Genomic DNA, 288358 nt, shown 5'->3' on the forward strand with positions numbered 1-288358 from the left:
ACTCATTGTTTTGCATGACTTCTCCCAGACAGGGAATGGGCTGGTTACAGCTTCTTAAGGTGCATCTTGAAAGTAAGCTCCTAGGATTAGAGACCTTCTTTGGGTCCTTTTCATCCCGAAGTTCTTTATTTGGAAACCAGAAAGAAAGACCAAAAAAATTTTTTTTTAAAGTAGTTCCACTAGAGCCCAGCATCTAATATCTCCTGTTCCCTTTACAGTAAGATGTTAGCTGGTCACATTGACCCTGATCCCAAAGTTTAGTAGAATTCTCCTGCTCTGAAGTAGTGTCAGGCATCATAGGTTCTTTCTCTTCTTTTTTTTTTTTTTTTAACTACAAAGCTTTATGTCCGTGGGTTAGTCCTCATTTGTTGCTCTGAGTCCGGGGCAGATTACACTTGGAGGACACCATCTTGCATTGCACGCAAAGTACTTTTTTTTTTTTTCATGTGATGGTAATGACATGATGGCTCCTTCCCACAGGCTGCTCCACTAAGGTGATGATGAGGCTGCCCTGAAATCCTGTTTTCTGTTGCAAGGAGCGCTACACGATGCTCTCTGGTATATGAGTGAGCTCTCCTTTTAATTTTGAAGGTTGTGCCTTTTCCTTCGTCTTTGTTTTTGCCTCTGAGTACAACTGTGTGATGTAGTTCATGCAGCTCTTAGAGCGGGAAGCTGAAAGAAAAACGTGGCGAACACGAACATTTAGTTTGAACAACATTGCACCCATTTATTTGAAACACGTGGATTGCACGCGGTATTTGTAGGTCCGAATGTTAATGTGTTAAAAAAATCGAACCTGAAATTCACTGATGTGTATACACGGTCTTGAACGCCCTGTTATAGTCTAATTTTTAAAATATCTTCTTATGTAAACTATATGCTCATAAACCTGAAATAAAATATATAGACATCTCTGCTATCAAATAATGTATGTATTGCTGGACAAAAAAATACATTGCCTTTAGCATAATTTCATACTGAAAGTAAGAGGGCTTATGGGAAAAAGAGGATTGGGGCGACCCACTGAAAGCCCATGCAACTCTGTACACGGAGTCTGGAAACAGCTCCAGAAGGTAGCTTTTAAGTGAGCAAAAACAATAGAGTTGAAATGCTGGATTTGAGGGTGCTGAGGGAAGGAGGGTGGAAGTGGGGGTCAGAGCCCAGGAGAAAGTGCAACTTCCCACAGCTGTGGCAACCCACCCCCCCAGGGAGTCGGGGGTGGGGCAGACCTTTCTGGGGAGGCAGTCCTGAGTGAAGATGCTCCTTTTGTTTTTTTAATTGTTTTTTTAATTTTATTGAAGTATAGTTAATTTACAATGTTGCGTTCATTTCTTCTGTATAGATAGCATTTTAAACTTTCTTAAAGGTGAATTTCAAGGGCTTCTGCTTGTTCAGCAGCTGAGCTGAGGGCTTTTCTTTTCCTGCTAAAGGTTATAATTCTGCTCCCACTGTTCTGTTCCCCTTGCCTGGGAGCATTGGCGTAGGAAACAACCCCCATTACACGTTATACTGACGTCATTCTCCCCCAGCCAGTCGTGGGAGGAGATGGATGTTATAGAAACACGCGTGGTACTACAACAGCCTGCATGCAGCTGACACACATTTTCCCCTCCCACACCCAGGTCTCGCACAGACCTCTCACTTGTGCCCCTCTTCCTGCTACTACAGCTAGTCTTTCTTTCCGTTTCACACCCTGCTAGGTCAAAACCAAAAACAAAGCCAGAGGTGTTGTAAAAGAAATGCTTCTTACAAAGCCTCAATAAAACCAGTAGGAACTAGTGGCAAAGCTCACTGCATTTTCTTGCAACTTTTGGCGGGTAGAATAAGTTAATTTGCATGGAGGAAACAATGGTTGGAAGGTGTAAGATTCTTGCTTTGCTATATTCCTAGCTTCTTTCTACTGGATCTTTGTCAAGAGTACACACACACACACACACACACACACACACACACAGAGTCTCCTTTTAGACTCTTCTTTTCATATTTTGCTTGAAGAATTGCAATGAAGTCATCCAAAAGACCTGAAACATTTCTGCTTGAATTAGTTAAGCTTTATATTCATTTATTCAATACAAATTTATCCAGCACTCCATCTGTGCCAAGCCCCAGGCTAGGATCTGGGGGTACACATAGAGTAGATCCAGTTGGTCACCACCTGGAGGTGTACTGTGGTAGCTAAATTAACACACCAAACATGACAGTCTGGCGTGGGAAGAGCTTCACTGTAAAGGTGTATATAGGATACTGTGGCACACAGGAGGGTTCTACCTGTGTGTGACAGCGAGGACTCAGGGATGGCTTCCCAAAGGGGCATACCTCCAGCTACCTGAACTTAACTGCTACTTTTTGTTTTTTAAGATGTATTTCCTCAAGTTCTACAAGATGATTTATGTGATTTGCTTTTTCTTGTGCTAAAAATCAAACTTTGATTTTTATTCTCCTCATTAAAGGCAACAAGTTAACCTCATTTTTCAAATCTCAGGTCACATAGTTGACTTACTTTGGCTGTTTTTCTCTTGGGATGATGTTTCTTCATTATTTGACCTCGATCTGTAACTTTCTAGAGTGTGCTCTGAAATTTCATTTTCTGCAGGAAGAGAAAAGTGTTATTGATTTCTGGTGCACAGAGCATCATCTATATTCAGAAATGTACGTTTTGAGTAAGAGCATACCTGTTTTTATACCATAGTGGGCTTATCACTCCCTCCCCCATACCTCATGTCCTCATTCGTTCAACAAATCGTTTTTTATTCTCTACTATGATTCCTGCAGGCACTGTGCCAGGCAGTATAAGAGCTGCGGAAGTCAAATGACCGCAGGTTAGAATCAAGTACTGTCTTTTGGGAAGAAACAATTCCAGTAGCCCTTAAAGAGGTATGGGGGTGAAGTATCAACAGGAGATTTTGAAACAATAGTATGGCATTTGCCTATCGTGCAGATACAGCTGGAAAGCCAGACCCTGTGCTTAGGTATATTTATGATGAAAATGTTAGTGCATCTGAATATCTCGAGACATTGATATTAAACTAGGAGAAGTGGTACTTTTAAGAGGGTCATAGCCGTTCAAAGATGTAGTATTTTGCCATGGGACATCATGATTTCTCTGTTACTGGAGGTATTCAAGCCGTATGTGGCTAAATCAGCAGTGTCCAAGATCATCAGAATACAAGTCACACGTGTAATTTAAAATTTTCTAGTGGCCCTGCTCAAAAAGTAAAAAGAAGCAGGTGAAATGAATATGTTTTATTTAACTAGTAGATTCAATATAGTATTATTAGACATATTCTTGTGTGTGTGTGTGTGTGTGTGTGTACTGAGTCTTCAAAGTTGGGTGTGTGTTTTATCCTTACAGCACCTCTCAAGAGTAACTAGCCACAGTTCATATGCTGACTAGCCATATTGTGGCTACTGTATTGAACAGCCCAGGTCTAAATAACCACTCAGAATTAAAGAGGGGATTTAATCCTGGCACACATTTAGGGAATGAGTACAGCAGATGGTTATTCTGGGTAACTTCTAAGGTCCCTTCTGTTTCTGATATGTGTTGAGTCTGTATTTTAGTAGACATCTTCCATGCTAGCTAAATAATTTTGTTTTTGTTTCCAATGAAATAAACTTTTAAATCAGAATGCTTAGGGAAAATTACTAACGTATGGTTGACGGAGGCTGAGTGCATTCCTACAGAGTAAGAATGGGACCCAACACAGTCTATTATATTCAACCTTTGATTGACCATTCCTAGAATAGGAGCTCCTTAAGAGCAGGGACTCGGTCTGTCTTGTTGGCAGATGTGTCCCCAGTGCCTGGAAGAGTGCCTGGTACACAGCAGGTGCTCAATGAATGCTTATTGAATGAATGAATGAATGAATATGCTATTTGGTATCTTTTTGTGAGTAGAAGCCTCTACAGTTTAATGTCAATTCCTGGAGCTACTCTAGTTTCTCTTGGTCGTGCACTCCTTAACTATAGTTCCTGGAGAATCACATCCTGTGTTTACTGCAAAACAAACAGTTGCTTATTTGAATGACAACACTCATCAAATAGATAGTACAGCATTGAATGGAAAAGCTTTAATTGACAGAATTTCCCTTTGGGCTGGCCAATTGTTTGAGCATCTTGTAGCCTCCGTCAGGTTCTCTGCCCACTCACCTTTTTTCCATATGACGTGTGCTTTCCGAAGTTTCATGATGAAGAGTTGGACGATGATGAAGAGAATGAAAATGAGGAAGGACACGAGGGTCAGCAGCAGGATGCCGCTCTTCTTCCTCGTCAGTCCCACAAACTGGCGATTCGCTTCTAGAAGGAAAATGAAAGGATTTTAGACAGTTCGAGGGTTTTTTTTTTTTTTTTTTTGGTCACTGAGGAATATACACAATATTTGCAAAATATCGTAGAGGCTAATACACAGCTGAGAGGAGGAGACGACAGAGAGCTTTACCCTGAAAGTAAAGAGATTCATTTCATTTATTCTCTGAAAACAAGCAAACAGGGATACAAACAGACAAAGCAATTGTGTGGGATGATTTGAAAAAGGTTTTTAAGTTACATAGATATCGAGCTAGTTATTTTTCATTTCTAGCGGAAACATGTGAGCATATTAAATTATAGTCAGGGGATTCAAATTAGATGTAAGGAATGAGTTTTTAGCAAAGTGTAGTTAAGTAGCAAGAGAGATTGTTAAGGAGTTTGTGAAACTATGCAAACAAAATGAAATTTCATTAATCTTGGCTAGGTTAAATGTGGTCCTCCGTGAAGGCATCTGGAGATAAACCAGATGAGCTCTTAAAGATCCTTCTAGAATTCTGATTCTACGGGCTCTAATTTTGCTAAATGTCATTCACGGTCCCTGTCATCTCAACCAACAAGCCATTGAGGAGTGTCAGCTACGCGTAGAACATTGTGCTTAGAGCTGCGTAAGGCACAATCCCTATGTTTTTGGGAGAGTTGTCTATATATGCAAACAAACAAGTTAATAGAAACAAACAGAATTAAGATATCTGTGCCAAATTCTAGACCCTAGTCTAGACCCTAGTTAATTCTATTATATTAACGTGTGTTAATATAATAATGTGTTCAGGGATTCTGAGGCAGGAGTGGTGCCTGAGTTGGTCAGGAAAGTGTTCAGTGAGGATATTGGCCTTGAAGGAGGGGTAAGGAGAGGAGTGAAGCAGACTTTTCCTTTCATCAGGGCAGTTAGGGTAAACAAGGGCAGGGCAATCAAAATGGGATGAAGTTTTCAGAGAAAAATGTGTATTCTGGTCAGGACCGTCTAGAGACAGGACTGCAGAGGTAGGTGGTAGAGAGCACCTTAGGGAGGGTTGACGGCTCACGTTCCGTGCTGTGGACCGTGAACCACAGCAGTTTTCTGAACATACGTGTGAAGAGTGCAAAGCCATGTTTTGATAGTAGGTGCTGAAAATGCACAGCAAGGGGAGAAACTAAAGTTACAATACTTCCAGCAGGACACGATGAGGGTCTACCTCGGGGAGGTGGCAGTGATAGTGGGCAAAATACCTAAAAGAGAAGACTCCAAAGTCCTTGGGAACCTATTGATTTTATGTGTGTGTGTGTGTGTGTCCACACACACACACACACACACACACACACACACACAAGAGGGAAGGATGTCACCAAGGTTTGGGGCCTATGTGATGCTTTGGACAAGCTGATTTTGTGGGAAAAAGTGCTGTTCAGTTTTTAGACATGTTGAGTTTGAGGAGATGACAGAAAATTCAGCCAGAGATACGTGGGAAATGGAATGAAACAGGGACTAATGCTCTGGAGAATGTTCTGGAAATGCAGGTATGGAAATCTTCTGCCTGGTGGCAACAGAAACAATCTTGGGAATGGGAAAACTCTTTAAGCATTAAGGCAATAACCAAGGATGGAGAAGTAAAATCAAATCTACATAGAAGAAGTCAGAGGAGGAAGGGACATAAGCTAACGGACATGAGAAGGAGTGGTTAGCAAAAGTAACAGGACCAGGCAGAGTATGTCAAGGAAGCCAGGGAGACAACTAAGTAAAGGGACAGGGAGTGACTGACCAATAGAAAGGTCAAAAATAATGAGGACTGAAAAAGGCTATTGGATGTATTGATTAAGAGGTTAAAATATCAAGTGTTTATGCTAAATAAATAAGTGGTGGGAACACTTACCAGTGGCCAAGTGAGAGACTTGAGTGGTTTGTTCTTCCTCTTCCTTGTCAATCTCTGATGTACTAGAATCTTCCATTACTGCAACTAAGGTGAAAGTAAGACATGATATATACCTATGGCTATGTATGTGCTGTGTAGTGTGTATATATGCACAGAGCCATCCCAAAGAAGCTTTGGAAACCAAATTAAGTGATCCTCATTAAAAAAACAACAATGAGGTCATTAGTTCATACTGACTTCTTCCAAAAATAGTTGCAAATGGTCAGGATCAGTTTGCCTTTTTTTAAGGTAAATGTTTATTGAACACTACTCTGTGCCAGGCCTTAAACTGACCATTTGGTATATATTCCTTCTCACTACAGCTCTGAGCAAACAGAGGTTTTGAGGAGTTAAGTAAATTGTCTAAAGTCCTACAGCAAATAAGTGGCAGAGCCAATATTGAGACTCAGAACCCCAAATTTCAACCAGTATTTTATACTTCCTTCCTGAATCAGGCCTATCAGTTGAGACAGTTTTAGGGTGCTTCAGGATAGCAACTGAACACTGAAGAATGGCATCCCAAGCCTGATGGATAGAAAACCCGCAGCCCGAAATGCACAAAGCAATGATTTTCATGTTGAAAATCAGCTCAGTTGTCATTCAAACCTATGCTTGCTTCCCCCTTAGAAGTGGGATGTACTATGATGATTTTTGCTAGGTAAAAGAAATTATAAAAATGAGATCTTTTTTTCCGATTTTGTTGTTTATCTTCCCTTTTCTTTTTTTTTTTCCTCTGCCGTCTCCTGGTTTTTAGCCCATTGCACAGCACCACGATGTGGACCCCAAGGGGAATGAAACCACCCCTTCTCTTGAAAATGGGTATTATTAACAGCAATAAAATTGTAGAAATTGAAAGCTGAAAGGAATTTTAGAAGCCATATTTCTTAAATCTTATATACGAAAAAGCAGAGGAGAAAATTGAGTTATTCAGTAGTGGTGTAAACCAATTTAAAGACAACTAGATTCTAAACATGTTTTAAAATATTGGATTATTAAAGCAAGTGAGGTGGCGGCTCTACTTCATAATCTTTTCCATTTCCCTCGCCCTGCAGAAAAAGTGTGTGTGTATGTGTGGTACATATGTACTTACCAGTGTTTAAAGGACCTAAACATTTACTTTTCAGAATTATTCACGATAAACATTTTAAAAATGTGATCTCATACTCAGAACTATGAACATGATAGTGATATGAAAGCACTTCTCCCACCACATGACATTTTTATAGAGACACTGTTTGAAACAGAAAGAGGACATGCAGGAATTTATGCCTTTCTGGATGAGGCTTGTCTTGCTCAAAGCACCGTGACAACGGCATGCATGCATTCATTCATTCATCCATTCGTTCATTCACACTGCATTTTGTGAGTATCTGCTATTGCCAGATACTATGCTAGGTAAAATACAAAGATAAGTTAAATATATGATCATTGCCCAGAGCTAACCATCTAGCGCCTTACTGTCTAAAAAAGCTGGTATTATAATCCAGTTTTTCTAAATTCTTCTCCCTTTATAGTTCAATCCTGTCATCAAAAACTATCTGAGTTCTTGACAACCAAGTAAGTGATGAGCCTTCCAGGGTGATTTTGTTATTCAATGACAACACCAAAACTCCAGATTCTGCTTTTTTGCTCTTCGTTGTTACCACGTCTTTATTTTGTGTTTGGTCTGTTCTAGATGGAAAAACAAGTCTCCTATAAATGAATTCAGCATTGCCTTTTACCACAGAGGAATTCAAATGTCACAATTGTGTGTGTGTGTGTGTGTGAGAGAGAGAGAGAGAGAGAGAGAGAGAGAGAGAGATCTTACAAGGTGTTAGTTACCCTGAAGCCCATCCCACTAACTGATAGGGTGCTTCTCCAGGTCACCATAAAGCTGGAGTCAGTTGCAAGGGGTCCTATATGGTCTTATTACAAATTAAAAGAAAAAAATGTTCTTAAAACTTAGAATTGGAAAAGTGACCTTCCCAAAGAGGCATGATTTTTTTTTTTAATTTTAATGTTTTTTCAATACTTACCAGTACTAGTGGACTGCTGAGGGTCTTGAGAGGATGGAGAGCTTGTCTCCAGGGCAGCTGAAGCTGTCTCTTGATCAGTAACTAGGAAAGGGGAAAAACAAAATTCTGCAACTACAGAGAGCAATTTTACCCACATTGTGCTCAGTACAATAGGTTGGAGAATGTATTTGGCTGCTATTTAGTAAGCACTGAGGTTCTGCAGCAACCTCAGAATTATGTGTTCTGCAGCTCTTGCTCTGGTGTTTGAATCTGTCCCGCTGATTGTCCATCTGCTAAGCTGCCTGGCTTAGAAGTGCAGCAGGCTGGACCTCCGTGGAGTGGTGCATTCGGCAGTGGTGGGCAAAGACTGTTCGCCGCCTTTATCTGTATCCGTCTACCTATCAATCCCTCTGTCTGTCTGTCTATCCAATCACACATCTACCTGCTTATTTATTAGGTGGCTTTGGAGTCAGACTGGGTTGAATTCCAGTGCTGCTCCTTGCCTGCTGCTGAGTGAGTTTGGACAAGATTCCTAATCTCTCAGATGCTCAGTTTTCTCTTACCTGTAAAATGGAGGTACTAACACATTTACCTCTTGGAGTTTTTTGGTGAGAATAAATGATTTCATTTGTATAACATGTTTAGCATAACACCTGGCTATTTATTAAGCACAATGCTTACTAAATGCTATTGTATGATATAAAACAATGTTTAGGAATGTTTCCAGAGGTTCAGCTTAGCATAGATTTGACCAGTCAATGAACAGGCCTGTAACTACGGAGCTTATAAAAATGGTGCCTATTAATTTACAAATATTGATACTGATATGTAATATCTTTATGGAATCTACAAGTGTTTCTCAGCCTTTTATTTAATCAAAGAATTTTCTGTGGTTTTGAAAATTATTTTCTTTATCAAACATTAAAATTTTTTGAAAACTATAAAAATGCCTGAATCACTTGCCAAGGGGTCTGAGAAAAGAACCACTTAGGAAACACTAGAGAAATAGTAATATAGATGATAAGTAAGCTCTGTGGCCACAGGGAAGCCAGAGAAAACTGAAGAAAGAGTAGAGCTGCTGGCAATGAAAAGAAGGAAAAGCTTGAAGGCAAGTCAAATAGAAGCGCTGGAAGCAAATTATAAGACGAGCATAATATGGCAACTACTGGGGACGCGTAGAATAAAATTTGTCAATCATGACTAAGATCTAGAATAATGTATACTACATGAATTCAGATAACCATATAGTTATGTACAAAACAGGTTATATATATTATATGCACTATATATACTATACACATTGTATATATTGTGTATATGCCATAGCATATATATACAATTGTGCATATACGTACAGTAGTCTGTGTATGTGTATGCATACACACATATATATATATGTGTATATATATATATATATATATATATACACATACACACACACTGGAGTTTGTATTTACTTTGATTTATCCTCTATTTAGCAAAACTGCTAAATAGATTCATTTAGACTGAATGTTGTTTTGATTAAGTGGATACTGGTACATGATGATTTATCTCCCTAGTTGGTTAGAATGTTATAGACCTCTGCTATCCAATATGGTAACCACTAGCTATACTGATTATTTAAATTTAAATTAATAACAAGTAATATTAAAAATTTACTTCCTTGGTTGCACTAGCCACATTTCAAGTTAGAGTTTTGGAAAACCTGTATCCACCACTGTGAACTTGACAGGTTCCAAATATATAGGCTTCTGATGAGATTAGTGATGATATTAATGAATGTGATTTTGTTACTGAAATGTGCCAACATTTGAAAGATTTGTATCAATCAATGAATCAATATTCTCTAAATGACCAAGGCATGATGTTACCAAATAGTGCCTGGATCATTTAAAGAGCAAATTTGTTCGATGGATTTTAATGTAACAGGAGTATGAAAAGTTCATTGACATGGTTCTAGAGTCCACAGAGCAGCTAACCTTTAAGAAACTACCTCTTGTCGAGTTTTAGTGTAGCGTTGAAGAAGAGTATCCACAATTATCTGAAAAGGCTATTCAAATACTCTTCCCTTTTCCAACTTTGTGTGAGGCTTAATATTTTTATATAGTTTAAGCAAAACAACATATTGCAAGAGCTTGAATGCAGAAGTTATGAGAACCTATTTCTATTAAACCAGATAGTAAAAAGATTTTTAAAATGTAAAACAATGCCATTTTTTGGCATTGCAAAATATAGTTTTTTTTCCATAAAAATATGCCATTTCTCTTTATTTGAAGTAGGTTTATTATTTTAAAAATAAATAAGTAAACATTGTTCCTACCATGCAGAGTGTGGAGATGAGAGGGTCAGAATCCTTATTGTAAATATGTTCCTGAGCATCCTCAGCTAGCAAACTTTTACTGATCGGATTTCTAGCATCTGTTGGTCAATGTAGGAGCTAGTCAAAGAGAAAAATTCATAGACAGTCGGAAGCACCAACAGGTGATCCTGGTGTTGTTCTGTGAACACTTACTGGGGATCTGGCAGTGGTGCTAAATAATCGACAATCAGATCATAAATAAAAGTCAAGTTTTAGCCTGTTATTATTATTAGAAACATTTTATGGCTATGATTTTTAGTCCTATAGAACTATGGCCATCACGGAGGAGAAACTGATTTCCCCTTCAGCGGTAATTTTTGTAGATGGCTTGAACAATTGCTGACAAGTAAAAATACATATTTTTGATATTGTTGGTTCTTTTATTTAAAATCCAAAAGTCTTTCAGAAGCATTTAGATAAATAAAGCCTCATTTTCTCTTTGGCGACCCTCCCACATTCCCCACGTGCTCCCTTCCACCGATGGGGGTGGAGGCTGGGGACCGGAATGAATGACAAAGAGGAAGGAGGGACTTCCCTGGCGGTCCAGTGGTTAAGACTTCGCCTTCCAATGCAGGGGGTGCAGGTTCAATCCCTGGTCCGGGAGCTAAGATCCCACATGCCTCACAGCCAAAAAACCAAAACATAAAACAGAAGCAATATTGTAACAAATTCAATAAAGACTAAAAATGGTCCACATAAAAAAAAAAAAAATCTTAAAAAAAAAAAAAAAGCAAAGAGGAAGGAATATTTGCGTCAGGTTGCAGTACAGCCTGGTCTGTGGGCCCTTGAGTCTTCTAAACCCAGCTTCCTCAAGACCTGCTTTTGGTTTGATGAGAAAGTGAACGGTGGCGAGCGTGGGGTAGTGAGCAGGAAACTGTTAGCCACAGCGCCAGCGCCCACAGGGCAGCATGACAGTTTTCCCACAGAGAGGTTCTCATTAACAAGTGCCTTTCCTCATTGGTTAGTTCATTTGATAAAGAGCTTTTTCAACAAATGCACTGTCACCCAACAGCTTTCTCCTTCACTAGTGTGAGTGAATTCTTATCCTCCAGGAATCTCTTTTCCCACTGAGAAGAACTTTTATAAAGTAATGAAGGTCGCACTCTTATTAATGATAGATGTGTGATTCATGCTTCTTTTCTTTTTTGAAAGATTTTTTTGATGTGGACCATTTTTAAAGTCTTTACTGAATTTGCTTCTGTTTTATGTTTTGGTTTTTTGGCCGCGAGGCATGTGGGATTTCAGCTCCCCGACCAGGAATCAAGCCCGTATCCCCTGCATTGGAAGGCGAAGTTTTAACCACGGGACCGCCAGGGAAGTTCCCATGCTGCTTCTTATAGGATACTTCTTGGCTCAAAAAGTTTTATACAGTTTTTAAATTACTTCTTAAACTTTTGGTGAAGGAATCAGAGAAGAGAGATTCTGAAAATGGAGGCAACTCCTCTTCACATTTAATGTTTGATGTTTTTTTTCTTTTAGTTTTCATTATTTTTATTTTTTGGTGTTCTGCTCAGAATATTAACATGGGTAAACTAAAATCTCCAAAACGGTTGTAACAAAATAAATCTAAAGCATAATCATGATTTAATGTGACTACATGAGTGTTATATTAACATAAAATGATATTGACAAGTTTAGATTTATTTCAGTTAATATTGTCTCCTTTTGGGTTAAGTACAGAGAGGTAGTATGCTTCACATGATCTCTCCAAACACATGACTGCAATAAAACTATTTAAGGTCAAGTTATGCCAGCTGTCATGATCAAAAAGCGACCATGACACTGTTTGCATATGGCACTCTGCTAGGCTTTGTGCACAACGGGGGTTCCTCTCAGTGTTGGAACAGTTGCAACCCTGTTGGCTAGCAGGAGACATTTCAGTCATTAAAGGAATTTGCTATTAAAGAAAGCCTTGTTGACCATGAGCTCACTCTGAAGGACTCTTCCTAATCCATTTCATTTTGTTTGATAGTGTAATATTAAGGTAAATTTAAAATAATTAAAGACAGTCATTGGTGGTTCTTACCCAAATCTTCAAACCGGAAAGGTGCTACCAGTTTTCTTCCTTGCAGGCCTTTGTGTCGGATAATGCAGCTCGCTGTTGATTTTTGGCCATATGTGTGAACTCTGAGTGTGCTGGTGCTATTACACTTCTTCCCATCAGTTTCATATTCATGGTGGGTTTCACCTATGGAGCAATTTAAAGAGGCGTGTGAGATTGTGGCTGTTTAATGCTGTTGGACGTGTTTGGGTCTCTGAGAGACCAATGGCCTTGACATCTTGGCAAACCTGTTAGACTTCTAACCTCACTCTAACTTCCCCCAGCTGCCTGGGACATGCTTGGCCCTAGTCCCAAAGAGAAGCAGATGAACAAGAGTGGATAAGTCTCTATAAACCCTGCACTACTGGAAAAAAAAAAAAAATCCAAAGCTTATCATGTTTACACAGGAAAGATAGCCTAATGTTGTGAAACACAAAGGCCCAAGACCTTACTCAAGTTGAATGAATAAGGCAAATTAAAGGAGAGGTCCAGAATTGGCACTGGACTGAATCTATGGTTACGTAAAATCAGATGGAATGTCTGTTGAAATGTAAACAAACTAGAAATAGTTCCCAAGCACCACAGTTGGTTTTCCTGCTTCAGTTAAAAGGCTCAAAGCTTAGATTCTTTGTTACCAAAATATTTTTGTCTGTCGTGGGCAGTATGACATAGTACTCCACAGTATAAGCAAGTTCATATATGTTCCGATTACACGTATTATGTTAAATGTATATTTTTAAAATAAATTTATTTATTTATTTTTGGCTGCGTTGGGTCTTCGTTGCTGTGCGCGGGCTTTCTCTAGTTGCGGCCAGCGGGGGCTACTCTTGGTTACGGTGCGTGGGCTTCTCATTGCGGTGGCTTCTCTTATGGCGGAGCACGGGCTCTAGGGCGTGCGGGCTTCAGTAGTTGTGGCACGTGGGCTCAGCAGTTGTGGCTCGCGGGCTCTAGAGCGCAGGCTCAGTAGTTGTGGTGCATGGGCTTAGTTGCTCCGCGGCACGTGGGACCTTCCCGGGCCAGGGCTCGAACCCATGTTCCCAGCATTGGCAGGTGGATATTCTTAACCACTGCGCCACCAGGGAAGTCCCTGTTAAACGTTTTTTTAATTTTACGCCTGCTTCAAAGTTTATGCTCAGAGGTAATAGCTATATTGTACCTTTTATTTTATGAAATGTTATGAAGCCATAATAAATATTCCATTTTAGTTTTCTACCTTGTTTTAAACAAAAACATGTAACCATGTTATTTGTGTAGAGGCGTTCAAGAGTAAGGCACGGTATTGATTGGTTAGTAAGGATAATTTGTCTTGAAACAACTGATGAAATACTGAATGGTGTTTTCTGGCCCCTTCTGCCACCAGAGGGTGCCAGAACATTGAAAAATTCCTTAGGCATATAAATAGGAAGGAAAACAAAGGAGGAAAGGGAACCATTTCTTCACGTACCTTGGAGCTCCATGTCATCCCCTAAGAGCCAGGTTATCCGTGGAGGGGGCCTACTTCTCATGGTGGAGCATTTCAGTGTGACATGTTCTTCGCCATTTTGCATTCTAACGGAAACTTCCAAGGTTGGCGTGACAGGAGTTGCTAGAAGAAAATTGATTTTTCTTTGCTTAATTAGCTGGTCTATATATATCAGCAAAGCACAGAGCCTAATAATCTGCAGGGATCATTGTAGGGGGTGGTCTAAATAATGGGCGTATTTTTTTACTTGACCTTTCTCAGAATATAGTTAAAGGGCTTTTAGGTACTTGTAAAGCTACTCTGGCTGTAATCAGAATGTCTGTCGCCCAGTGTGTCACTAGTCTCTAGAAATTCCCAGGCAGACTTTGTTAACAACAGTAATTATTAAATGTTATATATGAATGTATTTGGCTGGTAGAATACTAAGTGAGGAATAGAGGCTTGAATTCTAGTCCTGTCTCTGTCACCAACTATTGTAAGCACTTGGGTAAATCCCACAACTTCTTGGTATATCAGTTTCCTTGTCTGTGACATGAAGGAGCTGGTTTATGAGTTGGCTGTTTCAGGTCTAAACTTTCATGAGTCTAGGACTCACCTCAACGTAAGTTACCTCTGTCCCCTCCTAACATCAAAGATGCGTTTCTCTTATAAAGGGCCCACCGGCCCTTTTTCTTTCTACTCCTGTCTTGGAAATCCTTTTCAGTTAGGCTTACTTCTTCCTCTTCCCTATTCTACCTCACACTGTGGTCCAGAACTGCACTCTTTCATGTTTATTTACTCACCCATCTGCCATTGAGACATTATGAGGTCAGTTCCAAGTATGCACTAGATGCCTTAGATGCTGGCAATGCAAATAAGGAAAAGACAAGGCCCTCCAAGGAGCTATAGTCTGGTGATAGACTCAGCCCCTAAACTGTTAATTGAAAGACCAAGTGTTAAGTGCAATGATAGTGGTAGGCATGGGGTGTTATGAGAGCTCAGCAGGGCACACAGTCAGTCTGAGCCAGAGTGGTATTTGGGGTGGCCAGTAAGGTGGGGAGAAGGTGGTCCCTAAGCTGAGTCACATTGGTTCTCAAAACCCCTAGGGAGCCACTCCTTCCTAGAGACTTAGTCACCATGCCTTTACTTTATGGCAGGTACCACACTCTAATAATTCAAGAAGAGAAGTCTAAGAAATTCTTTGTCTGATATGTGGATTTATGTTATTTAGGGAGCAATAAAAAGCAATGTTTTTAATTGATCTGTTCTGCCACGAAAAGCAAAAAGGTAAAGATAGTAAGACTTACACTGAACACAGCTGACCATCTGCAGAACTGAGCAAGTTCCAACCGATCGATCGGGAGCTGTCCCTTCCTATCCGTGCCTCCCAACCCCACACCCACCCACCCGCAACAGAAGAGAGGAACTTGTTTTGTAGAGGATGTGAGCTGATTGTCCAGTGCAGTTACATCTGAATTCATGCCATCTTAGGATGTGCTGTCAGAAGTTTCTGCTTGATGTCCGTATGTGTTTTGCGCCTTCCTAAACTAGTGTGCAAACTCCTTGTGGGCAGAGATTGTGCCTAATTCATCTTTGATTCTCTGCAGCCTAGCACAGCGCCTGACACAGAGTCGCGGCTCATCCAGTACTAGTTTTCTTTCCTTTTAGTTCCCTGCAGAGAAAATTTAGTTGATGCCAAAGACAAATTTCACAAATTCACATTTTAGTCTGGGGCTTGCCGCTCAAAATGCTGTTTTCCTTTCAACAAAAGATGGCAAAGGTTCCCGGGAAATGCCTTGCTCTAAGCAACATGTTTTAACTAAAATATTAAGTTTTAAAATGATGTATCGCGTTCCTAAGTATATTGTTCCCAGGCTGGGTTTACTGGCATTCGGGCACCTACCTAACACGATCACTTTCACTTCCTTTGTTCTCACGGAGGTGCCGTAATGCAGACACTTGTACACGCCTTCGTCTTGCTGTGTTACATTCAGCACCCTGATGGCGAGCTGATTGGAGGAGTAATGAAGAAGCTGGTATTTGGAATTTTTTAAAGCTGTACAAGAGGGGAAAAGAGCTATTATGTGGAGAGATATCAGATGAATGCAGACTCTCAGTGGATTGATTATTCACAGAAATAGCTTTTGATTTTCACACTTTAAAGGAACAAATGTCCCATCTTCAACTGAGCTGCTTTCCAAATTCTGGTGTTACCAGCTGGAGGCCTTGAATAGTTCGAAGTTAGTTTAGGAAATGAAATATTTTGATTCTAGGATCTGTGAAATAAGCAATTAGCTTTATTTATGCTTGTAGGAAATTAAGAGCCCTATGCTGGCAAAGGGTTCAGGTTGCAGGAGGATGTTAAATCATTTTTTTTTTACATTATGGAAAATGCCCCATTAGGATTTATGTCTTTGAAATCTGATTCATTTGTGATTGTCTTGTCACAGTGTATGTGAAGAATGGAAAAAAATTCACTGATATTCATTGCTCCAGCTAGGTGCTTGTTTTTTTAATTTTTAAAAGTTCATTATTATTTGAAGTTTCCCAAAGATGACGACTTAGTCCTTCCAAATGTTTAAGGAATGGCCAAAAACAAACAAACAAACAAACCCCAACATAAAATCCCCCATAGCTCCAGAAAGTTCTAGCCAATAGCAAGTGTTCCTTTTGATTCTATCTTGACCTGGGACTTCCATCTCAGGTCAAAGGTCGCTTAGCAAATCAGAGGCTCCGTAAATGAGTGGTTTTATTTGATTCTTTTTTTCTAATGTTAAGATTTATAATGTGAACAAGCCTAAAATAGTTAAATTGTGAATGGCTGACCAAGGAAGGTTGTTTCTCATCTGGAATAATTGTTGTGTGTCCTGGGACACTGATGTTACCTGAGGTGGAATTCAGGTGTTCTCAATCTCAGCACTATGGACATTTGAGTCCATAATTCTTTGTTGGGAGGAGAGACTACACTGTGCATTATGAGATGTTTAGCGGCCTCCCTACTCACTAGAGTCCGGATCCCCTTGCCTCTCCGCAGTTATAACAACCAAAGATATCTCCAGACATTGCCAAATGTCCCCCGGAGGGCAAAAAGTACCCTTGGTAGAGAACCATCAAGCTACATCAAGGCATCCTGTTGCAGAAATTTGAGAACGTCCATCTTCTCCCAGTTTACCCAAAACAAAGCAACAGAAAGCATTATTTAACAGAATTCTCTCTACGTACATTTTCCTCTCAGAACTTTTAACAATTAATATCTACTTATTCTATCGGAATCTAGTTGATTTAGCTTAAAATAATATAGTTATTTTACATTGAACCTGTCAATATTTAATAACATTTTCAAAGCACATCAAATTTTTTTAGAGGCTCTGCTTTTATAAAGCAGAATGAAATTTGCTGTGTTGGAGACTTTCCAAACATTTGACAGTTAGGAGTATTAAATGGAGATATAAAATGGTCTCATAAAGGGGAGGGTTTCATAAAATCCTGCCCAAAGAGATGAACTAAATAGACATTTAAAAATCCTTTCCCACAAGAAAAAAAAAAATGTAACATGAGGTGCCAGATCGTAGCTAAACTTATTGTGGTATCATTTTCCAATGTATACATATATCAAATTATTATGTTGTACACATTAAACTAATACAATGTTGTATGTCGATTATATCTTAATAAAATTGGGGGACAAAAGAGTCCTCTTCCATCTCAGGCAGCTAGGACTCAATGTGTATTTCTGAGAGAGGAAGATTGCCCTCCTTTTCAAAGTAATATGTCCTGTCAATTCCTATCGCCTAGTGATCTAAAGGTTTTGTTCAGACCAACAAGAGAAGGGGAGCCATCTGGAAGAGGCTTTGAGATGTGGCTTTGGATTGCTCAGGTGGAAAACAAAGCAGCTGGTTCCAGATGTAGGGTGATGTGTTGGCTGCCTGAGGACCAAAGGCCCCCAGTCTGTCAGTCTGCTACGCGTCTGTCATCGTGCTGTTGGTGGTTTTCATGGTCGCTGAGAGTCAAAAAGTGACATGGGGGTGAGGTGGAATGATGGAAACGTACTTTGTCATTTGAGCCCCCTTTACCAACCATCTTGGTGGGGTTTCCATTTCAGACTTCCTGTCAAAAAAAGCATCCGCGTGTGAAATAACAGGCTTCTGGGTGCTATTTACATGCCGCAGTGGGTGGAACCAAGCCCACCGTTTGGGTGACTCATGCCTGCTTTCTGTCCCACCACCCTGTGTGTCTGGAAAATCCCTCAGGTTGAGGTCTGGCGGTGATTTACTTTTCCTTCACTTACCGGGATGCTCACTGAAGAAAATGGTGAAGCCGGATGGGGCCAGCCACTGCAGGGAGGTGGTCTCCGCCTGAGAAATGACACACTTTAGAGTGAGTGTCTGGCCTTCCTCCACGGTGACGGTTTCCGTGTGGTTGGTCCGAAAGGCCTCTGCAGAGGAAGAGAATTGGGGACAGTCAGGCTGGCACGGGCCACACCACTCCCGAGCTGAGGCAGGGGTTTAGACTCAATGCAACCTCATTCATCATTTGGTCATTTACTACACATTTCTTAGAGAAACAAAACGTAAGTCAACGTCAAAAAATGCGAGGAAGGGAGGGAACGCGGTGTGCGGGGGCAGTAAAGACGTCTCTCGAAAGAGGTCTGAATGAAGGGGTGGGTTTTGATGGGAAGAAAGTTGAACGTCTATTAGGCATTTGCCCTGCCATATGCCGGGAATTGTGTCTTCCATGTTACCAATATTTAATGTAACTTTCAAACTAACCCTCTAGAGGAAGAATTATTTTGCTCACTTGACGATGAGGGAGTAGAGGCTCAAGGTCATAGAGGTCCTGGGGCTGGCATCTGTGCCCACGTGTGCAGGCTTGCAAGCCCATGCTCACGTAACTAGGTCAGACTACCTAAGTGATGAGATCCCGGAAAACAGCCTTTCTGGACTCTGTTTATAAAACAGGCGACTTGTGTCTTCAAGTACAAATTGGGGGTCTTGGATTCTAAGAAAGAATGTTACTTCCCATCGGGCTCTTGGGAATTATGGAGCTGCCCATCACGGTGAGTAGGTACGCCCCACCCGCAGAAGAGCTTCTCCACCAGAGGGAAGATGTTCTCAGATCTCTTCCGATTTAATATTCCACAGCAGCGCTTTCCCCAGGCAAACGTGAGAGTCTAATTTCCCCAAATCACAAACCCCAGAGAATGAGAAACAATTGGTTCTAAGCAGCTACAAAGTTACCCTCCCAAAAAAGAAACTGATAGAAAAATAAATTGGCTTTACTGCCGATTTGGCACATTTATTGCCATTTGTTATTTCTTCCAGTTTTAAATTAAAAACAATTTTTTTTCCTGAGGACGAGACAATTCTTATCAGTGAAAGTACCAAACACTTCCATAAACAGAAGAATACCGTGGGGTTATAAAATATGAACAGCAAATGCAATGAGTTTTACTGCATCATCTTAAACCTTAAAAAAAAAAGAAATAAAAAAAGAGAAGCAAGAAGGGAGTTTATTTCCTTGTGATAAATTTCAAATATTAGGAAAAGGGCTTTGGAGAGCTCTGGGAATTAATTGGTGCAGACTTTTTAGTTTGTTCCATTCCTAGGTCATTAATTTCAACCTAGCCTCCGGCAATAAGAACCCAGAATTACTGTATTGTATTCATATTGACTTTCATGGGAAAACAGTTTGTTTGAGTCCTAATGGAAAAACACTCATATCATCAGCCAATACTATGATGAACAACAAGGAATCAATAAAAAGAGATTATTTTCAAAAAGGCACTGAGTCATAGGCCAGAATTCTGCTTCGGCAGGTCATTTGGAAATATTCTCATCTATAAAATCAACCTATAATCGAGTAATAAGGCTAATATTAGTAGAGATGCTTTGAAATGACAATGGAATTTCTTCCAAGGTTAAGCAACTTTTGAACCAAGAATTTGAATCTAGGCCTAACTTGCGTTGCTTCGTTCCATTATGAGTCTTGCTTTACTCTCTAGTTCTCGTGCATTATCTTGCTTCCCACAAACAGATTGAAGTTTCAAGAGGGCAATAACTATATTTTCTATTTCTCTAAAATTCATTCCTTACAGAAACTATCACACTGTGAGCTTGGAGAGTAATGGTTTAATGCCAGCTTTCATGATGACACTCTAATGCAGGCACTGGATAGATATCTATGCTCTCCTATTGTTAGTAAGAATACTGAGAGGCAGGAGGGAAGTTACCTCATAAATAAATGATAGAATAAAAACTAGTGTTAAGCAACATCCCCTGATTTCATCAGAAATCAGGACACTTAGAACTTTTGCCAATGTTCTTACCTTTGGTAAAATTATTGTCTAGACAGGAAGCCCACATTCGGGGAGAAGAGAGTGGCGAGATTTGTCTGCTGCCTGTTTATGAATAAATGTTTCCCATTTTAAAGGTGTATATCATCATTGTCTTTTCCTTGGGATGCATGCTTATGAATTAAATAATGTCATTTGATTCTCACAGTGTCTTAAAAATTGTACTAAAAGGTAGTATGGCTTTTTAGCATATGCTAAAGAATTTTATCTCCCAAGATGAGTGTTTGCTCTTGCTTTTGAGAATTCAGGATCAGGCTGCTGACCACAAGAATGGGTGCCTGAGTTCCAGATGGAAAGGGCTGTGTTTGAGGCATAGAATACTAGTCGTTTCCTCTACTCTTGGCTCCTAGCCTTGCTTTTGGCTTTATAAGCCTACTTATCTTGCAGTGCTGTCATGTAGACCCCGTGTTTGATTCAGAGACAGGAAATCATTGTAGAAAGGAAGACTAGCCCAGTGAGAAGCCACTGAGCCACACTGCTTCAGTGGTAGTGCTTAAAAATATTGTCTAATGTGTCTAAGTCACGTCAAAGGGTAGAAGAGGAGCACAGTGGGTACCTAAGTTTTGATGGCACGTCTTCTAAGAAAAAAGTTCCCCATGATCCTCTTGTTGCCATTGAAAACTACAGTGGAATTCGTCTTTAAAATCTTTTTTCACCTAAGTTTAGAGTCAAACTTTCACCTTCTTTGTCAGAGGGATGGGGTGAGGGGTATCTCCTTTGCTCACCACTTCCTCCCCTACACGTTCTAAAGACATGTATGTCCTTATTCACCCTTAGGCTTTCTAGTGTAGACCCTGAGTGCCCTGTGCCTACTTGCTAGTTCTCCCTGTCTGGGCTTCAGACTTCTCACCCACAAACGAGCCCGACGTGACTCCCAAATGCTGGACATACAGAGCTTGACAATGAATCGCTGTGATGTCTTTCCTGGAAAGTCACCACTTACTGCTGGTACCTCATGTTTACTGAGTGGATTATTGACTGCTGGGCTTGGTCGTTATCTCCATGACTGGGTTTATCCATCCATGCACAGCCATGTGTTACGAGGCCGCTAGTTAAGTCTGTAGCTATAGATTGTGACTGTGTGACTGGTTTATACATGGAAAGGGAGCCTGTGACCTTCACCATCATCTCTACCCCCCACCGTGTGAACCAATTGTCCATGAGTGGAATGGCTTTGTGCCAAAGTACGCGTGACCGACCCTTAAGCTGAAGGGCAAGCAGCAGCCACAGCTACCTACCAAAGCACCCGTAGATAAAACCTGTGCAGTTCCTAAGAGTCCTTGGTTTTTCCGAAGGTTTGGGGAGTTGCAGTGTGTCCACCCTACTCTAGGTCATCATGGCAGACTGAAGAAAGAGTAAGATATTCTTTCTTTTTCTTAGTAGCCCAATTACTGCATGCAATAACTTTTAAAACTCCAGAAGAGAGCCAGTCTGTCTTGCAGGGACCCCGAATTCAACACGTCCAGTTGGAATTCATCATTTGTACTGTCCCTTGTGCTCCACACACACCAAGCACAGACACACCACCTGCTCCGCTCTGGTAGTTCCCTGTAGTCATCAGTGTCATCCCAAGCCACTGCATGCCAGGTATCTGAAAGGCACCCCAGCCTCTTCCCTCTCCTAAACATCTCTTTAATCAATTCATTCCTCTTTTTTTCACTACTATCACTGCCTCCATTGTTTCTTTCTTGGACCATTGCAATAACCTCCTTCTAGCCTCCACTCCCTCTAATTCATCATCCTTGTCTGCTTCAGAATTACAGTTAAAATGTATAAATTGGATCGTTTGATTCCTTCATTAGAATATTTGCTATGGCTCCCACTGCCTGTAAGAATCAGGCCAAAATTCCAGATAACTTGACTCCCATCTTTTCCTCCAGTCTCGTTTGCTGATATTCCCTTCCAGACGCTCCATGCAAATGGCTACTTGCTGTTTCCAGAAAGTTCCAGGCTCAAGAAGATACTTTGCCGTTGTCCATGATGTTCTCAGCCTAGAACGCCTTTCTTAGCTCCTTCAAGGCTCATGTCAAATTACACCACTTTTGTCAAAGCTGCCCAACCAGCCTTTAGCCTCTCCCTCCCCTCAGTAACCTCCTCTCTCCTCCAGATCCCCAAAGGCTTCGAATAAACTCCTCTTAGAGCACTTCACACATTACTTTTTTGGTTACAAGTATGTCTCTGTGGGTAGATTACAGGCTCCTCGTACAAAAGTTGTTTGCTAGTCATTCCTTTTATATTCCCAGGGCCTAACACAAGGTAGCAGTTTAAGTATTTGTTCAATCAATGGCTAATCATGAGTAAATGTATATACTCAGTAATAAATATTTTAATAGGATGCTCATTTTGTTATGTTAAATAATAAAGATGGGCTAGGTTAAAACCAGAGACACACAGTGAGTTAATTCCCAAACCAGAGCTGTATTTGCTTGGCTCTTATGAGGTTAGCAGGCAAAATATGCTTCGATTCAGATCATTACAAAAAGGCATTATTATTATTCTTTAGATAGATTTGATAGAGAAAATTACGAGTGTGAAAATGAATCAGACTTTCTCAAAATCAAATTATTTCCAGTATAGCTTTAAAGAATCTGTCTCAACAACATGTCAGTAAATGGATGACTCTTTCCTGGTCAAAGGAAGTATCAGGAGGACCCTATTCAATTTGCAGCTGTTCTTTGTTTCCTGCATCCTACTCTCCACTAAACAACCAGAATAGAGGGTGCAAATTGGTGGATTTTCATCATCTACAATATAGGTAAATGGGAAGAATTTGAAAAATTCTCCATTCTTACTGTGTTTTACCCACCCTAGGGGCTGCCAGTAGGAGCCTTGAAAAGAGGGCAGGCTCCAAGATTATGGGACTTTGTTTTGTTTTGGTCTATAAAAACCCGAAGAAGTTGTGCAGTGGAAGAAGGTGTAGTGATCTTCCCATAATTCAATTCGCTAAAAGCAGCTGGCAATTTATGTTGCCCAAACTGCTGATTTGCTGCCTTTTTGTTGATAAGAAAGCAACATGGTCAGCTCCTTTCCTGTTTGGGACTCTGATGGGCGTGAGTAAGCTGTTTGGGACTCTGATGGGCGTGAGATAGAGTGGGCAATTGGTTCCCAAATACCACCGAGCCTAGATGCCCTCTGGCTGGCCCTTTGGATGAGGTCTCAGTTTGGGATTTTTCACGAATGAATCTTCCAAATTGTGTAAATTGTAGCTTTCAAATTTTTGATCCACATTAAGAAACACATTTTCTATCACAACCCAATACACACACACTCACTGAAAACTTTCATGAGATAATACTTTTACTATGTGCTTTGCTGATATTTACATTGTCATTTACTAGCTGTGAAAACTTGGGCAGGTTATCTAATTTCTTGTAACCTCAATTTTATCATATGTAAATTAGGGGTATGAATACCTCCCTCAGTATTTTTGCTAGGATAAATGAAATAACATAAAGTACCCAGCACTGTGCCCGATACAATAAATATACTTCTCCCCTTTCTTTATAAATAGTATTTGAATAATTTATATCCTAAAAGACTTATCTTAGGTTTACCTTAGGACATGATTATTGCAGTTTTTTATTTAAAACATTATTTCTGTGAGGTATTTTTATAAGGGAATAACTCGAGTCCTGAAAAAGTGAAGGTCAGTTAAAGGCTTTAAGCTTTGGAATAATTGAAAGCATTCTAATTTTAGCCATCTAAATGTACTTTTTCTGAAGGTATTAGCTCTTCTTCAAGACACTTATTGAAGAAACTGTTATTTATTACAAACATTGAATCTTTATTAAGTGCCTCACGATGCAGGGACCAAAAAAGAGGGCACTAATTGAAGTGTATAAGATAGGAAATTGAAGTACTATGTAAAATCGGACATCTAGTTTTTAAAAATAATATTCTTCAGATGCAGTTCTGTGGTGAATGAAGATTTAGAAGGACAGCTGCTTTACTTAGAACACAACAATACATTCAATTTTGGAAACAAACATTCAACAAGCAAGCAACACTGTATATGTGTAATTTCCTTCGCAAGAAAATGTTACAAGTTGCAATCAGAGATTCAGGGACAATACAGCCTGCCCCCACTTTTGGGTAGGAATAATTTGACCTGCGCTAAAAAGGCAACCGTGTCTTTTCTTTAATGTTCAAAACACTACATTAGAATTAAGCATCAAAAAATCACATTTGAAAATTATAATGAAATGTAAAGTATAACTGACTCAAAAAATAAGCACAAAGTTTTCACTGGGATCGTTATGATCTGAACGAATTAAGAGTTATACAGCACTTTGCCACTTTCAAAGTACTTTCACATTTGAAATTTGATCCTTATAACAATCTAGTTTGGTAGATCAAACATTGTTATCATCTTCATTTCAAGATGTGGAAACTGTTTCAGAGAAATTAAATTTTTTGGCTAAGGCTTATACAACAAGGAAGTTTTAAAAAATCCCAAACAGATGCCCTTTCAACTGGTATACCCTTAAAAGACAGAGCCAATAAGCTTGTTACACTTTGCCATAACACAGATTCCACAGAGACACACACGACAATGACCCTTTCTAGACCCTGTAGCCACTGAACAAGAGATTCAATAAATCCAGTAACATCCCTCAGATGTGTGATTTCGGCGTGGCGTGGAAAGTGGCAGATTTACCTGAGCTGCTTCTGCAGTCGGTCCTCCGTGAGAGCAGTTGACTGGTAGATAGATGTGCCCAAACATTAGGTCAATTGAACATCAAAAAACATGAGCTCTAAGTCCTTACCTTGTAAGGGGAACCAAGCCAGCAAGCTGCAAAGCCTCCACCACCACATATTGTGCTGTGCTGCTGTCACACTTTGTCAACTTCCTCTGGATTCTGAAATAAATAGAGCAGACTGGTTTCTTTTGAAAGGGGGAGGCAGTGGCTCTGTGACCTCATGTGTCTCACCTCCTCCATCAGCTCTGGAAGCCCCCTCTTAGTTAGCTGCCCCCCAAATGCCTCCCGGTGGAACATTTAGGGGACCACATGTGTCACCTCGATTGTGGAGAGGGGTGAGTGACGTGTTGGTGGCACAAATCTTTCTACCGCACGTGGGTAGTCCTGGTAAGTCAACTAGTTGCAGGGCTTTTGGGGAGAGGAGGGAGTGCAAGAGATAGTAAAATGTTCCTGTGTAGTGACGTCACCTTGTTTTCACTTTTCTAGTTTATTAAACAATTAAAATTAGGCAATTTTTGCTGAACCCTTGTGAATATATTTCTAACTCTGGAAACAATTTCTAATGGTTATCAGGAGGCAGAGTTCACTAAATCACAGATTTACTCATTTAAAAAATCTGTGTATCTATCCACCCACCCATCCACCCATCTGTCATTCATCCAGCATCCATCTCTTTATTTATCTAGCCATCTAGCATGCACCGCTCTAAGATATGATCAGATATGAAAGAGAAAGCCTTGTGTTTAAGGAGAATATGATCTTAGTGGGGGGGGGGAGAGTATGCAAATGAACAATTTTTGGTATTTAATTCTCATTTACTGGACAAATTGAGATAGACTTTATTTCATTTTTCTGGGGACACACAGCAAAATACAAGTAGACTTATGTTTAGAAAATAGAGGTTAGTCTGCAATGTTTAGAAAATTGTAAAGGAAATAATATTTACTGGTTCTAATTGAAATGTGTTAGTACTCTTAAATGTGTTGATAGTTTGGGTAGGGAACATTATATCCATCAAAAATGTCTTTCAAATATTTTACCTATTTTAACAGGTAGAAAGAGAGTAAAAAACTGAGAGAAAAATTGTTTACTGTAGAGTTTAGCAGGATATTATGTCCTCTTTCTCAAATTGTTTGTTTAAATGCCTTGGGCCCCCAGCTAACAAAAAAGCAGATTGGTAGGGTCCACTCCAGATTGATTAAATGAGAATTTCACTGGAATGAGGAGCTACTGGTACGTCTAACAAGGTCTCCAGGTATCAGAAGGCAAGTGTGAGAAGCACTGATGGTGAGGGTTTTCTGGAATTGAAACCATGAGATGTGAGAGGTAGCCCTGTCTCTGCTACCGGCCGGTGTGGCTATAGGGCCATAGAAGGTTCTCCATAAATGCTTGTTGAATATATTGATATGTATGGAAGCAGGGCATCAGTAGTTTGCATCGTACCATTTTTCAAAATAGAGAATTGAGGAGTTTGGTTGAGATGACACAGTGAGTTAGTGGCAGAACTGAGAATACAAACCAAGACTTCTGAGTATTTGGTCTGATTTCTCTTTTCCCCCCCCCCATAAGATTCCCTCCAGGGACTTCAAGTTTTTACATTTAAGGCTCCAAGGCTGTCTAAGCATTTGATTTTCCTGCTAATGTCTTGTCCTTGCTTTAGAGTGACACTTGATCTGTCCGTACCCCCTTAAGGCAACCCAAGGAAAGTGCATATAAGGTGTCTCTGGGCCTCCCTTGGAAGGTGTGAACTAGCCTGTGGCTAGTTAATAGTTTCCCACGTTTGTTTTCACCTAAAAGAATACTGTTCCTTATAGAATTTTCTAACACTTCCTGTCAAAGCACATGAGGAAAAGGCTGTACTTTTCTTCTTGACACAATGGTAAAGCCTCATAAAGCCAGAAACATGTCTGGACTTAATTACTGGTTGATTTTCCAGATCTTGAGCTTATCATCTAAGTTGAATGTATGAGGAGGTAAAAAAAAATCACTTTGACAAGAAACAAAGGTAGAAGTGTCATCTTGGGAGTTCTCATTTTAAGCCAGTGGGAGAAAAATCTTGGACCCGGTCTGAACTAAATTCAGGTAGGGCCTGGAGAAGGGTCACTTTGCTTCTCTCTTTTCCAATAGTGGTTTTCTGTAATTTTCTATTTGGTAAAAATGTGGAGAAACAGGTGGAAGTAACAGAATGAATACAAGACTCAGGTGACCAGAGAATAAAACGTTCTGAGACTGACCTAAATTTACAGTGTAGTTTGTCCCAGATCTACTGATTTAATGTGGTTTTAGTGCAATATCTGTGAATCAAATGGTCTTTTGAGAATGGATTCACATGAAATTTGCCAAGTGTTCGTTTCACTGTAGACAGGTAGTCTTTCTCATTCTCTTTCGAAAACACAAATCTGATATGTTATTCTTCTGCTCAAAAACCTTTAGTGGTTCCCTTTTGCCTGAAGGTTATAGTGCAAATTCTTTAGCAGATCATTCAAGGCCAATCACACCCTGGCCCCCATTTCAGCCTCCTTTCCCTCCATTCCCCATACTCATAGAAAATTCTTGTCCTATTTCAAGCATCCAGTACATCTATATCGTCATGGTTCACACTGGGTTATAGTTTGTACTGCCTTCTCTGCCTAAAATGGCTTTCTCTTTCTGGGGTGATTCTATTTGTCTTCTGAGGCCCAGATTGATTTGACACTTCTCAGAGAGGAATAGTAACTAGTGATTAAGAATGTGGACTCTGGAACCAGTCTCTCTGGAATCAAAGCCTCGGTTTTCTCACCTGTGAAATGGGTAGAATGACAGCACCCACTCACATGGCTGATGTGGGAATTAAAGTACAAAGGATGCATAGTAAATACTATATGAGTTAGCTGTTGCTATCCTCTAGTCTCCCAGGAAAAAAATCAGTTCTCCACTTTTCTTTGCCCCCATGATAATTTCTCTGTTTTTATCATACTAGCTGTTATTCTGATTTCTATTATATTTAGTTGAGTATCCATGTATCTCCCTTGCTAGCCTCTGAGCCCCCGAAGGAAGAGTTTGTTTCTTATTTACTTTAGTGTTCCTGAAGCCTGGCACAGACCATTTCATAGTATAGTTTATTTTTTATTCTTCTTTTAAAAATTGAAATATGGTTGATTTACAATGTTGTGTTAGTTTCTGGTGTACAGCAAAGATATATATATGGTATACATATGTATATATGTATACCTTTTTCAGATTCTTTTCCATTATAGGTTGTTACAAGATATTGAGCAGAGTTCCCTGTGCTATACAGTAGGTCCTTGTTGGTTATCTATTTTATATATAGTAGTGTATATATAATCCCAAACTCCTAATTTATCCCTCCCCTCCCTTTCCCCTTTGGTAGCCATAAGCTGATTTTCTATGTCTGTGAGTCTATTTCTGTTTTGTAAATAAGTTCATTTGTATCATTCGTTTAGATTCCATATATAAGTGACATCATGTGATATTTGTCTGACTTACTTCACTTCGTATGATAATCTCTAGGTCCATCATGTTGCTGCAAATGGCATTATTTCATTCTTTTTTTTATCACTGAGTAATATTCCATTGTATGGATATATCACATCTTCTTTATCCATTCATCTGTTGATGAACATTTAGGTCAATTCCATGTCTTGGCTATTGTAAATAGTGCTGCAATGAACATTGGGTGCATGTATATTTTTGAATTACAGTTTTCTCCAGATATATGCTCAGGAGTAGGATGGCAGGATATTGTGGTAGCTCTATTTTTAGTTTTTTAAGGACCCTCCATACTGTTCTCCATAGTGGCTGTATCAATTTACATTCCCACCAACAGTGCAGGAGGGTTCCGTTTTCTCCACACCCTCTCCAGCATTTATTGTTTGTAGAATTTTTGATGATGGCCATTCTGACTGGTGTGAGGTTATACCTCATCGTAGTTTTGATGTGAGTTTCCCTAATAATTAGCAATCTTTTTTAAATTTACTTTTTATTTTTTAAATTATTTATTTATTTATTTATTGGCTGCATTTGGGTCTTCATTGCTGTTCGTGGGCTTTCTCTAGTTGTGGCAAGCGGGGGCTACTCTTCGTTGTGGTGCGCGGTCTTCTCATTGTGGTGGCTTCTCGTTGCGGAGCATGGGCTCTAGGCCTGCGGGCTTCAGTGGTCGTGGCACGTGTGCTTCAGTAGTTGTGGCTTGCAGGCTCTAGAGTGCAGGCTCAGTAGTTGTGGCACATGGGCTTAGTTGCTCTGCAGCATGTGGGATCTTCCCGGACCAGGGCTCAAACCCGTGTCTCCTGCATTGGCAGGTGGATTCGTAATCACTGCGCCACCAGGGAAGCCCCATAATTAGTGATCTTGAGCATCTTTTCATGTGCCTGTTGTCCATCTGTATGTCTTCTTAAAGAAATGTCTATTTAGGTCTTCTGCCCACGTTTTGACTGGGTTGTTTGTTTTTTTGATATTGAACTGTATGAGCTATTTGTATATTTTGGAAAATAATCCCTTGTCAGTCGCACTGTTTGCAAATATTTTCTCCCATTCCATAGGTTGTCTTTCTTTTGGTTTTCTTTGCTATGCAAAGGAAAAAATTAAGTTTAATTAGGTCCCACTTTTTTTTTTTTAATTGGGGTATAGTTGTTTTACAATGTTGTGTAAGTTTCTACTGTACAGCGAAGTGGAGTCCCTGTGCTATACAGCAGGTTCTCATTAGTTATCTATCTTATACATATTAGTGTATATATGTATATATGTCAATTCCAATCTCCCAATTCATCCCCCTTGTTTATTTTTGCTTTTATTTCCATTACTCTAGGAGATGGATCCAAAAAATATAGCTGTGATTATGTCAAAGAGTGTTTTGCCTATGTTTTCCTCTAAGAGTTTTATAGTATCTGGTCTTACATTTAGGTATTTAACCCATTTTGAGTTTATTTTTGTATATGGTATTAGAGAATGTTCTAGTTTCATTCTTTTACATGTGGCTGTCCAGTTTTCCCAGCACCACTTACTGAAGAGACTGTCTTTTCTCCATTGTATATTCTTGCCTTCTTTGTCATAGATTAATTGACCATAAGTGTGTGGGTTTATTTCTGGGCTTTCTATCCTATTTCATTGATCCATGCATCTGTTTTTGTGCCAATACCATACTGTTTTGATTACTATAGCTTTGTTGTTTAGTCTGAAGATCATAGTTATTTTTAAAATAGCTTTATTTAGATATAATTGACATAATGAATTGTACATATTTAACATGTACAATTTGATAAATGTTGACATATGTATACACCCATGAAATCATTATTACAATCAAAATGGTGAACTATCCATCGCCCCCTAAAGTTTCCTCCTGCCCATTGTAATCCTCTCCTTCCCGCTTTACCTTCCCTCTTCAGGCAACCACTGATCTACTTTCTGTCACTGTTCTTCCATTTGGCATGATTATTTTGAGGTTCATCTCAAAATAATTTGTTGAGGGTTTATTCCTTTCTATGGCTGGGTAGTAGCACATGATATGAACTTACCACAGTTTGTTTGCCCATTCACCTGTAGATGGACTTCTGGTTGTTTACCATAGGATAGGGTTAAATAATTGTTTATTAAATTGAATCAGCTGTAGCGAAACTTTAAATAAGGGGAACCTGGTGTGTTTCCACATCTGCTTTTTGTGATAATCTCCTAATTCAGAGAAAAAGCTCAAGGTTAGCAAGAGATGTTAAAGTAAATGCCAGTCCTTAGTTGGCACCTGGCGTGTACACTCAGGTGTGCTACCCAGATTCTCCGTCCATCCCCCAGAGGCTGGGAGGCTGGGACGTGTCAGCTGGCTCCTTCTCTGAGAATTGCCTTCAGTGGGGAGAATCATTTTGCCCAAGTCACACCTCCTCCATGGGGCCCTCGAGAGGGGCTGAAAGGTCCTGTGCCCTTGCCTCCAGGTGGAGCAGCTCTAAAGGGAAATGGTCCAGCTTCAGAGCTCCCCTTGGGATTAGGATTAGCTGAGACCTTTGTTGCCACAGCACCCCATTTCAGCATCTCTCTCCGCCCCATCTTGCTTCCTTCACAAGTGTTGTCCTGAGAGCGTGGCTATGAACTCCCGCATAAAAATCTCCATCTCAGCATCTGTTTTCCAGGGAACCTGACCCACAACAGCACCTGAAATAGGTTGTCAAATGAGTGAGTGAATGAAAGAATGAGTGAATTCTCCATCTGAGATAGAAACACTGCTTTTTTTCTCTGAGCCTAGAAGGATGCTTGTCTTACAATTTTTTTCAGAGTGTTAAAGATCTTACTTTAAATTGCCCTCTGGGAGATGATGAGTATATCTTATTCACCCATGGATGTGCTATCAACTGGTCGCCAACCTTGAGAAATGTCACAGTAGTCCACTGGACTCAGAAATGACAAATGGTCCGTGGGGGAAATGCTGCAAGGCAGGCTCTGAGTGACATGCCCTTGTGGTTTTCATGGTCCTTCCCCCTCTCAACACCCCCACTTCAGCCTGCAGCCCACAGGGGCTCAGCAGGGGAAGGGAGCAGTTTGTGCCTGCTTAGCAAGTGGAGGGAAAAGGTGAGGTCAGAGCATAGTGGTCAAGGAGTGACCTTCTACCTATTTTCTCATGGAAAAGTGTCTACTGACCACGTTGTATGTGGGAGGTCTCATAGCTGATAGCCCATTTGTCACTTTGATCTGCGTTTCATGAAATCCCCATGGTATGTTTTCGTACTCATAGGAAGTAGCATTTGATGGGGTCGTGGTGTTGGGACAGATTTGAGAGAAATAAACAAACATCATCACCCTGATCAACCTAGGTTGTCAGGAAGAAAAAAAATTCTGAAAAGGAGATTTATCAAGTAGGTGAAAGATGGACTGTTTTAAGGGTCAGAAAGGATAGGGGATTTCCCCATGCGCAGAAAGAGGCCCCTGGGGTTTTTGTTGCAATTACAAGAGGGGCCTAAACTCTCTTCTTGACCTTTCATGGCTCCTGTGAAGAATCTGTGACCTTTCCCAAAGCCAGGGCCAGAGGTGGCCTGGCCTGCATTTCCCAGCAGATGCAGGATGCCCAGTTCACACCTTGGCGGGATTCTCCGAGCACTGTTGTCGACTTACACAGAGTGGTTGGGGAGTTTGCAAACCAGAGCAGCAGCCTCTGTAACTAGTTATTGATTGAGAAAAGGGCTTCCTAGGAGCAGCAAAGCTTAGCGGGATGAATAAGGGGTGGTGGGGCAGACAGACCCGGACTTGTCCACTGGGCCCTGTCACTAGCAGCCCTGTGGTCCTGAGAAGACTACTTGTCTCTTGGTATCAGTGTCCTCATCTGTAAAATGGGAAGAATAATGACAGCATAAGGTGACTGGGAGGTATGAATCAAACACGTTATCCATCGTGCCCAGCACGGCGGCACATCCAAGATCCTCCATCAATCTGCAGACCTCAGGGAGCTGGGACTGCATCTTGTCCCCACAGGAACCACAGCGGGTGAGACGTCCCTGGAAAACGAAAGGGCCAGCTCAGCTTTTGTTCTTAAGGCTTCTGCCTACAACCTAATCAAATGGATCATTCTGAAAACAGAACTCAAGTAAGAGCTGATTTCAGAAGGAAATTGTGGTTTGGGGGAATGTACCGCAGAACAGCGAGCTCCAGCTTCGGATCTTAGCTCACAGATCTCCCAGGACAAGTGACTTCCCTTGGTGTCTTCATGTGCAAATGAAGGGGTTGGATGAGAGCAATTGTTTTCCAACTGTGTTCTGAAGAACCCATGTATCCCCCAGGTGCCTCGGGGTTCTGCAATATTTTCCTTAAAATTTCTTTCAAAAATATTTCAAACTATTTGTCCAGGCTCTGGAACCAGGCTGACATGGCTGGGATCTTAGCTCCAACAAATCCAGCCATGTGACTTTGGGCAGGTTGTAGAATCTAAGACTCAGCTTCCTCTTTTGTAAATTGGGAATAATAATAGTATCTTGAAAATAGGGTTGTCGAGAAGATTAAAGAGGTTTGTTTACGAGATAAGCCCTCACTAAATGCTGGCTGTCATTTTGCCACCTACTGGACATCACCAATCTCTTCATTTGTTATGCAGTAGAAATGGTTTCTGTGCTGGACTGTGGGCTTAGAACAAAATCCAAATGCTTCACCGTGGTCCACAACAGAGGCTGGCAAACTTTTTCGGTAAAGCGTCAAGAAGTAAATATTTCAGGCTTTGAGGGTCTTGTGTCCTCTTGTACTCACCTCTGCCCTTGTATCCAGGAAGCAGCTGTAAGCAATATGTCAATGAATGAGCATGGCCATGTGCCAATAAAACTTTATTATAATTAAAAAACTAAACTTAACAAAAACTAAAAAAAAAACCAAAAAACTTTATTATGGAGACTGGAATTTGGATTTCCTATAATTATTGAGTTGTGTCCCGACATAATATTCTTCTTTTTTTTAAATTGAAATATAGCTGATTTACGGTGCTGTGACAAGCTCTGCTGTACAGCAAAGTGACTCAGCTTTACACATATATATACATTCTTTTTTTAATACTCTTTTCCATTATGGTTTATCCCAGGAGACTGGATATAGTTCCCTGTGCTATACAGTAGGACCTTATTGTTTATCCATTCTAAATGTAATAGTTTGTATCTACCAACCCCAAATTCCCAGTCCATCCCTCTCCCTCCCCTCCTCCCCCTTGGCAACCACAAGTCTGACCTCTATGTCTGTGAGTCTGTTTCTGTTTTGTAGATAGGTTCATTTGTGCCATATTTTAGATTCCACATGTAAGTGATACCATATGGTGTTTGTCTTTCTCTTTCTGAGTGACTTCACGTAGTATGATAATCTCTAGTTGCATCCGTGTTGCTGCAAGTGGCATTATTTTGTTTTTTAATGGCTGAGTAGTATTCCATTGTATACAGATATGTACACCACATCTTCTTTATCCATTCATCTGTCGATGGACATTTAGGTTGTTTCCATGTTTTGGCTATTGTGAATAGTGCTGCTGTGAACATAGGGATGCTTGTATCTTTTTGCACAATATTCTTCTTTTGATGTTTTTCGACCATTTAAAATTGTAAAAACGTTCTTAGCTTGTGGGCTGGACAAACACAGGGCTGTAGGCCAGATTCTGCAGAGCCCTGCTGTACAGGGCCCTGTGTTTCTGGGTCTGCCTTCCTCTCCAGCCTCATTTCCCCCCACTTCCTGCCACGCTCATGAAGGTTTAGCCCGCTGACCCCCTTTGTTCTAACCCTTAGCTCCTTCCCACGTGGGGGCTTTTGCACTCATCCTGTCTCCCCAGGATCCTCCTCATTTAGCCCTTCACCACCACCAGCTTCTAGTCAAGCCTCCACTGCTGCTTTCATTGCCACTGCTCAGGTACACCAAAGCTGGCCGTCCCATCTCAAGTAGCAACCCCTGCCCCGCATCTCTTCCAAATGTACTGTCTATCATATAACCCGTTTTTCTCCTAAACAACATGGATCAACATCTGTAATTATCTTGTTTTTTTGTGGATTCATTGTCTATCTCCCAAATTCATGAAAGCAGGGACCTTGCTTTTTGATTTGCCGCTGTACCTCCACCTGCCACCTGCTAGGAACGTAGCATTCAATCAGTGTTGTAGAATGAAGGATAAGTCCACAACCTCAGGATCTTAGTATCTTAATTTCTCTCATGTGAGTTAATAATACCTGATCTCCTTACCTTGAAAAATTGTTTTGAGGATCAAATGAGAATGTGCTTTTAAAACTATAAACAATTATACTTGGGGAAGGTGGTAAAATCATTAGGGCAGCCTCTTAGACAAATCACAGAATTCAACAAACACCCCAACTTTTACCATTCTCCTCTTACTACAGAAGCTAAATTATGGGGCAAATAGTAAAGTGACACCAGTATGAATGAGGCTGTTTTATTCCTTGTCCCTGATATTCCCCATAGACAAGAGGAATGGCTAGATGAGTGATTTTATCTTGGCCTTAGCAAAAGCGATTATTTTTTTTATTTTTATTTTTAAAATTTTCTGGTAGCTACATTTTTAAATAAATAATTAATTAATTAATTAATTTATGGCTGTGTTGGGTCTTCGTTTCTGTGTGAGTGCCTTCTCCAGTTGCGGCAAGTGAGGGCCACTCTTCATCGCGGTGCGCGGGCCTCTCACTATCGCAGCCTCTCTTGTTGCGGAGCACAGGCTCCAGACGCGCAGGCTCAGTAGTTGTGGCTCACGGGCCTAGTTGCTCCGCGGCATGTGGGATCTTCCCAGACCAGGGCTCGAACCCGTGTCCCCTGCATTGGCAGGCAGATTCTCAACCACTGCGCCACCAGGGAAGCCCAGTATTAGGTATATTATACTATCCTATCTGATACTCTTAAGCATGCTCTAAAAAATCATTATGTGCCCATTTTTCCAGGTGAAATGAGTTTAAGGGATCTAGGAAGTAGCTGAGCCAGGATCTGAACGTGGCTCTATCTGACTCTGGAATTAGGGGTTCTTCTCAGGTACAATATCAAGTTCCTCTCCAGTGATACAAAGACTTTCTGAATTGTCCCATCAATACAATGACAACCAGCAAGCTACATAAACCTTGGCATCCTTTCATGGTCAGGAGCAAGCCATCTGGGTTTTACATGTTTATTTTGGGCAAAATGACGCATTCTCTTTCTTATAAAGGAAAACTGCTTTTTGGTCCTCAAACAACTTTCCAAAAAAAAAAACAAAAAACATTTTTGCTGATTTAAGCTTAAACAGATCCAAAGCACAATGATTCGTTTTCTTTGGATGTGCAGGCAGCCTGTACATATATCACAAAAGGGCAAAATGAGCTTGGGAAACTGTCAAGCAGAGAACAGCCGAGAAGCAGCCACAAGGCTAACCATAGCTTGGTCTTTTGTCAGATCTGAGCATTAGCTGTTAAGTTTCCTCAGGAAGTAAACCCTGCGAGGGTAGTAGCCAGTTGTGCCAATGAAAATCTGTGTTCATGTTCTCGGTATACATTTGCATACATGGCTTATTTTAAAACCTATTAGCTTAACATATCATTACTTCAGAAATGGGGTCTATGGCTTTTAGTAGTGTGGAACCCAGTTTGAAGTGGAATTGTCCTCTCTCTGACGCAAATTCTTTCTCTATGCATCATTCCTGGTATACCTCCTCCGGGTGGGTAGTGGTGAGGGATGAAGCCTCGCACGTGGGACAGAGGAAGCGTTTTGGAGCTTGCTCTTTCACTCCTGGGTGGGTTTTCACCTCTCCAGCCAGGATGGCTCAGAGAGATGCCCAACCAGAAGGGACCAGAGGCCCACGGTGCTGCCGGAGCCTCCTCTCATTTCCATCAGCAGCAAGTGCCCCTCTGAGGGAAGGATCCCACTCTTAATGGACATTTATGAAATAATAATGACCACAGCAACGTCTGAGGACATGATAGGAGTCGAGACCACTCAGTGTAACATGAGATCGCTCTGGATCGACTGAGGACACAGTTTCTCTTTATTAAATCATCTAGGAACCACTTAAATGGAGATGCTCATGGAATGGAATGAACTAATTACAATGGTGCCAGAGCTGTATGGAGAAGACCACGCAGCCAGGAAAGCACAGACGCCACAGGTACTTTACAAGGAATTTGGCAATACAATTAGGTGTGGTTTCCTTTTTTATAATTACAAACGCTTTTCACCAAATAAATATGCCTGAATCACATAGAAAAATAATGATACAATAGCCTTATAAATGAGAAAGAAACCAATACATCTCCCCAAACAGCGGGTTTAAAATGGTCTACGTGTAACCAAAGTGCTTCAGGATGGTGTTCCCATCTTGCGTGGCAATCAGAGAAAGAACCAGTACATATTTCCCATTATACATACATATGTATCCTGTACAGAGTCCAAGAATAGTTGAGCAGCTGCAAAATTCCGATTTCTGTGTGAGTAATGGCAACTAAATGGTGCAGTGTAAAACATTTGTAAGAACTGATGGTATATTAAGTTTGACTATTCATCATCATAATTTTAAGCTTACATACACTGAACAAAATAGTATATGTATTTAAAAATCAAGTGATTTCCTCTGCATTTAGAGGCCATTTTTCCCCCTTCCCTTGAATTTTTGTTACAGCTAGTCACTTCCCTAGGAAAATTCAATATGTTGCGGTATTAAAGAGAAGCAAATCCAAAGTGAATCCTATGTTTAAACATGAAAAGCATCTGCCATCACCTAACAAAATATCCCCTCATCACCTTAGTAAAGTGAATATTAACCTAAAATAGATATTAAATCGCTCTTTTCCCTACCCTCCTCCGCCCGATCTCATCCCTCCTGGTGAGGCAGCAAGACTGGCGTCTCTGAGTTCTCACACGTGTGCAGGACTACAATTTAAATGCAAATAACCCTGCGCCTCATTATCTGAGACGTTGGTGCAGACGGGACAGTTGTGACTGTGCCTGAGAAAGTTAAAGGAGGCTCATCTGTATTCCAACACACGCGTGACTTAGAGTAAATTCAAAAGAGCAATTCATCACCGCTTTCAAATTAGACACTGGAGCGGCAGAGTGCCTAGGTTACGAGGAATACCTCCCTTACCACACAGGGACGCCTTTCGACAAAGGCAATGAGATCGGAACCTCTCTGCAGTTCTTCAGTTAGTCCCCAGTGACACTAGGTAATTGAAATAAGAGACTTGATTTAATACCAACACGGCTAGTTGAGTGGAAAAGATACATTTATGGTAATGTTAAGCACAACTGGATGACAATCTACAGGCATTCCGAATTCCACTGACAGGAAAATGACCACGGCAGCCTAAAATGCAAGAAAAGTATCAACAATGATTTACCAAACTGACATCACTCCAGAAGATATTTTTTATTTTTTATTATTTTCATTTTTTGCAAAATTGTCTTTCAAATATAAGGTTACTTTAAAAGAATTCTTTGGTTAAAGTATAATTAAAATAAAAACTAGAGACTCCCCCAAGCCTTTCAATACAGGGTGAAAAATACCCCCCCTCTTTCAGCCATCAGATGGCCATTTAATCAGCCATTCAGATTCTATGAATCTAAATGTAATGGAAAACACTGTATTCTGAACTCCTTGCTGGGGTGAAGCAATAAGCTCCTAGCTACCATTGCAGTGATGGAGAGGGAGCCTGGGAAAATGAAACCCCCAGCTTGTGCATTAAAATGTGCCAATTATTCTAGTCCACAAAGGAATAGACGTGGCATTTTAAAATCACTGAAACCAAAGTCTATCTGTGAATAATACTGAGCCATTAGCGGGTTGATGTGGCACACTTGTGCAGGCAGCAGACTGTTTCGGACTTTCAATCCCAGATTAAATCCTTTAGTTAATTTTATCTCAGTTTATTTCAGATAACTTTCAACATTTAAAAAAAAAAAATTTCCTCTCCACAGGAAACCATTTGCTTCTTCTAATCTGGCATTTCCTTCCTTTCTCCCTTGCTTCCTTCCCCCCTCCCTCCCTTCTACCTTCCTTCTTTCTCCTAGCCCCCCAAAACATTTGTTAACAAGCATCAGCCTCAGCTGAAAAAAAAACCAGCCTGAACTTCGAGTTGTAATAGCAATTTAGAATTTTTAAATGGATATGAAATCATGTAATACAGTTGTCTCTTCCTTTTATTACACATAGATTCAACACAATTTCCAAAGAATTTCTCAACTGGAGTCCAAGTTTAGTTTTTTAATTAGGTAAATGTGAAAAGAGAATTTCATGAGAATTCAGATCATTCAGGCCATTTTGATCAACAATCTGGATAATCAAAGCAGAGGAATAAACTCTTTGACGCAAGGTTTTCCACCTAAATTATTCAGAAAATTATTTCAGATCTTTGCCTTCCTTTGCTCACACAGATGATGGCCTAAGGCTTTGTCCATATTGGACTAAGGACACTGGACCGTAGCCCAGCTAAACCAACCTATCAGGTCATCAAAGGCTTAAGATCATGGAGAAGGAGAGAGGGATAACTTGTTCTGAACTTTGTTCTATACAAGTACAGACCCTGTCCAGAACACACTGCTACGGTTTTCAAGGAAATCAAATACGAGATGTTCGAGCATTATTCTGAGCATTGAAAGTCCATGAAAATTTGTGGAGAATCTAATAAACATTATAGATCTGATTACAGTGGATTCACCTAATTACAGATAAAAGAATGACTGGCAGTGACACTGCATTGGCCATAATGTGACTTTTCTCTTAAAACCTTTAATATGAGTATTTCCCCCAGTTTAAGATGAAAACTTTTATATTAATCAATCATGTCAGCACAGAGTTATTTCTAGACCCAGAAGCTGGATCAGTGTTTGTGCAGTGCTGGAAGAAATCAAGATTTGTTTCTTAAAATATAAAATTCATGACGTATTTCTCTAAGTGACTTAAAAAAAAAACTCAACAATAATCCTCTTGCGGCTTAACATACATAGCCAGCATCCTTTCACTTCCTCTTCTTTTCAAGGATCATCAAATTCTAGTTTCAAATAGGAGCATAGATCTATTTTTATATCCCATATGTTTTCTCCTTTGGGTTTTGAAGCTTGTTTAATGCTACAATATATATTGATTTGTTTTACATGAATGTTCTCTTTAAATGGCTGAGATTTCATTTTGCACATATATTCTACAGAGTGAACTATACCATGCCAGACCATTGTCTGCTGCCGTCAACAGTCAGCTAGTCACACAATTAACTAGACATTGATAACTGATGTTTTGGTTTGACTGTCATTTGTTTTTCTTTTAAATAAACTCCCTCTAAATTCAGGAAGCAAGTGTGACGAGATGCCACAGGATGTGGCTCTCCCAACTTTCCTTAAGTAGCCCTACCTACCTCTTTTAAATTACCATAGCGAAACAAACAAACAAATAAAAACGACAGCACAAGCAGCAGTGCAGTCGTGACTGTCATCATTTAAGTTAGTTCCCTGACTTCATAATACATCCCTGGATGTAACTGATGCATTTGTGGGTGTTCTGTTATGGTTGACAAGTACTGTACGCATACAATGACCCGACCCTTGGTGTATGGTTTGTAACGACGTCCATATTGCACAAGAATGAGCTTCTTGCTGACTCAAAGGATGTATTTCACATACATCTGAAAATGTCAACATCCTTAACCAGTTAACATGGTCTAGACTCTCAGGGCAAAGACAAGCAAATCACGGTGATTCAGAAGTTCTGTGGCTCGTTAGGCTGTGACACGAGTAACTCCTTTGATATATTTGGCAAGTTCCTTGCTCCTACAATTGAATACTTCACACATTTATCTTATCTTCCTCCTGAGTATCCAAAAGTGCTTTGGAGAGTAAAAATGCTCTGTCTCCCCATTTCACAGATAGAGAGAAGCAAGGGGGTAGGATGGTAGCAAAAAGCTGTAGTCCGCTTTTCTCTAGAGGAAATGTGATGTGGCGGTACCAGGGTGAAGGTTAGAATCCTCCAGCAGATGGCTTGAGCCAGCAGCACTGGTGTGGGTAGAAATTGATGGGAAACCGCATGTTTTCTAATCACCTTAAAAGAATTCGGCAGCTTGGTTTTAACTGGAACATGGAGTTAAAAAGAAAAGAAAATCCCATCACCGGACTGGCAGCTTGGTGTCCCTCCAGTTGGATTTTCCTGCATCCTTCCTCAGAGGGGGCTGGCAGCTCTCTTTGGGAGGACCCAGGCTCCTTAGTCAGCACAGATGGAAGGGAGGAAACATCCTCTGCTGTGGCAGGTGCCCCTGTATAGGAAGACAATTCTTGAAAGCCTTGTTAGCGAGGCAAGAGTCCAGGGAGAATGAATTTTTTCCCCGAATCAAGTCTTTCTCTCCTTGACGTGGTCTCATCCTAAGAACGTCAAAGCCCGAAAGGACATATGCTAAATTATTCTGAGCTGTCCACTTAGGATGTGGTGCAGACTTTCCCACTGTTACTAAGTACACAAAAAGACACTTCTCCCAAAGCCTTCCTCAAGTCTTTTCTTCTTGTTCGCTCGTGCGGTTATTCTTGCAGCAGGGTCTCTCTCCAGTTGAAGCCCCCAGTTGGTCCATGGGTAAGAGGGAGGATTGGTGGGTCTGTCAGCTGCCAGATTCCAGTTTCTCCTAATTCTTCACAGGAACAAAACCCCAAGTAGGGGATCTGAAGTAAGAGAGTAAAGAAAGGGAAAATAGAAAACAGAGGTTGAGTGCTTTAACTTTTACCTAGACGAAGGAAAATTCAAAGGAATGAATAAGGGCTTTGTAGGCAAGCATCCCCTCCAAAATATTGAAAATGAAATGGACAGAACTGATAAATTAGAAGGTAGAGTATTTACAACGCAAGAGGATTCTTCGGAAGGATTCATTAAACGGTGAGCTCTTCTAGTGCAATTAAGTAATTGTTTATAGATGGTTTCTATATAGCACGGGAGGAAAAAAAGGAACTCATGTATAAAGCTAAGGTGCTAGGAGTTCACTCCTAATTGCAAGTCAAGCTGAAAACGCAGCTCAAACATTTCTGAAATTATACTTGGACAATGGGAAAGATTATTCAAGTTTTAAGAATTTGTTTTATCCTGCTTTTTCTTTCATTTTTTGGCATGTGTATCTAACATTCAGAGCTGAAGCTGTGCCCTTCCTAACTTCAGTAGGCATGGCATTTCAAAACTTATTTGTGTGTGTGTCCAGAGTTGCATTTATGAACAGGACAAAAATCTCTGCCCTCAAGCAGCTTACAGACTAATGGGAAGGACAGACACATAAGTAAGTTTTTAAAAAAATGAGAAAAGAATTGCAATCGAGTTTGAACCAGGTTCTCTGGGGACAGTTACAGGAAGCATATAACTCAGCCTGGAGGGAAGTGTATGTGGGAGGGTGGCTGACGGGAAAACCTCTTCCACAGGCATGAGAAGGAAGAATCCAGATGTGTTGGTCAGCCTGGTGGGTTTTCTGTCTCGCTGCCTTGTTCCTGGGTTTGCCTTTCAGCCTGATCATTTTGAATCACTGCTTCCTTTGGCCTATCCGCCAGGACCTCTCTTCCAGCTGAGCTGTCAGATGCTGTGTTTTGGCCCACATACCTCCTCCTTATCCGTTCCATGGTCCCACAGGGAAATCCAGACAATTTGCTTATGATTCTTAGCTACTTCTTAAATTTTAGCTCTTAGAAGCTAGAACTAGCTCAAACACATCTTTTTCTCTTACCCAAGGCCTGATAAAGTGCCTTAAACAGAGCCCCATTCAATACATCTTGGTTGAATAAACCAATAAATGTACCTTCCCAGCTCCAAAGAACTTCGCTATCAGCCAGCACTGAACCATTCTGAAACTCCAAGGCCCCACAGGCCCCTGAAATGCAAGCAGGAATTACCTTTCGGACCATTTGTACAAAGTCCTTGGAGTTCTGAGGTGACAGGCCCTGAAGTTGGCAGGTACATGCTTCAAGGGAAGATGCGTGGGCCACAATCAGGATGTTATTTCCTGGGGGCAAAAAAGCAAGGACTGAAAAGACTGTTTCTATAAAGACATATGTAAACCTTGTAAGTACTGAAGCCAAGTGTTCCAGGGAGAGGCAAACATTCTCAAGAAGGAGACAATTTGGCCAAGCAATATTCTGAAAATGCTTTGTATTGTTAAGGCAGCCTAATGTCATTAAAAACAAAAAACAAACAAACAAAAACAACAAAAAAACCCAACAACAAACCTACTTTTAATCTTAAAGTAATTAGATTCACAGGAGGTAACAAATACGTATTTTACGTATTAAATATACGTGTGTATATTTTATATATACTATATATACATATGTACTATGTATATACATATACACATATACATACATATATATACAATATGTATCTTGCATATATACTATACACACATACACTAGGTAGGTCCCATGCACCCTTCACACAGCCTCTCTGATAGTAACATCTTGCCTAAGGTACACTATCAAAACTAGGAAACGAGCACTGGTACAATCCACATAGCCTATTCAGATTTCACCAGCTTTAGCCAAGTCTATCACATGTGGCGCTTTTGGGAACCATCACCTCAATCAAGATACAAAACTGTTCTATGTCTACAGGGCTCTCTGCTATTACTTCTAATGTATTATAGTTTTTGATGTTGCCATTGTAGAGCTGTGAGCACTTGAGACTTTCTGGTTGATAGAATATGCTGAGTTTCTTTGCAGTGGGGATGGGTGGTACCACAGGGGTGGTCATGAAGTGAGTGGCTTACAAGTGATAACTGAAAGGTGGGAGCCGTCCACGATGCTGTTGACCAGGGCTCCCCACTGTTAACATTCTGGTGTATGTAAATCCAGCCTTTGCTCTATGAAGATAAATATTTAAACTTCTAGTGGGGGATGGGAACGTGCAGACTCTTTTGTAATCTGCCCTTTTTACTACAAATATTACAGTCTTCCTGGATCAAATTATAGGCAAAACAGTGTTATGGTAAAGAATTTCTGGGAACTGTAATAGGGAACCTCCTTCAGAGAGTGGAAGATAAACAGCTGAAATGCAGAATTCTGTTATTTCATAGAGTAACTAAGTCTGATGTATTTCCATGGAATATCTACCATTTGAAGTACTCAAGAGAATAGTACAAATTTAACATGAAACTATCTATAAGAGAGTCTGGAAGTATTTTTCTTTCCTACTAAGCAAGTTTGTCAAAGCACGCTGAACCATCTTGAATAGCTGATTAACCATGGTGGAAAAATGATCACAGATTTAACTATGGAGTCCAAAATAATACCTACCTTTACTTTTACATTCACTTATTATTTCCTTTGTTACTTGGAAACTTCTACTGATATAGGTGTCATAGGATTCTGAAACCACTAATTTGCTGACTGGAATGTGAGGTCTGCAATAGAAAAATGAACAAAGGCATTGAAAACATTTTGATCCCAAGACAAAGCAATTGACATTACTCTAAGTTTTATTTCAAGACCTTTCTAAAGTTCCCATATTTCTGTTTATCCATTTCCCTAGAAAGGATAGAGGCATAGGGAAGAGTATTTCAACTATGTAGAAGTGGGGTCCAAATATGCAGAATGTACAGAAATAAAGGCCATGTGTGCATGGTGTCAAAGTGACCAGCTGAAAAATGAAACATTCAGTTCAGGTTTCCCTTGCAGGATAACTCATAGCAGTTTGACTAATTTTACTGACAGTCCCAGGTCACATAAATAAGAGGAAGCAAAGCAGAGGTTAGATCTCTTTATCTATTTAAATCACCAGAGATTTCCCAAGCCTCTCTTTAGGGCTTGCACATGATAAGCAGTAAGGATAAGTTTTACTTAATCTTTTTCCAGTTTTATTGGGATTTCATTGATGTATAACATGGTGTAAGTTTAAGGGTATACAGTGTATTGATTTGATACATTTATACATTGCAAAATGATGACCACCATAGTCTTAGCTAACCACCTCCATTATGTCACATAATTACCATTTTCTTTTTGGTGGTCAGAACATTTAAGCTTTACTCTCTCAGCAACTTTCAAGAATATAATACAGTATTGTTAACTATAATCACAATACTGTACATTAGATCCCCAGAACGTATTCAGCTTTTAACTGTAAGTTTGTACCCCTTTGACCAGTCTCTCCCTATTTCCCCCTCCCCACGGTCCCATGGGTGTCCATGCTACTCTACTGTCTGTTTCTCTGAGCTTCGCTTTTTTAGATTCCACATATAGTGATATTATATGGAGATGTCTCTGTGAGATCTTCTTTTCATTTCCTTTGGCTATACCCCAGAAGTGGGATTGCTGGATCATATGGTAGTTCTATTTTGAATTTTTTGTGGACCCTCCCCTCCATAGTGTTTCCATAGTGGTTGTACCAGTTTACATTCCCACCAACAGTGCACAAGGATCCCTTTTCTCAGTAGAACTACCACATGACCCAGCAATCCCACTACTGGGCCTATACCCTGAGAAAACCATAATTCAAAAAGAGACATGTGGGCTTCCCTGGTGGTGCAGTGGTTAAGAATCTGCCTGCCAATGCAGGGGACATGGGGTCGAGCCCGGGTCCAGGAAGATCCCACATGCCACGGAGCAACTAAGCCCATGCGCCACAACTACTGAGCCTGCGCTCTAGAGCTTGTGAGCCACAACTACTGAGCCTGCATGCTGCAACTACTGAGCCCGCATGCTGCAACTACTGAAGCCCGCGTGCCTAGAGCCCGTGCTCTGCAACAAGAGAAGCCACCACAGTGAGAAGCCCGCGCACCGTAACCAAGAGTAGCTCCCGCTCGCCGCAACTAGAGAAAGCCTGCACGCAGCAACGAAGACCCAACACAGCCAAAAATAAATAAATAAGATAAATTAAAAAAAAAAAAAAGATCTTGCTGTGATTTACGTCAAAGAGTGTTCTGCCTATGTTCTTCTCTAAGAGTTTTATAGTGTCCGGCCTGACATTTAGGTCTTTGATCCATTTTGAGTTTATTTTTGTGCACAATTGACTTCTGTATGTTGATTTTGTATCCTGCAACTTTGCTGAATTTGTTGATTAGTTCTGACAGTTCTAGGATTTTCTGAGTCTTTAGGATTTCCTATATATAAGATCACGTCATCTGCAAACAAAGAGAGTTTCACTTCTTCTTTTCCAATTTGGATGCCTTTTATTTATTTATCTTGCCTAACTGCTCTGGCTAGAACTTCCAGAACTATGTTGAATAGCAGTGGTGAGAGTGGCCATGCTTGTCTTGTTCCTGATCTTAGAGGAAAAGCTGTCAACCTTTCACCATTGAGTATGATGTTAGCTGTGGGCTTGCCATAAATTGCCTTTATTATGTTTAGATATGTTCCTTCTATACCCAATCTGTTGAACAATTTTTATCATGAAGAGGATAGTGTATATTGTCAAATGCTTTTTCTGCATCTACTGAGATGATCATATAATTTTTATCATTTTTTTCTACTAATGTGGTGTATCACATTTATTGATTTTTGTATTTTGCACCATCCTTGCATCCCAGGGATAAATCCCACTTGATCATGGTGTGTGATCCTTTTGATGTGCTGTTGAATTTGGTTTGCTAATATTTTGTTGAGAATATTGGCCTGTAGTTCTCTTTTCTTGTAGTATTCTTATCTGGCTTTGGTATCAGGGTCATGCTGGTCTCACAAAATGAAATGGGGAGTTGTTAAGGATAGGTTTTTTTTTTTTTTTTTAATTTATTTATTTATTTTTGGCTGTGTTGGGTCTTCGTTTCTGCGTGAGGGCTTTCTCTAGTTGCGGCAACCGGGGGCCACTCTTCATCGCGGTGCGCGGGCCTCTCACTGTCGCGGCCTCTCCCATTGCGGAGCACAGGCTCCAGACGCGCAGGCTCAGTAGTTGTGGCTCACGGGCTTAGTTGCTCCGCAGCATGTGGGATCTTCCCAGACCAGGGCTCGAACCCGTGTCCCCTGCATTGGCAGGCAGACTCTCAACCACTGCGCCACCAGGGAAGCCCCAAGGATAGGTTTTTAAAGGAGATATTAGGTCCATTGGATTGGTGAGCTAATAACGCTTCACCAGCCTTTCCTTTTCTTTCTTAGTTTGAACACAGACCACATAAAGACCACAGACCACAACTTCTCCTGGCAGTTGGAGAAGTCCAGGGAACATAAAGATGAAGAAAACCCAATTTCTGTGTTTGAGGAGCTCTCTGTGTGTGGTTGGGGTGAGTAAGCTATTGATGTAAATGATAATTATGACACGATGTACAAACACATAGAAGAGGATGGTCAAGGCAGGGCCCTCCGATCCTGGTGACCCTGAATGTCTTCAATCCCGGTCACTTCTGTCTGCTTCCACCTTCCTTTGCTATTTAGTTTTCTGGTCCATGAGATGTTTACCTTGTTTTTGAGTACAACTATGCCATATTTTCTATTTTCTTATTTTGTCTTTCACTGCATTAGTGCATGGAGGTGCTAGTGAGTTCTCACAGTGAATTCTCATGGCATCTGCATCCGAATACATTGCTGCTGCTGCTGCCGCTACTAAGATTTACTGAGAGGTTCCCATGTGTCAGGCTCTGCGCAAAGCGCCCTACTTGCGTTCTTTGAACATAGCCCACCTAGCAACCCTTTTGCAAATTCTGTGTATGGATGACAAAACTAAGGCTTAGAAAGGCTACAGCTGACTTGCCTTTGCTTACATCATTAGCAACTCTTAGAGCCCGGATTTGAACCTGTGTCTGAGATTAATACCTATAAAGTTATCCTTTACCCTGGATGGCTTCTGACAGTGCCCTCCCCAAAGCTGCCCTTCTGTGCACTTGGGTTTACTGTCTGGAGAGGAAGGATGCTGTTCCATTTGAAGGTAACTTGCCTTCATCTAAATAACATTCTCTCTGCAAGCATACTATTTCTCCTAGGAAACAACCTTCTTTCTGAATCTTACAACACCCCGGGTGATAGGGAGAAACATGAATCCCCACTCATTAGGGATGTGCCTCGTTGTTCTGGAGCAAACCCTTTCTTCCCATCCCTACTTCTCATCCAGTTCCATTACCATTTACATCACCTGGTTTCCCAGGACCCCTCCCCCAGCACACACACATACACACTGTGACAAAAGGCCTCTTTGTTTGGTTCAGGGAGTCACTGCAAGGGTGAAAGCACACTGTAATGTACAAGATTTGTGTAAGTGAAGAGTTGGTAGATGCTAGAATCCAGTTCCTCCTGATCAGTTCTTGCCTTGAAGTGGAACCTATGAATGGCTTCCATGTTTGAACGAGCCCTGAAGGGGATGGGACAGTCAAAGCTTTCTCACTCCTGTCAGCAGCATCCTGCTTCTAGCTGCACCTGCAGGACCCCTGTACTATTCTGGGACTCAGGTGGGCCTCCAACCACCAACTAGACCTGGAACCCAAAGCTCTGGGTACACAGGTAGTACCCTTGGAATAGTATTCTCCTGTGTATACTCTCCTCTCCCCAGCCTACTTTGGTCCAGACTATAGAGCAGGCTTCTGCCCTGAGTCCCACACCAAAGTTTGATTTGTTGTCTCTCTAATACTCCAGATCCCTACCTCCCCCAGTCAGGGTCCTGTTCTGAAGCCTCATCCAACTGGTGTGTATTTTGTGTTTTCTGCCTTGCTCCTTCCCGCCTAGCTCCACTGGGGCTGCTTTCTACACCCAGCCCCCAGGATGGGTCTTGTTGCCCGTGGCTGACGCTTGGATATTGGTCACCAGCCTAAATCCACCTTCCAGCCCCTCCTCCCTCCTGTTCAAGGCGACAGGGAGGGATCTATGAGCAGTGCTTGCTTGACTTATAATACCCTGCCTATCGGTTCTTGCCCCTCTGCACATCACCATGTTTCTTCAATCATTTGGGCACCACTACTTGCTTCAGAAGCCCTGCTCACTTGACATAATTAATTTCAGAGTGAATTTGACTCTAGGGGCTGTGCCTCTCACATGCTTGATGGGTGAATTTCACGACTGATTTATAGAATTAGAGGCTTAATCTCACCACCACCCCCACCCCCCAACACAAAATAGTTGAATAGAACTTTGATTTTTTGTAGAGGAAAAGGAAATCTGGAATATGAACCGTGTCCTGACCCCCAGGTTCCTGGCATTCATCCTTCTGTTCATACTACTGGTGGGGTGTGTGTCTGTGTGTGCATTGAAGGGCTCAGGTAGAATGATTCTGGGGACCTTTGTAAATAGCTTGGGAAGAATTGCAGGATGCACTTAAAGGGGAATCTGAAGGCATAGTTGGCCTGGGTGGGGCTGGGTGGTAGGTGAGGAAAGTCATTTTACCAATGTTGGCAGTAACTTTTTCTCTTTCCAGGGCAGAGGGGTGATGGCTGTTGGCATGGGGACAATAATTTATTGCTGCTTCCCAAGGAACAGAAAAACAGTGGCCATAGAGTAGATAGGACAAAATGTGAATTATTTCAGTAGGGGATCCGATTGATTGATTTAATCTTATTTTTGAGGAATGCTCATTCCTTTAAGGCAAGAAGTAGCACAGATTAATTAATTAATGGGGTTATCTGAGGTCTTATTTGCAGAGCCAAATATTAGTATGGAAGAAAAGATATTCTCTCCTACCTTAGCCAGAAACTCACATTGCTTCATTTGAGGTTTGGGTAGGTATTTGCAATGAAAGGTCAAGGGATAGCACAAGGAAGAAAGTTTTGCTTATATTGGTCACTTGTTCCAAACTCTGTTTTAAGAAATGCATTTAATTCCCCACTGTAATGGTTGTGAATATCTGTCCTTCCTCAAAGACATTTTACAAATGTCTGGGTGGATTTTTTTTTTTTTAACACTCAACCTAAAACTTTATTGCACACTGACAAGATAATCAGATATATTTTAAACACTTAATAAGAACAACTAACAAAAATATTTAAACCAAATACAGGGGTTAGAGAGAAAAATATCATCGCTTACTAAAAATATTTTAAATAAATATTGCTATAAAGAACACAAAAAGCATTTTTTTTATCACGTCACTAAGAAGCTCTGAGTGGATTTTTGATGGTTATGTAACTATGTTACAATCTACAAACACTTCTTTCTAATAATAGTCTAATGGAAAAAGCAAAGGACTACTATAAAGCAGATTACACAGTGTTTGGCACACAGAAAATGATCAATAAAGGTTAGTTATTATTATTGTCAGATGTGTCCACTACATGTATAACTTTCGGCAGGCCACAGAACTCTCTCATCTCTGAAAGTGGCTTGCCTCCATCCTGGGGTTATAGCAATAATGAATGAAGATAATTAAAAATGCTCTGAAAAATCGAAAGCAACAATCCAAGGCAAGACACTGTCATTTCCCTTATTTCCCAACAGGCTTCTGAACTGCTTTATCATTAGCTGGTGTGTGCTCCTGGCATGCGAAGTGGTTTTATTATTCACTGAAATCAATGTAGTAAAGTCAGAAAACCCTAGTGCATGTGACGGGAGACATACCCCACACCAATGCCAAATACAAGGGAATGCTGTCTTTCTCCAGTTTTTTTTTTTTTTAAATCATAGCTTGACTTCCACCAATATGGACAGCTGGCTGTGGGCTACATCTGGTCCTTCATCTCCTTAATTAGCCTGGCCTGGTGGAGAAGAGTACTTCCACATTGGCCTCAGGAAACAGCGGTTTCAGAGGGTTACCTGTAGGTTGTATCAACACTCAGGTTGGCTGCAGCTAACTCTGATGGAGGTATCCACGCAGGTAATGTGTTCCCAGCAACCCATTTTGTCCACTCAAATAAACCAGGCTCTACGCGGATCTTCAAGTGATTTTCTTGTTGTAAACCTTAGAGGGAAAATAAAATGAAGATGAAGGAAGTATTACTATGTTCTCAGTGGAAAAGTAAATTAGAGGCCAAATTGTTACAAAAATGCTCATAAATCTTCTATTCTCTTTCCTATCAGATGCTATATATAGCTTAAGGAAGGTAAAAGCATGCAGGTTTGGACAAGGGTTTTTAATTTTTGTGTTATAAACATGTGAGTTTAATATTCTGGCCACATCACCAGGATGTGGCTTTAAATGGTATCTGATTAAAGAAAAAGTCATTATCCATATAATTTATTACAGTTCTGTGACTACTATAATTCCTCTTTCTAAAGTAAGTTCCAAGATGTTCTTACCAAGAAACTTCAGAAATTCTTAGCATCCACTATTTTACAATAGCTTACATTATATTTGCGTATCATATACATTGTTCATTTTCTCTACTAGAGAATCCAGTGTTGAATATTTACCAACGCCAGTGCACAAGTCCTGTGTTTTGTGATTGTGTAATTGTCCAAAGAGTGGGAACTGTCCCTGTTTAACTCTTTGTATTGCACTTAGCCCAGTTTTTCCTTGCAAATGTGATAGATAACGCGTTTGAATACATAGATGCATTCTGGCTTACTTAAGGTTAACGAATAGAAGTCTCAAATGTAGTGTAATTTCCTTGTTGGCTCAGCTTTTTCTGGCTTGTTTGGTATAAGTAAACAGTCAACCCTGTTTCTCCTAGTTTTCCTTCCAGTGAAATGAGAATGGAGATTCCTGTAACACAAGCTTCCACGGATTTTAGGGTAAAAGCTGAATATCTTTAAAACAATGGTACTTTTGAATTTATTCCAATTAACTAAAGAAACAAGGGTGATTTAGATTTGCAGACACCTAGGAGCACCGTTCCCTGTTGTAAAGAGGCAAACAGAGCAGAGTGGGAGGAAACAAAGAAAAAAAACAAAAAAGCATCATGCTCTGTAGGCTCTAAATTACTGCCAGAGAACAATATTTTACAAGCCTCTAGTTCATCGAAGAGAGCTTTACATTTTCAAGACAAACATTATTTGTATATTCTCTTGATCTCACTTCTGCTGCCAGAGTATGATTTGGGGACTTTTGCAAAGTCATCTTCCAAAAGAATCATTGCTAAACATTTCAAATTCAAAGCTTTCAACTGGCTCATGTCCCCTGAGTAGGATAATTTGTGTCAGGTTGCCTGGAGACGGAGGTACGGACTAGCTGACCTTTATCAAGTCTCACCTTTCAAGATGTTGTACGCAGTCTGGACACAGCGCAGGGACGGGGAGCAATAGACATGGTCAATGATGGTGTTACTCTCTAATAAGGCTTCACCTGCAAAGGAAGACAGAGAAGAATCAATCCGATGATTTATGAAGCCTCAACTTGACTCTCAGTGTTGGAGAGGGTGCCAGACAGACCCTGCAAACCTCTCTTTCCAGGTGGGTGCTCACATAGGGCCAGCAGTTTCAGTCTCATTTTCAACAACTCTCCTGACCAGTGTTTCTATGAAAAGACCAAGGGACACACCCTTCTTGTCTATTTTCTTTCTGTCTCTCTGGTCCTAACAAGCAGTAAAATGCCCGTTTTTCTCTCCTGGATAAAGTCTGAATGCCTTAACATGGTGGTCAAGGTCTTCCATGAACTTGTCTGTCTCCATCCCGCCAGCCTTGTCTCTCGCCCTGCTCACAGTCGATGCTCTAGAAACAAGACAGCTTGTTTCCTCCGTACTCTGGATGCTGCTTCTCACGTCTATGACTTGATGTTGATCCTCCCACTGAGATGCCGTCCCACCTTCCTGCTAACTTCTACTCTATTCTCCTCTTGATACTTTGTACATAGTTCTATTCTTGAGTAACAAGAATACTCTATATTATTTATCCACTTACAAGCTTCGCTGAGGGTGGGGACTCACGCTTAGGTCCCCAGTACCTAGCATGGTGCCTTGCACAAGGTCAGTGATCAATTGATGTGTGTTAAATGATTGAACAGGACAAGGCTGCTGGCTCTGTGTGGCAGGTATGGACTAGACCTGCAAAGAACTGAGCATCTTGGAGACTGGTTGGCCTCTATATTTTCAGCCACTCCTGGGTTGCCTTCTCCTCATCCTTGCGCTAGAAGCTGACCTGTCTGCCGCACCATGCCTGACCTTGCCCCATCACTGGACCATCTGCCCCTTGATAGGGATCACACCTTGTTCACTTTGGCAAACCAACCCAGTGCCCTGAACCTAATGGTTACATAATAAATCCCTTTTGAATTGAGGAAATATAGTACTTGTAGGAAAGCCCTAGGCAGCATTCTGGTATACCCACTGGAGCCAGTCTTTGGAAGAAGTAGCCAGGAAAGGCTGTGTGATCACTCCAGGACACTTACCCACGAGTCTTGCTTGCATACATCCAAACACGGTGATTGGAGCATCTTTCTCGTAATCCCGGAAACCACCGCTCCGCTGAGGTACGCTATGAGGCATGTTCAGGTTAGTGCGTATGTAGCGACCTGGAAAGAAGAGTCAGGCCAAGGCGACATGAGTTGCTTAGTTCCTTAGGGCTTCCATTGCTGGTCCTGCCAGCCCCTCCACTTCCATTCCTTTTTGGCCACAGAGACTGAACTGAGCTCTCTAGAAAATATTGAAGCTGACCTCCTCCTTTAGTAGTGTGTCTTGGAATCCACGCTTCCATTCCGCTGACGAAAGTGACAAGAGATAGTTTTTAAGGGAAAGTAACAACCAGACACCCTAAAGCAGGGAGGATTCTCTGATGTGCAAGCCTCCCTATCTGAAACATGCCACCCAAATGAAAATGGAACCAAAATGAGCTAGGGTGACTTACTAGAGGGAGGTCTGGTCATGGAATCAAGGCACCTGTCTCTGCCTCTGACTTTGCCACGTGGCCGTGGGGCAAGACATCTGCCTTTTTTGGTCCATGGTGTCCCCATTTATAGAATGGGGGCAAGAACACTTCTCTCTCGCCTAACACTCCAGACAATCAGGAAGGACTTACAATGTAACAGATGACAGGCATTTTCTACAGCACAAATAACCATAAACGACTCCATCTAGATAAAAGTAGCTTGACTCTGCCCCCTAGAGGCCGTGATAGGTATGCCAATGCTGAACAGGCCCACCGATTACTGACTGACCTTTGGCGTCGAAGCACTGGGAGAGCCAGTACTTCCCAAAAACTACATCCATCCTCTCACCGTGCCGACACACAAAGAGGCATCTCTTTTGAGGGCCAGGCTGGCTGCTGATCCTCAGAGGCTGCAGAGAAAGAAAGGCTATAAGTGGGATAGCACACAAGAAAGGAGACACGTCTCAGAGCTGGGTGCCAGGTGAGCTGGGCTCTAGAACAAGTTTCACTAATGTTTGGTTGGGATAAGCCCCTTCACTACCTCGGATTTAGGTTGGCCTATCTATAAGATGGGGGTAGTAAGCCTCATCTACTGACCTCGCAAGTTATTTTGAGGCTCAGATGAGATGCATTGCAGGTGCTTTGTGAAATAAAAAGGGCTATGAAAATGGTTTTATGGTTACTGCTGCTGCTGTTGGTAGGATTAGTATCTGGCCAATACTGAAACACGAAGACCACCCGAGTTACAGCTCAGAGGCGAAACTAGCCAGTATGGAGAGACAGCCATCTAGTGGGACAGCTTCTTCCCCTAACGAGATGCTTCATCAACTTCTTCAGGGAGCGAGGACTTTTATCACCACAAATACATCTGCCTCATCTCCACCGTGTGGTGGTCCGAAGTCTACTCCGGCCAGGAGGTCCCGCTTTGCCTATTCTCATCGCAGGTTAGGCTCTGTTGTCTGGCTGCGCGCAAGACGGTGTTCCCAGAGGTGGCTCGGGGAGGGCAGTGGCTACCTCTGGGTGATGAAATTGGCAAGTCTAGTCAAAGCCTTGTCCAAACGGCTCTGGTTTCTATAACTACTGCGTGGATCCTTACAGATGTTTCTGTGTTCCTTCTTTCTGATGGAGTCAGCTGTTCCCAGCTTCCTCAGTGCTGCCAGCTCCTATTGGCTTCACATTTGCCAATACAGTACATACACTTTACAAACTCCTCCATTCTGTAACTTTTCTGGCATATATCGGACATACATTGAGCATTCACTATGTGCCAGGAACTGTGCTAAGAACCATATCCTTATTTCCTTTAATCTTCACAATGGCCTGTAAAATAGATTAGATATGGTTGACCCTTGAACAACTTGGGTTTGAACCGTGCAGGTCCAACTAATACACAGATTTTTTCCCAAAAGTAAATACTACAATAAAATCTGCAGCGTGTTGAATCTGAGGATGCAGACCTGTGGATATGTAGGAACCAAACTGGGTAGGTGGAAGGCCAGTTGTAAGTTGCAAGTGGATTTTCCACTGTTTGGAGCATGGAGGGTCGGCATTCCTAACCCCCGCGTTGTTCAAGGCTCAACTGTGTTACTGCTTTACAGATAACGCATCATCCTCTCTGCAGAGCAGCCTTCCTTACCAGCCTAGACCCAGATGCTGGTAGTCATTGTCAGCACCACCCATCTGACTCTTCCTAGCCTGAAATTTGTATATATCTTTTAGGCTCTTGTGCCCTGAGAGATAGGTAACCCTCTGGGGGCAGCAAGGGCAAGGCCTCATCCTTAGTAAAAAGGTGCTCAGTGAATCCTGAGCAGAGTTGAGGAGGTGGCCCTGACAGTCAACCTTACCTGGGTGGGCTGGCAGATGATGGTCAGGGGCGTCGTGTCCCCCAGGCCCTGGTCGTCATATTGCCGCCTCTCCAGGATGCCATCCCCAAATGAGAGCGCATTGGAAGATGATGTATTTAAGATCGAGTAAGAACTGCAGAGGAAGACAAGGAAGATGTTAACTGCTTTGGCCAGAAGTCATCAGCACTTCATCCCTGGGCTCAACGGGACTGTGGGAATGAGTAGGAAACATTCCCTGGGGCAGTGCAATGGTTGGGAAAGCTGAGCAGGGGGCATCCCATGCCTGCAGAGGAACATCTTTTTAAAAAATTGTTTATTGAAGTATAATTAACTAACAATATTATACTAGTTTCAAGTGTACAACATAGTGATTTGATATTTTTATAAGGAACATCCTGTTTCATACTGAAGTCTTGCAGTTAATAAATTAGTGGTAGATGGATTTCTGTACTTGGAACAGATGCGTTCATCCCTCTGGGCAGGGATGGAGCCTGTGATTCTGTGCTTATTAGGATGCCACAGGCGTGGCTGGCACCCAAAGCATGCTGCAGAATAATGAGGTATCAATTTTGTACCATTGTTTCCAGCTCTTTTTCTGGCTCAAAGAAATAAACAATTCCTGTTGCCTTTAATCTTTTCCATGGTGATTTCCATCTGAACTGACAAATGAGAGGGAGAATTTTGACCGTCTCCACCACTTTGCCTGTGGCTCCTAATGGTCAAGGAAACCTGTGCCCATTACCCCCTACTCTACCTCCTTCAGTTTCCAAACCCCTCCCCCATCTCAATCATACCTCCAACAAGATGATTAAATACAGCATTTTTCCAGAGGAGACCATTCTCACCAGATGTGTAGAGCTTTGAGCCAAGAGCTCTCATTTCTGGATGTAACACTGTAACTACAGAAGCCCCAAAAGAGGTCTTGCTGAAAGACAGGCAGCAAATCATGCTGTGTTTAAATTATTTTGATTAGTAAGGCCTCCAAAAAGCTTTATCTAATAAACACTGCAACTCAACTATGGTGTTAGGCAAATCCAACAGACGGCTCCTGCTGCATCACTGGGCAGCGTCAAGGGAGAGCATTTAAATTTTAGATTTCTTGCTTCTTTACAACTAGGGTAAAGTTCCATATGTATAGAACAGCACTGAATCTAAAACAGCCATTAGCTTTGTGGTTATTTTTTAATTTTTTAATTTTTTGGGGTTATTTCTAAGGAAATCTTGTGCCATTCACACAGTCTAATAGGCTGGTTGTTTTCCTTTATTTTAAACTGAGACCCTCCCAAACATCACACAGTTAAAGAAAATTCAGTTTCACTGTCTGATTCATCAAAGCTTCAGGGCCTGAGATGTCTGGATATATGGAATCATCCTGACATCTTGCTTGTACATGGTTCCCTAATTTCTTTACTTTATTACAGCTGTGAAGACACTGATAGAATTCCTTCTCTCTCTCTCCTTCAGCTCAGCCGGCAGCGAGACTGCCAGCCTCCTTCTCTTCTCAACTGTGACTGTAATCAAAGGCCCCGACTCACTGAGACAGTTTGGGGCCGTCAGTTCCAGTAAGACAATAGTCAGATGCTTCATGTTGAGTGCAGAGTAGGGAGAAAGCTGCACCTGACGCCCGGAACGTCTTCTCAAGCATCAGGGAGACAGACGCTGGCACCTCCCTAGGACCCATCAGGGCTGTGTGTCAGCCGAGAAGGACCGGCCAGCCTACCCCAATTTAGAGGACACGGTGGGGCTTTCACCAATTGATACATATCTGGAGATACTCAAAACCAGGCAGGGTGCTCTAATAAGGGTGGTAGGAAAATATTTCCTTAGGAGGGACTCGGAAAACTGAGGACAGGGGAGGAAGAGTTGTGAAGGGCTGCTGACCCCAAGTCCCTACTTGTTGCTTGAATCCCCTCCGCAACTTCCCATCAAGTCGGCCAGGTCATGCTTGAGGACCCCGTGGCTCTCCCTCCCCCAGGCTACCTGTCGTTAGGGGTGAAACAAGGCTGTCTTATAGCAGCTGGGCCCTGCCTCTCTGAGTCATTTCCACTTCTGGGGTTAATTAGGAAAGTGCAGTTCTTCTATAGGATCGCTTTTGTGGAAGAGACATTTGATTTGACAAGCATGTAAGAGAGGACTAGAAAAGACAAGTTAGAAAAAAAAAATAACCATAAAGCTAATGGCTCTTGTAGATTCAGTGCTGTTTTATACACGGCACTGATCCACATAAAGCTAAGTCCTTTACAGCAGTGTTCACACACGCCTATAAGGGAAATGCAATTATTATCTCCATTTCATAGATTAGCAAACTGAGGCTCAGAGAGGTCATGTTAGTTGGCCAAGGTCACACAGCTGGTGAGTGGGAGAGTCAGGATTTGAATCTAAGACTACTGGAATAAAAACTCAAATTATTAATTACAGTGTCCTAACACCTACTATATTAGTATTTCCCCCACTCTCAACCGGGTTGGCTGTGGCAGCTGATGGTGAAATTTCAGACATGGTTCCTAGGGAAATAACATCACTAGTAATCTCTCAAAATAAAGGGAGATGACACACAGACCTCCCTGGGATCCATGGACTGAGGTCACCGAGTGGGTTTAGATGCAGAGATCTGAACTGGGTCAGCAGAACTTCTCCCACATACTCTTCCCACAGGGAGTCCTACTTTTAAGAATGTGATCTGGGAGCTGTATACCATCAAATAATCTTTTGACTCTCCGTTTCTTCACGTATGCTTCGCTTGTTTTTTTTTTTTTTTTTTTTTTACAGGGATAAAACGGTGACTTTGGAAACCCAACTTAGAAACATTTCTGAAAAAGCAAAGGTCTGGGGGGACTTCCCTGGTGGTCCAGTGGCTAAGACTCCGTGCTCCCAATGCAGGGGGGCCCGGGTTCAATCCCCGGTCAGGGAGCTAGATCCCACGTGCCATAACTAAGACCTGGCACAGCCAAATAAATGCATAAATACTTAAAAAAAAAAAAAAAAGCAAAGGTCTCGGGAACACAGGGCAGCTTTGACCTTCCAATTTGTGCCCCCAAATGCTGGATGTTCATTGCGTGGGGGTGGGGATGGGATGGGGAAGGAAGAGGAAGGGTTGCTGGGGAGGCAGTTATTAAGGAAGAAGATACTCCTTCCCATCTCTGGGTTTGTGGTTTATCTGCTTGCTGCTAACCAGGGTAGGGGACCGTCTTTTCTTTTCTCCCTCCAGGCAAAACACTCACTGAAATTGCCCGTCTCTGTTATTACTGTCATAAAAGAGACACAGTGTTACCCACCATGCAGCTGGTGCTCAGAGCTTCCGGCGCTCAGCCACGTTGGCACATGGCAAGAACAAGAGGGAGGAAAAACAAAGCAGCATGCACACCCTGGCCAGACGCCCGAGCGCACCAGGGAAGGGCTGGCTTTGAACTTCTCTGATTAAGAAACATAAAAGAGGAACAAAAGGCACCTCTCTCTCAGGACAAAGCTGGTCATCCAACACAGGTCACTCTCAACATGGGACCAGGTTGGTTTGGGGGCAAAGCAGGAGTGAGGGATGGGTGGAACACTATCACTCTACAGAAAACTTGGGTGGGGAAGGGACCTCTTGCCTTTCTAAGGCTCTGGCAGTTGCCCATTGCCACAGAAATGGTCTCTGTCATCTAGGCATTCACATGCCAAGTCTCAGGACTTGCTCAAGGTCACGTCACGGTGAGGGGCAGTTAGGTTTCCTGACCCTTGCAAATCCCTTCACTACTGGTCTGGCTGGCATAGTGGGAATCTGTCCTGCTTCTCTGGGGAGTCAGACCCCTCTGTGCAATGACCCAAGAAAGAGTGGACAGAAGCCCCAAAGCCATAAAGACTCAGTGCTGGGATGACCCACACTGAGGCCAGAAGAGATGGTCGCCCAAGCAGCCTCAGTTTAGTCTCCAGTCAGGAACTCAGACAGATGTTACATCCAATGGGGCAGGCAGAGTGAAGCAGGGCAAGCCATCTCCCATTTTTCTCATGCCCCAGCTCAGCCCTTCCCTGAAAGTCTGGAACCAATAGGGCTTTCTTCCCCCTCGGACTTCATTTACTGGCACTGCTGCCCTGCCTGTCCAGGATCAAGTCCGTTTCCCTGCCACCTCCTCAAAGTCCACAATGTTCTTTGAAAAGCAGCAGGCAAAGAACTTAGCATCTGCTTACCCATGAAATATCCAGGTGCTGCACTCGTCAGCCTTGGTGATGTAGTTCTCAGGCAGGAGTCCGGAGCAGCCTGTGGTTAGGGACGTGCCGTAGATCCAGCCCTCGCTGGTGCTGGTCTGCTCCATGGGCGACATGAAGATGAAGTCCCCAGGGACCAGCTCCAGCTCATCGTCGTTCTGCGGGGTGTAGGGGTAGATCACCTGTAACGTCTGAAAAAGGAGGAGAGGGATGCGTGAGGCCCACATCTGACCCGTTCTTCTGAGAGCCTCCAGGGCCGGTCTGTGTGCTCTGCTCTAACAGGGCACACGTCCAGAAGCTGACATTGACAGGTGCCCCTGGGGTCTGCAGGCTCTGAGGAGATCTGGATTCAGATCAGAAGGCGTTTCTTCTCTTTTCAGGGTACTGTGAGTATGTGCTGGTGCTCCTGGCTGTTTCCAGACTTTCCTTCAGGCATGTCTTTGCTTCAAAAGATACGGTTTTTAGAAATTCATCTGTAAACCTGTAGGCTCTCCAGTAAACTTCTATACAAACGGGGTTGGACCTAGTTTTCTCTGCTCCGTCTGCCGGGGTAGGTGCCATAATAGACCCTGGAAATGCAACTCATGGGAAGGGAGTCTTCCATGCAGATGTCACTGATGCCTAGATGGAGGGACTCCCCTAGGAAGGCTTTGGGAATGAAGTGTTCTCCTTTCCATGTAACTCAGTGGCTTAAACAAGACATGGTCCCTGCCTTCAAGAAGCTTTCTTTAGGGCCTCCCTGGTGGCGCAGTGGTTAAGAATCCTCCTGCCAATGCAGGGGGCACGGGTTCGAGCCCTGGTCCAGGAAGATCCCACATGCTGCGGAGCAACTAAGCCCGTGCGCCACAACTACTGAGCCCACGTGCCACAATTACTGAAGCCTGTGCGCCTACAGCCCGTGTTCTGCAAGAGAAGCCACCGCAATGAGAAGCCTGTGCACCGCAACGAAGACCCAACGCAGGGAAAAATAAAATAAATAAAATAAATAAATTAAAAAAAAAAAAAAAGCTTTCTTTAAACCTCCATTTTTAACAAAGGCCTGGAAAGAAAAATATCTTTCATAGCCATCAGTGTGTCATGTCTGTAACCAGCTTTTGTCAGTGAACAGTTGGAGACCACGTGTTCCTTCTTTGGGCTCAGAAAAAGCCCCCAGGGCCAACCTCAGGCTACACCACTTGGCTGATTTATTCCACTTTTTGCCTCCTTTTCTGGTATATAGAAACATCACAGGCATAGGCATGAAGATACTTTGGAAAACATTTATTTTACTACATTTTTGTTAACAGCAGGAGACCTCAATAGTAAGGAAAATATTTTCTGCGTTTCACAAGGGCTAAGAGGGGCTGTTTTATCAGCTTTTCCTTTGATCTTGAAGCTACTAGTGGCAGGCAAAATATTCTGGTTCCCACGTACAGGTTTTTAACTTTGGCCTCTGTTTTCTCATCTGTCAAATGATACCTGGACTGTAAAAGTTAAATGAGACAACCTAAGAAAACTCCTGAGGACTCTGGTACACAGGAGGAGCATAATTATTTCTATTGACCCATGATGGCTGGCTTTCAAGGGGTTATCTTTCCGTCCAGCTGATGCTGACCCCTGAATCCTGTGCTGGGTAGGCTTGTGAGCTAATCAGCTCACTGGGGTCAAGCTGATACATCAGAGCATGTCATAAAGAATTTCTTTCTGGAAGTTGCTAATGAGAGGAGCCAGTAAAAATATGATTTTTTCCCCCAGAGAATGAACATGATAATGCACAGAACTTGACTACCTGCTCCACTGGATTTCTGATGTCCCCTTCAGCTCTAGATCTTCTTCCATCCCATCGCCTTCCCACTCCTCTGCCACATACTCACTCAAACCATGTTTCCACACTAACCAGGAAGGTTTTATTTTGCTGGGTTGTTAAAACAGCTTAAAGAAAAAAAATATTCACAAGGAATCTCTTAAATCTATAGGCTAGGTATGTGTTGAGACAACAAAAGGAACATTCCTGTCCCTGGAACAGGGTGGAGAGAGGCACCAAGTCACGGGGAACAAGTCTAAACTCAACTCAGGTTCCTCAGACACTCAAGGGCAGCATGGTCCTGGCTAATGATGCCTTTGACTCAGCAGAAGTGTCTTTTCTTTGAGAACCTCAAAAATGACTTGGGAGAAGAACTCATTCCTCCTTTCACTTGGGGGCGCTGGGGTAAGTATTCTAGCTCTAGGCGATCTCCAGGGAGATGGAGGCACAGAAAGGAGCAGAGGGGACATTGTGTCCTAGGCAGAGAGTAGTTGGACAATAAGGAGCTTTGATTTATCGAATAATCAATAAAAAAAAAATCAAGGTATTGCAGCAAATCTCAAATTATAACCGGTGCCCAGGTCCCCATAGCCCTTTCCCACTTAACAAAAGCACGTGCAAAAGTCAGCCCAAGTTTGGGAGATCTCAGCTCACATGCCTAGTTTTGTCCTATGTGATACTCTTTTATGTTTAGCATCTACTTGTAAGCACTCTTGAGTCTGTCTCAAGTATGTTTTCCCTCCCTTCCTACTTGGGGACTAAGCTCAAAGTTTGCTGACTGACATCTTGGGAAGGGCAGGTACAGCCCCATGTGATGACAGGAACTGACCCTCTTTGCCTTTGAAGCCCTTTTTACTCTCAGTAACAATAACAGCTGTGGCAATTTTGTCGTTGTCACTATGCCCACTCTGTGCTGGCTCTTATGGTAGGACCTTTCCACATGTCCTCTAGTTCATGCGACAGTCCAGCAAAATATCGTTGGCATTCTACACACGAGAGAACTAAGGACTGGATTATTTTCTAGAAGTTGTAGAAGCAAATCTAACCACCGCTAAAGTGAGGGAGCCAGGATTTGAAGCCGTGTGTGCCCAACTCCAAAATTTATGCTTTTTCTGTCCTTCCTCTAGATTTCTAGTGCTTGACACATAAAACTGGCATGGCACACTGGGATCACTAACGTGGAAGAGATGGTGTGAAGTACAAGCAAGCATTTGCAAGCCCACATCAAGTGAGCATCTGAACAGCAGAGGGGTGAGACCCCAGAGGGTTCCGAAGCATCACTTGCTGAATGTCCTTGCCTAAACCACTGGCCTTCTCCGGACATCTGTCACCTCACTGGATCAGTTAATCAATCCTGCCTCCTGGGCACAGGAGGAGGAGGAAGGCAAGTAGAGGTTTACATATGCAGGAGGGCACAGCTAAAGCCAAATGACCTCAGACGGAGAGCTTTATCAGGAGGAACAGTAATAAATGAGCTTTTACAAATAAGAGATAAAAAGAGGCCATGTTATTTTTAGAAAATAATTCACGTGGGTGCTAGCTGCCTCTTTCCCTCCATGCCAGTTGAGCAGAATGTGGGTCAGGCAGAAAAGCAATTACCCTCTGAGTTAACTGGAGGGCAGTGTTGATTAGAAGATATCCCTTGGAAAATTCCTTCGCTACCTTCCTTCTCTTAGAAAGGTGACTTCTCATGGTCCATTGGCATGCCACCCTTGACTTCTTTTTCTCTGCCCTCGGAAGGAATCCAATCCAGCCACACCTCTCTTGTTCTATTTAGGGCTCATGCTAAGCAAGTCCAGGAGATGTCAGAATTCTGAAGTAAGATTAAGCCCAGTCTCCTTGCTGTGTCTTTACAGAAACTTGCATCAAATGACTTGGAAGGAGGACATGACATTCCCATCAGCAGAGCCAGACAAATCTGCACGTCCCTGACACTCTCGGGCCCCGCGCCCAGTCCTGGACCTTTGTCACGGGTTGGCTCTTCCAAACACTTCCAAAACAATGATGAGGTCGCCTGGCCTAGACCCTGAATTTCTAACTCTTTTTCATATTTTTTTAAAAAACATCTAAAACAGATGTTAAAAGGCTATGTAAACTAACAAAATATCAGTTCTTTTGCTGCTGAAAAACTAGGAAACAATTTATACGTATGTTTCGTAAATGTAGTTAAACTGGATGACAATTTTTGCAAACTCTGTGGTCTTTTTTAAGATGGGCTGCCCGTCTTTATTGGTCAGAACCCCTGGCTTCTGGCTTCAGTTCTGGTCCTAAATTGTTCTTTAGCTTTGGACCAGCCACTGAATGCCTATGTCTCAGCTTCTCCTTCAGGAAAAAAAGGACAATAAGACTCTTCAGAGATGGCACATGCTTGTCCTGGAAAGCAATGTCAATTCCTTCAAAAGAAGGATGCCAGGACCATGCCAATCTTTCTGCCTGTCCTGGAATTCAGTTGTCCCTCTCAGGTCTCCCATGTGATGCACACAAACTCTCACAATATGTAGTCTGTGCTTTCATTTCATGTGTCTGTTCTCTCTTCCCTGCTAGACTCAAATGCGTTGAGGATAGGACCACATTTTAAAATTCTAGGGAATTCCCTGGTGGTGCAGCAATTAAGAATCCGCCTGCCAATGCAGGGGACATGGGTTCGAGCCCTGGTCCGGGAAGATCCCACATGCTGCAGAGCAACTAAGCTTGTGTGCCACAACTACTGAGCCTGTGCTCTACAGCCCGTGAGCCAAAACTACTGAGCCCACACACCACAACTACTGAAGCCCGCGCGCTCTAGGGCCTGTGTGCCGCAACTACTGAGCCTGTGTGCTGCAACTACTGAAGCCTGCATGCTGCAACAAGAGAAGCCACCGCAATGAGAAGCCCGCGCACCGCAATGAAGAGTAGACCCTGCTCGCCGCAACTAGAGAAAGTCCACGTGCAGCAACGAAGACCCAACAAAGCCAAAAATAAAATAAAAAATAAAAAATAAATAAATAAAATAAAATTTTAGTATGTTCCATGGTAACTTGCATGCCATAGATACTCAGCAAATATCCATTAGCTATGTGTTCAGGGTTTGTTTGGGGTTTTTTTTTGTATTTAGGTGTTCTCCTCACCTAAGATCAGGATGGTGTCTTCTACCTGTTAATACTGTGAACTGATAGAATATTTAAAAATTTATCAACATGCTTTTCAATCTATTCTCCCATTTCATTTCTATATCATTCCAGTAAGGTTGGCAGGGCAGACAGAACAATGGGGATATTACACAGCTCAGCCACTTGGGACCCAGAGACAAGAGATGCAAGCTCAAAGCTGCCCAGTGAGCTGGCCAGTGCTTGGATGAAATTCCAGGCCAGATGACTCCTGGGCATTACTTCCCTTTGGTGTCCATCTCCCCACAGCAGCAAGTGCCACTGGTGCTGATGGCACCCCGGCACCCCTGGCAGAGTCAGGAGCCCCAGTGAGACGTTACCTCGTGGTTAGCAAATCGGATATCCCGGGAGAATATGGTAGCCACCCAGTCGCACCCGAGTTTGACATCAATGTTCTGGGCGAGTTTCTCTAGGGTGGGCAGGTGGCTGGCTTGGAAGTGGTAAGCCAGGGTCACGTGCAGCTGCTTCTTATGAGGCTCCACGTGCACTTCTGGAAGAAGGAAGGAAAGAGGCAGCTGTTGCATCTCGATGGTGAAGACAAGGAAAAACACAGAACGGTGCCCTGATAAATCTGTTTCCCAAATAGCAGAGGACAGAGTCCCTCGGTCAGACAAAACCTGTTTCTCTCCTTCACAGCAGCGGAATAAGAGCAGGGCGGGGGGTAAAAACCCACAGTCCGAGAGAGAAAGAGCCACACGTCTGGCTTTTCTGGACCAGCTGAGAGACAATCATTTTGATTGGCGGCTGCTCACAACAAATCCAGATGAGTGTCACTGGCCCCACCATTCAGATGAGGAAACTGAGACCTAAAGGGATGAGCTAATTTATGTGGAAATAAGGAGCAAATTCTGTCATCATGGGACTCCCAAGGTTATCTTGCCTTCGTTTTGAAATCAAGCCTCTTAGCTTCTGGGTGGCTCTGATGGAGAAATGAGGGGAAAAGATGGATTATTTTCAAAGTTTAAAACAGGGTTTCTCAACATCATTTTGGACCAGATAATTCTTTGTTATGGGGGCTGTCCTGTGCATTACTGGGTGTTTAGCTGCAACCCTGGCCCCTACCCACTAGATGCCAGCAGCAACCCCCAAGTTGTAACAACCAAAAATGACTCCAGACCTTGCCAAATGACCTCTGGGGGGAGATGGAGCAAAAATCACTCCGATTGAAAACCACAGGTTTAAAGTATGCAGACTATTATTCTAAGACACCCTAAAAAGCAAAACAAAAGAAACCAGCCTACCTACACAAGGCAAGAGCTTTTGTCTTTTGTCCGTCTTTCAGTGAGGGAGATTCATCTACTGTCCAAGCTCAAACACCAAAGAAGATGCAACTAGAGGGAATTTAGGGAATTCCAGAAATTAAGGGGCTTGCTCAAGTCGCACAGAGGTAGAAGAATTGTAGAAGTTGGGGCTGTGGTTTTGAGTACTTTTTCTGTTATACTGCATGCGTTTCTTCGGTGTAAGCCCCCCGAGGCGAGGGCTCTGTGTCCTGTTCATGGATTATAACCCCACCACCCCCCAACCCGTGCTCAGCACCCCACGGGCTTTCAGTGTTTGTTAAATGAATGAAGACACACGAATGAATCTCCTTAAACCATCAAGGATGGAGGATGACACTTCATCTACTCGCTGACGGAATCTGGGTCTGCCACACCTCTGAATACCATGACACAAGTTCTAGGGCAAAGACCTGATGGCCCGCTTTCCACACCGGGCCACCCAGTTCTCCGAGTCACCAGCAGGGGGCCACACCAGGGCCGAGAAGCCCGCCAAGCCCACCGGTTCTTGCAGAGAGGACTCAGATGGCTGGGGAGGAACTGGCTCGCCCGGCAAGGGCCCGCCTGCCTGTCCCTCGATACGCGCTTTATGAACTGGCCGCGTCCTGGCTGAGACCTGCTTTACTCACTTGTGAATGATTTGGGTTTTGTGGCTACAACATTAGATTTGGTTCTTGTGGGAGTTTTAGTGGTTTTGACAATAGCTACTGTGGGATGAAAAGAGCCATTTCCCTGAGGTGGAGGGATGGGAACAGGAAATAATCTGCCTATGAGGCCATGTCTCTGAAATTTTATGCTCCTGTGAAGGGGGCAGGCTCCACCGAAGTCAGAGAGCAGAGACGAGTCCCTGGGGATGAAGGGGTGGAGGTGGGGCGTCTAGGGAGACCAGGCTCCCAATGCACAGAGGTGACCTAAGGGCCCGGGTTCCTCTGAGCGTAGAGACCTCTCTGGGATCCTGTTCAGTGATGCTGGGCCCTCACCACACTCTTCCTAGAGCCCTGAGCCCTATTTGGGGGTTTTCTGGTAGAAAACGCCACTGAGAAAAAGGCCCCGAGCTGGTGATGAAAAGAGCAGAGTGGGACACAGGCAGGTGAGGTAGAGGCCAAAGGTCAGGAGCCCAGGGAGCAAAGGGCGGGGCTGGCCAGCTGGGGCCTCTGCCAGCACTGCGTTCAACACTCAGGACCTGGGTGCGCAGCTCACGCCCTCCGCTCTGGTCAGGGCGATGCCCCACTGGCCCCAGCACCCTGCTCCCTCCTGCCTGCGCTCATGCCGCCTGTCCTCCTGCGGGGCCCTATTCCCATCCGATGGATCAACGTCTTCCCGGGGTGACTGTCCTTTCTTCTGTGAAGGGGGCCCCACTCCATCATCCCATGGCGGGATGATGGCCTCTCTTCTCACAGCTCTTATGACACGGTGCCTGGAGAAACCACCTCTTCTTCCCTGTTGCATTCCTCATGGATAAACACACAGTTGGTGCCCAATAAATACCTGCTGATTGTGATTTCATTCTAAAGGGACCAGAAAGACTCCCCCACCCATTGTCTGTCTGTCCCACGGCAGGCGAGGCCCTTGCGGAGCTTAGGGAGCTGTCTGCACCTGCAGTCACACAGGAAGGCTTTGCAAACCTCTGCCTCCTGTCCCGTCTCTCCGCCGCTGGCCTTTAAGTCAGCACACATCCTGAGCGTCCCTCCAAACTGATTCCTTTGACGGTAAACCTCAGTTGTTAGCTTGAACTGAGACCTCCCATGCAAAGAGCAGGTGACATTGTAAAGGGGCAGATAGGGGCCCTTTTGAGGCTTAGGGGCCTGTCTACTGGGCTTCAGAAAGTCGAAAGGTGTTGGCTCAGTGGATTTGATTATTACTGGATGCCAAGTGGTTCCACTCTACTCTCTGTGCTGTGGACCCCCTGAGCAAAGACCTCGGTCCACACGGAGGGGATGGGTAGACCCAGATTAACACCTGCCTGGGATGGGGGTTTGGAGGAGGAAAAGAAGGTTCCTTGGGAATTCCCTGGTGGTCCAGTGGTTAGGACTCCGCGCTTTCACTGCCGAGGGCCCAGGGTTCGATCCCTGGTCGGGGAACTAAGATCCTGCAAGCCAGGCAGAGTGGCCAAAAAAAAACAAAAAACAAAAAACACACACACACACAGAAAAGTTCCTTATTTCTGAACAGGGAGGAGATGGTGGGGCTGCAAAGGAACACATTTATATTTCAATGGGAACAGTCATTTATATACCTTCAATGTGGGTGTCAGGGAGTAGGCACTGGACCTGCTCTCAAGGAGGTTAGCAGAACTGTAGCTGAATATTTTTTAAAGGGGCAAGAGGTGTGGGGTCCTGCAGGAAACGGCTGTGTTCTTGGGCATGTTCTGCCCATTCCTGCAGGACCCTCTACCTCCCGACTCCACCCTCCTCCTCCACAATCATTTCCTGTCCCTTTCCTTCCCGACTTTCCAATTCCCAGGGCCCGGGGCAGGCCTGGCAGCCGGCAGCTCACCGGTTTTGGAGGCAGCCTCCGCAGCAAAGTCGGCGGCAAACTTCTTGAGGACCTCTGCGCTGTCTTCCTTCACGAAGAGGCCGATGAAGTTGGAGGAGGTATAGAGCTCCAGGGGCAGCGGGGCTGAGAACTTACATTTCCAGCGACTGACGGTGGTCTGCAGGGCTTCCCCCAGGGCGTCCACCTTGCTGTCCTCACACTGGCAGGGAAACAAGAGGCTTCGTTCAGAGACAAGGGGAGATGTCTGCCGCTACTTAGCTTTGGCATCCTCTGCCCAGAGCTGGAGGCTGCTAAGTGAACCATCATTCCTGTCTGTGAGCAGGGAGAAGACCTGCAGCCTCCCAATTATCTGGAAACGGATTATCCAACCGGTCAATTAAACTGGGGCGATGGACAACCTCTCCCCTCCCTCTCTCCCTGCTCCGATGTGCTCCTCTGAGCCCCGCCAGAATGTAGTAGGGTTGGTCCAGCAGAAAGCAAGCATGAGGGACATGCCAAGAGAGTGTACAGCACCCCACGATAAGTTGTTGTGTGTTTTCTACAGTTTTGCATCGTTTGTGCCTTTTCTATTCCACTTACATGATCCAAAGTTGACTCTATCTCCACCCCCATGATACTTGGGAAGAATGAGGCTCCAAGAGCTGCAATATCCTCCCCCTCCCCCCACCTCCCCAGAGCACTAGAAGAAAGAATGGGAGTGTCTAAAACTCTGAATGCTTTTGAGAAAGATCCTGGATGACTAAGAGGACATGATCATCATTTTAATTTTCAGCATGAATGGTAAAAGAGAAGGTGTTAGGAACATATTTTCACCTATAAAAGGTGGAGGTGGGGGAGAATATGAATGAGATTCTGGAAAAACAACCCCCAATATTAGAAAAACATATTGTCTTAAAATGCTACCATTCTGCTTCATTGTGACTATAGCTGGACGCATCAATTCTTCTCCATCTCTGCAGAGAACCAAAGTAGATGAAATATGTTTACATTTATTGGAACGAGAGGGATTTGATTCAGTCTCTGCATAAGCTTCATGACAGCTAGAATTATGGGCTAGGTAACTACGGCAGGGGAAACGTATCCTAGCCATCTCTAGAAAGATCTAGCACGGCAAAACCTGCGGATGGTGTGCAGGAGGCTAAAGTCGCTCCCCCCATCTGTAGACTACGTGTTTCATCCCCAGCTCTCTAATGTCTGCTCCTTCCTCGTGAGAGGGGAGGGAGATGACAGACAGGAGAAGCTAGGTTAGAGAATCCATTCCCCTTGTGGCTATCAGACCAGTGTGTCACCCAGTGGGTCAGGCTTGTCCCCTGGGTCCTGAGGAGCACATGGTCATCACGATGCTACACCAGACCCGGGGTGCTCCGAGGCCTCGGCAGGTGTTAGAAAGAGGACCAGGGTGAGCAGCCGTGGACCTCACTGATTCCTCAAAGGCTCGCCCAACTCTGGAGCCCGTGACTGTTTCTGCCCACATCCTGAGAGGCTCCCAGCTTTGACTCCAATCCCCGGGGCTGGAGGGATGCAGGCGCCCCGGGGTGGGGGGCTGCGGCTCACCATGAAGAACTGGCAGAGGGTGATGTGAGGGAAGATGTTGTGCGCCTTGTTCTTGCCGCAGATCTGCTTCGACTGCTGCCAGAAGTCGGAAAGCTTCTGCGCTAAGGGGCCGGTGGGGCGGAGGTAGAGGACGTACTCCCGGGGCAGGGGGTCGTCCAGGAAGGGGTCGCCGACGTGGGAGAACAACCTGCCAGAGAGAGGGGGGCCGAGCACGCCTCACTTGAGAACCATGGAAGCAAAGGGAGAACTGACATCAAGGTCCATCTTGGGCAGCCTCCACCCCGCCAAGCACCACGAGCGGGAGGGTTTTCAGTTTTGTACTTTAAAAATCCATCCCTCGAAGCTCACACTTTGTAACCAACCCTCAGATGCACCAACTTCTCTACTCCTGTCTGTCCTATCGCATGGGCATCCCACGACTCCCTAAAAACTCCTACGGCCGCTCTCCAGGAAGCGTTTCAGATCAACGCCAAATCCTTTCCCAGGCCACCAGTACTGTTCCAGCCCGGCCTGCCCCTCCAGCTCCGTCTATGATTAAACGCATGTGCCTCCAGAGATGAGGGAAGCTTGGAGGGTCACCTTGTGGGGTCGGCCCTGGGGAGCAATATCCTGGAAGGTAAGTAAGTAGTATATTTCTAAATCCATTTGCCCAATATCTAGGATGGATCTTTAAGTGCGTGGAGGAGGGGGCGGATATCATGACAGAGGCTCTCTGTCTTGGAAATGCTCTGAATTTCTTTCGACAGCTCTGAGGAGAGCACACTCTGGGGCCGGGACAGAGGAGGCAAATGGCTTGATACACAGGCTTGTCACGTGGTCTTTTGGCTCCTCCCCCTCCCCCTGCCCCCAAAGGGTCCATTGGAGACAGGCTGCACATCCCTGCTCATCCACATACACTTAGAGTTAATTACATGCTATTTTCTCAATTTATTTATTTCATACCAACCAGTCACATGCTGCCTGAACACTTCTTCCTCCTGTGGATGCCAAGGCTTTTTGTCTGGAAGAAGAAATCAGATTTCTATTGTTAGTATTTTTAGCCTCCAATCAGCTTTTCGCACTGCAGCGGCAAGAGTTGGGTGTGAAGCAGGCACTGTTAAGCCTCCTCAAGGGTGTAGGGGAGACACCTGCAGCAGGGCATCCCCCCAGGGGTCACAGCAAGGCACAGGGACGTTAGGACTTGTGATTAATTTCCATGTAATTAGCATTAGATTTGCACACAGCCTAACAGCCCATGCCGTCTATTTTTAGCTGTTTCCACATTAGACTTTTATTTTTGCTTCCCTAAAGGTTGTCATGTCTTGCTTTTCCCTCCTTCCCTTTCACCCACTCACTCTTCCTGACCCAGATCCCCTACAGAGCGTTTTCTCATTCGCAGCCTCCCGGCAAAGTGTGCTAGAAAATGGTGCTTTTTTTTTTTTAATTTTTAAATTTAATTTAATTTATTTTTTATACAGCAGATTCTTATTAGTTATCTATTTTATACATATTAGTGTATACATGTCAATCCCAATCTCCCAATTCATCACCCCACCCCCACCCCCCGCCACTTTCTATTAAGGCCATTAAGACTTGAGGCTAAATGCCCACAAGGACAATTGGTCTGGTTTAAATCCAGTGCCTCCTCCCACTTTCCTCCAACTACCACCAGCAGCCTCAGACTGGATCCATCGTCTCCAACAATTTTACAGACATCTTTGGGAACGAGTAGCACTGGGTAAAAGGGGCTGGCTGGAGAAGGGCGGCTATCACTCCCACTGCAGGAGAAACACTCAAAGTTCTGTGCACGGTGGGGCAGGGTCACAGGGCGGCGCTGGCAGCGAGTCACAGCCCTGCACACGAGCATACAAGGAGAGCGCTTCTGAAACGTCAGCCAGGTCTCCAAAAGCCAGATAGCTCTGGGTTTCTATCCAGCTTTGCTACTTGTCCGTCCATTCAGGCATTCAAGTTTATGTTTGCTCAGTACATACCTACTGAATTGCTATGACTTTGTCAGCACTGTGCTAGGCTCTAGGAATACACTGAAAAACAAGACTTATACGGTCTCTGCCCTCATGGAGTTTTCATTTGAGCAGGCGTGAAAATGTCAACTGCACAAATAATTATTTAATTACACGGGTGGTCAATGCAATGAGGGCAGAGCACAGAGAACCCTAAGCACGTAGGATTGGGACACCTGATCTGGGCTGAGCCGAGGGGGAGGGCGGGGTGGGCTGGGTGTGAGGGGCTGTGGTGATGGATTCACCGAGTACCTCTCCTCTACAGTGAGGAGCCTTGAACAGTGCCTGACTCACTGGAGGCAATCAATAATTGGTTATTCCTGTCCCTTTATACTACCCCAATTCAGGGTCCTTGGGAGAGAGAAGAGAGGGCAGGAATTTCTAGTTTAAACTGATGCTCTTCCCAAGCATCCTTTTCCTGACTGGCTGCTGAACCCAACTCCTCCTGCCTTTTCCTGGTACCTCTCTGGAGCAATGAGAACCAATGATGCTGTGACAGTCACAGAGGGTCAGATTGGAAGGGACCTAAGACATCAACTGGGGCCCCAATTTCTTCACTTGACGCAGGGGGAAATTCAGGTAAAGGAAGTCAAGTCACGTGCTCAGGGCAGCCTGGCTACGGTGAGTGCTGAGTGGAGGGCAGATTCCAGCCTGATTCAAGGCCAGCCGCAGTTGCTCTTTTCCACAGTCCAAAGAGAATACCTTCTTTTCCCCCACGAAACTCTGAGCGCAAATACCAAATGATCAGAATAGAAAAATCTGCACAGCTAAGTAGAACGGCATTCTAGAAGACAAGCCTACTTACAGTAAGATGAGGTTATGATGAAGGAAGACACTCCTCAGAACCCCTTGGAAGAGAAGCTGGTGCCGAAAAAGCTTGAAACACAGGAAACCCCCTCCTTCCCACACCTGCATAAGGTGCTTAATTGTTGCCAAGATGCAAGCCCTGTTTCCCTTACCACTTACTAGACAATCAGAGGTCACCTGTTTTGCTTTTTTCAAATCCTCAAGCCGTGTACCCACAAAAGAACACAAAACATGGTCTTTTAGATGTTAGAATCTTTGAGGGATTAAGTTCGCCAAAAAAAGACCCATTGTTTCAAAAACAATTGGGAAAAGGAAAGCTCGCTTGGGGTACGATGTGCTATTTATATAAAGGATCCAATTTTTTTTTTCCTAGGCTCTTCTCCCAAAGAAATACATTTTATCTGAAGTTTAATTTATTTTTCCTTCAGCACTAGGAATGTCCTCTGGAAATGAAAGATCTCATTAAGTTATGGTCCCTGTAACTCAAAAGCCAAGTTTTGGAGAGGATTCAAAGATACAATTGAGAAAGATAATGAAAGGTTTGGGTGACAAGGCTGTGGTGAAAGGCTAAGGAAACACCAGTCCTTCTTTCTGAAGAAGACAAGTCTGAGAGGTCTTCAGTGTTATGGAAGGTTATCATATCTGTTGTAGCTTTCCTAGTGAGGGTCAGCCAAAGTAAAAGAAGCTTTGGCAATAGCACAAGGGGCTCAAGTTAGATTCCAGAAAGAACGTCCTGGCAGTAATGAGCTTTAAAGTGGCTTTTTGGTTTGGTTGGGTTTTGGGGAAGTTTCCAGAAAGTAGTTACCGATCTGAAACAGGTGTGTGATTCTCTAGGCAGGAGGCTGGAGGAGGAGTGATAGTGCTGCTTCCCTCGGGTCCTGAGCCAGAGGCTGAGCTCGGCTGCTCCTTCACCCACTGCCAGGCTGATGGTGGTTTGTGCTGAGTTTGTTCCCAGAACTCTGCCCACAAAACAGACTGAACACAGGCAGTGGCAGAACATCTCTCCACTCCATCCCACTGAGGAAAGCCTGTTGCTATAGAGTTGCCACCTCCATGGTCCACCGGTGGGGTAAATGCCAAGAACAGTGGGGTGTGGTGGGTAGACCCCAAACACCAGGCTGAGCTTGAACAGCTGCTACCCTCAGAGTGACTCAGAAGTCGGCAGAGCCCGCTGGGCAGATAAAGGGGAAATATCCCTTTAAACTCCAAGGAGAGTACTCCAGTCATTGGATCATAGCAGCCATTGAGTTGGGACTTTCATGGTAAGAATCAGAGGGACATGTGAACTACTGAGGTTCTGCTATTACATGAGAGCACAAATTTGACTTCGGACCCTGGTCCTAACCTTCCCAATTATGTCTAGGGTTCATTCTTAGCAGAGTATGGGAAAAAAAAAAAAAATGATGCAAACTCTAATGCCTGCTAATGATGGGGAAGAACAGCACAAAGCAGATAAAAGCAATGGCTCATCAAAAAACTCAGGCAAGCAGCTGTGAGGAAATTAGCCAGATGGGGAGGAACGAGTAGCACACACTGATAGCCTTGCTTCACTGCGGCTGCGAGGGCTGGGATTCCTGCCACTGTCTGCCCGCAGCTCAGTTGAATTTTGGGTCCGTGGTGGCTCTGGCCCCAGAACCATGGCTCTACCCAACCACCAGGGTCACAGTTTGTTGGAGGCAAAGCAGCATCCTTCCTTCCTCTCTCCCACCCTCCTTCCTTCCTACTTTCTTCCTTCCTTTCTCTTTATTTCCTTCTCCTCCCAAGGAACTCTTACCAGGAAACCAAATGTACCAATAAACCAAAAATAAAACCAAGAGTTTATTGGGTGTCGCTGTCTCAGCTAAAGTTTGACTGGTTGGAGCCCTTTCAGAGACCCTGGCCTCTGGTACCCTCGGCTGGATTCGGGCCTGATGAGTGGATTCGGGCTGGTCCCACGTCCGGGTCCAGCAGGATCCTCACTCCCTCTTCAAAACACAGGTTCTGAGCCAGACTGGAATTTCCTGCTTAATTGTCACCCAGGTTGACTTCCTCTGCAGCCACCCTGGTGCTCTGGGTTCCACTGGGGTCTCTGACGCTCTCGGTAGTTCAGGTCTTCTCAGCCGAGTACCAGCTGTGTGCTAGGCACTGTGTTATCACCAGCAAGCAAAGAAGAGGGAAGGACGGTCCTGGACCTCAAAGAGTTCAGAACGTAGATATACAAGCAGCTTCTTACAAGGCAATATGTTAATGGCCGTAAGAGATGGGCTGAGGGTGCTAGGGCTGCTCAGAATAGGGATGCTAACGCAGTAGGGGGGCATTTTGGGGGGCTGAGGTTCTCAAATTGTCCGCAAAGCTACCCTAGGTCAGGACACCATAGCAAACTCAGAGGTGCCATGGGAAATTGCTAATTTTGGAAGGAAACAAAGCCACCTTCATCATCTGTTGGGCATCCCATAAGCTACTAGTTCGAGGTAGTTACAGTTTCTTTTTTTTTAAACTTTCTACTTTATATTGGAGTATAGTTGATTAACAATGTTGTGATAGTTTCAGGTGTACAGCAAGGTGACTCAGTTATACATACACATGTGTCATTAGTAAGTAGTTGCAGTTCTTTAAGAATGAAATAAAAATATTATTTTTCTTTCAATTTTGTGTATTATTTTTTCACACGGTCCTTAAATTGTTAGGAGCGACTTATTGAGTTGTTTGGATCTAGCTACTAAATACACAGAACCATTAGGTATTTATGTTGGTCTACAAGCTCTATGTAAAAATTACTCAGACTCTAAGGGTGCTATGAACTGAGAAAGTTGGGAATCCGTCCGAGAAGAAACAATGATTGATCTGGATCTTTTTTTTTTTTTTTTTTTAATAAATTTATTTATTTGTTTGTTTCTGGCTGCGTTGGGTCTTTGTTGCTGCTTGCGGGCTTTCTCTAGTTGCGGCGAGCGGGGGCTACTCTTTGTTGCGGTGCGTGGGTTTCTCATTGCGGTGGCTTCTCTTGTTGTGGAGCATGGGCTCTAGGCACGCGGGCCTCAGTAGCTGTGGCTTGTGGGCTCTAGAGCACAGGCTCGGTAGTTGTGGCACACGGGCTTAGTTGCTCCGCGGCATGTGGGATCTTCCAGGACCAGGGCTCGAACCCATGTCTCCTGCATTGGCAGGTGGATTCTTAACCACTGCGCCACCAGGGAAGCCCCTGATCTGGATCTTAAAAGCAGAGTTAGAGCTGGCTAGAGAAATCCACAAGGAGAGAAGCGCATCTGAAGTGAAGACCACGTCAAGGGCTAATATACGAAGGTGAGAGGCAGCATTGTATGGGCGGGGAAGTTAGAATCTGGTGATACTAGAGCAAAAACGGCAAGGCTTGAAGAAGGTAAAGATGAAGCTGGAAAGGGGACAGCTCACAAAGGTCCTTGTGCTATTTTAGAGCTTGGACCCGATTGTTTTATGCAGCGGGGAACAATGAAGGCATGATCAGATTTGCATGTGAGGGTCAGATTTAAGGGAGATAAACTGTATGCTGGAGACTATTTAAAAGACCTTGACAATCCATCAGAAGAGGGACACTGAGTCTTGAACTATAATGAGGATGGGGATGTTGAGAAAGATGTTTGGGTTGTTGATGGAATGAAGCTTGGAGACGGGTTAGCAATTGTAGCTTGAAGGCCTGTGTGGATGGCGCAGACACCCCTGAGTGAGAACGCAGGGTAGAAACAAGTTTGGGCTGCGGTGCTAATGGGCAATGAGTTCAGTTATGTCCCCTGGAGAACCTGGGGGTCTGGACTAACCACATCTAGACCAAGTATCATTAACAGACTCCGGGTCTGGTTTAGGGTACCATATCCCAAAAGCTTTCTCTGTTAGCTTGACTATGATTCCTTGTCTCTGTCTGGAAGCCAGACACTTCTTTTAGGCTACCCACTGAATTCCTATTTCCTGCCTAAGGAATACCTTCAGCTCCAAACTTGTTCAATACTGAGGTCATTAAATACTCAAGCCATCCTTGGCTTAAGCAGACAGGTTACCCAGACCCCCAGGTTCTCCAGGCTGACTCATCTCTCACTCATAGAGGGGAGTTAATCCCTTACTTTATTGCACTTGACAAAACTCAAATATCTGACACCTGTAGTGAAAAACAACAGGCAGCATATATACTAATGTAAATAGTAATATATTTCCTCAAAATAGTAAGACCTTGATTCAATTAAGTAGAAAATGAATTTGTTGAACTTTCCAGTTACTCGAAGTTGTTCGGTCCTTGGCTTTGGTTTGCTGGTAGATGCATGCTCATGGCCCTGGCATCCCATCTGCTCTGTGCATTGGTTCTCTGTGACTAAGGACTTATTTGTGCAGGAAAAGAGACAAGGGGTCAAGTAGGTAATCCTCCAAGTGGGTAATCCTCCAAGTGGGTAAAGCTCCCTGTGCAACCAAAGTTAAATTATATCTTTCTTTTGTGTAGCTAAGACAATCTCAACTTTTAGAAACATTTGAAGCTAATATAGGATTTTTTAAAAATGTTCTCAACATCCAGGATACCAATTGTTAAATTTGCGACATCTAATACTGTGAATTCAATTAAAAGATGACCTAATTAATCAGATATCTCATTCTTTTTCCAGGATCTGCACTAGACCGGGCAAACAGATAGAATCCAACTTCTATTTTTCTTGGTTGAAGAGTCTAGTCATATAAAGAGGCCACTGGTGCCACTAAGCCAAATTGAGGAATTCTTTTAGGGTGTATCTGCAAAGCAGACGGTGCTTTGTAAGGTGGTTTTAGGTGGAAATACAGAGGCTTTTATTGTGCTCCATGAAGAGTTACCTGCTCAGTGCCAGCTTCTTTTTTAAAAATAATTAATTAATTAATTTATTTATTTATTTTTGCTGCTGCACGTGGGCTTTCTCTAGTTGCGGTGAGTGGGGGCTACTCATTGCAGTGCGCGGGCTTCTCATTGCGGTGGCTTCTCTTTTGCGGAGCAGGGGCTCTAGGCACGCGGGCTTCAGTAGTTGTGGCACGTGGGCTCAGTAGTTGTGGCGCACGGGCTTAGTTGCTCCGCGGCATGTGGGATCTTCCTGGACCAGGGCTCAAACCTGTGTCCCCTGCATTGGCAGATGGATTCTTTTTTTTTTTTTTTAAATGTAAAGGATGACCTATTTTTTTTTTTTTTTAAACTTTGGGGTTATTTATTTATTTATGGCTGTGTTGGGTCTTCGTTTCTGTGTGAGGGCTTTCTCTAGTTGCGGCAAGTGGGGGCCACTCTTCATCGCGGTGCGCGGGCCTCTCACTATCGCAGCCTCTCTTGTTGCGGAGCACAGGCTCCAGACGCGCAGGCTCAGTAATTGTGGCTCACGGGCCCAGTTGCTCCGCGGCATGTGGGATCCTCCCAGACCAGGGCTCGAACCCGTGTTCCCTGCATTGGCAGGCAGATTCTCAACCGCTGCGCCACCAGGGAAGCCCCGGCAGATGGATTCTTAACCACTGTGCCACCAGGGAAGTCCCAGTGCCAGCTTCTTTATGGATGATTTGAGGCAGCTTGAGCCTGCCTGAAGCTGACAGCTATCCTGAGAACAAAGGGCAAACAGGTAACTCTGCATCTTTGTTCTCTAGTAAGAGAAAAATAAGGATAAGGAAGTCCACGATTGAAGGCCTTCTATGTATCAGGCACTTAGACGTTAAGCCTCATGACAAATGGTGAAGCCGGTATTGTTAGGAGCCTCCCTGGATCGGGGTGGCTCTACCCTGACAGGTCAGCTGTCCAGTCACCTCTGTGGTGGTCCCAATCCAGGGGCTAGTTCTGGAGGCTGTGACCAAAGTCTGCATCAGTCAAAGGAGTATATTGAGTAGTCAAAGCATGAGCCTAGAACCCTGGGCAGCATCTCAGCCAATGGCCTCCAAACTCCATCCTCTCTGGAAACCCAGGGAGAAGTGGCCCCTAAACCTCTCACTGGGTGTGATCCTGGAGATCTGGGGTGCCTTCCAGGTTGTAATGGGACTTCATGGCAAGAGAGAGTATCCCCCATGAGCAGAGCCCCCCATCAGGAGCAGTAGGGTATGAGGATGGGGTGGATGAACACAAAATACAGAGCAGACAGGAGTCCAGGCTCCCCAGTGGCCAGCGATGGGAGATGCTTCTAGAGTAACGAGCGTCACCCCCTGAATTCACATCCTGCAGCCCCCTCACCCATTATTGCCTATTAATCGAGACTTCAGTTTCTGATATGGTTACCCTCTTGGCTACCAGTGGCCAATAAGATCCTTACAGATTTAATCCCACTTTTAATTGATGATCAGAGGCCAAATGAATGTGGGGGAGCGTTTGAGGAGCAGCTAAGAGCTATGCAAGCCAAGGAGGGGGCAGTGGTGGTATTTTAGTAAAAGTTAAATAAAAATAAAGGACAGGCCGAATACTGTTGCCCCAGTGGGTCCTTGCAGCTAGAACACGGGCGCTGGTTTGCAGCTGCCATTTCCCAGAAGGAAGTCATTTCCCAATTTGGAGCTTTAGTTTTTTCATCTCCAAAGAGGAGGTGATGATAGTGCACACAAGGAGGTTGAGAAAGAGAGATGGGACATTTATAAAGTGTTTTGAGGTCCTCAGAAGCAACTAAAAGTGATAAACAGTGTCTGTGGCGACAAAGGATCTTGAGATTATCCTGTCCATTCCTCCTTAGGACCAGACAAGGTTGTACTTCCTTCAAGGTTGTATCTTTGAACGAATCTTTCCTGTTCTTACAAACCTTAAGGGGATTCAACAATGTTTCTTTTTTTTTTTTTTTTTTTTAGGAGTTTTTGTTTAAATTCCTCTACTTTTTTTTAAAAATTTATTTATTTATTATTTATGGCTGTGTTGGGTCTTCGTTTCCATGCGAGGGCTTTCTCCAGTTGCGGCAAGCGGGGGCCACTCCCCATCGCGGTGCGCGGGCCTCTCATTATCGCGGCCTCTCCTGTTGCGGAGCACAGGCTCCAGACGCGCAGGCTCAGTAATTGTGGCTCACGGGCCCAGCCGCTCCGCGGCATATGGGATCCTCCCAGACCAGGGCTCGAACCCGTGTGCCCTGCATTGGCAGGCAGACTCCCAACCACTGCGCCACCAGGGAAGCCCAACAATGTTTCTTTTTTGCTTAATAGCCCTTGTGCTCGGAAAGTCCTTCCAACTGTGCCCAAACTTATGTCATGTTTTCTGTACCTGGTGGAGTTGGTCACTCTTTCCTATATAACAAAATCATTTATTCTGTCACTTTCACACATGGGATTCTGGCTACTTTTGGTCACCAAGGCCAGTAAGACAGGCTTGCAAAGAGCCTGGGCAGTTCAGTCTAGCGAGTACATCTCTGAAGTCTTTGCTGGCTCTGGTCTCCTCCCTGTGAAGCTGAAGTGGGGGCAGTGAGAGGCCCATCAATACACAGAAACCCTAATGGCCCGACCCATTTCCTTCGGAGGAAATGAACCTAATGGAGGAAGACATATTGATCATAAAGACCCAATTTCACAATCAGTCTCCTGGCGGTGAACCCTTTCAGTTGGCCGGGGCTAATGGCCTGAGAGCCATGCATCTAACAATCAATGGGATAGAGCAGGCCTGCCAGGGGGCCGGGGATGCTACCACCAAAAGGCCGACCAACGGGAAGAAAAAGCTGTGGGCTTTTATATGAAGCTAATCAGAGATGGAAAAAAAAAATGCTGAGCTATTTGGGGGCTTAAGAAGGCCTTCCAGTGGAAGAACTTCAACCTGCCGTGAAGCCCTTCTTTCTCTCCTATCGACAAGGCTCTACTTCCCAACCCATAAAGAGCCTATTAGGCCGCTCTCCGCAGGGGGTGCTTAGCAGGGAAAATGCTGCTTAGGTCCCCTGGTGTTTTTATGTGGTGGGCCCAGTGGGTCCCTGTGGAGAGGCCTTGTTTTGTTCCTGCTAAGAAGGGGCTGGGGCTCTGGCCTCTGCTGTTAAGGAGGAAGCCGTTTGTAATGGGGAAACCAGCACTTAGACCATGGGTGGTGACATAAGAAAATACATTTCTCTTTGCCTCTAAGTCTCCCTGGGATCTAGACAAGTCCTTTCCTCCCCCTAAGATCAATGAGTTTTTGCACGGAGGCACAAGGGAGTGTTTGCTGTGTAAAAGGAGCACATTCTTGGGAGCCCACCTCTTACTAATTATGGGACTGCGGACGAGTTAATTAATCTGAGGATTCATTTTCCCAGTCTCTTCCATGGGGCTGCAGGATACAATGATGACTAATATCAATAACAGATCATGTATTTGAAGAGCTCGGCACAGCATCTGGCATATGCTAGGTACTTAAAAATAACATCTGTACAGATGCCTATGCATATTACCTAACAATCTTTGCAATTTTCCCAGAATAAATGTCTGTAAGTTCCATGCTAATAGGAATATTTCAAGACTGGGCACCAGAAGACCCAGCTCCCCTCTCTGCTAAAACAATCTCCAACCATCTGGGAAGGTCTTGAGGAGTACATGAGATTTGGGGGAAGAGGGAAAAGCTTTCCAGATAAGGCAGTAACACAAGAAAAGGCACAGAGGGAAAACCAGCCAGTGATGTGTGGCTGTCTGGAGAGCTTCCACTGAGGGGGGACACAGCCCAGACTGTCGGGAGGCAGACAGGGGAGTTCAGATTCCATCAGGAAGGAAGCTGGGAGTCACTGAGAGGCCCTAAGCAAGGGAGGGACATAGTTTCCGCTCACTGAAGGAATCCAAGGGGAGGAAGGACAGCCAGCCCCGATCTGGGTGTCTGTGGTTATCAGGCACTGGGGAGAGACTGGCCAGGGTTCCCTTCCTCCTCTGAGATGCTGTTACTAGGGCTCCCTATGGGGTCTTTATTCCCCACGCCGCCGCGGTGCAGAAATACTTGCTGAACCACCTCCCAAGGGAATAGGATATAAGTGTTAAAAGTTCAATCCACTGCACATGCTGAACTATTATTATTCCCTGAGAAACAGAGGATCAGAAGCTGCCTCTGTTTTGCCCAAGGACACACAGCAAACAGGGGACCCAAGGATCCCAGAATCAGACGAAAGGAAATCACGAATGTGGTAGTGACACTTGGTCCAGTCCCCTGCCTATAAATCTTGCTCAGTAAAAATGGCCAAGATTTATATTTTGATGACTATCTCCTCTCTCCCCTCTGGGACTTTACCATTTCTGCGTACTTTCATACACTTTTCCTCCTCTGCGAGAGACCTGAGGATGGAATGCTGGTCTGGGCTCTAACTAGCCGCTCGGTTCAGTTTCACATTAAGGCTTCGGTCTCTGACTCTCTGTCAGTCCAGAAGATTCTGTTTCTAGGTTATGGGTTCTATAGAAAACCATGGAAATCAGGCACCCCTGGAAGGGCAGTGTCTGTTGTGCAGAGCCTCTGCATCCCTGCAGAGGAAAGTCCAGCTGGTTTGGGGGCAAAGGTGTCCACTGCATAAAAGAGCGGCACTGTGGAGGGCGGGAAGGTTAATACAGAGCCACAGGGAGCCCCCAGACGCCTTTCAGGCCGGCGGCCCGATGCGGAAGTGTTCCGAGGTGTGCGGAAGGCAGAAAAGCTCCTGCAGGAAGACACAGGAAGCCGAGAAGTGACTGTTCTCAGGGAGGTAGGACGTGCCCGGGGAGAAGGAGGCTGGGGCTCACCGATAAACACAACAGTGGTGCTGAAGCTTTGCTCAAGACTTTTATATGATCACTCCTGGGTCCTCCTAACAGCCCTGAGAGGTAGGCAGAGCAACCTTGTTACTTTCATGTCACAGATGAGACGGAGGGAACAGAGAGGTTCAAATTCTTGTTCAGCTCACACAGCAGCGTATGGCAGAGGGGTGACTCGAACTCTGAGCCGCTTTTTCTTGCCCAGAGCTCTGAGGTACGACTGGGCCCATGAGGTTAATTTCGGTCGCAATGATTGGCAGGTGGGATTTAACGCGTATGGAGGGAACAGGTCCGCCCACACCCACCAAAAAGGATCTGGGAGAAACAGATGAAAAGGAGGAATCATTCCAGGTTGCAGAGATTAATTTTTTTCCTTCTCCCATTTCCACCTCCTCCCTCTCCAAGCCACTAGAATCAGCTAAAAATACTTAAACACGGATGATTTTTAGTCCTTCTGAAATGGTTTCAGCCCAAATCTTCATAAGAGGCTCTGACTCGCAGCATTTGTGGGTCAGAGAAAAGTACAGACCAAACAGAGCCATTGTCGCCAGACACCGTCACCACGTACCTCGTCACACAAGTGATTTCTTAGCTAAGATGTAGTGAGTGTTTATTAGAAGCCGGGCAGTGTACTAACATTTTAAATAGAAATGATCTCATTCAATCCCTAGCTCTTTTGGGGTAGGTGCGATTGTTTCCCTCACCGAACAGGTGGGAAAAGTGAGGCTTAGAGACGCTGCAGAATGTGGCCGGGAAGAGGAAGGTGTGGCATTCAAGTGTGCGCTCAGCCGCCAGGCCACACGTCCTCGGAGCGGATGGACATCAGGACCAGCGCGGCCACTGTTTCTGGATCACGGTGAGGTGAAGTGCAGTGACAATCTTCCATGGGAACTTGCTACAAAACACGACGGCCCTGCTTTCTCAGTCCAACTCATGACACTTCATTGGTTTGTTCATTCACTCAAACATTCCGTCACCAGCACGTGTCGTGTCCAGATCTGTTGCCGGACACTATGCTGAGGGTTGTGAATATAAAGATAGGAAACCATGGCCCCTGCCCTTAAGGGAAGTCATCCCGTGACCACTTCAACAAGCAGATATCAGAAAGAGGAGGAAGCCAACCTTAATGGAACACCTGGTATGTACTGTGCATTTCCAGGTATCAGCTTATGTGATCCTTAAGCCAATCTGGTGGAGTGGGTATTACTGCCTGCATCTTAATACGTGATGAAACTGTGGTGTAGAAAAATTAAGAACATTGTTGAAGACAGTCCTGGGATCAAAACGGGTCTTTTTTTCAAACTCATTTCAAACTCATGTTCTTGGCCGGCATCCCTCTTTCCCACCCCACCCCCATGCCTCTCCCTCCACTGAATGATGGAGGTCAGTTTCCAAAGGAATACATGGGTAAACAAAAATAAGCCCTGGATTTGAAGAATTAAGCTGAGGGTCTTCTACCAGGAGGATGGGTTATTATCATGGGATTCTTGGGTGGACTTTTGAAGGAGGATGTAAGGCAGAGAGACACCACTGAGTCTTATGTGTGGCCCAAACTCTACCAGAGCCAATCCCATTCTGCTGCCACTTATTTCAAGAGGTATTTGTGGCTGGAGAGGGTGTGGAATAAAGGGAACCCTCCTACACTGTTGGTGGGAATGTACGTTGGTGCAGCCACTGTGGAAAACATTATGGAAGCTCCTCAGAAAACTAAAAATATGATCTAACAATCCCACTCCTGGGCATATATCCAGACAAAACTGTAATTCAAAAAGATACATGCACCCCTATGTTCATAGCAGCACTATTCACAATAGCCAAGACATGGAAACAACTTAAATGTCCATCGACAGATGAATGGATAAAGAAGATGTGGTACATATACACAATGGAATACTACTCAGCCATAAAAAAAGAATGAAATAATGCCATTTGCAGCAACATGGATGCAGCTAGAGATTATCATACTAACTGAAGTAAGTCAGAAAGAGAAAGACAAATAACATATGATATCACTTATATGTGGAATCTAAAATATGACACAAATGAACCTATCTATGAAACAGAAACAGAATCATGGACATAGAGAACAGACTGGTGGTTGCCAAGGGGGAGGGGGCTGGGGGAGGGATGGAGTGGGAAGGTGGGATTAGCAGATGTAAGCTTTTATATCCAGAATGGATAAACAACAAGGTCCTACTGTATAGCACAGAGAACTCTATCCAATATCCTCTGATAAACCGTAATGGAAAAGAATGTAAAAAAAAACCCCCAAAACAATGTATATATATGTATAACTGAATCACTGCTGTACAGCAGTAATTAACACAACATTACTGTACTGTACATAAATCAACTGTACTTTAATAAGAAAAATAAGAATGGGAGATTTAAAAAAAGACATTGAAGTTGTATTAGGGTGATGGATTACGAGTAATCTTTTCTTTTCTAGTAGTTTTTCTTTATTGTTACATTGTTGGTTTAATTTAAAAAGTTAAAGCATAGATTATGAGAAATGCATATAAAATCAATTTTATTTTCTCAAAAAAAAAAAAAGGAGTAATTTACACTAGGAATAAAAAGAGGTATTTATGGAGACCAAAATCCAAGCTGGCAAAAGAACTGGACAATCTTGGAGTCCACTGTGTGAGTGACAACCAGTGTAGTTGTACCCGTGATAGGAAGGGGCAAAAAGAGGTGTCAGTAAGGGCCGCAGGGATTCAGAGCAAAGCGGGGTGGCTAGTTTAGACACCTGCTGCCACTCAGGGCTCAATATAAAGCTTTCCCATCCTATTATTACAGACTGTCACCTCTAAGAACACGTACAAACTCCTTATCGTGTACCCTGCACCTTCCATGGCCTCAGTCCTGTCTGCTCTTCAGCTTCACCCTCAAGCATGCTGTTCCCTGGATCTTGTCTCACACTCCAAACCTTCCTCCTGTGTGTTCCTGTTTCTGCAAGGTCAACCCTACCCTTGGTTACCTGGCTGCTTCCTACCTGTGCTTTAACACTCCACATGGAAGTGGAGTGTTTGTCTCCTCTGGAAGCTATCCCTGACTGGTCTGGGCACCCGGAACATCCTGTACGTGGCTGTACCCCAGCGCCTTTTGCATTATATTTAAATGATCTGTCTTGTGCAATAGACTGTGACCTATATGAAGCTGAGACCATTTCTTACATTCTTTGCAGTCCTAATAGATGGTATAGTATTTGGCACAGAGTAGGTGTTAATTTTTTTAAAAAGTGAACTTCATGAAGATGTTAAAGGTCTAGATATGTGGCAGACAGAGTCTATGGTGACACCCTAGTAATCTCTGCCTTCTGGTATTCACTCCGCTGTGTAATCCTCTCCCATAGAGTGTAGGTGAGACCCAATAGAATATGGGTCTGGCCAACTCTATTGCTTCTGTCCAATAGAATATGGAGAAGGTGATGGATGTCACTTCTGTGATTCCACGGTGATACACATATAAGACTCTAAGTGACTCACTGCCCTGCTGGCCTTGAAGAAGCAGCATGTTGTGAACTGGCTATGGGGAGAGTCACATGTCAGGGAAATGTCGCTGGCCTCTAAGACCAGAGAGTGGCTCCGAGCCAACATCCAGCAGAAAACTGGGGCCCTCAGTCCTACACCAAAAGGAAATGAATTCTGCCAGCAACCTGAATGAGGTTGGAGGTGGATCCTAGTTGAGCCGCCAGATAACAACACAGCCCGGTCAACAGCTTAATTGCAACCAGACTCTGAGCAAAGAACCCAGCTAAGCCTGGACTCCTGGCCTACAGAAACTGGGAGATAATAAATGTGTGTGTTTTAAGTCACTAAGTTTCTAGTGTGGTGTAACAGAAAATGAATGGATGTCCAGCTTTTCAGGAAAGGGAAAATAGGCAGGAAAGTAACATCATTTGAGCATTGGCTGGTATAAGCTAGCGAGACCAACCTCAGCATTAAGGAGGCACCTCAGCATTTAATGCAGGGGATGGGAGGCCTCCAGCCCAGAACCAACTGAACCTGGCTGATCTGAGTCCTTTGTCATGAATACATCCCACCTCATTCCTGCCACCATTTAAATCTGATTTTGGCTGTTACTTGGCCAAGAGTCATAGGTTGGTACTTAAGGGAGGAGGTAGATGGAGTGGCCAGAACACAGAATCAGAGTCGGACAGAGCGGGGCTGGAATCTGCAGCTGCTCCTCTCAAGATGCAAGACCCTGGGTAAATGACCTAACCTCTCTGAGCTCAGTCCCCTGGGTAACCGAGGCTGATTGCAGGGCTCTGTTACAGTTATGTGAAATGGCAAGAAGTGGCAAGTTCAAGGTCTATGTTCCCTTCCCAACCCCACCGCCCACTGCCCTCCCCCACTTTCCCTGGCTCTAAGGTTAAGGCCGCTATGGGATTCTCCTGGACCGAACAGTTCTTGGCTGATGCCTGGGAGGTTTACGCTGCAGCTGAAATCCCAGGAAATTCTACCCTGCCTGTTCCAACGCCGTGAGGCTGCTGAGAGATCAGGCCAATTTCCTGAAATGACTTACTGCTTCCCCTTTCACGGGCACTTTCTATATCATAAATGGGACTTGACCAAACACGTCGGGAAGTGAGAGCTGTCCTAACTCCTGTCCCCCAGACCATCACCCCCTTTGCCACGTCGTCCTGTCCCCTGGGCCTTTGCCCCCAGAGCTCAGGGAATCAGGCGACGTCCCCTCAGACGGGTAGAAAGCACACTGCCACTCTGGGTGGCCTGGAGGCCCTGAGGAAGCCTCACTCAAAGGAGAGGCTGTTTTTTTAAAAAATAAATAAGCTCTTGTTTTCCCATTAGGCTTCTGAGAGCTTTGAGCCCTCCTCTCTCAATGCCTTAGGAGGAAAGGAAACAGGGACCAGAAGGCAATTACTAACTTTATTTTATGGATAGAGAAATACAGCCCATTTGTCCAGTATCCCACAGCCTGGAATATCTAGATTTATCAGGTGTCTACTAATACCCAGGACCGCATCGGGCACCCCTGAGCGTGACAGCGTGTGTGTGTGTGTGTGTGTGTGTGTGTGTGTGTCTGTGTGTCTGTGATTTCAGATTCTGCTAACAGTGTACGTATTAAGGTATAATGTTGAGGATGCTCATGGAATATCACGCCTTTGAGATCAATCCTCTCATGTTACAGATGAAGAACTAAGACCCGCCGAGGCAAATGACGCACAGGAAGCCAGGTCTCCTAAGTCCCCAAACTGTGCTCTTGGCATATCGCTAGGCTGTGGCTCTGCCTTTTTTGCTTAGACCGTGCTGCTCGATTGCCTTTTGATCTAGCACCACTTCTTCAGCCCCTGGGCAGGTGCTACTTTGCTGAGAGGCCTTGGGACCCCCTTCTTAGGGAGTAGCGCCAGAGGGGACCCCTTGGTTTGCCTCAGGCCTTTCAGTTGTGGTCTTGGCAGGGCAGCCCTCCCGCCCAGGGTCCGGCTTCCTTCTTTGACCTCCTCCCCCGGCTGCCCCCGGCCCTACTCCAGCCCTCCACACCGGGGCACTACAGCCTTCGAGAACAGCTAGAACCGCCCTTGGTGTGAAGGGAGCAGAGTCTGCAGAGCCAGCCGTGCGCCCTTCCCTGAGACGTGGGAACTCGACACTGGAAATGAGCGGGGTGCCTCGGGGAGAGGGCAGGGGAAGGAGGAAGCGTCACGGAACAAGCTTATTTAATCCTCAGGGCAGGTCTCGGAGGTGTTTTACAAGATGAGGAAGCTGAGGCTTAGAGAGGGAGGCAGCGTTACTAGGCTTAGGCTTACAAACGTGGGAGCTTAAGAATCCAATACAGTCGCTGGCTCCAGCAAGAGAGACGTGGTCCTACATGTCCGAGGCGCCAAGAGGACCTGACTGAGCTCTAGGTAGCTCTGCGTGACTTTCAAGGCCAAAAGCGCTTAAGAATTTTTCAAGCAGTTTATCTTTACTGCCTCATTCAAATGTCACCCCCAACTGCAGTGGGCCTCGCTTGATTCCTCTCAAGCCACCACCGCAAGGTAATCGTAGGCGGAAATGCGGGGCTTGATTCCTTCCGTCCTAATTAACTGACCCTCCTCCTTAACCAGCCCCCGAGTTGCCCAGCAACACCTGTGTTGTGTGTAACCCGGGCAGAGGCGCTGCAGTGTTTGGATACAAACGATTTCTCAAATTAGCTCCAAACCCCAGGAAACAAGACAATCAAATTAATCAGTGAGTAAGAAAACCAAAGCAGATTATAATTAATTACCTACATTTGGACCAGGTTTCTCTTTAGCCACAAGGTTTACCTAAGTGCATTCTGCTCTGTTCTCTTTTTTCTAAATATAAATCCAGTCTTAGAATCGTAGGACCTTGAGCCTCAGTTGACAAAGGCTAAGTTGACTCTGTCCCCAGCTCAAAAGAGGATCCTAAGTGAGTCACTTCCCCCTGCCTGCTTCCCCCTGGGTTGATAAGCCTCCCTCTCGGGGTGGGAGGGAAAGATAAGAGCTGAGGGCATTATTCTGGAGCAGAGAGCATGCCCTGCTCTGCAGAACCATTTTCATTGACATGGGAGGCTTTTCTGAAGCTGGCTGGGCAAAGCCCCTTTGATGGTGCCAGACCATCACTCTGAGTGGCCACATTCTCTAGCCCGAGCTACCTCCCCGACCCACAACCTGAGAAATGTTCAGGCCCTTTCCACAGAAGGCTACAAGTCAAAAAGTCAACTGCTACCTGAGTCTTTTTTATGGACGAGGAGGGAAATTGAAAAGCTGAGTGGGGCAAGGGGCTGCATGTTCCTTGGGCTTGTGTATTAAATTGCATTCGTGGTGCTCTGCAGCATGAGGTGACAGGGGGTATTAACTTCATTAAATGTGCCTCAGAGCTCTGGGGCTTCACTGAAACTCCTATTTACCATTGGACTGTGAAGGCAGATGCTAACTTCTCCATTTCATAGAGCAGGGAACTGAGGCTTAGAGAAGAAAAACAACTTCCCTAAGGTCACAGTGAGTTGCTACAGAGCCACCTTGGAACCCAGGACTCACAAATCCTTGTCATGTACCCAATCCATGGCTCCAATCCATGCCTTCTTTCCGCCCCTTTGACTGTCCGTTGTGCATCCCTGGGAAAAGGACTGAGCTGGTGGGACAGCCAGTTCTGGTCCTGGCTCTGTCACTGTGTGACCCTGGGCATGTCCCTAACCTTCCTGGGATCGTGGAAAATGGAAAGGGCTTAGATGGATCTCAAAGTCCCCTTCCAGTTCTGATAGCCTGTGAGTTATGTGTCCTGTGGATTCTCTTCCCTTTCATACACCGGGGGGAGGAAGTTGGGCTGTTTCTTTCCCCTTAGATGACAATGATGGGTAAAACAGAAGTGCCAGGCGTGGGCTGATCATGAAGAGTGGCCTGCAGGGGAGGGAGGGAGGGAGGGAAGGGTTATGGAGAATCTTCAGTGGGAATTGACAACAGATACCAAAGCAGGAGTCATGCTTACAAAGACCCAAAGCAACGGAAAGTGGCCACTTCAAACTGCAGCCCTCTCTACAGGTGACAGCCTCAAGCCTCACTGTGCTTCATTCCAGCAGGAAAGGACCATATTCTCTCTCTCTAAGCCATTCATGCTCTGTCTACCCGCTTTGGCTGCTCTCCCAGATGCAATACAAGTTCGGTTCCTCCAACTACTGTTCTGTGTTCAGTAGATAAGACACAAAGAGAATGATGCTTCAGGAAAATGACATGCCATTTTTAGCTTGTCAGGAAGACAATTTCCTTGAGGGGAAGAGAGAAGGCTAAAAGGCCCATCTCCATTTCTGGAGTGGCAGCCACATGCTAGAAAAGCAGGCTCCATTATTCCGAGGAAAAGACTTATTTCGCCCTGTAGTTTGCCTTTCTTAGCAATTGAGTGTAAATCAGGAATTCCCCTCACTATTGTCCATAAAAATATTCCATGGGAACTGTGCTGGCCAATATGCTAGCCACTAGCCACGTGTAAAATAAAACTAAAAATTCAGTTCCTCATCACACTGGCCGCATTTAAGGTGCTGGTGGCTACCATGTGGGCCGCGCAGATCTGAATATTCTCATCGCCACAGAGTATTCGAGGGAACAGTGGTGCACTAGAATGTAAGCTCCCCACGAGCAGGGACTTGGCCTTGTTCATTCCTAGATCTCAAGTACCCAGTGAAGTGCCTGACACATACTTGGCACTGCATTTATTGAATGAATTTATTGAATTCATGGTTAGGCAAGTTAGATAGGGCAGAGAATATGGTAGTGCCAGTACAATGATGCTAGTAATTCAACATTACACGGCATACTTATTCCAAGAAACTCTGATTTCCTCTAGTGTTCATTCTCTAAGAGGCGTCTGAGCCCCCATTGGTGCTTCCCTAGCCTGGGTACTAAGAGGGATATGAAAAACAACAACAAGGAAATTCCCTGGTGGTCCAGTGGTTAGGATTTCGGGTTTTCACTGCCAGGGGCCCAGGTTTGATCCCTGGTCAGGGAACTAAGATCCTGCAAACCATGCGGTGTGGCTGGAAAAAAACAAAAACAAACAAACAAACAAACAAACACCACCACCACCAAGAGTAGGTCGGTAAATGTATTGGAAGGAGCAGAGCAGAGGACTGGGAAAGAGAAGACCCAGGCTCTAGTCCATATTTCAACCACAGGGGGAAGTGGAGCCCCTTTGAATCTCTCTTGTAAGCTGTAAAATGAGAGTAATAATACTCTCCCCAAGGAGTTGTTTCTATGAACCAAGTGGGATAACATAACAGAAAGTACTTTGGAAACTGTAAGGAGTTTGCATCACTGACCTTGCCCTCAAGTTGCTTCTGAGTCCCGCTGCCATGATCCTTAAGAATATTTTGCCTTATCCAAAGGCTCTCCCTGCCTTGAGATCATTATACTTCAATCCGTCGTGTACACGTCCAAGGAAATATTTCTGCTGAAATACCACTATTATCATGTCCTGGTGCTCCAAAGACTAAAATGGCTCCTTACTGCCTGTAAGATCAAGACCAATCTCCATCTTCTAATACTTGGTAGTATCACGTGCCCCATTTGCTTAGGAAGCTCCTATTTCCTGATTATCAGATAGGACGTTCCTGAGATGAGAACCATTATTCCTGTTACACATGTGCCCCTGCCCCACCTGTGCCTTTGCTTCTCCCACCTCTTCAAACTGCACCTGCTCCCTTAGTTCACCCTGTCTGTAACTCCAGCCCCCAAACCCAGGCGTTCTTAGCGCCTCTCCTGTCTTGTACATGATCAGTTCTCCCGCATGGGCTTGTTCTGATGGTTTCCTGTGTCTTTGCTCCTCCACCACACTGGTCCACACTCAAAGAAGGGAGTTGTTCTTAGGCAGCACTTGGTTCCTTAGGGGAACCTAGGGATGGGGATGGCGTGGTTGGCCCTGGAGGCCTGGGTTCCAATAGGGTCAGATAGATAGGGAACAGGGTAAGCCAAGAAGATTAGCCTTGAAAAGACAGTCCGACCAGCTTTGTCCAGGTGCACTATGCTTTTCCTTCAATGGACTCCATGTTTTAGTGTACACATTTCAAATACCTTATGTTTATTATGTAATGATAATAAAAATTTCATTTCCCCATTTTGTTATACTTTAGGTTGGTATCATTTCAGCCCAAAGGAACAGAATTTTAGTTAAATGAGGCTTTCTTCCAGAGAGCTGACTCCTTTTGGTTTCAGTAAATGGTCTCACCCTGGATCAAAACCTCTATGACTCCCACTATTCATCTAGAGGCTTCTCACACTGATCTCGGAGGAGGTACAGCAATGACGGATGTGACATGCAGCCCAGTGACTTTAAGTGGCATTCTAGGGGAAAGTGGAACACTGAGATTAGCCAAGGTCATCCCGGAAGGTGAGCCCGGGCCCGCAACCCACTGCAGAAGGCCAGGGTGTGTGGCCCCAGACTTCATCCCCTTTATAGTAAACACCATCTTCCCTGGGGAGAACAGGGTTACAGCCAGGCAGAGACTGCTTGTGTGAGGCCTAAGCCAGCGCCAACAGCTCTGGCTGAGTATAAACAGAGCGCCCAATTAAAACACCTAATTATAGGGCAGGCTGGAACCAGGAGGAGGGCTTGGTTGGTGGCCCTGAAGCCAGCTGCCAACCAGGCTGCCAGCTTCTCCCAAATCAGCCACAACTGGTCTCAGGCTGGAGTGAACCTCCAAGTGGACACATACACCGGAGGGTTGGGAGGGCAGAGGGGAGCCCTCCAAGAGGGGAGAAGGCACGCCTCGTTGCTTCTGAGCTCCTAGGGCTGTGGGAGCGCTCTCCCAAGGAGCATCCAGGAAGCTTTCTGCAAGACTATAGGGGGAGATGCTCCTTAGCACAGGAGAATTGGGATTTCACTTTTTGGGGACCCGGTTACCTCATCTAAGGAAAGGGATACCTAATTCACGGGATAACTATGAAATAAATGTAGCCGGGCATAACTTAAAAGCCCTTTGCTCTTGGCGGAGCACTGCAATAGACCGTGCGCTTTCCCCAAAAGCCGGAGGCAGGGACGTGCTCTGAACAGCAGTGGCCCAAAACCTGGGCGCAAAACAGAGTTCTTCCTGCTGACCTGCAGGTGTTCATCCCTCTCGCCAGGCACCGAAATACTGATGGTCACCCAACTCTGCCTCAATCATCACACTGTCAGTGCTTAATATACCGTTTTCAGTGATACTGATGATAAAATAAGTTTCTACGATGTCTTTCCTCCTAGGATTTCAAAGCATGGTTCACAGGTGTCTATGACTCCAACCTTCCTAAGAGGTTGATAACAGGGGTGAACATTTGAATCTTACTGGTGGAGAATGAGGGCTCTGTGTTCCAGTAACTTGCCCCCAGCTCCCCTAGGATGACAGAGGAAGAGCTTGGACTAGGACCTCGAAATGCAAGCATCAAGGTCATCGTCTTGAAGCCCGCTAGGGTAGCCTTCAAAGCACTGCTAGAAGTGGACACTACCAAGTGGAACTGAGGCAGAGTCTAGGTTTCAGCTTTTCTGGGGTCATTTCCCTAGCCTCCTTCGGGGAGAAGCCTTCTTCTGTTTCTTTTACACAATAAAAGGATGGGATGTGGCCCCTCACCTCAGGGAGGGTGGTATTGTTAGTCAAGTGTTCTTAGCTCACATAGCGCTGGCTGAGAAGAGGTCCCTGTAGCTTTGGGGGTTTAGGTCAAAAGCACAACACCACACTATGTGGGTGTAACTAAGGGTATATTGTGTCCTCAAGGGGAGAAAACACCTTGCTCCTCCCAACCAGCCTGAGCAACCCAGAACAGGGGTCCTGCTACTGAACCCCATCAGCAGTGGGCATCGCTGTTGGCAAGCCTGTTCCCTTAGCAGCCCAGACGTTCTTTGACAGAGGGATGGGAGTTGCGCTAATAAACACACTGAATACGGGGTCAGAGGATCTGGCTTCGAGCTGGGCTCTGCTATTTATTAACTGCGATTTAGGAAGGACCTCTCTGGGCATTGGTATCTCATCTGTAAAAGTGGAATGAAAACCATTAACTTCACACAGCTATTGTTAGAGGTAAAGGACAGTGTAGCATAGTGGTCAAACCCATGGCCTCCAGAGACAGAGCTGGATTTGAATCCTGTTCCACCACCCACTAGTTATAGGACTTGTGGGTAATATACTGAATAGAGCGAACCCCTAGTTTTCTCATCTGACACTAGAGAATGGCAATCATACTTAGAGCGTTGTTTGGAGGTTTTCATTGACACGGTGCCTGGTGTACAGTGAGCACTCAATAAACTTTCCGAGTTAGTATTACAGATAAAAGGTGTAACGCACAATGCAACTGCAATCGATTGTGGTTATTTTCTAGGCTTTGGGCAAGTGTTGTCAGTATATGCAGTGCTTTGCATATAGTAAACGCATAATAAGTATCTGCTCCATGTAATTATGGCATCCGTATAGCAGCAGCTTCACTCTGGAATTCAGCTCAGAGATTAGTATCATTTTCAGTAACGACATTCCAGGCTGCCAACCCTACAAAGTAGACCAACTAAAGATAGGCAGTGTGATTCAGCTGCCTCTCAGGGGAGGGTTTCTGGTGACAGCGAAAGCCACAAGAGATTCGACCTGAGTAATTTCTATGTGTCAGCAGAAGGCTCTTCCTCTCCCAGGGAAGATAAACCTAGTGCCATGTGTAGTTTGGGGCACGCACCGTGCAGGCATCACTCTGGGACCTGGAGACCGCACAGCTGTCCCAGGCTGTCTCGGCAGCAAAGACTTTCTCCGTGTAAGAGCAGCCAAAGCTGAGGGCTCTCCCCACCCCCTTCCTCCCACGTGCTCCGTCCCTCACTGACAGCCAGGAGACTTGTGAGGTGGCAAATCAGTATTAAGCACTGGTGTGTACAAGTGACCCAGGGAATACGACAGGGGGCGAGGCTGCTGTTCCCCGCCTCCTAACTGTCCTCAACTGCCAACTTGCAGGGTGGGAGCCCAGAGGTGCCCACGCTGTTTTTTCAGTCTGATGAATTTCATCACTTTCCATCCACTGTGGGAGAGCCCTCTACTTTTCCTTATTTGCGACAACTTGTTTCTTCAAGCACAAGGGAGGTATTCTTCTGCCTTGCAGGATCCAGGGACTAACTGCACAGACATCCTCTCTTCCCAGTTCCTGTTAATGGCTAACAGTCAGTGCTTATCACGTGCCACTCCCTGTACTAAGCTCTTTACCTTAGTACATTCAATCCTCCCAACAGTTAGGTCATCATTGTGCCATCTCATCACAACAATCAGCAGAGGATCATCATCCCCTGTTAGATAATCGAGGAAACTAAGGCTTAAAGATGCTAAGGAGCTTGCCCAAGGCCCTAGGAGGATCTCCGATTGTAGAGTCAGGATTTTTTTTCCCTGGCCACGCCGCAAGGCATGCGGGATCCTGGTTCCCCAACCAGGGATCGAACGCGTGCCCCCTGCAGTGAAAGCACGGGGTCTCAACCACTGGACCGCCAGGGAAGTCCCTAGAGTCAGGATTTGCCCACAGGCAGTCTGCCTGCCTCCCTCTCCACTCCTGGGCTATAAAGCCCAAGCTTTGGCAGACTCCCTTCATTCTTTCCAGATTGAGTAGCTCTAATATTTTTATTGTGTCTCTATAAAGAAAACTTTCCAACCCCTTAATCACCCCAGTGCCCATCTCTGGAGCTTCTCCAGCCATTAAGAGGTTTTTACCTCTTAATGTGCAAGAGCCCAAAACTACCCAACATCACTCCAGGTGCTGACCCTGTAGTTTACAAAGAACTTAACAATGTTATCTCATTTTATTCTCGCAGCAGTCCCAGTGGGGACATGGGCAGGTCAGACAATTGTCCAAGGTCACGGAGCCACGGCTCAGCCCAGGACCCACGCCTCCGGTGCTCTTTCCCCCCTCCTGTCTAGCGTTGCTTCTGGGTGTTGGTCTCAGCCTTGTTCCCACAGGGCACCCTGTATGTTTGGCGAGAGAATGACATTTCCCAAGTCTTATTGGCTGATGTCACCAGGCCAACCCCACTCCCTAGGTCATTGTAGGCCCATTCATTCATTCTATTCTCCACGCATAAGCTCCTGTTGGGTGATTTCAGAGGTTCTCTTGGTTCCTGGTTTCGCCTTCCCTTCTCCTCCCCAGTTCCAAGTCCATCCTCCACTGAGGCCAGAATAATCTTCCTAAAATACTAACCTGCATCATGCCACTGTCTCACTTAAGATCCTTCAGAGCCCTCCCCATATCCCTGGCCACAGCCCGTGGCGGCTCCCGGCATCCTGGCTGCCTCTCCTGCAGTTACCCTCCCCCCACCATGTTGCCCCTCCCTGTACCCCGCCCCCCGCCCTGCCCCACGAAGCCTTGGCTTCAGCCACAGGAGCCCTGCAGTTGCCCCCAACACCCTGAAGCTCTCTCTGCTGAAGCCTTGCCCACTCTGCTTTTTCCAGTGGGATTACCTACACCTCCTCTCTTTTCTAACGAACTCAGAGGATGACTTTAAGTCTAAGCCAAGATTTCATATCTCTTGAGTGGAATCCTACTAGAACTTCCTTTCTGAATCACACATCTCCCCTCAGGGCCCCTCCCACACTTCACTTCTCCATATCCGCCACTGGACTGGAAACTCCTTGAAACAAGGCTCCCTATCTGTTTAACTTTGTGCCTTCAGGATATGGCGCACAGTGAATCCTTAGAATGTGCATTAAATAAGGGAGGAATGGATGAATCCTCCCTTGCCCGCCCCGACCCGCCCCGACCCCAGCAGAGCGGCTGTCTTCTGAGGTCTCTCAGCACTTTAGAATATCTTTCTATGAGCACTGCTAGCCTCTACTTCTGTTTCCTTGTGTGTCTATCTCTATTTCCTTCCATGTCTATTTTCACCACTCCATTGGAAATATATTCTTCTTCCTCAGACTCTGAGATATTTCAAGGGTAGGAGGTGCAGTTCTGAGCACAAAGCCCAGCACATAGTAGGAGCTTAATTAATTGAGTGAATGGAGTGACTCCCACGTCCTCGCTCTTTCCTGCCAGCGCTAATCACGGAGAAGCACCATCTCATACCTCAGACAACTTCTACCTAAACGCAGTGGCTTGATTTGCTCACACCCAAGCCAGTTCTACTTGCCCGCCAACTCACATCTTGGCCCATCCTCCCGTGGCTTGGCTCCTCACTACCCAAACAGCTCTGTGTCATCCACAGATGTGTCAGTCTTACTCTGAATTTCCTTTTCCGGATCATTTAAAAAAATGTGAAAGAAGCCCAGACTCAGCAACAGCCATGGTTAAAACTCCATCTCTTGCATGCGCCTTGGGTCTTGGTTTGCACTCCTCATCCTGGGCTGACATCTCTTTAGTGTCTATTTTTCATTACATAAAGGTTGGTGAGAAAATATTCATCTAACCACCTGTCTGCCCACCCACCCATCCATGCATCCATCCCACTTGTGTTGAACATCTGAGAAGGACCAGGTCTTGTGCCAGACTCTGGGAAATTCACTGATAGACAAAACAGAGTTCCTGGCCTCAAGGAGCTCAGTTGGGGCAGAAGACAAACAGGGAACAAATAATCATAATGCCCTGTGATACACATGCTCCTGAGGTCATTTAAAGCATGCAGGTGGGAGGACTTCCCTTGTGGCACAGTGGTTAAGAATCTGCCTGCCAATGCAGGGCACATGGGTTCGAGCCCTGGTCCGGGAAGATCCCACATGCCACGCAGCATCTAAACCCGTGAGCCACAACTACTGAGCCCGCAAGCCACAACTACTGAAGCCCGTGTGCCTAGAGCCCGTGCTCTGCAACAAGAGAAGCCACCGCGATGAGAAACCCATGCACCGCAACGAAGAGTAACCCCTGCTTGCCGCAACTAGAGAAAGCCCGCGTGCAGCAACGAAGACCCAATGTAGCCAAAAATAAATAAAATAAATAAAATTAAAGACTCTCACCAAGAGGGTGAGATTAACTCTGCTGACAGAGTGGGCAGGATTTGAGAGGAGTCTTGATGGATGAGAGGACTTTTGCCATCCAGACAAGAGAGAAGGAACAGCAGGTGTGATGTGGGAAGGAGGGAAGGTACTAGAAGCTCTAAGGAGGCCAACAATGGGGTGGAGGAGGGGCATGGCAGGAAAGAGAAACCTTGTCCATTTATCTTTTCTCACTAGGGGAAAATTTTTGTTTCCAAAAGACCGTGGGTCAATTATATTATCTCAGTAAATGAAGAAAAGCATACTGATTATGGCCTTTGCTCTGCAGAACTCAGCAAAAGCCAGAGTCTCCTCTAAAAAGCCAAGGAAAGAGCTTTAAAACGAATCCATTCTTTCATCCAACACTACCAGCACCTACCATATTTAATATTTGTATTCGTGGGATGGCAATCGTCTCCCCCCAATGTCTATAAGCTACCTGAGAGCAGAGATTTTGTTATGATCTGCGTTGGATCCCAAGAGCCTCGAGCAATCCCTGGTACATAGTAAACACCCCATAAACACTTGCTTAATGAATTCACTGGACTCCTGCTACCTGCCAGGAACTGAATTAGGTCCTGGAGATAAAGGCATGGACCAGACACATTGCCTGCCCTTTAAGCAAGGTCCATTACATGAGCTAGTTCCTTAGAAAGCCATTTTTGGGTTGGTAAGAAATCATTTGTTTTAAAGCTTGAAAAATAAAGAAGGCCTTTCTACAAGCTGTGAGATGAACTTTTGAGCGTTACCAGGAAAGGTCTCGGCCACCTTCCCCTGCAGGCCTACAGCGCTCCTCACTCCTGTCGCTGGGGCAGACAGGTGTACTGGGAGCGCGAGAGCCCCTAGTAGACCCCCCCCCCCACAGGTGTCCGGGCACCGGCAAGCCCCGGGCCACAGCTGCCTTTTCTAGGCCGTGTGGTACACTCGTGCTCACAGACACACATGCTCACACTCACAACTCAGGCTCATACAGCCACACAATCACACAGTCACACACGATCACACTCTCACACAACACGTGCTCGAACAGACACAGGATCACATACAACACGTGCTCACACTCACGCACTTGCCCACACACACAACACAGCTCACATATTCACACAGCGCACACAGTCACACACCCAGTTCTCTCTCTTACACGTACACACACACACACACACACACACACAGGCGCACGCACGCAAACGCAGCCTGAGCCGTTAAAGTGACAGCACTCACATTTTCCGTCTCTTGGCGGTTTCAAAACAGGAAGCCTGAGCGCGGAGGGGAGGTGTGGGTGAGGCGAGCGCAGTGTGAAGGACCCAGGTGCACGGGCTGGATTCAAAAGGGACGCCCTGCGGGTGCCCGTCCCCTTCACAGGCACGAGGCCCGGGCTTAGCCAAGACCCTAAGCAGCACCGGTCCTGGCGCCGGGCTGCGGACCGTTCGGCTGGCCAGGGCAGCGACGATGCAGTCACCCAGATCATATCGCATCTCTCCCTCGGCCAGGGGTTTTCTGTGAGGAAGAAGGGAACACCCTCTGCCTTCCTGTCTGCAGACATGGAGCCCCCTCTCTTTTGGAAACCACCTCTTCCAGGAGTCCTCTGGGACTAATTCCTGTGAGCCGTTCTACCTCACCCCTTAGGTCCTCTGCTACCTACTCAGCCGGGCTCCTTTACAAGGGAAATATGCAGTTTTGTGACCTGTCCCCGCCCCTCCCCTCTCCCCCACTCCAAAATGAAATAGACCAGGGACCTGTTTTCTAAGATGAACTCCTTGCAGCACCTTGTATTTTACAGTTTTTCTTTCTCTGTCTTTTTTTTTTTTTTTTTTTTGGCCGTGTTATGAGCACACGCAGGATCTTAGTTCCCTGACCAGGGATCGAACCTGTGCCCCCTGCAGTGGAAGCAGGGAGTCTTAACCACTGGACCACCAGGGAAGTCCCTACAGTTTTTCATAACCAGCATCTCCTTCAGTCTTCAAGATGGCTTCATGAAGTGGTGAATACTATACCCATTTTACAGATGAGGAAGCTGAGAGCAAAGAGATTAAGTCACTTGTCCCAGGGGGCCTAGAAGCAGCCTTTCTGATCTCAACGCTCCGTTTTCAGGAATGTCACTACTCCACCTGTCACCCTGGCTCTGAACACAGGTGTGTCTGAGATGGACAGTGTGTCAGAACAGCCAGAGCAACGCCTGATGGTGAGCAGGGAGAGAAGACGAAGGAGAGGAGGAGTGAAGCTCTGTCACAGGCTGGCGAACTTCATGCCCCACCTTCGGCCCTGAAGGCACTCCCTCCCCCTCCCCCCCCCTTTTTCATACACATACCAAACCACATGCACAGAAGTAGATTCTAGCTGGCCTGGTGCCAGGAGCTTGGATAGGTCCATGTATAGACTTCAATTGCCTAAGGCAGTTGGGACTGATTTCCACAATTTACAGAGCAAGATGGAGGGGAAGCCGTAGCGAGATGACATTTCTGGGGATGAATGACATTTCTGGAACTTCGCTTTCTCTCTTTCTCTCTCTGAGGGAAATGATTAAAAACCTTTTTTCCTTCAGCAATGACCTTGCAAAGGAAATTGCCTTCAGTGCTTTGAAGCTTAGAGGGAGGCCTCACACACAGCCCTTTGTGCTGTATTCCTGCCAAAGGATGCTCCGGAGGGTAGAGCAGGGTGCCGGCAGCAGGCTGTCCTCCCAAACCAGCCTAAGAGACTCAGATCGAGTGATGATAGCATGTGTGTAGCTGGAAGGAGACAAGAGGGGACGAAAAACGAGACCGGGCTGGATTTTTCCACCAGGCTAGCACTTCTGTTAGACTGTGCCCTCTGTTTCACAGTCCCCTGCATTGTAGGCTTCATATATTTAACAGCCGGGACCTATAAAACGGGACATCAGATGTCACAGGAAAAGGATGGGTCAGGCTCAGGGGAAGCCCTGGAATTTCCTTTCCTGGAGATCTCCAGGACTGAAATGAGAGAAGCCCATGCTGGGAGAATGTCTTGCTCTTCCCTCCGGTCTGGACCACTGTCCAAACCTCTCTCTCTTTCTCCAAGTCCCACCCTTTTCTTAAAAGCCTCTCCTGACCCTTCCAGGCATTCATGCTCCCTGAGGTCAGAGACTCTGACCAACGGAGTCTCACCGACTGACAAGTGAGAAAGCGGATGATGCCTGAGATGACCTTGGACGGTACCCAACTCCGGCGTCTGCTGTCCCTGGGCTGTTTTGTGGGGAGTGGGGAGGAGTTTCTCAGGGTTGTACTCCACTGTCAGACCCCAGAGGCTAAACTCCAGCTTGTGTGGGTGGTGGATGCAGCCCGGGTTCCAGGAGAGACCTGGCAGGAGGAGGAGAGGAGAGGAGAGGAGAGGAGAGTCATCCGGGGAGCTGGACTTTGCTCAAGGCTGGTTTCGCTGGTCAGCAGAAAGATCCAGGACGCAGAACCCACGGGAGGGAAACGGGGCTGCTCGCTCTCGGAGAGGCTCCGAAGCAGCCTGGCCACCCAAGTCCAGCAAGTTCATGTTTGTGGGGCTCGGAAGTCATGAGGGCCTCGCGGGAGGGAAGGGGAGCGGCTGGGCTCCTTGCTAGGGGTTTGTGTTCTCCAAGCAGAGACCCTCGGGCCTCAGAATCCAAAGAGGTCAGCACTCCTCCCTGGAGACCGGCAAAGACTGTAAATCTGGAATACTGGATTCCTAATGCAGCTCCTGCCAAGCGGGAAGCTGAGTAACCACCACATGGACTGACTTAGGCCTTAACCTGAGGGACTTGAAATGAAGCAAATAGGATCTGGAGTTGTGCTTCTTCAGCTGAATTCTGTCACGAGCCCAGATGTTCATTTATTTACTCATTTATTTACAACCAACACAAGTGTGCTATTTCTGTGGTCGATTCATATTTTTCCTTGTTTGGGTTTAGTTTTGCTTTTTGAAACACTTCGTGAATATACTGGTACTAGGTTCAAATCGATAATTCTTAATATTCACTGTTGGGGGTGGGAGGAAACCCAGAACATGAAAGTGTTCTGTGAACTGAAAGTAAATTGAACAGATATTTCTTTCTGGGCAAGTTCCTATAGAAATCTGAATCACGTTACAATGTTAGCGCGTAAGAGAGCTGGAGGTTAAAGCCAATCTACAGTCCTTAATTTTTCATGGAAAATAAATTTCATCACTTTTCAAGTGAAAAGAGTGAATAACTTAGAAGTACTTTTACATTAGTGGGGTTTACTTTGATGACTGAAAGTGAATCTATGTATCAGTAAGCATTTTTCAAGTAAGTAATAATCAAAATCCCTAAGAACAGTTGGTTTTTAAGTTAGATTTCCTACACTAATCCTCTTGTCTCATTTTTTTTTTTTTAATTTTATTTATTTATTTATGGCTGCGTTGGGTCTTTGTTTCTGGGCGAGGGCTTTCTCCTGTTGCGGCAAGCGGGGGCCACTCTTCATCGCGGTGCGCGGGCCCCTCACTATCGCGGCCTCTCTTGTTGCGGAGCATAGGCTCCAGACGCGCAGGCTCAGCAACTGTGGCTCACGGGCCCAGTTGCTCCGCGGCATGTGGGATCCTCCCGGACCGGGGCTCGAACCCGTGTCCCCTGCACTGGCAGGCAGACTCCCAACCACTGCGCCACCAGGGAAGCCCCTCTTGTCTCATTTATACAATTATTATCTTCCACTAAAGCAGGACTTCTGCTAAGAAAAAAAAGTGTCAGGCTTCTCTGGTGGCGGAGTGGTTAAGAATCCGCCTGCCAATGCAGGGGACACGGGTTCGAGCCCTGGTCCGGGAGGACCCCACATGCCACGGAGCAACTAAGCCCGTGCGCCACAACTACTGAGCCTGCGCTCTAGAGCCTGAGAGCCACAACTACTGAGCCCACGTGCTGCCAACTACTGAAGCCCGTGCGCCTAGAGCCCGTGCTCCGCAACAAGAGAAGCCCCCGCAAAGAGAAGCCTGCGCACCGCAACAAAGAGTAGCCCCTGCTTACCGCAACTAGAGAAAGCCCGCATGCAGCAACGAAGACCCAACACAGCCAAAAATAAATAAATAAAATAAAATAAATTTTAAAAAAGAGAAATGCCTTAAAAAATAAATTAAAAAGTGTCTAAATAATGGGTCCTATTTCACTTTAAAAGTAATATAGTTACATTTTTATAAGAAATAAACATGCAAAGATATATCTACCAGCCCCATCTTGGTGTTCAGTCCCTCGAAGCTGGTCTCCATCCACCCTTCTTCCTTCCACCCATCCCCTCGCCCCTCGTCCTCTGTACCATGGCCCGCACCCAGCTCGTGCAGTGGTGGTTCACAGCATCCACAGACTCTGGAGTGGAACAGCTTATGTTCAATCATAGCTGTGTCACTGTGTGACCATGGGTAATTTACTCAACCTCTCTGAGCATCAGTTGCCTCCTGTGTAAAATGGGAATACTCATAGGACCTGCCTCATATGGTTCTGTGAATCAGGTGAAATAAAACACGAGGCACTTAGCACCTTACGTGGCATATACTGAGCTCTCAGTGAACATCGGCTGGCATCCTCTTCCTGGGACAATGAATGAGTCACCCTTTTCAGGGTCAGCCATCCTCTTTCAAATCACATGCCATTTCATCAGGAAACATGTCAGGAAAGCCCACCCCTTTTTCTTCACCTGGGAAAATCGAGCTCACACTTCGAGACTCAGTTCAAATGCCAGCTTTCTAAAGCTTTTTATTGCAACCCCTTAGTCCCCCCTCCCCCAACTTGAAAGCTGGATGGCACCTCTTACTTAACCTAGCCACGGTCTACTGAAATTATGTCTTTAGGTCTTGCTTTTGCACAAAATATGGGAGTATTCAGAGTGCAGAACTGAATATTCTTCCTCTTTGCCCTGTAGATGGCAAGACACCAAGCAGACACTCAATAAATATTTATTGAGGGACTTCCCTGGTGGCACAGTGGTTAAGAATCCTCCTATCAATGCAGGGGATACGGATTTGAGCCCTGGTCCGGGAAGATCCCACATGCCGCGGAGCAACTAAGCCCGCGAGCCACAACTACTGAGCCCACATGCCACAACTACTGAAGCCCGCGTGCCTAGAGCCCATGCTCCACAACAAGAGAAGCCACCACAATGAGAAGCCCGCGCACTGCAATGAAGAGTAGCCCCCGCTCGCCGCAACTAGAAAGCCTGCGCGCAGCAACGAAGACCCAATACAGCCACAAATAAATAAATAAATAAATATTTAAAATTTAAAAATATATATTTATTGAATGAATAAAATCAAATGGCATCTGTGCGGATGCCAGGATTTATGGGGCATATGGCTTTAGAGAAATATAATCCATATTATATCTTTTCAAGAAACCAGTTATTTCTGTGTGGAAATGAATTTTACCAAATCGGATGTCACAGAAGGTGGGATAAAAGGAGAAATTAGAGGAGAAATTAAGGGAACAACTTCAGGGTTTTGCCATCTGCCAAGGAAGGATGTGTTGTCTATCTTGTAGGTAAGTGCCTTAAAAGCTTAATGAAAAAGCAATACTCTTGAGCCACTGCCCAGCCCTAAACACAGAAACTCTTATGTCAAGACAATCTGGTGCAATGCAAATAACTTACGGTCGATTTGCCAAATCAGGGAGTGAGCAGTAGTAGCAGTGAAAAAGTAGTCCCACTCTTGAAAGGAAACTTTTTGGAAGATAAGATTGTTGTTTTATTTTAGTACGGCCCAGAAAGGTGGGAAGCAAAGATACTTCTCCTGAGAATCAGGTGCCAGTAAGACATTCAGGTAGCTAACCAAAAGTGGTGGGGGAGGCGGAGGATGGGGAGTGGAAGGATATTCATTGTTCACTGGATGCCAGGTACCATCGTAGGTCCTTGACATGAAACATAATGCTCAAAAGAACCTCAGAGATAAACACTATCATCCCCATTTTATTGATGGGGAAGTGGAATCTAGATGAGGTTAAGTGAGCAAGTCAAGATCAAATGCTCACAGGCGGCCCTTTGCTCTGTATTAAAATTCCACCACCAGCAACTGCAGCGTGGAACGGTCTTATCTAAATCTTTCTCCACTATAATCTATCCTTCTCACTATTGTTAGAGTAATTTTCCTGAAGCTAGTTGAGTTAAACTTTCCACTCCTTTAAAACTGTCAATGGTTCTCTTACATTCACAAAATAAAAATTCAAATACTCAAACTCATGAATGTCACATTCTTGACAGGTTCAGTTCCCACTCATCGGTCTTCCATTTCCCATCCTCCATCCTCACGACATCATACCGGACCGTGCTCCGTTATCATACTATGTATTGATAATAGCCCACCTCAGGTCCTTGGCTCACGCCTCTCTTTCTCGGTTGTTTTGCTGTATACTCTCACTGAAAGCCAATTCATCCTTTTCCTGGATCTTCTGCTTCTCCTTCTCTGTGGGCTCCTCCTTTACATTTCAACAATCCCTTCCAAATCTTCAACCTCACTTTTCCCTCTGGTTCAAAGCTACTCTGATCAGGCACCTCGCCACTAAAATTGCTCCCCCACAAGCCCCCAACAGTTCTCCACGTCAAAAATCATGTGAGAGGGGCTTCCCTGGTGGCGCAGTGGTTAAGAATCTGCCTGCCAATGCAGGGGACACGGGTTCGAGCCCTGGTCTGGGAGGATCCCACATGCCGCGGAGCAACTAAGCCCGTGCGCCACAACTACTGAGCCTGCGCGACTGGAGCCTGTGCTCCGCAACAAGAGAGGCCGCGATAGTGAGAGGCCCGTGCACCGCGATGAAGAGTGGCCGCCGCTCGCCACAACTAGAGAAAGCCCTCGCACAGAAACGAAGACCCAACACAGCCAAAAATAAATAAATAAAAATTTTAAAAAAAAAGTCATGTGAGAAATAATGGCTAATATTGACTGAACCTTCAGATGGTGAATATTGTACCGTCACTCCAGTTTATAGATGGGGGCTCAGTGTGGAATTAACTAGCTTGCCTCAGGTCACTCGGGAAGCAGCAGTAAGAATTTGAACCATTACATCCATTCAGTGGGCTTTTTGAATTTCAGTCTCTCGTGGCCTCTCAACAGCATTTCGCGTTATCGATGCTGCCTTTGCTCTCTAGTTCTTACCTTGCTGACACTATACCCTTTGGGTTTTCTGCTGTTTTCTCTAGCTGTTCCTTCTCAGCTTTGTCATCTCTGACGCTTCTGCAGGCCTTTTAATTGCTGGTGTTCCTCAGGCATCTGTCCAGTCTTTCTTTCCCTGTTCTGTTCACTCTCTCTAGGAGACCCCAGCCACTCCTATGGCTGCGACTCCCACCCGTACACACTGATGCTCTGTGTACCATCCATTTCTCCCTCTCAACCTTTGTGCTTCCATAACACGTTCCTTACTGTTAATCTCTGCTTGAATATCCTGCTTGTACTAAACCTCACGTGCTCAAACACCAAACTCACCTTTTCCCCCTGCAAACCTGTTTCTCTCCAGATTCTCTGTTAATAACACACCATCCATCCCACTGCCCAAATGAGAAGCTTAAGATCAACTCCTAACTTCTTCCTCTCTTTCCTTTCATGCCCAAGTCTGCTCCTGAATTTATTCCACCCCTGGTCTCTTCAATCTGTCATCTCCTCTCTCTAAGCCACCATTGCCACTCACTCTGACTACCACAGCAGCTTCCAGCTTTGCCGTTTCCAATTTATTCTCCAATATGCAGCCATCACACCACTCTTCTGCTTAAAACATCCATAGCTCCCTATTTCCTTTAGGATAAAGTTCCAGGACCTCACCATGGCTAACAAGCCTGTCTGACAGATTTCCTGGCCCCTCCTACCCTTTCTTAAGGCCACTCCCCCTTCTCTATATGCTCTTGTCACATTAGATTTCTTTCCATTCTTTGAACACATCTTCTCACAACAGAGCAAGGGGACACATACTTCTCTCTCCCTCTCCTACACCAATATCTCGGCTCATTTTTCACATCCCAGGTTACATCTTCTGGGTTGCTTTCCCTGATTCCTTAGACTAAGCTCTCACTTACTTACCCTCATGACATCCTGCATTTCTCTTGCCCAGTATTCATTGTGCTTGTAACGACTTATGTAGTGTTTTTCTTCCTCCTTACTCTGTATATATATATTTGACTGTTATTCTCAGTGCTGAGGGAAGTACAGGGCATGTGGTAGATACTCAGCAAAAACGAACAGCCTGGCCCCAACACCACCTGGTAGAGGAAACCCTCCTGCATCCTCCTAGGCTTCTCTCTGTGCTCCCACAGCCCTTGGGTTTTCATTCTGCCTTGGTTAATATTTAATGTTGTACCTGTCTTTCTCCTCCATAAGCTTACGAGCTTATGGAGGAAAAGGACCAGGTCTTCACTCGACATGCCTTACATTCTAGCATGATGCCAAAGGTGTTTATTAAATTAAAGAGGAAAAAGCTAAAAGCCTGAGCCTTGTACGTTACCAGTCCTCTGCATTCCTCAGAGTCAGGCATGCAGAATGAGGCTGTGTTCCCCCTCAAAATTCTAGGGATGAGTTACCCATTTCTGAAAGGAGCTGGAGAAACACCGAGAAGCAGCAGGAGCTGTACTTTAGCAGTAGACGTTTTTAATCTGTGCATTTTGAAAATGGGCCATAGCATTGAAATAAGGAGAAATTATGAACCGTTCTCAACTTGCCCATCTTCCTCATGCCCCTTTCTCTATCGGCTACCAAAGCATCCTAACTGTGGCGGCTGTACCGCCTGTGCTCTATCTACAGCTCCTCTGTCTTGGGCCGGGACACCTTCATCTCTCACCTGGCAAGTCTGCTCTGGTGTCCCCTAGTCCCTTCTCCTCTTTTATACACTGTCTGCATTGCTGTCAGAGTTATTATTCTAGAATTGAGACTGGACCATATTACCTCTGCTTAAGTCTTTAGAGAGTCGCTGTTACCTACAGGATAAAATCTTTTCCATTTGGCATGCGAGGTGCTTCATGATGGTGCCCAAATCCACTTTTCTAGGCTCAACCCTGCCATTTCCCTCCCACACATCTCAACAACCCTGAACTCTCTCTCCTTTAATACACTGTTTCCTTCCTTGTCTTTGTACATGCTTGGGCCCTCTACCCGGAACACTGTTCCCCGTTTCCACACACACCTGCCTTCCACGTACTTTTCTATATTTGTAACAGGGAAAAGCCAAATCGGACTACATGTTGGATCTGTTTCTTTTACTTTAACCTTTGCTCTCCGCTGCTTTTGTTCACTAAAAGGATACTCTCTATACAGAATGGCCTGCCTCGGGGAACCCTGCCCCTCTGCCTGAATGTTAAACCAAAGTGCCTTTGTTCAGGCAAACATCCGGACCCTGTCCACCTGTGGATGGCTGCAAGGAAGAAGAAATTAACACATCCCCTCCCCGAGGCTGGTCATTCCAGGGGATATTTGCAAAACTTATGGCCTTTTTACCTTTCTTCCTCATCTTCTCCCCTTCTCTGTGCTATAAAAGAAACTGGCATCCAAACCCCGATAAGATGATTATTCTGAGACTTTAGTCTGCCATCTTCTCGGTCTACCAGCTTTCTGAATAAAGTCGTCTTCCTTGCCTCAACCCCTTGTCTCCGATTCATTGGCCTGTCGTGTGGCAAGCAGAGTGCGCTTGGAGTCGGTAACAAATCCACTCTGGGCAGTACAGTGGAGTTAACTGTTCCTACCAGGGACTCATCTGTTTGGCTTCTGTCAAGCTGTGTTCGCCCTTACTGACCCAAAGAAGACAGGGAAACGTCTTTTGCTTCTTTAAATCTCTGGCATCTGGGACTTCCCTGGTGGTCCAGTGGGTAAGACTGCACGCTCCCAATGCCTGCATTCAATCCCTGGTCAGGGACCTAGATCCCACATGCATGCCGCAACTAAGAGTTCGCATCCCGCAACTAAAAGTTCGCATGCCACAACTAAGAAGTCCGCATGACGCAACGAAGACCCGGTGCATCCAAAATAAATTTAAAAAATTTTTAAATGCTTTAAAAATCAATCAATCAATCAATCTCTGGCATCTATCATATACTAGGTGCTCAGTAAATGCTGAATAAATAAAGGAATGAAGCCTAGGTCTTTGTGAGTCAGGCTGGTGTCTGTCTAGGCTTGCTTAGAAGATTTCCTTAACTAGAAGATTATCTGGCCTCTCTTTATGATGAGTTATTCCTGGTAGAGAAGAGTTACATTACCCCAGCTTTCTATTACCCACATGCCGATGGGTTGGTTCTCCACTGTAAATTTTGTTGCCCATCTACTCTATGCATAAGAATTGCAGATGAAGCGGTTTAGTGTGTTAAACACAAGATCTTAAGTACATTCCAAGGGCGAATAAACACATGGGGAGAACTTGTCACTGGGTATCATCTATGTCATGCTCTAATGTCATTCCGCTGGTAATTTATGCAGCTCCTCTTTTCTACTCAAATCCTTAAGTGCAAATAATTGAAGATTGTCAAAACATTTGAAACAAGCATGACCTTCGAGTGTACAGTGAATAAGAAGTTGCTGAAAAAGTACTGGCCTGCAAAAAGGGGAAAAGTTCACTCCTGAATGGCTTAAGACAAAATGAGTTTATACAAAGCTCGATAGGAAACAGGAAGTTTAAAAAGAAAAAAGAAAAAAACAACTGTGATAAGGAAAGCCTTAAAGAGAAATGCTGACCCAGAAAAGACGGATCTGAAAACACAGAGGGAAACTTTTTAACACAGATGCAGGATCATTTCTCTGAGGGCTTTTTTTTTTTTTTCCTTTTTTAAAAGATGGGACTAAAAAAAGTGAGAATTGAACTCATCATAATTCTGTAAGACAAGCATGTCTGATGAAGGGGGGGGGAAACGATTATACACTCTACTGGAATTGCTTTAATGGAAGCTTCTTGATGAAAGCTGCATATTAAAATACTCATCCAGTGATGAGGAGTTATTTCAAGATGGCAATCAAGGCAGTGGCTGCAGTTAGGTTTGTATGTGAAGCATGCCAAATCTTCAGATGAGCAGAGCTGACAACTATCCCCACTGGCCTTTCGGGACTGCTGGTTCCCACCCAGTGGCATACTGGAGGCATCAGCAACTAGTAAATCTATGACTGATGCCCAAGCAAAGGGGTGGGGCCAGCCCCTGAGCCCCTTCCTTTCTCCTTGGTAAATCCCCTGTGCCCGGGCAGAGTCCTTCCCTCTGGCTCAGCATCCGAAGCTATTTTCCATTCTCTCTCTCCTCACGGCAGCTGTAGACAAGGCCCCCAGTGGATCATCAGGCCTCCAGCCCTCTTTCTGTGCTCATGAAAACCAAAAGCTTTTGAAGTGGAAGTCTCAAGAGAGGAGAATGTAAATTTCAATGGCCCTATTCAGCCATCCCTGTCCTTGTGCATCATTCAAGGTCCACATCAGGTGTCCCCTCCTCTGATACCTCATCCAGTTCCTCCAGACAAGCCACTACTTCTCCTGCATTCACACATTTCTGTACATACCTCTATTATCACACGCTCTTCTCATCACTATGATAATTTGCTCATACAGCTTGGCTGCCTTTAAGGCAAGGCCTGCATTGCGACCAGTCTCCCTTCCCCCAAGCCTCACGCAGGGCTCCTCAATACACGTTTGGGGAATAAAGGTTATGAATGAATGCACTTCCGAATGAAGGAGTGTAGATTTTGTCTGTCGACACCCAGTTAGAGACAAGAGCCAAACATGTCGAATGGCGGGATTGCCAATGTGAAACTTGGATTTGGGCCGAGCTTGGGTGCAAGGCATCCGAGCCACATAAACAAGCAAACTGGATGGCTGGGATTTGTTTGCAGGGACTGACATACTCGAGCATGTTCAGACATACTTGAGGATGTTAAGACTCCTCTTTCCAAAGTCAATACCTGCATCCAGTCCCTGCCAGACATCTTTCCCTGAAGCATATATTAAACTGGGCACCTGGGAGCTCCACGAAGTAATGGAGCTTGAAGAAAACACTTTGCATTTGTGATGATTTGGATTAAACTTTAATTGGGGTTTGAGATGGAGTGAGGGGGAGGAAGCCAAGGTTTGTAGGGGTGTAGGGGGGAGCACTTCTTTTGTATATGTGAAGCCTCCTACTTGCTTCCTTGACCTCAACACTCCCTCCCCCAAGCCACAGTCTTTTCTTATTTCCTATTTATTTTTTTAATTTAATTTTTTAATTGAAGTTTAGTTGATTTACAATGTTGTGACAATCTCTGCTGTACGGCAAAGTGACTCAGTTATACACATATAGACATTCTCTTTTTTCGTATTCTTATTTGCTATTTAACTTGAGGGCTTAATGTCTCTAAAGAGAGACAGGCCAACTACACAGCCAATATGGGTGGGAGACGTTTGCTCTGACATTCCCAAAGGCCTTCAAAACCTTTCTGTTTGATATTATGTAGGTATAGTTGAGACAAGCTGGAACCTGGGAGCTGGGACCCTTGGCTGCAATGCATGTACCTGGATAAACGTCTCCTTGAGTAACAAAATACAAAGAAATTGTAAGGGACTAAAAATAACTGCATGCATGCGCAGTTGGGGCAAATTATGGACAAGATACAAAAAGACCAAAAGAACCCAAGCGCCACTTCTGAAGATCCAGGAACAAAAGCAGGTTACTGCACATGCCCCTGCACACAGCACCGCCCAAGGGGTGGGCAGAACACTTAAGCCACCCCTGGACACACCCCTACCCTCACCCCATATAAGGAACCAGCCCGCACTCCCTCAGGGAGCAAGCAAGGGAACCAGTTACTTGTTTTTGCTCCCCCCTGCTGCAGCAGGGGACCCAATAAAGCCTTGCCTGAATTTCTTGTCTGGCCTCTTATCAATTTCTATTGATTAAGGAGGCCACGAACCCTGATCGGTAACATGGTGATGAGTATACCATAAGAAGTCAGGCATTTCAATAGAACTCACTGATTGCTGTACACCTGAAACTAACACAACACTGTAAATCAACTATACTCCAATAAAAGTTAAAAAAAAAACAAAAAGAACTCATTGAGAGAGATGAAAATGTTTCATTGGAGGGAGAAAGGGAGGGAAGGTGGAATTCCAGCACCTATTTGAAGAGGAGGAGCCACTTTGGGAAACTATAATTTAAAAAATAGCTCAACTTTTTAGGTCTTACGGCTAATACCCATTGAATGGAGGCCAGAATGCTGCCAGTCTCTTTGAACGAGCATAGGAAATTACAGGGGAAGACTTTTATGATAAAGTTGTTGGCACACATAAGTGACCCTCACTTTAAGGTTATTTTAGATTAGCTTGTTAGCTTATGTAACTCAGGCTTGCTTGTTTGGGAATGGGAAGCAGGGTGGTGGAAAGACAAACCATGATTTCACCTCCATTATAAACACAGGAAGTAACTGGTGCTACAACAGGACTTCACAAGTTGTATTTTACAAGCTGCAGGAAATACTGTGGGAGAACATAAGCTTATCTTAAGATGAGATGAAGTCCAGCCACGAGCAAAATTCCCGTGTCTCAATTAGGATACAGATACCTAAAATGTGCAGAGCCTGGGCAAGAATGTAAAGGGAGACCCACATATCCAATGTCTAATGCTTAGAAGTAATAAATCAAGCAAACAAACTGGCAAATAAAATAGGTCCTATCCTCCTACTTGACACGTATGCCTTCATAAAGGCCTGGTTAGATTTCCCAGACTCCTTGGCATTTTGTGCCAAAGCACGGCTGTCCCTGATCCCTTTATGTGTGCTCTGCCCCCACCCGCTTTTATGCCCTCCCCCCGGCTCCTTCGGGTACCAGGAGAGGCCTCACATGTATGTGTATGGACACCTCAGGAGCATGTCAAAACTCTGTCCACACCACAAACAGCTGCTCCTTGGTCATGCTCCGGGCTAGGGGTGTCTGTCCTCAAGAGGCTGGACACAGGGAAGAAACTCAGGAAGCAGCCTCCTGGTCCTTTGGGTCCTTAATACCCAGAGTGTGTGATGCGTGTTTGTTGGGGGCAGGGGGAGGGGGAGGGACACAGGCTCCAGGTAAACGTGTCCCTGTGGACCTAGGGAATCTGCAGTCTGTCCTAAAGGGCACAGCTGTAGAAGACCAGAATGGAACCCTCTGGTCTAAGATCAAGATTGGGTACAAAAAGTTCATGTGTGAGTAAGACAAGAGAGAAAAAAGTGAAACCAACTAATAACAGTGAAATCTCTACATCGCAAAGGCTGTGGGCGACTGCAGACCCTTCTGCAGACCACCAGCAGGGAGACATAATGATGGTCCCTCGGTCAGGGAGGGAGAGGAAATGGACAGACGTGGGCTGAGGGTGAATAAGGATTCAGATAGCTGCATCGCAGGGTGTTGAGAGAGGAACTCCGTCACGCCCCGATGTGCAGTGTTGGCAATGCGGTGTGTTACCCGCTCAGCAGAGTTTGCCTTAGGTGGGCCTCCCTGGGTGAGTCTGAGGAGGCTGGCCTGACGGGCATATGGACTTGGCAGGGAATGGAGAACACCAAGGATGGCACTGAGTCGCCCGGGCTGAGGAGGAGGTCGCTTCCAAAGACACAACAGGGATGAGACGGGGCTGGTGGGTGACATGGTACAAGGGGCTTCAAAGGAGTGTCCAGCCCTTCCGGGCATCTCTAAATTAGCCAGGGGCTCGGCCAACTACTACAGGGCCCCCGCACTAGCCTCCTCATGTGGTCTGTCATCGCAGTGCCAGCCTCCACCCAGACTGGAAGGGCTTCACCGGTGGGCATGGAGGGCAAGGAGAGAGATCTAGGCCCTATTTCTCTAACTTTATTCTGGACTTTTCCAAACACATACAGAAGTAGAGAGAATAGTATGACAAACTGCCTTGCATTTATCACCCAGCTTCAGTAATTACAATGATCAATGTTTGGCCAAATTGTTCATCTATTCCCCAACTTTTTTTTTCCCCTGGAATATTTTAAAGCAAATCTCATACATATCACCTTACCCCAAAACTCTTATGAAGACTTACTTTTTTCCCTAGAGTATTCCAAAACAACGTACTATGCCGCTCTAAGTGATGACTGTTTTTCCTGTAACACAGTCACTGTGTCATGATCATCTCTACCATTTGTGAGCATTTCTTTTTTTTTTTTTTTTTAATTTTTATTTATTTATTTATGGCTGTGTTGGGTCTTCGTTTCTGTGCAAGGGCTTTCTCTAGTTGTGGCAAGCGGGGGCCACTCTTCATCGCGGTGCGCGGGCCTCTCACTATCGCGGCCTCTCTTGTTGCGGAGCACAGGCTCCAGACGCACAGGCTCAGTAATTGTGGCTCATGGGCCTAGTCGCTCCGCGGGATGTGGGATCTTCTCAGACCAGGGCTCGAACCCGTGTCCCCTGCATTAGCAGGCAGATTTTCAACAACTGCGCCACCAGGGAAGCCCTTGAGCATTTCTTAATATCATCAAATATCAAATCCACATTCTTTTCTCCCTGATTATCTCAACATCTTTTTACAGTTACTTTGTCTGAATCAGGGTCAAACAAGACCCGGCCTTATTTTAGCAGGATGGAAAGCCCTTCTATGCGGTTTAAGAACCAGAACCTCTCACACACCTTACCCTGAACACCATTCGGCACCCCAGCTCGAAGAGCCACAAGGTCAAAACTGATGACTCTCCAGCTTGGGAGCTCTGGCCTGCCAAGAATGACGTCTCAGTGGGAACTGCAGGCAGCTGGGCCCCTGCTGCCTCTGAGTAACTGACTCTGCAACCCACGTCTGAGAACCAGTGTCCGGAGTTTCCAAGTACTTACAGGATTCAGGTCACCGAGAAGCGGCAGGCGTGCAGCGCAAGCGGGTTCCTACGCTTTTTGGTACTGCCTTTACTTTTCAGAATTTGACCTTTCTAGTTAAGCGCCAAAAGCAAGCTGATGGGGTGCTACAAAGAGCCGAAAGCGAGGACCATGGACCGAGTCCTCTCTCTGCCCCTGTCTGGGTGGCCTTGAATGCAAGTCCCTCGCCAATCAGTGTCTTCATTTCTGAAGTGAGAGGGAGGGACGCTGCGGTCCCTAAGACCCTCCAGTTCCGTCATTCTATAACTTCAAGCTCAAAAGCCATCAAGTGACCGCCATGTGTCTGGCAATGTGCCAGATGTTGGGAGTACACTGGTGCCTCTCCTTCTAGATTATAAACTCTTTATGGGCAGGGGCTCTATCTTATTTTGGCACTGCCAGATTCTAGCACAACACCAAGCACATAGTAGGTACTCAAGCAATGTTGTTGAATGAAGTACCCAATCCAACAACCAATGACTGAGTGTTCACAGTAAGCCAGACACTGTGCTGGGCTAGGGGTCACCAATGTCTCCCTGGAGAGGCTAATGTTTAAATAGGGAGCTGTTCAATGGAGAAGGAAAGTTCTCTAATTATAACAGAAGTGCTTGTGGGTCTTATCAGCTCAGACCTATGACATAGACACTGGGCTGGTGGCCCCAATCCATGGGGTTTCCTGCTCCTCAAGTTGAACCCCACTTGCTCCAACAGAAATACCATAGAGAGTGGTCCTGGCGAAAAGAAAGTGCAGAAAGCTGTCTGTGTCAATTTACAATGGGGAACATCTCCCAAGCAGCACCCAGAGTCCTTTCAAACATCCGTCTTCCTGAAGGGAGGCCCACGGGAACAATGCAGACAGCTAAACCTTCCATAAGGGAACTCAGTGATTCTCGAATCCTCCTAAAGATTGTACAAATCCACCCGGGACAACGGCATAGCTCATCTTCAACATGGGCTAAGCCTACAGAGTGGAAGACGGTCCCTAACGAGTGAAGTTCCTATAGGTGAGGACCGAGCGGAAGATGGTCCCTAATGTGTGAATTTCCTATAGGTGAGGGCCGTTAGCCCTCAGGATAGAGAATATGCCCCTGGCTGCTGCCCTGCCTGGCTGGGCGGGGAGGGTGAAGGGACTGTTCAAAATCCCTCTGGTTCCTTGGGTGGGACCTGAATTTCTCAAATTCTCAAAGCTGGCACCAGCAAGGTTTTGAACCACGGCCCAGAATTAAGCTCCCTAGGACCAAGTCCACATCTGAGAGACAACGGCCTTATGCTCTACCTAAGACCTAACATAAGCTCTCTGCCTCAAGAAAAGACTTCCAGAAGCTTGCCAGTGAAACAAAACCAAATCCCTTTCAAAACATTCACCAGGTTCTGTGGTTTCCAGACCATAGCATCACTGTCTGTGTTCTCCTGGTGCGCATCTCGGAGGCCTCCACTCCCACCGTCCGCTACACCTAGGGTGCGTCATGGTTACCTCCTGATGTTGGGACTGGCAGCCCCGGAAGATGTCATTAAAGTGTACCCCCTGAGAACTGCAGAGACCTTAGAGAGTGAGCCCATCCCCCCTTTCGCAGACAACTTCCTTCCTCTGAGGCCTCTCCAGCGAACCTAGAGAATGCAGGAAATTCTCCACAGTGAACGAAAAGGCAAAGATATGATGTCTTTCTGACCAGGAGGAATGTGCAATTCTAGCTAATTACAGCCAGCACTGGTTTACTGCTGTGCTGTGATGTGAAGTCTGGAAGCTTCTGTGCGGCTCAGCACATGCGGTAGAAAAAAAGAAAGGACTTTGCACCAGACACTGGGAGAAGCTCTGGGAGCCACATGTGTGCAGGCAGGAGTCTCTGGCAGGATGCGGCTTAAAATCAGACCCACATGGCCCTGGCGGAGACACGGGCTGCCCATTAAGGCTCAGTGGTTTTAAGAGGAAAAGCTGGAGGGGAGGAAAAAACCTCAACAATTAGCAGTCTAAATTAAAAAAAAAAAAAAAAAAAATCCTGGAACCAGTGAACAAAGCGGGGATACTTCACTGAGGAATCATCAGAACAGTCCCACTGTGAGACTCCCTTCCGCCAGAAGTCTCCAAGTAATTTACGACTGTGAAATGACTTATAACTTTCCCCCATGGGAGTCAGGGGAGACAGAAGATTGTCCCTATTTTACAGAGCAGGGAGATAATGTCACAGCAAAGCTCTCCTTTATTCCATTTTGGAAGAAATAACTGGACTACTCAGAAAGCCCTTGACAAGCACAACTTTTACTTTTCAAAGAGCTTGTTGATATACGGCCTGAAGAAGAAAATGATGCATATTCTAAAAGTGTCTGCGCTTATATAAGAAAGGGGGTACAGTAAGCATCTCACTTTGTATTTACTATAATTTGCATAAGTAAATGCTAGAAGGACACCCAAGGAACTAGTAAGGGTGGCTTCTTGTGGAGGGATGGGGGCAAGAGGGTGGGTGGGTAGGAGCAAGTCTTGCGATGGGTAACTCTATCACGTTGCTTTTTGCATCGAGAATGTTCCCTATTAAATAATAAAATTAAATGCAAATACACTCTATAGAAAGATAAAACAAGCGCAGGACCCACAGTTTTCCTTCTGAGGGGGCTACATTTTGCGGGAATAGAGTACAGCACCCTGCTCCTATGAGGTAGGGAGACCGAGTATGCAATCCCCATTGAACTACAGAGCAACTGGGAGCCCAGACACTTGAAGGGCCCTTCTCAAGGTCACCTTGAAAGTCACAGGCAGAATCGGCACCAAGTTCTCCATGCCCTGTCTGTTGGCCACAGTTGGAGTTGGGTGTTCTCTGAACGGGGTGGTGGGGGGGTGGGGGGGGAATGACCTACACTCACCTTTAACGAGGGTGAGAGACTCAAGTCAGCCAGTTAGTTTGTTTCCTTTTTTATCGTTCTCCGCTTCTCCCAACAACCGGAATGATTTTATGAAAATACAAACTTGAGCACATTTCTCCGATGGCCCCAGTGACCCCCGAGTGCACTTCCTTCGGGTGAAGTCCAAACCCCTCGGCATTTATGGTCCCTGCGCTCACTGACCCTCTGCCTCACCTCCCACCTCCTTTGGATGCATCACATTCTCTACCTGACATAATTTCCTGCACATGTCAGAGTTTACGTGCCTCTGTGGCCCTACTCACGCTGCTGCCTCTGTCTGGAATGCTGGTCCCTCTTTCTCCATCAGGCGCACTTCTGCTGACCCTTTAAGATCAAATGCTGCCACCTCCGCTAGGAAGCTGCCTCCAGTTCAGGCCTAGCCCCAGCTCCTCACGGTACCCGGCCGGCCCCTTGTCTGTGCCCCTATGACACTCTGAATGTTCCTCTATTACAGGACTTCCCATCTGATGTCGCGGGGATCTGCTTCTCTGTCTCCCGGTAAACTGTGAACTCCTGCAAGGCGGGGTCCGTGGCTGTTCTCCTTTATGCCACGGGGGTGGGGGGTGGGGCACGGAGCTGGATGTTTGGCAAGCAGTAGGTGGCACCTCCTGTGTACCTGCCACACGTTGCCTAATCCTCACCACAACCCTAGGAAGTGGGTACTAGTGTCACAATCTTACGGATGAGGAAACAGGCACCGCGACATAATTACAAGGCTAGTATGTGGCACAGCCAGATTGGGCCCATGCTTTTAACCATGATATAATGATGCCTATGCTAAATGAATAAATGCAAGAACTAGAAATCAAGCCCCCATTCCCAAAGCAAAGTTCCTCCAGGTTCTAACTTCTGAAATCCCAAGGACAGCAGGCACACTGGGAGTCGGGGCCGAGGAGGGCACCCTCCAAAGTCAACGCAAGACTTTCAGCCGCAGGATGGTGTGCCCGATGGTATGGGGCGGCTGGAACGAAGGAGCCCTGCCCTCCCGTGACCCTTACACGTTGGCATCTCCTCATCCACAGACACCAGAAAATCTATTCAAATTTTCCCATACTCACCCCCAGCGCCACCCTGCATTCTTCCCATTACAATGAAATCTGAGATTTTGAGGTTTCTCCATAATGAGCTAGCTCCAAACACAATGCACATGGAAAGAGGAAAGATTTACTTTACCACCAACTCTCCATGCCAGCGGTCAGTGGTTTCAGCCTGTGCTCTCCAGAATGCTTTCTTGGAACTGGGCTGAAAGTTCTATTTGGTCATGAAAGCCGGTCTGGGGCCCCTGCAACACTCAACTAGTGGTGGCTGCACATCCTCCAGGATGGGGCTCGGCCTGGCCACCACTGTTGCCTGATATTCCCGGATACCTGACATGGAAGGATGGCCGGAAAAGCTTCCCCCAGGGCCTGGATTTCTACTGTCTTCCCCAAACCTGCTCAGAGCTGCTCTCAGGGGAGAACAGTTGGACCTGGTGAGTGAGATTGTTGGCTCGCAATCAGGGTATGAGGGAAAACCAATACCCCAGGGCAACCGAGAGAAGGAAGGAGTCTCTTAAGGGAGAATGGAGTGGAAAGAGAACCAGGTTTGGAGACAAAGACCTGAGGCTGGGGGCTTGGCTCTGCCATTCCCTAACTTAGGAATTTGGAATAAGTCATTTACCATATTTGAGCCCCATCTGCAAAAGAGGTTAACAGCTTCCTCATGTGCTGTGAGGAACAAATGAAATATTATAAACAAAAGGGCTTTGTAATCTAAACAGTGATTTCAGAGCCAGGTTAATTGGCAAGGAATTCCTTTTTTTTTTTTAATTACAGATTTCTGGATCCTTCTTAAACCTACTGAATTAGAATGTCCAGGGGAGGGGTCCAGGAACCTGTATTTTAAAAGACTCTCTGGGTGCTTCTGAAGCATGGTCGTAACGCTTAAAGCACTATACAAAGGTGGCCATTGCTATAATTCTGTGGTCAAAGAAATACCAGTCTGAGTATTATGCTTCAAGGTTACCCCCTAGGGCTGCCTGACTTACAAGTGGAAGATTTCTAAAGGATGTGACTTCTCAATGGATGTCCAGAGAGGAAGCGCAACTCTAGACCAGGTTGGAGCTTGGGTACCAACACAGGTGAACACAGGAAGGGCAGCCAGCCATGGATCCTATGGTTCATTCATGACGGTTCCTTCTTCCACTGAGCATCCTTCTAGGGAAAGAACAGTCCCCAGACACAGACATTCCCCACCCCGCCCCCTCAGAACCTGGCAGAACCAGTAGTAGGATGCTGTAAGCTAGAAATGGACTCCCACAGGAAAAGGCAATCATCAAGTGTTTGAGAGAGGGCCTTGAGCTCCAGGAGTGCAGGGAAGAACCAGAGGGACACCTATCAATATTGAAGGGAGGCCAAACGCTGAAGGCCAGGAAGTGGGAGCACCAAAGACCTGAGATGGACTGGGCCGTCGATCAAGGGCGGTCCTAAGTGAGTCACTAGGACCCAACAATGCTTCTGTTTTCATCTGTAAAATTGGATACAACTTGTCTATTACAGGAAGCTTCACGAGAGTCAAATGAAATAACAGATGTGAAGGGTTGCAGAGCATGATGCAAAACCACGCAAATACAATGCAATGTTTTTATTCTTTAAAAGTATTATGACTAATGTGCTGTACCACGAATATGGAACATTCTCCAAGGAATTAAAAGTCTGTGCAATTGGTTCATTCAATAAAAAGTATCTTCTACGAATATCATTCTCTGCCTCCCCAAGGAAAAGAAGTCTCGCTCTCCTAAGAGATGTCCCAAAAGAAGGTAGTGGCATGTTTCTCAATTTCACCCACTAAGAGTTGGAGGCGCAGATGAAATGCACGAACAGATTTGCTGATGAGCTACGAAGTCTAAGAGGTTATGTTAGGTGACAGTAGAGAAGGGTTAAGAGTAAGCAAATTCTTTGGGGTAATAAGGAGAGAGATCCTGGAAGGCTTTTGAAACCACTAAGTAACAAAAGTAGCTCACACCGCCTGCCCCCGCACCACTGGAAATACTTTAAATAATGCATCTGAGAATGTAACAGGCAGTCTGGATTCAGGACTTTTAAAGGGGTGGTGTTCCACAAGGATCTTTTCAGGGAAACCATCTTGAGAATCACTGAATTCTTAGTCCAGTTCGTCCTGACAAATATCCTCAGGCAAGTCTGGAGCTAGAGCTGAAAGCTTGGGATAGTAAATACCATCAGATGGAAAAAGAATTTATGGCAGAAAAGGTCTAGTGGCCCTCCCAACCGTCATGCCCCGACTCCTGCCCTTAATAGTGCGGAAGATTTACTCACTCTGAGCGAACAGAATTCCACAAAGAGCTGGGCTGGTCATGCGGAATCTGTTGTAGAAACTGACCTAGAGTCATTTATTCTCTTAGTAAATATTAACGGGACATCTACCACGTGCCAGCCATTGTTCTGGCCCTGGGGATACAGCAGTGAATGAAACATACAAAAATCTTCACCCTCATGCAGTTTATATTCTCAGGGAGAGGACAGATATTATAACGAATAAATAAATACATGCATCTTATGATAAGTATTTTGGAAAAGAATAAAGCAAGGAAGGATGGGAAGGGATTTTTGTTTTATACAGGGTGGTCCAATAAGATCATAAATGAACCAGGGAGGGAGGCAACCATGTGGACGTCTATGTGAAGAGCATTCCTGGCAGAGGGACCAGCAAGTACAAAAGGCCTGAGGCAGGAGCATGGTTCGTGTATTCAAGGAACAGTAAGTAGATCAATCAGTGGCTTCGGTTCAAAGAGCAAGGAGGAGGGTGAAAGGAGATAAAACTCAGAGAGGTGACAAGGAAACACACCAGATAGGGACTTGAAGGCTTTAGATTTTACTTTGACCGTGATGGGGGAAAACACTAGGGTGTTTTAAGCAGCGGGAGTGATATAATCCATCCTACATTGTAAAAGGATCTCTGGTTACACTGATGAGGAGAAACTGTAGGCGAGCAAATGTGAACACAGAGAGATCCGTTTGGAGGCAATTGCAATAATACAAAAGAGAGATGAAAGTGATCTGGTGAGTATGAAGCAGTGACGCTGACAGATTTGCTGATCAGTTGAACGCGAGAAAAAGTGAGGCATTGAGGATGACTCCAAGGTGCTGGGCTTGAACGTCTGGAAGAATGAAGTTACCATACCTGAAGAGGGGAAAACTCTGTAGGAGGAGGCATGGTTGAGATGCCCATTTGACATCCGAAGGAGATGGTGAATATGGAGTTGGAAAACAGGATGGGAGACTGGGCTGGGAATATAAGTATACAGGTTGTCAGCATACGAATGGAATTTAAAGCCAGGAGTCTGATGAGACAGAGAAGTAAAGTGGTCGGTGGTTCAGTCTGGGGGGGCTTCAACATTTAGAGGTGAGGGGATGAGGAGTCAGAGCAGAAGCAGCTACCGAGGTAGGAGGACCAAGAGAAGAGACTCCTGGCAGCCAGGTGTCCTCAAGGAAGGAAGAAGGGGTCACCTGGATCAAATGCCACTGATGGATGGACACAAGGAGGATGGAGAATTGACCGAATGTGGTGATGCCGAGGCCATTGCTGACCTCGACAAGAGCAGTTTGGGCAGGAGGTGGGACCAAAAGCCTGGCTGAAATCAGTTTATGAGAGAAGAGGAGGAAAGGAAGTAGAAACAGCCAGTGCAGATGACTCTTCGAGAAGTTTTATTCTTAAAGAATCTGTTTTTTAATGCTTTAGGCTTTGCAAGAAGAGAAACAGCTGCAATGATCTCTCAAGATGCTAAGCTGGACTGTTACAACCTCTGATCAGAGGCTCTTTTTTTTTCTTTCAGTTTTACTGAGATATAAAATAAGCAGCACTGTATAAGTTTAAGGTGTGCAGCATAATGATTTGACTTACGTACATCATGAAATGATGACCACAATAGGTTTAGGGAACATCCATCCACCTCATATAGATACAATATTAAAGAAATAGGAAAATATATATATAATTTATATATATATATATATATATTTTTTTTTTTTTCCTCCTTGTGATGAGAACTCATAGTATTGGCTTTCTTAACAATCTCAAATATACTCCTTGACTTATATGATAGGATAGGATCTTGGTTCTAATGAGCTAATGATGTATATATACTACAGAGACTCATTTTAAGGAAGAGGAAGAGGAAAGACAAGAAAAGAGAAGTGAAAAAGGAGGCAAGTGAATATGTAATACTTTTAAAGAGTTTCAGGTCATTGAAAGCTTCCTAAATGGTTCCTTTTTCCATCACTAACATCACTAAAGTAACTCTCAAATTTCCACATACTCCAGAAAGTTCCCCAGGTAAATTTAGGATAGACAGAGAATTTTGGACGTTATGAATCTCTAAACTGCCCCCTCCCCAGGAGAAAAATGAAGCTCAGAGAGGGAATTGACTCTCTGGCTCCTCCAATTCTTAGTTGTATGGTCTTGGGCAGTTACTTTTAACCTCAGTGCATCAGCTAATCCATCTGTAAAATGGACAATTATAATACCCACCACATTGGGTTGTAATGAGGATTAAGACAATCATTACATGTGAGATTCTTAGAACAATGGTACATGGTAAATGCTCAAAAAGTATTATTTTTAACTGCAATCGTGCAAGTCCATCAGAGGATTTGTATCATATTGGAGGAGCAAGATAAGGTTGAACCATCCTCTTTCTACTCCAGATTGACTCAAATCCTAACATAGAACCTTATCCTTCTCTCCACAAAAGACACACACTCCATGACTTAACTTTTAATCTCTGCCCCTCTTTATCAGCTCCAATCACAAAGATTCTTTAATCTGTGCTATTAATACAAAAACTACGATTATTCAGTGTCTGAGGAAGGCTCTGTTACTGGCTTTTATATATATCATACTTAATCCTCACACAATCCTATAAGGCAAGTTACTACCCCATTTTACAGGCCAGGAAGCTGGTACTCAAAGGTTAAATAACTTGCCCAAGGTCATATGGCTGAAGGTAGCAGAGCTGAGGTTCAAACCCAAGGCCATCAGACTTCATACGCTCGTTCCTTCCACAAGCCCGCCCCGCTCTAAACGTTGATGCCATGTACTAATGTCTCAGGGATCTGTCAGGAACCCAAGGCTCTAGGGCTTTCTGATAGGTCGTTTTAGAACAGGAAAAGCAGTTCTATCTGACTTGTATTTTACACATCTGACTAGATACATATGCATCTGCTTTCTGGGAGGTGTTTAAAACTTGGGTGAGAAATCCACTTACAGTTGAATTCATTCTCACCAAGCAAGTGCTGGCCCGGTGTCACGGGGGCTGGGCCATTGTGGGGTAGCAGGGGAAGGGAACAGGAAATCATTTGCTGGTGGTTCACCAGGCCCCCTGGGACTTCTCAGAGTTACAAACATGCCACCAATAGGCACGGCAGTTCCTGGAGAATGAGAAGCTTGGGGTCAGCCAGAAGGCACCTGTGGTGACATCATGGGGTACAGCAAGCAGTGGAAAATATACAATCTCCAAGGGCTTGTTTCCCCCTCTGTGAACACAGAGTGCTAGAGAAGCTAATTATAGCCACCATGCCCCCGGCCCCCAAAGAGGGCAATGGACATTCACAAGTGCCTTTGCTGTTTGTCATGCTTCTCCCTCTATTGATCTGTAGCCATAGCCACACCTAATGCATGTGGTGGAGCCCGCAGGATCCAGGTGGCCTGGGGTGGGTGGGGAGAGGATACCCCACGCTCACCCCATCTCAGCTCCTGCCAGAACATGACTCCCTCTGTGATCCACAAGTTAGGAGGTTGGAGCAGCCTTGCCCTAAGGCTTCCACTGGGAGGAAAGGGGAAGATTTTCCTTTGATTCCCTCTTCCCCAACCATTCTAGGACACCCCCTCTTCAGCCTGGTCTGACAGCCAAGATTTGGAAATCGACTTCACAGACAAGAATTTTATCTCATCGGCCCATATGCCGGGTTGCGTTATCTGCCCAGTGGAGAGATTGCGTGTCTATAACCCAGACCTCTCTATGGAGCAGCCAAGACTGGAAAGTAAGAGCTCCTAGGCAAAGGCCGCAGAAGATGAAAGGGCCTCTTACTGGCCCAAGCCTCAGAGCGGACGGAGATTCCTTGTGTGGTTCAGCACGGCTCCCACTCATCTCTCAGGAGTCCCCTTCCTCTTGGGGTTCTCGTCAGCCCCGGCTTGCTGCTGCCACCACACAGCTTTTCTGCCCCTACCAAGGGGCAGTGTGACGTGACCAGAAAATTCCATATCCGAATCCTCTCCGTGGTCCCCACTGCCTCTAAACCCAATGCTGAAGGTGAGTAATAGAGCGGCAAAAAGAGGGAAGAAAAGCATTTGAATGCATTCTTGGAACGTTTTCAAACGAGAGGAAGATAGAATTATGACTCAAAGTCAACGGGTTGAACTCCAGGACCCCTCGTCTTCAAGGGAGGGGCGCTGACCCTGCAGCAAATGGTCCCAAAGCTGGCGGGGCCGTGGTGGAGGCCGAAGACTTCTCTCTCGTTGTGGTTTGCAGGGTCTGGCAATGGCTGGGAAGCATATGTGGTTTGCAGGGTCTGGCAATGGCTGGGAAGCATATGTTGTGTTCTAAGACTCAAGCATAAACTTCTGCTGGATGTTTGGATTTGGGTTTTTTAATTATTCCCTGTTTTGAAAGAGAGAGAGAGGAAAAAAGGGTGTGTGTCTCTGTGTGTGCTTTGAAGGGAGTGGGGGACAGAAGCAGATGGGGTGGGAGGAGAAAGAGGAGAGGAGCAGTTTTCCTTCTGGACTCTCTGATCGGTGTTTCTCCAGCAAGATCTGCTGTGTCTCCTCTGGCGACAGATGGGGTCAATGGCCCTCAGTGACAGCAGCTCAGCCGAAGCCCCACCAGTCACAGGCGTCTACTGATTCAGAAGCTTCCGGGATGGGCTCTGCCGAAACTTAATAAACCAGCACGTGCCCTGTCTCCTTCCTCATGGACACTGACAGCAGGGCTACGACTCTCCTGAAAGAGGCAGCCACCTCCCCCAACAGCAGCGATGAAAAGTCCTTCTGGATCAAGGAGTCACACCCCCAACCGCCAATCAATGAGAACAAGAAGTAACACTTCTTGAATGTTATTTATGTACCAAGCACCATGTAAGCCTTTTACCTCACTTAATCTCTAGAACAACTCTATGGTGTATTATTATGCCCATTTTACAGATGAGCAAAGGAGAAGGTAAATCATTTGTACAAGGTTATGCAGATAGTGAGTGGGACCTGGGCTCAGACTCAGGTGTGCCTGGCACCTCTGCTCTTAACCACCATCCTACCCTGCCTTCCTGTCATCAGCTGGCATTGCCTCACTGTGAGCAAGGCTAGAAGGAATAAGCACACTGGTAAAGTGTTTGAGCTTAATCCCTGCCATCATCAGTATCTCCAGTCTTCTGCTGAAGAAACTGTACTTTGTCCAAAGTCTCACTGCTAAGAAGTAGCACAGCTTGGATTCAGAGCCAGGACTGAGTTCAATCCTGTGCTTTCTCCTTTATATCATGCTGTCTCTGGACCAAATTCCTGGAGGAAGGGGTCTGCCTCTCAGTTGCTTCAGATTTTAAAGTAAAAGTAGAAGAGGAAGCTCAGAAGTTTTTCTTAAATGTCCCAGAGGTTTAGCTGGGATTTGGGAAAAGACTTGAACCTGACGGCCAATGCGTAGCCATTTCAGGGAGGTGGATTTGTGAAGAACTTCCTAATCATGGAATATGTCCAGAGATAGAATGGATAGCCTTGTAAGGTGGAGAGCTCCACGACCATGGGGGGGTCCAGCATAGTCTTGATGAACTCTTGGTGGCATTCCTTTGATAGAGGGAATTTGTAGGGAGCACTGTTGCCTTGGCCATCCAGTATCCGAGCACCCTTCTTATTTAGGGGGCATCCCAATGGGGGGAGCGGGAGCCCCCTAAGGGAGCCTATGGGGCAGATGTTCTCTCTTTCAACTTTCTGCCAGATGATATCCAGACATATGACCTGGACTTAGCCAATCAACTGGAGTTGGACCCTTAAAGGAGTGACCCAAAGTGTAGAGGTGATGGCAGCAGTGTCCTTGGTTCCTATTTTCAGAACCTGGTCGTCCAGGTTCCAGCCAGTTCTGTGAGCTACACAAAATCTGTTTCGTTAGCCACAGGTGGTTTCTGACATGGAAGGCTGCATTAGAGCAGGTCACTGAGCTGGCTACACATCTGGGTTACCGGTACAGCTCAGTCAAAATATACCTTCCAGGTCCCCAGGTCCACCAAGACCTAGTGCATCAGAATCTTCAGAGGAGAACTCCAAACATCGCTATTTTTTAAAACTCCCCAGATGATTGTGACACGTAGCCAAGATTTGACTAGAGTAAGTAAACTCTAAGTCCCCAAAATAAAATACTCTGATTCTCTGAAAACCTCTTACCAAGAATTTGGGCATGGCTATCAGAAAAATGCAAGCTGTCTATAGTTTATTTACATTCGCTAACAAGAAGCTTAGCTCCTTGGACAAGGAACGTACGCTCCCCAGAGGCTAACGCTATGATTTTCCTTCTATTTCCATGGGATATTCCTCCCCAAGCGCCTTCCCATCTACAGATGTTTTTTTTTTTTTAGCCAAGCCGCGCAGCTTCTGGGATCTTAGTTCCGTGACCAGGGATTGAACCCGGGCCTCAGCAGTGAAAGCGCCGAGTCCTAACCACTGGACTGCCAGGGAATTCCCTTCCCATCTGCAGATCTTGACCTTCGCCCTTACAACTCCATGCCTTCCTCAAGTGGCTAAGATCTATGTTTCTATACACATTCCTCTGATTCTACAATGTCGGCCGAACACAAGGCTTTTTACTTCCCAAACCGAGGCCTCCCTTCATCACGCGGTGCTGCACTGAGGGTTTACCGCCTGCCTTCTGTGCAGCTGAGGGAAAGCCTCACCCCCATTCTGAGCCCCAACTTCCCTGCCTGAAATGGGGAATGCTGATACCAAGCTCCTCCGTCCAGTCTCACGTCACAAGAAGGCTGAGACATTGGGGCATCACAATCTCCCAATTCTGGTTATTCAGGCTCAGAAAGTAGGCATTTAGATAAGAAAGACGACTATCCAGTTAACTTTCTGGAGCTCAGCTCGGAAGCGTACATCCCTGTACCATCACCACTCACCCATCCTGGAGCAAAATCCCCAATTCTCCTGCCAACAACTGCTTTATTATTATTATTACTATTTTTTTTGGCTGCGTTGGGTCTTCCTTGCTGCACGCGGCATTTCTCTAGTTGCGGCGAGCGGGGGCTACTCTTCATTGCGGTGCACGGGCTTCTCATTGCGGTGGCTTCTCTTGTTGCGGAGCATGGGCTCTAGGAGCGTGGGCTCAGTAGTTGTGGCATGCGGGCTCAGTAGTTGTGGCGCACGGGCTTAGTTGCTCCACGGCATGTGGGATCTTCCCAGACCAGGGCTCGAACCTGTGTCCCCTGCACTGGCAGGCGGATTCTTAACCACTGAGCCACCAGGGAAGCCCCCCAAAAACTGTCTTTAAGAAGCTGGGCTATTGGAGTTTTACACGGTTCCAGGTTTTGTGTGTGCACACATGAGTGTATGTGTGTGCGTGTCTCTAACCTCGCGGGTTAGAAGGGACCTGCGAAGCCTGTTGACTCCTCCCCTTGCCTCCAAGCACGTAAACTCTTCCAGTCGGGCACTTTGTGGGGCAAGGTATTCCAGAGCCTCCCTTGGTAGCCCTCCTGGTTCGCCACAAGCCTGGAGAGTGCAAGATACTAGAACCTACTGGATCCTGGCTATGCCAAACCATCACTCAGCGGGGAGCAGGATGGAAGGAGGCATGAGCACCTCTGGGTCCATTTCAGCTGCTGAGAAAGCCTGTCTCGTGTGACAGCCCCCAACCCCCCGGAGGAAGCTTCCAAGTCCACCCTGGGCACGTGTTCACCACAGCAGCTCCTCAGGAGAGTTCAGTGACCTCCTCACTCTAGAGCTTCAGATCGGCCACTGCCCACGAGAGGACCTCGGGGACAGATGGCCATCTGGTTTCTGTACAATCTGTATCCGTACAGCGCACAGAAATTTATCTTCCAGCGCCTTCAAAATGTACACAGCTGAATTCTACTGCTGACTTTGGCACTTGCTCCTGGTATCTGAGAAGAACAGATTCAATTAAAAAGGAAGTAACAGATGCTGCAAATCACTCTCTCATTTTGAGAGAAGTATTTTTTTTTCCGAGTGGCCTGAATTACTTGATGATGAACAGCCATGAAGCAAAAAAAAAAAAAAAAAAAAAAAGCTGGCATAACAACTTCTAACTTGGCTCCCCCCCAAGGGGAAGCTGTGGGTTCTTCTTCCGAGGTGGTCCCGATGCCCTGGCACATTCCTTTGTCTGCTGTGGGTATTGTTATGGAGAGGACTTGGCTGGAGGTGGAGGAAGGGCAAAATGAACCCCGGAGTGATTTTTAGCTTTGAGATTCTTTGCTTTGACTCACTTGTCCTCACAGCATCCCTGGGAGAAGGGTGTGTGGACCTCAGGGATGAGATCAGTATCCCCATTTTAGAGGTGGAGGAAGAAAGGTTCAGGGCAAGCAAGGGATTTGCCTAAACACAGGACATCAGTTCTGTCGGGAAACCTAGGCTCTTTACCCACATGTGTCTGTACCCGGCACGGAGTGAGGTAGTAAAGAGGCCAAGGCCAGGCTGACATTCCCAAGGAACGCGCGCAAGAGAGTCCCAGGTGGATGTATTCCTAAGACGTGGGCTCGCAAGGCACTAGAGGGTGGCCAGCGCCCAGCCTTCCTCGCCTACCACTCGGACCTGCTCCCCACTTCCCAGTCCCGGCCTGAGCTTGGCTTCTCCCTGCCTGTGTCCTGTGAGCCTGCCTAGGACTCACAGGCAACTACGTTGTCACTGACGACTTGGGAGGGGACCCACCTCCCTGGAGAGTGAGGCAAGGAAAAAGGAAGGACGGAGATGGATTTTTGAATGTGGTCCAGTTGCTCTCCTCTCTCTTCCCTAAGCGCTAAAGCACTAAAAATATGAAGAATTCCAGGGCTTGGACTGAGGATGGGGTCCCCCCACAAAAAAATATATCTGCTGCAGAGATTTTTGGAGCCTGGAACTGCAAAGCTAAGAAGCTTCCTTGCCAGAGATTTTAAAGAGGAAGGATGGGGGCTTCCTTTGGGAAAATTGGCTGAGGGGATCCTGCCTGGACCCAGAGGCCCTGAGTCAGGAGTGCTCAGAATTCTCTTTCCATGAATCTGGCTTCCAACAGCCCTCAAGCTACCGCCACCCCTCCCCCCGCCACTTCCTAACCCTGTGGCTTCAGTGGGGACCTTATTTTCTGAAACGACTGTCAATATCAATGTTTTGTCTATGGCCTGCCAACGAAAGGCACGATTTACAAGTGAAGATTGTCCCAGAAAACCCAAGAGGTACACTTCGCTGTTCTCACGACCTCTCCACCACCTCCCCCGACTACCCCCTTCTCCCCAAAGCCTCCACCTGGGCTTCCCATCCCCGCGGAATGAGAGCACAGAGCTCTAGGGAAGTGGTGTGCAGCACGAGCTTTCTGTGCTCCCAGAGCCCACCAGTTCTCCCTCCCAGCTCTCCCCAGGATGCCCTTCTGGGGCCACCTCCACCCCCCACTACCGCTTCTGCTTTGGTACCTTTACTGTCCCACTTTTGGCTGTGCCAGGGTCAGCTACCATTTAACTGCAGCTCGAGTCACATGCTTCTGGAAGCGGAGGCTGGGGACACTACATCCAGCGGGACGAAGATTTCACTTCTAGCTCTACCACTTTTCAGGTGGGGAACGTTAGCTATGGGGCTAAACATCTGAGCCTGTTCTTCGCAAAACAGGAGGAGGCTGGACCTGCCCAGCAGAGTGGTGGAGATGCAGCGGGAGAAAATATATGCAAAGGACAGCACCGTGCCTGGCACGGAATCAGCCTGCAAACAATGGTGGGCCCACCCTCTCCCCAGCTCCCAGCACACTCCCCGACTTGTTTTTCCTCCTGTTCCTGGATGCCTTTCCCAAACTGCATTTACCTATACCTTCCAACTTTACTTCTATCCGTCTCATCTTCCCCTTGTTGTGGAGACCTGGAAGGCCAGGCCATGTCATTTGTTATCCATCATCTTAAATCCGTGAGTGAGAATGCTCTTTCAATCCCAGGCAACTGAACGAATGAATGAACGCAAATAAAAAATGGCCTAGAGCTCTAGCTTCTGAGACCTTGTGATAACCTCTTCCAGGTCTCTAGGAGAAAAAGCTGGGTGGGGACTCAAATTCCCCATTGACAAAAGCCGTGGACTAGAGAATTCCACGGACGATGCCAGCAGTGCTTGATGACTGCTGGTCACAGGCCCACACCTGGATAGAGTTAACCGTCAGCTGCTGAAGTTATTTTCACAGTATTTAACCAGGGATTGAAACAGCAGGACACACACACACTGAATCTCTAATCCCTCCCACACCCACACCTGTTCCCCTTCTCATTCTGATTTACTGAAGTTAAAGCTCACGTATCAGGCAGCACACTTGGCTGGCTTCTACTGGGGCTGACCTGTAAGTGATGAAATCCCTACTCCTCCCTGAAACCTTCACTCCTGAAATTCTATCATTCCCAAAATCTTCTTCTGGGATAGATGTTGGTATTGTCCTGTGTCTGAAGCCTCTCTTACAAGCAGCCTACTTTTTACAAAGTAGGCATCAAGGTAGAGATGGGGAAAGAAAGTGAAGAGTTTCAAGTATGAGTGAGTTTCTCCTGTTTAAGTTGGCTGGGTCTTGGGTTGTCATGAGAAGGCTCCCTGCATTCAGGAGAGGGGATGGGAAATGACCAAGTGCTGAACACGTGTACTCCAGGCACCATGCTGGATGCTTACATACATTTTCCCATTTCGTTTTCTCAACAACTACGACAGAGGGATTATTATACACACTCTGCTCATGAGAAAACCTGAAGCCCAGATGGGGACTTGTCCCATGTTACATGTCTCCTAGAACATGCAGCCAGAACTCAGAACAATATCCAACTTAGAAATGCTATGATTCCAAAACCTATTGGGCTTTTTGAGACATATAAGTGAATGGTACTATTTGGCTGTAGATTTCGTTGGGTGAATGAATGAACAAATAGGTTACCCAAAATCAAACTAAAGTTTAAATGACTGAGTGAAACTTTCTGGAGAATAGTCATGAGTCTCACATCTGAGGGCCCCTCCCTCCCATCCGCTCTTCTGTAGGATGCCGAGGATAATGAGAACCCTGGAGACAATGGCTTTCTGTCCCCTTCTTTTACAGATAGAACACAGAGTCTCCCAAAGAGTGACTTGTGACAGTCAGAACTAGGACCCAGGTGTGCAGACTCCTGGCCCAGTGCCTCTCTACTAATATGATGATGATGTCAGGAGAAGAGATGGCCAAAGAGGGGATCCATCACAGGACCCATGAATCATAAGGATCATTGTATATGAGGTTAGCTGTTCATCTCTACTGAGGGAGACAAAGGAGACAATGGACTTTAACCGTAAGCTGATATTTAGGATGCTTATTCATTCGACAAATATATATTTATCAGGCATTGTGTTTAGTAATGCCAAAAAAAAAAAAAAGACGAAAAGGTAAGCTGCCAGGGACCTCACAGCCTAGTGAGAAAGAGGCTCATTCAAACAATTATCTTCTATCATGGTAAATAAGGGCTAGAACAAAATATGAATAAGATGCTTGGTCAGCCCAGAGGAGGAAGAGGCACATTAGCTCTCTTGCCAGGGGTTCCACTGAGAAGATAAGGAAGGAGGGCATCAAGCAGAGAAGGCACAGGCTAGAAAAGCCTCCAACTTTCCATCCAGGAGGAAAGTACAGCTGACCCTTGAACAACATTTTTGAACTGACCAGTCCACTTACATGCGGATTTTTTCAATAGTAAATACTACAGTTATTTGTTGAATCAGAGGACATGAAGGGCCAACTACAAGTTATATCAATACATGGAGGGTCAGCTCCCCTAACCCCAGTGTTGGTCAAGGGCCAACTGTATGGGAAAAGCCTGCAGAATAGGTTTGTAGAGTCTTCTTTTAAGACAGGGAGCAGGAAAGTCTCATCTGCCTGGTGGCTTATAAGAAGATGGGTAGATCAGATGATCCCAGATATTTGCATTTTATGGACCAATGCATTTTGAAAACAGGGGCCAGTGGGGTGGGGGTGGATCTCACAGAGTTGTTAACTTTTAATTTTCTCAATTAAGAATCTTATTCTAAAGTTCCCACTACCAATTATCACCATTAATTCATAATAAGAAGGATGTTTTAATTCCAAAAAAGTAGGAAGGGCACAATCTCAGAATGACTGGCACTTCGTCCTCAGGAAGACCATCTGGAAACTTTCCACCGGTATTTGTTTACTTATTTTGCTTTGGTCTAATGACAACATTGACAGGATTTGGGACCAAAGGCATGGTGGAAGAATACAGCCCATCAGCCCTGCTAGATTTAGACAGATTTAGTTAAAGGCAAACCATTTCCTTCTACCTGGAATGGTAGAATCTTCCGCTTGGCACACATAAGATAATCTACAGGTATGTACAGCTGAAATTCCCCATCTTACAGTGTCTTTTCAGAATATGAACCAAGCTGTAAGTTATTATTTTTCTGTACCTATATGACTTCTTGGTATTCCTTCTAGCCAAGAGTTTCAGACCCATCCATCTACCCAGGGCTTCTGGAAGACTTCCACTCCTTTTTAGATCCCAACATCAGAAGAACAGCAAACCTAAAACGCATTATTCTGAAGTCTGTCCCCAAACCAGCCCCTTCCCTACAGCAGATTCCCCAAGGGAATCCTGTATCCAGGGTTCCGGAGTAAAATGCAAAATGTACACTGCCGCTTAACACCCCAAGTTGTCGGCAACAAAGCCCCAGACCTTTATGGGAGGAACTTTCCCACAGCCGGCCAGATGTGCAAACAAGACCTCTGAATGCCTTTGAGTGCTCAGATTATAGAAGCCACCAAAAGGGTGTAGCCGAGAAGAGGGGTCTCAAATCTACTTTTTTAAAATTTTGTTCAGAAGGGGATAGATGGATTCTTCTAAATAACCCACACGTTCTCAAGTCCCATGCCTTAGATCTGAATCTGGGGGGGGGGGTCATTAAAAACTAGAGCTTTGGCAAATAAGAGAATGTTTTTATCTTCTTTCTTCATCATGAACATTTTTTTGACACCTGAGGAATAGCTGTTAGGGCATCTGGTGGCCTGAGGTCCAGACCCAGGCAGCCAGTGTGTGTACCGGTGCCTCAGGGTGACTTGTGGAGATTGACGCCATACCTAGGATCACAGAATTCCAGCTGGTCAGCTGCTTCCCTCACAGCCTCTGAGGTGTGAATTAGGCAGAGCAAGGGTAGCCCAAAGTCCTGTGATAAACGAGGCTGGTGAGGATGGGAACGTTAGAAAGAATCCATGGGCAGGTTTTTTTTTCTTTCTTTCTTTTTCCACTCACCTACTCACAAGGCTTCTCAGCCTCCCTATTAACTGACCACATGTGGTAGTTGGTGGTGGCGATGCCCCACTGGGTTGGTGAGATTCAAGGTCATTGGCAAAGAAGCCTCTGGGCCACACAAGTGCATCTGGCATGGTAGCTCCTTGGGAAATAGTCTCTCTTCATTAGGACTCGGAAAGCAGGCTTTGCTTCTACAGTTTCTATAAGAAATTGCCATGGTGTATAAAGGGGAGGGCGGTCACTGGCCTTCAGACGGTGGGCTGTGGGCTCTTGGGTTGCTTGTCAGTAGTGGAAAGTATTTGAGGCTGAGCCAGCTTCAACCTCAAAGCCACTTCCCTTTGGGGCTCGTGAATTTGGCTGGCAGCTGGGAGGGCAGCCTGGGTCCAGGGAGGTTTCTGTCTGTGCAGGGCCGGGTGGGGGGCTGGGATGGGGCCAAACATGTCATCTTGGCCAGGTTAGCACCTGCTTCTTCCCTCCGCTGAAGTAACTAGATTTGGGGCTCTAACACAAATCCTTCTTTAACCATAGGTCTTTTCATCTGGGTGACTTTATTTTCCTTTCTTCTATCCCCCAAAATAAAGAAAACATAAGAGGGTGGCCTGTTTCACCCACTGCCACCCCTAGAAAGTGTAGCCCTTAAAGAAACCCTGGGATAAAGTTCTCTATTTAAAAAAAAAAAAATTAAACAATTGTTTCCAGAGACATCTGTCCATAATCCCTCTGGAGAAAGTGCCTTCTCTAATACTCCACCAGCCTTAGAATAGGGCAATTCTCTCACACCTGCCACAACTGAAGTCTCTTAAGACCCCTGTGCTCAGGTCCCCATGGAAACTGTTCTCATCCCGGCTGGCCTGACCTTTCACAAGACAATTGTCAACCAAGGTAAAGAGCAGCAGGTATTTTCAAAGCCAAAACATCTTACAGCCACCTTCTCAGAGGAAGACCCTGGGAAGTGGTGATTCAGATGCTCCACATTTGGCCAAATTAGACCGTTCCACTGGCGGCTTCAGGTTCCCCAAGCCACGGACTTAGCCCCTACGTAAAACATCAACCAGCTCTGCTTCCTCTGAGCTCACACACGGCCTACAGAGCACTTGCTGCTGTTGGCAAAACTCTGCTTTGGTCTCTATGGGACGTGTAAGCCACAGTCTCCTTGAGCAAGTCAGGCTAGTTTCCAAGTCTAAGTGAGTCATTCTTGAGGCCATGACTGTTAGCCTGTAGGGGACACTGGCCCCCGAGCCAAAAGATCCTCTTGTCCACGAAGACAGGGAAGAACAACCACTGTGAAGCCAGTAGGACACATTCCAAGGATGCCAGGTCCCTAGAGTACACCTCCCAGGGCCCATGCCATTGCTTATCTCTCATCTACCCTAGAAACATGTGCTTTTCCATCAACCTGAAACCAGTTAACAGGCCTCCAAGTCGTCTTTCTCTTAACTCCTCAGTCAGTCCTTTCCTGTACCCTGGGAGGCAGGATGCTTGCCCTCACAAAACGAGGGGCTCAAATGAACAATAAACAATACTTTATACTCGTGCCAAGAGTCCTGGAGTCTCAGATGGCCCCACTTATGCTCAAGGTCTAAAAGTTTCTATTCAATAACACACAAAGAAGCAGACTCACAGATATAGAGAACAAACTAGTGGCTACCAGTGGGAGGTACAAACTATTGGGTATAAGATAGGCTCAAGGATGTACTGTATAACACGGGGAATATAGCCAATATTTTGTAATAACTATAAATGGAGTGTAACCTTTAAAAAATGTATTTAAAAAGTTTCTACTTAGATACGATTTAAACTTCTTTTGAAATCAATAAACTGCCCAAGTTTCAAAACTTAGTCCATGACTCTCAATCAGGCAGACTTTCCCATGCAAGAGGATAAGACTTATTTACTTGATATTTGTTACTGTTTTTTTAATAAATGTATTTATTTATTTGGTTGTGTTGGGTCTTCATTGCTGCACGCGGGCTTTCTCTAGTTGCGGCGAGCAGGGGCTACTCTTCGCTGCGGTGCGTGAGCTTCTCATTGCGGTGGCTTCTCTTGTTGCGGAGCACGGGCTCTAGGTGCACGGGCTTCAGTAGTTGCAGCACGTGGGCTCAGTAGTTGTGGCGCACAGGCTTAGTTGCTCCACGGCATGTGGGATCTTCCCAGACCAGGGCTCGAACCCGTGTCCCCTGCATTGGTAGGCGGATTCTTAATCACTGCACCACCAGGTAAGCCCCTTGATATTTGTTTTGAAAAGTAAAAAGAAAACGATATTTCAAAGAAGTATGTGGCATGTCTACAACCAAACCAATTTAACAGCCATGTACTAAGTACTTGCCATGGGCCAAGCTTGTGAGAATGGGAGGGAAGAGGACATTCCAAAAACGAAGCAGACATGGCAGCTCTCCTCAGGGAGCGTGTGAGGTGTCCAAAGAATGGGTGAATAAGTGAACACATGAGTGATGAATGAATGCAAAATCAGGATTAGTAGTAAGTTTGAGAGCAATTCCACTCCTTCATTTAATTGCATTAATATGGTCCACAGAGTTAGGAGAATATACACTTTTCCTGAGTTAATATCTTATGGTTCTTCTTGCTGCTTAATGTTTTTTTACCTGTTCCCCCAAAACCCCAAGCACATTTTTGGTTTCTAGAATCTTTTGCAATTTGGAGTTCTATGAAGTCTCCAATCTGATCTCGAATGATGAAGGCAAGGAGTCTTCAGATCTTCTGGGGATAGAGTCTTATATATTTTATTTTATGGGATGATATTCTCTGCCCTCCTTTCACACTTTCGCCAGATCTTTAGTTTAGACTCTTACATCTCTCTCCATGCAGATGTCATTAGTGTTTTGGATGAAATGTTTCTATGGACTTGGATTCATTTTCTAAATCAAATCATTTTGTGTTTTTTTTTTTTAAATTCTTATTGGAGTATAGTTGCTTTACAATGTTGTGTTAGTTTCTGCTGTACAGCAAAGTGAATCAGCTATACGTATACATATATCCCCTCTTTTTTGGATTTCCTTCCCATTTAGGTCACCACAGAGCATTGAATAGAGTTCCCTGTGCTATACAGTAGGTTCTCGTTAGTTATCTATTTTATACGTAGTAGTGTATATGTGTCAACCCCAATTTCCCAATTCATCCGACCACCCCTCTTTTCCCCTTGGTAGCCATACTCTTGCTCTCTACGTCTGTGTCTCTATTTCTGCTTTGCAAATAAGTTCACCTGTAGCATTTCGTGTTTTTAAGGAACAAACGCCACTTCTCCTCAAGGGGTGTTTGCTAATCTCTTTGTGGAGCATACACGATAGTATTCGCAAGCTACATGTGAGGACTAAGGGCAAGGCCGCTGCTGCCCTAGTGGATACTGCAGTCTCCATGGGGCAAAAGGCAGTACAGTTGTCTTGAGAGAGGAGGCCAACACATGTCCTAGGAATTCATGGGAGGGACATGGCTCGATGTGGGCAACAGTTGTCAGGACAGGTTTTGAGATGGAAGAGGGACATCTCTGGTGGAAAGTCAAAAGGAAAGAACTGGTCCAATTTTCAGCCCTCCATCCCTCCCACCCTGAACACCCTTCGTTCCTCGTGAGAAGCAGTGGGCTGGTGAGTAGGGGCTTGGGTGGCGAGTATAGACACAACCCTGTGACTTTGGGGAAACCTCTGCGCCTTTGGGTGTGTCAGAAGGAAGGACACCTCCTTGTGAAAAGCCGTGCGACATCGGAAACTGTGAGTACCATCCAAAAAGCAGCTTGAAAAGGCTCCCATCCCATCGGGTGACCAGCAGAACTTGCCACTGCAAGGGCCTCGCTCTTGTTAATAAGACTTCATTTGATTATTTCTGGGCTCTGTAATTTCTCCCACCCCCTTTTAGACTGGAACAGTTAAGTTTCTGCACTTGTGTTCATTACCCTGGGGGCCTCCAGGCTACAGCGCATAACAAAAAGACGAACTAGTTTCCCACTGTCTTTTTGTTTCTTTATACTCCAAAACCAATCAATCACGTCCTTAGACCCTCCCAAGAAACAAGTAGGTTTGTTAATGCCCTCGACAAAGAGGCGAAGAAATTCAATGCAGAAGGAGCTGAATCACACAACCATGCATATTAGTACAGGCCTGCGGGCTGGACAGGATTAATACGCTGGGAGCTGGGAATTTCTAATATAAAACAGAAAATGTCACCCATGGCACTAAAGTTCCTTTTGTGATGAGACAGAGATGATTCTGCTTAAATGTAGAGCAGTGTTTCTTTCTGGACCTCTGAGCTAACACGACTGAGTCCTGAGTCTCCCAGGGCCTGCCCACATGGCACAAAGTTCCTTGTCTGGGGCAGTTTACCGTTTACTCCAAGGTGAAGCTTTCCCTCACCTGTCAGCAATACGCTTCCAAACCACTTCCCAAACTGCTAACCTCAAAATCAGAAGTAAATTATGAGAGCAAATAAGATAAACACATGAAAATTTAAATAGAAAAAATTAAACGCAATGAAATGCTAAAGTTATCCACTAAACTACAAAGTTTAACAAATAATCCCAAACTTACAGAATGATTTAAAAGCAAACAAAAAAAGCACTCACCACCGGTAACTCTGGTCAGGGTCCAAACCCAGGAGGCAAAGCTCTGGAAGTTAAACCGTCCGCTTAGCACTGGGGCCTCTGCACTAACTTCCAGGACTTGAGGAATCAGATCTCAAACCAAATCTGCAGAGAATCAGTTCTGGGTCTCCAGCTAATCACCAGGGTCTGACTTCTCACTCACACGGCAGAGCTGCTCCAAGAGGCATCATGGCCGCTACCGCTTCTCCCAGCCGCCCACGCCCAGGCGGGCTGGGCATCCCTTAATAGCCACGCCTGATTCCTCACACCACACACCTGCCCGCCAGGCCAGTCCAGGTGAGTAGAGCTCCTGATTAGGGAACCACTGACAGCCATTCTCCCTCTGGCTCCACCGCTAGCCTGTGGGTACCACTGTCAGTTCCTTGATTGATTTTCAAAATTAAATAATATCATTTACATAGAGCTTAATAGACATCAGAAAACTCTGTCATCTGATGTGTTTCTCAGAGTAACTGTAGAAGGTAGGTAACTATCGTTTAGAGATTTCAGAGAAGAGGCGACAGACAGCACGGAGGGAACACACAGCTAGGATGCTGCTAGGCCAGGATTCAAACCCAGTTCTGTGACTCCACCTGCCACGCATGTGCATCCTTTGAGATCAGGGGTCATACTGTCCCCTCCCTGCAAGATGTGGAAGGTAGGTTCTGTGCTACAGCTGATACACGGTAAAGAGGAAAGAGTGTGGGTTCTGGAGAAAAAGCTGGATTCTGATCCTAGGTCGGTCGCTCGCTAGCTGGGAAACCATGAGCAAATTCCCTTCCCGCTGCGAGCCTCCCAATCTTCTCTGGAAGATGGGACGAACACCCACCTCCTTAGTGTTGTGAGGCTTAAATGCAGTAACTATGTAGAGCAGGCGCCTAGTGGTTAGTCCTCCCTGCCATGCCCCTGAGGCCCTACCCTCTAAAGAGATTTAGAACTAATCTCTGTGTAGGGTTTGTAGCCATGATATATGCACAGCTGCAGGTTAAAATGAACATCAGTGACAGCACTGAAGCAAATGGATTTCCAAAGGGGCTGGAGGGCAGGGTGTAAGGAGCAGAGGATGGAAGTTGTGGGGACACTGGGGTTGGGGACAACTGTAGGGTCTGGCCTTTGTAGCAACACAGGGAGCCTCCACAAGTGGCACCTAGGATGACCCAGGGCCCTGTTTCTAGTATCCTCGAAGCTGGTGCCTACTTACCACTTACCCCGGGCTCTTACACATTGTGGGTGCTGTTTCCACAGGGTGATACATCCAGCTTCTCTACGTTAGCATTATGCCACCTCTATTTTTCTATAGCCTCATAAGCCATTTCCTCCTATCATGTTGCAAGGTAGGGAGAAAATGTACAAATCAAATAGCCTGGATGAGAGGCATGGTGGATTCCATTTCCTCCTATCATGTTGCAAGGTAGGGAGAAAATGTACAAATCAAATAGCCTGGATGAGAGGCATGGTGGATTCTGGAAGAGAATAGAAAAGGTAGAAAGGTAGAAAGCAGTGGCTGGTGTGAACTGCAATCAAAAGTTCTCATGACTACAGAGGCATGGGTGGGGCGAGGGGAGGTCTTCCGCAATGCTGACAACATTTCATCCGATGGGACAGAGGAGAATTCCAACCCCAAGAGATGAGGTCTGCCAGGGGTGCTGGGAAGAGGCCTGCGATTAGGCTGATGAGACCCAGCTCTGCCACATCCTCCATGAGATCATAACAGACATTCCACCGCTCTGGCTTCTTCATCCATGGAATGTGGGGGTGGGACCGGGCTGGCTCTGGAATCAGACAAACCTGGGTTCAGGCTCTACCACTTACTTGTTACGCAACTTTGGGCAAGTTTCTTTGTATCTCCAAGCTCCAGTGCTCTCATCCGTCAGGTGGGGATGAGAGACCTCAGCTCAAGAAGCTGTTGGAGAATTAAGGGAGGAGGTATGTAAATATCTGCCCTCTTGCGCAGTGACAGGTCCATAAGGCTCCCAGCACAGCAGCTGCCTTCTCAGTTAATACTGGTCTCTTTTCTTAATTCTAGCTCTAAATTGCTGTGAACGTATGAATCCATGGTGCAATGCAATGGGTCGATCCTCAGTGATCTTACATGGCCACACTACCCTCCCTAAACCTCAACTATCAAACACTGAGGTGCCGTTCACTGAAGCAGCAAATGGACAAACCATCGTGGACAAGAAGGTGGAAATAAACGAGAGGCAGGATGGTGAAGGCAAAAGGACCCAGAACGGGGGAGCGGTGGATCTGGGGTGGATTTCTGACTCCCTCAGTCACTAGCCATAAAACACATGACTTTGGTCCAAATTTTCTTAATATTTCTGAGCTTCAGTTTTCTCATCTGTAATATGGGAATAATCATATATGTAAAAGTGCTCTGTGGATTAGAAAGTGCAATTGGAATGTTAGTGGTCAGTTGCCTGCCATGATTCCTGGCGATTGATTTGAAAAGTTGTCCAAATATACATTGTCCAACTACATTGAAAATGTAGTTTAAATGTTTTGAGAGCTAAACAATGACCTTAGCAGTCAAACAAAACTTCAAACTTTCCCCAAATCCTCATTTTCGAATTCGAATGACTATCGTGTGGATTGTTGAGGTATTCCCCCACCCCCCCCTGCCAAACAGCTGGGCTGGTTTTCCTTTGCAATCAACTAATCCCTCCAGTGACCCACTGGCGTCCCCAACTTCTGGTGGCCTGATATTAACTTGAAAAACAATGTGATAAACCACGCTCTTATTTTAACAGCTAGCTAGGGCAGGGCAGGAGGAATCCCCACCCACACTTGCTCTGAACAGACATGGTGTTGCAACCGATGTGAAAACAAGATAAGCAGAAACATCTGTCAACAGACTCAGGCCTCCCCCAGAGCTGGGCTGCTTTCTGTGTGTTCCGCAGAGACGGGAAGCCGGAGGCCACGCAGTCGCCTGCAATGCTGCTCTGATGCGGCTGCAGTGCTGAACACGGTCTAAGGAATGCTGGGCAGCAGCTCAGAGACACATGCACCTCACTCACTTGAGCCTTTAGCTGTCTTTTAAAATATATATTTAGTGACATAATGCCTTGTAGGAATCACCATTAAGGTTCAAATCCTACCTGCTTAAAACTATTATATTTAGGATGGATAAACAAGGTCCTACTGTATAGCACAGGGAACAATATTCAATATCCTGTGATAAACCATAATGGAAAAGAATATGAAAAAGAATGTATATATATATTTATATATATATATATAATATATATATATATTACCTTGCTGTACAGTAGAAATTAACACAACATTGTAAATCAACTATACTTCAATAAAATAAATTTTTTAAAAAAATCCTATCTGCTTAGAACTGAGGAATTAAAAATCATTTGGTCATCAGACCAGGGGCCCTAAGCTCAATGTGTCTGTTCAGTAACTTCCCAACAGCCCTAGAATAAGGGTAGCTCTAAATGATGTAGTTGAAAACTTCATTTTAAACCCCCTTTGTTATGGTTGGGTTGCAAGGACGGATGAAGTGATGCAAAGGTGCTGCAAGGCAGTTCTTTTCTCTGTCTTACCTGAACATCATCAGACCTCCAGAAAGAGAGGCACAGTGTAAATGAGGGTCCAAACAACATATCCAAGGTGCTAAGAGGATCATAATACATAAAACATGACATGCATAAATGCTTATGAGTAGTGAAAAGAGAACATTTTTTTTAAAGTAGTAAGAAAGAAACCACAAAGTCTCTTAGAACTACCGAACCAGTGATGGTATTAGATGCTTATCAGCATCCACTGTCTCTGGGTGTTGTCTCTCTGTGAATAATGGAGGGACTACCATAGGATCCCAGGAGACAGGCCCAGGAGGGGTGGCGTTATCATCATAACACAAAGTCTGGACAACTCAACATGTTTGCAGGGGGAGACCCAGGTGCATACGCTCTCCAGCCCACTGGCCCGAGTACGGGAACTCCTGTCCATCCACAGGCTCCTGTCATTTAATGCCAGAGTTTCCAGCGCCTTCCAAGCATCTATGCAACTGAGTGATGACAGGTGTGGATGGAATAGAAGGAATAAATGCAAGTTTTAGATTTTAAAGCAGATTAGTTGTGAACGGCATGCCCCAAATTAAGCACAAGCTAAGCGCCAAACTTTATGCTAGGAGCTGGGACCTCAAAACCAATATGGCACACTTGGGAATTCTATGGTGGTCCAGTGGTTAGGACTCCAGGCTTTCACTCCCGAGGGCATGAGTCCAATCGCTGGTCGGGGAACTAAGATCCTGAAAGCCGCACGTCTGTGACCAGAAAAAAAAACAAAAAACGATATGGCACATTTAACTTTGGCACCCAGGAAACCCCCAGTCCAAACACATCTCTTAGCTGCTCTCCCTTCCCAGTACTTACAATGCCTTCCCATCAGCAACGGCAGTGCATCCTAGGCCTCAACCCTTTCTAGATCAACTCGTTAGTTTTGCTATATCTGCATCTGTACTCTACTGGATTTAAGGATTGTTCTTTAAAGTAACTCACTTACTTTAACTCAAACACATTTTAGAGAAAATTTGATATGACATCTATAAATGGAAAACTAGTCCTACTTGCCATAAACAGAAAACATCTAATAATTAAAAAAAAAAAAAATACAAGGGACTTCCCTGGTGGCGCAGTGGTTAAGAATCCGCCTGCCAATGCAGGGGACACGGGTTCGAGCCCTGGTCCTGGAAGATCCCACATGCCGCAGAGCAACTAAGCCGTGTGCCACAACTACTGAGCCTGCACTCTACAGCCCGAGAGCCACAACTACTGAGCCCACGCGCCACAACTAAGGAAGCCCATGTGCCTGGAACCCGAGCTCTGCAACAAGAGAAGCCACCACAATAAGAAGCCCGCACATGGCAACAAAGAGTAGCCCCCGCTCGCCACAACTAGAGAAAGCCCGCACACAGCAACGAAGACCGAACGCAGCCAAAATAAATTAATTAATTAATTTTTAAAAATACAAAAATACAAAACAATCTTACTAAGTTCTAGTTACATACTCTGCCCTGTAAGTGTTCTGAGCCTAAGGCCTATAGCTCTCTGTTAAAAAGAGAGATTAATAAGTACTAGAGAGGTATTAAAGATTGACTAACTCTGAGCTGAGACCCTCCCCTGTAATCAGAATCGGAAAAGGATTCATTGATCACCACGTGACTCTGCCTCTTTGGGTCACATCTGCATATCACCCAAATCAGACACCGTGGTCCACTAAACACCATCTGTGCTCCCTAGCCCACTTCATGATTGGTCCTCTACCCAGAGCCTAGAACATTCCACAGGAATATGGGGGGAGCTCAACACATATATGTTGAATGAGCTCATGTGTGCATATCTTAGCCTCATCCTTCTTTATTCCAGCCATGCCTATAGGCTTACTTCTCCTCAAAGGACCCATGCCTACTCATAAGCCTCCATGCCCTTTGCCACCTGTATCCTTTATGGAATAATTTTCCTCCTCCCTCTACTTTCCTCCAACTTGTCTACTCTCAGATCTTCAAGTCTTAGGTTGTGTCATCTTCCCTTCATGGTTTTCCCTCACCACTTCAGGCTGAGACTAGCCATCCTTTTCGGTATGCCCGCTACATGGGTACCCTGATCATCGTGATTATCACATGATAATCTCTAATCTGCTTGTCTTTCTCTGCCCACCAGTCTCTAAACACCTTGAGGGTTGAAGGTGTGCCTTCTATCTCTGGTGTTGAATGAAAGCATCTCTGGCTATTTCCCCATATGCTCTTGTTGTACCAGACAGACCCTGCCTTTCCCTCCCCTGAGTCTTTGTGTAGACTGTGTCTTTGCCTGGAATGCCTTTGACAATCTGCAAACTCCCTTCCACGTTCCTGCTCTGAGAAGCCTTTCAGGGCCCATTCCCCAAGCCAGCTGTGACAGTCCTTCCTCCCTGTTTCCACGATACCCCCAGTATACCACTTTACTGTAGGGTTTATCCCACCTCAGTGCAATTCTTTGTTTCTACTATGCCACCACCATTCCGTAGACTATGAGCTTCTCGTTTTTGCACCCCCAAGGTCTAGAGAGTGTCTGGTGCATATCATTAAATATTTTCCGAAGAAAGGAATTAATGACTAGCAAGAAAATAGTTTTCTATTCACCTCTCCTCTTATCAATTCCAAAGGACCTAGAGTCACCGTCAGTAAAAGCAAGAAAATATTAAATTGATTGCTAACATATATAGAGTGCTTACTATCTGCCATGTACTTTATAAGCATTCTCTCTTTTAATTATCGCACAACCTTGTGATGTAGGGACTTGTATTGATGCCAGTTTGCAGGCGAGGAAATATGGGCTTAGGGAGATTAAGTCACTTGTCCAAGTAACCTTGGCAGAGCCAAGAAATGGACCCAGGCCTGATGAACTCCGATGTTCTTAACTATCACTCTAGCCTGATGTGACCTTCCTCTCTCTGACCAACTGCCCTCCTTTGTGACCAGAAGCCCAGTCTTGAGCAGACGCACGTGGGCCTGCTGTGGGTAGCTTTGACTGTGGCCTTTGAGAGCACAATTAAGCCAGCAGGCAGCCGCTGCCCAAAGCACAAGGCCCCCATAGAACGGCCACCTGGCCTCTTGCTTGAGCTGTGGGACTGGCCAAAATCACCAGTTCCTCACTTACCCAGTGGAAGGCAAATCAAGGCAGCCCTTCATTGATTCCAGAAGTGTCTCTTTCATTTGTAAAATAATCCACAGTTTGACATTTAGGGATTTTCTTGCCAGTGGTGGGTGGCTACTACGATAACAGATGATGAACTGGTGTCTTTGAAAGCTCAACAAAAACACTTTTTAAATAAAGATTTTAAATTCTAAATTGACTGAGGAGCGAGGTGAGAATCCAGCTACACCCCAGGGAGGGAAAGCATCTTGGTGCAGTTTTTCTAACTTCATCCTCTGCACCAGAGACGGCGCCACGGCTGCTCTTTCTTCACTCAGAGTTCTGTGTTGAAAGCATCTGAGGTAACAAAGGCCAGTTTCCTCAAGTTTGCACCCAAGGAAGTGAGAGAAATGCTGCTTGGCTGCAGTAGTTTTGGTCCAGAAAACAGCAACTTTCTCCTACAGAAACCAGCTTCAAATATTTGTATTAAAGTTAGGAGGGGAGAGAAGAAATAAGAGCCACCTTATAAAAGTTCCTTCCTGCTTCTTGATGATGTTAACAGAATTCTCTGCAGGAAAGGTTCAGCACAGGCCTAGGGCAGAACACACAGCCATGTGGTTTCGTTTTTCCGGTGATGAACCCCTCAGGAGAAACACTCCGTTTTGGAAAGAAAGGACAACAAGTTAACTGTGGCCTCGAATCCTGGGTTTCTTTTCATTTGTTGGAAATAAGCTTGGTCCAGGGAGAAAAATCCTGGAAGGGGGAGGGATCCGGAAGCCCTGGGATTTGGTTCTGGATTTGCCACTTATTTGTTTTATGACCTTGAAAGAATCATTTAAATGCTCTAGGCCTCAGCTTTTCACAGAAGTCAGGGGATCAGCCCCAACTGTGACTACGTTTCCTTTCAGCTCTGAAATTCTATGATATTTGGTAATGTATTATACAGAGCAAGATGACACATCTGACACATCTTAGGGCGTCACGTCCTATGGCAGATCCTCTTCCCTTAGCAGCGATGATTACATGGTGCCTACCCTCGGCCACTATATCTTACAAATTAAGGCACAAAAATGCGGACTAGCGGACAAGGATGAGTTTCAGAGGGAGGAACACATTTACTTGGCTCTCATTGGCTCTTGTGAGCATGTATTTAAATTTGAGTGGCTTTTGGGTCACTCAATATGTCTGCACATTAGAAGCCCAGGTCTTGGCCAGGGATGCTCAGGACAGAGGCAGTCTGGGGTCAGCAGGACCCCAATCTGTGGGTTGGTGGCTGCCTTACCTGATCAGCTTATGCGCTGGCTGAGCTGACATGCCACAGTGGCTTCTTGTATAACCTTCTTTCCACTGACCTTCAGATAGGCTAACACAGTTAAACCACACAGGCCTCAAAAACCCTGAGAATGTAATTCTAGTTTTTGGCAGTTAACTTAAGAAAATAATCAGACGTGAAGTAAGCTAATAATAAGGTACTGTTTATGGAGAGCTCGTGTGCAGGGCACTGTGCTAAGTCCTTTATATATATTATTCTATATAATCCTCACGGCAGGGCTTCGAAATGGGTACTATCATCCCCATTTTACAAAACATAAAACCAAGGCTTTTAATCTCGCTCTGCTATTCAGGACACAGACATTTTTGTGTAAGAATGTTCATCGCAACACAATGACCCAGATTTCCAAAAATAGGGAATCGATTAAATGGTATATTCATGTAATGGCATTCTAGAAATGCATGAGATACTACGTGAGAATAATTAATGACATAAAAAAATGTCTGCAGCAGATGACTAAGTAATAATCCCAACTTTGTTTAATTTACATGTAACTATATATACTATGGTATTTGTTCCTATTTGTTTCTTCTATATTTTCCAAAATTTACACAGTAAGCATATATCACTTTTTAAACTGTGGGGCTATTTAAAGGCCCATCACAAATAATCAAAAGCCCATCCCCATCCATGTTGGTGTCTGGATTCTAGAGAAGCACCCTAACAGATTCAGTTTCTATACAGCAGACATCTCCCCAATCAGAAGCAAGCGGTCCCCTCAGCTGCTCCCCTTATTCCTCAGGCATGCGGTGCATGAATGTGGGATTGAGTAGAATTTTAAGGCAGATGAACAGTTCTTTCTTTAAGGTTGTGGCTCCTGTGATGCCATTTGGTCCAGATCACTATGCCCTAAAGAAGTCAGGCAGTGAACCCAAAATGAAACGACCAACTAAACAAAACAGAATGCATGAACACTCTCCACTCAATCATTATTGTTGTTGTTATCATTATTTCTAGCAGTTGTAGTTATTTAAATGAGGCATTTGTGTCAGGAGAGGGAGAAGAGCTAATACAGAGTTGGCTTCATGACTTGAAAAATTCTCTCAGCTTGGAGAACTGGGAGTGCCCGGAAGATGGCCGTGGAGAAGTGGCAAGACTCTGAGGGGTGGGAGAAAGAACATGGGCTCTGGCTTCAGGGAGACTCGGGTTAGAATCCTGATCCCAGGGTATTCCCTGGCAGTCCAGTGGTTAGGACTCTGTGCTTTCGCTGCAGGGGGCTCAGGTTTGATCCCTGGTCAGGGAATTAAGAGCCCACAAGCCACGCAGCATGGCCAAAAAAAAAAAAAAAAAAAGAATCCTGATCCCATTTACTAACTGAGTGACACTGGGCAAATCCTTAACTTTCTCATCTGTAAAATGGGTGTGAAGGGGCTCTTGAAAGCATAGTAGGAAACATGCAGTTGGCGTTTAATATCTTTCTCCCAGCCCCTCCTCACCCATCCTCTCTCCAACACAACACACCTGTTCTCCATCATCCTCAAGTTCCAAAATCTACCCCCTGCAGGAGTGGAGCAAAAACCACCCTTGGAAACCCAGTGTTGTGAGGGACCATCTCAAATGGAAGGTTTGAATCAAAGTGCCAAGCCATTTAATCAGTCATCATGGCCACCTGAAATTCAGGCAGGATCCCAAACAGATGGTAAACTGCCATGCTACGCACACCTGGAGATGCCATGACCTTATCGTATTTATTAGATGCTCCTCAGGCGTCAAAGGTGATGGTATCAAAACAACCTACCATTTGTGTGGCTTGGGATAAACTTGCAATTGTACTTCGCCTCAATGGAGGTATAAAAAATAGGAAAGAGCTTCATTTTACTTAAGGAAAAATAGCTCACTCATAGAGCTTGGTTGATTTACATGAGATTGGTCAGCACACGGAAGAGGAGGTGGAGGAAGAAGGGTCTTAAGGGAAAGGAGGAAGCCAATGCCTGGACTAGTTATTCCAATGAGGCATTTGTGGCAGGAAAGGGAGAGGACACAGAATATTCTAGTCTCTACTCTCCCCTCAACATCCACTAACCCCAGCTCTATTCATGTGCCCAGATGGCCTTTCCTCCAACACCACACGCTCTTTCCCCATACATCAGGGCCAAGCCTTGCTCACCCTGCATACATCCAGCCCCCAAGTGTTTTGTCATTGTTTTCTGAACCTTTAAGACCACCTCAGCACCATTTCAACCTCTGTTACACATCTCCCACTGCAGTCACGGCGCCCCTGGGTCCCCGTGGGGAAACCAGTGCTCCTGGCTCCAAGCCCTGAAGTCAGGCAGGGCACTGTGCATCCTCACAGAGTGGACACGTGTCTTGCTGCCTCTACCCTAGGTCATGTGTTGGCCGGTTTTCTTATTGATTCCTCCTTCACGGGCATTTATCGTCTCTAATTTGACTTGACTCAGCTCGTTAGAGAGAAAGTCTGCTTCTCCGGGATCCCCTTAGGGTTTGTCTGGCTGGCTTTCCACTGGGCACATAAACAGCCCCCAATATTGTGTGTCTCCTAAGGACCCCAGCCACATCAGGTTGAAGCTGGGGTGCGACTTCCCCAGAGGGCTTGCCAAATGGCCTGGGATGAACCCTGCTCCTTGTTGGTTTTGTTTTCTGTGAGCAGAGACAAGAGAGGGGCCTGGTGGCCTGCAGCGTGTTGCACCATGGGGCGCTGGTTTAAGGCCCGGGGAGGCCCGGGGTCAGTGCCTCCTTGCTCCGTCCTGGGACCTTGTAAAACTCACTCAGCTCTCGGAGCCCCAGTTTTCTCATCGAGAAACGGTGGTAACAGTAACTGTTCTGCCTTCACCTTAACAGGGTTGCAGTGAAGCTCAAGGAAGACAATACAAACAGAAATGCTTTGCAAACTGTAGTGCGCTGTAAGGATGAGAGGTTCCCTCGTTATCACGAGGATGCATCTGGTCATAAGACACTGCATGTTAATAAGCCCGTTCCTGCATATAATCTGGACCACTCACGGGAGGAAACGTTCAGAGGGAAACACTACCCCAAATAAGAATAGGGAGTGGACACAGATGAATACACTAAGTAATTCTAGAATATTTGTGGAACACATGCCCTGGCAAACTCTTCTAGACAGTAGGATCAGGGTGATGAAGGAGACAGTCGAGGTCCTTGCTCTCAGTCCCAGTCAGCAGAGAATAAGCAAGCAACCAAACACACAAAAAACAAGGTCAGTTGTCCTCCCACTGTGGGCACAAATGGGCTTTCACCTTCCCCATTTTCCCGTTCCAAGGCTGCAGGAAGGTTGGCTGCAAACTCAGTGTTAATCCAAGGAGAACGCCCAGAATTGGTGAAAGAAAAAAGTTACCTTCCCCAACAGGATAAGATACACTATTTCAGACACATGAAGATGTGTTGGGTCTTTATATTTTTGGTAAAGTGACAGCACAATGGAATGCTGATGAACCAGAGGTGTTAAAAAATGAGCGATCTGGACAAGCGACTTTCCAGTTATAGGAGGGTTTCTAGCATCAGCTGGGAATCCTTGTGGAAATCTTAAAAAAGGAAAATCAGCCTGTATCACTTTGAGCTCCTCTTCATTTTTCCAAATGCAGAACATTGAACCAAATAATTTTCAGTTTTAAAATTGTCCATACCTCATCGTTCATAATATACTACTTCCTCCAAGAAGCCTCCCATCACTCAGCAAAATTAATATCCCCTTCTCTGCAGCTCTATCATCTGTCAGTAACTCCACACAGCACTTTCACCATATACCATCACCCTGACTTATCGGTTTGTCCCTCACTAGAGGAAAAGCATCCCCAGCCGGGGCTGCACTTTATTTGATTGTGAATCCCTGACACCTCGTTATCATGGAGGACACATGGCAGGTACCTGATACATGCTTACTCACGAGGTCACTTCTCACTGGCCCATTGTGTATCTATGGCCAACGTACGTGAACGTGAACACAGTCGCTAGGACACGCTCTGCAAGTTGGTTTAACAAGACAAATGTCCCATCTTCACTTGGTCTTCAGTGATTCTCCCACAAGGACTTGTGCTTTATCTGGTGTCTCACAAAGAGTTCCTGGTCAGGTGAGGTTTTGATCCAAATAAAATCTACATTAAAGGGACTTCCCTGGTGGCGCAGTGGTTAAGAATCTGCCTGCCAATGCAGGGGACACGGGTTCAAGCCCCCGTCAGGGAAGATCCCACATGCTGCGGAGCAACGAAGCCCGTGCGCCACAACTACTGAAGCCAGCTCGCCTAGAGCCCGTGCTCCGCAACAAGAGAAGCCACCGCAATGAGAAGCCCGCGCACCGCAACGAAGAGTAGCCCCTGCTTGCCGCAACTAGAGAAAGCCCATGTGCAGCAACAAAGACCCAATGCAGCCAAAAATAAATAAATTAATTAAAAAAATTTTTAAATCTACATTAAAAATGGATAGTCTCCTCTTGATCTAACTATCAATTTATAAGAACTATCAGAAAAAGATGTCCCATGACATCCTGTGGCTACCTACAGCATAATCCAGACTACGGGAAACTACAGACACACAACCTAGTTTCATTGACCAAAAAACTACAAATAAAAAAAAATAAGAGAAGGGCGGGAAGGAAGGGTGGCCACACTAAGAGGCATATCTGTCAATTCATGTAGGAACCTTATCTGAATCCTGGTTCACACAAAAAAATATTTTTAAGAAACATTATAAGGAAATAGAGGATATGTGATCACTGACTGGATATTTGATATTACATAATTATTTGTTTTTTAGGCGTGATCATGATCCTGCAGTTATATTTTAAGGAGAGTTGTAATCTCTTAGTGGCACATACGGAAATATTTACAGATGAAATGATACATCTAGGATTTAATTCAAAACAATCTGGAGGAGGGTGGAGAAATGTGTGGTATAGATGAAAAAACATCAGGCAGGAATGGCTAGATACATTGTTTCATTAATACCACTCTTGCTACCTTTAGGTAAGTTTGAAAATTTCTATTAAATTTTTTAAAAATCAGTACTTTATTAAATTTTCGAGCTGGTGAATTCTATAGAGCAGGATTCTCCATGACAGTGCTGTGCTGTCTTCCCTGCTTCCTTTGTGAGTGACTGTTTCTGTTTGACTAAGGAAACAAGAAAAAGGACCACAGCTAGGGATATGTATTTATGGAGAATGTGTAATTTATTGGTAGAATTTATAGGTCCAGTGGGTACTGGCCCCTCTTGGGGGGGCAGGGCAGGCTGCAGACAGCCCAGGACTGGGTTACTCCTCTTGCCCTGCAGAGAGAGCAGATCCCCGGGTCCTGATTCATGTCTTCCTCAGAGAAGCTACTGGTTAGACAGAAATGTGTATCTCAGGCTCTGGGAACCCAAAGAAAGGAAAAGAAGTATTTCTCCACTTCTCCTATGCAAAAATAAAAGCCCAGGAAAGGCAGATCGGAAAGAATTTGGGATTTGGAGTCAGAAGTTTTGGATTCCCTCCTTGCCACCCAAGTAGGACCAGTGAACTTCTCTGTGCCTCAATGTCCTCATCTCTAAAATGGGAATATGACTACCCTCCATGTCAAAGAACTGTGCTGAGGATTAGAGGAGATCTCGCCTGGGAAGATGAGAGGCGGTGTGTTGCGGTGGGTCAGAGACTTGGGTCTGAACGGTGGCTCCATCATACCAGCCGCACGGTCAAGTTCGAAATAAATGAAAACTATTATAATTAATTATTTAAGAAAAAGCAATCTGTTCAAGGCCTCAAAGTGAGTCAGCAGGGCACTACTCAGCAGGAGAATTTGCACTCAGCCGTCCTCCCCACTCACCCTCTGAGCTTCCCTTGTGGCTGTATCTGGGCAGCTGATTCACCACCTGTCACTTTTTGGACAGAGCAGGGAGGATGGAGAGGAGGAGCTAGGGAATCGTGTTCTGACAGCTGGGCCACCCCAGCGGGGGCAGTGATGAATCAGCCTTGCTGCTGCCATGCTCAGCACACGAGGCTTCCCGAGCCGAGGCCAGGCACCCAGGATGCTCTGACCAAGCCTTGTTGTGTGATGGCCACAGATGGCCCTCCTTTGTGCCTTCTCCCCTGCAGCACCCAGTAACTTCACAGGCTTCTCCCAGCCTCCGGGTAGAAACACATTTTCCCCAGCCCTGCCGGGATGAAGCTAACAAGAGGGACGTGTATGCGTGTGCACGTGCGTATACGCATGTATAAGAGGATGCATATGAACCTACACCTGTTACCTCAGTGGGGCAGTGCGCTGTCTCAGTGCCATAGCGGAAGAACAGGGAACAGGACACCCAAACAACGATGGCCGGACCCCACTTGGCCAGGCCCTGCTTTATTTAGAGATGAGCTCAGCTATGATCTCAGAGGACCTCCCTGCAGTGTGATTTCCAATTGGAGAATTCAGTTTGGCTGATCGAAGACCTATATTCTGAATCTCATCATCGTCTTTCTGTGTCCAAAGACAAAGTACCAGAGGTACAAGGAGGCAAAAACGCCATTTCCTTTTTGAGCGACTGTTTCTGTTTGACTAAGGAAACAAGAAAAAGGACCACAGCTAGGGATATGTATTTATGGAGAGTGTGGAATTTATTGGTAGATTTTTTTTTTTTCTCCTCATTTACAGTGTCTTGGATTTTGCTCTAAGAATCCCTTAGGCTTCCTCCGGTTTAGGATAAGAAAACAAGTGGAGCACTGGATTCGTTCTATTATGCTTCTAAACAACTATTATAATGAATGACATTAATTACTAGGAACAGGCAAGATTTAAATAAAAACAAATAAGGGGACTTCCCCAGTGGTTCAGTGGTAAAGAATCCGCCTTCCAATGCAGGGGACGCAGGTTCAATCCCTGGTGGGGGAAATAAGATCCCACATGCCTTGCCCGCACGCCACAACTACTGAGCTTGCACACCTCAACAAGAGAGCCCGCGTGCCACTAACTACAGAGCCCACGCACCCTGGAGCCCGTGCGCCACAACTAGAGAGAGAAAACCTGCATGCTGCAACTAGAGAAAAGCCCGAGCGGAGCTCCGCAATGAAGAGCCCACACACCGCAACGAAAAAGACCTCACATGCCTCAACGCAGATCCCGCGTGCTGCAACTAAGACCCGATGCAGCCAAAAAAAAAAGAAAGAAAATTAAAAAAATAAAAAATATAAAAAAATTGACCTTATAAATAAATTCATACATACGTAAATAAATAAAAACAAATACGTACACATGAAATGATGTCTAGGCAAACTTCATTTGCTATCAAGCAGCACCTAATCTAACTTTAATTTTGCTAAATAAAAAAAGAGCTTTGATATCTTATTTCAGGTGTTGAAAAGTCTAGGGTTTTGCTCTGCATAATACATTTTCCCAGCACAAGCCGCTCAAGAGTATTTGGCTTTGTGGAAGTAGCTTTGACATTAAAAAGCCCTTAACTAATTGTAACTTATCAGAAAGAAAAAGTCAATTTGCCTTTTAAGCATTCCTTATTCTACTGCAGTTGTGGAGAAAAAACAGGGCTCTAGTTCTTTCAGATTGCTTATACATGGAACAGGGGATGAGTGTTTTCGTGGAAATAAGCAAGCCTGTGTTTGAGTCCTAACCAGTCCTAACCAGCTGTGTTTCTTTGAGCAGGTCAGTTTCTCTCTGGGCCTCCATTTCTTTATCTGAAAAATAAAGGTTTGGCTTGGATGTCATTCCCAGCTTATTGGATTTTCACAATAAAGCATAAAGATCAGGAGGTATTACTTGAAGGCAGAGGATCAGAATCCTATAGATCAAGGGTCATCAAACTACAGCCCATGGTCAAATCCAGCCTGCTTGCCTGCTTTTGTACAACCTGCCAGCTAAGAATGGTATTTACATTTTTAAATGGATGAAAAAAATCAAAAGAAGAATATTTTGTGACAGGTGAAAATGACATGAAATTCAAATTTCAGTGCCCATAAATAAACTTTTATCAGAACACAGCCACCTCATTTGTTTACATATTGTCTGTCTGCTTTTGCACTACAAAGGCAAGGCTAAATAGTTGTCACAGAGGCGGTGTGGCTGGCAAAACCTAAAATATTTACTCTCCGGCTCTTTCCAAAGTTTGCTGACCCTTGCTATAGATCAGTATGGCTCCAACTTTAAGGTACATCCCGATCACCTAGGGATTTTATTAACAGTAGATTCTGATTTAGTGGGTTTGGGGTGGAGCTCAGATTCTGCATTTCTAACTAGCTCCTGGGTGGTGCTAAAGCCACTGGTCTGGGGACCACATTTTGTACGACGAGGCTGGGCTCTATTAGACAAATCTGGTTATGCCGTGTACTTGCTCAACATCCTTTGGTGCCGATCCAGAGCCTTCATATTAACTCAGACCCTTACTACAGTGTGATTCTTGCCCATCTGTCCAGCTTCATTGGCCACAGCGCATCTCGCGCACATGCCCGGAAACGCACACCACGTGTGCACACCCGTGCCCTCCGCTCCCTGATGCCCACCTTTCTCATCCTCACACCTAGGCACACACTGATCTCTTTGCCTCTAACATCCTCTCCTCTCCCCATCCCTCCACCCTCAACATGTCTGATTGTCCTTCTTGCCCTTTGGCTCGAGCGGCACCTCCTTCAAAGGCGCCTTCCCAGATTCGCTGAGGCTAAGTGGTCCTTTGGTGCGGTCCCTATCTATACGTCACACTCCTCTTCGCAGCCTGAATCACATGGCCTATGTCACTGACGTCCTTAAAGCAGAAGTCGTCTTGTTTATTCCTAGATGCCCACTGACCAAGCACAGTTCTCAGTATAGGGCAGGGGTATCATGCACATTATTTGAAATCGGACAAATGAATTGCCCAGGATCACCCAGAAAATCAAGTGAAAAGCTGGGACTGGAGCCCACACCTTCAGAATCCTGGTGTGTGTCTTCTTTTCCCTGACCTGCACCTCAGAAACGAATGGAGGAATTAGTTCCATGGCATTTCAAACAGAGGGAAATTCAGCCTGTCCTCTGAGACACTTGGAGGGTTCGGGAATAGCAGCCCCTTCTCATGGCTGCCACTTTGTGGAGAACAGAGAACTTCTGAGCCCAGGGAGCAGCTCCTGAAGACACAGCTTTTGGCCTCTGTACGGCGGGTCCCGGCAGCAGTGCTGGCAGACCCAGCACCCACAGCAGTGAGTCAGTCATCCTGGGACTGCCCCATGCAAAGCACTGATAAGTGGTGAGTGAAAAGGCCTGGGAAAGAGATACAGCTGTCACCACCTTCTCTCTCTCAGGCTGCGGGCATTTCCCTTTCTCATTTCTTATGGCTTCTATTTCCTTATTGGCCACCTGGACCCAGAGGAAGATAGGTCAGACAGTCAGATGTAGGCTGAGTGCAGCCACAAGGGAAAGAGCGGTAGCAAGCACGATCCCCTGCCAGCCTAGGTTGGGGCAGGATGGAGGGGATAGTGTGTAGAGGGAGCCATAAACTACCCTGAAATGTGCCCCTACCTGCTCTATATGGCATCTTCCCCACTCCTCCTCCTAAAATCCCTATCATTAAATTCACAGAGGTATTCTCTCCAGAAGGTCACTGACAGTTGCAATGGACTGGATTGAATCACGTCCCCACCCCGACCCTACAAATTCATATGTTGAATCCCTAGCCTCCAGGGTGATGGTATTTGGAGATGGGGCCTTTGGGAGGGAATTAGGGTCAGGTAAGGTCATGAGGTGGAGCACAGATCCGATAGGATTAGTGTCCTTATAAGAAGAGATAACCAGAAAGCTCACTCTCTCTCTCTCCCCACAAGCACCCACCCAGCAAAGGCCACGTGAAGACACAGGGAGAAGGTGGCCCTCTGCAAGCCAGGAAGAAGGACCTCACCAGAACCCTAAACCTATTAGACCTTGATCTTGGAATTCTAGCCTCCAAACTGTAAGAAAATCACTGTGTGTAGTTTAAGGTCCCCAGTCTGTGGTACTTTCTTTTTTTAAAAAATAATTAATTTTTATTGGAGTATAATTGATTTGCAATGTTGTGTTAGTTTCTGTACAGCAAAGTGAATCAGTTATACATATACATATATCCACTCTTTTTAGATTCTTTTCCCATATAGGTCATTACAAGAGTATTGAGTAGAGTTCCCCGTGCTACACAGTAGGTTCTTATTAGTTATCTATTTTATACATAGTAGTGTGTATATGTCAGTCCCAGTCTCTCAATTTATCCCTCCCCCTGTGGTACTTTCTTTTTTTTTTAATAACTGAAGTCTTTTTTTTTTTTTTTGGCTGTGTCAGGTCTTCGTTGCTATGCACGGGCTTTCTCTAGTTGTGGTGAGCGGAGGCTACTCTTCGTTGCCGTGCACGGGCTTCTCATTGCGGTGGCTTCTCTTGTTGCGGAGCACGGGCTCTAGGCGTGCAGGCTTCATTAGTTGTGGCACGTGGGCTCAGTAGTTGTGACTCGCGGGCTCTAGAGTGCAGGCTCAGTAGTTGTGGCACACGTGCTTAGTTGCTCTGCGGCGTGTGGGGTCTTCCAGGACCAGGACTCGAACCTGTGACTCCTGCATTGGCAGGTGGATTCTTAACCACTGCGCCACCAGGGAAGTCCCTGTGGTACTTTCTTAAGGCAGCCTGAGCAGACTAAGACAGCAGCCTTCTTTCACGGGTAAATTGATCAATTTCAGTTTCCTCCAAGGACCATTTATTAAGCTCAGGAAGGCAGGGACAAGTCCAGTTTTGTTTGCCATTGTTTCCCTAGCACCCAGCACAGGGCACATGAATAATGAATGTTAATAAAGAAATGAACAAATGAACGGAGTGCCTGCTATGTACTAGGCACCATGCAAAGTGCTGGGGAAACAGAAAAACCAGGCCACTATCACCCCAAGGAGACATGGTCTAGTCTGGGAGGCTGAGATAAACTAACCATGATGACGTGATAGGAAAAGTGCTCCAACAGAGGTATGGGTTGGGGCACATCTAACGTGCTGGGGCAGCATACACACACACACACACACACACACACACACACACACACGCACACACACATATCCTGCTTTGAGATGGGAGTAGACAGGTAGGTGGAGAAATGAGAAACAGGTAATACAATCTGAGAAAGTTTTTCAAAGGAGAGTATATTTGTAAAAAATGTATACGATTGCACCTAAGAGAAAAATGTACCCAGGAAGAAGATATTTGTTGATTTGTCGATTCATTAACGAATCTGAGCAAGACCCAGCAGTGTTGAAAATGCAGGAACTTGAGTGGTCAAAGGGCGGCGGGGAGAGAAGAGGCTAGAAAGACAGGCAGCAACAACGAGGCCATTATCACCTCCTGACTGACAGTGATACCCGGAAACACACTAATGGGAAAGAAACAGAAGTCATTTCAATAGCGGAGGAATGCTGGACTGTTGGTATCTCCAAACTTCAAAACGAAATCTTCAAAGGGCTGTTAGGTGAGGTAGAAAGGCATAAGGCTCTGAAGCCAGACTAATTCCGGGATGTTGCTGCAGTCACTTACAAGTTGGATAAATTTTTTAATTGATCTGTCTCACTTTTCTCTTTGTAAAATGGAAATACTACCTACAAATCCCCTCAGGATTAAGAAAAGAGTAAAACAACACATAGTAGGTTCACAACAAATGTAAGATCTCACCAGCTGTCTGTCTCTATCTAATTAAGAAGCTCCAAACACCCTGCAGTACAAGATGATCCTTTGAAAGCTTGGAGGAAGCATGGCTGCAGCACGATGTACCTCTTTGTTTGGTGATTATCTGCTGCTTCCGTATCTCCCCCCTTCCTAAACTCAGGGATTCAGAAGGTCAGGAATGCATCCTGTGTCTCTGGGGCTCATGGATCTACACGGTGCTTGGCTTATCAGACGGCCTTGAAACGTCAGACAACTAAATTGCACAGATGGGCAAAGCGGACGCAGACCATCTTAACCAAAGTCACAAGACAGATGGACAGTGGAGTTAGTTCTAGAACTCTGACCTCACAGTCCATTGATTTCTTGAGACCACATGGTGTCAGACCAAACAGAACAAAGGCTCTGATCTCATCCAGTGGCGTATGCATTCCTTTCCAAATCCCCACCACATGGGAACTGCCACCCAGCACGGAGCATCCCATGTCACCATCCTCCCTCTCGGCAGCGGCACCCACACGTTCGCATGGAGAAGCAGACACAACACTCGAAACAGCTCTTAAAACACTTTCCTGCTATGTGGTCTATAAACACAGGAAACGGCAGCTGGCTGGATTGCCGGTAACATTTATTTGCCAGTCAGGGTGCTAGAGCTCTGTGTGTGAGTTTAAAGCTGTGATCCAGGAATGAAAATAAACCAGTAAAGCAGAAACTGAGGTGACCTGACTGTAGCTCTAATGAAAAGGGCCTTGGAGTAGGAAAAACTAGGGTTGGCAACCCAGCTCTGCCACTTAAATGCATGTTAAATAACCTACGGAGCTCCCATTTGCTCATTTGTCAATGGGTCTGTTAATAATACTGCGTAGGTTTTCAGTGAAGAGTGACTTCGTGTTTGTAAGGAGCTGAGGCTAGTGACTGGCACATAAGATAGGATTAAAAATGGTATCTACCGTCATGCTCCTTGGTATTTATCCAAAGCAGTTGAAAACTTATGCCCACACAGAAACCTGCACACAGATGTTTACAGCAGCTTTAGTCATAATTGCCCAACTCTGGAAGCAACCAAGATGTCCTTCGTGAGGTGAATGGATAAATAAACTGTGGTACATCCAGACAATGGAATATTATTCAGTGCTAAAGAGAATTGAGCTATCAAGCCATGAAGACGTGGAGGAACATTAAATACATATTACTCAGTAAAAGAAGCCATCTGAAAAGGCTATGATTCATAGCCTTATCATACAATCATACTGTATGATTCCAACCAGATGACATTTGGGAAAAGGCAAAACTATGGAGACAGTAAAAATGAGTGGTTTCCAGGGGTTGCTGGGGAGGGAGGGATGGATAGGCAGCAGGTAGAGCACAGAGGATTCTTAGGGCAGTGAAGATACTACGTAGGATACTACAGTGATGGATACCTGTCATTACACATTTCTCCAAACCCATAAAATGTTCAACACCAAGAGTGAACCCTAAGGTGAACTATAGGCTTTGGGCAATTATGATGCGTCAGTGTAGGTTCATCAGTTTTAGCAAATGTCCCACTCCGGTGAGTGATGTTGATCACGGTGGAGGCTGTGCATTGTGGGGGGCAGGGGATATATGGGAACATCCCGCTCAATTTTACTATGAACCTAAAACTGCTCTAGACGAATAAAGTCTTTTAAGAAAATGGTATTTACCTCTAATACCTTTGAGGACCTAATAGAAATTCACTTGACAATATCCAGATCTTTGGAAGAACTAAGGACCCCCAAGTAGAGCTATCCCCTCGCTCCTGTGTGATTCCAAAGCACCATTTACATCTCTCTATTTCTGGGCATGTGGCAGAGTGCAACACACTTATTTGATCACTTCTTTGTCTTCCTTATCAGACTGGGAGCACCAAGATAGTGGAGGCCATTCCTTATTCATATTTGTTTGTTTCTTTTGACCCTGGCATGGTGCAGCCCCAATAAATGTGTGCTGAAAAAAACCACAAACAACCCTATTAACAGAAAATCAGTGGAAAGAGGAGAGGCATGCCGAACCCTTGACATACAGCTCTAAAACGATGCTTCAGTATAGTGGCAGGAGTCCAGCAGTAAGCTGAGAAAGGCTGAAGGAACATGACAGTACTTCCTCCTTTATCATAATCTTCGTCTTTTTCTTTTAAAGAAGCAAACTCTCTCTGCAGCAAAAGCAATTCCAGAGCAAAGGGGACCAAACAAGAAAATAGCCTTGGATTCTTTAGCAAAAAGTGTTGCAATATACATTCTCTCCATCATCAGAAATTGCAGTGACAACAGGAAGAGCATCAGCCTTCTGGAATTTTCTCTTGCAAAGAGTGAAAGGCTGACCTAAGGCTACTCCTCTTACTGCTGAAAACTCCAGCCTCCTAAGCCTATTAATCAACTCAAAGCCACGCTCATTCCCTTTCTCTCCAGCTTAACAGTTCTTTCTCTTCCTTCTTACGGTGGCTGTTCTGCCCCAGAGTGGTTACACTGGACATGTCTGCCATGTCCTTCACTGCATCTTGCTTGCTGCTGCTTCTCTGAGCCTCTGCCCATTCCTCCATCCCAAAATGCCCAACGTGAGTCAGGATCACACACACAGAGCCTCGCCAATGGCTGGTGCACATCAGTGGGTACTACTTGCCCAGCAGGTACCTGTCAAGGCTCACCCCTTCTGAGGCCCAGGCTCCACTCCCTCAGTTCATCACTGCACATCCCTTCGGTCCCTGTGTGTGGACAGTCCATGCCCAAGCAACCCTAGTAGGACCACTCCAACAGACAATGCCTAGGAATCGGATGCTCAGGGACTCCCAGAGATTTGGCACCAAGACAATTTAAAGACAGCAGGCTTGGAGGGAAGGTCCACACACCCCTTCTGTGGGATTCCTCCAACAGCCCTTCCTCCATCTTGGCTGTTCAATACCTCAGGGAGGGCTTCCCTGCTAGCGCAGTGGATAGGAATCTACCTGCCAATGCAGGGGATGCAGGTTTGATCCCTGGGCGGGTAGGATCCCACGTGCCGCGGAGCAACTAAGCCCATGCGCCACAACTGCTGAATCTGCGCTGTAGAGCCCGTGAGCCACAACTACTGAGCCCACGTGCTGCAACTACTGAAGCCCGCACACCTAGAGCCCGTGCTCGGCAACAAGAGAGGCCACTGAAATGAGAAGCCCGCGCACCGCAACGAAGAGTAGCCCCTGCTTGCCACAACTAGAGAAAGCCCATGTGCAGCAACAAAGACCCAACGCAGCCAAAAATAAATAAATAAATAAATAAAAATTTTAAAAAACAAAAAAAAACCTCGGGGAGTCAATGAGGTGCCTCTGGGGTCCTTCTATCTTCATGCTCATGGTTCTGGGACCGCCTAATTACACTCTTTAATAGTTTTGTGTGCATTTCACTTCTGTAAGCTTCATTTTTTTTTTCATGTTTTAAATAGGAGAAGTTATCTGTTTTATTGTCAGAGCTGTGGAGAGAATCATGCACGTGAAAGCACTCACCCAAAAGCTTAAAATCCGTGGTTTCCAGGGGTTGCAGGGGAGGGAGGGATGGATAGACAGCAGGTGGAGAACAGAGGATTTTTAGGGCAGGGAAGATACTCCGTAGGATACTACAGTGATGGATACGTGCCATTACACATTTTTCCAAACCCATAAAATGTTCAACACCAAGAGTGAACCCTAAGGAGAACTACAGGCTTTGGGCAATTATGATGCGTCAGTGTAGGTTCATCAGTTTTAACAAATGTCCCACTCCGGCGAGTGATGTTGATCACGGAGGAGGCTGTGCATTGTGGGGGGCAGGGGATATATGGGAACATCCCGCTCAATTTTACTATGAACCTAAAACTGCTCTAAACAAATAAAGTCTTTTAAGAAAATGGTATTTACCTCTAATACCTTTGAGGACCTAATAGAAATTCACTTGACAATATCCAGATCTTTGGAAGAACTAAGGACCCCCAAGTAGAGCTATCCCCTCGCTCCTGTGTGATTCCAAAGCACCATTTACATCTCTCTATTTCTGGGCATGTGGCCCTTGGATTCCATATCCTTCCCTGCAGAGCTCAGATCCTAGGTGGGCCCAGCCTCACCCCCGCCAGGGACTTCAGATACGTTCTTGACTCCAGCCTAGAATGCTTAAGTCCTTCCGAGGAGGCTGATAAGGAAGCTTGTTTACAATCAACCACAACCAGAGAGAGAAGACACTGCCTCGGAAGGCAGGGCATACTGGGCTCAGGTCCCTGGTTTCCCTGTTTTCCTGGTGAACTTAAATCAGCTCCCCCAGCAACACTAAGCACCCACTTAAGTCCCTAAAATAAGCATCCTCTTTTCACCTGTATCAGCCCTCCGGATATTAGAGGAGAGATACCTTCCCTCCTTTGCTATCTTATCACGTTATATCAAAGTCATCTGCTTGAGTCAGACTTCCCCAAGAGCTTGGGAGCTCCTTGTGGCCAGGGCTGGGTCTTACTCAAGTTTGTAGCTCCAGCACTCAGCACAAGTCCTGGGTGCCCGGCACAAAGTCATTGCTCAGTAAATTTTCGTTGAATTCATAGAACCTACTGTCTGCCCTGCCTCAGCATCTTCTTTAACCCTTCAAGTCTTCTTCAGACTAAGCATATTTAGCCCCATACTACCTGTTTCCCAGGCCAACTCAGAAAAGCTGTGGCAACAATTACATATAGAATGGAAAAACAACAAGGTCCTACTGTATAGATATAGCACAGGGAACTATACTCAATATCCTGGGATAAACTGTAATGGAAAAGAATATAGAAAAGAATGTATATATGTGTATAACTGAGTCACTTTGCTGTACAGCAGAAATTAACACAACCTGGTAAATCAACTATACTTCAATAAAAAAATAAATTAAAAAAAAAAAAACAAGAAAAAAGAAAAGCCATGGCTAGTTCCCCAGCCTGCAGTAGAGGGAAAGGAGAAATAAATAAGAAATTAACTGAGATTTCTCCCCTTATCCTCCACATCTTTCCGAGCCCGCTGCCTAGCAAACAGCAACCTTCTTTCTTTACTCAACGTCCCCCAAGAGTCATTCTGTTCAAAAGCCTTCACGGATCACGCACGATACAGGCCGTCTTGCTGAAGTGGCTTTACTGGTGTCCAGCCGCTCTTCCTCTGTCCCATGTCCCCCCTTGAGTGGCCAGCAGGGCGTGTAGCCGCAGCCCTAACGAGACAACCACACCTGCCGCCTCCCTGCCAAGGCTTGATGGATGAAGTGACATCCAGAGATCTACGGCGCCCGAAGCAGCCAGACAGCAAAGGGGTACAGCTGTCTGTTCAGCCGTCTGGTTGTGAGCCTGTGATCTCACATTTAGAGGGAGATAAGAACTTCAAACTCTCCCCTCAATCCTGACGCAGAGTTGCCACAGGTCTGCGTGAGGTCTGAGGTTCCTACGAGGCTCCTCGTGATGGATCAGTTGATTTTCCAGGGCTACCTACAAGCTGACTCCCACGGGGCCCCCTGCCATCCTCCCCATGCTGGTGATGTGTCAGGGATTCTTCTCAATAAGGAGAGCAGCTCTGTGGACTTGGGAGGCCGGGCAGAAGGCAGGAGAGGTGTGGTTAGGATTTGCATTGAGGAAAAGAGCCACTCCACATTCCTCAGCCAGCCCCCTCAACTCCCTGCCCCTCCCCAGAACCTTACCCAATGGAATGAACCTAGACCCAGGTTGTAAAGATGTTCGGAGCGAACTTGGAAACACACTCTTGCCAAAGATTTAGATTGCCTTGGGACTTCCCCGGTGGTGCAGTGGTTAGGAATCCACCTGCCATTGCAGGGGACATGGGTTCGAGCCCTGGTCCGGGAAGATCCCACATGCCGCACAGCAACTAAGCCCATGCACCACAACTACTGAGGCTGTGCTCTAGAGCCCGTGAGCCACAACTACTGAGCCAGCATGCCACAACTACTGAAGCCCGCGCACCTAGAGCTTGTGCTCCACAACAAGAGAAGCCACTGCAATGAGAAGCCCGTGCACCACAACGAAGCGTAGCCCCCGCTAGTTGCAACTAGAGAAAGCCCGCACGCAGCAATGAAGACCCAATGCAGCCAAAAATAAATAAATAAAAATAAATAAATAAATAAATTAAAAAAAACAAGATTTAGACCGCCGTATTGACTTATACCCAGTCTCCTCGTGTGCCCCACACAACACTGTGACTCCAGAGCTGCTGATCTTAACCACCGTAGCTACAATTTACTGTGCACTCTTTTCTATGTATTATCTCATTTAATCATTATAACAATCCCTTGAGGCAGATCTCATTATCCTCATTTAACAGATGAGAAAACTGAGGCTTAGAGGGGTTCAGTACCTTGCTCCAAGTGCAGTAGGAATTTGAACACATGTTGCTTTGACCACTGTGCACTCTATCCGAGGAGCCCTCATCGGGGCCACAGGAATAGGAGCTTCCTGTTTCTACTGTGGAGGCTCAATGTGCAGCAGCCAGTGGAGGCTGGGAGAGGTGGTTGGCAGGGAGTCTACTAACTCCTGAGAACAATCCTGTCTTCTCATAGTTTGGAGCCGAGATGAGTAGTATGTACACACACACACACACACACACACACACACACAAACACACATACAGGCTTTCAGAAAGGATGATAACATCATTGCAACTCCGGATCACACCTCTACACAGCCAACCACATTGCTGTTACTTGGGGCCCAATAACAGACCAAACCAACGGGCAAGGCAGGCGGCCCTTGTGACCCCAGTTCTGTGTAATCTAGGGACATCACATTGTTTCCTTGGACCTCAAGTTTCCTTCTGCAATTCATCAAACTTTACTAAACACCAACTACGTGCCAATACTGTGGGTGCTGGTTAAGAACTCACACTGAGTCAGACTGCCTGGAGCTTTCATCTTTGGTTCTACCGCTTACTGGTTGTGTGATCTTGGGCAACTTAAAAAAAAAAAATCTCTGTGCCTCAGTTTTCTCATCTGTAAAACTGGGATCATAATATTTCCCATCTCATAGGGCTGTTACGAGGAATGAACAAAATAATCCACAGGTAATGTGTTTAAAATGTTGTCTGCACACAGTAGGCACTCAGCAAAAGTTAGCTATGGATATTTGGTGCTTGGGTTGGGAATGGTGAAGGTGATGAGACAACAAATGAGGAACAATCAGAAATGCAGATGAGAAGAGCCTAGTAGACCTCTACTCTGTGAGAAATATCGTGAACTAAGGAGAGAGGCCAAGTGCTTACACATGCACATGCCACGGTAGACAGAAGAATGGCCCCCAAAGATGCCCATGTCCTAATCCCCAGAACCTATGAATCTGTGACCTTACATGGCAAAAAGGACTTCAGAGATGTGATTAAGCCAAGGATCTTGAGTGGGAGAGTTGTAGTCATAAGGGTCTTGGTAAGGGAAAGAGGCAGGGAGGAGAAGCAGACAGATGGGCGATGTGATGACAGAAGCAGGAGTTGGAGTGATGCATTTTGAAGATGGAGGAAGGGGCCACCAGCCAACGAATGCGGGAGGATTCGGGAAGCTAGAGACGTCAGGGAACAGGTTCTCTCCTAGAGCCTCCAGAAAGAACCCATCTCTATGGACATCTTGATTTTAGCCCATACTGCCCATTTTGGACTTCTGATCTCCAAACTTTCAGAGAATAAATTTGTGTTGTTTTAAGCCACTGAACTTGTTAAAGCAGCAACGGGAAACTACTATGCATGCCTCTGGTCACATGTGCTGTAGTTCACAAAAGCCACTTTCTGACTCCTTATGACTCATGTTCCTACTTCCCAAAAAAGGTGAAGTGAAAACTTAAGCTTCCAGAAGGAAGCATTCACTTTGACAGAACGGGCCTCTCCAAGGGCTCCTCGTGTTCCCCACTGTGACAGAATTAGCTTCTCTGGAAGAAAGGAGCTTGGTTAGGGAAGATTACAACAACCTGCCAAAAGTCACACAAAACCAACAGCTCACAGACTTTCTGGAAAAGCCTCAAAGTACCAGAACCCAATCATTGATAACAAATAGTAGTATCACTTTACACGTGCCTGACTTTTTGTGGGTTTTATTACATTTATATACATTGCCTTATTTTTATTTTTTTTTATTTTTTCTAATTTTTTGCAATATAGACCCTGAGATGTATTACAGCAAACCCCATTGTATTATTTATTTATTTATTTATTATTTTTGGCTGTGTTGGGTCTTCGTTTCTGTGCGAGGGCTTTCTCTAGTTGTGGCAAGCGGGGGCCACTCTTCATCGCGGTGCGCGGGCCTCTCACTATCGTGGCCTCTCTTGTTGCGGAGCACAGGCTCCAGACGCGCAGGCTCAGTCGTTGTGGCTCACGGGCCTAGTTGCTCCGCGGCATGTGGGATCCTCCCAGACCAGGGCTCGAACCCATGTCCCCTGCATTAGCAGGCAGATTCTCAACCACTGCGCCACCAGGGAAGCCCTACATTGCCTTATTTTGATTCATCCAACCTATAAAAATAACCTGTTCAAAAACTACACCCTCAGAAAGTGACAGATCCAGAATTTGAACCAGGTCTTTTGTCTCTAAAACCAATTTTCTTTCCCCCAAAGAATACCCCTCATGGGTGGGTCACTGAGACAACTATGGATCCCCTCCAACAACTACTCTACTCCCGGTGTGATACTTCCTCACCCCCCCCCCCAACCCTACTTCTCAGAAGTAACCATTCCAACTGGCCTATCCACAAATTACCTTCATCTTCTTTGGGTTGCGATGCAAACAATGGCAGGCAGAAGGAGGGGAGCAAAAAGGAAAGAAAAAAACCAAGACAATATAAGAAAGGGCTAATCCAGACAACAGACCAGTCCATTCTTCCAGAAAACAGAGCTGAAACTTTGTTAGAAATCTATTTCTTGGAGGCGGAGACTGGACTCAGGGAGGGAGTCTGATATAGAAAAAGGGAATGTGGTTGGGACTGAGAGTGAGGGGGCCTCAAACTCTGCTTCTGTCCCAGACTAGTTGTTGGTCTTGAAAAAGTCACTTCACTTGCTCATCTCACTTGACATTCTGTAAAAAGTGGGAGTTGGACTAGATAAGCTCTACTAGCAATTTCAACTAAGACACTTCTGAGATTCTACCTCTGCAGGTTTTTTCCAAGTAGGAATACTCTGTTTCAGAAGAGATACTTGAGTCATTCTCAACCTAGGGCAGGAACTTTTTTTGAGCTTCTTTACTCTGAAGCAAAACGTTTATCTGCTGTCACACATGACTCTCAAGGAAGGAACAAGTGATTGCTATTATGCAATTAAATACTAGGAACTGCCTAGGTTATGAATAATGACTAACATTTCTTGAGCACCTGTGTCTATCTACATCTTTCACAAAGGACATTGTTCTTCTTCACATCCTTTGGCAACTCACGAAGAACTGTCACTCACCAAATCACCTAAATTTAAAACTATATATTCTGTGTTTGCATTTCAAGGTCTACCAACTCTTAGAAATTCGATTCCCACAAACATACAACCTACCATGTAAAATACAACTTCCCTTTTTGGGGGGTAAATCTACTTTCTCCAACCTTGATTCAGGTACTCCCCCCCCATGCCCCATTCAAGGTCTTCTGCTTGTTTCCTCCTCCATCTTCTTTCCTCTATCATTTCCTTCCAAATCACCCATCATCCATTCAGATTCCACACCTCCCCACTTGTCTCCAGGTTGTTGGCGAGTACAGACAGACCCAAGTGTGCAGAACAACTTGCAAGGACTTGGAAGACTGGAGAAAACCTTCCCTCAGGGACACAGAGGATGGTCCAGCGCCTGACCACCAGTCACCTCCTGAATCTCGATGTCTTATAGACAGAGCATAGATCCCCGACATTCCTTGAGATGAGCTATTCCTGATGGAGGTGGTGGTAGTGGCAGGGGCTTACCAGAGAGAGGAAATGATAGGAAATGAGCTTAGCACATGGCACGCTGAGATCTCAGCTTCCTGAGATATAAAAGAGGAGGAACTGAGACGGTTTCTCAATGCTTTTTATCCATAGCACTTAATGCATTTACTGGCACACAGCAAGGATGGGGAAAGATTTGTTGAATAAAAAAATGAATGAAGGGTCACACCAGCAAGGATAATCAGGTGACCTCAGCCTGGTTTCCAGTGAGAACAAGTTCAGATGTGATATGGATGGGGCTGGGGGTTGGTAGTGAGGTAGGGGTGGAAGGGGGTAGGTAAAATCTCCAAGTGGAACTTAGCACTGGGGGAATTCTAAAGAGCAGATGTTTCTTACATCAGATTCCTGATCGTCTGTCTATTCAGTCAGATGTGTCAACAGTCTAAGTTTCAGAGAGCAGATTCCAGCTCTCTGTGGAAAGAGCTGGCAAGGAGCTAGGCAGGATCTCAGGGTCCTGGTCCTCTGGAGTCTGGGGAAGCTGAAGGGAACTACCAGAAACCCTAAAGAGAAGCTTTGGAGTCATCCTCTGAGAACATCTCATTCACAACCAACTGCAGTCACATCCAACGATTTTACTCACTTTGGAAACGCAAAGGGAAAGAAACATTTTGTTGACCTGCATCTTTGATGTGAAATTCTCTTCTTCCCTGTCTTCTTCTAGGACATCTCTCATTTTGTTTTTTCCTGTCTCTCAAACCATTTCTCTTAGCCTCCTTCACCTGTTCTTTTTCCTCTACCCACCAGCTGGTCCCCCAGAATTCTACCCCTGGGAGTTGGCTCCTTTCCTTTTCTTTACACTCTGCCTGGTTTGTTACACCTACTCCCAAGCCTTCTATTACCATAAATACCCAAATTGATATTTCTAGCCCTAACCACTCTGACCTCCAGATCCCCATTTCCAACTGCATCTGTACCTTTGTGTCTATAGCACCTAAAACATGTCTCAAACCAGATTTGTTGCCTCATCCTCTAAATCACCCTATCTTCTGTATGTTCTATCTCAGTTCATAATGTCTCCACCATTCTAGTTTCCCAAGCTGGAAATCCTGAGCTACCTTTATGCTCCCCTAGTCTTCACACCCCACAGATTATAAATCCTGTCAGTTCAATTTCAAAAACCTCTCTAGTATCTGGCTCTTGGGTATTTTAATCCAAGTCCTATTTATCTTTCACCTGGACTATTACAACCACCTTCTAACTGGCTTCCACGCCTAGTTTTTCTCTGCTCCATTCTCCTTTATACTGACTTCTCTGCCTTATAATGTTATTTCCCATAACCTCTAGGAAACAGTCTGGCCCTAATTTCTCCACTCTCATCTCTCACTACTCCTTTTCTGTCTCCTTCCCACCAGTCTCCAGCCCCCATGTGCCTTATGCTCTGAATTTCATGCTGTTCTCTCTGACTTACAATGCTCTTCCCTCTTCTATACCTGGAGAATCTTTATTCATTCTTTAAGTTCTGCCTTAATTGTCACCTCTTCTGCTTTCCTCAGCCTTCTCAAGTTACAGTAATTGTTTTCTCGGTGGTCCCACAGAGCTTTTCTTCAAACCTCTACTATGGTACTAATTGCATTATTAAATCATGTTTATGGTTTATATGCCTTTCTCTCTTGAGGAAGGCTGAGCTCCTGGAGAAGAAAGACAATTTTCTTTGCATCCCTAACACATTCCTGGCATATAGTAGGCAACTCAGTAAATGCCCACTGGAAGAATGAATAAAATAATGTCAGATCTAAAGTTAGGCCCAACTGTTTCCTTTGGTAGACAAAATTTTTCCTTTTCTTTCTAAGCTAGATAGTATCAAGTTACTCATTTAGTTGGGGGGAGGGGTGGTGGTGAGATGATTCAAGAAACCCAAATTGAAATTAAAATTTGCCTCCATCTTCATTTGCAGTGTGATATTAAATCATTTGAACTGTCTACTGATCTCCCTACCTCTCAAACTGTAGAAGAGTACCGCTCCCTTCTTATTTGCCCTTTAAATTTACTTCAGGGTCCCTCTGTCTGGTTATATCACCTCCTCCTCTTCTCACTTAGATATTGCATCTATCTCTTGCATCACACTTAATCATAACATGACATTTAATCATAACTTTCTATCTTCCACACTAGATTGTCAGTCCCCTGAGGGCAAGGATTACATCTAATTGTAAGGATTACATCAATTGTACTCCCAACTCCTCTTATAATAGGTCATAACAGCTGCCCATAAGTACGCCGGGAAATGTCTGTATTTTTTTCTTAAAAAATGGCATTACCCAGGGAACTTTTCATGGAGATAAAACATATACAATTTTTTTTTGTCTTGTTTCTCAAAGATTTCAATTGTCAAGATACATTATAAGAGGCCCCAAAGAGATAGATAACTTTGCAGAATTGGCTGAAGACCTTGGACAAAGCACTTCATAGGTGATGGAGGGAAGATCCTCTCTACCTTGCTTACTTCACAAAGTGAAGCTTCATAAGGCTTGAGGGAGAAGAGATGAAGAGAGAGGATAATAGAGAGAAAGGGAGGGGGGAGGGGAAGGAGAAGAAAGCAAAGGGAAGGGAGGCCAGTTGTACTGTGGTTGAACTAGTTCTCCAGGGCGGGTAAAAACTGATTAGGCAAAAAGAGGAGAAAGGAAAGGCATGCAGGCAATTCAAGGACAGGTTGATAAAGAAAGGAGACAGCAGATGCCGCAGGTTCAGAAATCCAGCAACCCTGTGTGGTTCTACATGTGTTTGTCTGTGTTTAAAGAGACTGTACACAAAAGCAGCCATTCAAGGCAGGTTTCTTTCCTTCTCTCTCCCTGCTTCCTGCCCAAGATAAGAGAATAAACAGAGAGCCAATGCGCACAGTAAATATTTCTGAATGGGACACCGTCAACACGGAAGTAGGATTCTAAACAATCCTGCTACCTGATTCATAGAGAAGGTTTATCCAGCAAAACCTGAAAAGAAATCTGAAACATTTGGCCACCTCTGGCCATCTGTGCTGTCAGCTTCCTCTTGGCATGATCCGGACTGCTGTGAGCTGCCATGGTGGTGTTTCTCCCAGCTTCCCACTGTGTGTGGCAATAGCTGGTCCTGGTGGAGTTCACCGCCACCGTTGCTTTATGTACAGGAATGTTTATTCTTCCACTGGGGCAACTGAACACAATGGGAATTGTTACACAAACAGCTGGTGATTCTGTAGAAGGGGAGATGTCCCTTTAATTAAAAAGGTGCCAAGGAGCAACTTCTTTCCCCCAGGGGCTGGGCTCAGGGCACTAACTTCCTCTCTCATTTAACCAGCATTGTGGTTGTATTTTGCAACAAAGCACATTATACCAATTTGAAAATTATACTAATGCATACTAGTTAGACGACGCCCCACCATTGTAATTACCCCGTATTTTTCTTCCTTTCCGTTCATTTATTCTTTAGAATATCAATAGTCCTGAAGAGTTTTTTTTTAAAGGGAGAAGAATTTGACCATATAGCACTGGGGAAAATAAAACAAAACAAAAAAACCCAGAGAAGCCAAACACTTCGGAACAGAAAAGCACACAGGAGGCAGTGAAAACATCCTGGTGTTGAACAAAAACGCTGTCCATGTTACCCCCGAGTCACCAGAACTGGGATCGGAGAGGTGGTTGACCTCAACCCCTTTTACAGGTGGGAACACTGAGGCCCAGGGAAGGAAAAGGATGTATATGAGTCCAAACAGCCAACAAGTGAGGGCAGAGTGAAAGCCCAAGGCGGGGTTCTGAAAGAAAGGTACACGGAGTTTGCTTTCATTGTGCATCACCCCTGGGCCACCTGTGGGGTGAGGGCCGAACCCAGAGCCTGTTACCTATCTGTAGAGAATTATTCACCCAGGCCGAGAAAAGGCACACCGGCTCCTCAGAGAGTCACTGTGGAGGATTTGCAGCCAGCTAGAGCCAGTGGCTGACTTCAGAGTGCCAGGTGGCAGAACTTGACATTCATCTATTCCTGCACAGAATTTAATAGGGTGCTGTGCACACAGTAGAAGCTCAGACAATTTCTGGATGTTCATCTGAGGCACTTCACCATAAGCCTCATCCTCTTAAGCAGCAGGTGGCAAAAAGAACATGACAGCAAAGTCACCAGCAAAACGGGATGTTAGCGAGAGGACCAACAAGGACGGACATCACCTACATAGCCTGAGCTCTTGACAGAAGGTCCAGAGGACACAGGCTGCTGCTACATCTATCCCTCCATCTTCCAGGGAAGAGAAAACTCTGAGATTCTCCCATAAATCTCTGGGAAAACCCCCAGTGGCACCTGGAGAACTTCCCAATGAAGAAGACAAGGGCTTTCAGCCCTGAGGGGGCCGCAGCCATCTCATTCTCCCAACAGCAACTCTGTCCTGCCTGGGACCCTGCCCGTCACACGCAGGAGCCATTCTTCAGTGCGCTTTATTTTTTTTCTCTCCAGGGCTGGAGTCTGATTCCATTTGAGATGAATCAGAAGACAACCATATGGCACTCCTTCAAATCTCCAGCCTGGCCATTTATTACAGTCAGCAGTTTGGGTGGCCCTGCTCTGCTCCGGGCCCGCTTCCACTCGGCCGGCAACCCTGGGGCAGTTTGCGGGGAGAAGATGCTGAGGAAGGAGGCCATCAGCCTCTACTCCACGGCCACAGCTCAGTGAGGAGCAGAGATAGAGAAGTGGGGGACAACCGGGAACCCCGAGACAAAGGGAGTCGTGCGGAATGAAATCACCGCTGGAGAAGCAGTCACGCCTCCCTCCTCACTGAGGGATTACCGGCGTTCCCCAACTGTTTTCTGCACCCTTAACCCTCATAAGGATCCACGGAGCTACATACTATTATTGTTGTGGACGAAGAATGTCACCTGCCATTTCAGTAAACAAAGGATGCTGCAGCCATCAAGCCAGCAGCCACTGCAGCCGTCCCCAACTGTGCACCCTGAGGGGACTCAGGATGGAGAAAAGCAGGATCCTGGCCCCAGATAGCTGAGGTGCCTTTCAAAGGAATGATTTCAGTGAGTCCAGACTTGGCATTTTCCCATACATAGAAAAGTGCTAAACCCATTAACTTAAGATGTCTGGTTTTCTTTAATTAATAGTAATCTTTTGCTGTTCTGACCACCTGGTTTTTACTGCAAAACTCCTATATACCCTGGGTCCTCCCCCACCTCTTGAGAGCCGTCCCCCAGCCATCTGAGAGGCTGCCTCTCGGGCTTGACTCCTCAGCGAGTCCCCCGAACAAAACATAATCCTCAACTTCTAGGTTGGGCATTTTTTTCAGTCAACATTATCAACAGTGTACAGACAGGTGAACTGAGGCTCAGGGCGTCCAGCAACGTGCCCAAGGTCACCAGCTGGGAAGAGGCAGAGCTGGGATTCAAACCCAGGCTGTGCCGACAGCTGCCACGGTGAGACGTCTGTGTATCAGGCAGAGGGTACTGGGTCTCTTCAGTTCCTGCCTGCCCTAGAAGAGGGACACACCCTCACACACATCCACACCAGATGCCCTCCGGGACGAGGGTGGCGCTGAGCTCCGCCTCCGCTGTCAGCAGGAGCAGAGCTGGTGGGAGACCCAGGGTTCCCTCGGTTTGTTGCCTCTCTGAAAAGCAAAGCCCTTAGCTCGGAGCATTCTCGTGCACTCAGTGAAAAGCAGTTAGAGTTTGAGGCCGCCAAGGGCGGGGTAGTGACAAAAACCACAGGATAGAGTCATGAGGCAGGATGCTCTTCACTCTCTGGGGCACTTAATTTGAACCTGTTTTCTCATGAAATTATCAATGTCTGAAACTTAACAGTGATTAGGTACGTGAATCCGCTTTGTCATCTCTAAAGTGGTCTAAAAATCTAAGGTAGTATTAGGGCATAACAGGAAATTTTCACAGACGCTGTGTGCAAAGGGTTATAATTACCTTATTAGCCCATCCAAATACATCGAGGTCTACTCAGCAATAAAAGGAGACAAACTACTGTTACATGCGACATGGATGACTCTCAGAAATATCAGGAAGGAAGCCAGGCAGGCACAGGAGTAGGTATTGTATGATTCCGCTCGTATGCAAATCGAGAAAATGTGAACTAATCTCTGATGACACAAAGTGGGTCGGTGGTTGCCCAGGGATAGGGGTGGAGAAGGAATTGACTGCAAGGGGGCACAAGGAAACTTACAGGAGCAAAGGACACGTGCTGTCTTGCAGAGGTGATGCCACAGGTATATTTATTTGTCAAAACTGATCAATCTTTAAATAGGTTTAGCTTATTGTACATAAATTATACCTCAGTAAAGTGAAAAATGAATGTATGCCAAGGTCTTTCCTTTGGAGCCAGGTCCTCTGGGCAGCCTGGAAAGTTCACTGGACTTGCAGTTCTAGCCCAACGCTGTCATGGCAACATGGCCTCACACAGGGCATGTCCCTGAAGTCCTCCGAGACTTAAGTCTCCTAATCTTTAAAACGAGGCTTTTCTCAGGGCTTCCCAGGACTTTTTCACGTCCAGTGGTTAAGAATCCACCTCCAATGCAGGCGACGTGGGTTGGATCCCTGGTTGGGGAACTAAGATCCCACATGCCGCAGGGGAACTAAGCCCACATGCCACAACTACTGAGCTCGCGCACCTCAACTACAGAGCCCGTGTGCCGCAACTAAGACCCGACACAGCCAAAAATAAATTAAATAAATACATGTTTTTAAAATAAATAAATAAAGCGAGGCTTTTCTCAAGATCAAGAGGGATATTTAGGGCACGTGAGAGCAACTTTTCACCCACAAAATAACACACCCGTGTAAGGGGGGGAGTGCTGTATGGGTGAACGGCCATGACGGGTGGAGTAGAGACTTGCTTGCCGCATCCACCTCTAAGATCCCTTCACTCCACGTGGGCTTCGGTTGGTCTCCTCTTTCTGCCCAAGGCCCCTGGGAAAGCAGCCGCAGCACCCACCCAGAATCAGCCATGATTCAGAGATGCTGAGCTGACCAGGTACTTTCAGGGGATCCAATGTCCACCAGCAGGTAAGCTGGAGAAGGCCAGAGAAACTGGAGGCTTGAATTCACAGGCTCTGCAAGATGCCTCTCAATTCCTTGTGTTGCCAGCTCGGAGCTGCTTTTATCTCTGGGCAGTGATGCATAGCTAACGCTGACTGTCCAAAGCAAAGTCAAAGGCACTTGGTCCAGCTCCTTCCTTCCGCCACGTCCTGCTCTTCAGCTGGGCGTTGTTCAAATATCAGCAACCGAACAGCACATGCAAATCCTCGCTGGAGATTTACCACCACGATCGCACCTCCTTCCTTTTCTTTTCATCCAACACCATAATACCATAATCCTATCTACCGTGGGTCCAGATTATATTTTTAACTGAGTTCTAAGTCCCTTCCTGCCCCTCAGCTCATTCGGTCTTCACAAAGCCTCGTGAGTTACACAGCACAGAAGCTGAACAGGATATTGAGGAAAGGGGTTCAACAGAAGACCTAAATGCTTCAAGTGTCGGTCAGAAGCTAGGCTAGGACTCAGGGCATCAGACCCCAGCCAGAGGGTCCTTTTGTAAAATTCTACTTCTCAATCATTAGAGAACATTCGAGAGCCATGTGCTGTAGACAAAGTATTAGCCATAGGCAGTCTCGAACGAATGGAACCAAAACAAAAGGCCAGAGTTGTGTCAGTGGGGCCTCCTCAAATTCAGTTGCTGGGTGGCTGCTCCCAGAGTTCCAGTGGCAGAGAAGCCTCCGCTGCCCCCCAAAACCACAGAGGCAAGTAAGAAAGCAAGTAGGGAACACAAAGCAACACGCCAAGGGGGTAAGGTTGGGGGGGATAAATTGGGAGACTGGGATTGACATATACACACTACTATATATAAACCGCGTAACTAACAGAGGCCTGCTGTGTGGCACAGGGAACTCTACTCCGTGCTCTGTGATGGCCGATGTGGGAGGGGAATCTGCAAGGGGGGGTGGACATATCAATATGTGTATTATGGCTGATTCACTTTGCTGTACACCTCAGGCTGGCACAACGTTGTAAATCAACTATACTCCAATAAAAATTAAAAAAAAAAAAAAAAGATACAAAAGACAAAAACAAAAAAAAATAGCAACACTCCGTCAGAGTTCACCATGCCTTCTTGGGTGATCCGTTCAGACCCTTCCTGGCCCCAGGCCTTTCCCAGCACACACACTCTTCCTTTTCCTTCCAACCAACCTCACTCCAGTCTTGACAAAGCTGGGCCTTTATTTTTAGAACTTTGGGGAAAAGGAAGAGCTAAGGGCATAGAAAGAAAAAGGAAGGGTTAGGCCATTTTGGCCCCTTGAAAGCTTCCTTCCTGAGGCCTCCCTAACACCTCCTTGCCTTGTGCTTGCGTGTGTGCACGCGTGCACGCGCACACACACACGATATAAACGGCCACTTCTCGAACCTTCTCCACATGGCTGCTGTTCTTCTACAGCAGCGTCTAAGTTGGACCAAAGGTCACAGGGTAGGATGGAAAAAACCTAGCACGGCTCCAGGGGCATAACGAGCTAGAGGGACATACCCGACTCCTCTCCTCTCGGTAGCTGTCAAGCACTTAATAAGCATACACTGATTCATCCTGTTCCCCTCAGAGGGGGCCAGCCAGGCCCTGAGGGCTTGAGTGACTTACCCAAGACCAGAGCGCAGCACAGGCTGCGTGGGACCTGGGCCTTGCTGGCATCGGAGCTCTCTACGGTCCAGCCAGAGCCCAGCGGAAGGGCCCTTCTTGCTGCTGCACAAGATCAGACGCAGTTACACCCAGAGGGGAAACCAGAGCTGCCAGGCCTGGTTACCACCATTCCTTCCAAAGGGCTGTGTTCCAGACCTCGGTCTCATTCCTTCTTGAAGCATCAAAGCCTGGTCTTCCTGAATCCAGGAAACCATCACTGCTCTCTCCCACTTTCCATTTCATCACGCTCCTTCCTCCAGGCTTAAAGCCTAAGAAAGAGGCTTCTCAGGAGCGGAGCCCGGTGCCCTTGCTCTCTTTCTTCACAACTCTCCAAAATGAAGTTAAAAGTCTGCTCTCTGCACAGAGGTAGAGCACAAACGTATGGACACCAAGGAGGGAAAGTGGGGGGGGTGGTGGTGGTGGGATGAATTGGGAGATTGGGATTGACATGTATACACTAATATGTATAAAATAGATAACTAATAAGAACCTGATGTATAAAAATATATATAAAATAAAATTCAAAAAAAAAAAAAGTCTGCTCTCTGGAATCTCAGATGGCCCTGGGGAGAAGTCCCTCTTCTTACTGACCTGATTAAGTTATTAAGAGGAAGGCTGACCACATCAGCCTCTCTAGGCTGAAGAAGAGATGCCAGCCCAGGTAGGGAGTAGACTAGATCAGGGGACCGCCAAGGGGCCTGACGCTCCAAGACAGAGAATTTGAGGAGACAGAACAGCAAGCCTACCCCCCTCCCCAGGACGTTTCATCATGACCCACTCTGTCACCTTTCCAGTAAAGAGAGGCAGTGCTAGTAATAATAGTAGCTGTGATAGGCTGAAAAGGGGCTCCTCCCAAAATATTCATGCCCTAATTCCTGGAACCTGTGAACATTACCTTATGGCTAGAAAAAGGGTTTTGTGAATGAGATTAAGTTAAGGATCTTGAGATGGGGAGATTATCCTGAATTATCTGGGGAGGCCCTAAATGCAATCACAGTGTCTTCATAGGAAAGAGGCAGAGGGAGATTTGACACAGAAAGAAAAGAAGGCAAGGCAACCACAGAAGCAGAGATTGGAGGGATGCTGCCACAAGCCAAAGAATGCCAGCAGACACCAGGAGCTGGAAGAGGCAAGGAATAGATTCTCCCTTAGAACCTCCGGAGGGGGCAGAGCCCTGCCAGCACCTTGATTTCAGCCCAGTGATGCTGATTTAGGGTTTCTGGCCTTCAGAACTGTGAGAGAATAAATTTCTGTGTTTTTAAACCGCCCGGAATGGGGTAATTTGTTACAACAGAAACTAATACAGTAGCTAACACTTAAAGATCACCCACTGTGTGCCAGGCACTGCTCTAAGTGTTTTACCCACATTAACTCATTACATCCTGGTCCTGGATGTGAGGCCTGAGCTGAGCCGACACATGCCTGAGTTTGAATCCCAGGTTCACTGCTCACTGTTGTGACCCGGAGCACGTTATGCAACCTCTCTAAACCTCTGTTCCCCAGTTCATAAAATGGGCATATAATTACCTTTCTCACTGGGCTGCTGGGAGGATAAAATGGATAATAAATGTGAAGTGCTTAGAACAGTACATAGTAAGTACTCACTCAATGCTAGTTATTATGAGATCTCAGGGATTGAACAAGGCAAAACTAAACCATCATCTTAATGTATCAGGACGTAGACAAGGCCTCTTGGTCCCAGTGCAGGAAAGAAGATGTCCTGTTAAAGCCACCTCGAAGAGCAAACACCACAGTCTGAAGAATTCAGTTAAGTATATCTTCCCTTAATTAAGCAATTTAGGTCCTTAACGCTGGCCTCATTTCAGAAAAGGCAAATGCCTGGGGCTGTGCTAATTCTGCAGCCTTGCCCCACAGACTTCTGGCCCCTACCTGCCCCTTCTTAAGGACAGCTATGCACACCCATCACACGAAGGACCTGACTTGCAGCTTCCACACCTGGCACACCCCTGCAGAGCCCACCACATCTTCTCCCTGCAACTCTGGCGTCAGCAACTGGAAGTTAGTAGGAGGCAGAAATGTCAGTCCATTTTATGGCCTTCCAAGGCCACTCCGACCTGTCCCAGCAGGCTGGGTGGAATGATAAAATCAGGGATCAGCTTTGATCAAGAGATTACAGCCAAGTTAATAGTAAAGAATAAAGGTTTGCCCAGAGGCCAAGTAAGGGAGACCTAGCATTATCACCTGAAACACGGGAGAAGAAAACAAACTTTCGTCAAGTTGGCCCTTTCTGATAAAGTTTGCCCAACTCCCTGTTCAGGTGATGTCATTCAAAAAAGCAGCGCCCTACAAGGATCCCAGGCCTTGTGTCCCAGCCTAAGAAATCTGCCTGTGAGGAATTAACCGAGGGAGACGGGCCTGGCCACCCGGCCTTGTCTTCTTCCCAGGCAGCGCTCCAGCCCCACGGCCTTGGGCGGCCAGCCTCCGAAGACTCCTGCTGCCGCTGCTGCCTTGTGCTGGCGACCAGGCCTCTTCCCAGCAAGCTGCTGGGGCAGCCACCTGCGCGCTCTCTGCCCTTCCCTACCCCACCCTCCCGGAGGAAGAAGGATGAGGGAGGACTGCTCCCCCTCCTCACTCTCAGGCACCCCCAGATTCCTGCGCTGCCGCCACCGCTGACGAGAACCCAGGTCCCCCGGGGGAAGTGCTTCCCCTTCTCATTCCATCCTCCCCGTCAATGAACACGAGGCAACCCCCACGCTCCCGCTCCTCCTACTCCGAGGGAGACAGAGCCCGAGAGCGACATCCGGAGCTGGAAGCCGCAGCAGTGGCAGCGCCGGCCTCCCTGCCCCGCCGTGCCTTGCCCTTTCCCAGCCACAGAGGATCCCAAGCCAGCCCGGCGTTCCGGATCGAGAGAGGGCCCGAATCCCCGGTGGGGCCCCGCCTCCCCGGGGGCTCAGCGCTGGAGACCTCGGGGACCCCGGGAGAGACTCGCTTAGCCCCACCCTCTGAGGCCGGGCGCGGGCCACCGTACCCGGGACTCGAACCCTGTGCCCTCGCCCTTAGGCATCCCACGCCCTTAGGCACGCCTCACCGTCGGCATCCCCAGCTAAGCCCCCAGCCCAGCGCTCGGGCGCGCCGCCCTCCCCTGCACCCCCGCCAGGAGGAACCGAGTCCCGGGCCGCCCGCGCGCCCAGCCTACCCCCAACAGGTCGTGGGCAGCGGGGAACGCGCCGCCCGCCGGGCAGGCGCCGGGAGGCGAGCCGGAGCGAAGCCGAGGGCCGGTCGCTTGGGGCGGGAGGGGTCGCCGGGGCGGCGAGCCCGGCCACTTACGCGCGGGCTCTGGGGAACCCCATGGACAGGAGCACGTCCAGCGCCGATCCATGCTTGATGGTGCCGGGGCGCTGCTGGCGGTTCCTCCGCGGGGTGACTTTGCTGTACAGCTCCTCTCTCGCAGCCATGCCGAGCGGGCTGGGGTGGCCGTACTGAGCCATGCTCAGCGGCCAGCCATCGCCCGGGAAGGCGCCCGAGCCGGAGGGTCCCGGAGGGCGGAGGGCTGGCCCGGAGCCGGGGCGGGGGCTCGGGGACCCGGTGCCGGGAGGGAGGCGGCGGCGGCGGCGGCGGCGGCGGCGGCGCTCGGAGCCTCCCCGGTGTCGAGACTCTGACGCTTCCTGGTGAGGCCACCGGAGCCAGAACGGCCCGCCGCGAGCGGCTTCTCCCCGACCGGCCGTCAGCCCCTCGGGCCCCGGCTGCCCCCTGCACGGCGCCCGCAGCAGCCCTCTCTCCTCCGCCCCTTTCCTTCTCCGCTCCCAGCAGTCCGGGAATTTGCAATGAGTAATTTTTGAATGGATCAAAAACGAAAAGGAGCCTTGTGGGCCGGCCCTGCCTCGCCTGTACCCGGGCCCCGCCCCTCTCTTAAAGCGGCAGCGCAGCCCGCGGCTGCTCCCGCAAGCTGTGGAGTCCAGGTGATCTGAGCGGAGGATTCGAACCAGCGAGGGCTGCCTGTGTACGCTGGTTCCGGAGAATCACTCCCAGCGCTCCAGCTTCTCCATGGCTTCCATCAGGGGCCAGCTGGGCCTCAAGACACCAGATCAACCCATTTCAAGTTTCCTGTGGTTCTAGATGGGGTTTTATTAATGGAAATTGGGCGAACTGATGGATGACATTAATGGACGAGAAGGCTGAGCCATGAGGCCCAGATAAAAGGTTTTGCTTCCCAAAGACCCTGCAAAACCCAGAGGACTGGGTTACGGCTACTGGAGACCAAGTTCCCATCAGCTGGCTAAGGGGCCACACCGAAGACCTTCTGTGTTCTCCGTGACCTCCGTGACCTAGATGGTGACTTCAGGGCAAAGAGTGGAACCTGGGGCTCTCGGCCTAGGAGGGGAGAGGAAGGGAGGGAGAGGACAGGGCAGAAAGAAGAGGGAGGGGAAGATGACAGGAGGAAGGAAGTGGGAAGTGGAGGAGGGTGGAGGGAGCAGGAACAGAGAAAGAACGCTTTCTAATTGTAAGAGATGTTCAGCGTGGAATGGGTTGATTTTCAACAGCAAATGAGTACCCCGTCAATAAAAGCGTTCAAAGTAAAGACTGGATCGTCACTGCTGAGCAGTGACGAATAAGTAAATTGCATCATAGGTTGGCCCAAACTACTCCCACCTCAAAGAAGGTAGAAGTCTTAGCCATCCCTACTCCCCAGTGCCCCACACCCTGAACTTGGCTTGGGGATGTTAAAGCTCTTCCGTTCAGAGACAAACTTACGGTCCTCAGGTCCTCAGTCAGGGACAAGGACCCTGCCTGGTGTAATGCAAAAGGCAGAGAGTAAACCCTGGCTGCTCTTTTTCAGGTAATAATAATAATTATAATACCACCTAACATTTATTGGGCTCTTGTATGTGTCAGTCATTGTGTTCAGGATAATAAATGAATTAACTCATTGAATTTTTATGACCCTATGGGGTGTGTATGATTATTATCCCAGTTTGCAGAAGAGAAAACTCAGCTCGGAGAGGTTGAGGAAGATTGTAGGGCTGGTAAGTCAGAGCCAGAGCTTTTGGTGCCTTGGATGCGTTGCTTCTGCTCTCTACAGCCCCGTGTCCTTATCTGTATGCATCATAGTAACTAGCCTTACACACTCTGGGTTCTCCAAAAATGTCAGCTCCTTGCCTCGCCTGAAGCATGGGGGAGGGATGATGACCAGCTCTCAAGGATCAGCTTTTTGATGTTGCTTTATAAAGCGTCTAAGGGTTTTACCAGGGGAAATGACACAGCTTAATTCTCTTAGCCCAGAATTTGTTTTCTAAAAAATATCCGGTGGTGTTTGGAAGTGGGGAGATAAGGACTACTGGGGCTTAAGCAACAATGTGCATAATTCTGTCTCCTGCTGTGTAAGGGTTGAGGAAAAGTTCCTGGGTGGGGGCTTCTGCCGGAGCAGAGGAAGTGTCCTGAAGCCATGCAGAGGGCTTCTCCTGGGCATGGAGCGAAGGGACAAACCATACCTAGTAGACTAGCCTCCCTGGGACGTGTTCGGTAAAGGACGCTGGACCTTACCCGATATTCTGAATTTCTTCCAAATGCCTGGGCTGGGAGTTAAATGATCTGGAACCTAGTCAAGCGATAATGTCTGTAGAAGCACTTTGTAAACCATAAGTACCACACAAATAACAACTGAAATTTACTGAGAACTGATGCTGTTCTTAGCGTCTTACACGTATAACTCATTAGCCCCTTGACAAGGCAATGACGTAGGTACCACCATATTATCATTGGCCACTTTACAAATGAAGATCTTGAAGGAGACAGAGATCAAGCATCTTGTCCAAGATCACATGGCCAGTAAGTGGTTTGAACCCTTAAAATTTGTCCAAACAACCACTTACTGCCATTACTATGATGATGAAGAGATGCCATGTTATTAAAATAACATGGTCAAATAATAACGTTTTTGACTCCTCCTGTTACCGAACTGAATTTGGGTCCACTCACTCAAAGTGTAGCAAAGCCAATTGACCGACGCCAGATTGTGGTGAAGGAAAGTAGAGTGTTTACTGCAGGGCACCAAGCAAGGAAGTGGGAGGCAAGCCTCAGATCCATCCCAATTTGATCTTTGAGTTAAGGTTTTTTGGTTTCTCTCTCTTTCTCTCTCTTTTTTCCACACGGCTTGTGGGATCTTAGTTCCTCGACCAGGGATTGAACCCGGGCCACAGCAGTGAAAGTGCTGAGTCCTAATTACTGGACCGCCAGTGAATTCCCTGGTTTTTTTGTTTTTGTTTTTTTCTGAAGAAGAACAAAGAGGCTGGGATTAATCCTCATCCTGTGACATTTCTGTGACATTTCTCGGAGTCAGGATGTCTCTGATTTACAATTCTCTGGCCACGTGGTCCATGGCTCGGGGACCTGTTAGCTCATCTTGCCCTGGAGAAACCTGAGTTTGTTCGTTAATGATGATATCTAACAATACAACAGCAATTTTATCAACAACAGCAATTTTATCAACAACAGCAATTTTAGTACATTAACGATGTTATCGACCACAGCAATTTTAGTCATCTGACTCTGGTTGATTAGTGTTCAGTTAGCACAGGATTGAAGTCAGAGGGGACAAGAAAGGAAAGTTTTGGATAGAGAGATTAGTCATAAACTTGGTAACGGAACTCAGTTTTATGGGGACTCAGTTTCACTCCTATCCCCCTTGACACAGAATTGCTGGATCTCTGTTTCTCTAGAAAAATTGAATTGTCTTTCTCCCTCCTCTAGGCAAACTGTGAGAGGAAATGATGGGTATAAAAATAGTTGTAGGCAGCCTGGAAAGAGCACTATGGAAAAACCAGACACCTTAGACTCAAACTGTTTTGTTTTGAGGCACTTTCACAGAAATCCTATCCCGGCTTCCTCATCAGGCTTCAGCCCAGCACTCACTTTATTTAAGACTGCTGCTGTTTTGTTCTGCATGGGTAAGGTGCTGGCAATTAACATGCATTGTGCTTTAATTGTATTGACTTTGAAAAGCTAGGGGAAGCTTTATAAAAGTCTATATTGTTATATGACAAAGAGAAGAGGAATGACTATTCATTGGACAGGATATCTGACAGCAGTGGGGAGGAGAGAGGGGGCCTCACACAGTGAGGAAGCTGACGCATCAGCGTCAAGCTGCTCCCTCAGAAGGGAAGCAAGTTGTCATGTCCCCCTGCACCCACAGGTCATGTCAGAATCCACCCTGGCCCACAACCTCTTTTTTTTTTTTTTCCTTTGGCAGCACCACTTGGCTTGTGGGATCTTAGTTCCCCGACCAGGGATCGAACCTAGGCCCTCAGCAGCGAAAGCGTGGAGTCCTAATAAGTGGACTACCAGGGGATTCCCCACAAACCTCCTTCTGTTCATGTGAGAACTGTTTAACTGCACGCCCGCTGCCCCAGCCACTTTCTTGGTGTGGCAGCCCTTCTGACAAGGCCATAGGGATGCCCAGGCGGGCCCAGTTAATTGCATTCATAATTTCTGAAAGTGTGTCCTGTGTCTTTCCTTTCTGCTTCTCTCTGTCCTCGAGAAAAGGTCAAGAGATCCCATTAAGCACAGGCACTAAAGTCTGCAGAATGTCTCCAGTCCCAAGGGTTGGGACGTTGCTTTGTCAAAGGCACTTTTCAAACCACTGGGATGCCATTAGCCCCTAGACTTCCAGGGGATTCCTCATGGCCAGAAGGTTTTGAAACTATGCGATAAGGAAAGAAAGGAAGCGGCATGGGAAGGTTCCAGAGCTGGGAATTGGGACGCCTAGGTGTTGGCTGTGACTTAGATAAGCCCTCTATCCCTCTCTAGGCCAAATGAGAGGGCTAGAGAACTTATCTGCTTCCTCATCTGCCAAATGAGGGGGTGGCTTAAGCTGGGGAGTCCCAGGACTTTGCCTGGGGACACTCGGGGACTCTTGTGGGCAGGGGTTGGTGCTGTCAGCTGAAAGTTGGAGTGGGCAAAGCATGGCATCCTCTCTTCCTCTTTTCAGAGTGGGTACATTTAATCAGTTGTATGTCTTGGGGATTTTATATAAGGTTTTCTATGGGAAGATGGTTTAGAGGATCAAAAAACATTTTGAAAAACACTGAACTAGATGATCTTTAACGCCTAGTTTGGTTCTGAGAGACCATAATTTAACAAGAGGGAAAGTAAAAAGGGAATGAAGTCAGATTGGTGAGTAGGGGCCAAGGTTGCTGGGAATGGAGGGACAAGTGAGGAGTGGGGTGGGGGGAGAGGAGGAGGGTCCACAGAGGTCGAATGTTAGGGTAAAACAAACTTTAAAAAGTCCTGTTGTTATATCATATGATATCGCTTATGTATGGAATCTAAAAAAATGATACACATGAACTTATTTACAAAACAGAAAGAGACATAGAAAACAGACTTATGGTTACCAAAGAGGAAATGGGGTGGGGGGGAGGGATGAATTGGGAGGTTGGGATTAACAGATACACACTACTGTATATAAAATAGATAATCAACAAGGACCTACTGTAGAGCACAGGGAACTATAGTCAACATTTTGTAATAACCTATAAGGGAAAAGATTCTGAAAAAGAAGATATGTGTGTGCATGTGTGTGTGTGTATATGTATATAACTGAATCACTGTTCTGTACACCTGAAACTAACATGGTATTGTAAATCAACAGTACTTCTATAAAAAAGAAAAAAAAAGTCACATTGTTTCCACCACTAGAGGAAATGATAGTTATATGACTTGACAGAATGCTACAGTGGAAATCATATTGAAATATAAATGCATCAACTCAATATGTTGTACACCTTAAATTTAAACAATATTATATGTTAATTATACCTCAATTAAAAAAAATAAAATTTAAATTTAAAAAGAGTCATATCATTTCTACCCCGTCCTGAGGCACAGTTATAACATCTCTAAGGATCTGGAGATTGGTGACTATTTCACAGTCTTGAATTTGTCCGTAGGACTTAGCACGGTGCTGGGCATGCAGGAAGCCTATACTTGTACAATTACTGATGGGTTGTTGAATCTGTGAAGCCTTGTCATACGGTAGGAAAAGGTAAGGCTGAAACAAAGTTAGGAGCATCACTCCAAACCAATAAAAAAACTTATGTTTTCCTCATACATTGAAAAAATTAAGATCTCTCCCTCAATTGCAAAAAGAAGAAAGAGAGAGTGGGGGAGTCTATTTTCACTTCTTTTTGTCCGTCTCTGAACAAAACTCCCAGCGTGTCTATTTTGGAATCCTCGTAGGAGACACTCCATTGTGTATGCTTCCTCCTTGGAAAAGCCTCATCCTAAATGTCACTGCCGAAGGGTCTGTGTCCCTGACTTGCCACAAGACAATAGAAGTGTTGGGAAATAAACAGTACAAGCTTAATCAAAGGTTTATTCCACTTCTCACATAACTTCCTTTTTGTATACAAAAGGAAATGTACAGGAAACTTAAGGGGAAATTTTATTTCCGAGAAACAATATAAAATTAAGTAGCTGTAAAAACCCGAGGGATCCAGACAAAACTATAATTTGAAAAGATACATGCATCCCAATGTTCCTAGCAGCACTATTTACAATAGCCAAGACATGGAAACAACCTAAATGGCCATCGACAGAAGAACGGATAAAGAAGATGTGGTATATATACACAGCGTGGAATATTATTCAGTCATAAAAAAGAATGAAATGATGCCATTTGCAGCAACATGGATGGACCTAGAGATTACCATATTAAGCCAAGTGAATCAGAAAGAGAAGGACAAATACCATATATCACTTTTATATGTGGAGTCTAAAATAAGACACAAATGAACTTATCTACGAACCAGAAATACACTCACAGACATAAAGAACAGACTTGTGGTTGCCAAGGGGGAGGGGATTGGGGGAGGGATAGATTGGGGGTTTGGGATTAGCAGATGCAAACTATTATACATAGAATGGATAAACAAGGTCTTACTGTATAGCACAGGAACTTATATTCAATACCCTGTGATAAACCACAATGGAAAAGAATATGAAAAAGAATGTATATATATGTATGACTGTCCTATAACTTTTTGCTGTACTGCTAAAATCAACAACATTGTAAATCAACTATACTTTAATAAAAATAAAATTTAAAAAAAAACCTGAGGGAAAAGAAAACCAAACCTCCCCCCAAAACCCCAAAAACCTTGATTTAAAAGAGTGGAGGGCTTCCCTGGTGGCGCAGTGGTTAAGAATCAGCCTGCCAATGCAGGGGACGCGGGTTCGAGCCTTTGTCCGGGAAGATCCCACATGCCGCAGAGCAACTAAGCCAGTGCGCCACAACTACTGAGCCCGTGTGCCACAACTACTGAAGCCCGCACGCCTAGAGCCCAGTGCTCTGCAACAAGAGAAGCCACCGCAATGAGAGGCCCACGTGCTGCAACAATGAGTAGCCCCCGCTCGCTGCAACTAGAGAAAGCCCGAACGCAGCAACAAAGACCCAATGCAGCCAAAAATAAATAAATTAAATAAATAAATTTTTTAAAAAAAGAGTGGAAACAACAGCCATGAACCAAAATACTTGGAAAAATATTTTTACCCTTTAAAAATTCAGAGTGGTTTCAGGGATTGCAAGATAAAATATTTGAATAATTTTTTTAAAATGTAAGTTTACTTTAAAAATTCCATAACATGCATTTTAATGAATCTTTGTGGGTCTGTGTACTTTGTTGTTACATTTCCAAATCATGCATAATACATAATGCAAACATAAATAACTTATGACTTATACAAATAGGGAATTTTTTGTAATGCTGAGCCATTGGTAGAATAATGCTCTGGCCAGGTCACTATTTCTTCTGTCTTCATTCTGGAAATGGAAATATTAAAAGTGCCAGATGCTGCCTCCCCTACCCAGTTGCCTGCCCCATCATCTCCCCAAGCCACCCTAGAAAGTGTTTAGCTACATTTTATGACAAGTCCCCTTCTAGGATTGGGTTATAGGTTTGGGAAAGTAAGCAAGATAATTTACCTCAGTTTTCTCATGTTTAAAATGGGAACAACAATACATACTTCATAGGGTTTTTGTGATATTAAGTGAATCACTAATATGAAAGTACCAAGCAAGGTGGCACATACTTGCTGAGGGCTTAATGAAATAGTTTTTCCCTGTGCAGTACTCACCTTCCCATTCCTATGACATTTGTGCAGTTTCTTTAATTAGACCTTAGCACTATAGAATTAACCATAATCAATGGTCCATATATGGCTCAATTTTAGCCATCTAGCTACTTGTTTAATCAACTCATTTTTAATAATACAATAAGCACCCACAAACCCTTCACCTGAAACAAAAGTTAGGACCTTGACAGTAACCAGTATCTTACCAAATGACCACTCCCTGCTCCAACAAGCCCATCCCCTGCCTCCCCAGGTAGCTTCCTCCTGTACCCTATGTTCATCATTCTCCTGTTTTCCTTTTCATATAATTTTATTGAACCTATAAGTAGTCCTAAAAAGTATTCTTAGAGGTTTTTTAGCTGTCTTAATATAGTAGGGTATAATGTTGTTCGTAATCTTTTGAGACTTACTTTTTTGCTCAATAGTATATAGCTAAGGCATAGCCATACTGTTGAATAGTGTGTAGTTCATTGGTTTGGTTGCTGTATAATAGTCCATCTCTGGGAATTCCCTGGCAGTCCAGTGGTTAGGACTCCATGCTTTCCCTTCCATGGCCTAGGTTCAATCCCTGGTCAGGGAACTAAGATCCCACAAGCCGCACAGAGGGGCCAAAAAAAACAAAAACAAAAAAGGAAAAATAGCCCATCTCCTGTTAACTCATGTTTGGATTATTTCCAAGATTTTGCTTTTATGATTCTGCTGCTATGACCACTCTATATGTTTCCAACTCTATGTGTGCAAGAATTACCCTTGGGTAATTCTAAGAGTAGAATTTCTGGGTCATCTTCAACTTAGAAGGTAATACAAGGGACTTCCCCGGTGGTGCGGTGGTTAAGAATCCGCCTGCTCATGCAGGGGACACGGGTTCGAGCCCTGGTCTGGGAAGATCCCACATGCCGCAGAGCAACTAGGCCCATGCGCCACAACTACTGAGCCTGCACTCTGGAGCCCGCGAGCCACAACTACTGAGCCCGCGAGCCACAACTACCGAAGCCTGTGCACCTAGAGCCCGTGCTCCGCAACAAGAGCAGCCACAGCAATGAGAAGCCCGTGCACCACGATGAAGAGTAGCCCCCACTCGCGGCAACTAGAGAAAGCCCGCGCACAGTAACAAAGACCCAACATAGCCTAAAAAAGGTAATACAAAACTGTTTTCCAAAGTAGTTACACCAATGTATAGTCCCACCACCAGCACGTTAGAGATTTCTTTGCTTGTGGTTGCCTGTGGCTACATAATTATTCTGTATTCCAGATTATTCTACAAGCCACCTGAGGTTAACTTGAGGTAATGTAGTCAGAGAGTTCAAGCGTATGGGCCCTGTGTTTGACTTCCACTTTCTTCCTTATGAGCCATGTGATCTTGAACAAATTCATTCATTCGACAATTATTCACTGAGCACCTACTATGTGCTGAGGATAAAGTCCCTCTTCCCAAGGATCCTACATTCTAGTAGGAAGAGACAGATAATAAATGAGTAAATGTAAATTCCATACAATGATAAGTGCTATAAAGAAGGAAAACAGAGTGATGTGCTTAAAAGTAACTGAGAGTAGGAAGCTCCTTTAGCGAAATGGGTTGGGAAGATCACATGTGTGGAGGTGACCTCAGAGCTAAGATCTGAATGACCAGAAGGAGACAGCCAAATGAAGAGTGGAGGGGGAGCGTTTTAGGCAGAGGGCGCAGCACATGCAAACCCTCGAAGGTGAAAATACTCAAAGGCACATAAAGGAGGCCAGCGAAATTGAAGCATAGTGAGGGAGGGGAGAATGAAGACCGGCAGTGGGTGTGCAGAGCCAACTCAAGCTCGGTGTTCACAACCCATTGTTAAATTTTCAGGAGTACCTGGAGCCAGTCGTTAAAGCATTAGTAGCTGGAAATCAGCCACGGTGGGAATATTTACACCGTGGAAATTGGCAAATGCTTCCCCAGGGCTTCTTCCTCCTGGCCCTGAGAGTGGGTAGGGGGAATGGGGGGAGGGGGAAATACTACTGAACAGATGCAGTTAAAAAGTGAGACGGGCTGGGCTTCCCTGGTGGCGCGGTGGTTAAGAATCCGCCTGCCCATGCAGGGGACACGGGTTTGAGCCCTGGCCCGGGAAGATCCCACATGCTGCAGAGCAGCTAAGCCCGTGTGCCACAACTACTGAAGCCCGTGCGCCTAGAGCCCGTGCTCTGCAATAAGAGAAGCCACTGCAATGAGAAGCCCGCGCACCACAATGAAGAGTAGCCCCCGCTTGCCATAACTAGAGAAAGCCCACACGCAGCAACGAAGACCCAACGCAGGCAAAAATAAAAATAAATAAAATAAATAAATTTTTAAAAAAAGAAAAAAAAAGTGAAATGAGTTGCTTCACCTCTCAGAACCCAATCTCAAAAGGTTGCAATGAGAATTAAATGAGTTGGTTCACATAAAGCACAGGGCAGAGGAAGAGAGCTCAGTGACTACAGAGTGTTTGCCTGCTCCTGCCAATTTTCTTGCTCCTTCTCCAGCTTCCCTACCCTCCAACAATCTGTTCATGATGCTCCTTGAAGGAAAAAAGAACAAACATATGTTGAGTGGTCACTATAGGCTAGGACTCTCACATGTTGTTATTTCACACCATCAGCAACACTGTCAGGCAGATATCTGTATGGGAAATTTACTGATAAACCTATTGAGGTTCAGAGATGTTGTGTAACTTGCCCAGGGTCACACAGCTGCTAAGTGGTGAGCCGGCATTGAAAACTAAGACATCAGAATCTAGCTTCAGGGCACATTACAATGAACCTTAATTCATTAACATCAATTAAAATATTTGAATAGGCAACTCATTCAGGGATAATTATTTTGGATGTGTTATTAAATGAACCACAGGCTTGCCTGAGGCTATTTGAAGATACATGAGTAGAAGGGGTTGAAGCAAATCTGGTGTTGAAGTAATCTTTACTAAACTCATCATCAGGTGACTAACAAGTAAAAGACAAAATTCTTCCCTCCTGTAGTTCTTCCCTTCTACAGTAATTGGATACCTACTATATCTGGGCAATGGGCTCGAGGATAGGGGTGGATTCAAGGTTTGCAAAGTCTCGTGGGAGACAGGCATGGTCAGACCATGACAGCACAGGATGATTGAGAGACAGAGGTTTGCCTAAGTAGCTATAGGGGCCAAATGGTGGGAGCGTGGTTGGTAAAGCTTCCCAGAGAACAGGATGTCTGAGCTGGACGTTGGAAGGTGAATGGAGGTTAAGTAGACACGGAGACTAGGGGTGGGATGAGGCTGGGTAGAAAGAGAAAGAAAGAAAGGATGTTCCAGCCTGAGAAGATGCGAAGTGCAAAGGCCAGAGATGGGAGAGATCAGGTCATCTTAGAAAACTTGTATGGCAGAAGCACAGGATTTGGGGGAAATGGAGGAGATTCAGATATTAGAGCAGGGTTGGAGAATTTGGGTTACTGCAGAAGCAGACTTCTTTATAGGTAATATCTCCCTAGCTGATGTTTGCCCAGCTTTGATACCCTATTAGGAAATCCATCACCACCCAATGATTGGGTTCATAATCCAAAACCACTTAGAATCCATGGTGCTATAGTCTGAATTTTTGTGTTCCCCCAAAATTAATATGTTGAAATCCTAACCCCGAAGGTGATGGGATTAGGAGATGGGGCTTTGGGAAGGTGATTAGGTCATGAGAGTGGATTCCTTACGAATTATTAGTGTCCTTATAACAAAGACCCCAGAGAGCTCCCTTGAACTTCCAGCCCCCAGAACTGTAAGAAATAAATTTCTGTTGTTTACAAGCCACCCAGTCTACGGTATTTTGCTATAGCAGCCCAAACGGACTAAGACACAAGGGAAAATCAGTGACATCTCAAAATACTGCTTATTCTTCAAGCTCAACTAAAGTCTTGAAATTTCCAAGGAGTCTTCCTAGGCCCCCAGCTACTGAAACTCAGAGCACTTTTCAAATCCTAAAACCTCATGGATAATTTACAATATGCTGCCTTTAATTTTTCCTTCACTTTTTCACCCTCTCTCTTTTAAATGTAAATGCTTTATAAAATATAGAAGCAATACAGCAAGGTATTTTTTATCACAAAATTAATGTCAAAAAGATAAAGAAGGAAAAACAAATCATTTCAGGCAGAAGCGATCAACAGTAACATTGTAGTACATTTTCTTCCACTGTTTAGTAAGATTGATGATCAATGCTCGGGCCTAGTCAAATTACTTCTAAATTACCTGAGCCTGGGGGTTGTGCATTATCATCACTGTATCCTTTTTACCTCCCATGTGGACCTCTTCAGTACTTGGCACTGATGGAGACAACACTCAATGGATTATGAGCTCCCAGCTAGTTGGGACCATGGCATAAGCCTGTGTTAATGTAGATTTGCTTGAAAATTTGTGCCTTGAGTGAGGAGCATTGTAAAAAAGCCCGGAAGAGAAGATGACATAGTCAGCCTTGTCATCTTCAAAAATCCAGGACAAGTCTTTCCACAAATGTGGCTCTTTAGAGTGGAGACAACCAGTGCTGGCTAGTGTCCTGTGGGCATGCTGGATCCATCTCTGGGGGTGAGTGGCCAGACTATCATCTGAAAAATAAAAGCAAAATGAATACAGCAAAGAACAGACCACCCTCTTTCCCTCTCCTTCTTCCTTAACAAAGTCCCCTGGGCAAAATAGATGTTTGATCTTTGGATGCATCTGAATGTTGTTAATTTCTGTGGCTGCTATAACAAATTATCACAATCTGGGTGGCTTAAAACAACAGAAATTTATTCTCCCACAGTTCTGGAGACCAGAAGCCCTCCATCAGAGTCCCTGGGTTGAAATCAAGGTGTCAGCAGGGCTGTACACTCTCCCAGAGGTTCTAGGGGAGAATCCATTCCTTGCCTCTTCCAGCTTCTGGTGGCTATTAGCATTTTTTGGCTTGTGGCTGCATCACTCCAGTCTTTAAGGCAGCATCTTCAAATCTCTCTCTGCTTTGTCTCGCACATTACCTTCTCCTCCGTATGTGTCTGTCAGAAATCTCCCTTTGCCTCTGCCTTATAAGGACCCTTGTGATTCAGGGCCCACCCAGATAATCCAGGATGTTCTCTCCATCTCAAAATCCATAATTTCATTACCTCTGCAAAACCCCTATTTTCCTTACAAGGAAACATTTACAGGTTCTAGAGATTAGGACCTGATAACTTTGGGTGGCCGTTATTTAACCTCTTTCACTGCTAGTCCTAGAGCAATTAATTTTGAGGCTGGAGGAACTTCAAGGTTCAAGAGAAGCTTTTTCAACCCCATGATCTGGGTTAATGGGAGGAGACAGATTATGGGGAGGGGCAGGAAATGAGTAAGTAAATCATACTTTCCCAGTCCTTTTGGAAAAGGTCACTGTCCTCAATTTAGGCTGTTCCCTCTGCCTGGAGCTCTTCCTTCCCCTGACCTCTTCTAAGGGGACTTACCTGAGATCACCTGCCTTTCTTGCGCATACTGCATAGATGAAACCTGCCACCCACCTTGTCCTCTGTGCCCCCTTTATCATAGCACTAAGCACAGTGAAGCACATCATATACTTAATGCTTACCTCCAGAGGAGAATGTGAGCTCCATAAGGCTCCATGTGCCTTACCCAGAGCTGTGCCCTCAGTAGACACTTAATAAATGCTCTTGAATTGGCTTTAATTGCATTCCAGCTGAGATGAGAGACTCCCTGACAGCACATATGCAATTGCATTTCCTCGCTTCCCTGATTTCGAGACTGAGGCTAAGAAACTCTCTCTCCCGCCCCACTGGCTGGACGGGCTCAGAGCCCTGGTCAGAACCTCCCCTCTCCCTCCTTCAGTTTCCTTGGTGATGAGACAGCTCTTCATGCCTAGTTCACGTCTCCGGTTCATGACGCTGTGAGTAACCCCAAAGCAAGTCTCCTTAAAGACATCCTTTTGGAAAGGTCTGTCTAAGGGCCACACACCAGAAGTGGAGCACCTGTGACCGGAGGCTTGTAGGGGTTTTAGAAGGAAAATGACCTCACCTCTACAGTCATTCATTAATAAGAGTGTGGGACATTCACATGGGTGGCCTGAACCAGGAAGAGAGGTGATATTTACGCAAACCTCCAACATTCAGTGGAAGGGCGGTTTGGGAAACACGTGTCTTTATTTTATTTTATTTATTTATTTATTTGGTTGCGTTGGGTCTTCGTTGCTGCGCGCGGGCTTTCTCTAGTTGCATCGAGCGGGGACTATTCTTCGTTGCGGTGCGCAGGCTTCTCATTGCAGTGGTTTCTCTTGTTGTGGAGCTCGGGCTGTAGGCGCGCCGGCTTCAGTACTTGTGGCACGTGGGCTCAGTAGCTGTGGCTCACGGGCTCTAGCGCGCAGGCTCCGTAGTTGTGCACATGGGCTTAGTTGCTCCGTGGCATGTGGGATCTTCCTGGACCAGGGATCGAACCTGCGTCCCCTGCATTGGCAGGCGGATTCTTAACCACTGCGCCACCAAGGAAGGCCCGAAACACGTGTCTTTAAATGGCAAGTGACTCTATTCTTTCAGGCCCTGACTTTGCCTTTAGTCATTGCCCCCCCATCCGGCTACTTGTGGGGACTCCTGGGGCTAAGTGTCCAGCATGAGTGTGGATGGAGCCTCCAGACCACTCCTAGAAGCTTCCTCATGGCCTGTTCTCTGCTTATTAGTTAGAAGCTCCTGTAAAGAGAAGCCAAGCAGAGAAATGCAAGTGCAAACTGCTCCTTAGTTAGAGACTTTAATTAAAGAACTAGAGACTGAGATTGCTCTTGAATTTGAATTATCTATGCTGCTTCCACCCACCTAAAATGTTACCCTCTTATTCCTATTTAGTAATAGTGTTCACATAGCTCCTTACAATTTTCAAGCACTTTCAGGCATAATACCTTGTTTAATTATTACCCCCTAAGAAAACAAAACAATATAAAGCAGTTACATTAAATACATTTTTCTTAAGGACAGAAAAAAAAGACTGAGGCTCAGAAAAACTGTGCAATGTAACCATGATAATACAGTGATGCAGGAGAGTAAATCAGTGCTTAAACCCAGGTTTTTCAGAAATGAGAGCCATTCTAGTAATGTTCTTCTTTCTTTCTTGGGCTGGGGCTAAAAATGTCTTGAGACTTGGTACTCTTAAGTGTAGGGCAAGTTCCTTAAAGCAGTGGTAGATAAATCTCTCAGGTGAGACCAAGTTAAGGCTCGGATCACCCCTCAGCCTCAGAAGGGCATCCAAGACAGAGATTCTTTTAGGAGGAAGGTCCTCTGGAGTCATGCCGTATTACTATTGGCTGTCATAATGTCTCGGTAATCCCAGGCCTGGGTAGCAGAGATCTAGAAATTTATTGCTTTAAAATTGCATTTTAAAATTACAGTTGGAAGCACACCTAGCACATAGATTTTTATTTCTAAGCACCATTTCCTCAACTAAAAAGAGTCAGGGCTCCATGGAGAGATGTTGATTCCAGGTAAGAGGCAGGGAAAGCACAAGGTTGGCCTGGAACATCTTACGTCACAAAGTGTTGAATTGCCCCAGGATTAATGGGATTATATGAAAAGGATACAGGAGCCAGCTTGAAGGAGCTCCCACAGCCAAATCCAATTTGAACATCCCCATCTCTACCCTCAAATGATGATGTTGGATTATAGCAGGCTAAACAAGCAAATAAAACCCCATAAATCCATAGTGATACTTTAAAAAATAAAGAGAGGGGAAAGTGGGGAGAGAAAAGGGAAAACTGTTTTTCACAAAACAATGCTGACAAATGAGTGTAGAAACAATGATGGAATTAGAGAAATCACCATTTTGCAACCCTCAGTGTAATAATGGCAGATTCTATTAAGAGTCACTAATAGATGTTAAAGCCATTGGGTAAAAGGGTTGTTGGGGAGCAGGATATTCACAGTGTTTCAGAGCATCATCCCATAGCTTATTTATTAATTACAAAGGGAGAATGGAGAGACCTGGTGGTCTCTACCTTAACCAAGAGCTTGACCTTGGCATTGCCAGTCATGGGGTGCCTCTGATTGTGACTCCTGAGATGAGATGCAGTGGGTGGTACACATCACAGCTTATGCGATGCTCTTGTCAGAAATGTCACCTGAATCTAATCCCGAGGAAACAGTCATTCATTAAGAGTGTGGGACATTCTTCAGGACAAGTAGCCTAGGCTCATTAAAGGGCCCAGCACCATGAAGATCAGAATGAGGTGGTGGAGTGCTCTACAGCCATGTGCAATGCTCAGACCTTGATTGGATCCTGGATCCAAAAAATCTGCTATAAAAGGACATTTTTGAGGCAATTCGGGAAATATGAATATGGACTCAATGTTGGCTGCGGTTATTGTATTACTGTTGATTTTCTTTTCTTTTCTTTTCTTTTTAAACCCCACATTTGTATATTTATTTATTTTTGGCTGTGTTGGGTCTTCGTTTCTGTGCGAGGGCTTTCTCTAGTTGCGGCGAGCGGGGGCCACTCTTCATCGCGGTGCGCGGGCCTCTCACTATCGCGGCCTCCCTTGTTGCGGAGCACAGGCTCCAGACGCGCAGGCTCAGTAATTGTGGCTCACGGGCCTAGTTGCTCCGCGGCATGTGGGATCTTCCCAGACCAGGGCTCGAACCCGTGTCCCCTGCATTAGCAGGCAGATTCTCAACCACTGCGCCACCAGGGAAGCCCACTGTTGATTTTCATAAGCGCGATAATGGTCTTGTGATTACATAGGAGAATGTTCTTGTCCTTGGGAGATGCAAGCTGAAGATTTGAAGGGTGAGATGTCATGATATGGGAAGCATACTTTCGGGTGATAGGGCTAAAGGGAAGGGCGTGTATAAATATATAGAGCCGGACTTAAGGAATTGCAGTTAAGCCTTTCACATCACAAAGGACTGTGGGTTTCTGTCCAGTGGTAGTGATGCATTTGCAAGAAAGTTGGCAAACTTGAGCAGGGGATGGTCTCTGGCCTTGGAGCAGAGCTAGCACAGCTAGAGATGAAATGGGAGATGCAAGTCTTCTTCCGACAAAGAATCTCTAGCACAGGCAGCAAGAGACCCAAGGCCCATAAATTCACACATCTAGCTAGTAATTACTCTTGAAGAGCATCAACGTCGTTGGCCTTTGAAATCTAAGTAAAGTATCAATAGTTCAGGATGCTCACAGTCAAAGCAAAGTTTTTTAAGGGCTCTTGAGACCTTCTCCGGGGACTGCTGTTCCCTGAAATGGGGTTGCCTCACTCCCACATCAGTCTTGTTACACACCAGCCTCATTAAAACTAGTGTTTTTGAACCTTTCTCCCAAGAAAGAAATGCTCTAGATATTTGTAATACTATTTCTGGTCCCCTCTGTTTTCAAGAATGTCACCATCCCTCGCCTCCTGTGACTAATACACACTGTCCCTCAGAGCCAATCCACTTCCCCATTTAGAAACTGGCTACTGGTAAAATTGCTAACAAGTGCTTCTCTGAGCATATCTGGAAAAAGTTCAGGGAAGCTGAGTGATACTTGACCAGAGAGCTGAATGGCCACTCCAGAAAATGTTGTAGTGTTGTGGCTTGTTCCTTATCTGTTGGTCTGAAAATAATCATTCATTCACTTGTTCAGGATGAGTAACAGTCTGAGATGGATGAATAACAAATTGTTGATTTCATTTCCTGTGAATGCCTTCTGCACAGAGGGCTGACTGGTAGAGAGAAGCATTCCAAAAATGTTTTGAGCCAACACAGCATAGTTAGGCCAAGCGGGTAGCTTCCCAAGACGTACTGCGATGTTTGCATTCCAGTCTCTTTACTTGCAATATCAACCTTATTCTTTATTTTATAATCACGACTGATACACAGACTAGTAAATCATTATGCACCAGGGATAGTGGAAGGAGACTAAAGTTTACTTATCACTAGCAGCACACCAGGTAGTTTATATGAATTGTTTCACTTAATCCTTGTAACATTCCTGAAAATAAGGTTTTATTTTCCTTATTTTACAGTTGAGAAAAGCAAGACTCAGACAGCTAAGAGACTTACCCAAAACACCCTGTTATAAGTTCCAGAAGCTGAAATCCATGCTCTGTTTACTATTTCCAATCATTTATAGTCAACTCTAGTATTCGCTTAGTAAGTGATAGCCAGCAGGTTTTAAACTGTTAATTTCCTTTCACCCCCAAATACATATCTGGGCCATCTCCCCCTCATAACCAGCCAACATATGCTCTTGGTGAAATGATCTTTGGTAAAATCTGTAGAGAAGAATAAGAACATGCATTTTCAAGCCAGATATTAACGAGGCCCACCCTGCTGCTTGTCTCCAAGAGTGAAATAAACACTGGAATCATTCCATTATTGTACACGTCTATTATATCATTTATTTCGGTAACTCTCAATCCTCCTGAAGTCAGTAGATACTAGGATGTCACCAATTTTCTTAAGAGATGTTGTAGAAGTTATACGCTAATTCTGAAAACAACAATAACAATGACAAAAACACCCTTATCCTAAAAAATAGTCATCTAGCACTTTTAGGAGACATTAGCACAGAATTGAAAAGCATGATCATTGCAGTCAGATACCAAATATCTGAACTCTTCTACTTAGAGTAACTTTGCTACTATCGTTTAAACTTCGAAAGTAACCTAAACTCTCTAAATTTCAGTTTTTGCATACATAAAATAGAGATAAAACTGATAATAAATTCATCAGCCTGTTGTGATAGTTTTATTAAAGAACAAAGGTCTGGGCTTCCCTGGTGGCGCAGTGGTTGGGAGTCTGCCTGCCAATGCAGGGGACACGGATTCGATCCCTGGTCTGGGAAGATCCCACATGCAGCGGAGCAACTAAGCCCGTGCGCCACAACTACTGAGCCTGCGCTCTAGAGCCCGTGAGCCACAACTACTGAGCCTGCGTGTCTGGAGCCCGTGAGCCACAACTACTGAGCCTGCGCTCTAGAGCCCGTGAGCCACAACTACTGAGCCTGCGCTCTAGAGCCCGTGAGCCACAACTACTGAGCCTGCGCTCTAGAGCCCGTGAGCCACAACTACTGAGCCTGCGCTCTAGAGCCCGTGAGCCACAACTACTGAGCCTGCGCTCTAGAGCCCGTGAGCCACAACTACTGAGCCTGCGCTCTAGAGCCCGTGAGCCACAACTACTGAGCCTGCGCTCTAGAGCCCGTGAGCCACAACTACTGAGCCTGCGCTCTAGAGCCCGTGAGCCACAACTACTGAGCCTGCGCTCTAGAGCCCGTGAGCCACAAGTACTGAAGCCTGCACACCACAGCTACTGAATCCCGTGTGCCTAGAGCCTGTGCTCTACAACAAGAGAAGCCACGACAATGAGAAACCCACGCACCACAAGGAAGAGTAGCCCCCACTCGCCGCAACTAGAGAAAGCCCGCTCAAAGCAACGAAGACCCAACACAGCCAAAAATAAATAAATGAATAAAATTAAAAAAAAAAAAAGAACAAAGGTCTAATTTAGCACATAGAACAGCTTACAGACTTAAAAGCAACAAATAAGATGATGTCCAATAGCGGAAGTGATATATGAGGTAAAGGAAATAAAACAGGTGAATTGGAAAGAGAGTGAAGGGGAGGCGGCCACCTTGGCTGGATAGGATAGAGAGGTGAGGTTGAAGCTGAGACGTGCATTCCAGGGGGAAATGGTGCTGGTGTCGGGCTTAGAGGAGGAGACCTGCATTCCAGGGGGAAATGGCGCTGGTGTCAGGCTTAGAGGAGGAGACCTGAGTTCAAGTTCCCACTCTGATACCTCTCACCTAGTTCACTGTAGGTGACATGGGTCTCACATTCCTGGTGTGCAAAAAGAAAAAAAGATAAAATAAAAAGCTACTTAAAGGAATGTGAAGATTTTAAAAAGTTAGTGCATACATGTGCGTTGCAGCATATCAAATCCCACAAAAGGTGAGTTGACACATCACTCCTCTTACATGGACCATAAACCATTATTTATTCATTCCCTCTTTCTTACATTATTTCCTCATTCATTGTGCAGGGTTGATGAAGTCCTGCTAAGAGCCTGCAGCTGGGTGGGTGTCAGAATAGCCCTCCTCTATGCGGTGATTTACAGTTATCACATGCATTGTCTCACAATAGTCTGGGAATTTTGCAGTATTGTTGCCATTTGACAGATGAGGAAGTTGGGCATCACCTTTAAGGACATCCCACAGTGACAGTGCTCACATCTGAGGCAGTTGCCTGTCACCACTGCGAGGAGGACCCCCTGAGGGCAAGGATGTTATCGATAAGGGCTTAGACTGTGGATGTCCGTTTAGGCGTCCGTCATCTTCTTAGCCTCTCCTCATGCTCCAGTCCCTCCAAACTCTCAGGCGGTGGTCAGCACACACTACCAAAATTGAAGACAAGATGGACACAGCCAGGCCGGCTTTCTTCCCCAAGAAACACAGGGTGGGAAACAAGCCTTGCCAGGCCCCCAGGGGAAGGTATAAACCAGGTAACCATGTTTTCTGAACCCAACATCAGCTCACAGGACCTGCCAAGAAGACAATATTTAAAGTCAGGGGACTTCCCTGGTGGCTCAGTGGTTAAGAATCCGCCTGCCAATGCAGGGGACACGGGTTCAATCCCTGGTCCGGGAAGATCCCACATGCCGCGGAGCAACTAAGCCCGTGTGCCACAACTACTGAGCCTGCGCTCTAGAGCTCGCGAGCCACAACTACTGAGCCCACGTGCTGCAACTACTGAAGCCCACGTGCCTAGAGCCCGGGCTCCGCAACAAGAGAAGCCACCGCAATAAGTCCGTGCACCGCAAGGAAGAGTAGCCCCCGCTTGCCGCAACTAGAGAAAGCCCGCACGCAGCAACGAAGACCCAATGCAGCCAAAAAAAAAAAAAGTCAGACTGCCCCTAACAGGCATATCATCAGCCTGTGACTGCTGTAGAGAGGAGTGATTCTTCGCAGTGGGCTTGGGTCTAGCCAACTTGCTGACTACGTGTAATACTGGGATTAGAGTGGGAAGGAGGACAGGAAAAGAGAAAACAAAACGGGTACAGGTAGAAACAGAGTCCAGCCCATCCACCTCCAGTTTCTGAGTGTTCCTGCTCTTACTCATGAAAGCCTGGAGAGGAAGGCTCTTTGTGTGTTATTAATCTCCCCAGGGGAACAACCACAAAATGAGAGCTGGTGCTGGTTTTGCAGGAATGATTTGTAAGGAATGAAAATAAGTAAATTTCTTAAAATGCTTGGCAATTTCAAATCTCCTGGGCCCATCAGAAGGGACAGAAGCCAGTTCCAGAAGGCCCCCGATGATTGTCCCTTGCTGTTAGTCTGAAGGGGTTTAAAAGCCTTGCTGAGTTTGGAAGGCAGGGGTGGAGGAGGAGTCTGGGGAGAGAAGGTGAGAGAGGGGAGGGAGAGAGGGAGAGAGAGAGAGAGAGGAATCAGCCCTTTAACTGCTTCCTTTTGTTGTGGTGGCTTTTGTACTTCTAGGTCTGGGGCAGGATGTGAAGTGGGAAGTGTTTTGCGGTCAGAAGAACTGCAGCTGGTTGGGGATGGCGTGGGCGATGGATGCTCTGGGGAGAGATAGCAGAGGACAGGAGGAGGGAGGGAAAGAGCTATGGGGGTGGTGGATGAATAAGACAATTTTCCCCTCCCATCAGGCCTGCTTCCCCACTTGCAAGTCCAAGCGTTTCAGCTCAGTGTGTAGAGTGGTGTCCTGCTATGATCACTGGGTTTAGTCGTCGGATTTCACAGTTGGTTTGGGTTCTATGGCTTTCATGCAGTGTGACCTTGGGCAAGTCACTTGACAACCGGGCCTCAGATTCTTCACCTGTCAAGTGGATACTACTACCTAGAGCATAAAGTTGTTGAAAATAAATGAAATGCCTTCCACACTGAAACACACACACCGAAGCTATTCTTAGGGTTTTGTAGAAATGGCTAGAAGGCAGGATGGCAGAAGAGGACTCCAGAAGGGCAGCGTTCCTGTGCAACAAACCCAGTAAGTCCACATCACCCACGCCCTCTGCAGCTCACCTGCCTTTCCGGCCCTTTCCCACTTTATGGACATCAGGTCTCCACTGGGGTGTCCACAAGGCCAGTCATGCCCCCGCTGGTCCCCAAGAGCCTATTCTTCCCAGCCTCTGCTCACCTGACTGCAAAGGCCCTGGGAAGAAGACTCAAGGTGTCTACTCTTTGATCATTTTCTTCAAGTGCAGCCAAATGGGACAGAAGGAGGGAGGCGGGAGGGAGGGAGGAAGGAAGGAACACAGGAAGGGGGCCTGGTTTTCTTCTGACTTACCCTGGCTGCAGCCTCTGCTCTGCTCGCCCCAGTATCTTTCCCTAACACACTCTCTGATCATGAACTGCCCCGGGGCTCCTGGTCCTCCATTTTCCACTCCTCTCCTCCCACCTCAGTTGCATTTGAGCTGTGCAAACAGAGAGAAGAAAAATAATAATAATAATGGCAACTTCAGGAGCATTAGAACATCGAGTTGCCATTTACAGTCGTTCCATATCTGTGATACCACGTGAGACCCCAGAAGGGCTCCTACTATCGTTACCCCCATTTTACAGATTTTACAGGTGGGAGACTGCAGTTCATTGAGGGACTGGATTGTCCTCCAGTCACAGGGCTTGTTAGCGCAAGATCTGGGGCTCCACCCTAGGGATTCCGATTCCAGACCGTGACTTCCTCCCTCTCTTCTGTGTCTGTCTCAGCATAAAAGTGCTGAGTGTGTGTGTGCCGGGGCAGGAGGGGCAGGGTGTGGGGGGGACACAATTTGCACCTTAATAGAACTGGAATAAGAATGATAAAAAATTGGGGGAGAATTCCTATCTGCTAATCCTGCCCAACCCAAACATTGCCTGTAGTTTCGAGAGGGTTCAGAATCACACTTTTGGAAAAATCCTAAGCGTTCTTCAGTGCTTTGGGCACCTAAGGAGGTGCTTAAAAATGATTTGGGAAGTGAGCGGAGGTATCTGGCTTTCTGACCTGACCCCATCCAGAGCGTGAGGTGTGCAGAGGCCCACGGGCCCCAACTGCAGTAATGTCTTCTCTTCCCTCAGACAGGAGAACAGAATTGGAAAATGTCACCACGTAACTTAGAATCTGATTGAACAAACATGAGCTCTACTATCCACAAATGAATCCACCTAAAATAGGTTTTTTACACATTTTCTGAGACAATCAGAATATGACCGAAATCCAAGCAATAGCCTAGAGCAATATTAATGTTCAAAGGGCTGTTATGTTATCAGTTGAACAAAGAATAGATTTGCAGATAGTAGTGTATTAATACAAGGTGGTCTTCTGAGAGTATAAAAAAAAAGGGAGCCAAAACAGTAAAAATTACATCACCTGAGCTCTGTCTGGAAGACAGGACACCCAGATCTTTAGGACAAATACTCTGAGATCAAATCTTACCTTCCTAGATTGCTGTCTTAATCTGTTTGGGCTGCTATAACAGAATACCATAGACTGGGTGGCTTATAATCAACAAACATTTATTTCTTACAGTTCTGGAGGCTGGAATGTTCAAGATCAAGGCCCTGGCAGATTTAATGTCTGATGAGAGCTCACGTCTTTGTTCATAGATGGCTGTTTTCTCTCTGTGTCCTCACATGGCAGAAGGGGTGAGGGAGCTCACTGGGGTCTCTTTTATAAGGGCGTTAATCTCACTCATGAGGGTTCCACTCTCATGACCTAATCACCCCAAAGACCCCACTCCCAAATCCCATCACACTGGGGATCAGGTTCTAACATATGAATTTGAGGAGGACACAAACATTCAATCTTTAGCAACCTCCAAACCTATCCTCGAGATAACATTTAAATTATTTCCTGGGGACTTCCCTGGTGGCCCAGTGGTGAAGACTCCATGCTTCCATTGCAGGGGGTGCAGTTCAGTCCCTGGTCGGGGAACTAAGATCCTGCATTACGTGCAGCGCAGCCAAAAACATAAATAATTTTTTGTTCCCTGAGAATAAAACCTGAGAAATGCCCCATTTTTTTCCTCCCTAGGCCTTTGCCTAGCTCTAAGGTTACTTATGCCATGAAACCTTCCTAATTCCCTTTCTCCCCTTGCTAGAAAAAAAAAAAATCTCTTCTCTGAAACCAAAAATCACCTTGATTTTCCCTCTTTCCTCACAGCATACTTGTGTGAAGGTTAGAGCCAGAAGTGTCTCACCCCAGGTCTCACGCTGGCTGTAGCTGAAATGAAAATTAACTTCAGGATCCTGACTCCAGGCTATGCCCTTTGCATCGCGCGTCCTTATCTGGAAGGACTGATCTATGGCCCCTGTGAGCACATTAGCAGATTGGTTCTGTAACTGCTGCCACAAAACAAGACCCTAGGGCCCAGGACCAGTCAGCTTTGGCAAGACGTGGGGAGTCAGGAGAGACCTGGAATGTAGATGCCCCAAGAGCAGGGCAAGCTGGCAAGAGTACTTAAAGCTGGGATCAGGGAGGAACTAGTCTTGGCTGGCGTTTGTCTTTACACTGTAGGTAAAATACTCTTTCTAAAATCTGATCAGGAAATGTACTCATGCCTTTCCCAAGCTAAAGACCCTTTTAAAGGGTCTTCCATTGCTCCATTGCCTTCAGGATAAAGCCAAATTCCCCGATGTGGTCTGCAAGGCCCTCTTCACTGTGGCCTCTGTTTTCCTCTACAACTTCACGTCATGCAACCACCGCCCCCCATCACCACCAGGAACATGTGTAATCTACACTCCAATTCAGTACAGTGGTGAGTGACACTATGACCCTGCCTTCCAGACGTTTGCTGGTGCTCTTGATGGCAGACCGGGACACTGGCAGTAATGGTGCAGACAGATCAGTACTGTGATTGTGATGTCCTGGGTTTTATGGGAATTCACAGGAAGGACACCTGGGCCAGATTTAGGAGATCAGGGAGTGATACCTAAGCTAAAAGCTAGATGATGGTAATAGATGAAGAGGGTTAGGAGTGTTTCAGGCAAACAGTATGGAGTAAGTGCAGGAGGCAAACAAGGACACGGGGTTCAGGAACCAAAGGAGTAAGAGGTGGTTGGTGGGATGGGAAGAGGTGAGGCTGGGGTAGGTAGGGCTGGTCGTGCTGGGGCTTCTAAGCCCCGCCAAGGAGTAGAGACCATGCCTCCAAGGCTATGGGAAACCAGTGAAGGGTTTTAAGCTTAAACTGAGGTGCATAAGGAATTGAGGAGTGAGAAGGGGACAGTTTGAGCGAGAAGAGATCACTAGCTTCTGCTAGCTTTGCTCAATCAATAACCATTTGTTGAAAACAACCACACAAAGCTCTAAGCCAAACCTGGTAGGGAATATGCAGAAAAGAATACTCAGAGCTTTCCCTTAAAAAAATCTCATAGTCTAGGAAGAGGGTTAAGACAAAACAAAACCATATATACAGTGGACTATTACTCAGCCATAAAAAAGAAGGAAATGATGCCATTTGCAGCAACATGGATGAGATGATCATACTAGGTGAAGTAAGTCAGATAGAGAAAGACAAATATCATATGAAATCACTTATATGTGAAATCTAAAATATGACACAAATAAACATATTTACAAAACAGAAACAGACTCACAGATATAGAAAACAAACTTAAGGTTATCAAAGAGGAAAGGTTGGGGTGGGGGATGAATTAGGAGTTTGAGATTAGAAGATACAGACTATTGTGTATAAAATAGATAAACAACAAGGTTCTACAGTCTAGCACAGGGAACTATATACAGTACCTTGTAATAAACTATAATGGAAAAGAATCTGAAAAAGAATATATATATATATATAACTGAATCACTTTGCTATAACCTGAAACTAACACAACATTGTAAATCAACTTTACTTCAATAAAACAAACAACAAAACCAAAAACCCGAAACCAGGCAGAATATTAAAACTGTGATAATAGAGGTACAATCAAATGTTAGCTGAATTCAAGAAAGAGAGCAATTCAGTTCAGTTGGAGCATCACCAAAGATCTCATGGGGAAGATGCTCTTTGAGACTGTCTGAAGAACAGGAAGGGTTTCAATCAGTAGTGACGGCGAAGCAAGGAGGGGAGGGACCAGGAAGGTCAGGACTGGGGAGGAGAAAGCAGGAGAGCAGGGAAGAACAGGATGGGGGAGGAGGATAGTGAGAGATAAGCTGGGCAGGTTGAAGTCAGAGTCCCAAGGGTCCCAAATGCCCAGCCAAGAAACTTGGATTTAACTCTGCAAGTAACAGGAAGCACCAGAGGTTTTTAAGATCAGAAGAGCCAAGATAAGAACTTGAAGATTAATTGGCAGGGGTATCTATATACCAGTGTTACTCAACTGGGATTTGTGGATGTATTCTCAGTGCTCTGAGAATTCTACAGTAATTTTCAAATTATGTGTTTTTATTCTAATGAGAATCTTAAAATATTATAATATTCTGGAGTATTTGAACGACCACATTATATAACAGAATTCTGCCACTCAAGTTCAATGTCCATTCCTTCACTCAAAATATTAATTGAGCACTTACTATGTGCTAGGCGTTGTTCTAAGCACTGGGCATATAGCAGTAGACAAAACAGATAAAAGTCTCCCTCTGCAAATTTGAACATTAACTGGATATTTATCAATATTAAGAAAATATTTTTTAGGCATAATCACAGTGTATGTTTATGTTTTAAAAGGAGTTCTTATCTTTCAGGGATAGATATACTGAAATGTTTATGTATGGATTTACATGGTGTCTAGGATTTGCTTCACAATTGTCCAGTGGGGTGGAAAAAAGTGGGTGAGAACATAGATGAAATGAGATTGTCCAGGAGTTGATGGTTGTACTTGGACAAAGGGTATGAAAAGATTCATTGTAGTATTCTCTTTACTTCTGTGTATGCTTAATGTTTTTTGCAAAAAAGAAAAAAAAAAGACAGACAGAAAGAAAGAAAGAAAGAAAAAAGAAAGAAAGAAAAAAAGAAAGAAAAAGAAAGAAAAGAAAAGAAAGAAGGAAAGAAAGGAATCCCTGCCCTTAATGGAGTTTACTTTCTAGTGTTTGAATTTGTGCTTATGAGGCATCAACACCAAGTGAAGGCAATATGATGTCACGGTGCCAGAAAAGAACAGAAGTTGCAAAGCAGGTTATACAAAGATGAGTGAGGAAATTGAGGCCTTACCTGGCACATGGAAGTGTAGGCATCCTGGATTCCGAAGAACCAGTTTGATACATGAAGCCTCTTGGATGTGCATGTTTCCTGAGTATCCTGTCTCTGTACATTTTTACTTGGAACTGTTCGTTAGCAAGTAAATAAGAAAGCATTAAAAATTGTGTTAGAATTATGGGGTACACTGTCAAAAAATGATTCAGTGACAGTTTCAAGGGTGTCTGTTAAATAAACAATGTGATAGGACCCAAAAAGTGGCCCACCACACTCAAAATGAAAAGAATTCAGCTAATAGCAAGTGAAACACAAAATGAACAAATTCACCTTTCTAACACTAGCTTCAGCAGAACAATATACTGTCACTTTAAATCAATGTATTTTAGTTTCATTAGTTTTACATGTCTATCTTTTAATGTAAAATGTTTTCGTTACAGTTGTCTCTGGGTATCTGCAGGGGATTGGGTCCAGGACCCCCACAGAGACCAACATCTGTGGATGCTCAAGTCCCTTATATAAAATGGTATTTTATATGTAGTATTTCCATATAACCTACATGCATCCTCCTGTATACCCTAAACTATCTCTAGATTACTAATTATAGCTAATACAATGCAAATACCATGTAAATAGTTGTAAATACAATGTAAAGGCTTTGTGGACAGTTGCCCATGTGTGACAAATTCAAGTTTTGCTTTTTGGAATTTTTGGGAATATTTTTGATCCACGTTCGGTTGAATCTGTGGATGTGCAATTTGCAGATGCAAAACTCATGGATATGGAACACACAGATATGGAGGATTGAACGTCTGTAGTATAAGAACTATGGTAAAAAGTTCATAGTTAATTTTATGCTTGCATATATTTAAATTAAATGTATTACATCAACACTGAAGGACCATAGGATTATTCTCTCTCTGGTATAAAGTCAATACGGTTTTCAGGAATACAGAGAGACTGCTTATGATGTTACAAAAACCCAGGTGAGAAAACTGCTTAAATAGAATGTCAGCAGTGCAGCTGAAAATAAAAATTAGATTCAAGAGATATTTTGGAAGTAAATCTACCCCTTCTAGAGGATTGAAAATGATTTGGATATGGGAGGTGAATGAAAAATATTTGAATCTAGAGGACTAAAGAAATTCCATTCTCAAAAATTTGCAAAATTAGTCTTGGACACATTGCATTTGAAAAGCCAGCATGGTAGCAAAATGGAAAGATGAAACTGGAACTTGGAAGAACCAGAAGACACGTTACCCATCCCACTACATTTGGGACCCATGGCCCCTTCACTCATTACAATGTAGATCAGGCTGACTACGGAAACCACACGCAGAGCCCAAAGCAAGGCCAGTTCCCCAGGACCAGAGATTCCCAAGCCCTAAATTGGAAAATGCCATGGCCAGGAGAACCCTGTGGCCAGGAACCACGTGTGGGGTGGGGCAAAGGGCCCCAGGGCTCCCCCTTCCGCGGCTCCAAGCCAGAGGGAGTTGCTGGCTTGACTTCCAGCCACTAGTTTTGTGAGTTGTCACTTGAAGGCACTTCTATCTGCCTCCTGTTTTTAGTTCAGATTACAAATGGTAAACAACCAAAAAAAGTTTCCGGTTTGGAAATTAGAGACCATCTGTTTCTCATTCTATTTCCCCTCTCTTCTCTGATTTCTTTTATTCTCTTCCCTCCCTCTCCCCCACCCTAAGAGCACACAGCTCAGCTGGGAGCATAGTGACCTCATTTGACTACCTTCACTTTAATGAAAATGTCGGGTTTGTTACTGGGATTATACTAGGGAATTCCTTGTTCCCACTCAAACTAAGGTGTCTTGGATTGTTTCATCAAAAAAAAAATTTTTTTCCCATGAAGATGAAGTTTCTCTATTCTAACTTACAAATAAATCTAAATAAAATAAAATAAAATCATGCCTGATTAAGCCATATGCAGTTTTGTTGAAGGCAGTGCACAAACTCTATTTTAATGTCTTTTTAACAGACTCCTTAAACTTTAACCAAAGGATAATGGTTAACTTTTAAATCAAAGATAAAAATGAAACATTGAACTGGCTACATTGGAGGCAGCAACTGTGTTGCCAGGACTGCTTCTCTCCTGGAATTCAGAAGTGGGCAGGCTTGCTTTAGAATGTGGCTCTATTTCCCTGTAGCCTGGTGTTACAGGTCCCTCTTGTGTTGATTGTTAACACTGTCTTGCTCCTGTCCCTAGAACAGGATGATTCTACATTTGAGTTCATTAGCTTATTGCATCCAATATCCGCATCTTCATCACCATCATTATCTCCACCAACACCATCGTCCTTATCGTCACCATCAGCAACAGCATAATGGAAAAACAGTGCAGGGTAGTTCAAAACCACATGCTTTGGAACCAGACAGATATGAATTTGAACTCTTTCCTCTTTGCTGTGTTACCTCGGGTGAGTTACTCACACCTTTGTATGTCAGTTTCCACACTGATTAAGTGAAAGTGATTTTGATACTCACATAACAGTTTTCAGGAGAAACTAGAATGAAATATTGTTGGGCTGCGCCCCGCAGGCCTGCAAGCCTTGTAGTTGTCCAGCCTGAAGCCAAAGAAAGAGCCCGAGGACAGTGACAGAGACATCAGTGGTTTATTGTACAGGGGGATCTTACACATCTGAAGCGGGTTCCTGGAGTGACACCCCCATCGTGTGTGGCAGACCGCAGGCAGGACATGACAACAATCTTCGCCACTTGGGGGAGAAGGAGGCTGCAATTTATAGGGGCAATCGATGTCAGGTTGGCTCATCAATTACTATGGAAACCAGCAGCTGGGGCAGGGAGCAAGCACATAGGCAGTTACTAATTAAGCCCCATAATTAAGAGGATTGAAGCAGGGATTGGTCAAGTAGGGCATGTACAGAGAACAAGAGAATAGCCATCTTGAACGGCCTGACCATACAAGTATGTAAAGTATCTGATGTCAAGGCTCAAAAAATATTACCCCCTTTCCCATTCATTTCTTCTTTCTCTAAGGAAGACAGAAATTCTGGGAAAGAAAGAGTTACGATGTAATGGAAGCAAATTGGATATGTCGGGAACTCATCAAAGGTTTGAGTAATCATTAAGCCACCTACATAGTAACAAAGCAACCAAATTTTAAAAAAATTAAAAATTAGTCAGTGGTACTGTTTTGGCTCATCATTATGCCCAGCAGGGTACCCTTTGCTCACTTCCTGTTTTCCCAACTCCCTGCCTTTATTGTCACTACTCCGGAAGGCGAAGGACCTATCTTTTCTTCTGGTTGTTGACATCTGGCAAGTGTCTATTTCTTCCATCCTATAACCCTGTTCACAGCAAGTCCTCACATCAAAATACAGACACATTTTCTTGAGATTAGTCAGGAGAGTTGTGTGTACAAAGCGTTCACCGAGGTCTTATACATAATTACGCTCCTGTTCAGAATAAAGGATTTGTCCCTCCTCTGAATTCATGTAGAACTGATGCAAAAAACCCAGCCCTTAGCGTACAGCATCTCGCTCTAACGTAGGCTCCTCCAGGATCCTTGGGGCCATCTCAATTCCTCTTTGACTTTCTACCAACAAGCACAGGCTTCACCACAAAGTCAGCTTTAATAAATATTTACTGAATTAAATTGAACTGTGTATCTTGTTTGCCTAAGGAGACTCGAAATGTTTCAAAAACAGAAACTTTATTCTCTACTTCTTTGTACCTTCTTTTCTCTCCTCTTACCCCACGATGGTGCTCAAGAAATGATCAGTAAATACCTGATAATATTTACAGTAAGCAATAGAACAAAGCAGACCCAGAATTCCAGTGCTGCAAGCAATCTTCACCGGCATCCAGTCCAGGCCTGAATTCTGTGACAACGGTCCAGCCAAAGACCCTTCTCGCTTTGCCAGTGCAAGTCTCATCCCCGGGGTTGTACTGTTATCAAGGTAGAGATTTCAGAAAGAAAGTCTTCTTTACATTGAGCTACAATTTGTTTCCCTTTACCTTTCACCTTCCATCTAAAAACCTATCCATTGGAGGAATACAAAACAGTTTTTAAAAAAATTTATTTTATTGAAGTATAGTTGACTTACAATGTTGTGTTAATTTCTGCTGTACAGCAAAGTGATTCAGTTATACATACATATATATATATTCCTTTTCATATTCTTTTCCATTATGGTTTATCACATGTTACTAAATATAGTTCCCTGTGCTATACAGTCGGACCTTGTTGTTTATCTGTTCTATATATAATAGTTTGCATCTGCTAATTCCAAACTCCCACTCCATCCCCCCCTTCCCCCTTGGCAGCCACAAGTCTGTTCTCCATGTCTGTGAGTCTGTTTCTGTTTCGTAGATAAGTTCATTAGGAATATAAAACATTTTTTAAACTGTCCATATGACAGCCCATCCTATACTCAAAAATAGCTATTGAATCTATTTTTTTCCATGACGAAAACTTCAGTTCATTACATGACACAGTGTTAATTTCTTTGTCATCCAGGTCTCTTTGATTCTTCACTTGGTTCTTCACTTGGAAGTGGCTATAATTATCATTATTTTTAATTGAGAATTTACTCTGTACCAGGCATTGTGGTGAATTGCTTACAAATGTTGTCTCTCTGAATTCTCCTAAACTCTTGAGGCAGGTGTTTCTATCACAGGTGAGGGCACTGAGGCTTAGTGGGGATAAGTAACTTGCCTAAACAGTGAAGAGCCGAGCTGGGACTGGGATCCAGAAATGTCTGATCCCCAGGCCCAACCCATATCTGCTATACTTCACTGCCTCCCCGAATGAAATTGGATCAGTCTGCTTGGACCTCAGTTCATTTTTCATCTGGACTGGATTCTTTTTGCCTATTTTCCCCCAAATTCTGTTTTACTTTTCGTGTTTGTAGTTAAAGAAATCTACTTGCCTCCTAATGCTGATTAATTTTTTTCCCTCTAGATGTTCCAGTTACCCTGGCAACATGGCCAAAGAAATAAAGGAAGTGAGAAGGCGCCTGCAAATTAAGGGGAATCCACTGGGACACAACTCATGAGCTCCTTGGCAGGTTCCAGGTCATGGTGGCCAAATGCCAGGGGGTGGGGGGACTACATTGTGGTTAAAGAGGCAAAAACCAAACCAAACCAAACCAAACCAAAGCAATATGTGATGCCAAGTGTTATTATCCAAAGGTGAGGTGAGAAAATGAAACTTAAGGTCTGAAAGTTGGGAATGGAGTATACAGTGGGTCAGGGTATACTGAGAAAGAGAGACTGTAAGCAAAGAAAGGGCAACATTATCTCCGATTTCTATGGCAGAGGTGAGGGCTCAGAGTCATACCTGATAATCTAAGGACCCTGGGCAAATCCGAATAGAAATAGGGAAAGCAGTGCTTCTTTTTTTTTTTTGACCTGGTTTTAGTCACAGATTTTTTTTTTCCCTGCAGAGCTTTCCTGAAATGCCTACTCAAATGATTAACATTTTCAACCAACTGATTCTTTTGGCCGAAACAGAACATCCACGTGCCAATGTGTAGACTGAACTCTGTGACCTCTCTAGTGGGAAGTGTAGCTGTTGAATAGTTTATCATTGAGTTGCAAACACTGGGAGGTAGTGAGCTTTACTTTTTCTTGCTTTTTAAAATAGTGACATCTTTGACCTACATCTAGCATTTGAGGTGACACATATGTGCCAAACGCTTAGATTTAATGGAGAGTTTGAGATGAGGTATATGGGAAAACAGCAGAGAGAGAGGGAGGAGAAAGGAAGGAGACAGAAAGAAATTCATAAAATTATCAAATACGTACTGTATTTTTTATTGTGGTAGAATATAACCTGAAATATACATAGCAAAAAACTCATGACATTTTGGACCTTTTTTTTTTTTTTGGCCACGCCACACAGCATGCAGTATCTTAATTACCTGATCAGGGATGGAACCTGCGCCCCCTGCAGTGGAAGTGCGGAGTCTTAACCCCTGGACCTCGGTCCCTGGACCATTTTAAAGTGTACAGTTCAATGATATTAAAAGAGTAACTTTGTTCTGCAAACATCAGCACCACCTTCACCTCCAGAGTGTTTTCATCTTCTCAGGCTGAACCTCTGTACCCACTAACCTTAAACCATAACTCCCCACTCCCCCTGGCAACCACCATTCTCCTTTCTGTCTGTGAATTTGACATTCTCAGTACCTCATATAAGTGAAGTCACACAGGATTTGTCTGACTTATTTCACTTGGCATAATGTCTTCAAGATTCATCCATGTTGTAGCCTGTGTTAGAATTTCCTTCCTTTTAAAGGTTGACTAGTATTCCACTGTATGTAGGTACCAGTTTTTCTTTGCACCTTCATCCACAGAACCACATTTTTTGAGGCAGAAAAATACTGACCTAAGTGTTAATAGCTGGCGTTCCCTTAAGCAAGCAGAATCACTATGAGTGATGTGGAATAAGAGATCTATTGGAGGTGCTGGACCTTACACAGTAGATGAGGATGTCTGCGGAAAGTTCTGCCTCTGGTGGGTGGGCTCCAAGCTGCTGAAGGTCAACAGGGCCAGCAGTTGAGAAGCAAAGCTGGGTGGGAAATGGGGTAAAGTGAGGACTAACAGAACATCAAAAGATTACTATTTTTTTTTTAATGCCTCTCTTTTATTTATTTATTTATTTATTTATTTATTTATTTATTTATTTATTTATTTATTTATGGCTGTGTTGGGTCTTCGCTTCTGTGCGAGGGCTTTCTCTAGTTGCGGCAAGCGGGGGCCACTCTTCATCGCGGTGCGCGGGCCTCTCACTATCGCGGCCTCTCTTGCTGCGGAGCACGGGCTCCATACGCGCAGGCTCAGCAATTGTGGCTCACGGGCCTAGTCGCTCCGCGGCATGTGGGATCCTCCCAGACCAGGGCTCGAACCCGCGTCCCCTGCATTGGCAGGCAGACTCTCAACCACCGCGCCACCAGGGAAGCCCAAAAGATTACTATTAATTAAAGAAAACCAGACATCTCAAGTTAATGAATTTAGCACTTTCCTATGTACGGGAAGATGCAAGAGCCTGGGCTTAATGAAGTCATTTCTTTGAAATGCACCTCAATTACCTAGTGCCAGTACCGAGTTCTTTTCCATCCTGAATCCCCTCAGGATGCACCGTTGGGGGCGGCTGCAGTGGCTGACCGGCTTGATGGTAGGCGGCTTGTTTGTCTCCATCCTGAGTTCCCTCAGGGCTCACGGACATGGTGTCTGTAGTGGCTGATGGCTGATGGCCGTAACATCCTTTGTTTGCTGATAGGGCAGGCAGCATTCTTGGTCCACAGCTGTGAATGTGACTGCCATTGTGTTGGGGCAGGTGGAAAGGGGGATGTCCTGTTATCTATTGCTATGTAATAAATCGCTCCAAAAACTCAGTGGGTAGAAACAACGACTATTTATCTGCTCCTGATTCTGCAATTTGGGCAGCGCTTGGCAGGGATGGCTTGTCTCTGCTCCTGTGGTACTGGCTGGAAGGTCCAGGGTGGCCTCACTCACGTGTCTGGTGCCTTAGCTGGCAAGGCTCAAATGGCTGAGGGCTGGCTGGGTCTCTTTTGCTTTCATCCCCCAGGTCTCCACTCTCTCCATATGGCCTCTTTCTCCAGCAATGTAATCAGACTTCTTTACATGGTGGCTGGCTTCCAAGAGGGTGAAAGTAGAAGCCACCGGTCTTCAGAAGGTCTAGGACTAGGATTAGCACGGTGTCACTTCCACCACCTTCTGCCGGCCACAGCAATCGAGGCCAGCCCAGATTCAACGGAATAGGAATTAGGCTCCACCTCTTGATGGGCTGGTAGGAAATGTCGGTGGCCACTCTACAACAAGGGAAGAAAATGTGAATAAGACCTAGTTTCTTTCCTAAAGGAGTTCATGGTCTCACCTACCTGTGGAATAAGATGGACACACACTTTGAACAGAGTGTGAAAAATCCCTGAGCTCTGTGTCAGCTCCCTTGGGAAACAACATGCAAGACTTGATCCCCATGAGGTCCTGTGTCCAGCTATTGGTTTAGGAAGATTTCTGGTTACCTGATATTGCCTCTTAGGGTAACAGAATCCTTCCCTTGGCATGTTGTGCCTGACTTGTGGAATGTTCGGAGCACTCAGAGAACACAGAGCTGGGATTTATTGTGTTTACCAAACAAGTTATATGAACAGTGCTCTTTCAGTTTGCTCCTAATGTTTGTTTAATAATTTCTCGTATATATTTGGTTTGAGGTTTATTTTCATTTTAATCGGGTATCAAGGGTGTAGGGGAGCAGCTAGTTTTTGCCACCTTTAAAATTCCTGGGTGGCTATGATTTATTCCAAAAGGACCTCGGAGGTGCGTGTGGCTGAATTGGCTCAGCCAATTTACAACAAGTAGTCTCTCCTTTTCACATCTCGGGCCACAATCTCCAGCTACCTTCTCCTCTCCTCCGCTATTGGTGGTGTTTTAAAGTGGGTTGCACCTGTGTGCAAAAGTGACCCCTTGTGGTTTGCCCTGGGCCCTGCATCCCTAGGGGCTTGCGTCCCCGGGGGAGCCTGCACAGGATGCCACCAGGCTGTTGGAGCCATACATCGAAAAGAACAGTCTGTTTGCCAAGGAAATGTGTCTGTGCAGAAGCATATAGCTCAGCGCAACTGCCTCACCGAGAGGGAAATCACAGCATCTGCCAGCCCACGAAGCCTGCTCACAGCTCTTCCCCGTACTCCCGTCCCTCCCGAGAACAGTCTGTTTGCCAAGGAAATGTGTCTGTGCAGAAGCATGCATATAGCTCAGCGCAACTGCTGCACCGAGAGGGAAATCACAGCATCTGCCAGCCCACGAAGCCTGCTCACAGCTCTTCCCCGTACCCCTGCCCCTCCCGAGGAGAGCCGCTACGGTTATTCCAATCACAGTTGAACGATTATTTTGGAAAAGAAGAGCACAGGTCTGCAACAGCCATCTGATCTAAGAGCCAATTTATACTTGAGCAAAAGATGAAAATTACTGGCACGATTGGCCTCAGGGAGTTGAAAGCTGAGGGGTGACATTTTAATGATGTTTACGTTTTCAAAGAGTTTTTATCCAGGACTTTTAACTGAGGAAATCTGCTATTCGTACAAATGCAGATAAGTGAATGTTCAATGGTAGTGAAAACCATTTAATGAAACTCGTAGCAGATATTGATTGCATATCTGTTAAATTCAAGACACTGTGCAGGATGACGTAGGAAAGTGAGAGATACTTTTACCGGGGCCTGATTTTTCTTTTTGGCCCCTACTGAGTTTAGAAATCAAAGTATTGGTGTTTCATTTGGGTTTCTTATGGATCTTGGTGCTGTGATCTGTTAGTAGGCTTAGGAGTAGAACCGGTTGATGTGTATGGGAGTTTATTTATTTATTAAAAATGTATTTATTTGCTTGTTTGTTTTCATTCATCAAACATGTTTTTCATTGTGGTAAGAATTTTTTAAAAATATTTATTTATTTATTTATTTGGTTGTGCTGGGTCTTAGTTGCGGCAGGTGGGCTCCTTAGTTGAGGCATGCAAACTCTTAGTTGCAGCATGCATGTGGGGTCTAGTTCCTGACCAGGGATCAAACCCAGGCCCCCTGCATTGGGAGCATGGAGTCTTAACCACTGACCACCAGGGAAGTCCCTGTGGTAAGAATATTTAACATGCAATCTACCCTCTTAACAAATGTGTAAGTGTGCAAGAGTATGGTTAACTGTAAGTACAGTGTTGCACAGTAGATCTCTAGAACTTACTCATCTTGCATAATTGAAGCTTTATACCCACTTGCCAACTAAAGAATGTCACTTGCCACCCGATTCTACAAGAATTAAGTTATTGGCTACTGCAGTAACTGACCTTCAACACACTCTGAAAGGAACTCCAGGTGGAATGAGGCACTCTGTGCTCTGGGAAAACTGTCAGAACAGGACTTCAGATAGATATTTTCAGGAGAGATTCTTTAGGAACCTGGATTCCTGCCCCTTCCCACACTTAGAAAAACACTGAAACTGAAACCACACAACCCAGATTGGGACTTGAACCCACTGTCTTTTATTTAGAATCACTCACCTGGTGTCGGGACTTGACGAAGCTCAGGTTCTTTGTGTCTCAGCACAGAAAGAATTCAGTGAGAGACAAAGTGATAAGACAAATGTAAGAAGTCGATTTATTTAGAGAGATACACATCCTGTAGATAGAATGCGGTCTGTCTCAAAAGGCGAGAGGGGCGCTGAAATATGGGGTGGTTAGTTTTTATGGGCTGGGTAATTTCTTAGGCTAATAAGTGGGAGAATTATTCCAACTATTTTGGAGAAGGGGCGGGGATTTCCAGGATTTGGGCCACCTCCCACTTTTTGACCTTTTATGGTCAGGCCCTGAACTGTCATGGCACAGTTGTTTAGCATATGCTAATGTATTACAATGAGCATATAAGGAGGCTCAAGGTCTACTTGAAGTCAAATCTTCTGCCATCTTGGGCCTAATCTGTTCTCACCAGTTTTTGCTGTATCCACAACAGCTCTGTCATTCTTTTAAAGGTTGTGCTCTGCCCCCTTCCCTCCTGTTTCAAAACCATTAACTAAGATATCCATTCCTTATGACTAGCAGCAACCTTCTACAGAGAAGTGTGCTTGATTGCATTCTCTCTCTCTCTCTCCCTCCCTCCCTCCTTTTCTGAAGCAATAAAAGCACATAATGAAAGACCTAGGTGAGTCTTCTCTCACTGACTCCTGACCCACGACTTCTTAGAGTCAACCACTAACATTTTTTTCTTCTTCCAGATGTATCCCCACTTTTTTTTTTTTTTTTACATAAATGGTAGCACAGTCTTTTTCTGTGTTTGGTTTCTTAATATTATATTTTCAAAATATTTCCGTGGACATACTATACCACCATCTTACTATGTTAAAGAGCTATATAGTATTATTTATTTGTTTATTTGTGACTGCATTCGGTCTTCGTTGCTGTGCACGGGTTTTCTCTAGTTGCGGTGAGCAGGGGTTACTCTTCGTTGCGGTGCACGGGCTTCTCATTGTCGTGGCTTGTCTTGTTGTGGAGCACAGGCTCTAGGTGCGTGGGCTTCAGTAGTTGCGGCATGAGGGCTCAGTAGCTGTGGCTCACGGTCTCTAGAGCACAGGCTCAGTAGTTGTGGCGCATGGGCTTAGTTGTTCCACAGCATGTGGGATCTTCCCGGACCAGGGCTCGAACCCATGTTCCCTGCATTGGCAGGCGGATTCATAACCACTGCATCACCAGGGAAGCCCTATAGTATTTTATTATATTGCTGTATCATGGTGTATATAACTGTTTCCAGTCTCTTATACTACTAAAGATGCTACAATAAATATTCTTGTACACACATATTTGGGAACATATATATCTAAGGGATCAACCCTAGAATTGAAATTGCTGCATAAAAGGAATATATACCTTTTCACTCTTGATAGATCTTGTTAAATTTCTTTCCAAAAGAAGTTGTATCAAATTACCCTCTCAACAACAAAGCATAGAAATGCTCATGCATTGCATTATCCATTTTTTTATCTTTGCCAATCTAAATTTAAAATTATGTCTAATAGTTTTAATCTGCATTTATTTTATTTGGAAAGGTAATAATAACAACAAAGGTAAAAATTAGAAGTTAAGTAAGCATTTTCTAAATACTTTGTATATATTTAAACATCTTTTTCAATACTTAAAAGTCATTTGTAATTATTCTGTAATTTCATTCTTATCCTTTGTCCATTTTCTATTAAAGAGATAAGCATTGGAAACGCCCCATAGAGTAACTGTGTGGTTTCCTCTACTCATAGAATTACCTGTTAGATCTGTGGGAAAGAACTACAAGACAGAGCTGCCAAGTAGACTATGAAAAACCTAACAGTCAAACTTTTTTTATCTTAGGTATTGGCATATCCCAACGATCTGTACTGTTCTAGGGTGTGATGGCTTAGGAGTGAATATGATTTGAACCTAATACATTTTTAGAGGGTATCAAATTCAGAACCAGGCAGATCCAACTCCTGACCCTAAACATGGTCCTAAAGTAACTTGCTTGAGGAAATTGGATCCCAAAGATTACAGGTGGGGAATTTTGAAGTGTGTCCATATTCCAGCGGAGATCAAAGAAGCCCAACTAAAAGAACTGTGGGCTGACTCACATGACAACTTCTTTTTGAAAGGGCTATCTTATCTTGAAGATTATGAGTTTGGAGGAACTAAGGTGATTGGCAGGGGAAAGAATCAGAACGTGTGAAATTCCTTAAAAATTTATTGGCTTAGGGACTTCCCTGGTGGCACAGTGGTTAAGAATCTGCCTGCCAATGCAGGGAACACAGGTTTGATGCCTGGTTCGGGAAGATCCCACGCGCCACGGAGCAACTGAGCCCATGAGCCACAACTACTGAGCCTGTGCTGTAGAGCCCGCGAGCCACAGCTACTGAAGCCCGCGCGCCTAGAGCCCGAGCTCCGCAACCAGAGAAGCCACTGCAATGAGAAGCTTGTGCACCGCAGCAAAGAGTAGCCCCCGTTCGCCACAACTAGAGAAAGCCTGCGTGCAGCAACGAAGACCCAACGCAGCCAAAAATAAATGAATAAATTTATTAAAAAATTTTTTATTGACTTAAATAATTTTGCCTATGTTACACATAATAGAAAATAAATTCTTTACACATTGTGTAGAAAGTCAGCATAAAAAAAATAAAGAGATTAGACTTTGTGTATAATGTGAATTGAAAATATTTTTCCCTAAGCTGTAATCTGGTTTTCAACTTTATGTCCCTTTTAAAATGCAAATTTAAAAAAATGTGGTACAATTTATTACTTAAAAAAAAGTTAAGGACTTCTGCTTTCAGGTTCCACATGTAGGGAGCTTGGAAGTTGCCACTTCACCTTAGCAACAAGTAAAAAGCTGAACAGACTGAAAAATCAACAACTTTTCTAAGATCTGAAAATGAGATGAAGACACAGGGCAAACTGCAGCCCCCAAGCTTGGAGAGACAGTCAAATGAATACAGAAAGTCCTGGCTTCCAAGAACGGAGACTCAAGAGTGGAAACCATCCGAAGACCAGCACCGGGATAGGAAAACCAGCACTGTAATTGATGAATTGCTGGATGCTCGGTGTGTACCAGTCTGAGAATTAAAAACTCTAGGGAAACCCAGCAATAGGGAGACCTCCACAATATTGTGAGATTTACCCCCAGGAGCTTGACCATGTTCCCACAGTAAATTTTGGAGAACAATCCCCTAGTGCTTCCGGTAGGGGGAGGGGAAAGGGAACCATTTTTAAATAAGCCAGAGCATTCTACTCTAAGGCTTACCCTCAGAGGAAACTAGTTAACAAGAGCTTAACCTGCTAGGGTATTCTCAGAGCCTAAGTGACCTGAGGGAGGGAAATACCCAAGACTAGCTCACTCCAGCCATCCTCTCCCACTCAAGGGGGGAAAAGAAAAATGTGAGAAAGTCTTGTGAATTTCACAGTCCAGAGGCATGGGCTCACTAAAAGCCTGAGACTTTATCCCAGGACTGTAGAATGTATCCCCTCAACCCATTCCTCACCACCACATTACTAAAGGCCTTTTACCCAGTACATTATGTCCAGCTATCAAGAAGAACTGACAAGATGTGGATGGAAAAAAAAAAAACACAACCTAAAAGTTGAGAATTATGTTTTATTTGGCAGACAAAACTGAGGGCTCTGTAGTTTTGCCTTTTCCAGAATATCATGTAGTTGGAATCATAAGGTATGTAGCCTTTCAGACTGGCTCTTTCACTTAGCTATTTGCATTTAAGTGTTCTCCCTGTCTTTTCATGGCTTTGATAGCTCATTTCTAGCACTGAATAATATTTCATTTCATTATCCATTCACCTATTGAAGGACATCTTGGTTGCTTCCAATTTTTGGCAATTATAAATAAGGTTGCTATAAACATTTGTGTGCAGGTTTTTGTGTGAACGTAAGTTTTCAACACACTGGGGTAAATATTTAGGAGTGAGATCGTTGCGTCACATGGTAAGACTATGTTTAGCTTTCTAAGAAGACACTAACTGTCTTCCAAGTGGCTGCACCATTTTGCGTTGCCACCAGCAATTAATGACAGTCCTGTTGCTCCACCTGTTAGTATTTTAATTGGAATAGCATTAAATTTATAGATTAATTTAGGTGTGCTTGACCTTTTCATTATATTTAGTGATTATTCAAGAATAAAATAGATCTTTCAATTTGTGTAATCTTCATTTATATCCTCAGATAGCATTTTAAAGTTTTCTTTGCATATGTTGGGAGACACTTCTCCATGGGTTGCTCATGTTTCTCTATGAGTTGCGTTTCTCCCTTTGTTCCAAACTATCTTTACAAGGATGTTTGTATAGCAAACAGCCTTAAAAGATAGAGATTATGTCATCCTCTTGAACAAAGGGCAGGCATGATTAATGTCTTATATAAAAGATTCAGGTCCCCCAGGTCCAGGATTCTTCTGGTAATATAACCCACTGAAGATGCAGGTGTCACCTGGCCCTCTCTTGTGTTGCCCTGTTGGAACTAGAGCTCAGGGAATTGGCACAAGAAAATGCTAACAATCTGACTACTGTAATTACTATGAGTAATAAAATTCTTTGTCTCTGACCCAGGAGTCTCCCGTCTCCTGCTAGCATCCATGAAACTGTGGCAGACTAAATTGTTAGTTTGCAAGTAAGATAAAATATGATTGTTATTTAACAGGGGAAAATACATTGTTTTGTGCAAGAAAGCTATCATTACTAATAAAAGTCTATTTTTCAGACTTTTATTATCAAAAGTCTTATTTTTGTTGCATTGTCACCTTATTGAATTCTCTTATTGCTTGTAATAGTTTTATAGTTAATTGTGTATAATTATGCCACCTGCAAAAAAATAATTTTGCTTCTTTCTTTCTAATATATATACAATATATATTATATGTATACCTGCATACATATAATAATAATAAATAATAAACGAGTAATAATAATAAATGACCTTGTCTAGTTTCTGACTTTACAGAATTGCTTACATCATTTCTCTATTAAGCTTGACAGTAGCCTTAAAGGTTCTTGTCTTAAGAGTTCATATAACTATATAAAGGTAGATATAGATACAGATAGGCATGGACATATGCAATTGTATTAAGGAAGAATTATGTAAAAATCAAGAACAGACGTTAAATTTTATCAGATGATTTTATAGCATCTTTGGATAAACATTTCTTTTACTCTGATATAATAATAGGCTAAGTTAGGGAATTATGTAAATAGATTTCTTAATATTCACCCATTCTTTCCATGTTTAAACTCTATTTAGTCCTGGTATTTTACTTTTTAACAAGTTGCTGAATTATATTTCTTCTACTTTTTATTTTCTTTCTTTCTTTCTTTTTTTTTTAATTTTTATTTTTGGCTGCACTGGGTCTTCGTGGCTGCGTGCGGGCTTTCTCTAGTTGCAGTGAGCGGGAGCTACTCTTCGTTGCGGTGCATGGGCTTCTCATTGCGGCGGCTTCTCATGTTGCAGAGCACGGCTGGGCACGTGGGCTTCAGTAGTTGTGGCATGTGGGCTCAGTTGCTGTGGCTCGTGGGCTCTAGAGCTCAGGCTCAGTAGTTGTGGCGCATGGGCTTAATTGCTCCACGGCATGTGGGATCTTCCCAGACCAGGGCGCGAACCCGTGTCCCCTGCATTGGCAGGCGGATTCTTAACCACTGCGCCACAAGGGAAGTCCCTATTTCTTTATTTATTTTTATTTTTATTTTTTTTGCCACACACGCCTGTGGGATACTAGTTCCCCAATCAGGGATCGAACCCGGGCCCTCGGCAGGGAGAGCATGGAGTCCTTACCACTGGACTGCCAGGGCATGCCCTCTTCTACTTTTTATTTAGGTCTTTTCGAATTCATATTCATAAGTTAGTCTTTAAGTTTTGATATTCTTGTGATTTATTAAAGGTGGCATCAGTATATGATTACGCCATCAAAAGAATTGGGAAATATTTTTAATTTTCTGGATTAGTTTGAGGAATATAAAATTTCTTAAACCTTTGTAGAATTAAGTTGTTTGGATCTAGTGCCTTTTGGTTTTTTTGTTTTTTTAATTTTTGGCCGTACTGCATGGCATGTGGGATCTTAGTTCCCTGACCAGGGATCAAACCCACACCCCCTGCATTGGACGCACAGAGTCTTAACCACTGGACCACCAGGGAAGTTCCAGTTCTAGTGCTTTTTAAATGGGAAGCTCTTTGATAAAGTTTTTGATTTTCTGTATTATCTTTTAAGGCACTTATACCCTATGCCGTTTTCATTGGTGCTTGGTTATATTATCCTGTACTAGTCTAAATGTTTTTTACATGGCACTCTAGTTCTCTAGTTAGACTATAATGACCCCACTGCCTCCCGGTATTGGACACATTCTACTTTGCTTAGTACTGTCTTATAAGTTGATTGAACTCGCTCCTTGAATATACCTAACAAACCAGTACTTTCAATATATCAATGTGATGAGCCTGAGATCCATAAAGTTTAATGGGTGTTTTGTGAGGAATGGGTTTGATGATCAACTATATTTTATAAACTAGGACTTAAACAAGGGACCAGGTTTCTTCACTGCAGGATATCTCAGAAGGTAGGCCACACAGAGAGTCTCTGAGAGAAGGATGCCCTCTGCACACAGTGTTTTTCACATTTATTTGGCCACGCAATTTCCCTCTGGCCTCTGCCGAGAGTGACTCATATGTTCTGTAGCAGTAATACTCAGAGCGTATTTTGTACATTTTTTTAGAAATTTCATTTTTCCAGTAATTCACCTTTATTGTATGTTACAAAACCATCGGTGTATCGTAAGTTGGAGATTGAAAAGAAATTGTCATTCACCACTGTTTGAGGAACACTGCTCTATAGCACATTTCCTGATATGCTACTCGTGTACAGCACACATCTTTGGCATCTTTTCTGAGTCCTTTACTGCAACCTCAATTCCTTTATTGCAACTTAAAAGTGTGGGAGAGTTAACTCTCCATGGAGTGAACTTGCAACCAACGGGAAACCGGAGGTTGGCAGGAGAGGGTCAGGTTGTCTCCCCCTCCTCCATCTTCTCTATGTAGCCTGTCCGGAGAGATCCCACGTGCCAAATGGACACATCTGCAAAGATCTGCTATGTCTCTTCGTAGCTTGTCATGAACGGTAGCCAGAATGCTAACATTGCCTTGAATCTCTCCTTGTCTCAGTTTTCCTGCCCTAGATTTATATCTCACAAAGTATCAAGCTTTGTTTTCTAGAGAACTCTAACTAAACACTGCTAAAGTGATAATACAGTGTCTAAGCAGATTTTTTTAAAATTAATTATTTTTTGGCTTCGTTGGGTCTTTGTTGCTGCACATGGCTTTCTCTAGTTGCGGTGAGCGGGGGCTACTCTTCGTTGTGGTGTGCAGGCTTCTCATTGCAGTGGCTTCTCTTGTTGAGGAGCACGGCCTCTAGGCACACGGGCTTCAGTAGTTGTGGTACGCAGGCTCAGTAGTTGTGGCACGCGGGCTTAGTTGCTCTGCGGCGCATGGGATCTTCCCGGACCAGGGATTGAACCCGTGTCCCTTGCATTGGCAGGTGGATTCTTAACCACTGTGGCACAGGAAAGTCCCTCTAAGCAGCTTTCACAATGATTTTTCCATATGTAAGGATAACCATACAGATATAAGAATATATATTTATATCTATTTATATCTATCATCTATCAATCTATCATCTATCTATCATCTACTTATCTATTATCTATCTATCTATCTTTAGAATATATAAGTCTAAATTCCAGGCACCATAGCAGAATTTTTGAAGACCCTTGGCCCTCATTCATTCACTGATCATGTTTTGAGGGCCTACAATATGCTGGGTTTGATAGGAGCTGGGAGATGATGAGCAAAACCTGATGCGTGTGCCCGAGGAGACCACCGTGGAGAGGAGGACACAGGCAGGCACAAGGCAGAAAGACTGCAGTGAAGTGAGGGGGTAGAAGTGCACATGGATATGATGGGCCACCTGAGGCTGGCGCCAAACCGACAGGATAGGACAGTGGTCGAAGAAAGCCTCTGCAGAGCTGCATCATGAATGATTTCAAGTCAGCTGCATGGGGTTAGGGCTGCAATGGGGGATGGGAGCATTTCAGGCAGAGGGGGCACCCAAAAAGCATGAAAGTGGGTCAGGTCCTGACACATTCGCTCAGGGACGCCAGAGTTGTTTGGTGTGACTGGAGCTTAGATATGAGGAGGTGAGGAGAAGGTGCATGAATTGGTGAGGCTGAAATCCAGACAGCCTGACAACGCCCAGATCAAGAAGGGCCCCAAGAGCCTGCTAAGGGGGCTGACATCTCATCCTGAAGGCAATGGGGGACAACGGATAGATGTTAAGAGGAGGGATGGTGTCATAGTCTTAAAATATGTCTGTAAAGTCTGTGGCACTGTTGTGACTTTGGAAAATTAACACTTTGTTCAGTAGAGCCCTGGGATGTCGGTCAGTGAGCTGAGGTTCCAAAAAGACCACAAAGGAAATGACGCAGAGAAGTTTATTGCTCATAGGTCCTGGAACCACCTTGGAGGGGCTACGCAGGGAGGTCAAGGCGGGGTGCAGGCAGAGAGAGTGGCAGGGCCTCGGGCACACGCTTTTATTAAGGTGTGCAGAGGGAGGGCTTTGGGGTTCCTGAGCTAAGGCTGGATTGGACAAGTCAAACCAAAACGTGTGAGATTTTGGTAAGCTCCGGGGGGCACACAAGGGGAAGGCCCTGGGAGGTGGAGGAGACTGTGGCTCACAAGGCCTGCTTGGGAAGTCATATTAGGAACTTAACTTTGCATATAACCCTGTGGGCTGTTCTCTAGGGCAATTCTCTAGGGCATGAGCTTGCACGAAGGGCTAATGTCCATTTAACGTCCCATAGGACGCTTGGCCAAATAAAATAGATGCCGAGGCAGCAATGGCAGAGAATAGTTCTCTAAACTCTAGACAGATGTTCTTCCTTTCAAAAGAGAAAGTCTAATTCAACTCCTCCTGTAAGTGAGTCAGACTTAGTGACTCACATCTATTGAATAGGAAGTGGTGGAAATGACACTGAATGATTTCCAAGGCCATAAAGCTTCCAACTGGCTCTCCCTCAGGACTCTTTTTTTTTTCCCCCTCAGTGCTCTTGACCTTGGAGCACTGGGCCACCATGTAAGAAGTATGGCTACCTTGCAGCTGCCACACTGGAGGGACCACAAGTAGAGACCATATAAAAAGAGAGAGGGCTGCTCAGGGAGTCCCCAGCCTTTTGAGTCCTCCCAGGCCAGCTTCCAGTCGTGGGAGTGAGCAAGGCTTCAGGTGACCCCAGTCCCAGCTACTGCCTGACAGCCACCATGGAGAAGCTCTGAGTGAGAACTATTGCAGCTGAGCCCAGGCAGACTCCAGGACCAGAGAAATAATAATCATAGATCATTGCTTTTGTTTTCAGCCACTCTTTTAGGTTGTTTATCCCATGGGAATACATAACTAATGCAGTTGGCATGCTGGGACTTGCAGTTTAGAAATGCACTCTGGTTGCAGGGTGAAGATTGCAGACAGAGAGAAAATAGCCATGCGGGAAAGAAGTACTGAGCTCTGAAGCCAAAAGACTCCAGAAACTACCTGGACAACCTGTTGGCCCTTCCTGATTTGGGAGTTCCCCAGGTATTGCAGGCGCTGTCTGATCAGCACTCTATCTATGGGGTTACTGAAAACCTATTTTAACCCAAGAGAAACCAGCCAGTGGAGGCCTCTGGGTCCAAATCAGCTTGGCAAGTTGGGAGGCTTGGTCCATATTGGGGTCTATTTGGCTCAGGCTGGTCACTTGCTGGAACAATGTAGCCTGTAGCTGAGGACGGAGGCTCTCACACACAGTCACACAGGGAGAACAGGGGGCCCAGAGTATGGCCAGACCACAACAATCCATTATGTAGCATTGGCTTTGTACCAGGCATGGTTCTGAATGCTGTACATACATGGAGATGACGAGCAGAGGTCAGTAGAGTCGGTCAGCATCTTAGTCATTCTGAGCTGCTGTAACAAAAATACTACAGACTGGGTGGCTTCAACAAAAAGCACTTATTTTTCACAGTTCTGGAGGCTAGGAAATCCAAGATCAAGGCACCAGCAGATTAGGTGTCTTGTGAGGGCCTGCTTCCTGGTTCATAGCCAGGCTGTCTTCTTACTGTGTCCTCACATGGAAGAAGGGGCAAGAGAAATCTCTGGGGTCTCCTATATAAGGGCACTAATGTCATTCATGAGGGCTCCACCCTCATGACCTAATCATCTCCCAAAGGCCTCACCTCCTAACACCATCACACTAAGAATTAGGTTTCAACATAGGAATATTGGAGGGAACACAAGCATTCAGAGAATTCAGGATGGAGTGAGAGAAACTCCCTTCCAGGCAGTGAGGGACCTGGAATTAATGCAACAAGGTCCGAAATGGGCGAGCAGGCCTGAGTCAGTCTTTGCCGAGATCTTGGCTTCACATCCTGTACCAGCTTATCCCTTCATATTAAGGCAGATGATTCTTTCAAGAGCTTTCATCTAACAGAAAAGGCTGAGGGAAATTTTCAGCATTTTATAGCATTTCCTCTTGTGAGGGCTCCTGAAATGGGCTCTTCATGGGTCTGCACTCTAGCCCCTCCTCCATATATGGTCCACATAGGGGGACTATCAAAACAGATGGCATATCTCCCCTCCATTAAGGTCTGCCAAAGCATTCCATATCTGGAGAATAACTTTAAACTTTTTAAGACCAAATTCAGGATCTCCTGTGAGTTTCTCATTCTCCACTTTCTTTAGCCGCCTCTGTCCCTACCTCCTTCCATTCATCCGATGTTGCAGCCTCATAGGATTAGTGTTATGGACACATCCTAGGGTCCCATTCATGCTTAGTCCACCATGCCTTTCCCCTCCATTTGCTGTAAATCAAAACCTTTCTCATCCGTCAGGATCAAGCTTCATTGCTACCTCCTCTGTGAGACTTTTCTGATCCCTTATTAAAAATTAAATGTTCCTCAATCGCACTTCTGGGCATATATCCAAAAGAAATCAGGATCTTGAAGGGATATCTGCAATCCCGCATTTATTGCAGCATTATTAATTTTTTTTTTTTGGCCGTGCCATGCAGCTTGTGGGATCTTAGTTCCCTGACCAGGGATTGAACCCGGGCCCTCAGCAGTGAAAGCATGGAGTCCTAACCATTGGACAGCCAGGGAATTCCCAATTGCAGCATTATTCAAATAGCCAAAATATGGAAACAACAAAAGTGACAATTAAAAGATAAACAGATAAAGAAAATGTGGTATATTTACAAAATGGAATATTATACAGCCTTAAAAATATAAATCCTGCCATTTGTGACAACATGGATGAACCTGAAGGACATTATTGCTAAATGAAATAAGCCAGACAAAGAAGGACAAACACTGCATGATTCCACTTACATGAGGTATAAGACATAGCCAAACTCATGGAAGCAGAGAATACAACAGTGGTTGCCAGGGACTGGGTGTTGGTGTTGGTGGGGGAATGGGGAGTCATTGTTTAATGGGTATAAAGCTTTAGTTATGTTAGATGAGTGATTTCTAGAGATCTGCTGTACAGTATAGTGTCCATAGTGAACAAATATGGTGTTGTGACTTCAAAATTTATTAGGAAGGTAGATTGCATGTTAAGCGTTCCTATCATAGAAAACAAAGGGACACAAGGAAACTCTGGGAGGTGTTGGGTATGTCTATTACCTTGATGGTGGTGATGGTATCACGAGTGTTTGCATATGTCCAAATTCATCAAATGGCACATTAAAGATGTGCTGTTCTTTATCAATTACATCTCAGTAAAGCTGTTAAAAAATTAGTTGTTCCTTTCGTGCTTCCAAAGCAGGTTGCTTCATCTCTCTCATTGCTCTCAGTCTGCCTCGTTCTGTAGTTATCTGTTTACTTCTCTGTATTCCCTTACTCAGCTGGGAGCTCCTTGAAAGAAGGTTTTTTTTCCCGTTATTCATCATTGTATTCCTCCAGTGCCTAGTAAAGTTACTGGCACAAAGTAAGTTGTCAGTAAATTGAATTTGCAGGGGGAAGGACCAGATAAGAGAGAAAGGGGGATGGGGAGGGTTTAAGTTTTCAGTTCTCCTTGACTCCATGGATGGATGAAACTACTCTGCCTGGCTACTTAGCATCTGCTTGGTACCACCTGTATACACCTAGGGATCCTCTGGGGTCAGCATAATGGCCCCTACCTCTCTTCTAGATACCAATCTGCCCACCTGTGCTGGGTAGTCCACAGTGGAGCTTTGGCTGTGATCTGAAGTGGATTTGAGGGAGTTTGTTCAAGAGATCATCTTCTACAGTGTTGACTGTATCTCCTTTGCCAACCCTAGGAGAGGACGAACCTAGAAGGAAGCAATGTAAAATGGCTAGAAAATAGATTTCACTCAGCTTGTATCCTTTACTTTCTGTTTCAGCAGAGAATGGAACCACCTTCAGGTCTGTTGATTCCAACATTTTTTTGTAGCCTAAGCGAGTTGATTTGATTGTCTGATGTCTTGTGATGGAGTACCGACAGTAGAGATGGAAGTGAGGAGTTGCCTACAGTGACATCCTCAGAAATGGCCAGAGGGAATTCCCTAGAGGTCCAGTGGTTAAGACTCGGCGCTTCCATTGCAGGGGTTTCGGGTTCGATCCCTGGTCGGGGAACTAAGATCCCACACAAGCCTCGTGGCTTGGCCAAAAAAAAAAAAAAAAAAAGCCAGAGACAGAAAGAACAGGGTGACATCCCCAAGAGCAAGAGGCGTTATCTTGTTTAGGGGGAAACCCATCTAATTTAACCCCAAGTCATGAAGAGAAGATAAATTATTGCTTGTTCTGCTCAAGAAAGTAGGAACATATGTGACATATTTTAGAAATATTTCCAAATTAACTTAAAAATAAATAAATTAAGGTTATATGTATATAATGTCATAACTGTTGTTGTCCAAACTCAGGGAAGCTCTGTGATTAAAAAGATACACTGCAGCAACTAAAATAGTTCTAAAATCATAGCATTTCACTCGCATGTTTCATGTACAAGAGGGTGAATGTGTAGACTGCAGCAAAACTTCTTCTAACCCCTTATAACTTGCCTCAAAATAAGGGTTTTCACCCCTTTCTAACTCTACCCCTCCCCTCCTCCCCTGCCCCCCAGCTCTGGCTCCTACTGGATTCTCATTCTTTTCTTCTTGGCTACTTTATTTTTCCATAAGATGTTACAGAAAAACCCAAACGATCTTTTTTGGCCAACCTAATACTTCATCCTGATTTGGCATCACAATGTCCCAGGTGTAATTCTCCAAGAAAGATAGGACTACAGCTGAACTGAGCCCAAATCCTTGGCAAGTAAGGAGGGGCAAGTCCCAGGAAACACGGGAGTCCATCTTTTTTCCTCTACCACAAAGGGAGGAACATCATGTATGTTTTTGTTTCATAATTTCTTTTTTTTTAAAGAAATGTTATTCTATTATCTTTTTGAGGCTTTATGTGCACTTATTTAAAAATCATGTTGAGATTGTCCCATTATTTACATTTTATTAGGAATGATTTTCTTGGTTCTTTTTCCTCGTGTGCTTTGAAAAACAGCCAACAAAACCAACATTTGGAAGCTGAATTCACTTTCAGTAAAGTGTAAATAATGGAACAATCTTGGAATGACTTGAAGAGGCAGGTTTCTAAAGGAGAGTTTCCCCTCCTTTCTGCAGCCACTCTTTCCTCGATTGTAGTTTTGTGATTGGCTGCACTTGTTTTCCCGGAACCTCCAGTTTAGATATTAGGTCTTATCCTGATAGCTCGGGGCTCCGCCCCATTGGTGATAATGGAGAATTATCCCAGATCCAGCAGATGCTTTGGCCCGGGTTCGGTGTGTGTGTCTCTCCCAGCCTGTCTCTTTTTCCTCTGACCACAGGTACTTTTCTACAAGCCATTGCCCCAGGTAGTGGTCACAGCTTTCCCAGCACGATTTCCTGCCAGTAAGCCTGGCTCTGGCCCCTCCCCTCTTTGTTACCTTGCAGGGCTTGGATTTCTTCTGCCTGTTTCCAGATCAGGGATTAGATGCCTGTTGCTCCAGTCCTACTTACCGTCCTACTTCTGTCCGTGTACGTAGTAGCTCTCAACAAGTATTTATTAAATGAATGAATGAATTAATCTTGTTTTTGATAGCAGCTATGTCCTTTTTGGCTTTAATAATTATGTTTCATTGTTGATTTTAAAAAACAAAAGGACAGGGACTTCCCTGGTGGCGCAGTGGTTAAGAATCCGCCTGCCAATGCAGGGGACACGGGTTCGAGCCCTGGTCTGGGAAGATCCCACATGCCGCGGAGCAACTAAGCAGGTGCGCCACAACTACTGAGCCTGAGCTCTAGAGCCCGCGAGCCACAACTACTGGAACCCACGTGCCTAGAGCCCACGTGCCTAGAGCCCGGGCTCTGCAACAAGGGAAGCCACTGCAATGAGAAGCCTGCACACCACAATGAAGAGTAGCCCCCGCTCACCACAACTAGAGAAAGCCCGCGTGCAGCAACAAAGACCCAACGCAGCCAAAAATAAATAAATAAATAAAAAACCAAAAGGACAAAAAAAAAAACAAAAAAAGATGGAAGTTACTCTTAAAGTGTTAATAAATGTGAAAACAAAGCAAAACAAAACAAAAAGATGGAAGTTACTCTAAAAGAGTGTTGTTAATAAATGTGAAAAAAAACCCAAAAACAAACAAAAAAGACAAAAGGACGTTTAAAGGTGAGTGCATCTTGATCACACCTTGTATTCCGGTTATCTGAAACGCCACTTAAGTACAATAGCTTATTCTTTGCTGACACTTGATAAGTAAACTGTTACTATATTCGTGGGTAGTGGGAGGGGATGATGAGTTTAACATAGTAGACGAGGGCACAGCGACTCAGGAAAGGAAAAGTCCCCTTGACTCACTGGTCATACTGAAATTCACAAAGTCCTATGATCACAGGCGTTGTAAAGGAACATAGAGCTCATCTGGGACAAAGTCCATGATGTTCCTGATGGATGCTCATTTGACTATTTGAATACTAATAGTGATGGAGACCTTATTGCCCTACAAGTTAACTCAAACATTAGGAACAGAAAATTCTTTAGGTTGAGCCAAAAAAACATGTGCTGGAAATTTTTGCCCCTTGGCTTGCAAGCAAATCCATTTCTACATGATGTCAGGTATGTGCCCTTGAGTTTTCTCTGTTTTGGATAAAATATCCACAGTGTCTTTGATAGCACTGAGTAGTGATTCAAAGCAGGGTCTCTGCGATTAGGCTTATGGGCAATAATTTATTTAGCCCAGGGGTTGGCAATCTTTTCCTGTAAAGGGCCAGATCGTAGATCTTTAGACTTTGTGGGCCTTACAATCTCTGTCGCAATGACTCAGGCCTGCAATTGTAGCATGAAAGGAGCCACAGACAACATGGCTGTGTTCCAATAAAACATTATTTACAAAAACAGAGGCAGGTTGGGATTTGGGTGGTAATTTGCTGAGCCCTGATTTAGCTCATTCTCCAGTGGTTTCTCAACCTTCATCTGTTTAGTTGATTCCTTGTCCCTCCATCCGTGTTAAAACGTGGCCTCCAGATTTAAGGACAACCTCCAGATGAGGGTGACCAACACACAGTCTAACAGGCTTCTTGCCTCTCCTAAAAACACTGATACGGGAAGACAGTACCATGCAGTGGGTTCATGCAGAGAATACTAGCTCTGCCACCATACTAGCTGTGTGCCCTTGAGCAATTATTCATCTTGTTCTGAGCCTTGGCTTCTGCATTCTTAAAATAAGCTCTTCATACCTGTCCTGAAGAACTGCTTTGATGATCTGGGATAAAGCGTGTAATGTACACAGCATGCAGTGCTGGCACTTAGAAAGCAGCTCTAAATATCGGTCGTTATAAATGATGTTGTGCTGTAACGTTCTATTGTGACTGAGCTTTCTGAGCCCAAACTGAAGTAAAAGGAAGGAGAATTCCACTGTGGTTAAAATTAGGTTATGCAGTCAGCTTCTGCCCTATTCGCTTCACGGCTCACTCCACCCTCTGTGCCTCCACCTGTTACCCAATTAACACCCTATTATGCCGAACACCTGCACGGAAGCCATTTGAGGGCTCCTTCCCAGCACTCGGGCTCCTTCCCAGCATTCTCGTTAGCACCTCACTCACCCAGAGCCCCCAGAGTCCGCTGCCAGGTCTCGCAGGTGTTTGCCTGCAGGAAGGCTGTAGGGTTTGCTGAGCTTTCCCTGGGACAAGAAATTAATGTGGTAATTAATGCAAATGGCTCTGCAGAAGCTCCTCTCCTGGGTCCTGATCAGAAGAGATGATCTTCACATCTCTCTAACTTTGAAACTCTGTGTGTGTGTGCATGTGTGTTGGGGGTGGATGGGACGGGAAAGACAGGAAGAAGGGACAATGAGAAACAGAGCAATGACAATGGGAGGACAGAGGGAGAAAAACCAGCTTCCTAATCTGTGCCAGGCAGTGAGAGGGAAGCTCAATGATACTGGCTTTTGAAATCTCACCTCTCACCGCCTCAAGTGTAAGTTAAGGACAGTGAAAAGGTCTGGTAATCTCATTCCTCTTACAGGACAGACTAACAGGCTGCTGCTTAAGGGCTCCCATGTAGATGCTCTACAGTTGTTATCACTGTTTTGCTGAGCCCCATGTGTGTCGTCTCGGTGTCCAAGATGCCGGCAGTGGACTTGCCCTTACTCCCCCACTTGCTAGCGTGCTGAACAGAGGGTGCTGGAAAACAAGTTTCATTTGAAAAATCATTGCCGGTAGAACCTCAGCGACGGAGGGGAGCCCAGAGCAGTGCTCCTCAAGTAGAGTGGGCATATGATCCACGTGGGTCCTTGTTAAAATATCGATTCTGATTCAGCGCATCTGGGGTACAGGGCCGATTCTGCATTTTAACAAGCCCCAGGTGATGCCCCAGTCTACTTGAGTAGCAAGACTATAGACCAATTCCATTCTGAGTCAGCCTGAAGGACCACTGCTTCCAACACCCAGCCTGGCTTCTATTACAAATAGCCATGCTTAGTTGCACAAAACAGCTTTAGGTGATCATGAAGATCAGTATCGTGGGCCCAGCGCATACGAGTGCCTCGAGCCTGCTCACTGAGTCCTGAGTCTGACTCTGAACCTTCAGATTAGTTTATAGTCATCGACTCTGACCCTGAACCAGTATTTGATCCCTGTCTCATCCTAGTAAACCTGTTTTATAGCTGCCAAATTCAAGACACCAAATCAAGTGGTAGCTAAGTTTTCTAAGGGTAGAAACTGCTATTTTTCTGAATTAAAAATGAACAGGAAATAAAGTTGGAAGACCAGAGTTGAGTCAGCAGAGACTCTGATATTTATTAACAAAATATTTAACCTTCCTGGGCCTCAATTTTGTCATCTGTAAAGTAGGATAACATACTGTAGTACCACCTATCTTGAAAGGCTGACAGACAAAGAAAACGATTCCTAAAACTTTAAATGGAGGTAATATATGTGAGGGTGCTCTACTAAGTAGCATTATTTTGAGACAAAATACATAAATGTGTCTTTTCTGCGGAATAAATCCAAAGAACAAGGCTGTGCAACTGTACACTTGCTCCGTTTAAGTCAAGGATGTGTAGCAGGTCTGAAAGGTTTATGCCCATAGAAACTGAGCTTTCTGTTTTTTTTTTTTTTTTTGGCTGCACCCTTGGCAGTGAAAGTGTGGAGTCCTAACCACTGGACTGCCAGGGAATTCCCGAAAACTGTGCCTTTCTTTTTTTATTTTTATTTTTATTTATTTATTTATTTATTTATTTTTGGCTGCGTTGAGTCTTCATTGCTGCACGCGGGCTTTGTCTAGTTGCGGCAAGCGGGGGCTACTCTTCTTTGCCATGTACGGGCTTCTCGTTGCGGTGGCTTCTCTTGTTGCAGAGCACAGGCTCTAGGTGCGGGCCTCAGTAGTTGTGGTGTGCAGGCTCAGTAGTTGTGGCTCACGGGCTTAGTTGCTCCGCGGCATGTGGGATCTTCCCGGACCAGGGATTGAACCCGTGTCCCTTGCATTGGCAGGCAGATTCTTAACCACTGCCCCACCAGGGAAGTCCCATACTGTGCCTTTCTTATCCAACTATCTGCACTATAGTCTGACAAGACTATATTTATGGGGCAGAACAATTAAAATATGAAATATCTTGGAAAATCTGTTCACACATAGGTTTCCTGTCATCAAATGAGGCGTTCAATTCCCCCAACTTCCAAGTCTACTCCAAGAAGCTTATTCAGTTATGGTTATGGAACTCCAGGGAGCTGCACATTTCTGAGTCTGCCTGTCTCTGCGTGGTTTTCTGTGTGTCAGATCGTGGAATCCGTGAATCTGAGAGCTGGAGGTCCCCTTCAAGATGATCCTGTGCAAGCCCCTCATTTTCCAGATGTGGAGCTGGCACAGCCGGCCAAGACCACACTGCTTGTTAGTGGAGAGCCAGGGTTGGGGTGCGGGGCTCGAGTCCCCACCAGGGCGCCTCCCTCTACAGCAGGTTGTCAGTCACCTTTTGGGGACTTATGTAAACTCAGCAGAAGGCTTCTTGCCTCTGGGGAGCAGACTGCACTCAAAAACCAAGGCGCTCGGCTACCTGTTGTCAGGACCACCCAGTCACTGAGGCTAATGTGTCACTTTCCAGTGAAAACCTTGTGATCTCATCATCAGGAAATCCAATCAGAGGCTCTGGGGGGTGAGGTAGAGATGAAGAGGACTAATACAAGAATTTCTCTGTGGGGAGGGGTCATCCCGAAGTCATCATCGTGTTCTTGTCTACGGCAGTGCTGCAGACAAATGTACTTCTTACTGTAAATCTTAGTGGTAGTAATGAGTTATTGATAAGATAATAATAACAGCGTTAGCAGAATTTTTTTTTTTTTTTTTAGTTAGTTCTTGCTTTTATTCAGTTTATTTCTGCCTTTTAATTGGCATGTTTAGACTATTGACATTTTTTAAAAGACTCAACTTTTTTTAAAAAATTTATTTATTTTTATTTATTTATGGCTGTGTTGGGTCTTCGTTTCTGTGCGAGGGCTTTCTCTAGTTGTGGCAAGCATGGGCCACTCTTCATCACGGTGCGCGGGCCTCTCACTATCGTGGCCTCTCTTGTTGCGGAGCACAGGCTCCAGACACGCAGGCTCAGTAATTGTGGCTCACGGGCCCAGTTGCTCCGCGGCATGTGGGATCGTCCCAGACCAGGGCTCAAACCCGTGTCCCCTGCATTGGCAGGCAGATTCTCAACCACCGCGCCACCAGGGAAGCCCGCGTTAGCAGAATTTTGATGGCAGTCTTAACTTGCCTGAGCATTCTCAAAAGACACCTGAGTTTGAGACTTCCCTGGTGGTCCAGTGGTTAAGACTCCATGCTCCCAATGCAGGGGGCCTGGGTTCGATCCCTGGTCAGGGAACTAGATCCCTCATGCATGCCGCAATTAAGATCCCACATGCCGCAACTAAAGATCCCGCATGCTGCAACTAAGACCTGGTGCAGCCAAATAAATAAATAAATATTAAAAGAAAAAAGCCACCTGAGTTTTTCCAGTTCTGGGTCTACCATAAACGGACTGTCTGACGCTAGGACAATGATTTCATTTTCCTGAGCTTCAGGCTTATCATGTTTAAAGTGTAGATTCCGCCGCGGCCTTCCAGAAGAGGAGTTAAAGGAGCTGATAGCATTTTGACCAGAGTCGACATCTCCTGTATGAAAAATAAATTGGCTTCCACCTTGTACTTGACAGACTAATATAATTATGCGCTCTCTCCCTATCCCCTTGTTTGTCTTTTGCAGAGCAGCTCACAGTACTTTTTAGCTTTGACTCAATGCTGCCTTATAATCCTGTTTTTATATTCACTCCAGAATGAGAGTCTGAATTTGAGACTGGCAAAAGGCGCCAGTTCTGAAGGGGTTAGGCTGGCTGTGAATCTTCAAAATGAGCCCCCATTTACTCCAAATCCCTCAGGTTCTACCGTTCGGACAGAAGGCCACGTTTCGTGTGGATACCCATGTCTCACGCCTGAGAAGAACAGCTATACAGGTCAGTAACCCCTAAAGTCTGCTGCCCATTAGACTCAGCCTGGGAGATTTTTAGAAATCCTGGTGCCTGGGCTGTGCTCCCTCCCAATTAGATCAGGATGTTTGGGTGGGGACCAGGCATCGGTTTTTCCTAGAAAAGAACCTGTGTGATTTCAAATTGGTGGAGCAAGTTTATGACTCACTGGGATGGGAGACACGTCCCACCTCCATGAAGCAAAGCCGAACAGTCTCTTCCGACTTCCTTCTTGCTTCCCTTTACGTTGAATTTTACAGAGGATGGTGAAGAGAAAGAAGCTGCGAAAGGTACAAGTTGGAGAAATCAGAGTGAGGAAGATGCCAGGGTTAGAGTAGGTATAAAGGAGGAGGGAGGCTGGGGAGGAAACAGAGGGAGGGCAGAAGAATGGGAGAAACCCTGCAGCTGCTGTTGCAAGAAGGTGCTTTTATTCAATACCTTCAGAGCTAAAGGACTTGGGTTTGCCACAGGAGGCGGTGGGAGGGCTTGGAAAGAGAAGAGCGTCACTGAGAAATATGGTGGGACGTGGGTGTGTAGAGGTAAATACATCAGCTGCTGCCCTGTAGGGAACTCCTGGGGATATGTCTGTGTTGGGGTCTCATTCCTCGTAACTAATTAAGAGAAGGGAATCCTTTCTGAAGCATCACTCAAGTTCCACAGGTGGAATTTACACACGAGGTGCAACTTATCCATTTATTACTAGACAAGGAAAATTTTAAGCTTTCAGTCTGCTGGACGATGCCCTCCCCTAGGTACTCGTGTTGTCCAAGCCTAGAGAGAAAATGACTCCTTTCTACTTGGAGGCTCGGACAACAGAAGCCCTTCTGCTGGGAAGCTTAGCGAGAAGGTTGCTAAGTGCTCTGGGGAGAGTCTCTGAGGTTGCACAGGCTTTCTTCACGAATGGTTCCCCATCAGTGAGAACGGGAGGCTCTGAAGCCAGGCAGACACCCTATGTCTTTTAGCTGGTCACCCGATGGCTCCCAGGGCTCCATGGTAACTGTTCACTCATCTGTACCTTCCATGGACCACATGCTCCGGGAGGTGGAGATTGTTTCTCTTGTTGGCCACGGACTCGTCAGCACCTACACGTGCCTGACATGCCATGGATCTGTTGAATGAATGAATACTGATTTTCTAGATTGCAGCTGTGTAAACTTGGCTGGTTACTCACCTTCTCTGAGATCCAGTTCCCTTTCTCTGAAAAATGAAGACAATGGGAGTGTAGGGACAATTAGGAACACTCATGTAAAGTGCCTCTCAAGGGTCTGTCCCAGAGCAATGCCCTATGTGTGATCACTGTAGCAGTTCTTGCCCCACAGGCAGGTGTGGAATTCACCTCCATCCCCATTCCCTGCAAAATGCAGTGGTTCCCCTCCTCAAGTTTCCATAAGCCCTACTTCAGCTGAGCTTCCACACATTTTCCTTTTAAAACAAATCACAGTGGACACATTTCTACTAAGCTTGGTGTATCATTATGGCCCAGAGGCCAGGAGTTGGCCGTGTTGTGTGTGATGTTCTTATGTGCTGATACCGTGTAAGTGCTTTTTGTCCTTTAGGTGCTAATTCACGTTTACATTTTTATGTGCTAATCCTGTTCCTCTGAAAGAACAGACTTACAAAAGTTTTCTGTGTCAATGCAGGGCCGTGTCAGGCTGGTTTGCAGACATCACACCATGTATAGATACTCGAGGCTGGCCGTTGGGCACACTGCCACCGTGGTTCTGGAGCTCTGGTGGCCGCAGCACATGGGTCACCAGCAAAACCTTCTAACCACACCTTCTCATGCTTGTTTCTTGCTATGAAGATCAATTTCCTGATTGTTGCTAGGGTTTGGTTTAATCTCACGTTTTCTATCAGGAAGTACACTGTTTGGAGCAGACATCTTTAGGGTTCATCTTTCCATCAGCAGCTGTTGGAGGGAGGAAAATTTCTTTCTCCAAGCCTTGGATTTGGGGCCAGGAGATCTGGGTTCTAGGTCTGGTTTTGCACTAGGGGTTCCCCCTCACAAGACCTCTGTTTTTGCCTCTATTAAAGGAAAAGACTGGACTAGAATGATTGGTTTACCAACTGTGCTTCAGAAGACCGAGATGTTCTATAGAACTTTCTGGGGCTCTTATAAAGAAGGTGGGAGTTTAGTGAGTCCCCTTACCCCTCATTTCTTCAGGCACAACAGCCCCCCTTCCCTCCACTTTATGTATTAAGTAGTCATTTTTTCCTTGCTTCTCTCTCTCTTGCCCTCCATTCATTCGTTTGTTCTTCTGTTCATTCTTTCCTTTTTTTAAAAAATTATGAATTGTATAGCTAAATAAAGTTTGAAAAATCTGGGCTAAGGGAATCTTTGTGGTTCTAACATTCTGTAGTTCTCATTACCCCTTATATTAGTGTTGAGCAGTAATAAAAGCATAAGAGATTTGACAATTCATAGAGTTCTGGTAATTCACCAAAGCAGAAAACTTTCATGCCTTCCTTAGACCCTGTTTGCTAGCTGAGCTCATCCAGGAAGAAGGATACAGATGGCTAGACATTTGCATTATAAACTTTCTGCGTGTCCTTTTTGTACCTTTCCTTGTCCTTGTATATTACTTTTTTTCTCCAGTGTCACCTTCTTGAAAATAAACAACTTTATCTCTAATAACATAAGGAGACTTGCTTTTTCTCCAAAAGACTGAACTTATTAGTGGCTCCATGTATCTTGGAAGAGCAAAGGGCAAGACAAGACTCCTAGACCAAAAGGTAATGAGAATCTCTGTTCCCACCTCTTCCTTACGTGGGCTTGTGTTAGGTCTGCCAAAATCTGGGACTCCTCCTCTGTGAGTGCAACTCACAATTTGATTCTTTTCATCACAATGAGAGGATAATGTCAGGACATCAAAATGTAGTGTCAAGAAATGCCTCTATATTCTAAGCACGGGTCCTGCCCTCTTTCTGAAGGTGGATGTCGTTGAGCATACAAAGGGTTCAGAGCCTCACAATAGGTTCAATTTACTTGGTCTTTGAAGGCAAATGACAGAGGAGATGGCTGCCATGTCTGTAGCCATGTCCCTGCCATTATACCCAGGGGTCTACCTTGAAGGAGGGAAGTTCTCAGTGCAGAAATTGTAGACTACTTGTGTAATTGAAACATAAGTCTCTTACATGATTTGAAGCAAGTTTTATAGGGGCCTCTCATCCCACCTTGCTTTTTAAAATTCTTAGTTTGACACAGAGACTTTCCTTCCCTATTCTTTTTTTTTTTTTTTAACATCGTTATTGGAGTATAATTAGTGTGTTAGTTTCTGTTATTGGAGTATAAATGGTGTGTTAGTTTCTGCTTTATAACAAAGTGAATCAGCTATACATATACATATATCCCCATATCTCCTCCCTCTTGCGTCTCCCTCCCACCCTCCCTATCCCACCCCTCTAGGGGGTCACAAAGCACCGAGCTGATCTCCCTGTGCTATGCAGCTGCTTCCCACTAGCTATCTATTTTACATTTGGTAGTGTATATATGTCCATGCCACTCTCTCACTTTGTCCCAGCTTACCCGTCCCCCTCCCCGTGTCCTCAAGTCGATTCTCTACGTCTGTGTCTTTATTCCTGTCCTGCCCCTAGGTTCTTCAGAACAGTTTTGTTTTGTTTTTTTAGATTCCATGCATATGTGTTAGAATAGGGTATTTGTTTTTCTCTTTCTGACTTACTTCACTCTGTATGACAGACTCTAGGTCCATCAACCTCACTACAAATAACTCCATTTCGTTTCTTTTTATGGCTGAGTAATATTCCATTGTATATATGTGCCACATCTTCTTTATCCATTCATCTGTCGATGGACACTTAGGTTGCGTCCATGTCATGGCTATTGTAAATAGAGCTGCAATGAACATTGTGGTACCTGACTCTTTTTGAATTATGGTTTTCTCAGGGTATATGCCCAGTAGTGGGATTGCTGGGTCGTATGGTAGTTCTATTTTTAGTTTTTTAAGGAACCTCCATACTGTTCTCCATAGTGGCTGTATCAATTTACATTCCCACCAACAGTGCAAGGGGGCTCCCTTTTCTCCACACCCTCTCCAGCATTTATTGTTTGTAGATTTTTTTTTGAAAGATTAAAATTTTTTTTTTAACATCTTTATTGGAGTATAATTGCTTTACAATGGTGTGTTAGTTTCTGCTTTATAACAAAGTGAATCAGTTATACATATACATATGTTCCCATATCTCTTCCCTCTTGCATCTCCCTCCCTCCCGCCCTCCCTATCCCACACCTCTAGGTGGTCACAGAGCACAGAGCTGATCTCCCTGTGCTATGCGGTTGCTTCCCACTAGCTATCTATTTTACATTTGGTAGTGTATATATGTCCATGCCACTCTCTCTCTTTGTCACATCTTACCCTTCCCCCTCCCCATATCCTCAAGTCCATTCTCTGGTAGGTCTGTGTCTTTATTCCCGTCTTGCCACTAGGTTCTTCATGACCTTTTTTTTTTTTTTCCCTTAGATTCCATATGTATGTGTTAGCATACTGTATTTGTTTTTCTCTTTCTGACTTACTTCACTCTGTATGACATACTGTAACTCCATCCACCTCACTACAAATAACTCCATTTCGTTTCGTTTTATGGCTGAGTAATATTCCATTGTATATATGTGTGACATCTTCTTTATCCATTCATCCGATGATGGACACTTAGGTTGCTTCCATGTCCTGGCTATTGTAAATAGAGCTGCAATGAACATTGTGGTACATGACTCTTTTTGAATTATGGTTTTCTCAGGGTATATGCCCAGTAGTGGGATTGCTGGGTCGTATGGTAGTTCTATTTTTAGTTTTTTAAGGAACCTCCATACTGTTCTCCATAGTGGCTGTATCCATTTACATTCCCACCAACAGTGCAAGAGTGTTCCCTTTTCTCCACACCCTCTCCAGCATTTATTGTTTCTAGATTTTTTGATGATGGCCATTCTGACCGGTGAGAGATGATATCTCATTGTAGTTTTGATTTGCATTTCTCTAATGATTAATGATGTTGAGCATTCTTTCATGTGTTTGTTGGCAATCTATATGTCTTCTTTGGAGAAATGTCTATTTGGGTCTTCTTCCCATGTTTGGATTGGGTTTGTTTTTTTGATATTGAGCTACATGAGCTGCTTGTAAATTCTGGAGATTAATCCTTTGTCAGTTGCTTCACTTGCAAACATTTTCTCCCATTCTGAGGGTTGTCTTTTTGTCTTGTTTATGGTTTCCTTTGCTGTGCAAAAGCTTTTAAGTTTCATTAGGTCCCATTTCTTTATTTTTGTTTTTATTTCCATTTCTCTAGGAGGTGGGTCAAAAAGGATCTTGCTGTGATTTATGTCATAGAGTGTTCTGCTTATGTTTTCCTCTAAGAGTTTTATAGTGTCTAGCCTTATATTTAGGTCTTTAATCCATTTTGAGTTTATTTTTGTGTATGGTGTTAGGGAGTGTTCAAATTTCATTCTTTTACATGTAGCTGTCCAGTTTTCCCAGCACCACTTATTGAAGAGGCTGTCTTTTCTCCATTGTATATTCTTGCCTCCTTTATCAAAAATAAGATGACCATAGGTGCGTGGGTTTACCTCTGGGCTTTCTATCCTGTTCCATTGATCTACGTTTCTGTTTTTGTGCCAGTACCATACTGTCTTGATTACTGTAGCTTTGTAGTATAGTCTGAAGTCTGGGCGCCTGATTCCTCCAGCTCTGTTTTTCTTTCTCAAGATTGCTTTGGCTATTCGGGGTCTTTTGTATTCCATACAAATTGTGAAATTTTTGTTCTAGTTCTGTGAAAAATGCCATTGGTAGTTTGATAGGGATTGCATTGAATTTGTAGATCGCTTTGGGTAGTATAGTCATTTTCATAACATTGATTCTTCCAATCCAAGAACATGGTATATCTCTCCATCTCTCTGTATCATCTTTAATTTCTTTCATCAGTGTCTTATAGTTTTCTGCATACAGGTCTTTTGTCTCCTTAAGTAGGTTTATTCCTAGGTATTTTATTCTTTTTGTTGCAATGGTAAATGGGAGTGTTCCTTAATTTCTCTTCCAGATTTTTCATCATTAGTGTATAGGAATGCAAGAGATTTCTGTGCATTAATTTTGTATCCTGCTACTTTACCAGATTCATTGATTAGCTCTAGTAGTTTTCTGGTAGCATCTTTAGGATTCTCTATGTATAGTATCATGTCATCTGCAGATAGTGACAGCTTTACTTCTTCTTTTCTGATTTGGATTCCTTTTATTTCTGTTTTCTTCTCTGATTGCTGTTTTGGAAGCTAAAACTTCCAAACCTATGTTGAATAATAGTGGTGAGAGTGGACAACCTTGTCTTGTTCCTGATCTTAGAGGAAATGGTTTCAGTTTTTCACCATTGAGAACGATGTTGGCTGTGGGTTTGTCATATATGGCCTTTATTATGTTGAGGTAAGTTCCCTCTATGCCTACTTTCTGGAGGGTTTTTTATCATAAATGGGTGCTGAATTTTGTCGAAAGCTTTTTCTGCATCTATTGAGATGATCATATGGTTTTTCTCCTTCAGTTTGTTAATATGGTTTATCACATTGATTGATTTGCATATATTGAAGAATCCTTGCATTCCTGGGATAAACCCCACTTGATCATGTTGTATGATCCTTTTAATGTGTTATTGGATTCTGTTTGGTAGTATTTTGTTGAGGATTTTTGCATCTATGTTCATCACTGATATTGGCCTGTAGTTTTCTTTCTTTGGGGCATCTTTGTCTGGTTTGGTATCAGGGTGATGGTGGCCTCATAGAATGAGTTTGGGAGTGTTCCTCCATCTGCTATATTTTGGAAGAGTTTGAGAAGGATAGGTGTTATCTCTTCTCAAAATTTTCAATAGAATTTGCCTGTGAAGCCATCTGGTCCTGGGCTTTTGTTTGCTGGAAGTTTTTTAATCACAGTTTCAATTTCAGTGCTTGTGATTGGTCTGTTTATATTTCTTCCTGGTTCAGTCTCAGAAGGTTGTGCTTTTCTAAGAATTTGTCCATGTCTTCCAGGTTGTCCATTTTATTGGCATATAGTTGCTTTTAGTAATCTCTCATGATTCTTTTGTATATCTGCAGTGTCAGTTTTTACTTCTACTTTTTCATTTCTAATTCTATTGATTTGAGTCTTCTCCCTTTTCTTCTTGATGAGTCTGGCTAATGGTTTATCAATTTTGTTTATCTTCTCAAAGAACCAGCTTTTAGTTTTATTGATCTTTGCTATTGTTTCCTTCATTTCTTTTTCATTTATTTCTGATCTGATCTTTATGATTTCTTTCTCTCTGCTAACTTTGGGCTTTTTTGTTCTTCTTTCTCTAATTGCTTTAGGTGTAAGGTTAGGTTGTTTATTTGAGATGTTTCTTGTTTCTTGAAGTAGGATTGTATTGCTATAAACTTCCTTCTTAGAACTGCTTTTACTGCATCCCATACATTTTGGGTTGTTGTGTTTTCATTGTCATTTGTTTCTAGGTATTTTTTGATTTTCTCTTTGATTTCTTCAGTGATCTCTTGGTTATTTAGTAGTGTATTGTTTAGCCTCCATGTGTTTGTATTTTTTACAGATTTTTTCCTGTAATTGATATCCAGTCCCATAGCGTTGTGTTCGGAAAAGATACTTGATACGATTTCAATTTTCTTAAATTTACCAAGGCTTGATTTGTGACCCAAGATATGATCTATCCTGGAGGATGTTCCATGAGCACTTTGAAGAAAGTGTATTCTGTTTTTTTTTTGGATGGAATTTCCTATAAATATCAATTAAATCCATCTCGTTTAATGTATCATTTAAAGCATGTGTTTCCTTATTTATTTTCATTTTGGATGATCTGTCCATTGGTGAAAGTGGGGTGTTAAAGTCCGCTAGTATGATTGTGTTACTGTCAATTTCCCCTTTTATAGCTGTTAGCATTTGCCTTATGTATTGAGGTGCTCCTATGTTGGGTGCATAAATATTTACAATTGTTATGTCTTCTTCTTGGATTGATCCTTTGATCATTATGTAGTGTCCTTCTTTGTCTCTTGTAATAGTCTTTACTTTAAAGTCTATTTTATCTGATATGAGAATTGCTACTTCAACTTTCTTTTGATTTCCATTTGCATGGAATTACTTTTTCCATCCCCTCACTTTCATTTTGTATGTGTCCCTAGGTCTGAAGTGGGTCTCTTGTAGAGAGCATATATATACAGGTCTTGTTTTTGTATCCATTCAGCCAGTCTGTGTCTTTTGGTTGGAGCATTTGATCCATTTACATTTAAGGTAGTTATCGATATATATGTTCCTATTACCATTTTCTCAATTTTTGGGGGTTTGTTATTGTAGGTCTTTTCCTTCTCCTGTGTTTCCTGCCTAGAGAAGTTCCTTTAGCATTTGCTGTAAAGCTGGTTTGGTGGTGCTGAATTCTCTTAGCTTTTGCTTGTCTCTAAAGGTTTTAATTTCTCTGTTGAATCTGACTGAGATCCTTACTGGGTAGAGTAATCCTGGTTGTAGGTTTTTCCCTTTCATCACTTTAAATATGTCCTGCCACTCCCTTCTGGCTTGCAGAGTTTCTGCTGAAATATCAACTGTTAACTTTATGGGGATTCCCTTGTATGTTATTTGTTGTTTTTCCCTTGCTGCTTTTAATATTTTTTCTTTGTATTTAATTTTTGATAATTTGATTAATATGTGTCTTGGCGTGTTTCTCCTTGGATTTATCCTGTATGGGACTCTCTGTGCTTCCTGGACTTGATTGACTATTTCCTTTCCCACTTTAGGGAAGTTTTCAACTATAATCTCTTCAAATATTTTCTCAGTCCCTTTCTTTTTCTCTTCTTCTTCTGGGACCCCTATAATTCAAATGTTGGTGTGTTTAATGTTGTCCCAGAGGTCTCTGAGACTGTCCTCCATTCTTTTCATTCTTTTTCTTATTCTGCTCTGCAGTAGTTTTTTCCACTATTTTATCTTCCAGGTCACTTATCCGGTCTTCTGCCTCAGTTATTCTGCTATTGATTCCTTCTAGAGAATTTTTAGTTTCATTTATGGTGTTGTTCATCATTGTTTGTTTGCTCTTTAGTTCTTCTAGGTCCTTGTTAAACGTTTCCTGTATTTTCTCCATTCTATTTCCAAGATTTTGGATCATCTTTACTATCATTACTCTGAATTCTTTTTCAGGTAGACTGCCTATTTCCTCTTCATTTGTTTGGTCTGGTGGGTTTTTACCTTGCTCCTTCATCTGCTGTGCGTTTCTCTGTCTTCTCGTTTTGCTTAACTTACTGTGTTTGGGGTCTCCTTTTCGCAGGCTGTAGGTTCATAGTTCCCGTTGTTTTTGGTGTCTGCCCCCAGTGGCTAAGGTTGGTTCAGTGGGTTGTGTAGGCTTCCTGGTGGAGGGGACTGGTGCCTATGTTCTGGTGGATGAGGCTGCATCTTGTCTTCCTGGTGGGCAGGACCGTGTCTGGTGGTGTGTTTTGAGGTGTCTGTGACCATATTATGATTTTAGGCAGCCTCTCTGCTAATGGGTGGGGTTGTGCTCCTGTCTTGCTAGTTGTTTGGCATAGGTTGTCCAGCACTGTAGCTTGCTGGTCATTGAGTGGAGCTGGGTCTTAGCGTTGAGATGGAGATCTCTGGGAGACCTTTCACCACTTGATACTATGTAGAGCTGGGAGGTCTTTGGTTGGCCAATGTCCTGAACTCAGCTCTCCCACCTCAGAGGTACAGGCCTGACACCTGGCCGGAGCACCAAGACCCTGTCAGCCACATGGCTGGAAAGGGCCTGGAACAAATGAAGATGCAGCAGGTTCTCTACAGAACTGTGAACTCAGCAGGGCTTGTTTCTCAGTCCTCTTTTCCATCAAAAGCTGATATTAAGAATGACTGTGACAGTCACATCAACCTGGGTCTTGTCTTTACATTTGGTATTTGAAATGTCTGTAGCCGGCAAAGGCAGCATTTGAATGTTCTTAGAAGCACAGATAATATTTACAATCAGATTTTCCTTTCCCAGGCAGCAGGCACGCAGCTCCCTGGGCCTGTTTGAAGCTGCTAGTGTTGGAGGGTCTCCTGCAGAGGCAGGGTTGGCTGTGGCTCACCATGGGAACAAGGACCTCCTTCCCTATTCTTTAACAAAAACTTCCGAAAACAAATATGTATAATTCCTGGGCAAAGATCGACTTTTCACAGGAAATTCTCAAACAAAATATGATCTTTTCTTGGTTGCAAATCTACAGTTTCTCTTTTGGGAAGGCAAACACAGATACTCTCAGTACTTAGGAGCAAGAGACAATCATCAGAATCTGTAAATCTTGCCTGATTCCCAACAGAATGAAGAGCAGTTATGATGATGTTATCAGTGGGCCTTCAAGGCTTCCCGCAACTGGCCTTCCATGGTGATTGGGGGCATGATTAGGGAGAGCCCTGGGGAATTAATGTAAAATCTTTTGAAAACCTTTCTATGTGATTCAGACTGAAACTGAAACATTACCTAATTTTCATGATGTGTTGTTTCAGCACGATCTCATAAATCTTCTGACCAAATGGTCTTGGTCTTTTAATTCATCCCAGGATCCCTTAAGAGTCATAGCGATAGAAACTTTGGGGATGGGTCCCTGGTAGCCAAGATGATGGGTATATTTGTCAATCATTCAATCAAAACACTGTCCATAGGGTTTTCTAGGATCTGACTTAGAGTCTCTGTTATGGGCGAACTGTGTCCCCACCAAATTCACAGGCTGAAGCCCTATGAATGTATTTGGAGACAAGCTCTTTAAAACGATAATTATGTTAAAAGGAGGCCATTAGGGTGAGCCTTAATCTAATATGCCTGATATCCTTAAGGAAGAGAAAATTTGGACACAGACATGTGTGTGCCCAGAGAAAAGACCACGTGAGGACACAGCAAGAGGGTGGCCAGCTGCAAGCCAAGGAGAGAGGCTTCAAAGGAAATCAACCCTGCTGACACCTTGATCTTGGACTTCTGGCCTCCAGAAGAGAACTCCAAGAAAATACATTTCTGTAATTTAAGCCCCCCAGTCTGTGGTATTTTGTTATGGCAGCCAGAGCAAATGAATAGTCTCTAATACGTTCTTACACCATTAGATTTTTTTTTAATCAATTAATTTATTTATTTATTTTTGGCTGGGTTGGGTCTTCGTTGCCAAGCGTGGGCTTTCTCTAATTGGGGCGAGTGGGGGCTACTCTTCTTTGCGGTGCGTGGGCTTCTCATTGCGGTGGCTTCTCTTGTTGTGGAGCGTGGGCTCTAGGTGCATGGGCTTCAGTAGTTGTGGCTCACGGGCTTAGTTGCTCCATGGCAAGTGGGATCTTCCTGGACCAGGGATCGAACCCATGTCCCCTGCATTGGCAGGTGGATTCTTAACCACTGTGCCACCAGGGAAGTCCTGCCATTAGATTTTTTTTTTTTTAATACAATTTTTATTTATTTATTTATTTATTTTTGGCTGTGTTGGGTCTTCGTTTCTGTGCGAGGGCTTTCTCTAGTTGTGGCGAGCGGGGGCCACTCTTCATCGCGGTGCGCGGGCCTCTCACTATCGCGGCCTCTCTTGTTGCGGAGCACAGGCTCCAAACGCGCAGGCTCAGTAATTGCGGCTCACGGGCCCAGTTGCTCCGCAGCATGTGGGATCTTCCCAGACCAGGACTCGAACCCGTGTCCCCTGCATTGGCAGGCAGATTCTCAACCACTGCGCCACCAGGGAAGCCCAGATTTTTTAAATTATAAAAGTAAAATGGGAACTTCCCTGGTGGTCCAGTGGTTAAGACTTCGTGCTTCCACTGCAGGGGGTACGGGTTCGATCCCTGGTAGGGGAACTAAGATCCCACATGCTGCATGGTGTGGCCAAATAAATAAATTAAAAAAAATAAAAGTAAAAAATAAAACAGCACCTCTTAAAAAAGAAAAAGTAAAATGATCACATAGTAAAGTGTTAAAGACTAGATTGAACCGAATTTACTGAGCAGTTAAAACCTATTCAACAAAATACAGAAAAGAAAATGTTATTGATAGAGGTTTCCTGTGTCGTAGCGACCAGAAGTGGCCCTGGGATAGAGTGAAAAATGCTTGGGCTTTGGAGACATGGAGATTTTTGTCAGAATCCTGCATCTGCCACTTAATGCCAATGTCGTGTGGGGGCAAGTTTTTAAACCTTTCTGAATGTTATTCTTTTCATTTGTGTATTGGGGGAAAATAGGATTTATGTGCATAGGCACAGTGAGGATAAAGATAACATAGTGTGGACTGAAAAAAATGCACAACCTAAAAGTTGAGAATTATGTTTTATTTGGCAGACACACTGAGGACTCAAGCCCAGGAGACAGCCTCTGAGATAGCTCTGAGGGACTGTTCCAAAGAGGTAAGGGAAGAGCCAGGATATATAGGAGTTTTTGGAATAAAAATGCAGGTAGTTGGAACATCAAAATATTACTGTTAATTAAAGGAAAACTAGATATCTCCAGTTAATGAATTTAGCACTTTTCCATGTATGGGAAGATGCCAGAGTCTGGGCTTAAAGAAATCATTTCTTTGATATGCATCTTAGCTATCTAGGGCCAGTATCCTGTTTTTCTTCATCCTGAGTCCCCTCAGGGTGCACCGCTGGGGTGGCTACAGAGGCTGCTGGCTTGATGGCTGCAGCATCCTTTGTTTACTTACGTGGCAGGCGACATCCTTCATCTACAATAGATGTAACGTGTAATTCCCTTTCTGGCCATGGAACGTGCTCAACATTGGACAGAGCAATTGCAATGACAGCAATTCTGAACTGATTCTGGCCAATACCTCCTTGCCAGGATATTCATGAAACTCTTGGTCAGGAATGCCTGGTACATGTCTGTTTTGATTTTGGTTAAGATTCTCCCAACCCCCTTTGTGGTCATTTTCTGATTATTTTCTGTGAGTCCCAACAGTACCCATCTCACTTTTGTTTTAAACTTTTTGTCTTATATTGGAGTATAGTTGATTAACAATGTTGTATTAGTTTCAGGTGTACAGCAAAGTGATTCAGTTATACATATACATGTAGCTATTTTTTTTCAAATTCTTTCTTCATCTCACTTTTATCATCACCTCTGGGCACACCAATTGCAAAGGGTCCTTGGTCATTCATCCTGGAACTGCTTCAAGTTTGCCACCTGGATTTGCACTTGTCTGGCAGTTTCTGTTCTGATTGCCTCTGAACTCTACTTAGATGTTCACAGACTTGCTCCAGTTTTATGATAATACCCTCTGAGGTTGTTAAGTGAGGGGATTTTTTAGAATGAATTTTGGCAGGGAAAGAACAACTTCCCAGCTGAGTTATTCCTGAGAGATTTTCATCCTACGACTATAAACTCCTTACCCCACAATTGTTTCCTCTGTCCCCCCCTCAAATATCTGTCCCTCTGAGGCAGCTGGGCTTAAAAAATGTAATTTCTGCCTCATTACCGTTTTGTAGTTTAACTATTTCATGAATACATACAGCTAGGGTTCACATGAACCTTGAATTGTCTTTCCAGGAGTGAGGGTAGATGCCTGTTGCTCCTTTTTTACCTTGTGCTGCAGACCCTATAATTTGCCTACTCAGCATCCATTTACCCCTTGTTCTCTGCTAATAAATCCCAATCCTGCTCAAGGCAGAAATGTGTGCAGCGCAGATGAGATACTCACTTTTCCAACCTCTCCTTCAGATATTAGTGGCCAGGAAACACAGTTCTGGGCAAGAACATACAAGTAGAAATCGTCCTTGGAAGGAATTTGCTTCTTATGATAAAAAAGGGCAGACAGGACTGGCCTCACTGTTATTCGTCTTCTTGAAAATTGCTACTAGGCTTGAAGCTGGTGTGTCCATCTTGCCACCCAGAGGCATCATCATGAGGGAAAGAGACGGATCACCAATACTGTGACCCTGACATCACCGAGCTCCTGAACCAGTGCTACCAGCTACCTACCTCCAGATTTCTTAAGTCAGAAAGGCAAATCTATATTTATTTAGCCATTAAAATTTGAGTTTTCTGTTATTGAGAGGTGAATCCTTCTGGTCCTCGAAATGATTTAATAGTTATAAAGAACTTACAAGTTGTATGCAAATTAAAAATATATATATAGTTACCCAATTATGTTTCTTAGAATAGCATTATATTGTGAAATGTTAATAGGTGTTCCATAATGAAAGGGTTTGATAGTCAAGTAAATTTGTGTATCACAGAGATAAAGTTTAATGGATTTTCTTTTCTTTACAGCACTTCCATCCTTACTTCCTCCCTCCTTCCCTTCCTTCCTTTCCACATGTTGATGTTCTTTGTGAATCTACAAAAAAGGTATACAGTTTGGAACATTCCCCAGATGTGTTTGACCACGGGGCCCGCGTTGGTTATCTACCGCTGTGTGACAAAGCACTCTAAAACTTAGCGGAAAACCACAAACATTCATTCTCTCACACTGTCCGAGGGCCAGGAATCTGAGAGTGACTCCATCAGGTGGTCCCCAGGGTCTCTCACAGGCTGCAGTCGTCTCCAGGCTCTGTGTGGGCGGGTCCATGTTAGGCCCACGGTCCACAGGCCTTCCAAGATCCACCTGTCACTCACTCCTCACCTGCGTGGCTGTCTGCAGGCCTTGGTTTCTGCCATGAGGGCCTCTCCCCGGGACTGTCTCTCCACAGGGCAGCTGGCTTCCCTCCGTGTGAGTGATGAGAAAAAGAGAGAGAGAGAAAACCAAGATGGAAGATGTGTTTTTTTCAATTACTTTTTTTATTATGGTAAAATATACATAACATTTAACATTTTTAACAGTTTTTTTTTCTTTTTTAAAAATTATTTCTCTTTATTTTAATTTATTTATTTATTTTATTTTTGGCTGTGTTGGGTCTTCGTTTCTGTGCGAGGGCTTTCTCCAGTTGCGGCGAGCGGGGGCCACTCTTCATCGCGGTGCGCGGGCCTCTCACCGTCGCGGCCTCTCCCGTTGCAGAGCACAGGCTCCAGATGCGCAGGCTCAGCAGTTGTGGCTCATGGGCCTAGTCGCTCCGTGGCATATGGGATCTTCCCAGACCAGGGCTCGAACCCGTGTCCCCTGCATTGGCAGGCAGATTCTTAACCACTGCGCCACCAGGGAAGCAATATTGTTTTGATCGCTGTAGCTTTACAGCAACTTTTGAAATCAAGAAGTGTGAGTCCCTGATTTTGTTCTTTTTTTAAGACACAGTGTTTTTATAACCTAATCTTGGAAATGACAGCCCATGTGCCCTATTTCATTCATTAGACGTCAGTCAATACGTCAAGCCCACACTCAATGGGAGGGGATTACATAGGACTGTGAATACCAGAGGTAGTGATCAATGGGGTCACTTTAGAGGCTGCCCATCCTTTCTACAGAATATCTACTAACATTTCAGGAGACAACACTGTTCTGTAACTCATTGTGAGAAACCATGAAGCAGGGACTCACCAGGCACCCCCAGAAAGGCCATGGCATTTTTTTGGTTTATTCACATCCCTCCCAAATAGTCTAGCCAGGGTGACTCTAGAAATGGTGGACAACCAGAGAAAAGGGTGACCATTCTGGAGCTGCTCTGACAGTCTAGTTGGAGGGACAAAATGTGGAAGACACATGAGGAGAATATTTATTGAAACAAAATTCAACAAATATTCACAAAGTGCCAGCTGGCTGCCTAGCATTTTGCCAGAGGCCAGACTCATCTAGGACATATCAATGCATCTTTAAGTCTCAGTATGCTGAGACGTTCACTAAGGCAGGTGAAACAGTGCAGTCGCCTAGGTAAAGGAACACCTGGGAACGCCAGGAGGGTATGGGAGAATGTTATGGGCATGGAAGGTATTTCAAAAAGAGGTATTATTCATACACCCTGGGGTAGGAGATGATTTGTGTGCAGAAAAAGTCTATTAACCTGGATGAAGTAGGGAGTCTGTAGGAGAAAAGAATGAAGAAGAATGGAGGCCTATCAGAGGGGATTGAAATCTGTATTCCAAGCAAAGGGGAGGGAGTCTTTGTGGGAACTTGGGTAATTTGCTCCAGGGAAGCGGTCCACTGAACTATTTTCAGCTGCTTCTTATGTGATTGCCATCCATATTTCTAAGCAACATGCTTATTTAGCTATTTCGTGATGTATCACTTGTACACAGTATCCATTCACTTCCCTTAATGTTTGATAGTATTCCTGTCAAGCCCCAAACTCTAGAGAGTCTATATTTTTCTTTAACTCTCATTCTTTGATGGTAATTGATCTAAGTTTTCCACTTCTTAGTTTAAGTAATTAATATTTTCCCAGGAAGTCAACCACCTCATATGGTTTTCTAAAATCATATGCATAGTTTTGAGCAAAGAAGTCTCGTCTCTAGTTCTTTAAAGTATATTCAAAGTTTAAAAGCAAAAATTATAGCATTGCCTGATGGGGTTTTAATGTATGTAAATGTAATGTATAAGACAACTGTAACATAAAACAGTGTGTATAAATAGCCCTATATGGTGGTAAAATTTCTACATTCTACTTAAAGTGGGAAGGACACTGTTAAGAGAATAACAAGTTCTAGAATGAAAGAAATATTTGTAAATCATGTATCTGACAAAAAACACACTTGTATCTAGAATATAGAAAGAACTCTCAAAACTCATCAGTAAGACAACAAACAACCAAATTTTATATGAGCAAAACTTGAATAGACACTTCACCATTGAGAATATATGGGCAACAAATAAGATAATGAAAAGATATTCAACATCATTATGCATTAAGGAAATGCAAATTAAAACCACAATGAGATACCTCTGCACACATGTTGGAATTGTTAAAATTAAAACACCGACCAGGGACTTCCCTGGTAGTCCAGTGGCTAAGACTGTGCTCCCAATGCAGGGGGCCCGTGTTCGATCCCTGGTCAGGGAACTAGATCCCACATGCCGCAACTAAGATCCCACACGTGAAACAAAGATCCTGCGTGCCACAACTAAGACCTGGCGCGGCCAAATAAATAAATAAATAAATATTTAAAACAAAACAAAAAAAAACTACCGACCATATCAAGTGCTGAGAAGGATGCAGAACAACTGGAACGCCCATACATAGCTGGTAGGAATGAAAAATGGAACAACCATTCTGGAAAAAAGCTTGGACATTTCTTGTAAAGTTAAACTCACACTTACTATGACCCAGCATTCTTGCTCCTGGATATTTACCCTAGAGAAATGAAAAATTAAGTATACACAAAAACCTTTACACATATTTATAGCAACTTTATCTGTAATAGCCAGACACTGGAAACAACCTGAATATCTTCAACAGGTTAAGAGATAAGTTATGTTACATGCATAAAATAGAAGCCTGCTCAGCAATAAAAAATAGTAAACTGTTGATGTTTGTAACAGCTTGGATGAGTCCCAAAGGTATGATGCTGAGTGAAAGAACCATCACAAAATGTTACATAATGTATGTTTCCATTTACATGACATTCTCAAAAAGACAAAACTGTAGTTATAGAGAACAGACCAGAGGTTGCCCAGGGTTAGAAGGGCAGAGAGGGTGTGACTATAAAAGGAGAACATGAGGGAGTTTTGGGTGATGGAATTGTTCTACATCCTAGGTGGTGGTTACATGAATATATACATGTGTTCAAATTCAAAGACCTATATACCAAAATAAGTTAATATTACTCCATGATTTAAAAAATAAAATTAACAATATTAATGGTAGAATCTAGATGGTAGATCTACTCATATTCACTATAAAATTCTTCCAACTACACTGCAGCTTTGACCTTTTTCATAATACGTCAGGGAAAAAATTACCAATGCCTAGACCTCCGTCCATTCAGAATGCTATAACAGAATACCATAGACTGGGTGGCTTACACAACAGGAATTAATTTTTCACAGTTCTGGAGGCTGGTAAGTCCAAGATCAAGATGCTGGCAGATTTGGGATTTGGTGAGAACCCACTTCCTGGTTCATAGGTGGCTTTCTTCCCTCTGTGTCCTCACATGGTGGAAAGGGTGAGGGAGCTCTTGGGGGGCCTTTTTTATAAGGGCACTAATCACATTCATAAGGGCTCCACCCCCATGCCCTAATCACCTTCCAAAGACCCCACCTCCTAATATCACATTCTGGATGAGGATTTCAGCATATGACTTTCGGAAAAGGGGGGAGGAACACAAACATTATAGCAGCCTCACTCCCAGAAATTCTGATTTAATTTGCCAAGAAGGCCTGAGCATTCATGTTTTATAAAGCTCCCTGGGGCAGTGGGGATGGGAAAGGTAGGACCAGCGGTGAGGACAAAGTCTTGTAAGGCTGTGTTGTCCGACCACTCTTATTCCTCTACATGGATTCTTTCTTCCCACCTGCAACCCACCTTTCTGATTTTCTCCCATAATAAACTTACTAGATGTGGCAGCTGAATCCTTAACCACATTATTTTCTCCTGGTCGTCTCCTTCTGTTATCAGCTGTTTTCATTCTCACACTTGAAACTGAGGTCTGATCTGTTTCCTTTCAGTTTGTATTTACGTTATTTGCAGTCTTACATTCACTGATATAAACACTCCACATCTGCATGCCTTTGCTCATGTAGTTTTCTCTCTTCCAGAAATTTCTTCTACTTGTTCCTACAAAATAACTCTATTCTAACTTATCTTAAATGTGGAGCCGAGGGTCATTCCCTAAGGAATTCCAAGTATTGAGGTCTGGATAATGTGCGTGAGGTCTTTGCATCACCTGCGTGAGATGGTGATAATTAGGAAGAGAGGGGAGGGGAGGAGAATTGTACCAACGGGTTCAGAAGCAGGCAATGGGAAGAAGCCAAGGAAGACAGGCAGGACTAGAATCCCAGAGGCAGTGTGGAATACTGGAAGGAGTCTGGGCAGAGGTCAGTACGCTGCATCTACTGTGTCCCAGTCTGGGCTCTTCTAGGAAATACTCTGGGACTCACACCATCCACTTAATGTCTTCAGGATTCAGTTGCATCACTTGGAGAAAATGGGATTTGAACCAGATGACCTTTAAGTTCTCCCTCATTTCTAGCATTTGGCAGTTCTACAATTCTGACAGAGGATTTTGTAAGTCTAGGATCCAAGAGGGAGAGGCTATTATTAGTCATTTTCACATGATCGTACATTAATTCAATGAACTTGCTTTCTCCAAAACTGACATAGCCTGACACTGAAGAAAAATGAGTTTTGATGAGAATGCAGAAACAGAGCATGTAATTTGGAAGCACAGGGATGTTTTAAAGGAAAGGTTAGACTGAGAGGGTGAAGCCCTACACGAGGGCACTGGTGAGGTTCCTGTATCCTCATTTTACAGATGAGAAACAAAGTCGAGAAACATTACAATGTCACCCACCTAGCAAGGGAGGTAATCTGAATTTGAACCCAGGTATGTCACATTCCAAAGTGTAGAGGAGGGGTGGTCTGGGAAGTGGAAGAAAAATGCAGAAGGAAGGAAGGGAGTGAGTGAGGAAGGAAGGAAGGTAGGAAGGAAGGGGGATTTGGGACTAAGCTCAGGTACTCTGAACATCTCTCAACATCTCAGGCCAAATTGATGTAGGATTGCTTTTTCCTTCTTCTGCACCCAGAGATGCCCCTGGGTCCTTTCCTAGGCTCTGTGCTCCTGGCCTAGGACGAGAAAATGATGGCTTCAGCAAGATGCTCTCAGGAAGACCTGGGACTTTTTCTGCAGCCAGTCAGTTCCTGCTAAGACAAAGCATTTGGGGGAGAATCGAAGATTTACTCAGGTTTTCTGAAATGGGGGATTTTATAGAAAGTTGACCACATGAGATGATTATGAGTCTCTTGCTCAGATAACAGTGGGGCGCTAGGGTAACACTTTGGTTCTTAGGGTGCACGAGTGGTCCTTTGTGATGTTCACTAGAATTGCAAGGTGGCAGAGAGCAAGTCCTCACAGGCCTGGCATTCGGACAAGCCAGTGACTCAGAGGTCTATGAATATACTGGTTTGGACCTGACACCATCAGGTGCTGGTGGGGACAGAAGAGTGGTGTAATAGGTGTCATATAAAGTCCTCCCAGACCATGGCCTGAGCCACCAGGTGAAGCATCTACAGAAAGGTCTTGTTAGCATGAGTCTAGAAGAAAGCAGCTCACACACACCACTGGGTGGCAGTATGGCGCGCCCCTTTGTTTCTAGTAAGTGGCTCTGTTTTCCGGACCTAAGGAATCATATTCCTTTGGGTTAAACCAGCTACCCTTTCCTTCCTCCCTCCCCGAGTGTCCCTATTCCTACATATTCTGAGCTTCAGTGTGTGTGTGTGTGTGTGTGTGTGTGTGTGATGCCGGGGGGTTGGGGTTAGACGGGAGAAGGATAAATGTTTAGGATCGATTCCTTCCCCTCCTTTCCTCTCCCCTCCTCTACGGCACATCATCTTTCTGTACCTCTGAAGCAGCTCGGTGAGGTCTTTGTTTTATTAATAGAGACTTATAATGAATTAAAAAAAAAAATAGATGGCAAGTCTAAACACAACACCGTGGGGGAAATTCATTTCTAGGCTGAGATGTAAAATACTTCTGTTCAAAATATTCCTTAGGGGAAAATCCTAAAAAGAGGAAATAAGATATTTTTCGAAAAATGAACGGGTGCTGTTTGCCAAGGGCAAACGGGCATAGGTAGCAGAAGGTGGAGCCTCAAGACGTCAAATGTATCAATAGAACTGCTCTGCCATCTGGTGGCCAAAGTGGCACCTGCACTTTGTAAACTGCATGGTTCCCAGACTTAGATGTTTATGAATTATAAAAAAAGAAAAACAAGCAAGCAAACAAAAAGTCCCACAAAAAGCCCGGGTAAATAAATAAAGCCAGCTCAGGGTTTATTAGTTTTCCAGGTAATATTTTTTTTCAGTTTTCCAGGTAATATTTTTTTTAAATCCAGCATCTATGGTTACCATCATCTTACTCTTCAAGGGCAATAATTCACAAAGAAAGTGTTTTTGCAGAAAAAAAGGGCAGCCCTTTTAATTGCATACCTAGGTTAATGAACGTATAATCACATTTTTCTTATTTTTATAGTTTTGTTACAAAGGGGTGAAAAATTTATCAAGATTTGGCACTTGTCTAAAGACGGGCATTTGAGAACCACTGGTATAAAATACTTCATACAATTATTTAAAATCATTTATAAATATCTGGGGCCTCTGAAATATCTTGACATAGGGACTTGGAGTTAAAGCACCATATTCAAAATTGTCTTTAGTGGTTATTTTTAACCAAACACTTTTTTAAATGGTCACTATTTCACAGTTTCTGAGTTGTAAAGATTCCTGTGGGTTTTTCACATTTGTTCCATCTTTTCCTGGCTTAAGAATAAATTGCCTTGGAATTCCCTGGCAGTCCAGTGGTTAGGACTCCACGCTTTCACTGCTGAGGGCCCGGGTTCAATCCCTGGTCGGGGAACTAACATCCCACAAGTTGTGGCGTGGCCAAAAAAAAAAAAAAAAGAATAAATCATCCTAGTATTTTCACAGTAATTTTACTGGTGGTAGTAGCACGTTGTGTTTCTCTGGTTCAGCTGTCTGTAAATTTTTACTGTAAAAATCATGTGTGAGCATCCACCCCTTGTTTTACGTGTGCTTATTTTATGAAGTTCATAACGTATTATCACGTATTGTATATGTTATAAAGCATACTTGTGGCTTGCATGTAAAGTGAGAGCAGTCTTGTTGGGGACTGTCACCCTTACCCTGTGGGGTCTGTGATAAGTCAGTGTAGTTAGTATTAGAATCCAATTGTCGGGGTGCAGTACTTTCATGTCCTCATTTGTAAAATGGGACGTAATGATAGTATTTAGCTAATACACTTCTCAGTACAGGATAATACATGTATTAGTACATGCCTCACGTTAGAGAAACTAAATACTGTTTGGATGGCAATGCTTCAAAAATCAACATAAAGTCAAAATCACACAGCAATCACTTTGCTCTTCCGAATTTTACCTAGGAGAAGAAGCACGAGAAAATATTAAGGAAAAGTTGAAAAGTGGAGCAATAAAGAAAATTTCCTATCAGGTAGTAAAACATCTAATGCTACTTGACTGAAAACAGTGAGCTGCTACTTGCAAAATAGAATGGTAACATAGTAAAGAGAATTCAGAGACAGGAAAGACCCAGGAAAACTTGGGTTTTCTTAGTGAGATGAGCACAGCAAAGTTCATTGTGCATCCCCAAAGTTTTATGGTTTTATAACCAAGTTGACAAAATATTTAAGAAAGCCGTAAACCTAATGAAGAATTTTACATTCTCAGTTTTAACATCAGATTTACACATTTAAAAACATACTCCTCATATGCAAAATATTCAATACATTCATAAAAAAGACTCTGAGCATTGCTTTAACTTTAAAGTTAGAATAGAATGCTTATCATGTTAATGAATGAAACGGTATTTCAACAGCATCTTTTCAAATTAATGGGGAATAAATATATATTCAACAAATGGTCTAGGAGAAATGAATAATGGTTTGGGCAATAGTTAATTTTCTTTAACTTGCAACCCTCATGGACATAAATTTCACATTCGTTAAAAAGTTAAAAGATTGAAAATAAATCATTAAAAAGTTAGAAGAAAATGTAAGTGAATATTTTTCTGATACTAACAAAAGGTAAGACCTTTTCAAGCATAAAAGCAAAGGAACCATAAAAGAAAACACTGATAGAGTTAATCTCACAAAATTAAAAACCTACAGATGTTAAACAATTAATATCAGAAGTGACAAACTACAAAACATTTACAATGTTATCAGAAAAAAATTTTAAAACAGTTATAATAATCAAGATTGGCAAGGTTAGAGTGAAGACATGGATTGGCAACCTTTTTCTATAAAGGGCCAGATAGTCAATATTAGTCATCGTGGGCCTCACGTTCTCTGTGATGACAACTCAACTCTGTCGTGTGACACAGAAGAAACCCTGGACAACAGGTATACAGACGGGCATGGTTACATTCCAATAAAACTTTACTTATGCACCCTGAAATTTGAATTTCATATAATTTTCATGGGTCACAAAATATTTTTCTTTCTCTGATTTTCTTCAACTTTTAAAAAATGTGGAGACTCTTCTTAGCCCTGGCGGCTAAGGCCAGATCTGGCCCACAGGCCATAGCTTGCTGACCTCTGGTGAAGATACATGTGGTGAAAGGAGCTTCAGGGAACTTTCATGTTCTTGAGGATGATGAGTTGCATTAGGCCCACTACTAGGGCTTGTCAGAAAATAAATCTGTGGGGACGTGGGACAAAGAGTGGAGTGATATTCAGTGGAGAATGTGGAGCCCTCAATGTTTTGTGGGTCTGGTACCACCTGGCAGGATGGAAGGAGTGATGGAAGGATCATGTTGTAATGCTCCAGGGCAGGTGAGGGGGGATGGATGCCGGAGACGGTGTGAAGATGGAATTGGCCGTTAAGGAAGGTTCAGAATGAGAGTGACAGAGAGATTCTGACTTGTGTAACTGGAAGGGTGCCCGCCCCGTGAACAGAAAGGGAACAGACGAAAAACTCATCTTAGCTGTGATCTGAGGCACCAGAAAAACACTCAGGTGGACAGAATCCAAGAGAGAGCCAGAGCAAGACTGGAGGATGGATTTGGGAGGCATCTCTGGGATGTCCGGAGGAGTGGAGAGCTTTGGACCATGCCCAATACTGAAAGCAAGAAAAGGAAGAGGAATGGCTAATGATGGAGGTCACAGTGTCAGTCCTGACTCCATCATAAACTTCAGGAACTTTACCGGGATTAAGTCTCATAGGAAAATTATGAGAATCACAGGCGATCACTTGATGAAGTAGTTTTCACACTGCCCTGTACTTAGAGGTGTTGGCTACTATTATCGTTACCAACGAGTTGAATAAAAGGAGACTCTGGAGAAGGCTATGTTGGGACAAGGGACTTTCCAGTTCCAGTGGCCTGTGGTTCCAGGCTGTGCTGTTGGCATTTCTGATGGGGAGTGGTGGGTGGGTGATGTTTCGTAACTGTTAGGTTACCTCAGTAGAAACTAATTGTGTTGGTGGGTTTTCAATTCGTTAATTAAAAGCGTTTCTTTTTCTTGCTCTAAGGTGTTACTTTGGGGTCAAGTAGATCCTCATGATGTTTGGTTTCCTTGGAGATGCTAGATGCAGAAAAAGCCTTGTTTGACACAGTGCCTCGGCAGAGCTAGGGCTGCTGAGGGGCTCCCCTCTGGCCTGGCCAGACTCTACCCACCTGTCTCCCATCCTGAAGCCCTAGTGTTGATGCCGCAGACCACTTGGGTTGTTAAGCAGCTTGCCAGGAGCCCTAGGACCCTAGAATCATTCTCACAGCAGCCTTTTCAAGATAGCCCATACTACTTAGTGTTCTGACACCCAGAGTCAAAGGCTCCCAATTCACACTCTTGTATCCTTTTGATGGGGGACCGGGTTTTGCTGAATAATATTAAGTCTTCTGTTTCCTTACAGATTGTCTCTGTACTTGTTCTATGAATGACTGTGAGAAGAGCATTAAAATTTCCAACTATAATTGCTTATTATTTTCTTTTTCTCATTTCAACTCTTACAAGTTTTGCTTCATGCATTTCAGATTCTCTTACTAGGCAGTTATACATTTAAAAATTATATATCTTCTTGCTCTATCAATCATTATGAAATGACCCTCTTTGTTCCTAGTAATATTCCTTATCTTGAAGTCTATTTTGTCTGGTGTTAATATAGGCACTCCATCTCTTTTAAACTTACTGTTTACATGATATATCTTTTTCTGTGTTTTTTACTCTCAAACTATTTGTGTTATGGAATTTAAAGTGCACCTCTTGTAAACAGAAAATAATTGGATATTGCATTTTTTTTTTTTTACATCTTTATTGGAGTATAATTGCTTTACTATGGTGTGTTAGTTCCTGCTCTACAACAAAGTGAATCAGCTATACATATGCATATATCCCCATATCTCCTCCCTCTTGTGTCTCCCTCCCACCCCTCTAGGTGGTCACAAAGCACAGAGCTGATCTCCCTGTGCTATGTGGCTGCTTCCCACTAGCTATCTATTTTACATTTGGTAGTGTATGTATGTCCATACTACTCTCTCACTTTGTCTCAGCTTACCCTTCCCCCTCTCCCTGTCTTCAAGTCCATTCTCTACATCTGCATCTTTATTCCTGCCCTGCCCCTAGGTTCTTCAGAACCATTTTTTGTTTTAGATTCCATATATATGTGTTAGCATACGGTATTTGTTTTTCTCTTTCTGACTTACTTCACTTTGAGACTCTAAGTCCATCCACCTCACCACAAATAACTCAGTTTTGTTTCTTTTTATGGCTAATATTCCATTGTATATATGTGCCACATCTTCTTTATCCATTCATCTGTCGATGGACACTTAGGTTTCTTCCATGTCCTGGCTATTGTAAATAGAGCTGCAATGAACATTGTGGTACCTGACTCTTTTTGAATTATGGTTTTCTCAGGGTATATGCCCAGTAGTGGGATTGCTGGGTCGTATGGTAGTTCTATTTTTAGTTTTTTAAGGAACCTCTATACTGTTCTCCATAGTGGCTGTATCAATTTACATTCCCACCAACAGTGCAAGGGGGTTCCCTTTCCTCCACACCCTCTCCATCATTTATTGTTTGTAGATTTTTTGATGATGGCCATTCTGACTGGTGTGAGGTGATACCTCATTGTAGTTTTGATTTGCATTTCTCTAATGATTAGTAATGTTGAGCATCCTTTCATGTGTTTGTTGGCAATCTGTATATCTTCTTTGGAGAAATGTCTATTTAGGTCTTCGGCCCATTTTGGATTGGGCTGTTTGTTTTTTTGGATATTGCATTTTTATCCTGAGGGATAATCTCTGCATTATGAGTAAAAGTTTTAGTCTATTCCCATTTAATGTAATTATTGTTATGATTAGATGTAGGTCTGCTCTGTTGATATTTGTTTCCTATTTGTCTCGTTCCTTTTCTGTCTGTCTTTACTAAATCTTTTCTTATTAAACTGAATTTTTTTGTTAAATATTTTTAGTTATACAATTATAATTCTATTGACTTTTTAGCTATACTTCCTTGCATTTTGTGGAGGAGTTGTTTTAGGGATTGCAGTATGTATCTTTAAGGTTCACAATATACATATATTAATACCAAATTCCTATAAAATCTAGAAAATGTGCACCATTATAGCTTCAATTATTCTCCTCTTCAGAGCTACTGTTATCTTATATCCATATCTATGCATAATAAACCCTACAATAGAGTTTTATAATTTTTACTTTAAACACTGATATATCTTTAAAATAAGTTGAGAGGAAAAGAAAGAAAAAATTACACAAAATTTTATGTTTCCCAACATATATACTATTCCCAGTGTTCTTTATTCTTTTTCTAGAATCTGAGTTAGCCTCCAGTAACATTTTCCTTCAGCTCCAAGGATTTCCTTTAGAATTTCTTGTAGTGTAGGTCTGTTAGCAGCAAATTCTCTCTGTTATTGTTTATCCAGAGATGTCTCTATTTTACCTTTATTTATTTATTTTTTAATTTTTTTATAATGATAAATTTGTTTCACCTGAAATTTTCCTTTATGATTCAGGAGGCTCTTTTTTTTTTTTTAATTTTTATTTATTTATTTATTTATTTATTTATTTATTTATTTATTTATGGCTGTGTTGGGTCTTCGTTTCTGTGCGAGGGCTTTCTCTAGTTGCGGCAAGTGGGGGCCACTCTTCATCAGGTGCGCGGGCCTCTCACTATCGCGGCCTCTCTTGTTGCGGAGCACAGGCTCCAGACGCGCAGGCTCAGCAATTGTGGCTCACGGGCCAAGTCGCTCCACGGCATGTGGGATCCTCCCAGACCAGGGCTCGAACCCGTGTCCCCTGCATTGGCAGGCAGATTCTCAACCACTGCGCCACCAGGGAAGCCCTTACTTTTATTTTTAAAGGACATTTTCACTGGATGTTGATTCTTGTTTGGTAGTTTGCTTGTTTTTTTCTTCAGCATTTTGAATGTGTTCATCCAGTGTCTTCAAGCCTCCATTTTTATCTAATGAGCAATCAGCTGTTAATCACACTATTGTTTCCTTATATGAGTTTTATCTTTTCTCTCTCTGCTTTCAAGGTTTTGTTTTTGTGTTTAGCTTTTAGCAGCTGTAATATGCTTTGTTCAGCTATGGTTCTTTTTGTATTTATCCTATTTGGGTTTTGTCGAGTGTCTTGGAATTGTTAGTTATGGTTTTTCATCAAATTTGGGAATTTTTAGGCTATTATTTCTTTAAATATTCTTTCTGCTTTAAATAGATTTCCCTTTCTTGCTCTCTGTTCCTTCAATTATACATGTATAGGAATTCTTTATATTGTTTCACAGATCTCAAGACTGTTCATCTTTCTTCAATCATTTTCTTTCTATTCTTTGGATTGGATACTTTCTATATTCAAGTTATTGATTCTTTCTTCTACCATCTTAGATCTGCTCTTGAGCCCATTAGTGAATTTTTCATTCTTTTTACTTTTCAGCTCTGGAAATTGTATTTTTTTTTTTTTTTTTTTTTTTTTACAAAATAGTGTTAAGTTTCCTGTTGATAATCCTATTTGATCATTCATTCTTGGTATAATTTTCTTTAATTTTCTGCATTCGTTTAACATATTTACAATGGCTATTTGAAATTTGTCTCCTAAATCTAGCACATGGGCCTCCAGGCAGTCAGTTTCTATTGATCATATATTATTTCCTGAGTAAGGGTCGTACTTTACTATTCTTTGCATGTTGATGCTGTTGCAAATGGGACATTGTAATTAATAGGTTGCAGTGACTTTGGATTCTGTTCTGTTCTTCCACGGGTTGTTTTTAAATTTTTGTTAAATAATTAGCAATCATCTAATTTGTTTAGACTCAAACTACCAAATCTTTCTCCTCTGTGGTGTGCAGCTGCTAATGTCTCTGCCCATTTTTTTCAGTGTGACTTCTAGGTGCTTCTCCTGTACTTGTACATAGTTTAGGGGTCAGTCAATGATATACGGGCAGACAGGAAGGCTTCTGTTCTTTGCTGCCCAAGCTGTTTGTGGTTTGAGGAGAATATTCAAAGGCACAGAATATTTATGTCTTGCTTACCTTTTTTGTTGAACTCCCTGATATTTCCAGCACACATGTAGCTTAGCAGTCAGCCAGGGCTGTGTGAAGAGTTTGTTATTTCAGCCTTTCTATGGCTTTCTGGCTTCCAAAGTCTCCCTGCTGTATATTTATCAGCTCTGATAAACGTCAGTAACTAAGTCTTCCTCTCCTGATTAGTAAAGCTGTGGGTTTATACCACCTGATCTGGGGAAAATAGCAATGTTCCTTGGCAGTAAGGCCATGAATGTGCCATTCTCACTAAATGCATTAGCAATTTTTCATGAGTGAATGCTTCTCAAGTTGTTGTCTGCCTTTCGATGTTTTTCAGTGTGCTGAAATGGCTTCTTTTATAATTTTGTCTAGTTTTATACTTGTTTTCTCCTGAAGGGAATCCCCCAACTTCCTCATACCATTATTATTGGAAATAGAGTGTTTGTACATATACATTTTAAAGTTATTTCTTTTTTTTAAGAAACATTTTATGACCAATGCTATTGATGGTACATGAGGCAAAAGTGTGTGGAAAAATAACGATAACAACATCTCTAAGGCATTCTGAAGAGTTGCGGTCTGAATGAGAATAAGTTTAAGAAATATCTTGATTTATTTTGCAGCTATTTTCTTGTTTTTTCCTATGCTCAAGAGTGATCTATGAAATTAATCTGTGCTGTGTGTAAATGCATGTGATTTTTTTTTCTTTAGGACTAAACCAAGGAATGACATTTCCGGATGGAAAATATGAACTTAAAAATGGTTTTGGCTATATATTAAGATAGGCTTGATTTTGAACATCTTGCCCACATTCATTGGATTCCTGTATCTGGTCTTGCAATCACTTTTGTTCCTGACTATATAACTGCTTTATTCAGCTGTTCATCTATACCTCTTACTATGTGATTGACACTGTAATATGCTGGCAGTACAAAGGAACACAGTCCTTCCTTGTTTGGGAGCTGACGTGTTAGTGACTGGGGCAAGTAAACCAATTGCTATACAATACATGTGCTCTAGACCAGTGTTCACTCTGTGCTCTGAACCCACAGAGTAGGGAGTTCTAATATGTCCTGAGTCAGGGGAGGTGGTGACACCTGAGGTGAATCTTGATGTTTTATTTTTATTATTTTTTTATAGTATTTAAAACAATTTATTTATTTATTTATTTATTTTTGGCTGTGTTGGGTCTTCGTTGCTGCCTGCAGGGTTTCTCTAGTTGCAGCGAGTGGGGTCTACTCTTCATTGCGGTGCGCAGGCTTCTCATTGCGGTGGCTTCTCTTGTTGCGGAGCACAGGCTCTAGGCGCACAGGCTTCAGTAGCTGTGGCACGCGGGCTTAGTAGTTGCGGTGAGTGGGCTCTAGGGCATGCGGGCTTCAGTAGTTGTGGCACATGGGCTCAGTAGTTGTGGCACATGGGCTGAGTTGCTCTGCGGCATGTGGGATCTTCCCGGACCAGGGATCGAACCCATGTCCCCTGCATTGGCAGGTGGATTCTTAACCACTGAGCCACCAGGGACATCCAATTCTTATTATTTTCTTAATTGAAGTATAGTTGGTTTACAATGTTAATTTCTGCTATACAGCAAAGTTATTCAGTCATACATATATATACATTATTTTTCTAAATATTCTTTTCCATTATGGTTTATCATGGGATATTGACTATAGTTCCCCGTGCTATACAGTAGGACTTTGTTTATCCATCCTATATATAATAGCTTACATCTGCTAACCCCAATCTCCCATTCCATCCCTCCCCCAACCCCCTCCGCTGGATCTTGATGTTTTAGTTGGTGTTATTAAGTGAAACGGGAGGTCAACAGGAAGCAGAGGGAATCGTGTAGAAGTACACAGGTATAAATAATATGGCACACTCAGGAAAGGAAGCAACTGAATATGGCTGAATGACTCTCTCTGTGTGTGTGTGTGTGTGTGTGTGTGTGTGTGTGTGTGTGTATGCATGTGGTAGGAGATAAAACTGGAAAGGCAGTTTGCAGTAAGAATGTGAAGGGCTTTAGAATGCCAAAGGTCTTAGGAACTTCTGGGGGCTTCGAGTTTTGAACACATTTGTTTAATATCATTTATATGTGTGTGGAACCTGCTGACTGGGCTGATGGAGAAGAGAGAGAAATCACTTGGTGAAGATGCTCAAGACTCAAAGGTAAGGTCAACTAATTCTCCAGCGCTGTTGGAAACAGGCAAGATACCGTCTTGTGTGGTACTATGGTTCCTATGGGGTGCCTAGTGTGGGTTGTAAGCCTTAAAAGGGAAGGGTCAAAGAAAGTCTTCTGTTGTTTCTCATTCTGCTGTGTTCATATTCTCTATAATAAGACAATCAGTTAAGGAGAGTGGCCTGGGCACATGCCCAAGCTGGCTGGCCACTGGGAAGAGAGTGTAAGGACTTATATTAAATTCTGCAAACTCACATTCACCTCCAGGTTCACATTCCCTCGGGATAAGCTAAGCTATTATAGTGGGAATGAATCTCAGTCTACAAACCCAGTTGTGCAAAGCAAAGCATATCAAATTTCTTAATTTCCTTTAAATCAAATTGCTTCTGACTTAAAATCTCTAATCAACTTGCTGGCAGGAAATTAAGCCTCAGTTGTTATTGGAGTTCCCCGCCCCAAGAACATACAAAGGTCCAAAGGTCACCCGGTGCTAAAGCATTGGGGATGCCCTTCCGGTCAATGGTTGCCAGTCACTGTTTGCTGAGTAGCCCAAGTCTCTATGAGTTTGTCCCTTTAGGACCATTGGCCGGCTGTCTCCATGCTACATGTAGAACATAGGAAAAATTTCCAAAACTTTAGATCTCACTGCTTGCTTAAGTATACCACAGTGGAAGAACGTTACAAGAAGCATCTGATACAGTGTTGGAGACTCAAAGTCTTCTTGGAAGGAGTGTTCTTTCTGCCAAAGCATTCTGCTTCGTTTGTTATTCTCTCTTCTTCTTCTCTTGAATCTTCTAGTTAAATAATTTTTAACTCTTCTCCTCCCCATCCCGTCACCCCAGCTCTGGTGCCTCCAGAGTGGTCTGGCCCACTGCCTTTTTCTTGCTCTGCATCTTGCTGATGTCTTTCCTACAGAGATACAATAAACTCCTACACCATGCACGCAACACATTTTCCAATAGTAAAAAGTGTTATACAAGAGTTAGGAAGGAGGGTAAGTATATGTTCTTTTCTTTAAGGCTCCCCGAGTATATGACCTTCTTCTTATGGGTCTTATGGATCCATCTACCAATGGGTAGATTAGGATTCTTAAAGAAGGAATGTAAAGGAGAAGGGAGTGGGAGAGGAAGAGGAGAAAGGCAGGCTCTACCTTTTCATTTTCTCACTCGTCTTGAGGTTGAAGATACTCAATAATCCCAGAGCCTTTGCTTCCGCCATGTGGTTCAGCAAGTCACTCCCTACCTCCCTGCCACATACAGATGCCACTGCAGAAACGAGCTCGGGAGACGGAGAAATCTGAGGACGTGGGTATTCGGTTTTCCATATAGAGACTAAGTATTCCCTAAAGGGACAATTTGGATTACTGGACTGGATTCAACCCAGTCCAGGCAGAGTCTCCTTCCCACTTAACCATTGGGTGGGGACTTATGAGGAACACTGGATCAGTAAGACACAAAATAAATAACCTGACTTTCTCTCACATCTGAGTGTACTGTGAGTAGGTTTCCACCCACACGTGCCATATGGAGGAGGGATATGGGATAGAGGGAGGGAATTTTAAAGGCTGCAGCACAAATAAAGGCAGAGACAAGAAAGTTTGGGGTATGTCTGGGAGTATTGTGCAATCCAATTTGGCTGAAATGTTGCACATATATGGGTCAATAATGGAACATGGGTCCGGAAAATTGGGCTAAATTTTAGAGGGCTTTGTAAATTGGAGTGAGAAATATGTAGATATGTCAGTGAGGATTGAACATCATCAACAGATTCAGAAGAGAGGGATGACATTATAACTCTTCACCTATTGGGTTAAATATTTGAACACTTTGACCTACAAAAATAATATCCTTATAAGGTTCCACCTAACATTTAAGGGCAACTATGTTGAGTTCCTGTGATGTCAAGGCTAGTTTTCACTTGTTGGCTCGGGATCCACCAGCAGGAACCTCTTAATGGACATGTTAAACTAATTCATTGATTATTTGTCCCACTATTTGCTAATCCTCTTAGTTATGTTTTCATAGATCCATAATTCCTTGTTTTTAATTCTCTCTCTAGGATATCATTGAAAGTCATTGTCAAATGCTTTGATAAAATCTGTTTTAGTGCAGTGACACTGTCAGTGAAAGGAACAAGGTTAATCTGATGTGATGTGCTCTTGGTGAACCAGTTCTGTATCTTCATGGTCATCATTTCCCCCATCAGTATTTCCAAACAGCCCTGTAAATGTCCACTCTTCAGTCTTGCTCAGGTGTAACATCAAGACAGCCTGACTATTTTCAGAATCCCCTGTCTCTGAGTTTCCGGTAGTTCTCCCACTTTCTACAACACATGTATTTTACTATATATATATATATGGTACACACACACACACACACACACACACACATAGTGTGGAGGGGAGGAGGAAAGCACTGTGTAACGTGTAGCAGACTTTTCTATAAATGTATACGGTTTCTCACATGTTTTTGTTTTCTTCTAGAGCGGTAGCTTTTAAAGTGAGTACCCAGACTAACCACTTTAGAGAATTTGGGAGTTTCTATGTTTTAACAAGCCCTCTTGGTAATTCTACTGCACACTGAAGTTTGAGAATAATTGTTCTAGAGAGATCCTATATTATGTGATAAAATGGACCCTAAACAAATACAATCTTCAGTGATTTCAATTAAAAATTAATGTATTAACTACTAAATGTCGAACACTTTCTATAAGACACTCTCAGTTTAGTTTTTCGACGTGTGAATTACTATCTTCATTCTATAGATGAAGAAATTGAAGTTCAGAAAAGTGAGCAATTCCAAATCCAGAGCTCTGTCCACTATCCTAAGATTTGTAAAATACAAAAAATGTTCAGTTAACAAATGTCATGGTAATGTCATTTAAAAATAGCATATTTGTTGTTGTTGCTGTTTTCATTTTAGGCAAAATGTATGCACTGTTATACATTTTGAAGTCTGTCACTATTATTGCTACTGGTTGAGGGTTTTTTCCCTTGACTGCATAATAAAGTGACTGGCACATTTAATTAACAAAACCTGTCCTGTGAAAGGTGAAAATACAGTTAAACACAAATTGACAAGTCAATGCACTTGAATAATGGAGAGATGAATGGAAGCTTGTACATGAATACACCTACAGATGTACTATACACACCAGCATTTCCCAAGCTGCTTCTATGAAGCTTTGCTACTCAAAGTGTGGTCTGTGGACCAGCTGCATTGGAATCAACTGGGAAAAAGTTAGAAATGAAGAATCTCGGGCCCCACCCCAGACCTACTGAATCAGAATCTACATTTTAAGAATAAATCCATGTGGACTTTCCTGGTGGCGCAGTGGTTAAGAATCCGCCTGCCAATGCAGGGGACACGGGTTCGAGCCCTGGTCCGGGAAGGTCCCACATGCCATGCAGGAACTAAGCCTGTGCACCACAACTACTGAGGCTGTGCTCTAGAGCCCGCGAGCCACAACTACTGAGCCCGAGTGCTGCAACTACTGAAGCCCACGCGCCTAGAGCCTGTGCTCCGCAGCAAGAGAAGCCACCGCAATGAGAAGCCTGTGCACCTCAATGAAGAGTAGCCCCCGCTCGCCGCAACTAGAGAAAGCCCACGCGCAGCAATGAAGACCCAACGCAGCCAAAAAAAAAAAAAAAAAAATCCATGTGAGTCATAGGCATATTAAAGTTTGACAAGCTCTGCTCTAAAGAGTAGTTTCTTGAAAGATAATGATAGGTTTTCTGTCAGTCGAGGGTACCATTGTCAAACAAACTTGAGAACACCTGCATTTAACAGGTGGATTTAAACAAGGTCAAACAGGTATCCTATCCTGAATTGTAAAGGTCTGATTGGAGGGAGTAGTCGGAGTAGCGTTGCTCAAATTTAAGGTCACTTTCAGGTCTAAGACTGTGGTTCTCTGACCTACAAGATAAATATCCTCAGAAACATGCCCACCTTTCTAATCCCTCCTTCATCTTTTATTTGTCCTGATAGACACTACAGCATAATTTATTACATAGTCAATCCATCAAGACACTGGATAAAACACTGAGCAGAGATGATCCCATTTACCTTGTAAAGGAGTTATCAATACTTCTGTTTTATAGATATGTAAACTGAGGCACAGAGATGTTAATTAACTGACTCAAGATCCCACAGGTCGCAACTGGCAGGGCTGGGATTAAAATCCAGGCAGTCTGGAGCTGTAGAGTCTATGGTCTTAATTACTATTCTATATGCTTGTTCAGATCTGTGTGACTTCAAACTTTGGGCATGTGATAACTTGTGAAGAAAAGTAAATAATGACAAAAAAAATTTAAAAGATTTAAAGGCATTTGATTTTTATTTAGTGTATAAACAATGTTTTTAAAATGGCATTTAATTTTTGACTACTTAATGCACTCACACGTTTCAAGGATCGAAACACAGAAAGGGGCAATTTGATGCAAACTTTCTCTGCCTCTCCCAGCCATCCAGTTCCCCTTTCTGGAAGCAAACAATGTTGTTAGTCTCTCATGTATCACTCCACAAACATTTTAGCAAATACCTACATGCGTGTGCTTATGTATATTTCCTCTTCCTACCTTTTTTGGACAAATGGTAGAGACCATAAATATGTTTTGCACAGTGAGTGTGTTTTTAACAGTACATCCTTTTTTTTAAATTGGAATATAATTGTTTTACAATGTTGCGTTAGTTTCTGCTGTACAACGAAGTGAATCATCTATAGGTATACAAATATCCTCTCCCTCTCGGACCTCCATCCAACCCCATCTAGGTCATCACAGAGCACCGAGCCGAGCTCCCTGTGTTATATATACCGCAGGTTGCCACTAGCTGTCTATTTTACATGTGGTAATGTATTTATGTCAAACCTAATCTCCCATGTTCCACATCAATACACAAAGGACTTTCTCATTTTTAAAAAAAAATTAATTAATTAATTAATTTTATTTTTGGGCTGCGTTCAGTCTTTGTTGCTGGGCATGGGTTTTCTCTAGTTGTGGTGAGCGGGGGCTACTCTTCGTTGCGGTGTGCGGGCTTCTCATTGGTGTGGCTTCTCTTTGTTGTGGAGCACAGGCTCTAGGCGCGTGGGCTTATTGCTCCGTGGCATGTGGGATCTTCCTGGACCAGGGCTCGAACCTGTGTCCCCTGCATTGGCAGGCGGATTCTTCACCACTGCGCCACCAGGGAAGTCGACTTTTTCATTTTTATCTGATGGATACTTTGTATTCTTTGTATGTGAACACAATACTTTAACCCGTTCTCTATTGTTGGACTGGTTATTTGAAATATTTTGCTATTTCAGACCCTATGGTAACATATAACCTTGCATTTTCATCATTTTGCATGTTCAGAAGTAAGTATTTAATAGAATAAGTTGTGTTCTGCAGGAGTGTTTTTAAGTTTCCATCATCAATTACACACAATCCTTGCTCCTTGGGTATCAGAGTACGCTCCTAAGCATTTTAGTTTTCTCTTACCTCTCACTATAACTTCTAATGTTTGTATTTTTAAGTGCTATTCTGACCTATTGCTACTCACAACACTTCTGAACCCAAATATGTATTCTTCTTCCCCTACACCAACAACCAATTCTCTAACTCTCCAGACACAGCTGAATGTCCAGTGATTCACATCAATTCTGATACTAACTACCCAGAGTTAATGCAGACCCCACAGGTTACGGGCTCAGTCCCACATGACTGCTCCCACTTCAGAGGCCAATAGCAAGTCCCAGGTCTTTCGGTGTTCTGATCCACCGGCTATAAATTGGGGGTTCCCCATGACTCCCTCCTCAGGTTCAATAATTTGCTGGAATGGCTCACAGAACTCAGGGAAAAGAGTATACTATTACCAGTTTATTATAAAGGGAATTATAAAGGACAGAAACACAGGGCAAGACAAAGGTGAAGAGGTACATAGGGCAAGGCACGGGGTGGGGTGCAGAGCTTCCATGGAAGGGCCACCTTCCCAGCATTTTATGCATTCACTAATCTGGAGGATCTCCGAACCCCACCATTTAGGGATTTGTATGGAGGTTCCATTACACAGGCATAAGTAATTAAGTCATTGGCCATTGGTGATGAACTCAGTCTTCATTCCCTGTCCCACTACCTGAGGTTCGGGGCGCGGGGCTGAAAGGTCCAACCCTCTAATCACGTGGTTGGTTCCTCCGGCAACAGGTCTAGGGGGCCAACAAGTCACCTCATTAGCATACGCCCAGGTATGATTAAAAGGGGCTTACTATGAATAATAAAAGATTCTCTCCCACCCCTATCACTCAGGAGACTCCAAGGGCAGCTCCTGTGTCAGGAACCCAGGTGAAGACCAAATAAGTATTTCTTATCGTATCACAATATTACAGCTATTGACTTCTGTATTCCGAATATGTGTTCATCCATCTTTCTGAATTTTCTTATTACTTGTTATAGTTTTTCGGCTGATTCTTTTGGGCTTTGCAGTTATATATCATACTATCTGCAAAAAAAAATTATTTCCTCCTTTATTTATACATCTTACTTTCTTTTTCTAAAAGAGTGTTGCCAGCAACAGGGGTCAGCAAATGACAGCCTATTGGCTGAATCCAGCCTGCGACCTGTTTTTGCAAGTAAAGTTCTGTAGGATCACAACCACATACGTTCATTTACATATTATCTATGGCTTTTTCACTACAGCTGAGTAGTTTTGACAGAGACAAGATGGCCTGAGAAGCCTTAAATACCTACTATCCAGCCCTTTACAGAAAAAATTTACCCATCTTTATGCTAGAACAATGTCAAATACTAAGTTTAGTTAATAGTGGGCATCCTTGTTTTGTTTCTGACTTTAATGGGAATGCTTCTGTTGTCTCATTTAAGTAAGATGCCACGGTGGTTTTCAAAACGTACTTGCATGTTTTTGAAGGTCTCCCATACAGGTGGAGTCTTGTCTCTTCTCCTTGAACTTGGATAGGTTATGGCTGCCTCAGGGAACATAATTCAGCAAAATAGACTCTGTTGGTTTTCCCAGCAAGGTTAGAAATGGTCATGCCTGTTTCTCTCTCCTGGGACACTTGCTTTGGGCACCTTCAGTTGCCATTTAAAAAATCTAGCTCCCCTGAGGTCTCTACCTGGAGGCCTCACACAGAGAAAGATGCCTGAGGGTCCTAGCTGTTTGATTCTTGCAGGCTGAGCACCAGACATTGGAGTGGAGATGCTTTGCAGAAGGCCCAGGCCCAGACATGTCTGAGGGCAGCCCTGACAGACCCAGGCAGGAGCTGCCTTGCTGAGCCCGGGAGACCCCCAGATTTGTGAGCAAAATAAATAATTGTTATTGTTTTAAAGCCACTGACTCTGAATGGTTTGTTGCACAGCAATAGATAACTGGACACTGGCTTTTCAGTGAAGTTACATGTACCTTTATTATATTAAGGAAGAACGCATCTGTTCCTAATGAGTTTTTTAAATCAAAAATAAATATTCTATGTTAACTAATGGCTTTTGGCAACTACGAAAATGCATGCTTTTTCTCCTTAGAGATATGATAATGATAAACTATATTAGTAGATTCCTAATACTAACCTGTCCTTGCATTCCTGAAACACAGCCCACTTGGTCATAATTTTATATGCAGCTGAGTTCTGTTTGATAGAATTTTATTTAGTATTACTTACGCTGATAACTCATAAATGAAATCGTACTGTAGTCTTATTTTTGTGCTATTTTTATTGGGTTTTGGTTTCAGTAGGAGTGGACCTAAGTTTCAAAAGACCTGAAGCTTATACAGTTTTGGAGGCACTCTAAGAAAAAGAATAGAAAATGATGAATATAAATTTTGGGCCAGGGCTTTGGGAGGAGCCATTGATAGTCAGGGAATCTGAAATTTAAGCCTCTTGAGCTTTGTTTTATGTCTGTTGCCAGGTGTCAGTGTTATTCCTACTTCATAAAAATTTTTGGAAAATTTTTTTCTTTGGGCTGTACAGTATAAATAATTTTTTACGAATAATAGAACAGATATCACTTAATATCATTGCACAAAACAATTTTCATTTTTTACATACTATTATAGCCCTTGTCTTTACAGAGGTTTTGTTTTTGTTTTTGTTTTTTTAACATAGCTCATTCATTCATTCATCAACCATTTACTGAATGCTTACCATGTCAAAGACATTATCCCAGGGGCTATGGACTTAGGGGTCCAGATAGAATATCTACCTCACAAGGCAAAGGCAATGACAGAAAAAGCAGACATTTACGATACAGTGGATAAACCTCAAGGATTAGCTAAATCCATCTCACCTGTCTTCGCTAATCAAGGTTGTTTTAAGACTTGCAAGTCCACCAAGCAGCACGCAGCCTCAACAAGAAGATGTTTGCTTGAGTTGTTTTCTAGGAGCTCGAAGTCAGCTGCATCCAGTTCGAGTTGAGCCTGCTCAAACGGGATAGAACCACGGACCCTCCAGCTGGGCATGCGCAGCATCCTTTTGCTGTCGGAGGGCCGAAAACTCCACCCCCAGAACGTGCAGAGGCCTCTAGCTTAGTCACGCCTGCGCAGAACGACACACCGCCCCTTTCCGCAGGCGCCTAGCGCGCCCCAAGCTCCCGACGCCTCAGGCCGCCCTGCTGCTTTATTCCTTAGCTCATAAACACCCCGAGCCCTTGGCCTTCAGGAGGTGAATTTGAAATTTGTCCACCCGTTTCGTCGCTTGGCTGTCTTGAAAATAAACCCTCTTTGCTGCAGACCTCGGGGTCTCGGCCTTTCGGCTTGCTGTGCGTCGGGCAAGACGAACCTGGTTCGGCAACAGTGGACCAAGTGCTCTTACAGGAGAGCGGAGGGCGCCTTGGAGGTACATGGGTGTGCACCGCACTCAGCCTGGGGGAGGAGTTGGAGGGGAGAAAGAGCCTTCAAACAAGGCTCCCCGGAGGGGCCAGCATCTAAGTTAGATCAAGGTGAAGAAGTACTTCCTTATTTTGCTTTTTCTTCTGAGCTAACGGACTCTGACACTTTAGTGATACTAAAAGTCCTTCTAGAAGACTTGGTTGGCTAGCTGGTAGGAGACCTAGGAAATGTCTCGCTGGGGCGTGAGCTGGGCTCAGAGGCAGGTGGTTAGACAACAGGTCCTCTCAATGTCCTGGTCGAGCCGGGAACCCAGGGGACCAAAACCCGAGGCAGAGCCAGAAACGTGCAGAGGTCTGGGGGAGGATGGCAGGTGTTGCAGCCAGGTCTGGAGACCAGATATTTCCACTGCAGGTCTGCTGCTTCCTCCGCAATTTTAAGGGCTGATATTTTGTTTCAGCCACAAGGTTCAGCATGGGTTGGAATGGGGAATAATTTTACCTGGCCCAAATCCTTGGGTCTGTGTGATTGAGGGTCTTCACTGAATACTTTGTTTTCTAGGGCTCCTCTTGGTTTCTTTCCTGTCCTGGGATTACCTACACCCACCTCTCACACACACAGGCAGTTCCGGCCGACTCGGTGGGAAGCTGTGACATGAAGCTGAGGATTCTGAGCCAGGAGCCCTGCGACGCCACCTGGGTAAGACTGTGTTTCCTCATCTGCAATATTACACACAAATTACAGGGTGATTGTGAGGATAAAACGAGAGCACGTTAGTGAAAGTGTCATATACGTTGTAAAATACTGTGTAAATAGCCCCTATTCTTAGGGTTTAGAGATTTTTTAGTCTTAGAGATTAGAGAAGTGAGGCTTGATGGCTTAGAAATGTTCTGGAAGTGATGCCAAGCTTATGGGGACACATCGGACTCCACCAATAGGCCAAAGTAAAGGAGGCTCAGGTGTTCTTTAGCTAGGCTTGAAAACATGCAGGGAATGGACACACAGGTGTAGGGGAAGAAGCAGTTCTCACTATGCCTTGGACAAGCATACACTGTATATATTAGCAGATATTTCTAGTGACTCTCCAACAGGACGGCTGCTTCTCACTCAGCAGAAGCCACAGGGATTACATGGAAGCAGTTTCTAGGAAGGGATGGAGAACCAGATAATGACTTGGTGTGGATGGTCTAATGCTGAGGCAGTGTTAGTCTTCAGTGTGGCCACATGGTGTCCAGGGATGGTCTAGGAACTTGGCATTCCCAATTTCCCCTGGATTGGTTTTAGGAATTAAAGCATTTGGCTTTGATATGTTATTACCCATTACTTGCATCATAATGGTCCCCACTATAATCCCTCATGTCTGCAAAGCACTTTAAAGTTACCAAACACTCAGATGTACGTTATCCACGTGGTTATGGCAGCAGCAGGTGAGGTGGATGAGATGGGCGTGTTTATACCCAGTGAGTAAACCATGGCTAAGCGTTCACCTGAGGAAAGTAATGACCCTATGCCAGGCACTGCAGCAGGCCCTCAGGATGCATTGCGTTATTTACTCCTCAGTAACTCCATGAGAGAGGAATTCAATCACGGTCTGACAGTTGAGAAACTAAAATTGCAGAGAGATTAAGGAAGCTAAATAAAGTTGCACAGCTGTCTCGAGCAAGTGGCAGATCAGTGGTTGGAATGGAGGTCTGTCTTCTGATTTAAAGTCCTGTGTTATTTCCACCTTCCTCCTTTAAAAAAAAAGGAACTCTGTTTTACCTCCAGTTGTTTCCAAATGGAAGCATATGTTTGGGCTGGTTGTTGAGTCTGAAATAAATAGTTCCTTTTAGACTGTTGAGACAGCCAGATGCTTTCAATATGCTCCCAAGGTCGGTGATTGGGTCTGAATAGAAGCCAGATGTCCTGGATTCCAGAGCGATTTCCTCGTGGTCCACTTCCCATCACTCCCAACACTCCATGAAACGGAGAAAGGGAAGGGGAGCCCAGGCTGAGGCTGCTTTTCACATATTTCTTCTTGGAAGAAGGAGGTGAGGGAGCAGTTGAGGTTACAGTGGGGCTGGAGCCGGCTGTGGGCTGGAAGACAGATAGCCAGGAAGAATGTGCCATCGCTTATCCCAGGCCCGTCGCACCCCTCTGCCGCCTGACCTTTCTGTCCTCCTTCATCGCTGACAGCTCAGGCTTGGCTCCCCGGCGAGGAGGAAGTGCCCTGTAGTTAGTCTGCTGATGACAAAAACAGAACCATCATAACACTTGTCAGCTCTGCTTCCTCCATGCGCTTTGGCAGATTTTTCCCCCCAATTTCTTGTTTTATTACTGTTTGTCAGGCTGGGGAGGCTTTGAAGTTCTTTTCAAATCTGACTTTTATCAGAGCGTGTAGGAGTTGGGGGGTGGGAAATGGGGTGGATGCAACCCATCAAAATATTCTCTTCCACACCCAGCTCAGTCGCCTCCCTCTGTCTTTGTCTGAAAAGGTTTTTGACACGGTGTTTCTATATGTGGCCTGCCTTCCAGATGAGAGAGTGACATCTATTGTCGTAATATAGGAAGGAAATTATGATTACTTAATGATAGCGTGTCGCAGCTTGTCGCTTCTTTGTTTTCCTCTCAAATACTTGCTGTCACAGCAACACACAATTGGCCTTCAATCCTGAGGCTGGTGGGACCTCGTGTGGTACAGGGTGGTGGAAGCATGACTTACTGGTGGAGCCAGGGGAATACGAGTGAGCACACAGATGTTTCTGCTGCCCAGCTTGCCTGCCTGCGCATCCCGCCTTGACCTGGGGTGGAGGCCTGCTCCTTGGACGCTGGCCTTGAATGCACCAGGGCCAGCTTAAACATGTCAAGTGCACCCTTCGTCCCCCAGATCCTAATGATCTTTTCCTTGTCTGGTTTGCCCTCAGAATCTGGAGGGCTTTGTTCATGGAGACAGTCAGCAAAGGGGGATGGGCCAGGTCTCAGCTGGTTGGGGTCACCCCCAACTTAGCTGTCTGGTGACAACAAAAATCATTTCAATCCCGTTTAATAATCTGTTGTGATTCCCTTTGGTTCAAACAGTGAAATACAAAACATTGGGACTTCCCTGGTGGTCCAGTGGTTAAGACTTAGCTTTCCGTTGCAGGGGGGTGTGGGTTCAATCCCTGCTCGGGGAGCTAAGATCCCACATGCCTCGTGGCCAAAAAACCAAAACAGAACAGAAGCAATATGGTGAAAAATTCAATAAAGACTTTAAAAATGGTCCACGTCAAAAAAAAAAAACACCAAAAACTTTAAGAAACAAAACGTTCCAACACGCTACGTCTTCCCCAATCAGGCCCAGATCTACCAAAGCCCACCTCTCAACCACCTCATATTCTTTGCCCCAGCTGTGTACCTTTCTTTGTTTCCTGAAAAATCAATTTTAATCATAGAACATTCCAAACCTAGGAAAAAGCCAGAAAACACGCTCCTTTTGTATCTATCATATAAATACATGGGCAGATGTAAAAAAAAAAAAAAAATAATGTTGAGTGTCAAAAGAAAGTTGAAAAAATATTCTAGTGAAATATTCTTTATGAAAACTTAAAGCCCCCAAAGCCTGTTCTTTCTCCACCTGGCGAGCTGCTTCTATTCCTTAGGACCCAGTTCAGATACCACCCCCTCTCAATTCCTTGCTCAGAAGAGCTGTTGCCCCTCTCCCATGACTTACAGCCATTCATTTGTAGGGTTTCCATCGCAGGTTCGTACTCCTTGAATTATAGTTTCTGTTTTCATGTTGGGATCCCTCAGTAAACTGTGAGCTCTTTAAGGACTGGGCTGCATTCTTCTTTGTACACTCGGGACATAAACTCATGGTAAGAGTCTTATCAGAAGTTTAGTGAAGCTAAAACCTCATTATGTGACACAAGAACAATAACTCTAGGTAGAGAACAGTTTCAGGTAGCGTTCCCCGTCTTAGTAGCGGCTCTTTTACTGTTTACAAAATGCTTTCAAACTCATCAATTCAGCTTCATTATAACTTGTTAAAGTATGTAGTGCAGGCATTATTTCCATTAAATGAATGAAGAAACTATGATTCAGAGGTTAAAGGACCTGTTTGTGGTCACATAGCTTGTGGGTGATGGGGCTGGCTCACCAGCTTTGGAGGTCATGCTCTTTTATTATGACTTTTGCATTGGAGTAACTCCCATCAGGCAGTCCTTCCGTCCTTCCCTCTTTTCCCTCTCCCTCCCTCTTTCTCTTTTTTCAGTCATTTGTTTGTGTAATGAATATTAATTGTGCACCATCTGTACGCACTGTGTTACTCTGGGGATAAAATAACAAGCCAAACTGGTCCTAGTTGTGGCACCTAGGGAGGTACCAGTCATTTGGAGAACTTGAAATCCTTCTAAACAATATACAGTATGCAGGCTGGTAAATGTTTCGTAACTCCTTGCAAGACTGTTATGCTAGAACGGTGATAGTAGGATGAAATGCTTCCCGGTGCTTTGACAGAGTTCTGAGTACTCTGAGATTTTTTTGAAGCTAATTGCGGGGAGGGGGGGGGTATTTAATTCGCTTTGTTTAGCTCTTAAGCGCTCTTTCCTCTGGTAGTGAATTGCTTAACGGTGGATGCTTTGATGCTGGCAGGTACTTTAAGTGGAATATGACTGCCGTTGCCCTCTCTTACAACCTGCACTGTTGTGTGGGCTGAAACCAATTAGACCTAAATTAATTAGCAAGAAAATGATGGGGCCACTTGCTGAGCCATTCACAATACCACATGAAGAAAGAGGAACAGTGTTTGAAGGATGCTGTGTGTTTCTGCTCACCCCTAATGATTGAAGTAGTTCCAAATATGGAAGTAAATTTAAACCATTTCTGGATTAAGTGGTCCACTTCTTTTAACCCATGGAAGTCCTTTATTTAAAGGCAAGTTAGGAAGCTATAAAGAACTCCTTACGAGTCCTGGGGCTTTTGATATGCTTTGGGATGAATTTAGAAGATATGTGGGGTCATTATATAATTAGACTTTCTAAGACCCAAAGCAGATGAGGAAATTGATGGCAGAAAAATGTATAAGGACCAATATTCTAAAGCACTATGTGAGCTACAGATAAGAAAGCTTTCTTCTGAAGGACAAACTCAGTTCTCCCTGTTCTCGGTTTCTTTATAGTCTTCTTTGCCGGTACCTCTTCCACTGCCTGCTCTTTAAATTTAGAGCATTCCTGGGGCTCCAATCTCAGCTAATGGCTCCTCCAGGACCATCTCATCTTCTCCCTGATGGTAAATACCACCTCTGCGTGGACTACTTCCAAGGCTAGGCTGCTATCCAGATGCTCCCCTGAATTCCGACTGCCCACAGCTCTTCTACTGGCTATCCCACTAGCACCTCAAACAATTATTTCTAGGACCTAACCTCTTCTTCCTTCTCCTTACCAGCCAACTGTTCACTCAAGCTAGAAACCTGGGATTCGTTCTCTACCCCTTCCTCTCCCTCATTCCCCTCATCCAGGATATTGAGGAGCTCTGTTCATTTTACATCTTAAATATAATTCTCAAGCCATCTTTGTATACTTCTTTCTGACCCTTGTTTAGACCACTTTCTTGCTTCTCTGCCTCTGGGCTTATTCTTCTGGTCTCCCTTGATGGCTCCCAGTCCTCAGTCATCCCTTAAATGGCAGTTTTTCCTAGGCTTTTCCTGCTGGGATCCTTCTCTTTGGACACTGAATTGTACCAGAGTGACTTCGCCCACTTTGAGGTTTCAGCTACCATTTTTATGCTGATAGCTCCCAAATGTATGTTTCCAACTGTAAACGCTCTCCTGAGCCCCAGATCTACATATCCAGTGACAAGCCAGGCATCTCCACGTGGATATTCCACAGGCATCTCAAACTCGGTGTGTCCATAAGCAAGTTCATTATCTTCCTCCCCAAAACTTCTCTCCTACAGTGAATATCATCCCTATACATTCAGTCATGCAAGTTCCCATTGCCATGCGAATTCCTGGTGGTCCAGTTGTCAGGACTGCGTGCTTCCATGGCTGGGGGCCTGGGTTTGATCCCTGGTCAGGGAACTAAGATCCTGCAAGCCACGTAGCACAGCCAAAAACAAAAAACAAAAACAAAAAACCTAATTGCTGTTATTGACTCCTTATTCTCCTTTACTTCCTTTATACACTTATCCTTGTTTCCAAGTACAGTTGAGTCCAGATTTTAAAACTCTCAAATCTGTCCCCTTCTCTTCCCATTGCTACCGTTTTAGTAGAGGGCACCACCATCTCTTCCCTGAATTACTACAAAAGTCTCTTCCATGATGATCTTGTGTATTTTTTTTGTAATTTTGCAATCCATATGCCACATGGCCAGATTGTTTTTTTTTTTTTTTTTTTGAGTACTGATTGGATAATACCACTCTCAGACTTTAAAATGTTTATGGTTCTGCAAGACTCTGAGGATAAAGCCTAACGCCTTACTTTGGCTTTGCAAAGCCCTTCAAGATCTGGCCTGCTAATAATCTGGTCTCATCTTTTTCTGCTTCGCTGTTGGAACTGCATGCTCTGGCTATATTGAACTTAACTGCTTTTCCAAGTGTGCAGTGTTTCCACTTGTCTCTGGTTGTAGACACTGTTACTGCCTATTTATCTTTCTTACTTAGATGGCATTTCCTGGTATGTCAGGAAGCCTTCCTATAGTTACATGTAATATAAATGCCTGTTTACTCATCTGTCTTCCTCATTAGACTGGAAGCTCCTTGAGTGCAGGGACTATGTCTTGTTCATTGCTGTGCCTTCAGATGGAGGTTTCTTCTCTCTCTATGGACAGAGAAGAAATGATCCATTGATAGTTGATGATTTTGAATTTGAATGATGTCCTCTTATATGTTCTTCTCTTAGCCTCAAGCTTTTGTAGCGTGCCCTCCACACTGCTCCAGGATGATCTTTCTGAAATGCAGATATGACCATGCTTCTTTCCTAAATCTTTCAGCAGCTCCCCGCTGCTACTGGAGAAAAGATGGGCCCCTGCTGTTTTTGCTACACAGTCTGTGTTAACTCGACTCTTAGTAGAATTGATTTCTCCTCAATCTCAGACTCTGGGACTGGAGTGAAGTTGACTGCATCCTAACCTTCAGGGTAGAACATGTGATCCAGGCCTAAGAAAATCATAATCATCCTCTTGTACCCTGTGACTGGTTTGGGAATGGGCATGTTAGTCAATTAGGGACAATGAGAGTTTTGCTGGAATTTTTGGGAAAGTGACTCTTCTTAGATCTTGCTATCACATGAAGCCCAGGACTGAGGCCACAAAAATGGAAGGTAAAGTCCATACGTGGAGGAAACTCGAGTGCTGATTATTTAATCCTTGAGCCCAGTAATACCTGAAGACAGCCTTACCCTGCAACTTTAGCTTGTGTAAACCAATACCTTTCCTTGCTTGTTTAAGCCAGATGGGTCACATTTGTTATTTTATTTATCTGTTCATTAAACAAATATTCGTTGAGTTCTTGCATTGTTCTAAACACTGTTGTAGATGCTAGGGATACAGCAGTGAACAGTAGACAGGTAGACAAAGTCTGTTTTCAAGGGGATATCACAAGAGACCTCACTGATAACTTACAAACGAATGCCATAACTTTCTAATTTATCTTATGCCCGTCTCTCCAGCTGAAGATGAATTCAGTCCTGACCATGCTGCATCTGAAGTTCCATGTTCCTTATCACAGTATCCCTCTACCTCTGAAATCATAAACTTTAACATCCTACTGTCCAACCACACTCTTTTATCCTTTCACCTCTTGACACCTCCATTCCCTCCCCACCCCCCCACCGCAATCAAGACCTCCAATCTTTTATCTCCATTTTAGCCACTTCACCACACACCCATTACCATCCTGGCTGTACTTTTCCCCTGGAGACCAGCCTAGATGTTTAGGACATCACTTCAGTCCCTCTTCCAATTACCTTTGGAGTTCCTTTGCCATGTTAGTTTTTCTCTACCCTGCCTTCAAAAAGCCCCAGTGCTGCATCAACATGCCCAACCGCCATCTACAGACCCACTCTCTGCTTTTCAGAGCATGACTGGGGGAAAACACAGAATCATGAAGATCAGTGCTACTGTATATTCTGTATATTAATGATCTCCAAACTCTACTGGCTCTTCATGGTTGCCTGGAGTCTTTCTGTGTCTCTAGTCAACAATTTTCTGCATTCCTTTTAGCTGCAGTTGCAATTCTTCACTTTTGTACGTGAGCCCTCCACGTGATCATCTAACTCTAATCTTACCGTATTAATTAATAAATACATGTTGAGCACTTGCTATGTAATAGGCTCTATGCTGGGTATTAGAGTCACACTGAATAAGGTAGACGGTGATTTCAGTTATGGTGAGTGTTATAAAAGGGAAGGAGGTGACAGGGTCCTGTAGTGATACGTAACCTGAAGACATAAACTATTGGGAAGGAGGTTAGAGGAGACTTTGCTAAGGAAGAGACACTTAATGGCAAAGGAAACATTCATTCAGCGGGAGCAGCTCATGGGAAGTCCCTGCGGTGAGGAATTGGTTGCAATATTCATTCAGATATCTATTGAGAGCTCACAATGTGCCTGGCACCCTTTTCTGTGCCAGGATTTGGGGGTTATAGCGGGTGCTATCAAGGACCTGCTCCTGTTCCCTTGGACCTACTATTTCTAGACCCTCTGTCCTAACTTCCGCTTCCCTTTGCCTGCACGGGCTGTTTTTGCGCTAGGGCTTTCTCTGGCTGCTGGGGCAGTTCTGCCTACACGTAAGTAGCCCAGAAGTGCTGGGAAACTAAAGCCCACCTTCCCCAGCCCCCAGCATTCCTCCCGAAGTGACCTATAGGAGTAGGCAGATAATAGAAATACCAAATACCAACCCCTTTGCCCCATGAGTGGGAAACCTATGACTGTGTCTTCCACACTGACTGACACGCGTTCCAGGTGGGATTACACACTAGCTACCCACAGTGGTAACTGGTTTGAACACTCACTCTTTATTGTCTTCCTGCCCAGCGTTTCCTTGAATCACCTCCCTAATAAACTCCTTGCATTCAAATCCTAGTCTCAGGTTCTGCCCTTGTGAAATCCAAATGAAGACAGTGGTGAACAAAATGTATGAGATTCCTGCCTTCGTGGCACTTATACCCTATAGACGGATACAGACGATGGAGACAAAAACAAGATATTTTTAGCCGGAACTCGTGTGATGAATAAAGTACAACAGGGTAATAGAAGAGAAAGTGACTAGCGTGGCAGGAAGACAGGAGGGGTGGGTGGGCCACGTAGGTTGGGTGTTCGGGGCAGACAAGGCAGGTGAGGCTCTGCATTCTTCTTGTTGCCTCTTTCCTGTGTGGCAGTGCTGTGCCAGGTCTTCCTTCTTGAAGCTGCCCTCTTCCCGTGGCTCTGATGATACTCATCTCCCTTGTTTTTCTTCTAACCTTTCTGGTGATGACAACCAAATCCCCTCCATGAACTTTCTCTTCATCCTCCTAAAATCCTAGGTGTCACATTTCCCCAGGGGCTTTCCTATTCTTCCTTTATTCTCTCTGATGGTTTCAGCCAGCACCTCGTGGTGATGACTCTCAAATTTATGTCTGTTGTAGACCTCTTTCCTGAATTCCAAGTTCAGGTGTCCAACTGTTTGTTGCATAACTCTTCCTGGATGTTTCACAGACACCCTAAACTGAAAATATCCAAATCCAGCTTAATCTTTTCTCTCCCCAAACTGGTTTTCATTTTAAATTCCTTATGTCAGGGAATGACATCATCCACATCCAATTAGTGGGTACTCTTTTTTTTTTAATTCCCTTTTAATTTTTGTCCCCTCATTTCCGTTTTCGTCTCTGAATGTCCAGGACATCATTAAAAGCCCTTTCCTGGATTACTACAACATCTTGGAAACAAACCTCCACCTCCCCCTTCAATCCAGCCTCTAGATGGCAGCCCAAATAATAGTTCGAAAGTTCAAATTTGCCCATGTCACTTTATGCTTAAAAGTGTTCATGGGCTCCCATTAACTTGGGATAAAGTTCAGAGTCCTTAACATCACAATCAAGATGCTTCACGATCTTGTTCTTGACTCCCTTCCCAGTCTCCTCTTCAGCTGCTTTCCCCTCGCACTCTTGTGCTTCTGTGTCATTCCATACGCTGCTTGCTCCCGCATTTTTTTTTTTTAAACATCTTTATTGGAGTATAATTGCTTTACAATGGTGTGTTAGTTTCTGCTTTATAACAAAGTGAATCAGTTATACATATACATATGTTCCCATATCTCTTCCCTCTTGCATCTCCCTCCCTCCCACCCTCCCTATCCCACCCCTCTAGGTGGTCACAAAGCACCGAGCTGATCTCCCTGTGCTATGCGGCTGCTTCCCACTAGCTATCTATTTTACATTTGGTAGTGTATATATGTCCATGCCGCTCTCTCACTTTGTCACAGCTTACCTTTCCCCCTCCCCGTATCCTCAAGTCCATTCTCTAGTAGGTCTGTGTCTTTATTCCTGTCTTACCCCTAGGTTCTTCATGACCTTTTTTCCGTAGATTCCATATATATGTGTTAGCATACGGTATTTGTTTTTCTCTTTCTGAAGTACTTCACTCTGTATGACAGACTCTAGGTCCATCCACGTCACTACAAATATCTCAATTTCGTTTCTTTTTATGGCTGAGTAATACCGCTCCCGCACTTTGAGGCCTGGTTTATTCTTGATGCCTGGCTTATTCTGCAGGACTCAGCCAAAGCATCACCACGTCTAGTAAAGATGCCTTGACCATCCAAAACAGGAGATTCATCGCCTCTGAACTCCCTCAGCTCCTTCCCCATGGGATTATCTACAGGTCTATAGTGCATTGCCATAGTTTGCGCTTTGCTTATTTCTGTCACCAACCTCTGAGCTCCTTAAAAGCAGGTAATTGGGTATTTATGTCTCTCAGTGCCCAATACATGTAGATGTGCAGTCAACCTTTGTCAAATGAATTAATAGTGTAGCTTACTCCATGTGTAGGTCTGGGATAACATCTGACCTAGCCTTGACTGTTTTCCCTAAATCATACTATGAAAAATTCTATTTGACACAGAAATGCAAATTGTTTACAAAGATCACTCACCCTGTTCCTTAAACCACGTAGACCTTTGTCTGCGCTCTGTGACAGAATGCTTCAAGAACAAAGATGCCTTCACATTAACTAGCCCATTTCCTGTACTTGCTGTAGTTATAACAGAGGGAGCTGTGGTTTAATCTCTGAATTCCTGTTACTTTTGTTCCATTTATGTGCTTAGTCTTAGACAACAGAATGGGGAGGATGAGTTATTCAGTAATTTTTAGCTATGTTGTTTTTGAAATATGCTTTTGTTCTCCCTATCTCAAACTAATCTTTGGAGGTGACCCATGAAAAACAAATTGAAAACATAAAAAAAGCAGATTTGATAATTTCCATTAAGCTTCCTGTTTATTTTAGATCCGTGTTGGCAAGGTCTCTCATGTTTTCTTCACTGTCATACAAAGTATTGCCTTTCTGTGCAGTCAGTCCTTTGTTTAAGCACTTACTGTGTTCACGGTACAATTATAAGCACTTTGTATCTATTATTTAATCTGTCCAACAACCCTATGAAGGATTCGCATGTGGAAACGTGGTAATCATACTCAAGAGAGGGTATGATAAGTTTGGGAAACTGATAGTAGTACTATGTTGCTTTCAACACAGATTGTGGGAGGAGGGGGACTGGAGAGAGGTATGGGGGGAGGGGGACTGGAGAGAGATGGGTGAAGCTACAGTTAAGCAGAGGCTGCGTCTTATGGTCCTTGTACACCATGTCCAAGAGTCTGGGCTTTATCCCAAAAGCAATGGAGTGTCATTGGTGGCGACCTTATTAGATTTATGCTTTAGAAAGAGCTCTGGCTGCAGAGTGGAGAATGGGTGGAAGGATCATAAAAATGGAGGAAGAGAGACCAGTTAGGATAATCCAGTAATCTACGTAAATCGTAGTGGTGGCCTGAACAAGGATGGTGGACCCCATAGTCCAGAGATATTTAGGAAGCAGGAATGCAGGATAGTATAGCAAGCCACACAGAGCTCAGGACAAACCTCTCTGCCGTGTATTAAAGTGACCTGAGGCAATTTAGGCAACTTTGTTCAATGTGTAAAATGAAGATAACAATAGTAGCCATCTCACAGAGTTCTTGGGAAGATTGAGATAATGCATGTTGTGGTAGCCAGAATACTGGTCCCCAAGAGAGATCCACGTCATAATCTCCAGAACTTGTGAATACGTGACCCTCTATGGCAAAAGAGACTTTGCAGGTGTGACGAAAATTCAGGACTCTGAGGTGGGGAGATTTTCCTGGGTTAGGGTCCCAGTGACCTCAGTCTAATCACATAAGTCCTTAAAAGTGGAGAACATTTCCTGGCTGTGGTCAGAAAGCAATGTAACAATGGATATGGGTCAGAGAGATGTTATGTTGGTAGTTTTGTTTTGTTTTGTTTTTTTGAGAGATATAAAGAAGAATTTTATTTATTTTATGTAAATCAAGCATTCATTTATGGAAATGAAAGATGGGAAATATCAGGCTAGGGAAGTAGGTTGGAGCCAGATAATAGAGGGCCTTAAGGTCTGTACTAAGCAGTTTGGACTTTGTTCTACAGCAAAAGGGAATTATCCAAAGCTTTAGAGCAAGGAGTGACAGGTTCATGTGTGAGTCATATATGTTGGTAGTTTTGAAGAAGGAGGAAGGGGCTGTGAGCCAAGGAGTGTGAGTGGCTTCTTGAAGCTGGAAAAGGCAAAGAAATAGATTCTCCCCTACAGCTTCCAGAAAGGAACACAGCCCTGCCAGCACGTTGATTTTACTCTAGTGAGACTTGTGTTGGACTTCTAACTTACAGAGCTATAAGATAATAAATTTGTGTTATATTAAACCTTCAATTTGGTAGTAATTTGTTACAGCAGCAATAGAAAACTCATGCATATGTAGAGGGCTCAGCCTCGTGCTGCATACAGCAGGCATTGAGTGTAGGGACTCATTCGGACACAGTAACTGACTAGATATGGGGGAGGAGAAGAATAAAGGATCAAGAGTGCTGGGGTCTTGTAACAACCTATGATGGAAAATAATCTGAAAAAAATACATACATAACTGAATCGCTTTGCT

General features: G+C 44.5%; 2 protein-coding genes across 3 annotated transcripts; both read right to left on the bottom strand.

Annotated features, from left to right (window-relative positions):
* Positions 1 to 541: 541 nt before the first annotated feature.
* Positions 542 to 8345, bottom strand: CRTAM (cytotoxic and regulatory T cell molecule). The gene is made up of 5 exons (XM_061202560.1): positions 8210 to 8345; positions 6156 to 6239; positions 4150 to 4296; positions 2501 to 2587; positions 542 to 672 (listed from the first exon to the last, which is right to left on the bottom strand). Exons 1-5 carry the CDS (start codon positions 8343 to 8345, stop codon positions 542 to 544), a joined length of 585 nt encoding a protein of 194 aa, XP_061058543.1.
* Positions 8346 to 39373: 31028 nt separating this feature from the next.
* Positions 39374 to 179436, bottom strand: UBASH3B (ubiquitin associated and SH3 domain containing B). Of its 2 annotated transcripts, none has more exons than XM_061202458.1 (14): positions 179276 to 179436; positions 70369 to 70422; positions 69423 to 69609; positions 67869 to 68067; positions 64416 to 64585; positions 59149 to 59357; positions 54982 to 55114; positions 53427 to 53547; positions 52662 to 52784; positions 51528 to 51620; positions 50153 to 50297; positions 43787 to 43893; positions 42389 to 42498; positions 39374 to 41182 (listed from the first exon to the last, which is right to left on the bottom strand). In XM_061202458.1, the coding sequence occupies exons 1-14, from the start codon at positions 179434 to 179436 to the stop codon at positions 41045 to 41047; spliced, it is 1950 nt and encodes a 649-aa protein (XP_061058441.1). In that variant the 3' UTR covers positions 39374 to 41044. The 2 variants fall into 2 exon arrangements, with proteins under 2 accessions (XP_061058441.1, XP_061058442.1); XM_061202459.1 differs by having other exon boundaries at positions 70365 to 70422; positions 179276 to 179384.
* Positions 179437 to 288358: the final 108922 nt, after the last annotated feature.

The sequence above is a fragment of the Eubalaena glacialis genome, chromosome 10, assembly GCF_028564815.1.
Source record: "Eubalaena glacialis isolate mEubGla1 chromosome 10, mEubGla1.1.hap2.+ XY, whole genome shotgun sequence".
In the NCBI taxonomy this organism is placed as follows: Eukaryota; Metazoa; Chordata; class Mammalia; order Artiodactyla; family Balaenidae; genus Eubalaena; species Eubalaena glacialis.

Coding starts and splice junctions, on each gene's coding strand:
- CRTAM (XM_061202560.1), bottom strand. CDS start 8,345: ATGTGGGTAAAATTGCTCTCTGTAGTTGCAGAATTTTGTTTTTCCCCT. Junction 6,240..8,209: donor TCAGCAGTCCACTAGTACTG/GTAAGTATTGAA, acceptor CTTTCACCTTAG/TTGCAGTAATGGAAGATTCT. Junction 2,588..4,149: donor ACACGTCATATGGAAAAAAG/GTGAGTGGGCAG, acceptor CTCTTCCTGCAG/AAAATGAAATTTCAGAGCAC.
- UBASH3B (XM_061202458.1), bottom strand. CDS start 179,436: ATGGCTCAGTACGGCCACCCCAGCCCGCTCGGCATGGCTGCGAGAGAG. Junction 53,548..54,981: donor TCATCTGCCAGCCCACCCAG/GTAAGGTTGACT, acceptor CTTTCTCTGCAG/CCTCTGAGGATCAGCAGCCA. Junction 42,499..43,786: donor AAGTGAATGTAAAAGTAAAG/GTAGGTATTATT, acceptor TTTTGCCCCCAG/GAAATAACATCCTGATTGTG.